This window comes from Eublepharis macularius, chromosome 3 (genome assembly GCF_028583425.1).
Source record: "Eublepharis macularius isolate TG4126 chromosome 3, MPM_Emac_v1.0, whole genome shotgun sequence".
Lineage (NCBI taxonomy): Eukaryota > Metazoa > Chordata > Lepidosauria > Squamata > Eublepharidae > Eublepharis > Eublepharis macularius.
This window is the reverse complement of record NC_072792.1, coordinates 90,618,487-90,905,415: the sequence shown is the minus strand read 5'-3', so window position 1 is coordinate 90,905,415 and position 286,929 is coordinate 90,618,487. Positions and strand designations below refer to the sequence as shown.

Here is a 286,929-nt window from a genome sequence, read left to right as displayed (position 1 = left end):
GATGCTGTTCTTTTATTTTCCCTTCTAAAAGCGAGGTGGAAAGATCAGTTTCTATTCTAATATTATATAGTCACGAGTCTCCACAATTAGGTAGTTGCCAGTTGCCCTTGTATTTAAAACCACAACTAAGCCTGTGAGAAGAGGTTTCAGTCATCATTTGGTATTGACTGGCGCAACACATTTTAAAAGGTTTGCCAGCAACAGATACTAGAAACTTGAAGATTCTGTTCTTCTTAAAAAATCATGTGAAGCAACAGATCTCATATACAGATCTTATGCAGACAGAAAGATACTTCCCAAGAATGAGATGAGATGAGATTTATGTATAATGAAATAGAATTTTTGTTGATTTGGCAAGACCAAACAGGTGCATGGTATTTTCTACAATGGCCTTTTTACATCTTGCCAATATGGCCATTCCATATTTTTTGTTTTAAAATGATTGCTATGTGTTTTGGACTGGATTACTATTAATGTCCAGTATTGAATTTACATAATATATTCCTGTCTGGTTTTATTTCCTGACTAAAAATGCCAACTGTCCAGGTATACTTTGGAACCTGAGTCCACGGCCTAATTTTTGTTGTTGTTAAACAAGGCAAATTATGCAGCCTTAAAACAGCAAATGTGAGAACATAATCCTGCCTTCATTATACATTTAAGCTTACATTGATCATCATGTTAATGATAATTCAGAACAGTAATTTTTGTCTCCCACCCCCAATTGCTTTGGCCATTGATATAGCCCAATGGCTGTTTTATGGGAGCTATGGCACATTCTACTATACTTTTAAATGTATATTTAGCATTGTCAAGTTTCATTCATGGCTTCTATGGCAGCTGTGAGGAAAAAAATTGTATGTGCTTTACAGAATTCCCCTATATGGTGCTTGAGCCCTGTGTATATACATCAGCATGCCTGGTGTTAAGATCTTTGGTTATAGCTCCTACTTAGTCTGATAAATCTGTATAACTGAATATTCAGTATGTGAAACTTGCTCTGAAAAATCTGTTCTAGAAAAGATTCTGGCTGGACATCTAGTGGGCTGCATTAATATTTGCATTGGTGCGTTCCATTTCAATGGTAAAATTTGAGGAATAGGGAATTTTAAAAACCCTGCTAGTGGTGAAGGAACTGTATCTGTGATATATATGTTTTTCTCTTCTTCCATTGCTGGAAATCATTCCTATGGAGAAATCACTCGTAATGTTTATGAAAACACTTGTCAATGGGACTGTTGACAAATGTGGCCCATCTGTCACATTGGATTGCACGGTGGTGGTTGTGACACCATGCAATCCAACACAGAGCTACTCCAGTTTCAGCCCATCAAAATCAGTACAACTCTGCATAGGATTGCAGTGTTATTCATATAGACCCTCTTGGCATGAGTTGTTAGCTTCAGTGGTATATCAACCATTCCAAGTAAAGGGCACGATTCCTCACAAGTCAAGCATTTTCAAGTCCTACTGATTTCATAGAGAGAATTAAGCACATGCTTATTTTTTCCATTGAAATTAATGGAACAAAATGATATCCATACTGTTCATTCCTCTTTTTATGACTATGCCAATATTAAATAGCCTAAAAGACCCTCTCTTCTTCAAGAAGAATTCTCACGAACCCTCCCATTTTTTAAAAAGCCCAGCAATCCTTTTAAAGCATTTGTGGCATTTCTTTTAAAATGAGAAATGATCCACTGTATATGAGGTGCAACATGACAGTATTGCTGACAGGTTTTGTTTCCAACAATATTTGCACAATACTGCCTCTAGTTTGTGATGAACTGTTGCCCTTAAATCATATTTAGTTAAATATGTTAACTAAATTTCTTAAATATGTGGTTTTTTTATTTAAAACAAAAAGCAAAAGTCAATGCAAGTAATCTGTCAAAACTCCGCGTGCTGAAGAGTGCATTTACTGTTTATCAACTAGCTTGTCTCTTTTGGATGTGTAATGCACACAGCATTACTCTGGATTCCTGTTGGTTTTGCTGTTCTAGAGACTGCTGCTTGTTGCACGCTGTGATATATTGCACTGTTGTAGATATATGTAAACATTGTCATTTTCCCAGGTGGCTCGGTGGTCTTTTGCAGTTCATACAATGTAACTGATTGAACTACGTGTCCCTGAATTCATGTACCTAATAAAAAGATTTAGAATGTTGGCCATTCTAATTCTACACTTTGAATAGACTAACATTAAAAGCTTTGTCTATTTCTGTATAGTTAATTCCTATAGGATATTTGTATGTGCATTATTTTAAGAATTAGACCTCTCATTTTCTGAAAATGGGGAACACTTATTAATGAAATACAAAGAATAAAGTATTGCTATTTTCGGACAACTACTTTAGTCCTCATCTTATTTTCATGGTAACTGAAAAGATAACAGTACACGGGCAGCAATTTTGAACTTTTCAGCTCCAGGAATTGTCTTTATCCGCAGCCAGAGATATGGAGCCCCTTTTTCATTTTATGTTATATATCTTTTCCCTTCTCTCTCTCTCTTGATCCATCCCCTTTCTCTTTCATATATTCTTTTCCACTTCCTTTCTCCATTCTTTTTTTCTTCTCTTAAAAACCCCCTCTAAACTAGCTGTATACCAGCTCCAGAGTTCTTCACTGTCAGTAGTTACGGCTGGCTTCCCTGGCAGTTATCACCTCCTTCCTCTCGATACAAAAGTCATGTGTGATGGAAAAAGTTGTCACTAACCCTTTATCCCCACCCCCAGTATATGCCCACTTCTTCCAGGCATCATACTGGAGAAATTACAATAATGGTTGGTTTGCTTTTTATTCTTTCAGGTTTGACAAGAGTGCTGAAGGTATATGTTGTTGAAAACAATATGTGGTATCGTCATCGGGAGAGAATGTGTAGGTGCACAATTAAAATCAACTTTATTTTTCTTCTTGAGTAGACAGCAAGATTCTTGAATCACATTTATTTTAGATGCATTCTGAAAGCAAAACAATTTTAAAAAACATGTTAGTGGTGTAGTTCTTTACGACTGCAGTGCACACTTTGGAGTCCTACTGACTGCTATGAATAATAAATAATAACATTTGATTTATATACTGCCCTTCAGGACAACTTAACACCCACTTAGAGTCGTTTACAGAGTGTGCTATTATTATCCTCATGTCAATCACCCTTTGAGGTAGGTGGGACTGAGAGAGCTCTAGAAGAGCTGTGACTGACCCAAGGTCACCCAGCTGGCTTCAAGTGGAGGAATGGGGAATCAAACCTGGTTCTCCAAATTAGAGTCCTGCTGCTTTTAACCCCTAGAGTTATCCTGAAGGGTGGTATATAAATCGAATGTTAGATACGTTATTACACCAATCTGGCTCTCAGTATGTATATAGGATATGAATATGTATAGAATCAAGCTGCCAACTGAAAACTATTTCAGTGTGTTGTTAGGTCCAGCAGCTTATATTTCCCTCCCTGCTTGCCTTTATGGAACAAAAGGAAGGGAGCATAACAAGAAGGTTCCCATTTCCTATCAGTGCACTAACCAGACCCATGCAAACTTAGAGCCAAACTACAAGTGACGTCTTACACAGGTTGGACACTAGTCAGCTTCCCTCAAGTTTTGATGGGAAATGTAGGCATCCTGGTCTTGCAGCTGTAATGAGAGCCAAGCTGTAAAACCAGGGCGCCTACATTTCCCATCAAAACTTGAGGGAAGCCGACTAGTGTTCAACCTGTGTAAGACGTCACTTGTAGTTTGGCTCTTAGAGAAACTTTGCTGAAATTATCCTGTGCCTTCTAACCCTACTCAACACTTCGTCAAATATACATGTATTACTAGTTATGCTTACTCAGAAGAAACCTAATTCATAATTGCAGACTAAGTGACCACTTTCTCAAACTGTATTCATATGAATGTCATTGAGTGTTAATAACTCCCCCCCCCCCCCGCGCAAGAATCAGATCCCATTTTGTGGTCCAGCCTGCCTCAGCAGAACACAAATCATTCTGAATACTCCCCCCTCCAATTAAAGACTGTAGATTTCTAGCAGTAAAAAACAGTCAAATGCTTGTTCTGTTGTATTGAGCAAGAATGCTCAGTTCTTTTCACGAACGCTCAGTGACGGAGGGGGCTGCCTCTGGGGGTGTACAGACTGAGTGCTTTCAGCAGAACTTCCTAGTGGAGGAGTAACGATACAAAATCCTGGGGGGCGGAGGTTAGGTACTATTCTGGGGGAACAGTAGCAGCTAATCAAGTATCTTATGTGTGTTTCCCTCAGTATGAAGAGGAACTCAGAAGCCATCTTCATCTAGGGGCCCAGAGTACCCGAGGTTTATGTAGTCCCAGATGGGTTATCTTGCCATATTCAGTTTTTTAAAAGGTTGGGGATCTTTGGCTACCAGCTATATAACAGCTAGGATTTCTGGTACCTAGAATACATTTTCTCTGATTCTTATGGCTAGGGCTGCCAACTGCCTGGGGAGAAATGTCCTGTCCCTTTAATAACGATTTAATGGGATATTTTCCCCTCCAAGCTATGAAAGGCTTCAATCCATTTCCACTCATTAAGTCTCTATTAAAGGAACAGGACATTTTTCTTCAGGCCGTTTGGCAGCCCTCCTTATGGCCACTCACACATCTATTATAACATCTCTCTTTAAGGAGGGAGAGAAATCCCATGTTAACAAATGTAGCATAGACAGGTAGACAGAAATTTGCATGTCATTTTTAAGAGTTAGGAGAAAGCGGTAAAAGTTGCCAAAAATAAAAATAGAAAACTACAAATGTTTTCACACTTTCTAGTTCTAGATCTAGATTGAAGTCGAAGCTCACTTATAAATAGCCCTTTGTTCCAAGCACCTGACCTAAGTCACATGGTTCTCCGTTGGCCAGGCTACAAGTGACGAATGACACAGGTTGGACACTTGTCAGCTTCCATCAAGTTTTGATGAGAAATGTAGGCAGCTTGGTGGAATGTTGGACAAGTGACAGTTGAAAAGTTCATTGGACAGCAGTCGGAGAGCCAAGCTGTAAAACCAGGACCCCTACATTTCCCATCAAAACTTGAGGGAAGCTGACAAGTGTCCAACCTGTGTCATTTGTCACTTGTAGCCTGGCCCCAAGTTGGAGAAAAAGTATACCATATGGCTGCACTCTAAATATACCTACTGCAATTAGCAAGTAAGTATAGACTTACTCTAGACCTTCTTCAATAGTGTCTCTTTAGTCAGGGCTGGATCTAGTGCTCCTGGCGCCCGGGGCAACGCTTGCCGGCCCTCGCACGCGCGCACAGCATGCACACGCTCCTGACGCAGTGTGATGATGTCATTTGATGATGTCATCACGCTGCACGCCAGAGGCAGCACGGGGGGGCTGAGAAGCTGCCTGCGCTATTTGCTTCAGAAGCGAATGGCACGGTCGGCTTTGCAGCCCCCCACGCTGTCTTTCGCCTGCCCCGTGGGACAGGGGGCGACCGGCTTGCCGCACGCCCTCTGTCCTGCGGAGCAAGCAAAAGGCAGTGTGGGGGCTGCAAGGCTGCCCACACCATGCACCTGCCCCGCGGGACAGGGGGCGGCCGGCTGCCCCCTCTCCTGCAGGGTAAGTGAATGGCGTGGGCGGCCGCGCTGCCCTTTTCCTACCCTGCAGGACAGGGGGTGCGCGGCAAGCCAGCCGCCCCCTGTCCTGCAGGGCAAGCAAAAGGCAGCGCGGCTGCCCATGCTGCCACCTGCATGCTCTGGGAGCTGCTTCCGGCGCCCCCTCCCTGGCGGCGCCGGGGGCAGACTACCCCCCTGCCCCCCCTCTAGATCCGGCCCTGTCTTTAGCCAATGGGAGAAAGACAGCTAAGCACAGGGAACAAAGTATAGGAAGGCAACTCTAATCCAAGCATATGTTAATTCTGGCATGTAACCTTGAAAGCCAATTTCACAGACCAAGGACAGGAAGATCCTTCCAACAGCTTTTATGTGTAAGGGATAGTTTCTAGATTGCTAGCAGACAGTACCATTCTAAGCAAAGTTACACCCTTATAAATCCGTTTAAATCAATAAACTTAGATGTAACTGCTTAGGATGGCACTGTAAAGGAGTATCAGACATGAAAGGAAATGTGATATTTCATATCATTAAACACGTTTCTTCTAAACTGGAGGTGGGGCGGGAGCTTTTGACCTAGCTACAAAATGAGGGTTTAAGCAATTTGATCAAACTTACAGCAATAATTGAAGAAAGTAACAGTTTAAAAAACAAACACTAAAGCTGACAGTTTGTGACACCCTGCTAAACAGCAAAAGAGATTAATAATTAAACTGCCAGTTCACAGGTTATTCTGGGGCGGCTTGTACCTCAGAGATCATGGGAGTTGCTGCGGCTGAAATCCGTGAGCTATTGACTCACACATCATGCTGTTGATGTACTTTGACGAGACCTGCGAGCGAAAAGAAGTGACCCCAAATAACATGTGAACCAGCTGCAACATACTTTAGTTTCTTCTCTTAATTTCCTCACCACCCTGGAAATGCACATGGGAAGGCAAGTTTATCTGTCAGGTAGTTTTCTGCTCATTTCTTTTGGACACAGTCTGAATTACTTCCAGTGACAGCTTGTCTCGCAGATGAGTCAACAGGTGTTAAAGTGAAACCTCATCAGATCTTGGAAGCTAAGGGGGATTGGCCTTGGTTAGGAATTGGATGAGAGAGCGCCAGTGAAAGACCATGGCTGCAGAGGCAGTTAATGGCAAACCATCTCAGTCTCTTGACATGAAAACCCCACCAAGGGTCGCCGTAAGTGAGCTATGTCTTGATGCAACTCTCCACCACCAAGACTTGGGCATTTCAGTGGGTGGGGGCTTTATTGTTTACAAGCATAAGTGACACAAACACTTCCTCCACAGACAGGTTTTTCTTAAGCACTGACTTATGCAATATGTTGGGTTACTTGTGCATAGGTTTAAATATGCAAATATATTCAGTTCAGTACCTATCTTATCCCTTGGGCTGGTATAGACCTAAAAGGAACTTTATCCATCATGCAAATCCCTCCAAAACATTCTCCATCATATTTTTTTTCCTTGAGCCACAGAATATGTTGGTTCCATCATGGATATGCATTTGAAAATACCTTAGATACTGAAGATCCTAAACAATGGTCCTTTTCCCAATTCTTGCATTTGATACTATACTTCTGAGTGACCTACCTCTCCAACAGTGACTGTGCAATGTTATGCAGAGTTACTGCAGCCTAAGCCTATTGATTTCAATGTGCATAAACTGAAGTAGCTCTGCTCAGCAAAACACAAATTTGGTTTTGATTCCCCCTTCCACTCATATTTTCCTCAAGCATTCTGTAATTCTAGGTCTGTCTTCCTCATTCTATTTGAACAACTCCAAGGCTACTGAATTTCTATCATCATCACCTCACAAGAGCAGAGATCCTCATTCACTTCCAAACAGCAAGCACAAGGCTGTTCTATGGCTAATGTTGAACACACTTTTTTTCTCCCCAGTGTAGTGCCCTTCTTAGCATCACCATGCCCATTTTGCTATGTAAGATCCAGCAAATCTAAATTTATTTATTATACATCTACCTGGTTCTGAATAGGTTCCTATCCAGAACCACAATTGCTTTGCTTTAGCCAGGATTGCCACCTTTTCAGCTGGCTGTCTCTTTAAGGTCAGTATCATTTGCAGCAATATACCAAGTGATCTTATTTAAGTCCATGCCATGAAAAGCTTTAGCTCCCTATTTCCACACTTTAAGCCTCTCCAGGCCTGTCCAGCTTCAACAATGCTGTGATGGCAAGCCCAATTAGTTGGATCAGCTGCCAGTTGAGAACTTTGGAGGGAGTGCTCACTTGTCCCTGCGTCTTGCTTTGATACCAGTTCTTTGTCTACTTCCTTGTGCTTCTGTTCTGGCCCTCTGTACATTTACACATGAAGACCCAAGCTATGTGTGATGACCTGTATCCTCCAACATGTAATGTATCCTCAGTATACTTTGGGGATATGGCAGTGGGGAAGGGGAGAGCTCAGATCTCCACAAACACACATGCACCATTTTTTCATGAAAGAAAACCCTCCCAGGGCTTTTAAAAATCCTGCTAGGGGAAAGAATCAGATGGCATATGAACACAAGTATTTTTCTCTACCAGGACTTCAAGGAGGATGGGAAGGAGGCATTTTCAAAGAGGAAAAGCTAACTCTCCCTTCCTCTTGGCTTGAATTCATACCTCCCTACACCATCCTGTAGACGGTCCTGCAGCTAAATTATATGTTGCGTGATCTAATCACAGACCTTCTCCATCACAAGAAAATTTAGCCCTTAGTATAAGCAATGGTGCACACACCCACACAATTCATAGTGGGTTTTGTTTTCTTTCATATGTAGCAATCCATGCTTTGAAAAATAAGAAGACTGACTTAGAGAGCATCCAGTAGCAAAACGTTGCTAAAGCTACATAGGTCTGCCACAGTTCAGTGAAAACCTATTGGAAGAATGGAATAAATGCAATAAAACTCCACAATGTGGGCTAGGGCTGCCAACTCCTTCCCTTTGAGATATGGGGGCAGTGCCTGGAGAGGGCAGCATGGGAGGAGATGCCCTACGCTCTACAAGCTAGCCAGGTCTGGGATCCTTTGAAGTAGGGCTGCCGGCTTGGCCAGCTAGACTCGGGAGCATAGACTGGAGCTTGGAGCTGTAGTCAGAGAGCTTGGAACACAAGACTTGTGCCTAATGGCCAGGATGATACAACAATGCAGCCTTCTCAAGCCTTAGCCAAAATAGGCTAGAAGTTGAACAGCCTCAGCTGCATCAGCTGGCAGGTGTTGAGGCTCCTGAGAATGAGCTGTGCCTTGGCCAGGATCCTGCGATGCAGCACTACTCTCAGAGCCCAGTTCTGGCACTTTCCTATCTCAGCCCAGGTCTTCTGCTGATTGCACTCTTGCAGAGTAGGAGCAGGTTCTGAGGGGCTACAGACTCTGGTTCATGTCCTGGCTACTGGAAGCCTAGTGGGTATCTTTGAGACTAGTGACAAGGTCTCCTTGGCAAGCTCTGGCAGAGTGGCCTCTGATGCTGTTGGAGTGTGACCAGCAGGAGCCACTGCAGCGTCAGGCTCTCCCTGATCCTGCTGGTCCCCCGGTTCCCTGGCCTTGGCTCCTCAGGTCAGAGGGGGTAATGAGAGGAGGGAAGGGTGCTCAGGGAATGTGTTATATCACTCTATGACTTTTATTTCTTCTAGACTCTATGGTATACCAGAAACTCCTCCCTCATAAGTTACCATTTCATCCAGTCTGGAGATCATTTGCAACTCCAGGAGATCATGGAGTTTGAAGTTGGTTACCCTAGGGCATGCTGAGTTGGGAAGTGGTGTGCAGAGTGGGAGGTTCTGTTTGTGGTTAGCCAGTTGCAGAATCTTTTTGCCATGAGCAAGGAACTGCTACACGCAGAAAGGGAAAAAGTAGCCATTGTGTAATTAACCTGAGGTTTGAGATAAAGTATCAACTATCATCTAATTGACACCATTTAGAAACTAAGGAAACAAGTGAAATGGATACCTGGATCACTATTAGGGAAGAAGCACCAGATAACACCAATGATACTTGAATCGTAGCAACATCCTCTGTTATTGCACTCTTCTGCACTGATTGCTGGGTAGCCGCAGTTCACTCTGGCACTGGTTCGTATGGCACATTGTTCTGAAGCTGTTAAATACAGTGTAAATTAATGTACTATTTGAAGTTCTTTTATGAAAAGCAGAACAGTGATACCACCTGATTTTCAAAATTCTGTGCAGAACACCAGAAGCAAAGGAATATCCATGTCTCCTGTCTCTGATCCATCACATTGGCATTTAAAGGCTCTGCTCTGTTATTGCATCTTCCACGTTGCTCTCATTAGTTCTTGAGGGGACTAGCTTACTCTGGAGATGAAGGGATCAAGCCCAGCCTCCTCCCCAACTTCTCCTTGATGACTGAATGTTTTTACTGTGGGTACAGAGATCAGACTAGAACATTCAAAATATAAAGAAATTTAACAGGAAATAAACTCGTGGATCAGATACACAGCACATTGAACAAGAATCCACAAAAAAGTTACATAACTGCTGTCTTTTGATCCTCTCACATACCCCAAATGATGGCAAAATTAGGCCAAGATATTCATTCTTGATGTTGCATGTTGCATGTATTGAGATATTCCATTACCTTCTCTCCTTCTCCTTTACTAGACCCTCTGTCTTTTCCCATTCCTGAAAGAAGGCTGATGTTCTAGCATTTGGTCTCCCCAAGCTCTGTGGCTTAGGCATGAATTTCCCTGTGTTCTTCCCTGGCTAGGCTTCTGCTCAGCTATTGATGTCTCTTGCCCTGGGAGATCAGTCAAAGTTACTCTACTTTCCCCTTGTGTATTTGTTAGCCTGTAAAAAGGACTTAGCACTCTCTGAGCACATATAGAGTTCAGATCCAGTTTCTATAATGTTGACATAAATTTGGGAGTATAAGGCATTTCATCATACATCTTTTGCCATACATCATGCTCAAATTAAAAAACTATTCAAAACAATTGTACTCTTGTGTAAAAAAGTAATCATAGAAAACCAAGCCCGTGTGGCACTTGAAGAAAATAGTGAACATACAAACTGTCAGTCTTTGCATGGAGAAGCCTAAAAGGGAAGCAGCTCTGCACCCATACATAAGCCCCTACTCCTCGGTCCAAACTGGAGAGCCATGCCTGGTCTGACCCAGAGCCAAGAGGCAGGGGCCAGCACTGGTGGGGCAAACCCACCTGTGTTGGGATGGAGCCCAAAGCAGCAGTGGCTGTGTGCTTTTCAAACTGCTGTTTTTTCTGGCCTTAGAAGTAGGGTTGCCAGGAGACTGGGAACTGGTGAGCCCACCCACCCCCCAAACATCAGAGAAGTGCCCAGCCAGCCAGCCAGCCTCCTCCGTGGTCAGGAAGCGGCAAGCCTGGCCACCCCCAAGCATCAGAGAAGTGCCCAGCCCAGATTTAAAGAAAGAAGATGGAGACTTCATTCGACAATATTTTATCGCAAGAAGATGCTCTAAAGAAGTGTAAGAAAGATTTGGAAGAGTTTTTTTAAAGTGAATTGCACTGATGGCATCACTGTTACAACAATCTGGGAAGCAAGTACAGCTTTTATGAGAGGGAATTTGATAGCCTTGACTTCAAGAAAAAAGAAAGAGAAAGCAAAACAGGTGAATGAAATTACAGCCAAAATTCAATTTTTGGAAGGACAGCATTAAAAAATCTCTTAAGGAGACCACATTAATGGAAATTAAGCAACTACGAAATCAATTGAATTTGTTGCAAACTAAAGTAATGAAGAAGAAATTAAGTTTCATGAAGCAGAAATATTTTGAACATGCAAATAAACCAGAATGTTTTTGGCCCATTGTTTAAGAAGAGAAACTGAAAGAAGAATGATAACAGGAGTTTAAAACTCAGATGGAGTCACATACATGGAAGAAGAAATACATCAACAGGGCCCATGAAGGGAATGCAGAAATTGACAACTTGACAACTTAATAATTTAAGATTAAAAACAAAACTGGGGGGGGGGCAAGGAAGATGTGGGGAGGAGCAGTTTGGCAATGGTGAGCATCCAGTCATCAAAAAGTGGGTTGGAGGCAAGTGAGAGCCGGAAGCACAAACAAAACCAAAAGCAATGTTAAGCACAAGGGGGGCGGGGGTCAAAAGCAACTTCTAGAAAAAGATTTGGGTAAAAGTAGTCTCAAAAGAAGCAAGGAAGAACTGGGAGAAAAACAAACAAACAAAAACTGAAGCAAAAACTAAAGGCAAAAATATGTGTGCAGAAATCAGTGAATAAACCAAAGCAGTATGGGACCAGAACTAACAAAAAACATTTAAAAACCCATGTGGAAAATTCTATATAGTGTAGTTTGTTTGCTTGTTCATCAATCCCAACATTCTGTTGTATCCTGGAAATATATGATACATAAATTACAATCTTTTTTAAAGCATCAAGAACAAAAACCCTTCAATCCTTTGGATTATTATATGGATTACATAAAATATTTTCTTTTTTCCCAAAATCACAAGCATTGCCTCTTGGAGTGTCAAAAGTGGTCCTTTCTTCCTCTTTGCCTGTGGAAAAGCTTGTAGGAGCCAACCCAGAGTATCATTTAAGTTCAAATGTACGTTATGGAAAAAAATACTCAATTTTGCTTTCTTTGGGAATCAAAACCAATTGACACAGTATCATAGCTTCCACAGTTCGAGGCTTCTATGCATGTATTTTTAACTGGGTGGGGATTTTTTTTATTGCTATGCACACAGTACTTCTTCCTGATCCACGAGGACTGAGACTGTATAGCCCTAGTTAGAAACTCAGATTATCAACTGTTTGGGATTAAGAACAGGTGCTAAACTGACCCCCCATTGTACCTCTCCATCAACCACTGATAGGTCTTAAGAGCTTCAAATTGTGATAGCATACTTGTAGCCACAGAGGCCATAAAGTATGAACACGTGGAGCTGTGTCAGTGACATGTGCCAGTGTCTGCACATAGCCTCTGCTTACTGGGTCTACTATTCAACCTTGCCCTCAGAATTTTTCAATGTAACATTGGTGAACTCTGGCAAACACAGCTGCTGCATAATATTAAAAGTGACTAATATTACATTGGATTAATATTTGTCAAGAAGAATGAAATATTTCCACTCACATAGTATGGTATATCCATTTGCCAGGCTGCTGATTCCTAAAATCAAGACAACAGCCCATAACAAGAACCTTTTGTGCTCCATGGCGACTTGCAGTTCTCTGTCCTGAAAATATGTTTTAAAATTGTGAGGTCTAGATGGAAGATCTCTTTCTAATAATTTTTATACTCACCTGTTTGTTCAGTTTTTACTGACAATATTTATCTTGGGAGGGCTATTTTTGTGTCATAACTCTACCTTTGTTTTGATTTTGATTAAAATTTGGATGTATGCCTGCTACACTATCAAGAAACTGATAGTTGGCAGTTATATTAATCTTAGTGGGAGGATTCTGTAGGCAATGATGGGCTTCCCATTCCTTCCTCATGAATCACTGCAAACCAACCTTAAATTAATCCATATTCTGTCAGCTCAGCTATTCAATTAATTGCACTGCCTAACATTAATTCAAAACGAAGTGCTGTCTTTTCTCATGTAAAATGTTCGCGCAAGTCCAAGAGGAACGCTGTTCATTTTGACTCACAAGTAGAGATGGGCACGAACAGCAATACGAACTAAAAAAACCCACAAACAGCCCAATCTGCTGTTCGCAAACAAGCTGTTTGTGAGGTCCCATTCTAAACAAACAGGTGGTCGTTTGTTGCTATTCGTTGCTGTTCATCAAGCCAGACAGTCTGGTGTTAGCTTTGCCCATTAGCCAACAGTTCACCATGCGAAAGGGGGGGATCTTTAGTATATCTTCAACTGAGTCAGATTTTCCCGAATGAAGAGAGAGCAAGGATACAACACAGGCCTGGACATAAATTTCAGTAAGTTTTATTTAAATAATTTTGCATAGGTTACATAGACTTTAATTATCGTGGTACAGCATGGTCTTAGCATTGCAATAGCTTGATCAACAATACAACAAGAACAAGGCATAGTAAATCATCTTACCAATCCTGGAGATGTCCCGGAGATTCTCGTTGATGGAAAGAATTGGAGAGCGCTTTGCCAATCTGAAAGGAAAAGGAGAGAGATAGCAAGGAGGTATTCCTTCCTTTCTCTCCTCCTAGCTTCTTAGACTCCTTGGTTTTCTTGCTCATTTTTATACAGTTTTGGCTCACATCAACCCATTCAAATTCCCCAATGAGATTCTTCAGAGTCATTCCTGGCACTGGAAATCACCTAAAAATTGTAGCATTTGCAGATTTTGCGCTGAGATCGTGACATCTGTAAAACAGTCAGGTTATTCTGATCCCTTAGTATTTGTTATCATTACTCATATGAATATCATGTATCAGCAAAAATCCCCTAGATCTTAGCTTATTGCCACGTTTCCATTCAAAGTTCATTTAGACTCCATTTTGTTTGGTTCAGTATATTCCTAGTTCCTTATGATTAAGGCCTATGTGATTGGTATATGTATAGTGATTGCTGAGTTATTTCATGTAGAGATATAGTGAGATTGATTGAGCTGTGAATATACGGATATATGCATGCATGTATGTGTGTTTCCAGCAAAACAATCATGTGGTTAGTGTCAGCGTGATGTTATAGTCAAGGCAGTGTTTCTAAGTGACTTGAACTAGTATTTCTGAATGGTCTGAACTAAGTCTGCAATTGGTCAGTCAGTGTTTCCTCCTTTAAAACCAAAAGCTCTTTAAAAGAATCTCTCTTGCTGTGGATTTCCCTCTTTTTCTCTCTTTAATTGTGTTCTCATGATTGCTAGTGTGTGCACAGTGTTTTCCTTCTTTAGGCATAAGAGTAGATGTATGAATTACTGTGTTTTAACGTCTTTGAATCTTAAAAGAGAGAAAAGTTACCCGTTTAAAGTAAGCCTCTGACTTTATTGTCTGTCAGCCCCTCCTTTTCTGCTAGGTTTCTGTGACACTGAGCATGGTCGGGTTCTGGCCGACTGACAAGATACTGACCTGCTATTGATTTTTGCTTCTGTACACTGGCTAATGCAAACAGCAAAAGCAAACACTTTGTCCTCTCCTGTTCAGAATATGTCATTTTGGAATCTGTCCCAAATGAGCATAGCTGGTGCTTTCCATACTTAAAAATGGAGTTCAGGATTATAGAAAATAGGCCGGCTTCACTTATACAGGAATACAACATCTCCCCCTCTTGATTGGGAATGATAAGGAAGACGTAGGCTTCCAAATTCACAATCACACCACAAACAGACCAACCTGAGCTGTCAGGCTGCATTATCTAGGCACAGGGGTTTTGAATGCTGCTCCCCAACAATGAGAACTCTAGCCCATGTCAAAATCCTTGTAATCGCTTCAGCTTATGCTTGATCCAAATGACAATCACCACCAGGAAAAGAAACAAGAATATTTGACAAAGAAGCAAAACGATAATAGGGTGTGTCACAAACCTTAAAAAGCTTGCTGCGGTTGGGCTGAGAACATCAAAGAAAATGGAGGACCACAAAGATTCTCCTCCTATGGTGGCTATCCTTTCTGCCACTTTTAAGATTCGAGACCCATCATGTTGAACTTCCATTGCTATTGAATCTCCTGTCTGCTTAACTGTTTGTAGGTGTTTTTGCAGCTCAGGATGTTGGACTAGCTTTCTTAAAACTTCCAAATCCATTCCTAGAGTTACAGGTTGTATGTTTGTGTACAAGTGTGGATGCTGCTGCATTAATTGAGCTGTTCATTGAGGAATATGATAATGAAAATTACATCCTCTGATTTGTGTTACGTAACAATAGCAGCGGCTTATCTGTGGTGATACATAAAATAACTGAAATTCATCCACATGGATTAGAGGACAGTGTGTTCTCACACAAATGCATCCAGAACCAACATATACTACAGAAGATCCCCATTCAGACATAATTTCAAAAGTACAACGTTGTGTTCCATTCAGGTTCTCATGAAAACATTCATCTCTTTGCTGAAAATTATAATCTTCACAAATGAAGCCTAAGTTATCATAATACACACATCCTTCCATGTTTAGAGTTTCCCATTTACCTTGTTTCATATAGGCCCAAGAGTGATGGTCTGTAGCATACATGACTACACCTTCTGACACTTGGATTCCTAAAGGTACAATAGGGTATACATCATAGTAATCAGTTTGATATACAGTGAGTAGAAATGCTGTGACTTTAGATTGAAGAGGATCATATGTAAAATTTACTAACTTCCACCAATCAACCAAATCCCGTTCTCCTTGGGTTACATTATTCCAAAGCAAAGATCTGATTTCTATGGGCAAATTCCCCAATAACCCTTCTCGAATGATTTGCATAACTACCATTTGAGTGAGATCTTGTGCTTGAGTGCAGGCCAAAGCCAGCGCACTACTTATCTGTAATGATGCAAGTCCTTGCACCACAGCTTCCTCATCTTTCTGTTCTACCTGTTGCCAAAAGGGTAAAATACTAGCTATCATCTTCTGTCCTGCACCTAGCTTAACCAATGATGAAGCAATTGGAGTTCCCATTTTCTTTATATCTGCGGTGGTATAACTAATCTTGTTAGCTAGCACTTCTATGTCCATTGCGTCCAATGCTCCAGCTGCTAATCCTGATGCTCCCAATATTGTGTCCAGTCCTCTGGCAAAACGAGTCTTTGCCAGCTGAGTTGTATACCATAAATCTATCCAGTTTTTCCATCCTTCATGACTTGTTGTAACATATGGAGCACATTCTGGAACTGCTTGAGATATGTTTAATCCTGTCAAATCCAATCTGATTTCCTTCAAAGAATGAATCGGAGTTAGCATTGCTCTCATCTTATGGTCCTTTTTCACGACATGGGGACCAATCAAAGGATGTTTCCGTGGTTTCAGCAAATCATTTTCCCCTGCTAATACTTCAAATTGAAGAACTTTCCCTGGTTGTTGCAATCGATAAATACCAGCTTCTGCAGGAACGGATGAAAATTGTCGATGGCACTGATATCGAAATGTTATGAATGGCTGTTGACGGTTACATTGGCTGCCATCTAGTTGTACATCCCATTGCGGCGGACCCCATTCGCCAATCTCAGTAGTATCTAGCTTCCATATCGTCTGTTGGCAAGTTCCGTTTATAATAAATTCTCTACTGGATGGAGTTAATAGCGTACTGTTGAGATTTTGCCATTTCTCAGCCATCTGAGTTCCATTAAACCCCGTAAGTGTAAAAATAGGAATGTATCCTGTAGCCGTGAATGCAAAAGCGTTAACTTTCAAAACAGCACAATTTGTTTCATTGTTGGAAACCGTGAATTTCCCAAACCTTTCCTTTATAAGTCTCCCTTTGTAATGGTATTCCATGGAACAATCTGCTATTGCATTGGTGTCTTCTGGCTCATCTCCACTCCATATACAGATGTTGTGAGCATACCCTGGCATGTCTCTCAGCATGTGCATATGTATATGCCAAATTCTTCCTGAAATTGTCACCCGTGTTCCAATTAGTTCTTCCCCTGAAATTTCACAATCCATGGCATCATCTTCCCCTTGAGCCATCATCCGAACAATATTCCCTTCCATGGGATCCCATTGTACTAAACTCCTATCACACCAAGCCAATCTGTCAGGACACATTGCTGCTGTTCCTGTCAGAGTGCATAACCCAACTTCTGGTCTTGGAAGAGAAAATCCTTCCTCTCCTCTGTCATTTCCTGCTGCTGGGGAAATCATTGGTGGTCCCACCAAATGTCTTTCTCCTGGTGCAGGTTCCCCCTCTGTCTGGGTGTGGGTATCTAAATCTTCTCCCAAATCCTCTGATTCCTCAACAACATCTCCCTCTCGTGGAGGATGGATTGCCAAATGTGATGTTGGAGTTGCGGCTGGTTTTCCTGGGGGTGTTGGTACATTTGGTACCGGTGGTCGAAGAATTGCTCTGCCTATACACTCTTCTATAGGTTCCCCATCTCCTATTATCTTTATTATGCATCCCCCTTCATCAGAGCATTGGGCTCTTGATTCCCGTCTAGACCAAATGCAAGCGTATGAATCATTTAAATTGTGTGCTTCAAGAATGATGTTTGTGAACAGCAATCCAGCAGTTTCTGAATGAATGAATGGTTTTCCCTCATATGGACATCGCTTTCCAGTCTCACTCACCAGTATCACTCGGGGTCTGGTGGGTATCCAGGAAATCTGATATCTTTTGCAAGTACCTGTGAACAGACCTGTTCCACAGACATCGTCCATGCTGGAAGGGCATCTTTCTGGTTGTCCCTTCTGCACTATATCTGAAACCTTAGTTATCAATTCATGAGCATTTTGTAACGTTTGGAGCACTGGTTGAGCTTGTGGATTGTCCCTAGGTTCTGAGTTTCCTGCACGTGTTTCTCCCAGTAACCATTCGAACACTTCCGCTCTGGAAGCTTCTCTTTCACAACTCACCAGGTTGGTCTCCCAAACACATATTTCCCCTTCTGTCTGTAGTCCAAATAGATAGGGTCCTTCTAGACCTCCATCTAGAAAAACATGGGATGTTTTGGTTGCGGGTATGCGAACGTGACATTTTGTGTCCCCATATTGCATTGAGAGTGTGCATGTGCTGTCGTGTAGGAGAAGGATGCTCATGTCCAGAATTGGTTTGGATGGTCGTGGGCACTGGAATCCCTGAATTGATATTCTTTTTGTCACTCTACTGACTGTGGTTGCGTTCCACAAGCAGTACCATCCCCTTGGAAGTTCAGCCTGGGGTGACGTCACTCCCCAACCTGTCCTCTCAGAGGTGGGTGACCCTTCAAGTGCTACTATGGATTCCTTTGTTGGACTGATCTTTTGGAGAATGTCTGGACTCGAAGCAAGGGGTGCTTCATCTTCCTCTTCCCCCTCTGGGTCACATGTCAGTAGGGAAATGTCCCACTCACATGCTCTTTCTTCCCACAGAACTGTCCCCATCAAGACTGTGTCTTGATCTTTTGTTCCTATAAACACATGTTCCATTTCTCCCACTGGGAGAGATATCTGACAGTTTCTGGCCTTTTGTTGAATTTGAATGGAACATATGCCCCTGTGATAATGAAATGTTATACTCACCTGTCCTTCGAGGTCTTTCCATAACTCCTGTGGTGAATCTCCACAATTTATCCCATTCACTCGAGTATCTGGGGTAACTCGTCTCACACTTTCTGGATTCCAAACACAACTCCATGTATCGGGTAATTGAGACCATTTCAAAGTGTACGAAATAAGTGTATCCGTCACTCTGGATCCATTATTCGAATTAGTTTGCTGATCAGGTGTGACGTATGTGTTGCCACTGGAACTTCTGGTGGTGGTACGATCCAAAAGAAGAACAGGGCAAACAGCAAAACAAAAAAGGACAAACAGCAACAACACCTCACGCACATTGTCTCTCATCTGTCTGGTTCAATCTTTTCCGTAGAATCTCCAATCCTGAAAATAAATTGTACAATGCTTCTTGGCTACTATCTCTATATATTCAAGCATAAAATCTTAAACTTATATTACTAAAACCAGATTATTCTTATACTATAACATGCAATAACAACATTTTATCATAACAAGTAACATAACATTTTCATGTAAAACTGAGAAAACTGGAAATATGCATCATGGTTTATTCTATGTTCCTTTCCAGGCTTTCAATTGAGATGAATGAAACCATTTCCATTTCGTGTCTTCATTTGTACCAGATGCCTTCTTTATTTCCACCAAGTAGACTGTAGGTGAAGCTCTATCAACAATGTAACATGGTCCTTTCCAATTTGGAGCTAAAGGATGCTTCCTTTTTGAAAAATCCCGGTACATCACCTTGGATCCTATTTCCCATTCTATGGGATTCTTCACCCATCCCAGATACTTATCCATCCTTTTTATGTTCACTCCCAATTGATTTGCAACGTTCCTGTGAACTTCCTCCAGTCTTTCACTTAGCTGTTGTATCCAGTGGTCTGTTAGCACTTTGGGTTGCCATTCATCAGGTATTTCTGTGTTTAGCCACCATTGCTGTGGAGTATTCATTAGTCTACCTGTCATGACCTCAAAAGGGGTGTAACCATGGGAAGCAGTGAAAGCTCTGATAGCCATTAATATTGTGGATAACTTGGACTTCCGGTTTGGGATTTATGGAGGTCTGACGCAGCTCCAACTGTGGAGCTGACCGGACTGCCATTTTAAGCGGCCAGCGGGGGCAAAATAGCCCGCGGCCAACTGCTCTCAGGCGGAGAGCAGGCAAAGAACGCTCAAGACCTCAGGGTGCGTTGATCTCGGGCGAGGGGGGGCTCTACGCGACGGGCCCCCTCACGACCCTTGAGGTCCCACCCTGTGACAGGTCGGCTATGATCTCTGCGGCAGTTTCGGGGCCAATGTGGTTGGCATAAGACCTACGTACCCAAGCTTCAACAGGGGAAAGAGGAGTAGAGGAGAAATGAAGATTGAAACAGTGATTACAACCCACGGAAAGTGAATGGGAAGGTAAAGATCACTATCTTCTGATACGGGACAGATTGTTAAAAGTAAAGAAGGTTAAAAGTAGATTTTAAAACTGCAACAGGCTAACTATAAGGAGGAGAAGACTCGGCAAGAGTCGAAATAGAAAAAAGACTAAGTTTAAAGAAGTTATTAAAGAATTTGGACTATTGTTTTGAATACTTGCGGTTATGGAGCTGTGAGAAAATTTTACCATCGCAAGAGCTACTGCGGGAAGTCGGGAGACAGGAAGTACGTAATAACAATAGAGTTGCTGGAGAGAAGCGGCCCCTGCCGGAGGGCAGGAAGAAGGGAATCGCCATCTTTGAAAGGGGAAAAGCCGCGGCTTCAGCGGAAGAGGAAGTGAGCCATTTTGGATTACAAAAACCATAGAAGAACCATAGAGAAAAGACGCCCGACATTTTGGATTTTCTAAAAAATTTTTCTTTGCAAAAAGACCGGGACATTTAAATTAAAAATTAAAAAGACACTAAATCTTACGCCACGGAGTTAAGGAAGAGGGCGGACTCATGGGAGCGAGCTACGGCAAGCCCCACGATGTCGAAAAAAGAGTGGCAATCGGCAATAGAGAACTTAGACAAAAAACTCTTAGAAGTGATTAAAGAACTTAAGGACATGAAACCGGAGCTGATCAAAGAGGTTAAACAGACAGTGAAAAGTGAGCTGTCAGAAGTAAAGAAAGGTATGGAAACAATGCAAAATGAACTGCAAGGAACACAGCAGAGAGTTAAAGTAGTAGAAGGCGCGGTGGAGAATCTAGCTGACACGCAACAAACAGAGATGAGACTGATGAGGGGGAGAATGGCGGTTGCGGAAAGTAAACACATGGAGAAGCAGCTAAGATTTCGCGGCTTACCGGAAGTGGAAGGAAAGACAGCGCAAGAACAGATGACTGAGGTGTTAGCTGAATACCTGGGGAAGGAGGAGGAGGAAGTTGTGGCTATCCTGGACGTGGTATATCGTGTAAATTCAAGAATTGCGACCCAGAGGAAATTACCAAGAGATGTGATTGTGCAATTCACGACCCGAAATATGAAAGAGAAGATTGTGACTAAACAGTTTCAAGATCCATTGGAGATTGACGGCAAGACGATTATCATTATGAAGGAATTACCCAGATCGGTGTTATTGGACCGGAAAAAATATAAGGCGCTAATTCAGATTTTGAAGGACATGAAAATTAGGTACAGATGGGAATTACCAGAAGGAGTGTCCTTTGAATTTGGAGGGGCCAAAAAACGCATCAGATCCGAACGAGAGATGGAGGGATTTATAAGAGACAATGAAAAGGACTTACCAGCAACAAGATTATGATTATGGAGTGTAAAGTTTTATCTTGGAATGTAAATGGACTTAATTCACCGAATAAGAGAAAAAGCATTTTTCACTGGCTATTAAAACAAAAATGTGATATTGTATGTTTGCAAGAGACCCATATTCGAAAACAAGATGTAAAGTATCTAAAATCAAAAAAATTGGGCAATGATTTTGCAGCGGCCTCTAGTAAGAAAAAAAGAGGAGTAGTGCTTTATATTAAAGAGGAGCTGCAGCCAAAGTTTGTAATGAAAGATGTGGAAGCCAGATTTATAGCAGTGGAATGTGTATGGAATTCAAAGAGAGTGCTGGTAGTTGGAATTTATGCACCTAATGGAGCAAAAGAAAGTTTCTTTGAGGATTTAAGGAAGCAACTAGATGAACTTTCATATGACCAGATAATACTTGCAGGAGACTTCAATGGAGTGACAAATTTGGATTTAGACAAAAAATCATCAACTGCACAAAAGAAGAGAGGACTGCTACCAAAGTTCTTTTTTGAATTGATACAACAGGAAACCTTAGAAGATGTATGGAGAAGACAAAACCCGAAAAGCAGACAATTTACGTTCTACTCCGCAAGACACTTAACACTATCGAGAATTGATATGATCTGGGCCTCAAAAGACTTAGCGTTATGGACTAAGGAAGTGGAAATAATGCCGATGGTAGGCTCGGATCATAATCCAATTATGTGGAAATTGGGGAGAAGGAGTAAAAGGAAAGGATGGAGAATAAACGAGGACTTACTTCAAGAGGGAGAGAATATGGAGATGCTGAGAAGAGAGACAAAGTTCTTCATACAATACAACATGAATAAAGAAGTACCAACCAACAAGGTTTGGGACACTTACAAGGCGGTAATTAGGGGCATACTAACGGACTTAAATGGAAGAGCCAGAAAAAAGAAAGAGGAGAAGAGACAGGAGATTATGGAGAAAATAAAAGCCAAAGAAATACAGTTAAAGAAGAGACCAGGGAAAAAGAAAATTTATCAGGACATTAAAATATTACAAGAACAGCTGACAGCAATGAATAATAAAGAATTGGAGTGGAATCTTAAAAGACTGAATCAAAAAGGGTTTGAAGGTGCAAACAAACCTGGGAAATATTTGGCATGGCAATTGAAAAAGAGAAAGGAAAAGAAAATAATAAATAAAATATGTGAAGATAACAAAACATATTTGGAACAGACATCCATTAGTAGAGCCTTCTATAAATTTTATGCTAAACTGTATAATAAGAAAGAGGTGAATAAAGAATCAATAGCGACATATTTGGAGAAAATGAAGCTCCCAGTAATCTCGGAAGCGTGGAGAGACAGACTGAACAACGAAGTAACGGATGAGGAAATAAAAATGGCAATACAATCAACAAATTTGGGAAAGGCGCCAGGGCCAGATGGACTTACAGCCAAATTTTATAAGACAATGGCCAACGAACTGGTACCATTCCTAAAAGAAGTGATCAATGGAGTATTAAAGGATCAACGGATTCCAGATACCTGGAAGGAAGCTAACATTTCATTGATCCCCAAAGAGGGCCAAGATCTGACTAATGTGAAAAATTATAGACCCATATCCTTACTTAATAATGACTATAAAATCTTTGCGAAGATACTGGCAGAGAGAGTGAAGGGATGGCTTTCGGAAGTTATTGAGGAGGAACAAGCAGGTTTTTTACCTGGTAGACAAATCAGAGACAATTTAAGGACAGTGATCAATGCTATTGAGTATTATGATAAGCGTTGTGACAAAGAGGTTGGTTTCTTCTTTGTTGATGCTGAAAAAGCGTTTGATAATTTGAACTGGGACTTTATGTTTGCCACTATGGAAAAGCTACAAATGGGAGAAAGATTCATAAGAGCAGTTAAAGAAATCTACAGAGACCAGAATGCAGCAATTGTGGTGAATGATGAGACTACTAAGAAATTGACTATAAGTAAAGGAACAAGACAAGGTTGCCCGTTGTCTCCGCTGTTATTCATTTTGGTATTGGAGATACTGATGATACAAATACGACAAGATGAAGAAATTTGCGGAATAAAAATAAAAGACTTTTCTTATAAGGTCAGAGCATTTGCGGACGATATAATGTTAATTGTGGAAGACCCAATGGAGAATATGCCAAAAGTGATAGAGAAGATCAAGGAGTTCGGAGATTTGGCAGGGTTTTATATTAACAAAAAGAAGTCAAAGATACTATGCAAAAATATGACTAAGCAAAAACAACAATTGTTAATGGAAATAACGGACTGTGAAGTAACAACTAAGGTGAAATATTTGGGAATTGAACTGACTGCAAAGAATATAGATCTATTCAAAAATAACTACGAAAAATTATGGACTCAGATTGAGCAAGATTTGATCAAATGGAATAGATTGAATTTGTCATGGTTGGGAAGGATTGCAGCAGTTAAGATGAACGTGTTACCAAGAGTAATGTTTTTGTTACAGACAATACCAATTATCCGAGACTCTAAGCAGTTTGAAAAATGGCAGAGGAAAATATCAGACTTTGTTTGGGCAGGCAAGAAGCCTCGAGTGAAAATGAAAGTTTTACAAGATGCAAAGGAAAGAGGCGGAATGCAACTGCCCAATCTAAGACTTTACTATGATGCAATCTGCCTAGTGTGGCTGAAAGACTGGATGACGCTGAAGAATAAGAAATTATTGGCCCTAGAGGGATATAAAAAAATATTCGGATGGCATGCATGGATGGCACCTATGGTACGATAAAGTGAAAGTGAACTCTATGTTCTTACATCATTACATACGGAAAAGCCTATTTGCAACTTGGAAGAAGTACAGAGACTTTCTACAAGAAGGAACACCTATGTGGGTGGTTCCATATGAAGTAATAGATCCGAGAGCTGTCGATACTGAGCAACAGTGTTTAACATATAAGGAGATAACCCGAATAGAATCTTTCAAACTTAAAATAAAGACACAGGACGAGTTATCACCCAACTATGACTAGTTTCAGTATAGGCAGATCAGAGATCTCTACAGCTCGGACTGTGCAAAGGGAGGCATAAGAACAGGGAATTCGGAACTAGAGCAGACACTTTTAAAAGAGGATAAGAAGGAAATTTCCAAGGTATACCAAGTACTGTTGAAATGGTATACTGAAGATGAAATAGTTAAAGTACAAATGGTGAAGTGGGCCATAAATTTTAACAAAGAAATAACAATGGAGGCATGGGAACACTTGTGGAAAAACACAATGAAGACTACAACGTGTACTAATATTAAAGAGAACATTTACAAAATGATCTATCGTTGGTACATGACACCAAAGAAGATTGCGCTAGGGAATTCGAACACTTCTAATAAATGCTGGAAATGTAAAAAACATGAGGGCTCTCTGTACCATATGTGGTGGACGTGTGAGGTAGCTAGGCAGTACTGGGGAGAAATAATAAAAGTAATAAGTGAGATTCTACAATTTCAAATCAATAAGAACCCAGAACTCCTGCTACTGAACTTGGGAATGGAGAACATTCCAGCCCAATATAGAACATTGCTATTTTACATGACAGCAGCGGCCAGACTTTTGTATGCGCAAAAATGGAAAGTACAAGAAGTGCCAACTATTGAGGACTGGACTTACAAATTGCTGTATATGGCCAAAATGGACAAAATGACAAGAAAATTGAGAAATCTGGACCCAGGACAGTTCAACACAGACTGGGAGAAGCTGAAGCAATACGTGTTGAAGAAATGGGAGGTAGGAAGAGAACTGTGGCAGTTTGAGAACTATTGAAACATGACAAAATGTAGAGGGGGGTGACTTTACCGGAGGGTAGAGAGAGAAATGAAAATGTCTAAGCAATTATCTTGTTAGATTGTTATATATAGAAAAATATATAGAATATGGATAGAAAATAACTAACTATAAGGACCGACTAATTAATATTGTTTCTGGTATAAACGTGTAACATGTTAAACTGAATAAGTCTATCTGAAGAAATATATGGATCAAATTGATTGATAACTTTTGACGATAGTTATATAGATGCATAATTAAAGAAAGAGGAAATTAATAATATAATTAAATATAACTAAAGTAGAATGAAGACAAGATATGTAGAAAAAGTAATATACAGAATATAAGTTAAATTGGTTGACTTATATGAATGCATGGATTATATGGTTTATATGGTATATGGTTTATAGAAATATTTGAAACCAGGAAATTATGAAATTATGAAAAAAGGGACAAATTGTTTGTCTAATACGGAAGAAGGGACTTAAAGATAGGGTACAGAGTGTTAAAAATAGTTAAAGAATTATTGCTTAGATTAAAGGGAAAGTATATGTTTGTTAGATAGATGAATTTAAAATGAGTAAGGGAAAAGGGACAAAGGGTTGGAAAACTGTTGGAAGTCTACAAAAAAGGGGGAAAGGGAGGGGGTTAGAAATTGGGAAACGGGAATTGATTGTAATGTGAAATCAAATGATTCTAATTCAAATAAAAATTTTATTAAAAAAAAAATATTGTGGATAACTTCTGGTCCCAATCTTTACCATCTGCTTTCACCAACTTCTTTAGCGCTTCCTTAATCACGCGATTTTGGCGTTCGATTTGTCCGGAGGATTGCGGATGGAATGCTATATGAAACCTCTGTTTTATCTCCAAAAGTTGACACATTTCACGCATCACCTGACCTACAAAGTGCGTGCCTAAATCTGAATTCACGCTTTTTGGTATTCCTAATTTTGAAAAGACGTGGTTGTATAGGTGTTTAGCGGTGGTTAGAGCTGTGTTGTCTTTTGTAGGGAGTGCCTCCACCCATTTTGAGAAACCATCTACCAGTACCAGGCAGTACTGATTCCCATTCTTAGTTTTTGGGAATATAGTTTTTGGGAATATGTCATTTTGGAATCTGTCCCAAATGAGCATAGCTGGTGCTTTCCATACTTAAAAATGGAGTTCAGGATTATAGAAAATAGGCCGGCTTCACTTATACAGGAATACAACACTGGCACCTGCAATCAATTCCCATGGCAGCTCAGGCAGGGATTGTCTGAACTCTGTCTGAACTCCTGCTGTTGCCCTGGAAACCCCAATCTAAGCCCAATTTAGCTTGATAGGCAGGTCTTCCTTCCAAGTGTGGATGGGAGCTCCAAATTTGTTACAAGAGGAAAAGACTAGGGGAGAGGGGGGCTCCTAGCTCTGGCTTTCAGGGAGAGACAGCTGCTGTTAGAGAGACAGGGTGAGTGCATTGGAGCTTGAATTTTCTTTGTGTATAGTGGGATAGGGATCTACCCTTTCAGGTTCCAGGGCTGCTGCCAGGCTCTGGGGCCAAGCGATTATTTATTATTGGTACCTTTCCTGCTGCCTGCTCAGGTAAGGTTTCTGGGAGTGGTGCGGTAGGGATCTACCCCTTCCAAGTTCCAGGGCTGCTGCTAGGCTCTGGGGCCAAGCGATTATTTATTATTGGTACCTTTCCTGCTGCCTGCTCAGGTAGGGTTTCTGGGAGTGGTGCAGTAGGGATCTTGATGGCTGGAGGAGAGCCTGCTGGCCCCCACGAACAACAAACAACGGACATGTTCATGAACAGGATCATGTTCGTCAATGCTTGTTGTTTGTTGTTCGTGGATGGCAACGAACACCATGTTCGTTTTTTTCCTGTTCGTGCCCATGTCTACTCACAAGACAACAAACTTTATCCCCTAGCTCTCTGCCTCCTGCTGAATTTGGTTACTTTCAACACTTGTCTGGCTGTCCTTTGTAAATTTGTTGTGTGTTTCCTCCTCTATCTCACTTTTGAGAAAGCCCTAGTATTTTAGTTGCTATTTGATTTGAAATTGGATGTTGTCATTTTTGTTCGCTTGGAATTTTATTATTTCTTATTTGGGGGTGTATGAGCAATGTCTAAAATTAATTTACCATAATTTGTTGCTCTGGTTTATTTATTTTAGTTAACTTTTATGTAGTGGAATATGTATATCATACCAATAGGTCAGTGGGTTGAGAAGGCTCTTCTGTTAAAATCTCCCATCTCATAACCAAAGGCCAAAAGAAACAGCTTATACTACAGGGATGTGTAGCACAAGAACTGGGCTTTGGAGCTGGACCAAGCATAGGTCCACATTTAGGACAAAGACCACTGAACATGGACCTCCTCCAAACTTTATTTTGGGGTGCAGTGCTTTTCAATGTTCCTCAACATTTGTGTTTGGATTTGTGAATTAGGAACTAGGAACTGGGGATAAGGAACTGGGAAACAACTTCAACTTTTTACAGTTTCGTATAAGACAGAGTTTAAGTTGTGACTAGCCCAGTATTGTCCTGTCAGGAAAATGCTAACTGCTTGCTAGGATGATTTGCAAAGATCTGTAAAGGTCACCAATAGTAGCTATTTGCATCTTGGCAGTCTGGTTTGTGAAGCCATCTCGAGGGGTGGCGGAGAAAGGGCAAGGTGGCATAAAATAAGTCATCAAGTGGAATTTAAAAGGCCACAACTTTATTGATAACAGCTTTACAGAGCATTGGCACCTCATGGGGCTCTGATCCAAGCATCAGTTGACCTGCCTGCCAACTGATAACCCCACATCCCCTCAGTCTGTCAGGAGGGCAGTCAGCTGGAATCCACATAGGTGTGACCCTCTGTGTGGTTCCCCTGCCATCTGGGAACAAGCATGCTCCAGCAGCCCCTGAGCTAGGCTTGCTCCTTTTGCGCCTCGCTCCCAAGATCCCTTAAGGGGGATCCCTCGTGCCAGGCAGCTGTATTTCCCCCCAAAAGGGTCCATGTCCCATGTCAAACCACCACAAGAGCCCCAAAGCAGCTCCTACCAAGGCTTCTAAAGCTGCAACCAACCCTTTAGACTGTCCCACAAGTCCTGCAGTCAAATATCCTGCACCCAACTGGTGAGGTACACACCGTCAGAACAGAACAATGTGTCCATGTGAAAGGAAATGTCCAGGTGCTGAGTCACCTGACCGCCCCCCCCCCACAAGACCACAAAGCATCCCACAGTTTTTGCCACCCATCTTCTGGCCAAGTCAATCTTTTCAGGAGAGGAGACATACCATCACGAGTGCATCTCCAGCAAGTCCTCTAGGTGCACTGAGAGCAGCCAGAAAGCATACTGCACATTGTACTTAGCCATAAGGGCCCCAGTGCTGCAAAACCTGACAAAGAAGACCTCCTGAGCGATTGAAACATACTGGATGGAGCAGTATTCTGCTGAGATAAGGCCAGTCATGGAAGAACCCTGGGGATATTATAAATGGTATATGAGGCAGTACTTGCCTAGGGCCTTCTTTGGAACAACATCCAGAAGAGAAACCATCAAATTGGGGTGGAGTGGGCTGAGGAAGGGGCCAGCAATGCAGCCTACCACCAAACCATTGCCAATTTTCTTGGTCACAGCAAGCTTCAATTTTCTTGGTCTCCAGCAGCAACTTGGCAGATTGCCAGAGGTAGTGGCCACTAGAGGGCCCATGAAAGGAATGCAGAATCTGCTGCAGAAACCTGCCCTCATGTAATCTGCTGTGGCCTGATTAGGGTAGCAACTGAGGAGTGGGCAGAGGGCCTCCTTCCAAATGGACATAAAAGCCAAACCCAACCTGGCGGCTGGACTGCTACTTTCCAGCACCAGTGCACTGGGCAGTGGTACCACCAGACCACCCTCCCTGCAGGCACCACCAGGGGGACTAGGCAACCCAAAAGGGCTGCCGACTGCTAGAGAGGTGGGGGCAAGAGGGTAGGGGTGTGGGCAAAAGCAGCTGTCACAGCTATGATCAAATTTACACCTTGGCCACTGGCACTTGTCCTGGTTATATTCTCAGCACACTCCCTTGCCCCACTCCCACTTTCCAGCCCATTTACCTCTCTGTAGAGTGTCAGCCTTGCCCCTGATGTGGGGACGCCCCTCAGCCACAGCCAAAGTATCTGGTTGATGAGGTCCCAGCATGTTCTCACATTATGAGACATCTGTTTACAGAAGGCCTCAACATAGTCAATTGCTGCAGAATCACCAGCAAAGGCTCAGACATGCAACACATTGGCTAGGTGTTTAGACAGGTGCCATTCCCATTCCAGGTATGCTTCCTGCACCTCCCCCATAAATGTGATGTGTCCCTCCATCCAATTGGAGAATGTGTACTCTGCCTCCTTCCCCTTGCCCTTTTTCTTATCCCTTTTGGATGAAGAGGTGCTCCTCCCATCCTCCACATCTGGGTGCAGCAGGAGAAGACGTCCATGTAATACCTGTCCAGGATCTTGTTGCAGATCTTACAGGCCATGTGGCTCCCGGGGGGTCCTCATCATCACCGTACATGGTAGGGGTTGACTAGGCACCCACCCTTTCCTTGGGTACCCAGGTCACCCCAGGATTGGTACCCCCCATGCCCCTGGCTGGCCATTGCCTTATGGCCCAGGATGGCAGGCCAGAAATGCAACTGGTCTCACCCCCGTAGTACCCCTGCTCCTCTTCCTGCTCATCAGACAAGGATTATCGAAGATCCAGCACTGCCTGAGTCCTCTTTGGGGCTTGTGGAATTGGTGACACCACTTCTTTGCCACTCTCACTCTGCTCCGAGCTCCTGGATCCACTGCTGGAGGGGGACTTGCCATGTTCATGCCTCATCTCATGCCTAACCCTTGTGGAGGTGCCACTAGCCACACAGGAAGAGGCCTCAATAGGCTCCTGGACTGTGGCCTCTGAGCAGCCCTGGCTCTAGAGGCTCCCAGCTGCTCCACATGCTCTGTGAGCTGTTCAAGGGCCTTTGACAATCCCTGCAGTGTGCAGTTGCCACATGCAACTTTGGGCAGGCTAGGTAGGAGACCTGGAGAGGGCAGAGGGAGTGCCCCTGCCCCTTAGGGGGCTTCCTCTCTTTTTTTGGCAGACAATGCCTTGACTTGGGCTCCGAGGCAGGGGTTAGTACTAAGCACTTTCTTGGGAGCTATGGCTCTACATGGATTCTACCCCTTTTAAACTGACTCGCTGATGTATTTTCCCTGTGCAATCCCCCTGACACACCGGGCTGAGACTGCCTCTCCTCCCTGAACCCCCTTTCTCCCACTTCTCACGTTCCCTTTTAAAAAAATTATTATTGTATCTTTTGGGGGGGGGATATGACTGGGGAGCGAGGAAGGTGCCAGGCTGAAAAGGGGGGCACTGTAGCCGAGAAAGGAGCTGCTGCCACAGAAGCAAGAGACACTGCAGGAGGGGGTCGATGTGGAGGAGAGCCTCCGCCAAGAAGGAGCCAATGCTGGAAAGAAGCCGCCACCACTGAAGAAGGGGCCATAGCCAGGTAAAAAGGGGCCAGTGCGGAGAGGGAACCACTGATGGCAGAAGCAGCTGCCACAAGAAATGTCGTCGCCACTGCTCTACTGCAGCCAAGACACCTACCACTGAGAAACCCCTACTGCCATTGAGAAAAGCACCACCACCACTAGGAACGCCACCGGAGGGACTCACTGCCGATGCCACATAAAGGCAACTGTGCAGATGTCCTGCCAGCTGCCCAATTTAAGCCCTGCCCATGGATCTGAATGAGGACTGCCTAGACTAGGTCCGTGGGATAGGAGCCCTCCCACTTCTTGCCAGACCACCACCAACTGGCCTGTCAGGCAGCCTGGGCCCATTGGCCCCTGTGCCCAGCGCAGGAGGCTGCTGAGAGCTGCCCAGGTTGGGCAGCATGCCAGCCTCCCAGGAGGCACTGTTTATATATTTACATATTAAATATATAAATCTAACAGAGAATTTGATTTTACTCAATTCAAATATTTCTAATTCTATATAATACATATGTTTTAGGTTAATGACTATGCATTAAACTCTTTGACTCCTATTTTTCTAATTATATATGAAAGTATACTATGTAGCTCTTGATGAGTAATTCATTGACAAAAGGAGAAGCTGATAAGGAATTGCTGCTGTGTTTAGTTACACCAGATCATTAAGCAAACAATAAACATACCAATCTGTCAATTAATCCCTTGAATCTGTATTCTTAGATATGCTAGAGGTGTGTCAAAGTTGAATGCAAGCCAAGAATCACATAGTTTTCTACTAGTAGTAAACCCATTGTAACAAGTTGGACAATTTGACCATGCATTTGCCACATAACCAACATGTAATTTTGGTTTTTGAGCTATTGCTGTTTACTTATTCATGCAGTAATAATTTACTTATTTTGCCCTATACTAACTGCAATTGCGAATCTTCCTTTAATTGGCTCATTGAATTTGTATACTATTATACAGTCATATTTATTAGGGTCATTCCTGGGCATAAAAAATTAGGTTTCTCTCATTTTCATTATTGTAAATGAAAATAAAATCTGATCCTTATTTTGAGTTTGCTTTGCCAAAAGTGGTAGCTTACAGGGACTGCCCTCTGTGATTGGTAAGCACCAAATTCCCCTCCTTGGGACAAATACTCTAATCTACTGATAAGACTAATGAGTTTCCACAGGTGAGCAGGAGCACTGGGTCTTCAGCTGTGCTTTAGTCATCCTCCCTCCCTAAATTGAGATTTAGACTGTCAGGTTCGGTCAAAACCAGGTCACTTGATTGGCCAATCCTGTCCCCATTGTCCAAGTAGTTAGATTTTTAGAACGGAGAGTGAAAAAGCATTTGGATATGTGGTGGGCTCTACCCTTTTGATGGAGGGACCCAGAGAACCACACTGATAAAACAAGACAATGCTTTGTAGCATTGTACTATTCAGCACAAACTGGGGTATATTGAAGTATAGTGACAGAATCACTCCCCCCCCGCCCCCCACCCACACACACAATTGCTTTGCTCTGTGTCTAAAACAGAACTATCTGTGTCAGAAAAACTTATAATGCTGCACTTAGCAAGAAGGCTAATGAATAAGTAAATGGACCAACAATGGAAGATTTTATTTTATTTTTACCCCACCTTTCTCCCCAGTGGGGACCGAAAACAACTTACATTCCTCGTAACAACACTGCGAGGTAGGTTAGGCTGAGGGAGTGGCCGACCCAAGGCCACCCACACCCAGCTACTGGATGTCTGTTGTGCTCCTGACATACTGGAGGAGGAGGAAGGGTGGACCCTGGTATTTAGGGGATATCTTTAGCTAGTGTGATGTGTTTATACTTTAGTTCTCTTTGCCTTTGATTTTAACTTGAGTCTCTTTAACTTTCCAATTGTACTTATTCCAGTTGCAAATTTTTGTCACTAAACAGACTCTTATTAATTTACCTGGAGTAAGTTGATGCCATGTTTCTTTGAGCATTTGGTCTCACCCCCTAAACAGCTCACCATCACCACCTCAAATGAAAGAACAAAGGGACTAACTTTCCTTCAGAGGTCAGTTTTTTTATTTGTTTGCTTGTTTGTTTTACAGCTCCTCAGTTTATCAGAGTCCTGCCTGAGTATAACAAGGCATTCAGTAGCACCTTCTTCAAAACCATTATACTGCTTGTGGCAGACAGAGTCCAAGTCCGGGGTCCCTATACACAACCAAGTTTGCATTTCTGCAGCGATTGTGATTAAATAAGAAGCTGGACACTTTTCACCACTAGGGGTCGCTCACAGTATGCACATGGTTACAGAAAGAGATCTTAGGTTCGAAACAAAACAGTTATGAAACTGAAGAATGTGAACTTAAAATATGCTTGTGGTATTTTAAAGACGAACATCTTTTTATTCTGGCATAAACTCCTGCAGACTAGAGATCCATGTTCCAGTCCATAGAAGTTCATGCTAGAATAAAAACATGTTAGTCTTTAAGATGCCGGAAGACTGTTTCTGTACTTTTGGAGGTGCAACACTGGATTTCTAACTTAGAGATGATTTTAAGATTTTAGGAATCTGTACATCCGATTGATTTCAAGGAGTCCATGCTTTGCTTTCTCCAGCTGGAACCATTAACATTAAATAATTAGCAAGTGGACATTCAGTAAGGATTTTAACTAAGTGGGGAACAGGCTTCATAGAATACTTCTGGAACAAACAATCCCACTGCTCAGCTAGTGGGCACAGTCTCCCTCAATGCCCCAAAACCACCACTGAAAAGTTGTGATGACAAACATGAGTATAACCCAAGCAGGGATCTACACCCTCCTGTGAACCCGGATAAAGGGAAGGAGGATGGGAAAGCTGGAGTGGATTGCTGCCAGCTGCAGTGGACCACCTCCAGAAAGGGGCAAGGAGGACTCTGGGGTGGAAGGAGCCTCAGCTCGGTATTTGTGACACACTGGCTGGGGCCAGCGTTGCAGGAGCAGATACTGTGAACTCAGACCTGTTCTCTTCTTTGCATATTTCCTTATATGCACTTATGCCTCGTATATAGAGATTATGGATAGATTTATACAGGCTATCCTCCCAGGCTTTCTCTTGAGATGCTTCAGTTATAAACAGTATCGCCAAGAATATGTTTCCTTAGATATTGTTTTGGGGTCAGCATCTCAACCTCCAAAAGGAGGATGTTGAGGATCAACCTCCTAAAGGAGGATGTTTGTAATTATGTAGTTTCCCAGATTTATCCCATAGCCTAAAAGATATATCCCCCTGTTTTGTTTTGTTTTAAATCCAGCGTGATGGAGAGTTCTGGAGAATTCAAAAGCTTGCATGTTATGTTGTGTTAATTTGGTTGTTCAGGCGGCACGTCTGGGCTGAGCAATTGATGGCACAACTATAAAAAAGTTGAAGAGCAGCAGAGTTGCCTGTATGATGAGCCAAACAGCCTTATGTACCCCTGTGTGGTGATGAAGATAGATGGACAATTAGGAGGGTTCCTTGGATAAAAACATAATGGGTAAGGAAGGGAGTCTTCTTCCAGGAAGAGTGTATAAATAACTGGATCCAAACATACCATAGTCTGAGTTTCTGATTAGGTTTCTGTTTGATTGTACTTCAAACCCCTTCCTTTCATGCTCATTATCTTGTCCTATTGTTTTGCTTCTTTCTGGCCTTATAAATTGTTAGGGTTGTGGTGAAGGTCAGGATTTTAAATGATGTTTGACTAGAGGTGGTGTAATGTGATGTTTGACCAGTATGGTCTCTACCCCAACCTTCACCTCATGGGGAGGTGCTGTGGCTTAGTAGTAGAGAATGTGCTTGGTGTGAAGAAGGTCCCCGGTTCAATCCCCAGTATCTCCAGTTAAAAGGATCATAGAGTAGATGATGTGAAAGCCCCCACCTGAGACACTGGAAAGATGGTGCCAGTCTGAGTAGACAATTCTGACTGGGATGAATCAATGGTCTGATTCAGTATAAGGCAGCTTCATGTGTTCATGGGCAACAAAATAAAGATTACTTATTCAGAATAGCTATAACTGGATGCTGGGGTAATGATGTGTGTGCAACCTGTCAGTTGATATATTACTCAACCTCACAAGTTAATATCCCATTGTTTTGTCATCATAAGAAACCACAGCTTCCATGTATAACATATTTTCCATCCTTGAGCAACAAGCAGTTGAGCCTCAAAGCACATTAACGGTCAACTACTCTCTTTACCTGGGACTTCCTCTTCGAAAGGAGAACAAAACTTAAGCATTGTACATTTCCCAAGCTATTCCCCATCATGTACTGGTTTTGAAAGGCAAAATCCATAGGGGCCATATTTTACTTGAGAGGGATTTCGCAAGTTTGGGGGCAGGTTTCTATTTTAGACAAGGCATGCTTTAAAGACATCTTTTGAGGACAAATAAACAGCCCTGGGATGGGATGAGATGGGATGGGGTAAAAATCGTTGATGAAATTATATTAAACATCCTCCTGTGCTCTCAGACCCCAATCCAAATGGGGGTGGGCAACCAGCTTCAATTTTAAAAAATAGGAGGAAGTCCATCCATAGATCTCTTCCCATCAGATCTCACTTGCCCCTAAGACTCAAGAGGCCATGCCACATGGAATGATGAGAAATTGTCACTGGGTCTTTCAGTGGGTAATTCAGCTCCAAAAGTAACTTCAGAGGTGCAGGAATGGCCTGACCATTTGGTGGTTTCCTAGATGCCAGATTTTGAGGAACATCTAAAAGTCCCACATGAAGCTCCTCCTCTCCTTCGGACCCTGCAGCTGCCCTCCTTCTGGCACCACAAAGATGCTGTCTGCAGCTGCATGCCCAGCAGGGCTGGCAGAAGTATGAGGGAGGGAAGGGGAGCTGCTCCTGCACCTGCACCCACCAGCTAAGCCTGGTCCAGCTTGGTCCACAGCCCCACTCACCCTGTGCTGCCCATAGGCCAGCACCCATCAGCTCCTAGTCCTGCAGTCTGGAAGAGCTTGAGTGATGGGGAGAGGCAAACACTAGTCAGGGAGCCCCGTAGCAGAACAGACATGCTTCTGGAGAGAGAAACTTTCCCTGGATCTCTGCTCTGGAATAAAGCAGAGGAGGAAGACTTTAGTGTTGCCCACCCACCTGCCCGGGGAGGCACTGCAGCAGCAATGGGGGAGTGATTCCAGCCAGGCTTGCCAGCCCCTTGGGGAGGTGAAGCCCTGGAGAGGTACAGGCCAGCCTGACCAGAGTGGGCGTTCCACTCTGCCTTCACCCTTGCCTTTGCTCTTTCCCTTGTGCTTCAGGCAGGGTTGGATTAAAAAAAAGTCACCCAAGCAATTACCCAGTCATTTTGCTGGGTTAAATAAAAGGCCAGTCTTTGACATTTTCATTTCAGTTTGAAACACAGAAAAAGTGGGAGCACAATCCTAAGCAGATCTGCTCAGAAGTAAGTGCCATTTTATTCAGTGGGGCTTACTCGTAGTTCTTGGAATTGTAAGCTCCTGCAAGCCACTCCACCCTTCAAGAATTTTTAAACAATTCTATTATGTATCACTGAAACATACTGATGGAGAAAGTATCAAAGGAATGTTCTCCTAGGTTCCACCCTTCAATACTGCTATATTTGGATTTGTAGTTTCTGGTCTGGGACAGATCGGGGTCCTTTTTGCACTTACAGTTTAAACTGCCATTTATGAGCATTCACTGCTCATCGTAATGGCATCGTAATGGCCATTACGTGCCATCGTAATGGCACTCGTTCATTTCACACAGTCTGCTGCAGTTTCGATTTGGCATCTGTGCTTCATTTCAGACCCACTTTGAAGCCCCAGTACAGTTTTGGGTTTTCGGGGCTTTGCAATTCACGTCACGCCTTTAAAAAAAAAACTTTGAGCATGCACAGTAACATTGCAATGTTGGGGGAAAAAACCCTTTTGCTGATTGGGCTGTCCCCTGCCCACTGGAGAGGCAATTGGTGGTAGAGTTCTGGGGGAAAACGTACCACTCTCATTTATTTTTTTTAAAAAGCCAAGCCAGGAAAGGGTTAAAATGCTGCTGCTTCATCCCCTCCCAGCAAACTGTGGCTTTGTTTCTAAAGGACTGTGCAAAATGTTTGGGTTTTTTTTCTCTTTGGCAAAGCCCAAAACATGCCTGGGAGAGAGGGAAAAGCAGCCATTTAATCCTTTCCTGGCTCTTAAAGCCAGGAGGAATGTGCAGTAATGTTACAATGTTAGAACCCATTCTTGCCTTTAAAAAAAAAAGGAGTGTGTGTGCATATCCCAAGGGAGGAAGGGAAAAGTAACAATTTAACCCTTCCTGGCTTTTAAAGCCAACAGGGAATTAGCAGCAAGCTTAGGAATTGTTCCTGGCTTTGAAGAAAAAAAATAAGGGAGTGCGTACATACCTGGGAGGAAGGAAACCAATGGAGAAACAGCCTTATGACCCTTACCACACTTTACTAAAAAAAATGGCGGACAAGGAGTTCAGAGAGCTGAGGAGGGTGGGAGTGGTTAATTCTGCACAAACCAATCAGCTCCCAGGGAAAAGGAGAGGGGGGAGAAGAGAAGCAGAAGGGGAGTATAGAATTCACAGTGACATTAATCGGGCCAGATGCCACTCAGCAGTGGCTTCAAAATAACATTGTGGTATGTCCGCAGGGGGGAAAATCGGGGATGCTGCAGACAAACATCGGTTCTGCATCCCATGACTACCTTGCAAATGTGAAAGTCCCACAAACATGGGAAGCAGAAAAGGTGCTAAAATGCTTTAAAATTCCAGTGTGAAATATACCTGGGTTTAACTCATCCCTTGTACCGTTGTCCAAGATACAATTGTCTTAGTAGAGAAAAAAATCAGGCACCCATGTTATAAAACTCTTTTTCTCCTTCTGGGTTTAATAACAATGTATGCATGTATGGAACTTTTCTCAGGGAAATACAGGGGCAAGAGAACAACACCCATGCTATCACCAAGTCTGCAGTCCTCATTCCACCCCTGCAGCTGCTTTTTAAGCCTAGATTACATGTCGGGAGACAGTCACAGATGCCTAGTGTCTGGGATTTTGGCCCACAGTGGAATCATGGGGATTTAAGCTCTCAGGTAATGCTTCAATAAAGGAGAATTTACTGATGCCCACCAGATAGTATCCAGTTCTGGGAGAAAATGATCCTTGGACTCAAAACTGCATACTTTCCTGCTGTAAATCATTCCCAAGTACCCAGATACCTGGTGTCTACAAATTTCTGTGAAGCACATAGCTTAGCTTGCTTGCTTAAATAATCTGCAACACAAAGCTTTTGGTTTATTCATTTGACTTTGGTCTGAGAATATTATCTAATTGGAAAAACAATTGCAAATTTCTTAATAAATAAAATAAAACTTGAACTATTTGTTCTACAAATACCTTGCTGCAATGAACTTCTTCCCTGATTAAAGCTCAAGGGGACAAAGGCCCCTCATCCCCACATTAATATAAAAAATATTCTCTGGCCTCATGGTAACCAAAGACAAGGGGCAGCACCTTATACAAACTTGTATTTTTAGATATCGAAAAGGGAGGGGGGAGACTCAAAAGCCTTAAGAACTTTTGACCTCAGAAAATTATAGTGAGGAGAAATGTCTTCTGCTGCTCCTATCAAAGAAGGCTCTTTCATCAGAGCAAAGAAGGGATAAAACACACACATCTGCATAAGGTCAGCCTAGCAGGCTGGATACATTGGGAAATGCATTGATCGAATCCCCTTTGAAATTCCAGAGCCCCCTCACCTCTTTCTGAGTAAGAAATCATGAATCACGTTTGCAGAATAATAAACTCAGCTTTTGAATTTCCTTTCATAGATATTATTCCTGAATGTTACTGCCATAAACCAGGAAGAACCATCTGCCCATCAGATGGCTTTGTGTGCAGAGTGAAGAGAGGACTCCCCTCATATCGGGCGGAGGGTCCTTGACTCTCAAAATCTCATTCCCTGTAAATCTAGTTGGTCTTTAAGGTGCTAGGGGATCAGAACCTTGCCCGTATGATATATGTTATTCATTAGAAAACCAATTTTTTAAAAATTGTGCCTTTTTAAATGATGTTATTCAGGTGCCATGTATTTTTTCTATTCATGTAGTCCTATGAGTAGTCACCAACTTTGTATTCTGGTGTATGTTTGTAGATTGTCAAATAGTTTTTGTAATTATTTTTCATTATTTGTGAGTGTTAGGTTTTCCCCTTTTGTGGGGTTACACTTTATACTGGTTGTTCTTGAGTGTAGCCTTTTCTCTCTCTTCACCTTGTCAAATCAACCACCTTCATCAGAAACATCTTAAGGCGTGCCTCTTCTCTTACAGGAGAGTTGTAGCAGGATTTGAGACCAGCAGCACCTTAGAGACCCACAAGTTTTTCAGGGCATAAGCTCTTGAGAGTCAGAACTCCCTTCTTCAGACATCAATCCTTTTTCAGACACCAACTATACAATCCTATGACAGTCTGAATCCTGGACCTGCATCAATGGGGTCCAGATCCCTTAGTTTGCACTAATCAGATCACAGCCCAAAGTCTACCAATGAGCAGGGCCGGTGCCAGAGTTTCTGGTGCCTGAGGCCGGGAGCAGCTTCAGAGCTGTTGCCACCCCCACGCGCCCCCCCCTGTCTGCATGATGACATCACTGTATGTGACGTCTTCACGCAGCATGCCGCTGCAAGCTGGCCCCATTGGTGCAGCAGGCAGCTGGGATGGTGTGCGAATGGCCTCCCAGCCCTCCTACTCAGTTGCCCCACACCGCTTCGGCTGCCTGCCGTGCTTGGCAGCTGTGTGCAGGCAGCGGCAGCACTGGGCAACTGAGAGGGAGGGCTGAGAGGCTGCCTGCTCAGACTGCCCCACACTGCCGCCGCAAGCATGCACTCCTGCCTGGGCGCAGCAGCTGTGGGCCAGGTGCGGCAGGCAGCCAGGGCTGCATGCACTCCCGCCCTGGCACCCCGTCCGGTGCCTCAGTGCTTGAGGCAGCTGCTGGACCCACCTCCATGGACGCATTGGCCCTGCCAATGAGCAACTAGTCTCCAAAATTTAATCCATTACTGGAGCAAATCCTAGTTCTGCTCCAGATCGGAGCAATAGCTTTCTTCACGCATAAATGAGACATCATCAGCCATCAAACTTTTGTAGCTAGTTCTGATCTAGAACACCTGCCACCTGCTTCACTTTGGTGCTCTGGGGGGGAAAACCTGCATACCTACATTGCTAAAAATCACTCAAATTCCCTTCCCCAAAAGACTGTCTTCCTGCATAACATACTAGAAGAGTACTAGAATCCTCCTCTTCTTTTCCCTCAAGGGGTTCTCTTTTTCTCTGTATGTGTGTATAGCTGGTCTTCCACAGCACCATCATCAATTTCCACATTTCCCTATCCACTCTGGCTTCTTCTTCTTCTCTCTCTCTCTCTCTCTCTCTCTCTCTTTGCCTTTTCTCCATTTGGTTACAGCTGAACTGTTATTCTGACAGCTGTTTTTTCACTCCCCAAATCTTCCTTTCTCTTGCTTGCCTTTCCTTTGAACTAGCCAGGTGGGAGAACCATAATTTGGAATAAAGTAACTTTAATTGGGTAGCTCTGTTTAAATTGCTGTAACTGAATATTGGATTGTACAAAGTGACTGAATGTTATTGATTTCCTTGATATAATAGCTTATTTTTTGTTCGTTTCTTATTGATTGCCCTGACCTAGATAGCCCAGGTGAGCCTGATCTCGTCAGATCTCAGAAGCTAAGCAGGGTTGGCCTTGGTTAGTAATTGAATGGGAGACCTCCAACAAAAGCCAGGGTTGCAGAGCCAAGCAATGGCAAACCACCTCTGCTAGTCTCTTGCCATGAAAACCCCTCTGGGGTTAGCATAAATCAGCTGTGACTTGAGGGCACACCCTACCACCACATCATCCGTATAATAAAATTACTTTTGTTTATGTTTATGACAGGGAGGGAAGCCAGCATGATATAGCCCAATCTCATCAGGGCTTGGAAGCTAAGTAGGGTCGATACTTGGATGGGAAACCAACAAGGAAGACTGCAGGGGAAGGCAATGGCAAACCACTTCTGCTTCTCATTTGCCATGAAAGCCACTTATGGGGTCATCCTAAGTCAGTCGTGACTTGACGACACTTTACACACATACATGTTTATGACACTTTTCCCTCCCCCTCCCCATCCCAACAGATTTATTTAAAACCAAGTTATACATAGACTTAAAGATTCTGATAATTTACCCCAATGCATGTGTTTTGAGGTGCTTCATGTGAAAAGAGGTATGCCCTTTACATGACATTCCCAACACAAAGACTGTTTCGGGTAACAAGATGGATGGGTGATTGATGGCTGTACTCTGTCAGGGGAAATATAACTAGAAGGATTATATAGCATTAAATATATGGTTCTAGGAACATGTCAAAAATGATCTGGATTTTTGGATGGTGCTTATGATTCCAGATATATTTCTGGACATTTAAAGGTTTAGAAAGCTTCACTTTAAATGATAGATGGATTAAGGTTGAAAGGAGAGAGAAAATCAGAAGTATTAAAAGAAATGTGCAATCTCACAATGCTTCCATAATCTTTAATGCATTAAACAGTTTCATAAACAAAACAGCAAAGGAGAAATGTGAGATACATTTCTGCATTCTAAAGTGTAATGGTAATGGTTAACAACTATAAAGTATATGCTAGCAAACTTCTAAAATAATTTGTTGCAAGAGTATTTTAAATGCTGAGATTTGCAGAAATTCATGTGCAAGCAAATATGGCCCCTTCCTTTCTGTCATCACTTACAGGGCTTGGAAAAGCAAGAAATCTGGATAAAATATGAAATTTCAAATGATTGAAAATAATGGGCATGCCTGTATCGTTACTCTTTGATGCATTCCATTGACAGAGATTTCAGGATCCAGATTATTTCAACCTGTGTGACTGAAAAGAAAGAAAAAGAAAACATAGAGAAGTTAGAATCAAATCCAAAGGGAGAATTTCAAGGGGGGAAGGGGAGTTTGTAATTGATCTACACCGCTTACTCTGGCTGGATCCTTCTAATTATCTGTTCATACTCTTCACTTTAATAACTATGCTTATATACGGCTCTTCTAGACAGATTAATGCCTACAAGAACTATACTGCCGTCTCTCTCCTTACCCTTCCATCTATGTGTTCTTCCACTCTAATCTTTGCAACAAAAATTATAACTTTTATAATTAAACAAATTCTTCGGTAGTACACATCCTGAGAAGGGAATAAATAATGGCAACAAATAGGATTTTTTTAAATGCAGCTTTGGGGGAATGTGTCAAGTTGTCATCAATATTCTCACATATCATATAGTCAGGAGGAGGACCAGCTTTGAAAGTACCAGGCAGGGCTCCCAGACTTACCGGGGAGACAGTCTACAGCACTGGGGCCAAGGTGGGACAAAAGAATGGCAGAGATCCCCCCCTTTCCCCCTTCCCTCACTTGCCGAGATGTGTTTGCTGCCCATGGCATGCATGGCTTCCAGAGAGGGTGCTTTCAGCCATGTGAGTGGGTTGTGGTGGTGCATATGTGGGGGTGCCCTGGCCAGTTCCCATGGTTGGCCCCGGCTACCCAATCCCAAATCGTCCTGGAGAGCTGGATGTCAGGGCTGCGGGAGTGGGGGGAGGGTAAAGGCTCCCACCCCTGGTCCTCCTTGCCCCTTTTGGGAAGCTATCCACTCCAGCTTTCCTGTCCTCCTTCCCTTTATTCAGGCTCAACAGGTGTGTAGATTCCTGCTTAGTTTACTCATGTTTGTCATCACAACTTTTCAGTGGTGGTTTTGGGGCATTGGGGGAGACTGAGCCCACTAGCTGTCTCATTCTATCTTTGGGGTCCCCTAAAGGAATCTTGGTGGGAAGCCATGCAAGGACATGTCCCGCTCTGGTGCCATTGTTTGGTTTTGCTCCCAGGTTTCAAGGAAACCACAGTGGGGAGCACATCACCTGCCATCACAAAGTTGGCTCCCAAAAGGTGGGCTGGGAGGGGTAACATAGGAAAGCAGTTGAGTTGTTCAATGCTTGGATCCATGCACTGTGCCATTCCTGACTGGAACCTCCCAGGGTCCACCCAGCTGATGGAAGGACTGGAAGGGCTTTTGCCCAAGCCCCAATGCTGGTTTCTCAGGTCTTGCTCAATTTCATGGTGAACTGCCTTATCCTATCCCAGATGAGATTTCCTTGGCCCCTGTTTGGTCTCATAGAGACAGCATGGTGTAATGGTTAAGGTGTCAGACTAGGATTTGGAAAACCCAGGTTTGAATCTTCATTCTGCCATGGAAGATCACTGGATGACCGTGAGCCAGTCACTCACTCTCTATGCCTAACTTGTCTCAGAGGGTTATTGTTGATATGATTAAATGGAGGATGGGAGAATGATGTATGCTTATAACATTCAATTAATAGTTCTAATTATTAAAAAAATATATAAAACAACTGGGCCCAGAACCTATTAAAACTGGGCCTCCAGAAACTAGTAGGAGGGTACTAAATAGCATCAATTGCAGAGAAAACTTGATGGGTGTTTGGAGCTTTCTAGCTGGTATGAGTGTGAGAGAAAAAATAACAAACTTATACTTAGTTTAGGTTTAGAAAAGAAATGAGGTCTTTATTATAGGAACTCTATACTCTGATAGGAAAGAAGAGAGATAGAGCGGAACTACAAGTGACAAAAGGCACAGATTGGACACTTGTCAGCTTCTCTCAAGTTTTGATGGGAAATGTAAGCAGCTTGGCGGAATGTTGGACAAGTGACAGTTGAAAAGTCCATTGGACAGCAGTCAGAGAGCCAAGCTGCAAGACTAGGATGCCTACATTTCCCATCAAAATGTGAGGGAAGCTGACAAGTGTCCAACCTGTGCCTTTTGTCACTTGTAGTTCTGCTCATAGATTCTTATCTACCTATCTAGTTTAAGGATGCTAATCTCAGGAGGAAATCCTGAGATTAGCAATCTACACATCAAAGGATTGTCCAGGGCAGTAATGAGTAAACTGATGCCCTGACCTCTCTATCTTTCTAATTTCTGGTTTGTCCCCCTCTGAAACCTGAGAAAAGAGACAGCGTTAAGCCCTCCTCTTCTAACACTAATGACCCTACAACTGACATCCTTGCACTCTGTACATCCTTCTTACCAATGGTGTTTTGTTTTGCATTATGGGATGGGGGGGGGGATTAGAAGCTGAATAAAAACTAAGACTATATCATAGAAATACATTACCTTATTATCGACGATAGTAGCACCATGGTGCATTTCGGAACCTGCTGCTAAAACAACATCCTCTGTTTTGACACACAGATCTGGATATCCCAGGATAACCACAATCTTTTCGCAAGTTTTGACGTACATTACAGGACCCTATTTCCCCCCCCCCAAAAAAAAACAGAATTCAGAAAAGTAATGTGACTAATGTTCAGCTCAGTGCTAGCCACGAAGCTTTTGAAGCAAAAGGCAAGAAGTCTTGGGCACATTCCTGAGAGGGATTAGCCAACATGAGATAGTAGTGGCAAGCGTAATTTCCTTTAATTGTACAAGTTCACGCATCCCCATCCTGTTAACTTGCATAACTGCTGTAGCTCAGAGACTGGCTTTTGAAACTCTCAGGTGCATTTAGTGCTTGGTAAGTGGGCCAGACCCATCCTGAAAGTTGCATCAGCCAGAAGCTACTCCGTCCTCATTCATTTAGATCTTGAGGTAAAGGGATTTTCCTGTAGCTCTCCCATAGTCTCTCTTGTCTTCTAAAAATACAAGGATCAGTCCTTTCATTGGCATGTTTTGTGCCTGAATTTAGGGCCAACATGACTGGGTTTATGGGATGGAGGGACTGCAGAATAAACTATTACAATCTATCTAATCCCACCTCCCCCCCCCCTGCACACTATTATAATTACTTCTTACCTTTTGGTGGTCTTTTTGAAGGTGGTCGTCTTGGAGGGGGCCGTATGGGTCTTATTCGTATGCCATCCACCACGGTGCTAAATCCTAAAATCAAGACCAAGGCCAGGGTCCAGAACCATTTGCAGTTCATTGCTGATTAGGATTTTCACCTAGTTTTCAGATCTGTTTTAAAAAGATCTGTCAGATTTGCATCTGTAGAGATTCATTTCTTACCAATTATTTCTCTTACACATGACGTGACATCATGGCAATCCTCTGAAATATACAAAGAGATGGTTTCCTCTAAGAAACCATCTCTTGGAGCAATATTTAAAGATTTGTTGAAATCACACACCATATGGATTTGAGCTAACTATCACAAATGTCATAAATGGCACCAACTAACTGAAGGAGGTGTCTGGAAAAGAAGGAGCTGGATGAGGGAGGGGCCAAAGGAGAACCAGCAAGGGATGCAAGGCAGAAGGAGACCAAGGGTGGGCAAGGTTGGGGTGGGCAGAAGTAGGAGGGGAACAGGTGGTCAACTATAGGCAGAGGCTGTGTAGTAGGCATGGGTGGACAAGTGGCAGGCAGGACAGGCAAGAAGATAGTGGGCCATGTGTGTGTGTAATGGCTAGGAAATCCAGAGCAATATATAGGCATATGCGATCTTCCCCGTCCTCCCCAGTAATGTAAATTTTAATATCAGTTTCACAACACAGCTATTCTGTCTTCATTGACAACTCTGACAATGGAAAGCACAAACAAGAGTCTGCTAACTCATTTCTAACTTTGGCTACATATAATGGCCTGAAGCTCATCAAGGTTTACATTAATATGATTGCAGAGGTAACACCACACCATGGTGAGCTTTAAAGGGTGGGGTGTGAGTACAGGCACTGTCAGATATGACTGATCTCAAACAAATTCATTCACAGCCATTACAGTTGGGAATATTGTTGTCCCACCCCCTTCTGAAAATCTAATGAGATATTAGACATGGATTGCTGACATTGATTGCCCAGCCTACTGGGTGCTTAGTGATTGGGGAACATATAAGCACCTACCTGCCTCCCCTCCATAGACATTTGATGCATACTGTTGCCTACCCGCCTCAATAGAGGCTGCATGGGATTTGCTGATCACTTCAGGGCTGAGCAGGATTCGTTTGTTATTTTAGTTCCCTATGATTGGTCTTTTAGGGTTCCTTTTTTCACTTGTTTCATGTTGTCTATTTTTAGATATAGATAGCCCTGGTCTTTAGTTTTGTTAGGCTATAACTAGTTCAGTGGGAATAGGGTAGGTTACTCATGATAGGCAAGGAGAATTGGCAGGCACCCTGAGCATCATGTTGTGATGGATGGTTGTTCCTGAATAGCCCATCAATGGTTGTATGAATGGGTGGATTGGGAAGGAGCACCTTGGGTGTTGAGTAGATCCACCAAACTCCTAGCTGTTGTAGGCATTTTGGAGGAAGGTGATGAAGCTTAACAACTTGCAGGACAATTCATGAGCAGGTGAAGATAAAGAAAACTAGCAATTATTTGCTGGCTGTGTTTGGAGCCAGAGTGGAATTGCCCAAATAAAGGTAACCATGAACGGCTACCAAGCACAGTCCCCACCTAAAACAAAAATAGAGTATTACATTGATTAGTTGTTTAACAAACTAGTTAAACCCATTTCTGGTTGTCTTATTTGGAGGTGAGGCCAGGAACAGCAGCAGTTACTAAATAGCAAACCCTATTATGTGAGATATAACATGAAAATATAGAGTAAAATTCAGCACAGAAGTATAAGATAAAAATATCAGAAGAACATGAAGCTTGGAATATTTAGAAAGCTTTTTCCCATTAACCGCACAAATTCAGAGAAACCAGATTCTGCCAGACTATCCTTTCAAGCCACAGTTCAGATCACTTCTAGCCATATTTAGTCCAACTGACAAAGCATGTAGCTTCAATGTAACTCTTCTGTATTTGAGCCTCATGGTTTAGAAAGTCAAAAGGAAGTAACTTACCCAAAATGACACAAGTGTCGATCAAGTTAGTGATTAGTGGTAGACTGTCCAAACTGGGAGCAGCAATCCCAATTATAGGGTAGAGGCAGCCTACCTTCTTCCTGTTCCAGCTTCCCCATGGGGATATGGCTCATTGGCTAAGAGAGTTGGTCAACAAGTTTAACTGGATGCTGAACTAGGGTAACCATGTGTGTAAATTGACTAGTGTGGCAACCTCTCAGTTGATGGCTTACTAAATCTCAGGTGTCAAAATCCCATTGATCTGTGGGTGCAAGAAGCCACAGCCTCCATGTATTACATGTTTGCCATCCTTGAGCAACAAGCAGTGGAGTCTTAAGACACATTATCTGCCAGCTACTCTCTTTACTTAGGAATTCCTCCTGCAAAGGACAAAACTTCAGCATTGTGCATTATCCATTGGTGCTATTGTTGAAAGGCAAAGCTCCATAGGGCCAAACTCTGGCCACAATGGGAACTGCCTGGCACTTAAGTGGGTGCCAACAACACCAAAAACACTCAGCTATTTAGCAGGAATAAGACTAAATTACCTGCTGGAAGGGTGATTACAAAATAGTGAAGGATGAAGCTGGACTTATTGGCCAGTTGGCTAGACCTATTGGCCAGTTGGCTCTCACTGGCTCTCAGGAGTAGGCATTCCCTCTCACAAGAACCTTGAAGCTACAGAGGGACCAATTCCATCTAAAGGCTGGCTTTTAAAAGCAAGAGAGGCCAATGTCTTATCTGTTCATGGTTCCAGTCTCTAGATTTAAGCAACAACAGATTTGGCCATGTTAAGGATTTGATGTGTTGATGATACATATGAAATCTAAAGTTAAACAAAGAGATACCAACGTAAAATGAAACTGTTTTGCTGTATCTGCACAGACATCACAATGAATTTAGTATGTCCATAACACTCCTTTGGGATAGTAGGTTATGGTGGCAAACCTTACACATGCTTACATGTCAATATTTTCCACTATTCTATGGTCACAAGAAAGCATCACTTCCTTGTCCGGGATTTTTCTAGTGGGCATTTTTCTAGATGTCTGTTAACATGCCTTAAGGGTCAACTGGTTGTCACTAAAGACATAATAACTTCCCAGGACAAAAAGGAACAAAACTTCAGCATTACAAATTTCCAGCTGAGCTATCTTATAACGATTATATTTTAATTTTAATAGGCAATAATTCCTACTTCAGAGGGATTTTGATTATTTTGGGAGGGGGTAAGTAATTCAGACTGATCATATGTCTAGATTCTGATGGACCATCCAGATGGCAAGGAGCAGGTTTCATGAGCTCAATAACTATTTTAACATGTTTTCCACATTTTCTATCAGAATATTGATACTTCATCATGTGTGATTTTACCATTTATCCATTTACCCATCTTATTAAATCTTTATGTCTTCAGAGCTTCTTTTTCCAACTTCTTGATTTCAGTGATAAAATAGGCAAAATAGGCAAACTGAGCAAGAACGTGCTTAGTTTGTCACAGAGTAATGATGAGCTGGATAGGAGGAATCAATTGGTCTTTTATATTCAGAAGCTGCTGCAGATCCTGGAACACTTGGGCAACATTCTGTTCTGGGGAGTTGTGGAACAATAGCAGTGAAATCTGTTTAGAGTCCATTCAAAGATGTTTAAAATCTGTAGATGCACCCTTGGGGATCCAGGGCATAGGAAACTTAAACATGCCTCCTAGCCTGATTCACTTTGTTTTCAAAGATTTCTGACCTTGGAATTCTGACACAAGAGGGTGATCAAAACCACAGATCGGCTGCCGCAGGAGGCAGAGCCAACCACAAAAATGTCAGGGAGTGAGGTGATATTTAACTCTAACAGTAACTCTTCAACATTTCATGCAGAAGCTCTGCTTAATGGTGACTTTTAAGAGTGAAGAGTCCTTGTGCTGTATGACAGCTGCTGCAGAAGCAATTTTTTAAAAAATTGCACAACCAATCAGGTCTCCAGTGGCCAATCAGAAAGCCTGCTACACAAAAGCCCCACTGGGCCCCGCCCACTTTCCAAAAATATTTGGGAACCACAAAAGGTGTCAGTGGGCTCTGTGGCACCCATGGGTGCCACGTTGGGGATCCCAATGTACACTTTGTTAGATTATGCTGTGGATGTTCTTTGTGGAATGATTTCTTATCGAAAACTAATTGTTTTGCAGCATCTATTTCACTCTTTTCTGCTGGCAAACTGGTTCTTCACATCCACAAGATACTGTTTGATTCTCCAATGTGTAAATTAAAATGATACGGTTAGTTTTTATTAGAATGTTTAGACACTGAAGTGTTTACAAGCTATCTACTTATTGGGCACTCACTGAACTTGATGCAAGTGTAGAAACTTGAGTATTCCAGGTCCTAGTCCAGTTCTTTAACAATTACACCACACTGGATCCAGCATAAAAAGAGAAGCAAGCTTTAGTGGTATAACAGAAAGAATGCTGCATCTTTAATATTTAGGTTTTCAATTATTTTATTGCTTTTAAAGTTTTTTTAGTGCTAGGCACTAAAATACTGAAAAGAACATAATCTCTGACTAAAGGTATCATTATAAGATCTGAATGCAAGGCAAAGAAAAGTGGAAATCTAAAGCATTTGATCATAGTGTACAAGATGGATCCTTTCTTGCTTGAATTTGTCAGTTGATGCCAAGTTCCTTTTGACAGTCCATTTTGTTGGCTTCCTTCTAACACTCTAAAAATGTAAAGGAAAAGAACAAACATAAGGAACAGGGCTCTCCCTGCCTCCAAGTGGACAATATGATAAACATTGCCATTTTATTTTAAAATATAGTTATAATTTCCCTGGAAGCATAATTACAAATTTTTATCAACTAATTCTTCACCTCAATTGACCAGATTTTCTCTTAATGAAAAAAGATAGCGGGGTTCCTTTGATCATGCAAAGAAGCTTTGCTGGGGTTCTCAGTACCTGCATTGACAAAAGCCCTACAGGTGCTATAGTTAAGAGGAGAACTGGACAAGATTGAGTATAAAAGCCGGCTGGATCCAAGACCATGTCTTTCCCTGAACAGCTAAACTGAAAATTCTAAAGGTCTACTAGGGCATGGCATACAAAACTGCAACTTTAATTGCCAATAATCAAAACCACGTTCCTAGTAATAGTGAGTCACTAGCAAGTGTTACGTGCTAAATCACTGACATTTTTTAATCATCATTGCAGCACATACAATACACCCATGCCATGGTCTTCTTTACCCCAGTTATCCCATAGTTGTTACCTCAGATATGTTCTAATCTGTAGGCTGGTTTTGCTATGTGCATTTAGCTAGTATGATCTACACCATGTTGCAGACTGGTTGAACATTAAATCCATGCCAATTCTGGACAAAGCCACTGTCTTTAACATACACTAACATAGTTGTGGCTATGATTGTCAGCATCTGCATGAGTGCTGTTGGTGTTTGGATGTCCCTTACTATATTGGGCTGGATCCAAAGGTCATTTATTGTTGACGGAAGGCACTTTTACCTGTGGAACAGAACTTTCCCATTGTCTGCATCCTGCTAAACTCCCTGAAATGAAGCCTACTAAACTCCCTGAAATGCTGCTCTGGGGGACAGGGGACTGGGAGGGACAGTAGGAGGTGTTGCCAAGTAGGCCCCCTCTCCTGCTTTAAGGCCTGCCATGGACTGTTAGAGTTAGAGTTAGTGTTAGAGTTAGTGTTAGAGTTTCCTGCATTGCTGTTTTACTGCTACACCAAGATTGCCCTGCATGTGTGTGCTCTGATACACGTGTCAGTTTCCTGCCTGCTTGTTAATTACCTTGCTGCTGCAATAGACTGTGTTAGTTTCCTGACTCCATGTCTGGATGACTCCACAAAGGACTTTCTTCCTGGGCAGCCCTGCCCAGACCTATATCTGGACCTCCCAGTGTGTGTTTGGACTTTATTACAAGTGTGCCCCGTGCCTGCATTGCCATCCGCCACGGACCGCGCCTGATCCCTGCTATGGACTGTGTTTTACGTGCTGTTCCCCTTGCCTCCATGGAAGCCTGCCTCATCTGGGCACAAGCCGCTGTTAGCAGCTGGGCGCCTGCCAGGGAAACCTCCGGCGAGCCTGGCCAGGCACTCCCTGGCCAGTTCCCGCCTGGAGCCTCCCGCGTGCCGGTCCCTGAGCTTGCCCCCACTACCGGGCAGCCTACTAGCCAGCCCCAGCCATGCCCAGCCGGTGACCATGTTATTAGGCAGCCAGAAGACCAAGAGAGGAAGCCTGCTTTGGGAAGCCATTTCGGAGAAGCGGACACACCACGTCCACAGCGAGAGAACCTCGCCCCGCTCTGCATATCTTAGGAGCCACCCCGGAGAAGAAGCTAAGTGCCGACCATCCCAAGCACTTAGAGAATGAATCTCAAAGAAACCTCCGCATTCCAGAGCTGATGACATCAGGACAAGCCCTGTCTGCTGGAACATCCATTCAGCACACTCGGATCTCCCCCTCCCTCCTTTGTCCCTTCTTCCTGAGGTGTCACTGTAACACAATCAGATTTCTAAAGTGGCCCATCTAAGACATTCAGTAACCCATTAAAGCCTTTGTTTTGACCCGTGAGAACCACCAAGTACAGCACCAGCACCAGGGTACGTTTTGAGGTATTTAAGCTGGTCCCTCAGACCACATGGTGCGCGTGCCATTCCCATCCAGACCCCCTTGCTGTCTCTCTGTGGATCCAGTGCTGGCATTGGACCACCCCGCTGTCGTGTCTCTGCTCTGCTTCAGGATTGTAAGTATCGCCCTTATCATCGTGGGTACCTGCTCATGCGACTGTCTCTGTATTTCTTACTCTGCATTTCCTAGTCCTTGTATGCTCTCTTGTATGTATGTGCAAGTTCAGTCTTACGCCACACTATTAGTAAGCACACATGTTTATTGAATCTATTTGTAGTCTGCCTCTTTGTCATCAGAGTGTCTGGAATCGGGACCTCCGTAAACGTTGGTTAGATCCGCGCTAATTTTAGTTCCAGACTGCTGAGCTAATTTCCCCATTTAAAAGAGCAGTTCTGGTAACAGAGGGCTGAACTGGATGTCTGCAATGGAAAGGGGAATTGGTCAATACTGCCCCCTAATTGCTCATGCAAAATGACTTTGGGATCCAACCCATTTTTCCTGATTTCAGAGGTGTATTGTGTATCTTGATTGTCCTTCCTCTTTCCTACAACATCTGAGCTGTGACCCTGATGGTATATACTGAAGGTGATGGGCTTGGGAAAGGCAACTTTGTCCAAAATAACATCCCACATTTTCAATATAATTACCACCTCGATGGTTTCTTATTCTGCAAAATGATGAGTGGGCTATGAACTGCCTTTCTGTTTTTATCACATGACGTTAAGCAGGGTGGTGGTTCCCTCCATGTTTAGGGCTGACAGAGACCATGCGAAGGCACAGTTGCCCTGTGCTTGTGGGAGAGTTGTGCACTTCACATCCAGCATTTAGACCTGCTACAGCACATGTATCTCTCTGTGCATGGTTACTGACGTCAGTGCAAATATTAGGGCAGAGACTGTGGGCCTGAAGTATATTTACTGTGCCAAACTTTTTGTTCTTGCCACTCTCATAGAGAAAAAATCTCACAAATATCAGTGGAACAGGAAATGTTAGGAAATTAGGCAAGCATCTCAAAACAAGCGAACCCACAAAATGAAGCTAACATGAAGTTCATGCCTGCTGTATTGTTGTTGTGTTTCTTCTTTACAGGGATGAGAAGGAACAGGAGCACCAATGATGGGCAGTTGCAGTTCCTGTTTCTCCTCCTAAGACAGTGATGGCATCAGCTGCAGACTGCCCCAGAACCCTTTCATCTCATTTTCTGAAGCCTTTCTTGGGGAAATTGTGTGTGGGGGGGGGGAGGTGGGTTGGCTTGGCTTGGATTCTTTAGTTTGATCTTGATTCTTTTGGGCTTGTTGGTTCTGTTGGCATTTGGAGGCTTTGGGGTTCTTAATTGCTTGGCTATTTGCTTCTTTGCTCTGGAGTCAGTGGAGAGAAGTAGGATGGCTAGGGCACCTTGTTCAGGGGCATGTAGTATTGGACCCCTTGATCCAGTCGCTTGAAACCTAGGGGGTCTTTAGTGGACAGGCAGGACTTGGTTCCCTGCAAATTTGGTGTCATTTGCTTGAGGAACAGCCATTCCTGCTACCCCACTGGAAAGAGCTCCCCAATGGAGCCAAAAATTCAAAATTCAGAGGAGAAAAATCCAAAATGGTATTGTGGATTCCAATAATCCAGAACACTGGTATGGAAACCATTCCTGAAATCCAAATCTGATTTTTCTTTTTTTAAAAAAAGTACAAATCCTTAGGTATAATATGAGCTGGAAAATTAGTAGTAATACATCCACAGCTACAAAATGTATGCTGCATTTATACATACAGAGAAAAATAAGTTTGTATTTATCTTTTTACCTTCTGTTACCAGGACGTGAAAGAAACACCAAGGAACAGCCGGAGGGTGAGACTCAAAACAGCATCCTCTTGCCTCACATGCCTTAGCAGAGATTCCTGGGTATCCACAGTTCTTTCTGACTTTCACATTAGCAGGACACACCTTTTTATCTATATAGAACAAAGACAATTAGTGGGTTCGATTCCCAGTGTTTGCCATGGTTTCACTGATTCACAAGATGGCTGCTGATGTCATATGCAAACCTCAGAGTGTGCAGTTCTGCCCTTGCAAGTATGCTGCTACACTTCTGTTTCATTACAGCTCAAAAAACAAAATCAGAGCTTTTCTCAATCAGTTAAAATGCTAGTACTAACAACTCGGGTATCCAAATAAGGAAAGTACATGGTAAGTAACAACAAAAGCAAGGAGTCTCACGTGTACTGACTAATAAACTTTTAACAAAAATTATGTGTCAGTTTCTTATTTAATGCTGCCTAGTACATATAACTTAAATAAAATATACAGTGACGCGTAATAGTACACTAAAGAGAATATGAGGACTTCCTGTCACTGCTGGAATTATAGTTTATACATGTGCTATAACATAAGTAAACTTCTATCCAAGTATACATAAAATGCTATTGCTAAGATGCTGTAGTAAACTTACATATTATTGCACATTCTTAAAAAGTGCAAGTGCATAATATATCAGCAACCAAGCAAATATATATCAGTGTACATGAACCACTATATACAGAGGTCACAAGCGCTATGTATCCAGGTGGCAAGGAAAAGTCCAAAAAGCTCTCTCAGATGGAGGCAAATACAAGTGGCTGTGAAAAGTCTTATACAAAAAAAATTGTATTCTTTCAGGTCCTCTGACGGGTTGTCTAGATCCTTAGATTAATCCCATTTCAAAATTCCATCTTTTCCAAAGAGTACACAGACAAAAATCCATTTATGACATATTTTTTCAGCAAGCTTGACAGTATCTTCACATAAGTAACAATACAGGGTGTGTTCTTGCCAGAATAAACAAACTACCACTTCTGTAACAACCATTATGTCCTTGAGAGGGTGCATGAATATGTTGTCTTTACTATACAACATTAAAGATGAAATATTAATCATAAGCAAAAATATAAAAACAGAGATACGTTACATGTGGGGTGAGTTGGAAAAAAGCACCAGGGGACTCCTGAGACTTCTGAACTGAAGCAGCATCCTACATTCCTGCATTGCTCAGGAGTGATTCCAGGAAATCCACAGTTGACTCTTGCTTTAGGATTCATGTGGCATCGGCATGCAGCTATCAAAAACCAAAAACCATTTAATTCTTTATTTCGATATTTATACCTTGTTTCCCCCCAAAGTGGGGACCCAATGTAGGGGTCCTGCTTTGGCTTCGGTCCCCCCACCACCTGAGGCTAAATGGGTGGCAACCTGAGAATGGGCCTTCTTGGTTATGGGGTCAAAACTTTGGAACTTCCTGCCCAGGGAGATTCATCAGTCTCCTCTATAGTTGTCTTCCACTAACAAGTGAAGACCTTTTTTTGTTTCATTTGGCATACTTCCAGTAACTGTTACTGAACCTGCTCCCTGGTTTTAGTGTTGTGTGTTTATGTTTTTATTGAATTATTTTATATATTATTTAAAATGCTGTTTTAATGTTCACCCCCTTAGGGGTATAAAGGGGACATAAAATATTTTAAACAAACCAATCAAAGTGACTTACAACACTACTTACTCCTAGTCCATTTTACCCTTACAACAACAATACTTTGAGTTAGGTTAGAGAGTGACTAGCTCAAGATCACTGAATGAGCTTCCCTGTCAGAGTGGGGGTTCCAGCCTGGACTCCCAATTCCTGTTCCAGTACTCTCACCACTACACCTGATACTGTACTGTAGAATGCCACATACATGGTGCACAGTCGTCATATCAACTCTTTTATTTGTAAAAGATCTCAGCTGGCTCTCATTAAAGTGTCAGTGGCACTTTCCCTTGGTTTCACATACTCAAACAAATAGGAATTCACTGCTCAGTAAAAACATAAATAGCTCCTCAGAGCGTTTGTTAATTTCATCTTCACCTCCCTGAAGGCTCTGCCAATTTCAACTCTTCAATCTAAAACTGAGTGGGATCACAACCAGAGGGCAGCAAGGAATGGAAATGGACTGGAGCTGCCTTCCAGAGCTGGGCTTGGACCTGGAGAGGTCAAAAAGTGGCGGAAGTTTCCCTTCTGGCATTTCACAGCCCCTTCACACAGCTCCAGTGTATAGTGCTCTGCTGCTGGCTCTGTCTTTTTAAACTACCCTTGTCCGGGGTCTGGGTCCCAGCCCCCAGACTTGGTAGGAGGGAACAGCGGGTCAGCCGGGCTGACGGGCAAACAGAGGGGGCAGCCAGCAGACAGCAGGTCAACTGGTCAGCCAGCTGACAGCAGGTCAACCAGTCTGACTGGCAGGCAGAGGGGGCAGCTGGGGTACAGCAGGTCAACCCCTCCCACAGGCAAATGGAGCCAGAACCTGCCAGTGCCAGGGGCAAGGGGCAAAAGCCCAGGGCCTCAGGAGGCAGAGGGAGACAGAGAGAGGCCAGCAAGTCCCACTCCCCTAGGAAGGGAAAGGGGGCTAGGCAAGGTGGAAGGGGGCAAGGGCAGAGGGACTGGGAGCCCAGCAGTCACCCACCCAAAGACCTTACCTGAGGAGGAGAAGCAGCAGCAGCCCCAACAACCCAAAGCCATGCCCCAGCTAGGAAATAGTAGCCTGGCCCAGGAGTTGCCAGAAGCCAAGCCACTCCAGGTGGGGCTATTGGAGGCACTCTGCAGGAAGCCCTGGGCAACCAGCCAAGGAGCCGCAGCTGGACCCACCTTCAGCCATCAGCTCTGCCAGGGAGGCTGGGCTGCTAGCCGGGGGACTGCAGCTGGACATGCCTTCAGCAATCAGCCAAGGCAGGGAGGCTGGGCAGCCAGAGAACAAGGCACAGCTGGTGCTGGTCAGTGGGGCCAGATCAGCTACCCCAGCTGCAACTGCTTGGTGCAGCCCAAGGCCAGGCTGGAAGAGGGGTGGGGCAGTAGAAGGAAGCCCTATAAAAGCTGGCTGGGAAGAGCCCTGTGGTGGTGGGTGTGAGTGAGGAGTGATGATGTGGAGTGAGAGCAGTAAGATGCAAGGGTGGAGGCTTGGAGGAGAGTTCTGGAAGGAGGAGATGAAGGAGGACGCAGAGGGTAATCAGGCCAGGTTGAGCAGGCCAGCGAGTGGACTGAGAGGGAGTCTGGGTGAGGTATACCGCCCCTCCTTCCACAGAGCAGGGTCCTGCAGAATCCCTGGCCCCCCTGTGATGTCAGGAGCAGACTGCCCAGTGCCACGCCCAGCGGCAGCGGCGGCAAGCCCTGACAACCCTTTCCAGCTAACATTGCATCTCCAGACACATGTTCTTCACATGTCAGATGTCTTGCACAGAGAGATTCAATGTGAGGGCAATCATAGGGGCTAGAGCCATATTGCCTTACAAAATAAAGCATAACACAAATTCCACATACATATAGATACTACTAAATATAAGTGTATCAGTGTGTATGAGAGAGCTGAGGAGGAAGGTTCTGGGACAACAGGATATATCTAGTTTCTCTGCCATGCATTACACTTTAACTTGGAGCCAAGCTACAAGTGACACCTTACACAGGTTGGACACTTGTCAGCTTACCTCAAGTTTTGATGGGAAATGTAGGTGTCCTGGTTTTACAACTTGGCTCTCCATTACAGCTGCAAGACCAGGAAGATGCCTACATTTCCCATCAAAACTTGAGGGAAGCTGACTAGTGTCCAACCTGTGTCAGGCGTCACTTGTAGCTTGGCTCTTGGACAATGAAGGTTGCTGCTTGTGAGAGCAACTATGCTGTAGTGTTTAGAGTGTTGGAGTCGGTCCTGGGAGACCCTGGTTCAAATATGCACTGTGCCATGGTGCTCACTGAGAGCAGAACTACAAGTGACAAAAGGCACAGGTTGGACACTTGTCAGCTTCCCTCAAGTTTTTATGGGAAATGTAGGCATCCTAGTCTTGCAGCTTGGCTCTCTGACTGCTGTCCAATGGACTTTTCAACTATCACTTGTCCAACATTCCGCCAAGCTGCCTACATTTCCCATCAAAACTTGAGGGAAGCTGACGTGTCCAACCTGTGCCTTTTGTCACTTGTAGTTCTGCTCTCAGTGATCTTGGGCCAGTCACACAGTTTCAACCTAACCTACCTTACATGATTGTTGTGGGGATAAAATGGAGGAGAAGAGAATGATGTAAGCTGCTTTGAGTCCCCATTGGGAAGAAAGGCAGTGTATAAATGAAGTAAACGAATAAATAACACCAAAAATGAAATAATTAATTAAATTATGATGCTGAACAGAATTAATTATTAGAAAAAACATCTTCCGTATTTTATCAACATTTGTAAGTTAAAACATGCAAGTTTTTAACTGTTACAAAGGATATGATTCTGCTTCATTTAACATTGATAGATGGTTGGCCGTTATGTTCCACAACAGCAGAGGCATGCTCACCCATAAAATCCTTAATTAATTGTTGAATAGGAGATTTTCTTAATCCTTCTGGAATCATACAAACAGCTCTAGATGCAAAATGAAAAGGCACTTACGTGGAGGTTTTTTTCCTTCAGTCAGCGCACTGAATCCTAAAACTAAAATAAGCGAGAGTAGCCAGATCCCCTTTTGCTCCATAGCAGCTTCCAACTCTTGGCAAGTATGAACTTCAGTCAAGAACACTATCTTATACCCTAAAGAGGGCTCATTTTATACTTTAATTTGTGTTTGTGTACAGAGTTTAGATAACTAGTTGCTAGCTCCACCTCAGGTATCTCCTCATTTGATTAGAAAATCTAACCTAGTATTTGCTCCATATGGAGTGGTGATATCGGATTGATAAACACAAATGCAAGTGATAAATGGCATTGGTATTACACCTTTAATTACTGCAGCTGAGACATTAGCTGAGTGGGTTCTTTTGGCACACACATAAGGGGCAACCAGCTGAGGTGCTGGGGGGGGGCGGTCTGTGATAAAAATTTTCCTAGCATTTTGGAAAGGAAATAATAGCAGCTTGTTTTTTCTCTTCCAAGACTTACAGTGCAATCCTAAGGGGGGGGGGCTGGAAAGTGCATAGGAAGAGGACTAAGGCTTACATGGATGCAACTTGCATTTACACAGGCATAACCCTCCCTTCCGCCATCGGGTGGGGAGGCGCGCTACCACGGGCAAGCCACCACCTGTGGCCATGCGAACACATAAGTGAGGCGCAAGTCCCTTTCCTGCTGGTATTAACACATGGATCTCTAGGTAGAACTGAGCTTTGGCCTGTCATTGTGCCATATTTGCACACACTTTTGCTTGTGCCTGGTCTTGTTGAGACATTGGGCATCTTCATCTTGGCATATCAGTTGCTATGGGAGCAGCATAATGCTTCTCAAACCAAATCGGAAATTCTCCCATCCGCTAGGAAAGAGAGTGCTGAAAAATGAAATGTATTGTTGCTTCTGTTGTCAGGAGCAGGGTGGAGGAGCCCTTTGGTTTGTGTCATAGCTCTTCTGTACTATCAGTAGAGGTTGTTGCTATCATTCATTGTTAAATATTTTAACAGTCCTCTTATCTACAAACTGTCACCTTTAGGTGTGTGCAGTTCCTGGATTATGACCTTTATGATTCTAAGAAATCAGTTGAACTTTTAAATGTGTGCACAATTTAGCATTGGGCCTCAACAGTTTAATCTGAACTAAGCTTTGGTTGTTTCTTTTAAAGCATGCAACTGCAAACACTTTAAAATATTATCTTTGTCATAATTCCTTCAGTACTTTCTAATACACAATGTAAAATAGTTAAGCTGCTGATTTTTGGCTGGCTGTGTGAGTGGGAAGCCATATTGGGTGGGAGGAGGGGATATCCCCTCCCAGAGAAGTTCATCAGACACAATGAGAAAGTTCCAACTATCATCTCCCCCCTACCTCTTTGCATAGTAATAGATATGGATATTACCAAAGAAGTGCAGCCTGCTTAATGCATAATGACTCTCACATTCAGCTGCTGACATGGCAATGTTTGTAACAGTTGAAAGGAAACTTGTACAGAGGATGAAGTGCAAGCACTATCTTCATCAACAACCTGTATGGTTCTCCTGAGCCCCTTCATCTTTTACCCCCCCTCCCCACAATCCCTTGCAGTTTAAAGCAAAAGTGACATTTCCATCTGGAAGGTGACACTTGAGGTGTCTGCAGAAGCTAGTCTTCATAGGGAACTGGCAGAGACATGGGTGGTGTGTTGTTATACAGGGCACCCAGAGCTGGAGTGCTTCAGAATTAGTTCATTAGATGCAGGAGAGGAGAGGGAATTAAAAGAGTCAGGTATTATTACGCCACAAGGAACCCCTCAAGGTTGCTTCTGTTGGGTGTTACTTCCTGTGGTGGGATGTAATGTTTGTGTTAGGCTTACTTCCAAAATCAGTTCAATCACTTTGAGTGACTCTGTGGCAGCTCTGCACAACCTTGGTTCTGGCACAGGGATATTCCATGTAACTGAGATAATTTGCATAATAAGTCCCACCATTCAGTGCACCTTCATTCAGAAAAAGGTATGTGATATTGGAATAGGCCATGAGAATTACTACCTGCAGAGATTCCCTCTGGGCAGGCTTCCTGAAAAATGGAGTTTCACCGCATATTCAAAGTACAAGCTGTTCCCTTCAAGAAATCTGCAAGCAGATTTGCTGCTGCTTCCTCTCATTCCTATAAAATAGGTGCACACATATCACAAATTCCACTCATAATGAGATCATCTGCTCAGTTAACCTTTATTAATATCAGATACAGTATAAGGAACAAAGAATCACATAATTTAAGAAATCAAGGCAAAGCAAATGTACAAACATTTGTAACCATCATCTTAACAGTAAAACACATTTATGAATCCATGTCCCTGGAACTGAGAGCAAAAATCAAACAAGCCATTAAAATAAAAAATGATCAGCACAAAAGTTTATAGTGAGAGAAGGATATATTTCTTTTCTGAGCAAATTCTGTACTAGTTCCGGGTGCAGCTAATGCAAAGGATGCTACCTGGCTAGCTACTTGTTTATCCTTTGGAAAGAAAAGAATATGTACAAGCAACATGTTGCCTGACAAAAATAGAGTTGATAGATCATCCTTTATTTTCTAATATGAGAAAGATAAACAGGCAAAACTTCAGCTACCAAATGCAGAATCTTAAGGCTGTAGTCCACAATGTTACAACAATCTGCCAAAATGCTAGATAGTCAAAGTGCTGTTTAATGCTTTTCCTCGAGCTAATATGGGCCAGTTGGGGGAAAATAATATTCCAAGTTATGCAGAGTCTTATAATAACTAAGCCATGGAGGAAAGATAGATTTTGATCCATAGCCACATCACAGAATTTTAAAGTAGCCAAATCTAGTTTGAAGCAAATATTTGGTTCTATCCTTTGTTCTTGGGGCAGACAGCAATTGTGACATCAAGTGACATAGATTAGTTCAACATTCTTTTCCCTACCGTGTCCAGTCAGATGCTTCCAGGAATCCCACAAGCAAGAGGTGAATATTTTAGCCTTCTTCTGCCCTCCCCCTCCAACTGGTATTCAGTAGTATACTGAGTACTGATTCTGATAATGGAGGTTACATTTAAGTAAATAGCTAGAGTTGAAACCCATCGTGATTTGCTGGTTCACATGGCATTACTGGCAACCTTAGTCCCTCCCCATCTCAAAAAAAGTCCCATGCATAGTACACCTGCTCCACTTGGGGCTTTCCTAGAACTTTGTGGTACAATGCATTAGACAGCATCAGAATATTCAGCATCCTTTTGATTCTATGGAGAACAAAGCTTGGAAAGGGGCTACATGATGGGAATGGCCATAACAGATTTTTTTTTCATGGATAAAACATTCTTGCCACATGAATTCCTGGTCTCATTGGTGGAAGCAACTATCACTTTGTGTAAGATGCTCAATAAGGCATGGGGCATTTAAAAAAAAAAACCCTGATAACAAGGAGAAAGAGCCCTGAGCAACCTGAGCTGCTGCCTTATAATCTCATGGTGAGTTCTCCTGAAATGAGTTCCAGTCCCTACAGTCACCAGAACAGTCTTAAAAATGTGTGTGGATGTGACAGCCTTCAATATTTGCAAGGGAATTCAGGTGTGTAATGTTGGACCTTCTCCCTCTCCCTTCTCTGAGGTTATATTCTGTGTACAGCATGTAAGGCTTTGTTTTGAGGTCTATAGAATAGTAGGTTCCCTAATGCGAGGTTAAAATTTCTTTTCTGTCAAAACATTTGAAAAAGAATTAAAAAGAACAACAAAAGTTTTCTTCTTCTCAGATGGATTTAAATGTTTAAGTAGTCAGAAGCACAATAAGGTCACAAATGAAGCAACACTTCAGCTCAGACAGCAGGTAACATTATCTTCACCAGTTACACTGGCAGAGAACTGTGTATAAGAATTAACAATACACAGAGACTCTCAGTTATATTTTCCCACTGAATGATTACTACTTCACAGCCAATTTCCTAATTTTTTGAAGGCTTGAATTGAAATAGATTAGACCCACTCACACATTGGGCTTTTAATTGTTGGAATAGTATACAAAGAAGAAGAAAACAAAAATCCTTCAGGGGGCAGCAAGCTCTTGATAGACACAAGTGTAGAGGGAGTATTTCCATTCTTAAGGACATTTCCTCCTTTTCTGTCTGCAGAATGTTGATCTTAGGCTGTCCTTCTAGAACTCTCCACATGCTCTCAAACTAGCTATGCAGCTATGCTTATCTTGCCAACTAGCTAGGCAGCTGCATATATCTCTTCACTTTCCTGTGTAGTTTTGTCAGTTGTAATAATAGAGCTTTTGTTAATCTTTAAACAGTTTGATATCTTGACTGCTTCAATACTAATCTCCCAGTCTGCTCTCTCTCTCCAAGAATCAGATGCTACATGTCTGCTCACTCCCGCAGTCAGACCAAAATCCACACATTTGCATTCATCAACAGTCAGACCTCCCACTGCCCACTGCCAGCTCTTCCCTCTATCAGTCCTCTCCAAGCTGTTTGGATGTTGCAGCCCTATTCAAATCAGCTAAGGTAAATTCATATGACAGATTACTTGGCAGCTAGGGACTGGACAGCCTCATGCCTGTCTCAGTGAAAAAGAGGAGTCTGTTTATTTTTAACTTCATTGGAGATGAAAAAGAGAGGAAAAACCAAGCTACATGCAATGCCAGAACGAAGAGACATAATATGGTTCCCACCTCCAATATCTGTGTGAATCAAATCTATTCCCTAGGTTCCACATAATCTGTGTAAGAAAGTAAGTGAAAGAATTTAACTTCCCTTTTGGGGGAAACTTCTTTTTAAAATGTAGAGTTCTTATATTGCATGAAAAGACAGGGCTGGAAAAAAATAACCCTGTGGGTAACTTGTATTTTACAAGCAATGTGCAAAACACACACACGCACATTTATTCTGTGCAGATTTAACGAATACTGCTTTTGGTAGGTATCTACTGCTCCTTTCTATCTAAACTTGCAAGAAGACTAGAGAAACATCAAACCTTTTAACCTGCATGATGTGCTCACCATAAACTATATTTTAATACTTTTTCAAATAGGAGCTTATGGATAGGTGAATGGCACCATCTCATCCTTGGTAAAGATCTAGGGACTAGGGATGATATTCATGGATTCATTCTGAATGAATTAATGTGAAGTACAAAGGTGCCATCTTCCGTCAATTATTGTACTATGGCACTGAAAATTATCCTTGCATTTAATATTTCAGATTCCTGTATCATTCAGTGTATTTCATTCAGAGTATTTCACACGAGAACTCTCGCACAAAATCGCACCAGGAAGATGCTGTCATTCCGGGAGCTTGGCACAATGTTCCATGCCCGGTAAGCAGTGTGAAAATGGCACTGATTTTGAATGACTGATTTCAGTACGTAGATGTTGAGGGAATCTCTGCATTTCAAAGAAAAACTGATAATAATTTCAATCTACTGAACTTCTGAAATAATTATAAGGATGCCCCCCTCCGTTTTTAATCATAAGAAATCAGTTCTTAGACCATAGTTACTATATGTCTGTCAGAGTGATGTGCTGAAGAACTTTTTTAAGTGTTTGTTTTCTTAATATATCCATATATTAGGCTGGGGAAACAATTCTTAAGAGAAGACATGTTCAACACACATGTCTTGCGGGGCAGGTGAATGGTGCGGGCAGCCTCCGAGCCACTTGCGCTGCTGCCAGCTCCGCAGCACACCGGGACAGCCAGCTTGCTGTGTGGGCAGGGGCGACTCAGGACTCGGAGCGCGCGCACGTGTGCTCAACAGCCTGACTACAGTTGCTCTGGGCGCTGGCCTCCCCAATTCCCGATTTCGGACCGGAAACGAGACTTAATTGGTTAGAACCGGGAACCTGTGTTCGCCGGCAGCCCAGATCCACGAACGGCTAGATCGGAATTTTTTTTTGGATTGTGCCCATGTCTAGTTGTAACTCTATGGTCCAGGGCTCCCTTATCAAGCACCAACCATTTAATCTTGAGGTAGATATCTACATGAATAGCTACATACATACAGCCTGATGTGGCACTTCAAAATGTGTGGATTCATGCTGGTATTAGACTTGCAAGGAATATCAGCTTACTTAAATCAATGACCCCTGCGGCTAACAGGGCACTCTTGTGCATCTGAGTAACATCTGACCTGCCTCAAATTCATGGCAGAAGGATTAGTTAGTTATTGCATGAAGCCTTCAGAAAGCGGTTCACCTGCAGCTGGAGCATGATTCTGGTTCCGCAGAACTTAGATCCTTGCCTGCCCTTGTGGGTGCTGGGAGGTGATGTATAGATCGATTTAGTCCACTTTATATAGTTTTCTCCCAAATCCAGATCCTCCAAAATCTTAAACAGAAATTTCCAGTTTTGTCAAGGATCTAGGAAGATCAGAGCAGCTTGTTTTTCGTTATTTAGTAGTACTGATGCTTCATTTCCTCAAGTTCTTCCCACTACAGAAGTGGAACCAGAGTCAGATAACCTCCTCAAACTGGATAATTTAATAGAAGACATAGCATACAAGATTTTTTTCATGTAATTATATACAAAGTGAGAATGAAACAGAGGAAAACCTCTCCAGAGGAAATTCTCTGCCCCTTCTTTCCACAAAGCCACTTCTTCAGTGAGCATAATTTTCTTCCTAACCAGTTCTTCATAGTGAAAAATTGCCTTGCTTTGCTAGAAGTTCAAAGCACCAGGGAACCTTTTGGGCGTACTGGAAATATTCATAGCAGCAGCCTTTCTCCAAACATTCATCAGCAGCGATGCCAGGATATCCACATTGCACTCTGTCCTTGGGTGCCATTGCACACTGCTTGACAGTCCCTTAAAACAAAAGAGAGTCAGAAGATCAAATGCATTATCTAGATTGGGTAGTCATGCCTCTATAATTGTGAGCTAAAGGGTTTTTTTAAAAAAATATTACGCGCTGTGAATAAGGCCTCATTTCAGATATGGGTTTGCATTTCTCATCCCTACTGCTTTGACCTGTTTGGTTTCACTTGCCCCTAGTGTGACTCAAATCCATCATGATATCTAATAGAAATATTACTTAGTAACAATAGTAAATTAATCAGAAAAAGGCAGCATAAAATAAAATACCAATTATATGCTCCAGGAACACTGAATTTTAAAAGCAGCAAAGAGCAAGGGTGGGGGCGGGGGGGAGAGGCATAAAAGAAAAGGAGCCTGCTCCAGCTATTAGGAATTTAGAGGATTTTGGAGGGGAACATCTTGGAAGGAGGATTTCCCCATCCTACGATTTGTTGGGACCCTAGATTACGACATTTTATTTCTATGCCATTCTCTGTTTTCTCTCACTGATTTTTCCATCACAAAATGTATGCACCTTTTCTGTCAATAAATCAGCATTATGTGTTATAAGTGCATGGTGTGAATAACTGATGCACACTGTATATTAGACATGGGCACGAATCAAAATATGAATCAAATTTCATGACGAATTGGGCTGATTCGTGTTTCACGAAACGCATTTCGTGGGGCCGTGGTTTTCATGAAATTTTTTGGGCTGATTCGTTCGATTTGTGAATGATTCGTGATGCCAGACAAGCTGGCACCGATCTATTGATTCCCTAGGCAACATAGGCCTGGAATGTCTGCAGACCTTTTGTTGCCATTGGAAACCCCAATCTTAGCCCACATAACCTTGATAGGCAGCTCTCCTTGACAACTGGAGAGCTTCCATTCTGCCCTATACAGCAAGGAGCAAGGGGGTTAATCCCCTAGGCAACTGAGGAGATGGGCCTTCTGCAGCCCTGGGAACACCAATCTCATCCCTCCAAACCCTGTTAGGCAGGTCTGTCTGCCAACCAGAGACCTCCTGTTCTGCTCTACATGAGCATTTCTTACATAAGGCACAGCTCTCTGCCTCGTGCTTTTCAGTTCCAGTAGACAGAGGGAGAGAGAGGACCTGTTGCTGGGATTTGGAGTGAGAGAGTGGATGTCATGGCCCAGTCTGAGAGTGAGGTCTCCTCTGGAGGAGAGGAGCCTCATGTAGCCAGCCAGGACTCCTCAGGAGAAGAAGAGTTCTGTGTAGCCAGCCCTAGCTCTGACTCAGCAGAAGCCAGCAATCAGGAGCAGCAGCTGCTGGCTGATCAAAGCTCACAGCTAGCAGCTGAGACACCAGCACCTTCTAGCCCCAATACCACAGGGGAAGCTCAGCCAGGAACTTCCACAGGGGAAGCTCAGTCAGGGACTGCCAGCACCACAGGGGAAGCCCAGCCAGGGGCTTCCACCCCCCCAGGTTCACCCATGCCTAGAGAGCGCCGCAGACAGTGCCAGAGACTGGAACTGCAGGAGAGACGGCGCAGTGCTCGTCTCCTGAGCCAACGCCAGCTGCTGGAGAGCGATGATGAGTAGCATCAGGATGGAGCCCCAGCAGCTGGCTGAAAATCACGCCTGGCTATAAAAGCCAGTCAGGAGCAACTGCCAGGTGTGGAAGCAATGGGTCAATTACCTGCAACCACTTCCTGGTACCTTGCGGCTTGCTCTTGCCTGCACCTTGCCTTGATACCCTCGTGCTCTGACCTACGGACTGGACTTGGCTTGGCTTTTTGGATCTTGGACACACCCCTGGTGTTTACCTTGGGCTCTGACTACAGACACTGAACTTGGCTTGTGACTCTTGAACACTCCTTGGCTTCGTGTTAGTACCTGGGCTACCAGCTTGGGCGGACCCAGCCCATGACAGTGGAATTGGGAGCTTTTGGCTGGATTTGCTGCTGCTTTGAAAGAGACTGAAAAGCCTCTTTCTTATTTTCAGCTCTTGGCCTTGCTGGAAAGGTCATTGGGTTAGGGTGCCTTCTTTCCTCCACCCCACCCACTCCAGTCTCAGAGCACTGCCTGGCTCTGTGGCCTATCTTGACTGAGGCCTACCTTTTTTTCTTTAATTTTCTTTGCTTATATTCTTATTTACAGCATTTATTCTTGCTGGCTTGTTGGGTGAGGATGGGTGGAGGAGAGCCTGCTGAAGCCTCCCTGCGAGTTTGGCATCACTGGGTATGAAGGGGCCACTGAAGTGCCCTAGGTTCTGACGAATCACGAAACTAATGAATCGTTTCATGAAATGGGACAATTTCATGAAAGTTCATGATTTATGATTCGTGGAATGTGACAAAACATGAAATGCTTGTTTTGTTTTTTTTCTCATTTCATGCCCATCTCTACTGTATATGTTAATACCTTATAAACTGTGGATAAAGACATTCTGGTACATATAAACATATAAATAATAGGGAAAAGCAACTGAACCACCGGACCAGGTAAGGAAACAAGGAACATTCACTCATCCCTACATACTTTTTCCAAATATCAGATGACATATAGACCTATTTCTGGGTTGGGCCACTTCAGATTATAGACTCAATGACTAATTGCTCCTCTGTACACTAACAATCCCAGCACAGAGAACACTGGAAATTCAAGAAGAGTTTTTGCCCACCACATTTGATTTTTGAAGAACGGCACATTTTGTTTATATGGAAGTGCATTTAAGTATGCAAGCCACCCCTCCCCCCAAGTTGAAGTGTTACAACTATTAAGCTTGCCAACCTCCAGGTGAGGCCTGGAGTTCTCCCAGAATTATGGCTGATCTCCAGATTACAGAAATCAGTTCTGCCAGAGGACAAACTCTATGGTATACCACAGGGGCTGTTTTCACATTACTAACCTGCTTCCATAACGTTGCAGAATGTTGTGCAAAAAACGCAGAAGATAGTCTTCTCACTAGAGTTTTGTGCGACATCGCGCAAAACTCTCGCAAGAAGACACTATCTTCTGCCTTTTTTTGCGTGACGTTCTGCAATGTTACGGAAGTAGGTTAGTAGTGTGAAAATGGCCAGATTCTTGGTTAAATCCCTCCCCGCATTCACTCTCTGCAGGCATCATTCCCAAATCTCCAGGAATTTCCCATACCAGAGCTGACAATCCTACAATTCATACAGAGACCCCCATCTACTGTTTGTATCTATTAGTCTGTGGCCTGTTTATGTTCAAACCTCACTCAAACTATATCAAGAGATACTGCACAACTTCCATATTTGACTGCACAACTATAGAAATCCAGCTAAAATCTAATATACATTTGTTCTTCTGCAACACAAATAGATCTATACTTTTCCTTTTTTCATTGTCTATGGCGGATTCTGCATGATCGATTTTGATCAGACTTTCTGAGCAGTTGTGCTGCAGTGGAATCGTACGAATCCACTACTCCCCGATTCCACATTAAGGCTTTTGTTTCGCATTGACATTTCATTTCATCATGCTCAAAGTCCATCGTGCGGAATCGATTCCTCATTGCTTTTTCCAGGGGAAGTGTCAACAGATGTGTGTCTTCTTCATTTTTTAAAAAAAAAATTCCTCAAAAGAACGTTGCTACATATAAATGTTGCATCAAACAATCACATCTGATAGGTCAGAGCATTTCCCATCGATATCGTGGAATGAGTATTGGTTATTGACATTTGGAGGGAAAATTGTTACCGATGACCCTGCTTTCCCTCTGCCTCAGAAGCTGTCAGCTGTTAGCAAGCAACAAGTAACAAAGTTGGCACGTTGAAAAACGGACTGTTATTGGTCAGCTGTCGTTACATGACACAGGATATGTTTCTGCATAGACTTGTAGAAATGTTGCAATGTTTTTAATAATTTTTTTAAAAAAAAAAACAAGAGGGGAAGGGAAAGGTAGTGGGTGTGGCTTAGAAAACGTGATTGGCCAATCAAGTTGATTTGAAGGACAAGAGAAAAGGGCAAGGGTGGGGAGAACATCAGATAAAGAATTTTGCATGATTAAAATTCCTAATCTGGACAATTCCTAAACCGGATGAAACCTGCACTTTGAAACCGGATGAAACCGGATGAAACCTGATTTTGGAACTGCTGCTAGGATTGCGTTCCCACGTGTGGAAACACAAAGAAAAATTGAGGTCATTTGGAAGCTGAACAATGGAAAACCACTAGTACGGAATCACCCTATATTGAGTCCATTTGCCTCTATTTTTTATTTATTTATGTCACTTATAGTCTGCCTTTCTCACTGAGACACAAGGCTAATTACATAGCGTGAGATTAGTACAGTCAGTATCAAGGATATTTCAATAAACAATACCATAGGGTAAATAAGTGTAATTTTACAAAGATATAACATTAGCAAAAATCCAATCCAGAGTTGAAGAAATGCTGAAACAGCATAAGCAATTCTAGGACTGACATTAGACAACATAGAACTACCCAGTAGGATCATACTTAAAGCAACATGTAGTATATTGGAGCACATACTTAAAGCAATAGATAGGATGTAAGGCAACATAGTAGTGAAGACTATGGCCCCGAACTTGTTAGCGAAGCATCTCTTTTTGAGACCCCCTGCCTACAATACAGCACTCCTATCTGAGTAACAAGCCCTTTTGAATAATTCAGTTTTGGGTTGTTTGCGGAAAGCCAGGAAACTGGGGGCTGTAGTTGCCATTTGTGGAGAAATGAACCAGAATCTTCCAAAGTTATCTGCCCATATCATCTTCTTTTTTTTTTGAAAAATTTTTTATTGGGTTAGAACATTGTTATTTTTACATTACAATCAATTTTCCCCTAATTTTTCGTTTCTAACCCCCTCCCTTTCCCCCCCTTTTGTTGACTTCCAACAGCTTTCCCACCCTCTGTCCCTTTTCCCTTACTTCTATTAAATTCCTCTATCTAAAACAGATATACATTCTCCATTATATTAAGCAGTACATCTTTAACTCCCTTACTTATTATACACCCAAACTATACGTCTTTAGATAAACAATTTATCCCATTTTCCAGTTTTGAATATTTCTATATAAACCTATATATCATAAACCATAAAAATTTCCCACATTTAAATCAAACAATTTGATTTGTTCTCTATGTATTACTCATTTCATCTTTTTATGGTAATTCTATATAACTCCTCAGATAGTCAATCAATTTAACTCTTCTATACATTCAGTTTGGTGCATATAAATCTTGTCAAAGAAAGAAAATATTGTTAGTTAGTCAATCCTCATGTTTAAACCTTATCATTAATTATTCTCTATCAGTTAACCTATACATATCTATATATATCTCAATCAATTAATCTAACTGCTTATAAATTCACATTTCTCTTCCTCCCCCGGTAAAGTCACCCCTCTCTTTTATACTTTTATTATACTTCAGTAGTTCTCAAACTGCCACAGTTTTCCTCCCACCTCCCATTTCTTCTCCAGATATTGTTTCAGCTTCTCCCAGTCTGTGTTAAACTGCCCTGAGTCCAGATCTCTCAGTTTTCTTGTCATCTTGTCCATTTCAGCCATATACAGCAACTTGTAGATCCAATCTTCAATAGTTGGCACTTCTTGTACTTTCCATTTCTGCGCATACAAAAGTCTAGCTGCTGCAGTCATATAAAAAATCAACGTCCTATGATGGGCTGGAATTCCCTCCATTCCCAAGTTTAGCAGCAGGAGTTCTGGGTTCTTATTTATTTGAAACTGTAAAATTTCACTCATTTCTCTTATTATTTCCCCCCAGAACTGCCTAGCTACCTCACACGACCACCACATATGGTAGAGGGAGCCCTCATGTTTCTTACATTTCCAGCATTTATTAGAAGTATTCAAGTTCCCTAGCGCAATCTTCTTTGGTGTCATGTACCAACGATAGATCATTTTGAAAATGTTCTCTTTAATATTGATACATGTCGTTGTCTTCATTGTAGTTTTCCACAAGTATTCCCATGCCTCCATTGTTATTTCTTTATTGAAATTTATAGCCCATTTCACCATCTGTGTTTTAACTATCTCATCCTCAGTATACCATTTCAACAGTACTTGGTATACCTTGGATATTCTTTTCTTGTCTTCTTTAAGAAGGGTCTGCTCTAGTTCCGAGTTCTCTGTTCGTATGCCCCCTTTTGCAGAGTCCGAATTGTATAAATCTCTAATCTGTCTGTACTGGAACCAATCGTAATTAGGTGATAGTTCCTCTTGCGTCTTTATTCTAAGTTTAGATACTTCAATTTTAGTTATTTCTTTGTATGTTAAACATTGTTGTTCATTATCAACAGCTCTCGGATCTATCACCTCGTATGGAACCACCCACAAGGGGGTTCCTTCTTGTAAGTAAATTCTGTACTTCTTCCAGATTGTATATAAACTTCTCCTTACAAAATGATGTAGGAACATCGAGTTGACCTTTACTTTGTCGTGCCATAGGTATGCGTGCCATCCATAAATTTTTTTATATCCCTCTAGGGCTAATAGTTTCTTATTCTTTAACGTCATCCACTCTTTTAACCAAACTAGGCAGATTGCATCATGATAAAGTCTCAAGTTGGGCAGTTGCATTCCGCCTCTTTCCTTTGCATCTTGTAGAACTTTAACTTTCACTCGAGGCTTCTTGCCTGCCCAAACAAAATCTGATATTTTCCTCTGCCATTTTTCAAATTGTTTAGAGTCTCTGATGATTGGTATTGTCTGTAGCAAAAACATTACTCTTGGTAACACATTCATCTTAACTGCTGCAATCCTGCCCAACCATGACAGATTCAGTCTATTCCATTTGATCAAGTCTCTCTCTATCTGAGTCCATAATTTTTCATAATTATTCTTGAACAAATCTATATTTTTTGCAGTCAGCTCAACTCCCAAATATTTCACCTTACTAGTTACTTCACAGTCCGTTGTTTCCATTAACAATTGTTGTTTCTGCTTAGTCATGTTTTTGCATAATATCTTTGACTTCTTTTTGTTAATGAAGAAACCTGCCAAATCACCAAACTCCTTGATCTTATCTATCACTTTTGGCATGTTCTCCAATGGATCTTCTACAATTAACATTATGTCATCAGCAAATGCTCTAACCTTGTATGAATAGTCCTTTATTTTCATTCCTCGTATTTCCTCATCTTGTCGTATTTGTATCATCAGAATCTCCAATACTAAAATGAACAACAATGGAGATAACGGGCAACCTTGTCTTGTTCCTTTACTAATCGTCAATTTCTTGGTCAATTCATCATTCACTACAATTGCTGCAGTCTGGTCTCTATAGATTTCTTTAATTGCTCTGATGAATCTTTCTCCCAATTGTAGCTTTTCCATAGTGGCAAACAAAAAGTCCCAGTTTAAATTGTCAAACGCTTTTTCAGCGTCTACAAAGAAGAAACCAACCTCTTTATCACAACGCTTATCATAGTATTCAATAGCATTGATCACTGTCCTTAAATTGTCTCTTATTTGTCTGTCTGGCAAAAAGCCTGCTTGTTCTTCCTCTATGACTTCCGAGAGCCACCCCTTCAGTCTCTCCGCCAATATCTTCGCAAAAATTTTATAATCATTATTAAGTAGTGATATAGGTCTGTAATTTTTCACGTTAGTCAAATCTTGGCCCTCTTTAGGGATCAATGATATATTCGCTTCGCTCCAAGTGTCTGGAATTCTTTGATCCCTAAAACCTCCATTCATCACCTCTTTTAGGAATGGTGCCAGTTCATTGGCCATTGTCTTATAAAATTTAGCCGTAAGTCCATCTGGCCCTGGCGCCTTTCCTAGATTTGCAGATTGTATTGCCTTGCTTATTTCCTCATCGGTTACTTCACTGTTCAACTTGTTTCTCCAAGCTTCCGAGATCTCTGGAAGTTTAGTTTTCTCCAAATATGATGCTATCTGCCCATATCATCTGAGTTGTCTTCTTTTGAAATTGGCCTGATAAGCAAGTCATTAACAGTGCAATCCTAAGGTCCCATCTTGTGGCTGTGTCTGCGCATCAATATAAATGAAGTGCCACTCATCTTCTTTCTAAGGACTTTTGCAGGATTGCTGGGCTGGCCAGCCTAGCCTGGCAAGGCGCAGCCAGGAGTGAACGTGCTGTTGTTGCACAGGCAATGCCACCAGGATCAACCAATTGCAGGGCGGCAGAAGTTTACAGTGCTGTGAGTGGTAGGGGAAGATGTAGCCAGTCACAGATGACGTTTTCCATTCCCAGATGCAATGCCCCCAGCCCGCAGGGAGAGACCCCCATGATTGGGCTTGCCACACCCTAACAGAGGTGCCTGCCCTGAGAGGAGCCTCACCCAGGTGGGACACTGATGGTGCAGACGGGGTGCTCACCCACCTGTTTGTCCAATCCCATTCCCAACAAGGGGCAGGCTGGCAGCAGAAACACTGCTCGCTTGTAACCTCCACCACCACTGCTGCTGCTGCCCCAAGGAAGATGCACCCACCCTGAAAAGTGAGTCCAGAAAGGCAGCAGGATCTGGTGAGGGTCGCATTCGCAGCCTGCAGCACTTGGGGTCAGCCCTCAGGTCCTAGAGAGGCAGGTGAGGGGGAGGTGGGTTCTTCAATGACAGGAATACCCATTGGAAACCATGCGAGAGGCCAGAAGGCCCATTGGAGGTGATGGGATTTGTGGCAGCACCATTTGAACACATCACTTCATCACAAAGATGCGACGAAAATGGTGGTTGGACCTCAAGAGCCATGCTCCAGTCCTCAGGTGACACCCCCCAGAGTGGACTCATGGCCTGTGGAACCAGAGAAACTGCTCTGGGGGCCGTTATCCACTACTTGCACCAGATTTCTCAAGTCCATCCCAGCCTTTGCAAACAGAGAAAAGGAGGGTGGTCCATCTTCCCAGAGGAGGATTCCCAGAGATCCCAATATGTTTCTCCACATCCCCCGCCTCCTGGCAGGAAACCTCCCTTCCCCCAGTGGCCATCTGCCTGGCTTATCAGATGCCAGCAGCTCTTCTGCAAGAGAATGTGAGTCCTCAGTGGTGCCCCCTGCCCTGGCAGACATACACAGGCCACACTACAATTCCCACCACACTGCCTGGAGTTATATTGGGGGGGGCAGGGAAGCTGGATGGGGCACCACTAGACACCTGTGTCTTCTGGCAGCAGAGCCCACCCCATCCATCCCAGCCCTGAGCCAAGAATCATTTGCCAGGATGTGTGAAAAGACATTCTTACGAGGAGTTGGGGAGGGGCTACTGTCATCTACAGGCAAGCAAACAGACAGGCAGTTTGTTGTTTTCCAACACATATTTTACTAAACTGGAAAAAGTGAAGAGGTTGTCTGGACATGTGTCTTGTCAATGTCCCTCGGATGGAAAGGGAGCAAAAGCAATTTGCGCAGCAGTCCGAGCTGCAAAATCCATCCCTCGTCCTGCGTGTAGGGGCAAGGTTGAGATGCAGGCTGCCTTAGGGAACTGCTCCCTGGGCTGGACCTGAATGGCAACCAAGGAGGATCACAGGAGTCTGGAACAGCCAAGCTCTTTGGTCTCCCTGACGAGTTACAACTGGCCTGCAAGGGAAACAGACACATGTGTGGCAAGGGGGGCTGAGGGGCTAGGGCTGGGGTTTGTGAGGTTTGGGCCATTTAAAGGGCCCTGCTGCTTGCAAGTGGCAGGAAAGGGCTCTTTAAACTATAAGCTGTCAGGCCATGGGGGAGGGATCCCCTGGCTGCCTGTCAGTTGTTAGTTTAAAGGGACCTGCTGCTTGCAAGTGGCAGGAAAGGGCCCTTTAAACTCAGCTGTCAGGTGGCAGGGGAGGGATCCTCTGGCCGCCTGCCAGCTGATAGTTTAAGGGACCTGCCGCTTGCAAGCAGCAAGAAAGGGCCCCTTTAAAGTTGCCCCGAAGCTTCCCGAAGCAACACGAATGCTTCAGGAAGCTTTGATTCGGGATTTCCGAATTGGGACCACCATGCTGGCCCCAATTCAGGAATCCTGAATCTTTACAAATAGGGTTTGATTTGGGTATTTTATCTGAATTGGAAATCTGAAGTGCACACCCCTACCTGTCAGTGCTCCCTCGCTTCTTCCCAAGCCGTGACTCTGAAGTCAGATAACCTGCAAGGGGACTTGGGTGCTTGTTGTTAGTCAGACATTCTGGACTTTGTTCTTCTCTTGAGCGAGTGCAGAATACTCTCTATTTTCTGCTAACTCCCCCCCAGTGCACTTGTAGCCCACCACCATGAGCACCCACTTTCCCACCTTACGTTCTAAGTCCCCGCAGCAGGGGGCTGCTGAGCCTCCAGTCACCTCTTTACTTATGCGGGTTCATAGGCGGCACAGCTGGAGGTTATGTAGGGTGCCTGGGGAGCTGATTGGGCACACGGAGGGGGGAGGCTTGGCTACCACGGGGATGCATGTGGATTGGTCTCCATGGTAGTTGCCATCCTATGCTCTGTCAGGCTGTGTGGGAGGGGCTGGGTGCCAGGAGGGGGGCCTGAGTTTTCCTGTTCAATGGGCACCTATGGGCTACACTGCCTTTTTCATGGCATAACTTTCTGCTGCTACAGGGGGGAATTCCTGGGTCTGGGGCAACTTTGGAAACCAACTAACTCACGGCCCATTCCCCACCCCACCCCTTCTGGGGCCAGCAGGAACTTGCGCTGCACTTACACCTCTGTCCAACCTCCAAGCATGGCCGCTGGTGATGGCCCAGCGGCAATAGCACGTCTCACCCAGTTGCCAGCAGAGTGAGGGTTATGCCCATGTAAATGCAAGTTATGATAGCATAAGCCTTAGTCTTCTCTCTGAGTGCTTTCCACCACCACCACCACCACCACCACCACCACCCAGGATTGGGCTGTCCATGTGGATAACACTTGTAGCACACCACCATGAGAACAGATATTCCTTCCTTTAGGCAGTGTTTCAATATGAAGTGCCAAGGCATCACAAATAGTCAGGTATAGTTTTCCTGGCAAGTTTATTTTCCCAGTGCAGGCCTTCATGAATGTCTTTTAAATGAAGTCAAGCTTCAGTACATCTAACAATTTATTTTGCTATCCTTTTTATTGTCTTCCTGTCCATTTTGGATTGTATGCCCTTTTGATAAGAAGTTGTTTTACAAATCCATGTTAAGTGCAATATTAGAATAAACTTGAAATATAATTCCAATACTCAATAGTAAAGCTGCCAGCTCTGGGTTGGGAAATTCCTGGAGATTTTTGGGGTGAAGCATGGGGAGGACATGGGTTGGGGAGGAAGCTCAGCAGGGTATAATGCCATATAGTCTACCCTCCAAAGCAGCCATTTTCTCCAGAAGGACCGGTCACTGTACCCTCTCACATTTGAGAGATCTTCAGCCCCCACCTGGAGGTGGGTAACCCTATTTAAAAGGCAGAAACCAAATAACATTTAGGTTGTTGTGGATTTTCCGGACTGTATAGCCATGGTCTTGGCATTGTAGTTCCTGACATTTCGCCAGCAGCTGTGACTGGCATCTTCAGAGGTGTAGCACCAAAAGACAGATTAGCATATCAAGCACCAATCCATATGCAAAAGAACCTCCTCAGGATACACTGAAGCCTCCCTCCGTTAGCATTCCACACCCTGGGAAACTCTTACAGGATGACTCAGCCCAAACCCACCTTTCTGAGTAGATATAAATTACCTGCCAACATCTTCTCCACACTGTGACACTGAGAGATCTCTGTCTTTTGGTGCTACACCTCTGAAGATCCCAGTCACAGCTGCTGGCGAAATGTCAGGAACTACAATGCCAAGACCACAGCTATACAGCCCAGAAAATCCACAACAACCATCGTTCTCCGGCCGTAAAAGCCTTTGACAATATATCAAATAACATTTAATTCTAATACCCTTATTAAGGGAAGAATAAATCACAGATTTCATAAATTTCACAATGCAGTTAAGTAAATAAGATGATACGCTCCTTCCAGCGTCTTGCATTCTCATTCCTGGTTTCAGAAAGTACTTTGTATAGTCTTATAATAACCTCACTACCTTCCCTACACATCTGCCTGACCTTCTTGAGTTTAGACATCTCTTTCTATAGCAAACATCATTTTGCTGTTACCTGTGTCAGATAGAGGGTGAAAGCACCATCGCGTGCTAGCAACGTATGAACTGAAACAACATCCTCTTGCTTGGCATTCCTCTGCAGTGATGCCTGGGTATCCACATTCTTTTCTTGCACTCCTATCCATTACACAATGTTGGGACACTGTTCAGAGGTACAAGCTATGTTACTACCACCCTTATTTTCAATAGATTTCCCACTTTTCTTACCAGTGATACGCATTGTAGGCAGGGTCACAGAGATGGTAACTTGAGGAAAAACAGTGCTGCTTCTGCACCTCACCCCCAAATACTGTTAATAGTTTAAAACACAGAATAGCAACATAATAAAAGTATTTATATAGATTAGTATGCAACATATGATGATAATAAATTCCTTAATAAGAATCCATACTGAATAACTAGATAGTCTCCATATCTGATTTTTCAACTCATTGCCCAGAAGGTCAAAGGCAAAAGGTCAGGCAGCTGCAGCCTTGTTTGTCTGCTATCCTTAACCAAAATGAACCAATGCATCAACTGCCTTCAGCCTTGTGAGGTTCCTATGAAGTTTCCCCCCTGTGCCTCCCCCCGCAGTTATCCCTGATTGTAGTGAATGAACTATAAAAATACTTGCTATGGACTACAGCTTGGGGGGGGGGGAATCTAATATCTGGTCAGAGAACTGTGCTTCCCTCCTCTCTTTTGGATGTTGGTCCATACATTCTTTCCACCACATTGATAGCTGTCCTCTTTTGGTTGTTGGAACTCTAAGGAGCCAAAGGGGCTCCTATCCATCAGCATTTTAAACAGACATCAAGAAAGAGAGGTTTATTGGATTACCATTGTCTGCTTTTAGGGAGGGGCCTGGGCACCATGATAGAACATCTGTTTTGCACGTGGGCTGTTTTTGCCCACATTGGATGTGTGAAAGAGAAAAATCCACATACGAATGATTGCTAAAGTGCATTATCCAATATGTGTGAAAGAAGCCTTAGAAGGTCCCAAGTTCAATCCCTATCATCACTAGTTAAAAGATGTGGGAGTAGGTGATGTGAAAGGCCTGAGACCCTGGAGAGTTGCTTCCAGTAAAGAGAGTAAGGGAGTTTCAGATGGATAGCCATATTGGGCTGCAGCAAGATTCGAGTCCAGTGGGAGCTTAAAGACCAAAATCTTGTTTTTTAAGATGCCACTGTACTCTAATCTTGCAGTATAACACAGCTTTGTGTGTTCATACCTTATGCTCTCTCATGGAATAGGTGGAATAGGAGGCAGAAGAGGAACCCCTCTTCCCAATCAACCTGTCCTCATTTGTGAGTATATTCAGAAAGAAGATATTTCTTATATTCTCTGCTGCCTTTGTTTAATCTGTTTACTTGCATTCATTCTGGGAGCATGATTACCTACTGCCCTATGACATTTTTCTTGAATTTGGGGGGGGGGATCAAATAATATCAATATAAAGTCATCACCATTATTTACTGGAGGATGGAAGCACTTGGGTTCATCAGAAGCCTTTCTATCATAACAGCATCCAATTCTTCGGCACCTCTTGTATGTTATACCAGGATATCCACATTCCATTCTTGCTTGTGGTTTGATCATTTTCTTTGCAAACTGAAGTGAAACTATTGGGAACAATTGCAACAAATAATCTTAGGTAAGAAGGACAATTTCATGGTGACTTCAGTCCAGACCAAGACATAGCCTTCATGTAGCTTAAATCCCACCCATCAAAATCTATCTGAAACAGGAAATTCTTTAGGCTATTTCATGTTACTGCCACAACCACGTGGCTGTCACATCACATAGATCAGCCCATTCATGCTGAAATGTCATGCAGAAATTCTGAAATGTCATGCTGAAATTTTTAGATGCAACTGGAGCAGGTGAGAAAACTTTTTGTACAACGCGATGAATCCCATTAAGAAAGTCCCACACCCAAAAGTATTTTCCATGGCAGTTGAGGTGCAGCTCAGTGGTAAAGCTTGACATGCACGAGGTCACAGTTTCAAACCCTGATCTCTCCAGTTAAAAGGACCAAGTAGCAGGTGATAAGGAAGATGTCCACCAAAGACTCTGGAAAGCCAGAGACAGTAGACAATATTGACCTTGGTAGACCAGTGGCACCATGAGTAATCGCACCACTGGTGTAATATGAATTTGGAGCAGGAGGAAGGACATAACAAAATGTTCTAGAAGCTAGATGAGAAGGAAGGAGTGATGGGGGCCACGTCAGCATGCCAGTGTTTTCACTGATACATTTTTATCTCTCCACCCAAGTATACACCCTCATATGGTATTCCTTTGAAGCACTGTTTAATTAAGAGATGCCATAGCTCATCTGAAAGGTCTAGCTTCCAAACATCGACTGGTTAGGCCCAGTGTTTTTAATGGTATAGAGGCTACTTGGGTGCCCTCTACAAGATCACATTGCTTTATTTTTTAAAAAGCATTGAGGCTTTCAAAATTGTTATGATGTAATCCTCAGCACTGATGAGCCACTGCTTTGCACTGCTTTTCCTTTACTGGTCACTTTCTTTACCCTGTCCCACCATTTCATTAATCTATAAGGAATTAACATAGCATTCGGAAAGCTTTTGATGGGAAACTTTGCAGTTTCCAAATACCATGTTGGATTGCAACAGAGGTATTAGAAGTAGAAGCGTGGTTATTCCCCTGCTTTAAGGATACTTGACCTCCTGAATTACTTAGAAATGGCCTTATCATGCTGCATAAGCACATACACAGTTGCAGAATAAAAGGCAACAAATCAAATCTGTTAATGAAATCTGGGAAGAGTTCCCATAAGGTACATTTTGTTGCTGTTGCTGTTTTCTGCTTGTAATCCTCTCATTTACCTTCATATTGCATTGTTCTTCTCATGCACATATTGTTCTGTAAAATGTCAATAAATAAAAAGAATTTAAAAGAAAATAGATCTGCTAGATTTTTTTTAAAGCACCTGGTCCTTGGAATCCAGCTTCATTTTTGCAAGGTTTGCCCCACTATAAAATATAATTCCTGTGTCCGGGGTCTGAAGGTCTGCCCCTGGACTTAACAGGAGAAGGGTAGGGGAGACAGCCAGATGACCACCATGCAGCTGCTCAGACAGACACTAAGACCCTGCCACATCCAGCAACAGAGGACAGGGAAGAAACACCCAAGCCCCAGCGAGTCAGGCAAGGCAGGTGGAAGCCAGCTGGGCCCACCCTCCAGTGGGAGGCCAGGGGGCCAGGCAGGGAGAGTATGGACCCCCAGGAGGGGAGTAGACCTGAGGGAGGAGGCAGAGGAAGCAAGGGCAGTCCGACAGCAGCCTTACCAGCCAGAGAGGAGAGGCAACTAAAGCAGCAAAGAGCCATGCCCCAGCCTGCAAGCCAGCTAGAAGGCAGTAGCCTGGTCCAGACGAAGTTGAGAGCAAAACAACCCCAGGTGGAGCTGCTTGAGGCATGCTGCAGGAAAAGCTTGGCAGCCAGTCAAGGAAGCACAGGTGTACCTGGCCCAAGCAGCCAGCTCAGCAGGGAAGGCTTGGCAGCCAACCTAGGAGGCACAGGCGTGTCTGCCCAATGCAGCCAACAGAGCAAACCCAGGTGCACCTGCCTGAGTCGGCCAGGGGCATGGCCAGAGTGCAGGAGGGGGGCAGGTGGAGAAGGGGATGGTGAAGGGATAAAAGGGAAGTCCACCCACAGGACGGGGTGGGTTGTGGAGGAGTGCGCAGTGCGCAGTGCGCAGTGGGAGTGAGAGTGAGCAGTGGAGAGGAGGTGGAGGAAAGAAGATGGAGAGGATGAGAAGGAGTCAGGCCGACAACTGGATGGAGACAGCTGTTGTGGAAGGCAGCCAGGACTCTGTCATGTTGAAGGGACCTGTGGGTGGACTGAGAGGGTGTGAGGATGAGCGAGTGGGATACCACATATTCCCTAAAGGTCCTGTAAGGCTGAAATCAGGCAGGTTGGCGTCTCACAGGGCGATCCCCATGACAGGACCTGACATCCTACTTGGAAATTTCTTCTTGTGCCTAAAGCTGAACCATATAGTGGGCTTGATTCTACAAGATATCACGTTCCTCATATCACCTCTACAAGTGGTAACCCAATAATAACCTTTGCAAACAGTAGGCATCACCAAGAAGGCTTGTGCAAAGTGATATTAAATCACCTTTCCCTATGCACATAAACCATCTTCTTGTTCATTACCTCTCTCTCCAGAAGGATGGAAACACCACGGGACACCAGGCTCTGTTGCATCAAAGCAGCATCCTTTTTTTGTGCATTGTTCTGCGGTGATGCCCTCGTGTCCACAGTCCTCTCTGTCTTTGACATCCTGAAGGCACTGGCACGCATCTGTTTGGAAGAAAGATGCTTACGCGCCTTTCTGTTTTTCACTTGCCTTTAACCAGTCCAACTTTCTGTGTCAAATATAAAAAGTACTGGTGCTATGAAAAATCACATTGCAGTTATTTAATTTGATAGCCTTGTTGACTAAAAATATATTAACATATGGGCAAACATATACAGCTGGTATGCAGCATATGGCCTGGTGGGTCAGAACTTGTGAGTTCTGGTTTACATCATAGAGAGGCAATAAGCATTTTGGACTAAAACTGAGATGTTCAGTGATGGGTGCCTGGTCTCCGGGAGAGAGCCATTGCCTAATGACTGAAAGCAGGAACTGAATCTCTGTTCAGCTTCTATGTATTTAAAATAGTGTAACTCTGCTTAAAATTCTATTGTTGATTTGCCACCTGCTGAGTTTGATAATATTTACAATGTAATCCTTTATAAAGTTATTCCAGACTGATTTCAAAGGATTTAGACTGGAAAAGAATCTTCTGTTAGTTCATATTTGACTCTGCTTTTCAGCCCTTCTGTAGGCCTCAGATAATATATTTAATATTCATTCTTTATCTTGGATTGGTTAATTTATTAAGAAACAATACTTACATGGTGGATGACTTGCATTTTGAGGACACAAAAAGCCGAACCATAGCACAGCTGCCAGTAACAAGTATGACTTGTATCCCATTGCTATACTCACCCTGTATACTTTGTGGATACTGATCTAAAATGAAACACACATACTTAGCCCTAGATTTGTATTAATGCAACTATTTAACAACCTTCTTATCCTATATTCAAAGGGGAGGTTAGGCCAAAATCAGTCTGCCATGAAGCGCGTACATGCCCCTGCACAATAAAGCACGTACATGCCCTCATGCAATGACATAACTTCTCGGAAATGACATCATTGTGCCAGTTTGGGGGCGAGCAAGGAGGATCATGGGGCCAGCAAAAAGGTAAGTGACAGCTCCCCCGCCTCCCACTGGGAGGCTAAGGGGGCTGGTAATCCTACTATAATCCTATGCACTACACAATTATGATGCCATGATCTTATCAATCAGAGAGAGAGAGAGAGAGGAGAACAGCCTTGCAGAGAATCCTCAAGTCAGCAAGTTCTGGTTTCCTCAAGATGGGTTGAAGAAGGTACCTGCAAAGGAAGTAAGATGTACACACATCACATGAGGAAGTGAAGTGTGTACCTATATATCTCCTTACTTCCCATAGGCAGACCCCTCTATTCTTATACTCTAAACTGAAGGTCCACCTCTATGGTCTTATATCTGAACCACATAATAATAATAATAACATTCGATTTATATATCACCCTTCAGGACAACTTAATGCCCACTCAGAGTGGTTTACAAAGTATGTTACCATTATCCCTACAACAAAACACCCTGTGAGGTGGGTGGGGCTAAGAGAGCTCCAGAGAACTGTGACTAACCCAAGGTCACCCAGCTGGCTTCAAGTGGAGGAGCGGGGAATCAAACCCAGCTCTCCAGATTAGAGTCCTGTGTTCTTAACCACTACACCAAACTGACCATGTCATCATCTTTAGATCTTCACCAACTTGCTATTTGGGGGTTCTCCGTAAGACATGTTGGCACTTGGAATAAATTATTTACATGGATATTCTCTGTCTATCCCTTGTGTCCAAAAAAGTCTCATTTCATACACATCCCAGACTGCATGGATAGTCATGAATGGAGAGTTAACCAAACCATGTGAAATACAAAGAGGCACAAGACAAGATTGCCCATTGTCACCTTTGTTACTTATACTGGTGCTTGAAGTTCTGAATAGGGACGTAAGACAAGATGAGAGAATTTGAAGTATAAAGGTGAAACAGGAGAACTACAAATTAAGAGCCTTTGTGGATGATTTGGTGTTGGTTTCGGAGGACCCTTTAAAGGGAATTGAAACCTTAATGACAAAAAGAATTTGGTGCAGTGGCCGGTTTTAAGGTTAATAAGCAGAAGACCAAAGTGTTAACTAAAAATATGAATATACAGGACCAAATGAAAGTTGAGAGCAAGTCAGGGTTCAAAACTGAGAAAAGGGTAAAATACTTGGGTCTTTCTTTGTCAAATATGAACTGTATGCTATTCCAAAATAATTATATTAAGACTTGGAATGAAATTAAAAGGGATATGTTAAGATGGGATAAGAGTCAATTATCGTTGTTTGGAAGAATAGCTATAATTAAAATGAACGTCTTACCTAGAATGTTATTCCTATTTCAGACAATTCCAGTATTGACAACTAAGGCACCATTTAAACAATGGCAGAAGGATATATCAAGATTTATACGGTAAGGCAAAAATCCAAGGGTTAAATTTAAGGTTCTACAGGATGCAAAGGAAAGAGGAGGTTTGGGTCTACCAGATTTGAGATTATATTTTGTGGCTAACTGGTTTGGATGAAGGAATGGATACTGTTAAAAAATAGAAGACTATTGGACCTTGAAGGGCATGACTTAAAATTTGGGTGCCATGGGTATCTATGGTATGACAAAATTAAGGCCAATGCAGAGTTTAATAATCATTATGTAAGGCATGCCATTTTGAGAGCATGGAATAAATACAAACCTAGGTTTTGTTTGAAAATACTTCTCTGGTTGTCATCGCAAGAAGCTCATTTTAGAAGGGAAATGGTGAGTCCACTTAAATGGTTAACTTATCAGGACTTACTGGAATTCTCTCAAGGCCATGTTAAAATTAAATCAAGAGAAGACTTAGCAGCAGAAGGGCACACTTGCCAGTGGTTTCCATATATGCACATCTTGGAGAGATTCAAATTAGACAAGAGTCATTATGACTCTGAGCAATCTAAAACTGAATGTGAAATTGCCCTTTGTACAAATGATGAACATGTTATTTCTAAAATGTATAAACTTTTGTTGAGGATTGAGATAGAAGAAGAGCAAGTAAAAGAATGTATGATTAAATGGGCAAAAATTGTGGACATGATATATTAATGGAGCAATGGGAAAATATGTGGAGAAGGGGGCTGAAATTTACATTAAGCTCTAGCATTAAAGATTTTTTTTACAAAATGACGTATTGTTGGTATATGACTCCTGAAAAATTGGCTAGAATGCATATGGGTGCTTCAAACGTATGTTGGAAATGTGCTAAACAAGAAGGGACATTTTTTCATATGTGGTGGACGTGTAAGAAAGCAAAGAGTTTCTGGTTGCAAATACAATCATCGATTCAGAAGATTTTGAAGATTAAAATTCAGTTGAAACCAGAGACTTTTCTGTTGGGGATAATGGACAGCCACTTGGAAAAAAGTTTTGGAACTTTGTTTTTATACTTAATTACGGCACCAAGAGTATTTTATGCACAAAAGTGGAAAACTCCAACATTGCCTACAGTGGAGGAATGGTGGCCAAAAATTTTGGAGTTTGTGTCAATGGCAAAACTTACTTCATTGATTAGAGAAAGGACATTAATTAACTTCTTGACTGAATGGAAACCGTTTATAGACTTTTTACATGACATGGGTAACAAGGATTTGATGACATCTGGATTTATGGATTAAGAAAGATGAATAATAGGAAAAAGAAGGTTCTTATGATTAACTTAGAATAAGTGAGACTCTAGAAAGGATACATATTTGTTGCGGAGACAATCGGAACTCAACCTGTAGTGTAATTTTAGGGTCTTTTTTAACTTCTGTACCTTCTGTACCTTCTGTTTAGAATGTTGTGTTTTTTCTTATCCTCTATGTTTATTGTTTATAGTTATTATGTTATTTTTTATAGTTTACAGTCTAAATAAAGAAAATTCTAAGCCAAAAAAAAAAGTCCTGATCTTATGCCAGGTCATAGGAATAGCTGGTTCTAAGCTATTGCTGGCTTCTAGCAGGAGTAATTTTAGGAATGCACAACATGAAAGTCATTCCTAATAGCCACTATCCCAGAAGGTGCTTCTTTATGATTTCTTAATGAAATTCACCAAATAGTGAAACAGACATTGACAGAGACCATAATCATAGGAAGGATAGCTATAAAGTATGAAAATCTTGTAGGCACAGAAAGGAGAGTGTGTTCTAATTAGACATGGGGACGAAACAAAAAAAAATACAAACCACGAAACTGGACCAGTTACGAACCAGTTCGTGGTTCGTGGGGTTTAAATGCCCCTTTCTGGCATTAACAGTGGCTGGGGAAGGGGCATTTAACAGTTTAAAGGTCCTTTTCCTGCCTTGCAAGCAGCAAGTCCCTTTAAACTGCCCAAACCCCAGCCCCTCTACCCCCCCAGCCCCAGCCCCACACTTACTTTACTCTGCAGCGCAGTCCTTCCTCTCCTCCCAGGAGGTGCGAGAAGGCTGTTTTTGGCCTCTTCTGCCACCCTGGGGGCCTGCAGGGCAACGGAAGAGGCTGAAAATGGCCTTCCTGCCCTTCAAATGGGCAGGAAGCTTCCCTGCCCCTCAAATGGCTGCCACAGCATCCATTTGAAGGGCAGGAATGCTGTTTTCAGCCTCTTCCATCGCCCTGCAGCCCCCCAGGGCGGCAGAAGAGGCCAAAAACAACCTTCCCACCCCTCCTGGGAGGAGAGGAAGGACGCTGCACTGCAAGATAAGGTAAGTGTGGGGCTGGGGCTGGGGCTGGGGAAATGGCCATTTAAACTGCCCTGTAAATACGACTCAACGAACCAGCATGGAAAGGAACTTCCACAAACCCTGGCTCGCGAACCCTGAACCGGCTTGTTTCGTGGGTTTTTTGGGGTCTTATTTAGGTTCGTGCCCATCTCTAGTTCTAATACACAATCTCAGATTCCATTCAAAACAGTTAGTGTCCCACACAGTGTTTAACTATTTAGCATTATCCATCTGGATCTCTTTTCTGAAATCTCAGATATCAGCTCTTCGGTTCTTCTAGCTCTTAGCTCTGTTTCAGTCCACAATATAATATCACCGCAACCAAAGAGGCTTACAAAATAGAATGTTATTACTTTAAAGATAGCATTTAACGTAAAGAGGAGTCCAACCACCTCCCCCACCCACCACCTCCTATGCTCTGCGGCTTATAACACCTCTGTGTGATTGTGAATTTTTTTCCTTTGGCAGACCTCCAATGTTCCCTCTAAGCAGTGCGGTGTTGTGAGCCAGAAATCTACTTTGTGAGCAGCAACTTGCAAGTTTTGAGCACATCTTTTCCAAAACAGGAATCCATTTGATTAAAAGACTTTTGGATTAGATTGCCTGAGGCATTGGTATTGGATGCCATCACCTACTTATGCATATCTTTAAATAAGTCTCCCAGACTGTAATCTCCACATCGGGCTACTGCATGGTAACCGTGGCCAAAAGAGAGAAGGAAAACAAGGGGAAACTGAATCCAGACAAGACAAAGGTGATGTTGGTTAGAGAGGCTGATATATTGGAGAAACCTGCATTTACCTGCATTGAATGGGGATGGATCTGTTTTGACATACTCCATTAAATGTTTCTGAATTTTATTAGTTTCTAGCCATCTGGTGAAAATGCATGTCTGTGTAAATTTATCTGCATGTCAGATAAATTTGTCTGAATTTTGCCATATCTTCCAATGTGGCAATTTTTGCTGCAGTAGTCAAGCTAAACACCAATTTTTTAGCTAAAGAGAAATATATACCACTTTTAAACAAATCTAATAGAATCACTTTTGGATCTAAAGGAATGTGACTTCCTAGCATTTTATTAATGAATTGGACTACATACTGTCAGAAGTGCACCTTTAATATATGGAATTCACCGCCACATGATGTGGCAACTGCTAGAGAGTATTAGGGACTTCAAAAATGATTAGAGAAATGTGTGGATGAAAGGTTTATTCACAGTTGTTTTAGCATAAGAATGAACTGGATACTCCACATTTAGCGGAACCGGAGCCCAGACCAGGATAGCCCAGGATAGCCTGACCATAGATCTCTGAAGTTAAGTAGGTGCCCCCCCCCCCCGGGTTGCTTCACAAAGGCAAGTAATGGAAAACCACCTCTGCATATCTCTTGCCTTAAAAACCTTGCAGAGTTGCTATTTGTTTTATTTTGTTTGCACTATTTATAGTCAGCCTTTCTCACTGACTCTCAAGGCAGATTTCACAGTGTAAGTCAATACAATCAACAGAATGGAGCAGTCAGTAAATAATGCAATAGGGAATGAGTTGAAGAAACTTGAAAACAACCAGAAGTTGGATACAGGGCTGAAAGTGTTAAGAAACACGAACCTAATTTCCTTAACATTTATACCAGGGTAACAATGTGGGGCAGACTTGATGCAGGGCCCAGGTTTGATCCCCAGCATCTCCAGTTAAAAAAGTAGACCAAGGGTCTGACAAGGCAGGGTCGCATGTGAGTTCTCTGGATAATGGATTGAGGTCCTTTTCATACCAGCAATGTTGCTGTATACTCTAACCAATCAGTTATGGTGCCTGCAGGTTGTAGTTCAGGTGCAACCAATTTCTGCATGATCAGGGACTCTACCATAAGAACATTTTTTTATGCTCCTCTAAACTGTAAACCCGGCACTGCGAGTGTGCAGCGGAGAGTCCGGAAGGCTGGCCACCCAATGCTGCCACCTCCTCCGGGTCCTGGAGCTGCGAGCGTATGGTGGACAGGCCACGAGGCCAGCTGCCCCACGCCACCATTGCCTCCTCTGGGTCCTGGGGCTGTGAGTGTGCAGTGGAAAGCCCGTGAGGCTGGCTGCCCCATGCTGCCACCTCCTGCAGCTCTCCCTTCCTTTGTGCCATGGCTGAGGCTGCACTAGGCCCTCCAGGCAGGAAACAGGGAAGCCGGGGCTGCACCAGACATACCAGCCTGGGCAACACCAAGGCGGGGTGTGCGCTGGGCTTCTCAATTGTGTGCCGGGGTGTTAAAATTTATGTGCTATTGCGCAGGAGCTCACGTTAGTGGGAACAGTGGTTTTGACCTAGTTACTCTCTATAACGACGACAACATTTGATTTATATACCACCCTTCAGGACGATTTAATACCCACTTGTGATTTACAAAGTATGTTGTTATTATCTCCACAACGATAATCACCCTGTGAGGTGGATGGGGCTGAGAGAGCTCCTAGAAGCTGTGACTGACCCAAGGTCACCCAGCTGGCTTCAAGTGGAGGAGTGGGGAATCAAACCCAGTTCTCCAGATTAGAGTCCCATGCTTTTAACCACTACACTAAACTGGCTCTTTACCCAGACCCTATCCTTAATGATTAATTACTGAAGCTTTTAATTCTTCTTAAAGTTCCTAAACATACAAGTATAGTAAATATAGTGAATTGTCAAAATTAAGTTTCCTTTCTGGTTTACTCACCTTCCTCCTTTTCAAACTCATTTGAGACCAAAACACTGCAGGATTATCTTGCAGTAAATAATGTGGACCTGGTGTGAGTGACTGAGACCTGGGTGACGGACAGCGAAACCATCACCCTGAAAGAACTAGCCTCCCCACCCCTGGGTTTTCGGTCCTTCATCAGTCCGGGATGGATGGTCGTGGGAGGGGTGGTGATACTCATTCGAAAGTCTTTCTCCAGGCCACTCCCCTCACCAAAAATCACTGGCATTGATTGTGTTGGCCTGATGTGGGACGCTGAGGAGAGTTTGGCTATCTATCTGGTGTACTGACCACCTAGCGCATCAGCAGCTACCCTGTTGAGCCTGTTGGAGGTGGTGGCAAGGTGGGTCTTGGAGTACTTTAAGCGTTTAGTCTTGGGAGACTTCAACATCCATGTCAATGATTCCGCCTCCTCACAGGCTGCGGACCTGGCGTCATCCATGGCAGCACTGAGACTCTCTCAATTTGTTTCAGCCCCCACTCATCAAACAGGCCACCTGCTAGATTTAACCTTTGGGATGGGGATTCAGGTGGACCTTGATGTTGTTGAAGCAGTGCCATGGTCAGACCACTCTGTCCTAAAGGCTTGTCTGGAGCACCAGCTCCTTTCTGCATGGGCAGCGAGCTAGTTTATGCTTGCCTGCAGAGACTAATGGATCCAATTGGCTTCCAGAATGTTCTGCGGGATTGGATGCCCCCTGGGGGTTCGTTGGATGAGCTGGTGGGGGACTGTTATGACCGTCTCTCTGAACCCATTGACAAAATCACTCCCCGTCACCCTTTCCATCCTCGTACCAAACTAGCCCCTTAGGGTACAAAGGAGCTACAACAGATGAAGCAGGAGCTGAGACAGCTTGAGCGAGTGTGGCGGCGGAGTTGGAACAAAGAGGCGAGATTATCTTATAGAGCATTTATGGAAGTCTATGAGGTGGCTGTGAAGGCAGCGAAGAAGGATTTCTATGCTGCCTCTATAGTGTCTGCAGGCGCATACCCAGCAAAATTGTTTCAAGTAGTTTGGTCCTTGGTTTCCCTTTCTCAGGGAGATTGACAAATTAGAAATTTGGACATTAGCTTTGAGGCTTTTGGGAGCTTTTTTGCATATAAAATCTTGTCCCTCCATTGTGACCTACCAGCCACGGTTGATACAGTAAGAGAAGTGGAGACCCCTTGGCCGTCTTCTGGTCCAATTCTAGATCACTTCAGTCTAGTCTCCCAGGAGAATGTTGAGAGAATCCTGTGGCTGGTGAGGCCCACCATGTGCTCCCTGGACCCCTGTCCTTCATGGTTGCTAATGGCCAGCGCAGATGGGCTGAGGGCCCTGTTGGAGGATATTGTTAACTTGTCTCTGAGCTTCAGGAAGCCGTGGTGAAACCTCTCCTGAAAAAAACATCTTTGGACCCCACTGACCCGTCCAGTTACTGCCCAGTCTCAAACCTCCCATTTCTGGGGTGATTGAGCAGGCAGTGGTGTAGCAGCTGCGGGTTTTCCTGGAGGATTCTTCTGTCCTGGACCCATTTCAGTCCGGCTTCCGTCTTGGCCACAGGACAGAGGCAGTGCTGGTCACCCTCGCAGATGATCTTCATAGACACCTGGATTGAGGCGGGTCAGCGATTCTCGTTTTGTTAGATCTTTTAGCAGTGTTTGACATGGTCGACTATGAACTGTTAACCCACCACCTTGCTGATGTGGGGATTTGAGGGACTGCCTTACAGTGGCTCATCTCTTTTCTTCACAGTCGGGGACAGAGGGTGGCACTCGGTCAGTATGCCCACCATTGGTGTGCAGTGTCCCACAGAGGGTGACACTCTCCCTTTTGTTGTTCAATCTTTATATGCGTCCCTTTGCCCAGCTGGTATGAAGCTTCAGACTGGGTTTTCACAAGTATGCGGATGACACCTAGTTGTATCCATTGATGGTTGGCTGGCCTGACTCTGCCCAGGATGTTCTAGTTAGAGCTTTAGAAGTCATGTCTGGATGGGTGAAACAGTCAATGGAAGCTGAATCCTGCAGAGTCAACTGAAGCTGAACTGAAGATGGAGGTCCTGTACTTGGGATATGGATTTGGATTTGGGGATCAAATCATTGGATTTGGGGATCTGGCTCCCGATCTTTGATGGGGCACCACTTGTGCCTATTCCATGAGTCAGGAGTCTTGGAGTGATGCTGGACTCCTCTTTATCAATGGAGGCCCAGGTCATGGCAGTTGCTCGGTCTGCTTTTTTTCATCTTAGGCAGGTCAGGCAGCTTGCCCCCTACCTTTCAACCCATGAGCTAATGACAGTGATCCATGCAACAGTCACCTCCAGATTGGACTACTGTAACTCGCTTTATGCAGAGCTTCTCTTAGATCTGACTCAGAAATTACAGTGGGTCCAGAATGCTGCTGCGTGTGTTCTGATGGGTACCACATACAGGGCACATGTTACTCCAATCTCGCAGCAGCTACACTGATTTCCAGTAGAGTTCTGGATCAGGTTCAAGGTTTTGGTTTTAACCTATAAAGCCCTAAACAGACTGGGACCAACATACCTGAGGACCTCCTCTTCCTGTATGTACCCCGGACAGTACTCAGATTGGCAGGTAAACACCTACAGGCGGTCACTGGCCCCCAGGAGGATCAACTGGCCTCAACCAGGGCCAGGGCTTTTTCAGTCCTGGCCCCAACATGATGGAACTCTCTGTTGGAGGATACCTGGGCTCACCAAGACCTTTTATCTTTTCGGTGGACCTGTAAGATGGAGATGTTCCACCAGGTATGCGGTTGAGGCCAGTCCTATATTCATCAAATAAACCTCCCTACGTCTCCCATCAGGAGGACACTATATAGTCATCGCCCTACATGTAAAGTCACAGGATGAATATACCAATTGCACCCCCCTTTTCTCCCCCATGTATGGTTGGTAGGGAAGAATGAAACGGGCTCCCACCTTGGAATCTGGAACATATGTTAATAATAATAATAATCTTGGGAAAATATATGTTCAAATTCCAAAGAAAACAAAGTATTTTCATTGTTCAAAGACACCCCCATTCTAAACTGATCTGATTCCAAATCAACGGTTCAGCTGGACACTGTGACATGAGGTTACAGAGTAAATATGCTAACCAAGCATTTCATGATTGATTCCTTTCACTGGAACACAGCACTCTCTCTTTGTGTCACAGTTACACTTCCCAGTTGCCTGCCAATGGCAGGCAATCTCTTAGGAGTTTGCCTCAGTGATCGGCCCTCCTCTGCTGGCAATTACCCTCCACTGGCAGCCAACCCGGGAAAGTGTGCACCAGGAGCACTCCTGGTGGGACACAATGATGTCACTTCTTGAAGTGATGTCATTGCTCCAGCCTCAGGTGTGCTCCCACACTTAGCTGGGGCCAATTTTGGGCCCAAATCAGCTAAATTGGCTTCATTCAAAGAGCAGGAGCACACTTGTGGCTGGCGTGATGATGTCACTTCCCACATTCCCAGTAAGTCCTGTCCCCCCCCCCCCACACACACAATGGGATAGTATAGGGGCCTGGGAACCCTACGTCCAGTGCCAATTAAGGTCTAGCATGGCCTGTCTGAGAGCCTTCCAAATAGGTCTCAACAACAAGCGAGTGACAAGCGAGGTATGTTCTGACAATTCTAATTTTATCAATTAGTTTGGCTATACTTCATTGTCTACCAAGTAGTCTTCAGTGATCATTACAGAAAACAATACAGGCACATTAATCACTTTGCAAGTTCCCAGTCAATGGAACCATGGTCTCATACTACTGTATATTCTGCATAAAGATTAATTTTAAAAAAATTATACCAGACTGTACACCATTTAGAAGTTCTCTTTAAAATGATAACTACTTTCTCTTTGACTTAATTAATTCACCAGGAAAATATAATAGTTAAAAATAAAGTTTTGGTAAGGATCTTTTCTAGCTGCTAAGACAAAAAATGCTGTGATCCAACAAAAGCAATCTGCATGATCTTTGCTAGATCAGATCGATGAGTAGATAGTTCATTCTGTCAACCTGATCATTTTGATCAGTTTGGGGGGAGGGGATGGAACTGAATTCTGCCCCAATGATCTATTTAGTGAATGCATGCACACACACTTTCGTATGCAGAAGCGTGCTAGTCATTACAAATGCATGTAAGGATCTTTAGAGTGATCTTTTCTCCTCTAGAGAGCTTATGCCTGTAAAAATTATAGTGTCCTTATTCATGCATAGAACTGTTTTTCTTCAATGTTTTCAAATAGCAAAAAAGCTATTTTAAATATCATTTGAAATCATATGGCACTTACACAGAGGAACACACAGAATAAGTCAGAGAAACACTTGCCTTACTTGAAATGTTGAGTTGCTAGGAATAAATGGTAGCTCCATTCTGGCAACTGCAAACATGCATTCTGGGGAAACACAGCACTTCCTGTCTCCTTCTGTTTCAAACAGTCTTTGAATAATTGCTTTCAGTTCGTAGATCTGAATCAAATGGCTGTGAGGTTGCATAATTCTAGAGCTAAAATACAAGCTTTAAAAAGTACAAAGAACAAAGAGCTTGTTTATATGTGAGAGTGCAGGCAGTGGGCATAAGGCCAGACTTCCCAAATTATTTATGTGCTTGGCTCATTAGCTGTCCTCTGATGAGATCCTGAGAGCACCAAAAACAAATAAAGTGCTTAAGATGGGGCACAACTAATTCGATGTATTGTCGAAGGCTTTCACGGCCGGAGAACGATGGTTGTTGGGGGTTTTCCGGGCTGTATTGCCGTGGTCTTGGCATTGTAGTTCCTGACGTTTCGCCAGCAGCTGTGGCTGGCATCTTCAGAGGTGTAGCACCAAAAGATGGAGATCTCTCAGTGTCACAGTGTGAAAAAGATGTAGGTCATTTGTATCTACTCAGGAGGGGTGGGGTTGAGCTGAGTCATTCTGTAAGAGTTTCCCAGGGTGTGGAATGCTAATGGCGGGAGGCTTCACTGAATCCTGAGGAGGTTCTTTTGCATATGGATTGGTGCTTGATGTGCTAATCTTCTCTGCAGGGCTATTGTCGGGTGTGGAGTGTTTTGTTGGCCTGGTGTTTTTCAGAACTGGAGTCCATGCTCTGTTCATTCTTAAGGTTTCTTCTTTCCTGTTGAAGTTTTGCTTATGCTTGTGAATTTCAATGGCTTCCCTGTGCAGTCTGACAAAGTAGTTGGAAGTGTTGTCCAGTATTTTGGTGTCCTGGAATAAGATACTGTGCCCTGTTTGAGTTAGGCTATGTTCAGCCACTGCTGATTTTTCAGGCTGTCCAAGTCTGCAGTGTCTTTCATGTTCTTTTATTCTTGTCTGGATGCTACGCTTTGTGGTCCCGATGTAAACTTGTCCACAGCTGCAGGGTATACGGTATACTCCTGCAGAGGTGAGGGGGTCTCTGCTGTCTTTTGCTGATCGTAGCATCTGTTGTATTTTTCGGGTGGGTCTGAATACTGCTTGAAGGTTATGCTTTTCCATAAGCTTTCCCATCTGATCAGTAATTCCTTTGATATATGGCAAAAACACTTTTCCTGTAGGTGACTGTTTTTCCTTGGTTGTTTGATTCATCCTGGGTTTGATTGCTCTTCGGATTTCATTTCTGGAGTAGCCATTTGCCTGAAGTGCGTGGTTTAGATGATTAATTTCCTCATTGAGAAAGCGCGGCTCACATATCCGTCTTGCACGATCCACTAATGTTTTCATTATGCCTCTTTTCTGTCGGGGGTGGTGATTGGAGTTTTTGTGTAAGTAACGATCAGTGTGAGTTGGTTTCCTGTAGACCTTGTGACCTAACTGAAAGTTTGCTTTGCGGATGACCAAGGTATCCAGGAATGAGAGTTTTCCCTCACTTTCTTTCTCCATTGTGAATTGTATGTTCAGGTGGATGTTGTTGAGATGATTCAAAAACTCCCTCAATTCTTCCTCCCCATGGCTCCAAATGATGAATGTATCATCCACAAACCGGAACCATACACTGGGTTTGTGGGGTGCTGATTCTAGAGCTGTTTTTTCAAAATGTTCCATGTAGAAGTTTGCTATAACTGGGCTGAGTGGGCTCCCCATGGCCACCCCATCCATCTGTTCATAGAATTCGTTGTCCCATTGGAAGTAACTGGTTGTCAGACAATGATGGAATAAGGCTGTTACATCCTCTGGGAAAATCTGATTAATCAGTGCAATAGTGTCTTTTACTGGAACCTTGGTAAACAGGGATACAACATCAAAACTGACAAGTATGTCTTGTGGATTGAGTTTCAGAGAACTGATTTTGTTGATGAATGACTCAGAATGACTTTGTTGATGAATGACACAGAATGACTCAGCTCAACCCCACCCCTCCTGAGTAGATACAAATGACCTACATCTTTTTCACACTGTGACACTGAGAGATCTCCATCTTTTGGTGCTACACCTCTGAAGATGCCAGCCACAGCTGCTGGCGAAACGTCAGGAACTACAATGCCAAGACCACGGCAATACAGCCCGGAAAACCCCCAACAACCATCGTTCTCCGGCCGTGAAAGCCTTCGACAATACATCGAACACCTCTACGGGGAGGAAACATTCCAACAGACCCGAAGATTGGAAACACTTCGGAACAAGAAAGCACATCTACTCTGTTCTTTGACCTTTCTTCTACGCTGCAGGGACACAAGAACCATTCCATCTTTTCTCACAACTAAAAGAATCTTCAAAACCACACAGGCGAACCGCATTTATGACCGTCTAGAACAGGCCCTCTTACGTGAGAGAATCCACACTACCCGCAGAGAACTTGCTGCCACAGACAAGGAGCTATTTTGCTTGCATATCAACACCAGCCATAAAATGAGAAGTCAGGATTGGGACAAGGTCGATAATCTCACCTACAGGAAGATGGAACAAGTGTTTACCAACCACACATCCAGACAGAAGCAGAAGTTTAACAAACTACAGGAAAAAAGACAGACAAGCCCAATGCTCGACAATGCACGCATTGTCATCAATCTGACAGACCGTCAACTCTCACCAGAAGAAACCTCCATCTTGGCAAAGGGAGGAAACTTTGCGGTCACCCCCACTAGAATTCCTGTGGAAGACATCATTGCAAATGTAGAAGCTGCCATCCGTCATCTACCGGAAGAGGAAGCTGAGGAAATAAGAGGAGAGACAGCCAGGATTCTACGAAAGGCAAAGCTTCCCACCAGCAATTTAACACGCAAGGAGAGAAATGCCATCAAGACCCTCAATGCAGATCCAGACATCATCATTCTACCAGCTGATAAAGGCAATGCTACAGTGATCATGAAAACGGAGGAATACAAAAAGAAGATTAAGGAACTCCTGGACCCCTCCACCTACAAAAAACTAAAATGAGATCCCACTTGCAAAATCACCAGGCTAACAAATGCGCTGATCAAGAATTCCTCACTACATCCCGACACGCACAGAAAACTATGCAAGACTGAAGCACAGCCACCTAGACTATATGGACTCCCCAAAATACATAAAGATTCAGTCCCACTCCGACCCATTGTGAGTGCCATTGGTTCACCGACATATGAATTAGCTAGACATCTGGCAGATCTCCTGCAGGACCACATCGGGAAAACCTCGTCTTACATCAAAGATTCAGCAGATTTCATCAACAAAATCAGTTCTCTGAAACTCAATCCACAAGACATACTTGTCAGTTTTGATGTTGTATCCCTGTTTACCAAGGTTCCAGTAAAAGACACTATTGCACTGATTAATCAGATTTTCCCAGAGGATGTAACAGCCTTATTCCATCATTGTCTGACAACCAGTTACTTCCAATGGGACAACGAATTCTATGAACAGATGGATGGGGTGGCCATGGGGAGCCCACTCAGCCCAGTTATAGCAAACTTCTACATGGAACATTTTGAAAAAACAGCTCTAGAATCAGCACCCCACAAACCCAGTGTATGGTTCCGGTTTGTGGATGATACATTCATCATTTGGAGCCATGGGGAGGAAGAATTGAGGGAGTTTTTGAATCATCTCAACAACATCCACCTGAACATACAATTCACAATGGAGAAAGAAAGTGAGGGAAAACTCTCATTCCTGGATACCTTGGTCATCCGCAAAGCAAACTTTCAGTTAGGTCACAAGGTCTACAGGAAACCAACTCACACTGATCGTTACTTACACAAAAACTCCAATCACCACCCCCGACAGAAAAGAGGCATAATGAAAACATTAGTGGATCGTGCAAGACGGATATGTGAGCCGCGCTTTCTCAATGAGGAAATTAATCATCTAAACCACGCACTTCAGGCAAATGGCTACTCCAGAAATGAAATCCGAAGAGCAATCAAACCCAGGATGAATCAAACAACCAAGGAAAAACAGTCACCTACAGGAAAAGTGTTTTTGCCATATATCAAAGGAATTACTGATCAGATGGGAAAGCTTATGGAAAAGCATAACCTTCAAGCAGTATTCAGACCCACCCGAAAAATACAACAGATGCTACGATCAGCAAAAGACAGCAGAGACCCCCTCACCTCTGCAGGAGTATACCGTATACCCTGCAGCTGTGGACAAGTTTACATCGGGACCACAAAGCGTAGCATCCAGACAAGAATAAAAGAACATGAAAGACACTGCAGACTTGGACAGCCTGAAAAATCAGCAGTGGCTGAACATAGCCTAACTCAAACAGGGCACAGTATCTTATTCCAGGACACCAAAATACTGGACAACACTTCCAACTACTTTGTCAGACTGCACAGGGAAGCCATTGAAATTCACAAGCATAAGCAAAACTTCAACAGGAAAGAAGAAACCTTAAGAATGAACAGAGCATGGACTCCAGTTCTGAAAAACACCAGGCCAACAAAACACTCCACACCCGACAATAGCCCTGCAGAGAAGATTAGCACATCAAGCACCAATCCATATGCAAAAGAACCTCCTCAGGATTCAGTGAAGCCTCCCGCCATTAGCATTCCACACCCTGGGAAACTCTTACAGAATGACTCAGCTCAACCCCACCCCTCCTGAGTAGATACAAATGACCTACATCTTTTTCACACTGTGACACTGAGAGATCTCCATCTTTTGGTGCTACACCTCTGAAGATGCCAGCCACAGCCTCTGGCGAAACGTCAGGAACTACAATGCCAAGACCACGGCAATACAGCCCGGAAAACCCCCAACAACCATCACAACTAATTCCATTACGTGTGTGAGTTAGCCCTGACTCCATGACATAGTGCTGAAATGAGACATCCAGCCAGGATGTTTGGCTGGTACAGTAACCTTATAGAATGGGATTGCAACTAGAAGGCAAGGCACGCTACTGTAGAATAGTTTTATCTTAGGTGGCCGAGCATCTGTTTCTGTACAGAATGTTGGAAAAAATGTACGGTGCAATATTGCTTAATGCTGAGATCAAGTATTTAGGGGAGGGAAGTAGAGTCAGTAAACTAGATAAGGCACCTTTCCTTCAGTCCACTGTGCTGCTATCCTTTTGTTACACAGATTGCTACACTTAGGACTAGAGATGGGCACGATCGGCATTATGATAGAAAAATACCCACAATAATGGCATTCGCGTGATCGTGACCCAGGGGATCGGTGCCGTCCACGGCAACCGATCCAGCGTTCAGGGGGGGGGCTTCATCGGGGCTTGATTCGGGCCATCGGGATCTGATCGGAGATGCAGACAATCAGGCGCCAGTAATCTATTCCCGGGGCAACGGAGCCAGGGGAATGCCTGAGCTGTGTTTGCCCTTCTTCTGTCGCCCTGGAAACCCAAATGGAAGCCCAGCTTTCCTTGATTAGCAGGGCTTCCTTCCAACCACGGAGCAGCAACGCACTCACCAGTTGGGAGAAGACAGCCAGGGGAGGGATGGGGAAGGGGGTGTTCTGTAGCCATGGCCACTCAAACGTTTTTTGCTTTTTTAAAAAACGGGGCTTTGTAGGAGGAATGGCTGTTTTTCTGTCTGTCACTGTTAACCTGCTTTTAAAACACTGTATTTTGTGGGGAAACCTCATTCACGGCTCTGTGTGTGTGTTTAAAATATGCTTTTGGAAGACTGGCTGCTTGCTTTTAAAATCGGGTGGGGAGGAATGGAGGATTCTGTCCCTGCTTTTTTTAAAAAGCTGAAAAAAGAAGGGGTGGCAAACGCCATTATAACCTGGTATGCTAGGAAGGACAAGCCCACGGGGAATACCATGAAACAATGCTTCACAAAGTGTTAAATTTTTAAAGTGCCAGTGCTATATAATTCATACATTCATACATATTTGTGCAACTCTTTCGGGAACAAGAATAAATACATCATACAAAAAGTGCATTCATAAATATTGCAACATGTCCGGGTGTAATAAAGTCAGTACAAATTCAAATCCTTGCATTGGTCTCTTTCCTTCTTTCTTGTAACCTTTCCATGCAAAGAGCAAACACAGAGGTGGGATGGATGTAAAAATCCTCCTCAGGCCCGATCTGGGGCTGGCTTAGAAACCACAGATTTCGTGTCCTCTTCTACGGGAGCACTGCCTCCGCTGCAATATTACAACATTACAGTTTACAGCGTCTTCACCACCCTTAAAAGGCTACAACGTAATGCATGGCTTTACTTACGTTACATATGCTTGGAGATTCTCACATTACATCAACCGGATTGGGCGGCCGTCTATTCCAGGGCATGCCCCACTAATGAGCAGCAAAGCTAAAAATACTCTCATCTATTGAGAATCCAATTAGCGGGTGACGTGTGTTAAAGCTATATTCCACCCTGATGCAAAATCCAACAGAGACAGCTTTCGAAAATACATAGAATTGTTGACAGGCTGAAACATGTTGACGGGGTCTCTCTCTCTCTCTATTTGGAGAGGCAGGGACGAGTTAAAAACTCCCCCCCTCTGCTCTAAGTGTGTGTGTGTGTGTGTGTGTGTGTGTGTGTGTGTGTGTGTGTGTGTGTGTGTGTGTGTGTGTGTGAACATTCCCTCCCTGAGGGGACACGGCTTGTCGCCGGGTTAAAAACTCCCCCCTGCTCTAAGTGTGTGTGCGTGTGTGTGTGTGTGTGTGTGTGTGTGTGAACATTCCCTCCCTGAGGGGAGGTGGCTCATTGCCGGGTTAAAAACTTTTTTTCCCCTGTGCTCTAAGTGTGTGTGTGTGTGTGTGTCAACGTCCCTTCCCTGAGGGGAGGCGGCTCATCGCCACCTCCCCATGCCCAGTGGTCGCCACCACCACCCACCTTCCCACATAGCTGGGAACAGCGGGGCGCCCCTCCGCTTTGGCCTCCCTGATCCGATCCAAAGATCGGAAACGGGAGATGATCGGTGTGGATCAGTGATTTGGGGTTGTTGCCAGCGCCTATCCCCGATCAGCTTGATCGGTAATTTTTTTTGAATCGTGCCCACCTTCCTTCTGGCTGTCTCTCATTCTCTGATGTCTACCACACAGGGACAGTATTTTGTGGTCTCCATGTTACTGCTGCAACTACTAATAAAGCACAGCATCAACAGGGCCTCTATATGGCAGGTTTCCCTCAGCTTTCCTACCCCAATCCCCTGGAAGTGGCAACCCTGCCACCAGGGTTTTTGCAAAAGAATTTTTTTAAAGTCAGCACTAGAATATTGTTATGTTGATGTACAGTTGTAACAATAGGTGTAGCAGGTTCTCTGAATTCCCAGCTTTCATTAAAAAAATTAAAAAGTAACTCTCTAGTCCCTTCCCTTGTGAAGATATGCCTTTTCCCTTGTACTTCCACAAGTGAAGGGGCTAGAGACTTACTTTTTTAAAAAATGAAAGCTGAAACTTTCAGAGAACCTGCTGCACTTGTTATTACAATAGTATATTGATACAATAATATTCTAGTGCCAATTAATAGAACAAAAAGTCCCCATGGTGCTGGGGGCAGGGGAGGAAATAGCTGTTCATGGGACAAGGTCAGGAAAAATGCCTGTCTTATAAATAAAGCTAAATCCAAATTGCTTTGTAAAAATATGAGAAAGGAGAAACAACAGGACTTGATGAGAATAACAAATTGTGAAGTGGTTCAGAAAACAAAATACCTAGGAATTGAGTTAACAGTTAAGAACATAGATTATTTAAGAACAACTACGAAAAACTATGGGCTCAGATAGAAAAAGATATGATTAAATGGAATAAGCTAAATCTGTCTCTGTTAGGTCATATTTCAGTAGTTAAAATGAATGTATTACCTAGAGTGACGTTTTTATTACAAACGATTCCAATCGTAAAAGACAAAAAGCAGTTTGATAAATGGCAGAGAAAAATTGCAGAATTTGTGTGGGCAGGGAAGAAACCAAGAATAAAAATGAAGGTGTTATGTGATGCCAAAGAAGGGGGGGGGCTTGCAATTACCAAATTTGAGAATATATCATGAGGCAATATGCCTAACTTGGCTGAGAGAATGGGTAAAATTGTCTAATCATAAATTATTGGCTCTGGAGGGACATAAGAAGCTGTTTGGATGGCATGCATATTTGTGGTATGATAAATACAAAATGGACTCTATGTTTATTCATCATTACGTTAGAAAGAACCTCTTTGTGGTATGGCAAAAATATAAGATGTTTTTAGGTGAAGAAAGACCATTGTGGATAGTACTAGCAGAAGTTGTGAATCCAAATCTGGAATATAAAGGAGAAGAATGGATAACCTACAAAGAACTGTTGAAGTGGGATAAAAACGAACTGAGGATTAAAGATAATATAGAGTTACCGTTTCAATATAGATGGTTACAATTCAGGCAAATTAAAGATCTATTTGAAACTGATAAAAGAAAGAAAGGTTTTAGACAGGAGCATGGGGACCTAGAAGAACTTTTATTAGGTGATGGCCTAATATATATCTCTAAGATATATAAACTTTTGCTGAAATGGTACACGGAGGATGAAACAGTTAGTTCAAATGGTAAAATGGGCAATGAATTTTAATAGCGAAATTACAATGGACACTTGGGAATATCTTTGGAGAAACACAATGAAAATATCGACAGCTACTAGTCTAAAAGAGAACGACTATAAGATGATGTACAGATGGTATTTAACACCAAAAAAATTAGCAAATGCCAACAATCAAATGTCAAACAAATGCTGGAAATGCAAAAAACATGAAGGTTCAATGTATCATATGTGGTGGTCTTGTGAAAAAGCTAAGCTATTTTGGTCTAAGATTTTTGCTGAAATGTCATCCATTTTGAAATATAGCAAAAAGCCAAGAACTGTTATTATTGGGGTTAAATATGGAAAATGTGAATGTTAAGGATAGAGTCCTGGTTTATTTCATGACGGTGGCTGCAAGACTACTGTATGCTCAACACTGGAGACAGGAGGAGCTACCAGAAATTCAAGATTGGATTCGAAAATTGTTGCACATGGCGGAAATGGACAAATTAACAAGGAAATTGAAAGAACAAAATCCAAGGGAATTTGTGGAAGATTGGGGTAAATTTAAAAAATATTTAGAAAAGAAATGGGACATGAAAGATCAGTTGTGGTCTCTTGATAACTACTGAGAGATTTAGAAGTATAAGATAAAACTTTGCCTTAAACAATAGGGGAAAAGCAACTTAGACTAGACTTAGTTATTAGGGGATAAAGGGGCAGAGTGCTGTTGGGAGTCCACAAGGGAAAAGGGGAGGGGGTGGGTGGGATAACATATATTAAGAAAAGGGGTATATTTGTTGTAAAATGTTTTTGAAATGTATGTGAACCCATCCAATAAAAATTTTCTAAAAAAAAAAAAAAAGGAAAAATGCCTGTCATGTGTGGGTGGGTAAAATCTGAATTTACCCACCCACACAGCAGCCACCCAGTCTTTACTGTGATCTTTCTCAAAACTTTGGAGCAAAGCAAGTTTGAGAAAGATTCGAGAAAAGCCAGGGAAACCCTGGGAGGTGCATGAATGCACTAAGCAAGAAAAATCCTGCTTCCCAAAATCACCAAACTTAGGGCAGATAACTTGTGTGGAAGACTACCCTGTCACTCTTTTTGTCCTCCATGAATTCTAGACATGGTCTCTGCAGCCTCTTTCCCTTCTACTGTAGATAGATAGCTACTGCCCTTTATCTTTCCTATCAAGTATGAAGTTCTCTTACAAGAAAGAACTCCTGTTTCTTTTCTAAATTAACAAGGCTCAATGTAAACTTATCCTAAAGCAGCTATGACATAGCTCTGCTGCACAAATCCAAGCTCTCTTTTCACAGAAGCATACCATACTTCGGGTTGCCAGATCTCCCTACCCCCCTGGAGGGGGGGACTCATTGTTTGGCTCCCCCTGCATGCACATTGTGCATGCAGGCTTCCACCCTGCTCAATGACATCATTTCCAGGAAGTGTTGTCATCGCACAGGGCGGGAGTTGCCCCTGGGAGCGCTCCTGCGCTCCACAGGACGATGAATCTGGCCCGATTCATTCTGAATCCAGACCAATTTAGGCCTGATTCAACCTGAATCTGGCCCGATTGGGCTGCTACGGCATGCGGGAGCATCGCCGTGCTCTGCATCAGCCTGATTTGGCCCAAATCAGGCCCAAATTGGGCTGGGTTGGCCTACTGCAAAGTGCAGGAGCACTCCCACACTCCACAGTGGCTCAATCCAGCCTGAATCTGGCCTGATTCAGGCTGAATCAGGGCTAAATCCAGCCCAAATAGGCCCAAATTGGGCCACTGTGGGGCACAGGAGCACACCGCGCCACTGGGGAATGCACCACACCACCAGGGAGCGTGTCCAGGAGGTTTGTCCCCCCTACCAGCCAGGTAAGTGGGGGCAGGGGGTGGAGGATGGGAGTGGGGGATCCTCCATACCCAGCAGGGGACTGGCAACCCTAAAAATACTCCTTTTCAGCTGCAAGATTATGATGTATTTTCAAGGCAGTGATCAAATGCTGAGCCAATAATATAACATTAAGACTGACCACCTTAGATCTACAATCTGTCACATACTAGGAATGCCCACCAGAAAATGGCTGAGCTCTATAAAATGGATAATGAAAGAAAACCTACATGTGTAGGCTGAGGAGAAGTAAGCGATCCCCCTCCCCCTGAACCTCAGGCTCTAAAACTAACTAACATTCTGGAACTTAATCCTGACAAGGCAGAGGTGCTACTTTGGGAGGAAGGCCTGACTCAAGAAGTGGGTTATCTCTTGTTCTGGATGGGGTTACATGCCTGAGAGCCAGTTTGGTGTAGTGGTTAAGAGCAACAGGACTCTAATCTGGAAGACCAGGTTTGATTCCCCACTCCTCCACTTGTAGCCAGCTGGGTGACCTTGGGTCAGTCACAGCTCTTCAGACTTTCTCAACTCCACCCACCTCACAGGGTGATTGTTGTGGGGATAATAATAGCATACTTTGTAAACCGCTCTGAGTGGGTCTTGAGTTGTCCTGAAGGGCGGTATATAAATAGAATGTTATTATTATTATTATTATGTTATAAGTAGCAAGTTCATAGCTCAGGGGTGCTGCTAGACCTTGGTCTCTTGTTGAATAAACAGGTGGCAGCATTTGCCAGCTTTGTCTGGTTAGCCAGCTGTGGCCCTTCCTGGGCAGGAAAGATCTTGCCACTGTAGTACATGCCTGGGTAACATCTAGATTAGATTACTACATAGGGCTGCCACTGAAGACTGTCCAGAAACTTCAATTGGTACAGAATTCTGTGGTAAGAAAGCTGCCTAGGGCGGGTCATAGGAACCATATGACTCCAGCATTGTTCCACCTATACTGGCTTCCAATTTGCTTCTGGGCTCAATTCAAGTTGCTGGAATTGACCTTTAAAGCCCTATATGGCCTGGGGGCACCATACCATAAGGACAGCCTTCTCACATATTTCTTACATACTTGTTCACTCCAGCCATCTTCACAGGCCCTGCTTCGGGTACCCCCACCACCTGAGATTAGGTGGGTGGCAACCTGAGAAAGGGCCTTCTCAGTTGTGGTGCCAAAACTTTGGAACTCTATCCCCAGAATGATTCCTGTGTCCCCATCTATTGCTGTTCCACCAGCAGCTGAAGACTTTTTGTTTGTTTGGCATACCCCCAATAACTGTTACTGGCCCTCCTCTCTGGACATTGTGTTGTGTGTTTGTGTGTGTGTGTTTTATGGAATTGTTTTTATGCTATTATGTTGTTTTAAATTGTTTAATGGAGGCTATATTTGAGTAGAGGGGTAGCATACTAATGTTTTTAAATGAATAAATAAAGCACCTAGCACTTGCATCCATGATGGTTGAACATGGCCATAGGTGATTCAAGTTCAAATCCTTTCTCACCTGGGAAACTGACTGAACTAGTTTGGACCCATTACTACTGTTCTGTGGCATTGAGCATCTTTGGTTGGGTAGGAATGCCAACCAATAAGGAAAGCTATAATCTAACAACCAGGTTTTTACTCTTCTTTCCTGCATGGATAGGGTTGCCAGGATTGCAACTGGTGGGAGGTCGGAGGGTGGGGGATGCATGGGAGTGTGGACACTTAAGGGTTTTACAGTTATGTTTGCCTGCACACATTAGCACCTATGTGTGCCTGTAGGGGTTGGGGGTGAGATTATTTCTCTTCTGGTGTGACTAGAAGCGAAGTCATCACATCAGGGCTGATAGGTCCATTTTCTAAAAGAATTGTCCCTGATGTGATGTCATCACTTCTGGTGACACTTCTGGTGACACCAAAGTGACATCATTTGGAGCATGTCCATAGCCACTTCCCAGGCCTGCCTGCTGATGGTGCGCAATTTCCAGGGCCCTGCCTCCTCCCGCTGATCACTAGTGACTACCAGGCAGAGGCAGGAATCTCTGGGAGATTGCCCACCACTGACAGCCTCCTGGAAACTCTGTTCATGGAGTTCATCAGTGCAAGGTGGCATTCTCTTTTCTGTTTCCTCACTATCCCTTTGCTCCATTGCTCTGTTTCTCACCTGGTTTAGATTCTAGCATGAGCCAGGATAGAAGAAACTATTGAAGGCAACGGAACACTGTAAGTCTCAAACATGAAATCTCAGCAGTGGGGAGTTAAGAATGATCTGCCTTAGAGCAGTGCAAGGACAGTAGTATTATTTATATTATTTTCACCTGCTTTTGTTTTCCTGTTGCTGATTTGGCATGATCAACTTATCAGTTGTTCCTGAACAATATACACCCATGGCTGTGCAGCAATGCCCCCAGAACTGTGAAGTCTTTCAGGTGTAAAACAGCAGGAAAACTATTACCTCCATGAATGGGGGAGAGTTTGGGGGCATTAACAGGGAGCTAGTCTTCCCAAGCCCCAGTTACTGCCAGATTGACTTGTAGTTACCACATCCTGCTATAGATTCCAAAGACATAACATCTTTATTAGTGTGTGGGGAAAGGCTGCCAGTATCCTTTTACCCCCTTCCACGCAGTGTACCTAACTTTTTCCAACGATCATAATAAAAAATTACAATAAATATTTATTTTATCCTTTTATTCTTCAAAGTATTCCAGAGTGCTGCTGAAGGTATATGTTGTTGAAAGCAATGTGCAGTATCATCAACAGAAAAACATATATCAGTACACAGTTAAAAATCAACAGTATTTTTCTTCTTGAGGAACCATTAGGGTAGACAGGCAGATTCTGGATTCACATTTATTTTAGAAGCACTCTGAAAACAAAACAGGATTAAGAATGTATTAGTGGTACAGCTTGTTAATATTGCCGTGCACAATTACTATGAAGTAAGTTCTACCAACCTCCGTGAGTATGCATAGGAACTGAAATCAATAGAAATCAATTCTGCACCCAAAGAGTAGTTGTCAATGGCATCACATCTGATTGGAGGAAGGCGTCCACTAGTGGAGTGCCCCAAGGCTCTGTCCTGGGCCCAGTGCTTTTCAATATTTTTATAAATGATATGGGTAGCAGTGTGTGTGTGAACATGATTCTGGGATACAGGTGGACAGGAAGCTAAATATGAGTAGTCAGTGTGATGCAGCCATGAAAAAGGTGAACAAAATCTTGGCATGCATCAACAAAGGCATAACATCCAAATCCCAGGATGTCGTTATCCCACTATATACTGGCCCCACCTGAAGTATTGTGTCCAGTTCTGGAGGCTCACTTCAAAAAGGATGTGGACAAATTGGGGGCAGAGGAGAGCAACCAAGATTATCAGGGCCTGGAGACCAAGCCCTAGGAGGAAAGACTGAGGGACCTGGGGATGTTCAATTTGGAGAAGAGGAGGTTGAGAGGAGACATGATTATTCTCTTTAAGTATTTAAAAGGCTGTCACTTAGAGGATAGAACTATTCCAGTTGGTAGCAGAGGAAAGGGCTCAAAACAAATGGGTTTAAACTACAGGAGGGAAGGTACCAGCTGGATATTAGAAAAAACTTCTTCACATTAAGAGTAATCCAGCAGTGGAATCTGCTGCCTAGGGATGTGGTGGATAGGGGTGTGCAATTCGGGTTTCCAATTTGGGAAAAATACCTGAATCGGACCCAATTTGCAAAGATTGGGGGCTTCTGAATTAGGCTCAGCACACTGGGCTAGATTTGGAAACCCCGAATCAAAGCTTTCCTAAGCAATTTGTATTGCTTCAGGAAGCTTCGGGTCAAGGATTTAAATGCCCCTTTCCTTGTCCCTGCAAAGCAGCAGGGAAAGCGGCATTTAAACCGGGATCAGCTGTTTGGTGGAGAAATCCCCGCCAAACAGCTGATCCAATGGCAAGGGAAATACCCTTGGCTTTTTCACCCAAGGGGAGGGGAGCTCCCTCTGCCTCCCTCCCATTAGATGAAAAGCCCTGCTCTCAGCTTTGAAAAACTCCAAGCCGGCTATTTCACCCAATGGGAGGGAGCTCCCTCTGTCTCCCTCTCATTGGATGAAATAGCCAGCCTGGATACTCTTTCAAAGCTCAGAGCAGTGCTGAAAAGCCCTGCTCTGAGCTTTGAAAAAGTCCAAACTGGCTATTTCACCCAATGGGAGGGAGCTCCTTCTGCCTCCCTCCCATTGAATGAAATAGCCAGCCTGGATATTTTCAAAGCTCATCCAATGAGAGGGAGCTCCCTCTGCCTCCTTCCCATTGGATGAAATAGCTGGCTTGGAGTTTTTCAAAGCTCAGAGCAGGGTTTTTCAGCTATGTTCTGAGCTTTGAAAGTATCCAGGCTGGCTATTTCATCCAATGAGAGGGAGGCAGAGGGAACTCCCTCCCATTGGGTGAAATAGCCAGCTTAGAGTTTTTCAAAGCTCAGAGCAAGGCTTTTCAGTGCTGCTTTGAGCTTCTAAAGTTTTCAGACTGGCTTTTTCACCCAATGGGATGAGGGAAGAAGGAGCTCCCTCTTCCCCCCTCCCATCAGGTGAAAAAGCCGACAGCTCCTGCTGTGATCTTCTGTATTTTCATGGAGCATTCCGAAGCGGCTGAAATGCCCTAAGCAGCAAGCCACTTCGGGTTTAGGGGTATTTCAGATTCTTTTCCTTCTTCAGGAAAACCCGAAGCATGAAACTCAAATCTTTTCCTTGTGCACACCCCTAGTGGTGGGTTCCACCACACTAGTATTCGTCAAGAAACGACTGGACAAATACTTGTTGGGGATGCTTTAGGCTGTACCTACATTGGTCAGGGGGTTAGACTGGATCGTCTGTAAGGCCCTTCCAACTCTATGATTCTATGATTCAGTTTATTGTTTATTGCTGTAAGGTCACTAGCTTAGTTTTTCCATCCTGCCTTTCTTCCTTTATGAAACCCAAGTTTGCAAATGGAGGGCTGGTAGCAGAATTTGAGTCCAGTGGCACCTTTGAGACTAACAAGATTTTCAGGGAATAAGCTTTCGAGAGCCAAAGCTCCCTTTGACTCTCACATTATAGAAGTTTTTATATTTTTGGCTGAGTCAGGAGAGACAGCCCATTTAGAACTGCAGGAAACTAGGCTCAAGTTTATCTGTTGGGATAGTTTCCAGTTTGTTTCTTTTGGGTACACCCTGAATTGCTCCCACTAAAGGCTTTTCCTCTCTGATAAGTCAGCAGGAGTTTAGTGAAAGTGAAGTCTTTAAACGCTGAAAAGAGAGTTACATCTGCTGCTTATGATGGCACGTAATTAAAAAACAGCAGGAAACAGAGTGTTTAAAGTAGGACTTCTCAGAAATATAGTGCTCAGAGATAAGACAGGCATTTCACTGGGTGGGGGCTTTATTGGTTACAAGCATGCAAGACACCCCCCCCCCCATCCACAGGCAGTTTTTTCTTCAGCACATAATTAGTTAATGTGTTAAGGTACATATGCTCATGCAAATATGTTCATATTGTAACGCACTCTGAGATCTCCCCTCAAAGTCAACTTGGAGACTCCAACTGATACAAAATGCTGCAACATATTTACTTTCAGGAGCTAGACAGAGCATGCATATCACTTCTATTCTGCAGTTACTCCACTAGCTTCTTGTCAGTTACCAGGCTCAATTCAAGATCAATTCACTATCACATTCAAAGCCCATCATGGCCTTGGACTCTCATATCTGTGCAACCACCTGTACCACTATATTCCACCATGGTAGCTTTGCTGATCTGGACAGGGCCTTTAGCAGATACCACCCTGCAGCTGGGCAAAATCAACAACTGCCCAGACATACACTTCCTTTGTGGTAGCCCCCACCTTATGGAACGGCCTGTCTGAGGAGGTCAGGAAAGCTTCCACTCTCTTGGCTTTCTGCAAATTATGCAAAATTGAATGATTCAGGAGGGCTGTCTACCCAGATTATAGATATATAAGAATAGCTCAGAGAGATGCCTTGGTAGGGACAGCGACAACTACACCACGTGGAACTGTCCTCTGATATAGATATTTATTCATTCATTTATTTAACTTATGTGCTCCTATTAGGGAGTCTCCACACTGCTAAACATGCCATGGTAAATAGTTACGCTTTGTTTCAGAAAAGATTTCATTTCTATCCTCAACTTTATGCTTGTTTCAGATTTTCTGCTATCATTCCTTATTATATCCACGCTATGAATTTCCTAACTGTTGTTTTTGCTCAGTGAACTGCCATAAGAGCCAGTTTGGTGTAGTCATAATTTTTTCTGGGGAAAAGAGGGCTTTTTTCTGGGGAAAGAGGTGGGGGAACTCTCACCTGGGGCAAGTCCTGGGAGGAGGTGGTGCCCCTGTCACTACATGCACTAGGCAGGGGAGTGCTCTCCATTTTGGGCCTGATCTTGGCCTTTTGGGGCCAAAAGTGGGCCCCAAAAGGCCAGGATTGGGCACAAAATGGCCAGGATCGGGCCTCTGCCAGGCAGGGGAGCACTCTTCCTTGTGGCAGCAATCCATTCCAGACCACACACACTCCTGTGACTGCGGGGATGCACCATGGCCGCCCTTGGAGTGTTCCTGTGCTCCACAAGGGGCCCAATTTGGCTGAGATCTGGCCAAATTCAGCCCAGATTGGGCCTGAATTGGCTTGGCACAGGCCGCTGTGGCATGGGGGAGCACTCCCCCGCCCGGCAGTGACCCAATCCTGTCTGTTTTATGTCTGATTCTGGCCATTTAGGGCCCAAATTGGGCCAAAATGGGCCTGAAACAGCCTGGAACAGGCTGCTGCCACATGGGAGAACACTCCCCCGCCTGGCAGTGGCCCAATTCTGGCCATTTGGGTCCAAACTGGGCCAAAACAGGCTCAAAATGGCCTAAAACGGGCTGCTGCCGCATGGGACAGCACTCCCGCACCTGACAGTGGCCCAATCCTGGCTGTTTCAGGCCCGATTCCGGCTGTTTAGGGCCAAAATTGGGCTGAAATGGGCCCAAAATGGCCAGGATAGGGCCCAAATTGGCCTGGAATGGGCTGCTGCTGCATGGAAGAGCACTCCCCCACCTGGCAGCAGCCTGATCCTGGCCATTTTGGGTCCAAACTGGGCCAAAACAGGCTCAAAATGGCATAAAATGGGCTGCAGCCACACGGGAAAGCACTCCCCTGCCTGGCAGCGGCCTGATCCTGGCTGTTTCAGGCCCAATCCTGGCTGTTTAGGGCTGAAATTGGGCCAAAATGGGCCTGAAATGGCCAGGATCAGGCCTGAATTGGCCTGGAATGGGCTGCTGCTGCACGGGAAAACACTCCCCCACCCAAAAGCAGCCCAATCCTTGCCATTTCAAGCCCAATCCTGGTCATTTTGGGCCCAAACTGTGCTAAAACAGGCTAGAAGCGGCCAGGATCAGGCCTGAAATGGCAAGGATTGAGCGCGGCCAAGCAGGTGAATGCTCCCCTGCTCAGCAGCAGCCTGTTCCAGGCTGTTTCCCCACCCTGCCAATGTGTGTACTTCCCCCCCTCTCAGGAGCAGGCTTATCTTTGCTCCAGCCTCCAGGGGAACTGATCTCTGGCTGGAGAGCAGGTGGCATGGCCACCGCAGAGAGGTGCTGGAACGCCGTTCCTGAGCATTCCGGCAGAAAAAAAGCCCTGGGTTAAGACTGCGGGACTCTAATCTGCAGGATTGGGTTTGATTCCCCACTTCTCCATTTGAAGCCAGCCAAGTGACCTTGGGTCAGTCAGAGCTTCTAGGAGCTCTCTCAGCCCCACCCACCTCACAGGATGTTCCTCCAGATGTAGCAGCCCATGCTCATGAATGGAGATGAAAAAGGAAGGGGTGGCAAACCCTGTTACATCCTGGTATGCTAGGAAGGACAAGCCCACGGGGAACAATGAAACAATGCTTCACAAAGTGTTAAATTTTTAAAGTTTTAAAGTGCCAGTGCTATATAATTCATACATTCATACGTATTTGTGCAACTCTTTTAGGAACAAGAATAAATACATCATACAAGAAGTGCATTCATGAATATTGCAACATGTCCAGGTGTAATAAAGTCAGTACAAATTCAAATCCTTGCATTGGTCTCTTTCCTTCTTTCTTGTGACCTTTCCATGCACAGAGCAAACACAGAGGTGGGATGGATGTAAAAATCCTCCTCAGGCCCGATCTGGGGCCGGCTTAGAAACCACAGATTTCGTGTCCTCTTCTACGGGAGCACTGCCTCCACTGCAATATTACAACATTACAGTTTACAGCGTCTTCACCACCCTTAAAAGGCTACAACGTAATGCATGGCTTTACTTACGTTACATATGCTTGGAGATTCTCACATTACATCAACTGGATAGGGCGGCCGTCTATTCCAGGGCGCGGCCCACTAATGAGTAGCAAAGCTAAAAATACTCTCATCTATTGAGAATCCAATTAGCGGGTGACGTGTGTGTTAAAGCTATATTCCACCCTGATGCAAAATCCAACAGAGAAAGCTTTCCAAAATACATAGAATTGTTGACAGTACAGAGTTATACCAGTGGTATACCCTACATATACTAACTGCCCCTGCCAGTTAGTATATGTAGGGTGTACCACCAGACCCCTGAAAGTTAGAGTCCTTGAACATATTTCAATGATCCGGAATGATGTACAGGAAGCACCTTTGACAGTGCACTTTAAGGAACATAAACATTTGGATAATGATTTCCAAGTAGCTGTGTTGGAAGTGGTGGACACATCTCAACAAACATTCCTCCTCCACAGGGAATCCTTCTGGATTTTCAGACTGAACGTGGTTAAACCAAAGGGGCTAAACAATGAATTATCCCTAAACTGTTATTTGTAAAGGGAGGACATTAGAAGTCCTATGGCGCCACCTCCTGGTATAACTCTGTACTGTCAACAAATTTATGTATTTTCGAAAGCTGTCTCTGTTGGATTTTGCATCAGGGTGGAATATAGCTTTAACACACACGTCACCCGCTAATTGGATTCTCAATAGATGAGAGTATTTTTAACTTTGCTGCTCATTAGTGGAGCGCGCCCTGGAATAGACGGCCGCCCAATCCGGTTGATGTAATGTGAGAATCTCCAAGCATACGTAACGTAAGTAAAGCCATGCATTACGTTGTAGCCTTTTAAGGGTGGTGAAGACGCTGTAAACTGTAATGTTGTAATATTGCAGCGGAGGCAGTGCTCCCGTAGAAGAGGACACGAAATCTGTGGTTTCTAAGCCGGCCCCAGATCGGGCCTGAGGAGGAATTTTACATCCATCCCACCTCTGCATTTGCTCTGTGCATGGAAAGGTCACAAGAAAGAAAGAAAGAGACCAATGCAAGGATTTGAATTTGTACTGACTTTATTACACCCGGACATGTTGCAATATTCATGAATGCACTTCTTGTATGATGTATTTATTCTTGTTCCTAAAAGAGTTGCACAAATACGTATGAATGTCTGAATTATATAGCACTGGCACTTTAAAACTTTAAAAATTTAACACTTTGTGAAGCATTGTTTCATTGTTCCCCGTGGGCTTGTCCTTCCTAGCATACCATGAATGGAGATGGGCAGGAACCAGAAACTAAACAAACCGTGCTGTTTGTGGTTTGTCACATTTCATGAACCACGAACTTTCACAAACCTACCCTGATTCGTGAACCAGTTCGTTTGGTTCATGAAAACATCACATCCAGGTCAGCAAATCATCACTTCTGGGTCAGCAGAAGGTCACTTCCAGGCCAGCAGAAGGCCACTTCTGGGTCAGTAGAAGGTCTACAGGAAGTCCATCCCCTGTTGCCTAGGAAACTGATTGACTGGCGCCAGGCTGTCTGCAGTGACGAACCAAAAAATGAACCAAAGAAACCAGCCTAAAATTCATGGCGGTTCATCAGAAATGGGCTCTGATGAACTGCCGATTCACAAAACATGAACCATCCCAGTTCATCATGAACTTTGGTTCGTATTTCGGTTCATGCCCATATCTACTTATGAACAATAAGAAGCCTGACTTAGTGTGAGTAGAAACTCTAGCTCTGCATTCTATCACATGCAAATCAAGGGGTAGAGATTGAGAACACCCAGTGTTGAAACCTAGCTGAAGCCACAGTTCAGTGTTCAAAGCCTATTAGAAGCACAGAATAAATACAGTAAATCTCAGTAGTGTGTGCTGAGCTGGCAGGGGTTTGCAAAGTGGGAGATTCTGTTTGTGGCTAGCCAGTTGCAGAATCTCTTTGCCATGAGCAGGGAACTGCTCATGGCAGAAGGAAGAGATGAGCCCATTGTGTAATTGTCCTGAGTGCTGAGATAAAATATCAAAACTGATGCCATTCAGAAATTGAGGGCACCAGTGAAATTGATACCTGGACCGTTTTTAGGAAAGAAGCACCAGATAACACCAGTAATCCTTGAATCAAAACAGCATCCTCTGTTATTGCATTCTTCTGCACTGATTCCTGCGTAGCCACAGTTCACTCTGGCAATGGGTTGTATTTCACATTGTTGCGAGGCTGTTAAAGACAGTGCAAATTAATGTACTATTAAAATGTTTGTGAAGAGTGGAGTCTGATATTCAAAATTTTGTGCAGAATACTGGAATGCTTTATCCTACCAAAGCAAGGGGATATCTGTCTCCTCCTCCCAGCTAACAGCTACTGAAGAAAGTATTGCTCTCTAGCAACCGGTTTCAGTAAATGGTATCCTCGGGAAAATATTCTGTGGTGTGACACATTTTGGTCCTTTTTGCACTTGAGCAATGTATATTATGCAGTACAAAGCATCATGGAGAGGCAAGGGTAGTTTTTTTCTGTCGTGTATCCTGATCAAGTAAGACTAAGCTAAACAATCCTAGACTTCTGTAAAAAAGTAATCTTAGAAAACCCAGCCCATGCAATACCAGTGAACTATCAAAAGAAAATGAAAACCTGACTGTAATTCCAGCCACCAGCTATTTTCACAACCACCAGCCATTTTTTGTGTCATATGCTGTAGAGATGCTGGCCAGGCCCTCTAAAGAAAATTACTCTGACTTCAGCCTCACTATTTTCAATGAGAGTAGGATTAAAGCAGAACTTACTCTCTCCGAATAAAGGCCATTCTGTGTTATAGTTTCCTTTAGTGAACTTTTATTAAAAAAAAAATCTGAATGCCCTGCAATCACATTATTAAAGTGTCAGTAGTAATCTGTGCTTCAGTTGAGATTATCTGGAGATTTCTTTTTGCATGGTCTTGAATTCCCTTCGTGCTGTTGATCAGACATAGCAAGCATGACCATGGGTAGAAACAAGATATGGAGGTGCAAGATTTAGGTCCAATAGCACCTTAAAGACTGACTAGATTTCCAGGGTATGACTCTCAAAGGGAGCTTGCTGTTCTTGTTCTTCTACTACAGACAGCACAGCTACCCACTTGAGGATATGGAGGAGTTCACTTTCCCTTCAGATGCCTGAATAGATAGGTTTCACCCTTACTAAGGGTCTGACTGCTTGCTACATTTGGCGTTGGGAAGGAATTCTGTGCAACACACTGTCATCTGGATTTGCTAAGGCTGATTGAAAGGGTAGGGCCTAGAAGGGACGTATGGATAGTAAGGAACTGTGTTAAAGAGCCTTGTACTGCCTTCCAACTCTCTAGCCATCTTGCCCTAGTAGTGTGCATCAAAGTTGTTGTATGCAACTAGTGGGAGTAGGGATTGTGCTCTATTCTGTGGGTTAGATCCAATTAGTTTTTCCACTGTTGAAAAAAAGGAGGAAGGGATCCCTTTTGACCACCAAAAATGCTATGTGACGTGCATCGGCAAAAGCCATTTGACATAGGAGCTGTAATAAGCAGAGGAATTGGCTGAGACTGAACAAAAAAAATCGCTGGCTAGACCTAACCCTATATATACTGGTGTACAATGCTACACACCTCGTTATGCAGTGCATTTTTAGCCAGATGCACACTCTTTGCAGCAAGGAGAAGAAGCCTGCTTTCATGCATAACTGGTCCAACTTGATGTTCAAACTATACTTGAAACTCACTTTTATTCAGTTACATAGGGAAAAGATATTGGTTGAAAGTATGCCAGGTACATCATATGTTATGTCAGCAGAGTACCTCCCTTTTAAATCAGGCAAGCCATTGCTTTCATGTCATACCTGCTTTATCTACAACAATTTGCAAAGCTTTTCAGACTTGTTTTCCTAAAAGGCACTGATGAATGGTTTTTTTTTATCCCTTTGGACTCAGATGCTGACATAATCAGTACAGAGTCAGTAGAGGTATCTGTAACACCCCCTAGTAACCGTTGCGTGTTAAGCAACTATAGATGTGAAGCTTATTACATCATGCTTTCCAGTAATCCTTACCACCAAATCACCTTTTTGCCTCTTGCTTAATGAATTAATTGGGTTGTGATGGAAATAAATTACAAGATATTTGAAAGTACTGTAAAATTATATCAGGTTGCATACATATTTGTGTGCTGGTTTTAATGTTTTTTTAAGATTAGCTATTAATCTCAATGTTTTAATTAACTAATTAAACTAATTAACTAATTAGCTGCATTGGTGGCCATATCAGGGCAGAAAGGCAGGGTAAAAATCTAGTAAATAAATAAATAAATTCTACCAGTTTTTCCACTTAATCTCAACCAATTTTCTACCTGACTTCAGATTTCCTGCATGACTTTTGCCTACACAGGTCCCGCAAACTCCAGCATTGCCTTTCTCCCTCTTTGTCAGGGGAAAAGCTTGTATGATCAAACCATACTATCATTGAGTTAAAACACACAAATACTTAACTTTGCTTTCTGTGGAAATCAAAACCAGTTCATACATTATGATATCTATGAAAACTAAAGGTTCAATGCATGTATCTTTAGCTGGATGGAGATTTTTTCCCCTTGCACACAGTTTTTCTGCCTGCCCCACCAATTACACTGTATAATCCCAATGCCTATTAAGTGTTTGGCATTGAGAGTGGAGACTGATGAGTCCCCCTCCCTGTTGTCCCTCTCCACCAATCAGGCAGATAAGAGTTAAGAGCCACAAACTTTGATACCATACATGTAACCAAAGGTCAAAACATATGAACAATGATACACATTTCCAGAAACCTGGGGATGTGCGGGACATGTGCCAACAAGCTGCATGTAATATCTTCATACTGAGAAAATTTTGTCTCCTTTCCACAATTTCCCTCAACAAATACCGGTGTAAAACTGGTGCAACCATGCCAAACACAGCTGTTGCATAATATACAAAGTGAAACTTATTAAATTGGTTTCGTATTAGTCAAGAAGAATGAAATATTTCCACTCACATAGTATGGTATTTCCATTTGTCAGGCTGCTGCTGAGGCCTAAAATCAGGACAACAGCCCATAACAAGAACCTCTTGTGCTCCATGGCAACTTGCAGCTATCTGTCCTGAAACTTTGTTTTAAAAATGTGAGCTCTATGAAGAAGATTTGCTTCTAATAATTTTTATACTCAACTGTTTATTCAGGTTTTCCCAGATAATATTTAACTTGGAAGGGATATCTTTGTGTCCTCCTGACTCCACCTTTGTTTTGATTTTGATTAAAATGTGTTTGTATACCAGATACATTATCACACAACAGATGGTTGGTGGCTCTATTAATCTTAGTGGGAGGATTCTTTAAGCAAATATAGGCTCGTTCTTCCCTCATGAATCATTCAACCCACCTTAAATTAATTCTGTGTAGCTATGTGTAGTCAGTCATGCTGCCTATAAATTAATTTGGAAGAAAACAAGAAACATCAAATTATTTTGTCAAGTCAAAAAAGACTAGTGTGTGTCTACTCTGCTGCCCATAAAAAAGAACAATACTGTCACCCTGTGAATAACAATATCGAGAGGGCTTTATTTGTGTAGGTGACTAGAACAAAGTTCAGAAGAAGGCAATCCCATCCACCACCATGACCACACCTCTTACATTCCTCTTGATATTTATCTCTGCTACACACTCTGCAAACAGAAGTTTGCTTGAGTGTGCATACATGGATATCTGGATCATCACAACTGAGGTCCATGACAAAGATGGCACTTTTCATATCAGTTAGGTTACACAGCAAATAATTAAGTTGTTCAGCGCTGTTCTACATTTCTTTCTTTTTGGTAATGCTGCTATAATTTTTATTTGTACTGTAGCAATGTCTGAAGTCTGCTTTTCTCAGTTAAAATGTTCACTTAAGTCAAATAGGAGCTCTGTTCATTTTTTCTCACGACGAACTTTGTCCCTTAACTCTTCACCTCATGTTGAATTTGGTTAGTCTTCAGCACTTGGTCTTTTCACCCTGTCCTTTGTAAAAGTGTGTGTGTTTTCATCCCCTTCCCCTCTCTTGAGAAGGCCCTACTATTTTAGTTGCTATTTGCTTATGAGAGCTCTGGAATGGGTGTGCTGTCATGTTTGTTTACTTGGGATTTTATTATTTCTTAGTTGGGGGCTGTGTGAAAATAATTTACCATGATTCATTGTTCATTAATTGGTCTTAGTTGTTTCTCTTTTATTTATCTATTAAAAATTGTACTCCACCTTTCCAGGAGCTCAAAGTTTCTTCCATATGAAATTTAACAACACAAGAATAACAACTGCAGCATTTCTGACAAAAAATTTACAAATCTGAAATGCTTCCCTATCAAACAAACTCTGTTTCAAATCAACTTTAGCAAAAGTCTTCTGAATAAAATTGTCTCACAAACCCACCTAAAAGCCAACAAAGATGTCCCTTAGTACACATCCTCCGGTCAGTTGCTGGATAAGGCAAGAGAGGGAACAATCTGGTTCATACCAGGGATGCAGTCCTTCAGGTATCAGTTCCCAAGTCATGAGGTGTTTTACAAGTAGACATGAGCACTTTGAACTGAACCCAGAAGCTTACAGTAGCATGGCTTAGCATTGTCAGATTAGCTGAGTCTACAAAAGAAGCCATATTCTGATTTAGATGTAACTGGGAAAAGGCAGTCTTGTCATGGCATCAGTGGCACTCAAAAACAATGACAGATCTAAAAGGACCCTAAGACTTTTCATATGATCAGCTAGATGTAACCTGACACTGTCTAAAATAGGCAAGTTTTATCCCTTCCAGCACATCATCTTTTCCAGCCAGCATCATCTCTGTTTTGTCTGGATTCATTTTCAGGATAGCAATGGCCATCAGCATATTTCTGAAACCCAGACCTCTGGATGGTCTCTGACAGTGGTGTGACACAAACAGCACAGAACCCTGGGGGCCACAACCATGTACAGTTTCTTTGACTGCAATCAGATAATTAAAACTAAAATCACTGGAACACAGTTTCTGGGATACTCAGTTTTGTTTCCAGACAGTGTAAGAAGATGGAATGGATGCTGCTATCACACTGCTGATAGATCTAAAAGATCAATAAGAATGATACAGATCAGTAAGAACAGATACAAACTGTATCCATTTGTAGATGGTGATCATCCCCCATTGTGACCAAAGTTGTCCCCAAACCAGACCTAAATCAAATTGAAATGAGTCAGTAGCAGAAATGTGATTCAGGTACCCCTGGAGTTGCTCTGCTTTCACCCTCTCAATCACCTTGCCCCCAAAACGTAAATTTTAAACTTGTGTATAATTAATTGTCTGATCCTTCCTTTAGCATGGCAATTTTTTCCAGAATGGCTTGATAACTGCCTCTTTCATGGCTTTTGGAAAATGGCCTTCAATCAGCTATATATTTCAATATCCAGGAGGGGAGAAGGTTCATGTTGAAACTGGAAGTCTTTACAACCCCAAGGATGCTCTCCTCACTGGTCAGAAAGAGCAGCCTGAAATTATTCATACATTCTTGACAAGAGGATACTGCTAATGACTGGAATGTGGGGAGAATATCTTCAGTTCCAGACCAATGTACGACATCACTTCCAGTGCAAAAGCAGGAATGATGTCATCATCACATCAGAGTGATGCTGTAGGATTCACTGTAAACTCTAAGGCTAAACTGCAAAAACTTTTATTTTTGTTCTGGAAGTGATGTCATGTGACAGCATGATACCCAAGAACCCTTTCCAACCCCCCCCCAGCGCCTGTCAAGAGCATTGGAGAACAGGTAGCCCAGGCTGGAAGGTGTCCCACTATAGCTAGGTAATTAGTATTCAGAAGCAGAATGAATGGGGGGGTAATGAAGATATTATACCTTATAGCTGAGTGATACCACTTTCCTTGAAACAGAAAAGTCACTTCAAATTTACTTACCCCCACCTTCCTTTGCAGAAGCAATCCCATGTAATGCATATAACAAATTACACACTGCGCAGAATTACTTCTGTATTTTTTAAACTGTTCCCTTCTAGAATCATAGAATCATAGGGTTGGAAGGGACCTCAAGGGTCATCTAGTCCAACCCCCCGCACAATGCAAGAAATACACAACTACCTCCTCTTCTAGTAACATCTAGATGTATTCAATAAATTATCCACATATTTAATATATATATATTGCAATTCACCAAACTGGAGAACATTTTGTTATCTTTGTGTACAGTGCAATTCTCCATATATGTTATATACCTGCTTCCATTACACATCTGAAACAGAACTTTCCTGAGAAAGGAAAACAGCTGTCAAAAGACCAAGAAGTATGAAAAGCAGAAATTAAGCCAACCATGTTTTTCTTTGCTTTTTATTGCTTCAAGGAGCAAAATGCTGAACAGTAGAAAAAGGAACCCAAAGTGGCAATTTACATCCCTTGCTTAAGTGGTTTAATAAGCTTCAGTATTTTGCAGGATTTCAGCTGGTGCCCAGTGGTCAGGCAACAAAGGATCGTGATGAAATGCTTTGTAAACGGCTTCTTCATGTAGAGAAGTTTCTCTGGGTGCAGCTATCAGGCTTCTGGAAAACATTTTATAGCACACACTCTGAATTAAGAAATAAAAAGAATAAAATTATCAGTAACATTAATTTCATTTTTCACCCCAAAGAATTTCCCAAATGACACCATTTCAAACTATGTAGTAATCATGAATATAATGTGAAATTGAAACCTAAGGTCAAAGAGAGAAGGGGGGGCTGTGGCAGATTTATAACTGCCACCAAAAATGGCAGCCCCAAGTCTCCTCTTCGCCCCTCCCTAAGCACATTGTATTTTCTATTTAGTAAACATAACAAGGTGATGTATTGTCGAAGGCTTTCACGGCCGGAGAACGATGGTTGTTGTGGGTTTTCCGGGCTGTATTGCCGTGGTCTTGGCATTGTAGTTCCTGACGTTTCGCCAGCAGCTGTGAAGATGCCAGCCACAGCTGCTGGCGAAACGTCAGGAACTACAATGCCAAGACCACGGCAATACAGCCCGGAAAACCCACAACAACCATCATAACAAGGTGAGCTAGAGGGAGAGGCTGGTTGCTGCTTTAAGCATATCTAGTTTCAGAATGAAATTTTTAAGCTCACATATCTACAATGTTAATATGGGGTTCATCAGTAAAAGAATCCTAGAACAATATGAGAGACTTGCACAAGAGCATCCTGTGTTCTGTGATAAAGTAAGATTGGTGGGTAATGGCCCGTTTTGCATATTACACTGCCAGAAGCCCAGATTTACTATGAAGGCTGCTTTCTTCTTTGGGGGAACATCCATGTGACATCATGGTCTAATCATGCTGCAGTTGACCTTTCCCTGTCCTCTGTATACTCTTCCCCAAACCTGCTTTTCTCTATTCTTTTTAGAGAAGATAGGAGTCCCAGCCAGGGATCATTTTGTAGAAAAACAGCTGGAGGAACTTACTAGCATAACTCATTAGCACATCTCATTAGCATATGCCTCACCCCTTGACATCACCAGAAATGTGTCATTAGCACAACTGATTTGCATATGCCAACCTCCTGACATCACCTATCCTGGTTGTTTTGGACCCAATCCTGGCCACTCAGGGCAGAAATTGGGCCCAAAATGGCAAAAAGGGGCTGAAAATGGCCGAAAAGGGGCCCAAAATGGTTAGGATCAGGCCGCTGCTGAGCAGGAGAGTGATCCACCACCCATCAGAGGCCCGATCCGGGCTGTTTTGTCCCAATCCAGGATGAAACAGGCCCAAAATGGCCGAGAGTCAGGTGGGCGGGGCCACCTGACATGTGACCTCTTTGGGGAACTGCCGGAACTGTGTTCTGGCACGTTCCCCCTCAAAATGAGCCCTGGTCCCAGCATATTACCAGGCAGCCTGACCAGAAGGACAAGGAAACCAAATTGGGTGCCCTCTCTTCATTATTGGTTTCCTTCTCCTTGTTTGACTTTTAAGGTGGGGTTGATGCAGATATCTCTGCAGCAGCCATGGAGCTGAACTTTTAAAGACATGGTTCCCTTCTGCACATTATGACCTGGAAACCCTAGTTTTGCTAGTATATGGAATCAGGACCTCACGTTCAATTTCTTCTGTACAACAGAGATACTGCATAAATAAGCTAAAAACATGCTGATTTTATTTATATGGCCTTTAACTTGTCCCATGTCACAAGGTCACTGCATAACAGAAAGACTTGTAAATTCTCTAGTGCAAATTGGGGGCAATCCTGCAGAGTGCCAAGGTATAATTTGTAGAATTTTTTAGGCTCGTGCTACAAACTACTCAATTCATATAATCAGACAAGGGACATTAATGAGACACTGAAACCCAGAAATAAACCACAGATAAGGATACTAACCATCGAGAAAATCAGGTTTGAAACACCAGGGGACACCCATCACATTTGAATCAAAGCAACAGTTCTTCTGACTGCATTCTATTTCACTAATGCCTGGGTAGCCACAGTTTTCTCGTGTCTTTGCTGGAACGTTACATACTCCTTCAGCTATTTAAAACAAAGCACAACACAACAATTCTGTGAAGCAGAATATGACAAGTAAAATAACTAGCTACTTAATCATTTCATAATAACTCTGGAAATAAAATAACTTGCTATTTAATAATTTCATAATAACCCTGCTAATTAGTGAAACAAAAGCAACCCAAGTTTCAGTAACATAACACTGAAATCGTTTTAGTTCATTCACAGTCAAAGTGATAACTAGCAATTCTAACCATGTATTACTTGAATGGGCAAGCTGCATTATCATGAGACCTTTTGTACAGCCTGCATGGTCTTGTTAGAGTCTCAAAAAGGTCTTCTTTCTTTCTTTCTTTCTTTCTTTCTTTCTTTCTTTCTTTCTTTCTTTCTTTCTTTCTTTCTTTCTCTCTCTCTCTCTCTCTCTCTCTCTCTCTCTCTCTCTCTCTCTTTCTTTCTTTCTTTCTTTCTTTCTTTCGTTTGCATTACTTAAAATTGAATGTTGTGTAGTACTATCAAAAGCCTCACAGCCGGAAGGCAAATAGGAAACCATCAAGATTTCAAAATTTCCTCTCAGAATTTTACACAGACATCTTTTAATTTGATTATTTGTACTTTTATCATATAAAAATTAGCAAGTGTGATTTTTCATGGAAAGAAGATGTTGGCAACTACAGCTTTACTATTACTAATATTAAAACTTTCCCTTCTCACATTAAGTTGCATCCTCCTCAATTGCAATGCATTTTGCAATGAGTGAGGAATAACTGCTCCTCCCCTCCATCAGCATGAAACCTGAGTCCAGCTTCTTGGAGAACTACTCCATGCATACAACGTAAAGAGCAGAGTTTCTTCCTTAGGCTATACTGGGTACAACCACAACATCAGAACCAAATTCAAAACCAGGTCTATAATGACTGCATATCAGTTTTCAGACGCACATTAATCCCACTACATGTATAACATTACATAGTAAAGTGTATAGCAAAGGATATGGCTATATTTATAGTTCTCATTTTAAAACAAATTTAAAATAAATAATAATGTTAATTAAAATTTTGGTACCTTCTCCCAAATCCATATTTTCAGTTTAAGATTGTTTCTAGTCATGATAATGGTGTGCATGTCTCAAGAGCTTGAAAATATATTGGTCATTTCTGTCTGAAGCTTAGAAGTGAGGGAACTAAAGACTGGGCTTCATTCCTTTAAAGTCACAGCACTAGATAATCCTTATTTGTTGCACTATAGCATTAATGTACAACTGGATTTTTCCAGTGTGGCTAAGCAATCCAGTTAGGAATTGTTGCCTCTGTGCAACTTTCAATTATGTGTGTATGCAGACTACGTGTCACAAACCTTCTTGTTGTCACCGCACTTCAAAACTCTGATTTCTAAATTGCTGGCCAATAATGTCCCATAACTCTTCCAGATCTAGCAAGAAATTGAAGACAGAAACTTTGCCTATTCAGTACTGAAATGTGCAGTGCCATCCTAAGCAGAGTTACATCCTTCTAAGCTCATTGACATCAATGAACTTTGAAGTGTAGAACTCTGCTTAGAATGGCACTGCACATGTAGTCCAGTTCATGCTACTTGATCTTCCACAGAATTCAAGCCACAAAGAAATACTGAAAGCCTGCACTTACGCAGCAAGGCATCGGTGAGCCCAACAATTAGGACAATGGTGAAAACCCAGAGCATTTTCTTGTCCATTGCAGCCTTCAGTGCTCAACCTCTTGGAAAGACTGGGAATCTGTGAGTTTTGAATGTCCCAGAAGAGTTTTGCTTTATGTGATTCTTATTTATGTTCATTTCAAAGAACATTTGCTTAAGGTGGTACTTGTGGGCAGTCCATTCTCTTTATCACTTTTTGATTAAAATTAACATTATCAACACATAGAGCAGTGAATTGGCTAATCTTTCTGGATTTAAAAAAGTTGATTCAGATATTAAACTTTGTTAAAGGTGTGTACAGCAATGAGCTCCCAACTGCACAAAATCCCACTTACATTAAGCTCTAATTCACATATATATCCAGCATGTCCATCAACATTTGTATAGCACTTTCAAGTATTTTGTATACACTATGTAGTTATTCTTACAGCGAGAGCCATACTAAAACTCCAGCACTGGTGGTTCACTGACTCTGCTAATGTACCTGCACTACTAGTTGATATCCTTTGACCATTACAAAGAGGGGAAGTCAGAGCCAAGCTACAAGTGATGCCTAACACAGTCTGGACACTTGTCAGCTTCCCTCAAGTTTTGATGGGAAATGTAGGCATCCTGGTCTGGCAGCTGTAATGGAGAGCCAAGCTGTAAAACCAGAACGCCTACATTTCCCATCAAAACTTGAGGGAAGCTGACAAGTGTCCAACCTGTGTAAGGCGTCACTTTTGGCTTGGCTCTCAGTGGCACCTCCTCCCACCCTTGTCCACCACCACCACCACCCCGCATCAAGGGTTCCGATCCTGAACCAAATCAATTCTGTCAGCACTGATAACTCACTGGCAAAAGGCATCCCTGAGGCAAATGGGAGGCATAGCTGTGATTCCAAGTCAGACAGATTCCAGTCATTGTGATGAGTGTTCAGAAGATCAATGTCCAAATATGGCCAAGGATCCCCAAGGTTATAATTTCCCCCAAGGTTAAGTTTCCTTACTTACGAAGAAAATTTAAGGACCCTCTTGGCTTCCTTCACTCTTATAAATATTTTTAATGATAGCTATTGTTTTAGGAACCTTCCCTAAATTTCTGGAAGCTCCAGCTGTGAAGGCCAACAACCAAGATCTCTCCTATATTCTCCTCCTCTCCCTGCTGTTTTCCTTCCTGTCCTCCTTCCTCTTCATTGGCCAGTCCAGGAAGCTGGGCTGCCTCCTCCACCATGCTGCCTTTAGCAGCAGCGTCTATGTTGCTGTCCCATATTGACCAAAACCATGACAGTGTGGTGTCCTTCATGGCCACAAAGCCAGGGACCACAATGAAGAAGTGGCTGGGGGAGAGCTTGGCAAACTCCACCCTCATTTTCTGTTCAAGTATGGATCTGCACTATCTGGCCGGGAATCTTTCCCCATGTCCCAGACTCCAACTTACGTTCCCTCCTAGACTGATCACAATGCTGTGCAATGAAGGGTCTGTTGCTATTTTGCTGTATTTTATATGGCCCTTGGCTACGTGAGCTTCCTGGCTGCTGTTTTATGGTGGTTTTCCTGGCCAGGAAGCTGCTCGGTTCATTCATTGAGGTCAAAATGACCACCTTCAGCATGCTGGTCTTCTGTAATATTTAAGTGTTCTTTCTACCCACCTATCTGAGCAAGCAGGGGAATTACATGATAGCTGTGTTGGCCCTCTCCATCTTGGCCTCCAGAGCAGTGTTTGAGGTTGCATTTCCCTTCCCAAATGCTGGCTCATTGTACTGAGGCCCATTCTGAACATACTATTATGATACAAAAAGAAAGAAATGTGATTCTAATGAGCATAGTTTAGAGAACATGAGGGAAAGCATCTCCACCAATCACTTGAGTTTTTCAAAATCAACTTATATGCAACCCCCCCCCCCTCAAAACATCTCTGGCTAACTTGCATGTGTTAGACTATAGCTTAGATTTTAGCTGCCACTACTGGATGTATAAATCGATTGACTAAAGAAATGGTGGCTTCTCCTTGATATCATTGGTGGGAGATGGTCCCATGATTAATAGTAAAATAGAAAAATGTCCAGTAGCACCTTTAAGACTAACCAATTTTACTGTAGCATAAGCTTTTGAGACTCACAGTTCTCTTCGTCAGATACATGGAGAGTAAGAAGAAACTGGTCAGATATATAGGTGGAGAGGGGAGGGGGGAGTAGATGCAATCAGTAGCTTCTGATAATAGGATCAGTTTGCTTCTGATAATGAAATCAGTTACTTCTGATAATGAGATAACCATTCATAGTCTCTATTCAATCCAAGCCTGAGTCAAATTTACATATGAATTCCAATTCAGCAGCTTCCTGTTGGATTCTGTTTTTGCAAGATTTCTGTTGAACCACAGTGACATTTAAGTCCTTGATGGAATGTCCTGATAGATTGAAGTGTTCTCCTACTGGTTTCTGGACGTTGCCATTTTTAATGTCAGATTTGTGTCCATTTATTCTTTTGCGCAGAGGTTGGCTGGTTTGTCCAATGTACAGAGCATATGGACATTGTTGGCACATAAGGGCATATATCACATTGGAGGATGAACAACTGTAAGAGCCAGAGATAATGTAGTTGATGCCATTGGGTCTTGTAATTGTATTTCCTGGGTAGATATAAGGGCAGAGCTGGCGTCTCGGTCTGTTGCAGGGTCTGGTACCTGCGTTGGTGAGCCAATTCATGGTTGTAGGTGAGAAGTCATTTAAGGTTGGGGGGCTGTCTGTAGGCAAGAAGAGGTCTTCCACCCAGGGCTTGTGAGAGTGAGGCATCATTTTCCATGATGGGTTGTAGGTCACTGATGATACGTTGGATGGGTTTGAGCTGGGAACTGTAGGTGACAACCAGTGGTGTTCTGTTGTTAGTTCCTTTAGGTTTGTCCTAGAGCATGCTGTTTCTGGGTACTAGTCTGGCCCTGTCGATTTGTTTCCTCACTTCATTAGGTGGGTACTGTAGCACCAAAAATGCTTGTTGTAAATCTCTTGAGTGAGAGTCCTGATCAAGAGCATCGGAGCAGATACAATTGTAACATAAGTCTTGGCTGTAGACAATCGACCAAGTGGTATGTTTAGGGTGGTAGCTGGAGGCATGTAGATATGAGTATCGGTCGGTGGGTTTCCGGTATAAGGTGGTATTTATCTGTCCATTATGTAGTTGTACAGTGGTGTCCAGGAAGTGTACCTGTTGAGTAGAGTGGTCTCAGGCTCACACACTATGATTAATAGTGTGTGGAATAAGGAGAGAACAAGCAGGTAAAGGGAAGGGACAACAGACATTGAGAGCTATTGCACTTCCTGGCTCTTTTTCCAGCTGGGGTTTTGCTGGTGACCATATAGACAACCTGCCATGCTATAAAATCTTGATGCTTATTGCTACATCAGTCACAGAAAAAACAGCAGCCATCCAGGGTTTAATATGGATAAGAGGGCTTTCCCAGCAAATATCATTGATACTTGGTTGGGACTGGGGTTGGGGTTAAACTCTCCTGACTGTGCCTCCTGTGGTGCTTGGTGTTAGATCAGCATAAGGTGGGCAGAGAAGTGGTATCACTTGGGTGGATAGGGACTCAATCCCCCTAGCATGGTGCCTTATCCAGGATATTTCAGGTTTTGAGTCTGTGCGCCTAGACTGGGATGGGGATTGTGTTGGTATACTGACCACCCTGTCCTGCCCTGGATATCTTCTCAAGTATCAGAAGCTAAGCAGGGTCAGCCCTGGTTATTACTTGGATGGGACACATCAAGGAATCTAGGGTTACTAACAGAGGCAGGTAATGGCAAACTTCCTTTGCAGTCTCTTACCTTGAAAAACCGGGTGGGGGGGGAGGGCAGTCACCATAATTTGGCTGTGACTTGATGATAGAAATAAAAACCTGACCAACCTGATGCCCAACCATCTCCCTTTCTGAGCTGACAGAGGTGATCTCAGGGGTAATGTTGAGGACCCTTAGGCTGGTTGTCCTAAGGGACTTCAGTATTCATGCCGAGGCTGCCTTGTCAGGAGTGGCTCAGTACTTCATGGTTTCCATGACAACCATGGGCCTGTATCAGGTAATAATAGTTGCCATTCCCCCGCTAGGGTGGGGAATCTCCTAGCAGCTGCTGCCTGCCTCACTCACCTAGTTGAGGGGGGGGGCAACATAAAATGTGACGTAATGATGTTGCTGGCAGATGTGTTTTGTTCTGGAATGAAAGTTGTTGATCTGAAGATGGAGGAATTGTTGGTGGCCCTTTGTCATAGACAGATCACTATCTGCTTGGGTTTAGACTTATGGGGATACAAGACACTGCAGGGGTGGGGGATTTATTAAAATGGTTCATCTTCAGAGCCAGATGAATCCAAATGAATTTTGGACAGCTGTAGGGGATTTCACCTGATATCATTGATGCTTGGTTTGCCTTGGTTTGTGGATTTTTTGTGAATCCCTTAGTTTGTGAATTTTACCGAGCTCAGCAATAAAACTAATAATCTGGGGAGGAGCTGCGGCTCAGTGGTAGAACATCTGCTTGTAAGCAAAAGGTCGCTGGCTCAGTCCCTGACACCTCCAGTTAAAAGGATCATGTTAGACATAAAAGATCTCTTCCTGAGACCCTGAAGTAAGAACAGACAGTACTGACCATGCTTAACCAATGGTCTGACTCAATAGGAGACTGCTTCATATATACGTTTTTTGCAATGTGACATCATCAGCTTCACACTAAATGTTACAGCTGGTGTGGTTGAATGTACTTTTGGCAGAATATCATGGCATCTATTGCAATGTGTAATGAACATATTCAGAATTGCAGGTGGGTCTTTTCAGTCCAAAAGTCAATTGTATATTTGTAAGCCCTGACTTGTAGCTACTTAGTTCCCTCCCTAAAGTTAAACAAAATATTTTAGCTTGCATATACTGAAAGCAATCTTTTAGATTAAATTATATTTAAAAAGAGGCCATTGGTTTCTTGTTATTTACTCATAGTTCATTAGGAGAACTCCCTCCTGGCTACATAGAAATGATTGTAAAAGTATTCCAGTAGAAAGTCAAACTGACAGTTTTGATTCATGAGAAAAATACCAATCAAGACTAAAACTATGGTTGCACTGGTGTTTTTATTTCTTTGTTTATTTCTTTGGGGTTTTTTTAGGAAAACAAAGCAGAATCCCTGAAGATTACTCAACTGCTACGCAAAAAAAGAGTATTGCTTGCTTTTGTAAAAAAAAAAACCCAGTCCTGCAACGCTGTTCTGAAGTCAAACAGGGCTAATCAAAGACAAATATTTAAACATTTTATCCAAATTATCAATAAAAAATTGCATTTTTGTAAAAAAAATATTAGTATCATGCAGAAATGTAACAACCTCTTTCCTAGAGCATCATTTGTCTTCTAAGACATGCATAATAGTTGCCGTTCAAATTTATCACAGGATGCAAAATAAAGCAGCCAGCAGGATTTTTTAAAAAAATATCAGACTGCTCACACAGACTGCTCATCAGGTCGATTCCATACATGTTATGAATTTCATGTGAAAATGGCCTATTTTGTTTTTTTGTAGGCTAAAAGTTGAGCTTGCAATAATCAGGGAGGCTGTGGATACATCATTTATGCAGAGGCAGCAACACATACAAGGGGCACTTCTGCATGATTCCAGCACAAAGTAAGCCTTGCACATTCCTAGGGAAGATTGAATCCCTTCGCTTAAAATAGAAGTCAGTTATTCATGTGCAATACTGAAGTGTGCAACAGTTAGTAAGCTCCAGTGTTTATTGCTGCTTCTTATGAAATGTTGCCTAGAGCCGTTCTGTCTGAAAGGTGACACATTTCTAAATCTTTCCTGTGTCTGTAACACAACTGTGTGGCAATGCAGGTGCTTTCCACTGTGGTCTGAGTAAGCCTGCAGTTCTTAAATGATTGTACAACAATCACGTTTAACAATGAAACAGAAATACACACCCTGATCCAACAGTTTCTTATGAGCACAAGATGTCTGATGCACACATAGAGCTAACAAGAGCCTCTTTTTCATTACAGTGGAGGAAGCAGATCTGCTTACATATTCATATCCATGTATGAATCACCACCTCTTTTAGTTTATCTAGTTTTCCTCAGCAATTTCATCCCTTGGAAGATACCTGATCAATTTATGTCTAAAAATTAGGAAGGGGAAGATTTTGTAGCACATGAAAAACTCTGGGGTTGCATTGGAGTGGTACTCATCATCAGCCATTCCCAAGGTGATTTCTTTTGTATGTTCTCAGCCAGGTTAGATAGTTCTCATTAGGAATAGAGATTGGTTAGTTGAAAAGAACTGATTTACTCCATGAGGGGTGAAGATTATTAGCAGAGTTGCATTGTTTACAAGGAAACATGTAGGTGTGGGAGTTTGTGTGGCTGGTGTGCATGGGAGAGAGAAAACAACAATCTTACACTCAGAGCCTGGATTAAGATTTAGAAAATAAATGAGAGTTCTTTATTATAGGAACTCCATACTTGACAGGAAAGAGGAGAGATTATGCTATCTAATCTAAGGATGCCAGTGGATGACAAGTCCTGCTTCCCTGTGCAAGATGGTGAGGACAGATGGAAATTGTGACCAAGAGATGAAAATTATTATAATTATAATAATATACAATATAATGTGAAAATACAATATAATCAACAGCTAGGACAATCTCTAAGCAAAGTACAATAATGAACAGCAGGACATTCAGTGAAAGAGATACAATAGGGTATCAGAAAATTTGAAAAAAAACAAGCATAACGCTTAACACAGAGATGAAATCTTTCTGAAAGAAAGCATAACTAATTTACAAGTCATGTTTAGCAACATGGAAACTCTTGGAAATATAATGTCTTGTGTACAGATAAGGCAGAAGACACATAACACCTGCAGGGGGCAGCAAATCTGACAGTTAGATAGATAGCAGGATAAGATCCTTCTTTCCTGGTGTCATTCTTGCAGGTCTCCAGATTGGTATTCTTAGGCTACTTCCTACTTCTTTCTTGAAGTCCCTCTCTCCCCGTTCAGTGAGGTAGTTAGTATCTATTCTGTTTTTCTGCTTTCTATCAAAATTGTAGTTCCTGAATAAACTCTCTTCATTCACTCCTTAATCAGACTCAAGATCATTCCTAAGATATACCAGAGCCTACAGAAACTCCCTAGTCAGCACATGTCTACATCAGCAGAGAGTACCTAACAGAACAGTGTATAGTTTCTGTCAATGCATCGCTGTGAGCTACTTCTAACAACACAACTGTATAATCTGGGTAGAAAGCCCTCCAGAATAATTCAACTTTGCATAGTTTGCAGAAAATGAGGAGAGTGGAAGCTTTCCTGACCTCCTCAGGCAGGCCAATCCATAAAATGGGGGCTACCACAGAGAAAGGAACGTGTGCAGGCAGCTGTTCATTTTGTCCAGCTACAGGGCTGTATCTGCAGAAAACTCTGTCCAGATGAGCAAAGCCACTGTGGTGAAACATAGGGAGTGATGAGTAGAGATGGGCATGATCAGCATTACGATAGAAAAATACCCACGATAACGGCGTTCGCATGATTGGGACCCGGCGGATCGGTGCTGTCCACGGCGATTGATCCAGCGTTTTGGGGGGGCTTGATCGGGGCAATCGGTATCCGATCGGAGATCCAGTCACTCCGGCGCCAGTAATCTATTCCCCTGGCAATGGAGCCAGGGGAATGCCTGAGCTGAGTTTGCCCTCCTTCTGTCACCCTGGAAATCCGAATGGAGGCCCAGCTTGCCTTGATCAGCAGGGCTTCCTTCCAACCACGGAGCAGCAACGCACTCACCAGCTGGGAGAAGAGACCCAGGGGAGGGAGGGGGAAGGGGTGTTCTGTAGCCATGGGCACTCCAAATATTTTTTGCTTTTTAAAAAAACGGGGCTTCGTAGGAGGAATGGCTGTTTTTTTGTCTGTCACTCTCTGTTTCTAACCTGCTTTTAAAACACTGTATTTTGTGGGAAAACCTCATTCACGGCTCTGTGTGTGTGTGTTTAAAATATGCTTTTGGAAGACTGGCTGCTTGCTTTTAAAATTGGGTGGGGAGGAATGGAGGATTCTGTCCCTGCTTTTTTTAAAAAGCTGGCTGAAACATGTTGACGGGGTGTCTCTCTCTCTCTATTTGGAGAGGCAGGGATGGATTAAAAACTCCCCCCCCCTCTGTTCTAAGTGTGTGTGTGTGTGTGTGTGAACGTTCCCTCCCTGAGAGAAGGCAGCTCGTCGCTGGGTTAAAAACTTTCCCCCCCTGCTCTAAGTGTGTGTGTGTGTGCGTGTGTGTGTGAACGTCCCCTCCCTGAGGGGAGGCGGCTCATCGCTGGGTTAAAAACTCCCCCCGTGCTCTAAGTGTGTGTGTGTGTGTGTGTGAGAACGTCCGCTCCCCAAGGGGAGGCAGCTCGTCACCGCCTCCCCGTGCCCGCCGGACCCAGCGGTCGCCACCACCACCCACCTTCCCACATAGCTGGGAACAGCGAGGCACCCCTCCGCTTTGGCCTCCCCGATCCCCGATCCACGGATCGGAAACGGGAGATGATGCTGGCGCCGATCCCCGATCAGCTTGATCGGTAATTTTTTTTAGATCATGCCCACCTCTAGTGATGAGTTGTCTCAAGGAGGAAGTCCTGAGAACAGCAATTTTCACATCAAAGGATAGTCCCATGGCAGTAAAGAGCAATGGGTAAATAGATCCCTGACCTCTCTATCTTTCTAACTTTCTGGTTTGTCACCCTCTGAAACTTGGGGAAGGGACCAGGTTTGATCCCTCACTCCTCCACTTGAAGCCAGCTGGGTGACCTTGGGTCAGTCACAGCTTCCAGAGCTCTCTCAGCCCCACCCACCTCACAGCGTGTTTTGTTGGGGGGATAATAATGGCATACTTTGTAAACCACTCTGAGTGGCGGTATATAAATTGAATGTCATTGTTGTTGTTGATTATGTTATTATTGTTGTTGTTGTTATTACAGTGTTAATCTTCATCTTCCAACAAAGATCCTGTATCAGGGCTGGGATCTGACAACACCACTGTATTTATTTGAAAGAAAGACAACCCTGAATGTAATATGACCACCCCTTAAAATGTTATAAACAAAGAGATTTTTTTATTATTGGACATAATTGTAATATGTATGTGAATTTAAGAGAACCCTCCTTTTTTTGACAGCATAGCTGGAAAAAAAACTAGTCTTATATTTGAGTAAATATTGTAATATCAGATTTTGATTCAGGGATTATTGAACTGCAAGCAGGCTTAAGGTTGAGCTGGTCATCTGAATGGACATTTTTGTTCCATAGAATCCAGAAAGCAGAGGAGGCTGAACGTCTCTCTCTCACTCTCACTCTCTCTCTCTCTCTCTCTCTCACACACACACACACACACACACACACACACACAGAACCCACCCTGTTGCCTCCTAGTCACATGGAATGCTTCCCATGTGTATGCATTCTTTTGTCATTTAACTGGATTGATTTACTTTTTCATCTTTCAAATTACACATAGTGATACACATTTTGTACTAGAGATTTATTTTTAAAATAACTTTATCTGCATAAAAGGTGTTGACATCATGAGATGTATTCACATGAGACATGTCCACTGTTCCAACTAGGGTTGCCAGCCTCCAGGTAGTGGCTGGAGATCTCCCGGAATTACAACTGGTCACCAGGCCACAGAGATCAGTTCACCTGGAGAAAATGGCTACTTTTGGGGGTGGACTTTATGGAATTATGCCATGCCAAGGTCCTTTCCCTCTCCAAACCCCACTTTCTCCAGGTTTCTCCAGGTTTTAGCCCCCAGATCTCCAGGAATGTCCCAACTTGGAGCTGGCAACCCTAGTTCCAACATGATCTATGCTGGTGAAAGATTAGTCACCTTGGCCTTTGCACTGTCAGCAAACTACATCCTATTGGTTTCTTTAAAAATGAAAAGCAGCCTTGGGAGGCTGGGACTCTGATGAGTGGAGAAACAAGGGGTGGGGTGCAGGAGGGGCACTTCACTCTTTCCCTCCCTGCTGACCATATTTCTAAGACTACTGTGTACGTGGAACTCTGTGGAGTGGGAACATATTGGGAAGAGCTGCCGGAGATTTCAAAAGAAAAGTGGCTAAAAGAGAAAAGTTTATGTAATCTTCTCTTCTCCTCCCTACTCAAAAATTTAGTCTTGTGAGGCAATTTATATTTTTTTAAGGTCAGAGAGCTTTGTTCCACACATCTGCATGTAAAGTACAGCCAGTAAATAGTTCTGTTGCTTTGTGACCGTACAAGAAACTGGACAGAATCTAAAAGAGCATTAACTCCCATGAGATACAATACAGCTTGATATTGTCAAGTCTGACAGGCTCAAAAACCCGTTACAAAGAGAAAATTATCTGTCATGATCTCCAGCAAGGGAAATTCATGCTCTGTCTTTACTTCCTGCTTTCTAAAAATAAGAAACGTGCTAACTACTTACAACATGTTACAAACAATAGAAATGAAACACTAAATGTTTTGCAGTGCAACTACATGCTTTTGTTTCATAAAAATGCTTGTAGGAAAATACCACATTTTTTTCCTTTGAAGAAACTGCAGAAGAACATTTCCACTAGTTTAAAATGTTTAATGTATACATTACATTTTCAGAATTTATTTTCATCTATCATCTTTAAACATACTATATCCAAATGCCTCAGGATAGGTTTAATTAATTGCCAAAGGTAAGCATAAGTCATGCAAAGACTACATCCGTATGCTCCTCTGGATTGTCCTGTGCAAAGTCTGGGAAACTGAATACCAAACTAGACATGATTGCATCCATGGGTCTGACTCAAGGAAGATGACACCATTTAAAAGTGATTTAAAAATTCCCCAAGGAGCTAATTAAGGAACAAGCTTGCAATGGTGCAAGCTGAGGCACTCCCCCCCCATGCATTTTCAAGTGCTGAAACATCCAGGGGGAAGTGGCCAGAATGTTACAATCACTTTCAAATGGCAGCAGCATTAGGATTGCCAGGTCCCCTTTACCCTCCTGATGGGAGGGAGGAGACCTGGCACTTATCTTGAGGTTTTTTCTTCTTGTGTGCAAAGTGTGTGTGCACTCCCGGCGATGACGAGATGACATCACTTTGCACAGGGCCAATTCAGCCCAATAGGAGCAAAAATTGGACCCTGCAAAGCATGGGAGCACGCCTGCTGCCGGGCGTAATGACATCACTTCAGGAAGTGGCGTTGTTGTGTCTGCCAGGAGCATGCCAGCTGCACCCTTGCCCAGGAGGTTTCTTGCTTCCCAGGCCTATTCCCCCTGCCCCCCCCCACTGGCAAGGTAAGCACTGGAGGGGGGGCAGATGCTGGGAGCTGGGGATCTCCCACCCCCACGAGGGGATGGGATCCCTAAGCAGCATCCATGGGTCTGATTCGTGGACACAGTCATATCTTGCTGCTGTGGCTGTATGGTTGCGAACCTCTAGAATGGAGAGTGATCAGTTGAAATTCTCATGGAATTTAAACTGATCTCCAGATTACAGGGACCAGTTCCCCTGGAGAAAATGGCAGTTTTGGAGGATGGACTCTATGGTATCACATCCAAACTACCCTCTCTCCTCCCCAGACACTGTCCTTCCCAGGCTCTGTTCCAAATTTCCAGCAATTTTCAGTTAAGGAAACAACACAGACACATCTTCTCCAGCACCTGAGACTCAATCTATACTGGGCTCCAGTGTTTTTTAGCTTACGTCAGGATATAGTCATGGATACCCAGAGTCAAAAGTTGGCCCTGGAACACAGATTTGGCCCTGGAACACTGCTTTTTAAAAAAAATATTTATTGTGCAGCATAAAATGCTCAGTGAAGCAGGATATTCATAATAGTGTATCCAGGTATATAGAAATGTTGTGTTGTTGCCATGCAAGACTATAAAACAAGCACTGTCCTATGAATTTCCTCACTCATTCATCCATTCAGTTATAGAAGTGTAATAGACAGTGAGCATAATTTAAAAATCACAGAATAGTGCAGTCCTAAGCAGCATTACACCCTTCTAAACCCATTGACATCAGTGGACTTAGAATGATATGCCTTTTCAGTTTTAGAAAGAAGTACCAATCTGCTGAATAACATGTGGAACAGAAAACAGCAAAAGCTTGATGTTTAAACTGTTGCAGAAGGGAAATTGCTGTTCTGATCTTTGAGGTAGATCATTGCAAAGAGTCAGAGAGCAATAGCTAGCAATTTGATTTGTGCACACGTTGTCCTTTTGTTGTTAGCAAATATTGACTGTGTTAAATTGTGCTGAAGTGCTGACATCCTTTGTATTGTGTGACCCTTCTTCTTCATTTAAAATACTTTAGTACCACATATCTGAAATCATGAGCACCCAGGATCTAACAGCATTGTGGTATCAGAAGCATGAAGGGAGCATCTTCCTTACTCTGGAATCTGCGTGGGATCTTCCTTTACCCTCTCAGCATGCAAGGGATGGGAGAGATAAAAGAGAAGGATTCTTGGCATATAGGGATGCTTATTGCTTAGAACTGGGTGAAGACATCAAGAAAAGGTGAATATGCTTCAAAATGATATAGAATGTATCACTAAGGATTAATAGAGGTCAATTCATCCAGGCTTTTGTTAGCAAATGCAAAAGGTGCAAAAGGATGAAAGTTGATTGTTATAAAATATTTCCAGCAGTTGGTTCAAGTGATGCTAACTTCTTCTCTTCCATTCTTCTCTCTATAAATAAAAATCAAGCATGTACCTTTTGAGACACAAAAATATTGCTTCTCAATGAGAAAATAAAATGATTTATGATGAAAGCAATTTTGAAATCTGGACTTTGGGAAGAATGTGCCACAGAATTAAAAGATGTCTGTTCTGGTACCCCCTCCCTCAATCAAAGTGAGGGGGGAAGGGGTCGGGGTTTGCTGCTGCCAATGGATGGGAAGGTCAGTCAACCTGACCAGTATGTCCTCGCACATTGCTTGGAGAGGGTGGGGCAAGGAAGGCCACTTAAAGGACTAGTGTTTACTTCCAACTGTGTGCCTTTTGAGACATAAAAAGATCATTGCTTCTCAAGGAGAAAATAAAATAATTCAGTGTGGAATTTGGAAAGAACGTCCCACAGAATCAAAAGAAGATGCTAACATGCATCCTGTGATTCCTGAACCAAATGTGGTTTTTAAGTCAATACTTAGGATTGGTGGAGAAACAAGAACAGCTGCGCATACAGATGCTTCTGGAATATCTGGATTTGCCATCCAGCTTACGGCTGGAGCTAGAATTGTGTAAAGGTGCCACTTGTATGCACTGGCACCCATGACGTGCCTATATGTGAACACCTCCATTCTTAAGATTGCAGCAGAGCTGTTTTGAGCTACCACCGACATGAAAATATAAGTTTCTTTGAAAGCATTGGCTCAAGAAAGTGCTGTTAACATCATGGTCATCAGAACGTTCACATAAACATGTGAAGGTGTCAATTCACACAAAAAGGACTGTCAGCTAAGCCCAATGGTCTCACATGCCCCCAAGATTCTCACATTAGCAACTGCATTCTGAAGAACAACTAATGACAATGGTCACTGATTGCTATTTACCAATCTATCTATCCACTCATCTATCAAGTTACCGTTGTGTGAGTGTATATGGTTTAATTGCTTTGAACTTTGGAAAATCAATGTAAAAATGTTTTAAATAAATAAATTATAGGCAATATTGTGGGAATGATGCAGCCATTGGAAACTAGTTGGATCAATCTGGCAATATTTTATGGAAGGGCTAAAAACATAAGGGGACTCTGGGGATGGCTGATTATTCTTTCTAATCAAAGTTGTATTCCTTTATTCAGATGGTGCCTCTCTAAAGTTAACCATGCACTACTTTTATGCTGGCAAGATCCTTGCCTGGTTTCATTTCTGTTCCATAAATACAATACTTCTTGTATGTTCCCTTAACTGGATGCCATATCAAACAGTCACGCCCGGGCCCTGCTGGCACAGCAGGCATTTCAACATGACAAGCTCTCCTACTGCTTTGCATTTCCTAGATATGTGAAATGTCACCATGGAACAAGCCTTCCATGATACATGCAGTTGTTGCCTCTGAGAACACAACTGGGAAATCATTAAATATTATCTTCTATGTAAAATCACACAGGAAATGCTTAAACACAGTCCTGCAAATCTTATCTAATTTCCAACTATCTTATCTGTGGACAAATAAGAAAATGTTAGGGTGTTGCCAGGGTAGCAAACTTGCCACAGTTCAGTTCAGTTGAGTTCAGCTTCAGCACTGACTGTGCTATATCAAAGTTGTACTTGTTTTCCTTTTTAAGCTGCCCCCTGGAATGGAGGGACCACAGTTCTTTTTTTCCTTAATAAACACACAATTTAGACAATTGTTCTCAGGTCAACTCTACTCAATAGGTAGCACAAGATGAAGCAGCAGAATGTCTGGGGATCCAAGCAGCCACTTCCCCTTCATTCTATACAAGTAAAAGGAGCTAAAATCTCTTACTCCATGCATCTATAATAAGGCAAACAAGGAAAAGGGGCTGCAATTCAGAAAATCATTGAGGAGGAAGCATAATTCCCCTACTCTGTGCTGCATGCAATAAGGAACACTGGGGAAGAGAGATGGAAAACAAACCTCCATGTGTTCGTGTATCCAGTCTAGGAATGAGGTGGTGCGACTGTAGACCCCTGGTTTATTTTCTTCTGCACAGCCAACCCCAAAACTGGTAGTTCCTACCAACTTCCAAGTATGCATAACTTCGCATACCAGTGGTCCCCCACTATCTCCCTGAAATATGCAACGAAAAAGACCATTTGTCAATGCCTCAAAAGAAAAAAAATGGAACTGTCGCTCACCATATTTGAGCAACAACTCATTTATGTGCAAAGACATTAACAAGACAAGGAACAATGTAGCTTTTTGCAACAGTTCAAGTGCATCATGTAGTAAGCATTTATTAAATCATGTTGGTAAGCACTTATTAAAGAAGTTGAAGCATTTATAAATGATACAGCAAATTCAAATAGGCCTTTTTTCCTATGCTTTGTAACCTCAAGATGCTGTAAAGTGAGAAAAAGTCAAAATGTGATTGCTGATCCCCTTTGTGGAATTCTTTGCCTTTATTTTGACCACCTTTTTTATAGTTGTGTAATATCCTGCCTCACGATGTCATTTCTCCCATAGCATTTAAATGAGCTAGTGGTACCTCATTTTTGCTGCAGTATACTCTTCCTCTGTGGTGCCTTTCATCCTGTTTCCTCCACTCTTTCAATGGCTCTGTCTAAGGGCCAAACTATACAATACACCCAACACATGCTGGGTTATGGGTGTGCAACTGGACTTGAATTCAGATGTACACTGAACTCACCTTTGAAAGTGCTTGCCTGATCAGCTCTGTGAGGGATCATTGCAAGGGAGGAGAAGGAGCTTTCAGTTTTCTTTCCTACTCTGCATTTACCAGCAGAAAAGGAGGGGGGCTTTTCACTCCGTTTCTCAGGCTTCACAGGCCTAGGAAGGATATGTGGAGCCAGTGAAAACTGGAAGTTCCTCCTCCCCTGTAATGCTCCCTTGTTGCGCCAAGTGAACAAGCACTTTTAAAGGTGACCTCTCCCAATGTATGACCAAATGCAAGTCCAGTCACACACTCTTTACTAAGCACATGTCAGGCATATGCTGTAGCTTGGCCTTACCAGAAGTAGTTCCTTCACATTCCAGAACAACACGTTCCTCCTTGTTCTACTAGCCTGTACAAAAAACCACCTCCATTATTCTCATCTATCCAAATAGATTTTTTTTTACTTTATAATGAACAGAACCGTGTATGTGTGCCATCAAGTTGCAACTGACTTATGGTAACCCTAGAAAGGAGCTTTCAAGACAATTGCAGAGCAGAGGTGGTTTGCCATTGCCTTCCTCTGCTGAAAATAATTAGGTTAATACTGTTACTTTGAAGAGGAAAAACAGTAAGTTGCATCCACACCTTTCATGAGCAGAATGAATCTACAAAGCGTCCTTCCCCACCTTCCTCTTCCATATACAGTCCCCTGAACTTCCTGAAAAGTCACTCCAAAGGGTAAGGAGATGCTCAGAAACAGTTCAGATGTTCCTGTGAATTCTTCCTTTTTTCTGCAGTTCTGCAGCACTGTTCCTGAATAGATTTGCCATCTGCTGCTTATTTTTTTAAAACCTGTTCCTTATTTATTTAACTGCAACATGTGAATTTAATATGTTGCAAGGGCCATATTTTCTAATAAAATACTATGAATAGTATGAAACATGAAATACATTGTTTTCCTACAATCTTGTAATGTATTCCTTTTTTGCAGGTGTAGGGATGTACATCAAGAAAAAAAAAGGTTATAATTTTGGATCTGGGCTTTTTTCCTGTGATTGCTTATTTCCAGATAGGACATTACCACCCATATGATTTTTTAGGTTTGAATCATTATTTTCAATGGGAAATCTATTGGAGTGTTCAGGGCAGCTGTTCTTAAAGATAATGGCACCAAATTTGCACAGAATATATCCTCTGTGACAGACTGCACTTTTTTAAAAGCCTGGGGGTGTTGTACAAGCAGCTGAAGGACTGTTAAGGGTTAATTCCTCACAGATACAGAGTGCTTTGAGTGACAAGCTACTCCAAGGAATCTGATTGGGTTGGAAAGAGGATGGTCTGTTTTCAGCCCTTTATGAGAGGAATAGAATGTGAAGTGTTGGGAGACAGAGTCCTAACTGAGAGCAGTTTAACACTGACAGGAGAACTGGGGGAAAGTTAGCAAGGAAGTTTGGGAAGTATGTGCAGACTCCCATTCAGACCAAAGAAAGGGGATAAATGTTTTAAGAAGAGGAAGCTTCTTAAGATGTTCTAAGAAGAGTAGCTCTGAAGATTGAAGAGATCCCTGGTTGAAAGTGGTTGGAAACTACCATTGGCAACCTTAAGATTCAGTTAAAAACTGAAGGAATCACTGGTATTTGAAGAGAAAGTGTTTGGGGTACTAGACAGTGAATACCAGCATTCTTAAACTCAAAAGAGAAAGAGAATACTAAAAGAAAGTGTACTAGAGTGTTTGGAGAAAACACAGGAACAAAAGCTTCTAAACAGAAGAATTTAAGTATCTGTGAAGAGCATAAGAACTAAAGTTTGCACATGTTTTGTTTTTTTCTCAGAGATTTGTATGTTGAACTACCTCAGAAATTTTCAACCCCTGATTTCACCTGACCTTTCCTGTCTAAAATAAATAAAATAGTTACTTTTGACATTTAAACATGCCTTTGGTGCCATTTCTGCTGTTTAAAGACAAGAGGGAAAGAGGAGGAGGGAATATCATATCCTCCCTTTAATCTAAAGATCTCCGAAGCTTCAAGCAAATTAGAAGTTCAAACTTACATATCCCCAAAGTATCCCCTTGGGTGCAGGCATACTTCGCTCCACTGTTCCTATTGAGGGGAAATGGTGCTAGCCACCAGCATTTTAAAAAAAAAAACCTTGTCTGTATTCATTCTTTTTCATACTCTTACAGTGACTGATGATAACATTTTTTAATCTTTCTGCTGAAATCTCTGCTTTTGTCATCCTTCCTTGTTGTGACCTGTTTGATTCCTTTCACAGAGTGAGGAATACTTCCTTTGCAGAACCTCCCCCCGCCCCATCATGTCCCATACCATCCTGCAGGTCTGCCATTATTCCCTATGGGAAACTTTAAGGACGAGGGCCAGAGAGACTGTTTTTCAGCCAATTAACACCAAAATTGCAGCTGAGCTAGTGCTTTCAGTCCACTCAAGAACCCCCAAGTTTCAAGAGAATTTGACAAGGAGTCCAATTCTAGGACCCTTGAACAAAGTGCCCCCAGCCATAGTACTTGCAAAGAACAAAAGTGCTCTGCCCCCACAAAGGAGGAAAGAAAGGAGAACTGTGGCTCTCTGCAGCTGGAAGTGATTGGTGATTGGCTGAGTGAACTCTATATTCCTCCATTGCAAGGATCCAGTTGGAAGAGATAAATGCTGTTTCCTGGGAAATCAGAGGAATAAAAAACACAAGCACCTGTTATAGCTGGCTAGCAGCACCCAAAGGCAAAAACAACATGGATTGTTTAAGGAGGGGGATACCTAAGGATCCTGAATTTGTATTACCTTTCCAGGAAATCACTGTAACAACTCAAAACAGTGATTTCTGTGTATATGCTCAACTCAGGAACTTCATAATGTGGAAACCCCTATTCAAGTTGCAACCCCGTTCATGAAGGTCTGCCCAGTTCTCCAGGGTAGTTTTTGCATGGTTCAGGGGGCTACAATGGGAAGAAATAAAGATGGCTTCTGTGATCTCACTGTTTACAACCCATTGTACCTGTCCATCCCTTTAGGCCTATTTTGTCTCATTATTCTAGCTCTCCAAAGCAAAGAAGATTCAAACTTCATCCAGAAAAAGGAATCATAGAAACAAATTTCATTGCTTTTATTGACTTTCTTTCAGATATTCAGTCTTTCCCTTTTCAGGGCTTATTATGATGAGATTGTCAGTCCACAGCAGCTGAAGGGTACATTTTCAAACTCACCAATTCATCCTAACAGCAAAAGCTCCCAAAGCTGTTTTTCAATGGCACAGCAAAAACTTTTCTGGAACTAACCCTTCAGGTGATAGAGGGTAGCCTGTGAATGCCTTGCCACAGGCTGCTGTGACTACATTAGCATTACCTGACTTTTCTCTCACAGCCACCACAAACTGAGAATAGATCCTCAGTCAGAGTAAAGCTGGTATAGTCACTGAAATGTGACAGATTTTCTGAAACATGTTGTTACATATGGTTCCTCTTAGTTTGCTCTAAATCTAATTAATGCACTTTAGGCAATGGTCATTAAGCAATGTTCCTACCTGGCAGGAATCTACACCACCTTTTAAATAACCTGCACAGAGCATTGAAGATGTTACAATTCCTCCATAAACCTCTCGATGGTTGCACACCTTGTTAGAAATCAAAGGGACACCAGCATAATTCATAGTTTCTGAAGTGTCACCTGGTTCAAAATAAATTACACGTTAATAAAAATATTGCTTCTTAGAAAGCAACTCTGTATACTAGCAGATGCAATTTATGGAGTCTCCCCCCTCCCCGATTCATATATATTTTTTAATCACAGAAACTTAACACTATAGAAAATTCTTCGGTGTGGATGAGCAATTAACTTCATACAACATATTTAAAAAATTAAGACATTCTCTGCAAGAGTATTTATGGGGTGCAATTTGGAGCTGCTAGTTATGTTTTCCAACTCTCTGAGCATCCAGTCTTTTAGGTTACAAGTGGAAACATGGACAGCCTGCCTGAAGAGTTCAGGAAAGTTCCCACTCTCCTGGCTTTCTGTAAACAACACAAAACTGAATTATTCAACAAGGCTTTTGACTCAGAAAGGAAGTGGTCTCAGAGAGGGATAGGGATCAGTAGAAGGATAGAGAACAAAGACTTTACTACTATGTGCTGTCTGTTGCTTTGGAAATGATCCTACTGGGTAGTTCTATGTTGCTTAATGTGTCAGTCTTAGAATTGCTTATGCTCTGTTTCAGTTCTCCTTCTTTGGAGGTTTTTAAGCAGAGGCTAGATGGTCATCTGACTTCTGATTCTGTGAACCTAGGCAGATCATGAGAGGGAGGGCAGGAAGGGTTACACCGGGGCTTAGTTCTCATGGCCCCTTACATGCTCAGGGTAATGACAATCATCACCTTGGGGTCAGGTAGCAATTTCCCCCAGGCCAGTTTAGCTAGGGATCCTGATGGTGTTTTTCCATCGTCTGAGCATGGAGCGGGGGGTGGGGGGTGGCACTGGGTGTTTAGGGGGGGAGTTGTGAATTTCCTGCATTGTGCAGGGGGTTGGACTAGGTGACCCTGGAAGTCCCTTCCAACTCTATGATTCTATGATTTCTTCAACTCCGTATTGGATTTCTGCTAAATCTTTGCAAAGTTTCATTTATATATCCTATTTTAATGTTTATTGAAATGTTCCTGAAACTGACTGTACTGACTCACACTGCATAATCTACCTTGAGTCTCAGTGAGAAAGGCAGATTATAAATAAATAAATACATACATAAATAAATAAATAAATTTCCCACTACTACCACAATTTGAGGGTAAGGAGGGATGGCCCTGTATAAACATCAATTAATAAGTATGTTTCTGTGTTCTGAGGAAATCTTTCAATTTGTAAATGAATTTTAGTTAGGGTTGCTAGACAGCCAGTGGGAGGGTATGAGGGTGGGGGCAACAACGGCTGTGTCACTTCTGGGGAAAACCTGGAGGTGACGTATGGTAGCTTTAGGAATTGCCAGAAATTCTATGACAAAACTATAGAGCTTCCAGATATTCCTAGAGCTACTATATGTTACTTCTGGATTTCCCCCAGAAGTGATACAGCAACACAGCTGACAACATGTTTTTAAAAAATCTCCCATCACCGTTCTGAGTGGTGGCAGACAACTACTGATGCTGGCAGGAGGTCTCCCACAGCAGGATGCCTGGAAGTCCTGTTTTTGTAAATATGAGTTGACTTTTCACAATTGACAAATTTTCAGTTAGTAAAAAAGACAACATTCATTTGAAAGGCTAAGATACATACCTCCTTCTTCTGTAGCTCCCCATCCTGATATCCAACACATTTTCCCTTCTGGAAAATGTTCTCCAAAATTAGGAAGACAAATTGGCTCTACGAACCCTGTGTTAAAACAAAAACCTGCTATCCAAACTAGCAGTTCATAGTTATGATGATATGCATATGTACTAACAAAATGTACTAACATAGTGTATATTTATGATACTTAAATTCATATTTCCTCTAAAGAGTTCACTGCAGCTTATATGTGGTGCCAAAGAGGTCTACCATAGGCAACACACAGGGTGGTATCACATGCTGAATATTTTGATTGCATGCTGACAAACCATAGAGAGAAGCTATGGGCTTATTCATATTGCTTAGGCATAAACTCCTCTATATGTCACTACAAATCTCATTCTTGGTTCAGATATATCACTGACCCTTTAAATAGAGAACAAAAAGAAATGAGAAACAATAAGAGATTTAAAATTACCATTCAGTGCGAGTGGATTGGCCAGTTTAATGAGTGCTATATCATTCCTCATTGTTTTGGGTTTATAATTTCGATGGTATATAATTTTGTCCACTAAGTAGGGATTAACAGGGTTTTCTTCCAGTGTTACAAAGCCTACTTGCACACTCCAAGCACTTGGGAAGTATAAACTGAAACAAAGACATTAGAAAGAGAAAATGTTAGTACTTCTCAACGCTTAAAATTATCTGTCAATGCGGTATGACATAATTTTGGCCATTATGACAAATCAACTGTGGCACAAAATCTCATGTCCAGCAACTACACACATCTACAATTATCATAAAAGTACAAAATTTCAAGGAATCAGGTATAATGCCTTGTTATGAGGCTTTTTAAAAAGTTACAGTTACTGAAATACCTGCTGGTTTGGTTCATATCCTGTTCACTGATTTTTCAATGATAAGTTCGACTCTATCAACCTTTTCATGACTGTTCAACAGGTTGCATCACTTTATGCCTTCCTAAAAGTGCAGTACAGTGCAATCAGCTTATCCAGAAGCTGTAGCCACTATTTTCCGTGTCACTAGAGGGCTTTTTGAGGTTTTTTAAAAATGGTAATTGTTATAGCACCATTGCAAACTAACATTCTAACAATGATTGTCATGATCTCTGAAGTCCCAGCCTTCATTAAAAAAAAATTAAGTGCCCAGCCCTTATCCTTGCCGAGTTATAAGTAGAAATATGCTGCTTTGCTTTAATTGGAAAATTAATATGTCATTCGAAAGCTACATTTCCTGTGACTGATTGCAAAAGAAATCTTGAATATAAATTAAGCTACCTTATAAAAAGTCAGACCACTGTCTATGAATATCACTATGGGACACTCTGATAAGTTCTCTAGGGCCTCATCTTGAAGTCTTTCACATTACCTATTACAAATTATGTTTTTAACTGGAGATGCCAAAAACTAAAACTAGACATTCTGTATGGAAAGCAGATCCTCTACCACTGAATCACAGCTATCCCTGTTTCTTATCAATCTCCTTGCTTCATTTTCAGCAAATGAAGCTGCCTTATATTTAGTGAAGTCATTGGTCTATCTAGATCAATATTGTCTACTCAAACTGGCAGGAGCTCTCCAAGGTCTCAGGCAAAGATCTTTCACATCATTTCCTACCTGATCCTTTTAACTGGAGATGCTGGGGATTAAACCTGCATGGTGACCAGATGCTCTGCCACTGAACCACAGCTAATTTGGAGCATTTTGTCTTTTTTCACACTTACTAGTTTTCTTTTAGTAAAAGCTAAATGTGTATTTTTATGATGACAGACCATAACTACTTCATTATCTTATGTCAAGTATTTGCTCTACTTTTTTCAAACACACTGCTGTGTCCTTTATAGCAGTGCCACAGGAGCTGCTTTTCTGTGGCTTTATCCCACAGCACTACTGTAACATTTCCAAGCATGACACCATGTAGGCAGGATCAAATACGAGGCCATTCCCACACAATCATTGCCCAGTTTCGACGAGAGCAAAAATTTGGTGGGAAAGCCTTGTGCAACTGGCCATGAACATCTGGGCCTGGGCCTTTCAATTTCACAACAGTGCCATGGAGAGAAGGCAAGAAAAACAGTTCCCATACTGTTATTATAAAAGGCACCTCCGTCAATGTTATTTGGGGGGGGGGCAGGAATGGATGCCTTGCAACATTATGTAAGAAAAAAATTAAAAATGGAGTTCACAGATCAAGGTGGTGTCCAAGCACAAAGAGATCATGCTGTTATGGTAGTGAAATGAAACAAAATGTGACAAGAGTTCAGGCGAATGCACCATGAATCAAAGTCTATGAAGGTAAATCAGCCAAGTCTGTGATAACATAGAAAACTAAGAACACTTACTCATAAACACAGTGAGCGGCTGTGACAATCCACCATGAGGTGATGACAGATCCACCACACAAATGAAATCCTTGAAACTGAAGGCTGGCCTGCCATGGCCACTGCTGGGGCAAAGATGTGTTTCCACCAACTATACGTGGTGAATACCTGGACCGAGTGCCACATACTATGGAAATAAGAAGGTAGAATAATACGGAACATGTCACAATGAAGTTTTATCCATGTGAGATACATGTATTTTAAAAAAAACCTGTAACCTTATTTGAGTCAGTCAGACAGTATAATATCAGTTACTCATAGTTCATAGAAAATATTTCATCTTTGCTTCCCATAAGTATAGAAATTCCCAATTTAACTGCTTCCCCCCCTTAACTCACTTTGCAGCTTTCCCTAATCTTATTAATTTTCTGTAATTTATAAAACTTAAGTTACTGAAAAATACCTTTCTGCAAGTTGCTACCACAGTGAACATGCTAACATTTAAGACATAGCCCACCAGGAAGATCTCCTGCACAAGATCCATTGATATCTGTAGGAGCTATTATGACTTCTTTTAATTTCATTGGGGTTGGTGCTGAAGAATGTCACAATATCTTGGACTAGAGATGGGCACGAACCGCATTACGAACTTCAAAAACCCACGAAATTGGTGATCGCGCGATCGCAATCCGGCGGTTCGAGATTGTCCACAGCCAACGAACCAGCATTCGGGAGAGGCCTGGTTCGGTGCATTCGGCCACGGTTCGGGAAGCCAGACACTCAGGTGCCAGCAATCAATTCCCCTGGCAATGGAGCCAGGGGGATGCCTGAACTCTGTCTGCACTCCTTCTGTCACCCTGGAAACCCGAATGGAAGCCCAGCTTACCTTGATCGGCAGGTCTTCCTTCCAACCACGGAGCTGCAAAGCGGTTACAAGTTGGGAGAAGACACCCAGGGGAGGGAGGGGGAAGGGGGTGTTCTGTAGCCATGGGCACTCCAATCTTATCCCTGCAAACCCTGATAGGCAGCTCTGATGGCCAAACACAGACTTCCTGCGTTGCTCAATGGGACCTGTGCTTATAAATAGCCGTGGGCTCCCAGGCTGGGTTTCACTTTCAGCGAGCAGTGGAGTGGGACAGAACTCTTGCTTGCCACTTGCTAGCCTTTGGGGAGAGAGACTGAGAGTATAATTCAGCTTGGATTTGGGGGATAGGGATCTATCTCCTCTGGTTCCAGGGCTGCTGCCTGGCTCTGGGGCCAAGTTCAGTGGGCACCTTGGCTGAGGGCTCACACATTAGTGCCTGATCTGGTCAGGTGGGAGTGGTGGGTGTCAGGTTCTGATTGTGTTTAAGACAAAGAGACTCCATTTTAATCTTGTCAGTGTGTTAAGTGTGCTTTTTGCAGGTGGGAAGACTACTGCTGGAAGCTTTACAGAGAGAGGAGGATTGTTATGTCTACATATGTCCATCTTCCTGCCGCCCTTGAGAAACTTTCCTTTTCTTACCCTCAGGTCATTTGTTTTGAGAACTGTGGGGGAGGATGGGGCCTGAGGGGAACTGCTTATTCTGTACCTAATCCTTTGCCTGGCATTCGTAACAATTTCATAGTTCAGCTAAGATCCTTGTATCTTGGAATGTATACTCTAATGGTTGACTATCATCAGTAAAGCCTTTTGAAATCAATGGACTTTTGTCTTATTGCAAGAGGTGGGCTGAGTTGCAACTTTTAGCAAGCCACAGTCTGACAGTGGGCAAGGGCTCTTGACCAAACTTGGCTGCTGGCTGAAGGAGAGTCTGCTACACACTCCCTGTGAATATGGGCTCTCTAAGTGCAACGGGAGCCATTCTTGCGCCCATGAACCACAAACCGCAATCCGGTTTGGCAATGGAAAATGTTCGTTGCGGTTTGCGACTTTGGGATCGTCGTTGGCACCGAACCACGAACTGCTGGTTCATTAAATTTTTTTGGTTCGTGCCCTTGTCTATCTTGGACTTTCTACTTCCCCAACTTTTGCTGTGAAACTGAAGTTAGATTTTGCTCCACTATTCCAAAGCACTTACCCAAACATTTTAAGACAATCACATTTCCTGAGGCACACTCTTCTCTGAAATGAAAAAAGTGACAAAAGGTAAAGCACATTTCTTTCTCCTTCCCTTTTGTTCCTTCGCTCACCAGACACCTGGAAGTTATATTGGGTTACAACCCAAACCTATGCAAGTTTACACAGAATTAAATCTGATTCAGTTTAGTGGGGCTTACTCCCAAGTAAGTGTGAATAGAATTACAGCCTTACTGTGTAAGCATAAGCAAAAAAAACCCCAACCAATTATTAACCCCATCTTTAAAACACTCTGTAAATATAAGCTTTATTGAGTTAGTTTTATTGCCAGTTTTAAATTGTGCTTTTTAATGTATTTTTACGTTTGTTGTGTTATATGGTAGAAAGGTGGCTGATAAATGTTTTAAATTTAAAAAAGCAATTCTGCAAAAGTGAGGCAGTGGCTTGAAAGTTTAATGTTGTATACATATAATGTGAAAACATATTCAATATTAGTAATCCCTGCCTATAGGTAAAGGGGTTCTGTTAGGGTCCTACGGAGTTGTACTCTGCCCCTCTCATCCATTCCCTTCTGAACATCAAAAGGTGCAAGTAGTACTGAGCAATGTTCCCTCTAAGCTTTGCAGTGTTGTGAGCTAAAAATCTACTTTGTGAGGTGAAACAACTTTCATTAAAGTTTTCAGTGAACCTCCTTTTTAAAAAAAATTACAATCAAATTGTTTTGATTACAATCGAAACAATTTAACAATAAAAGCCATTAGGTGAAAGGGCCACAAAAATCAGAGTATACTTCTGTATAAAAATGGATATGTCCATGCTGATTACAAAGAGGTTGTTGCAAAATAAAGCAGACACGCAATGGAACCTTAAAGACTAGCACGTTTATTTCAAGATGAGCTTTTGTGTGTCAGTGCTTACTTCTTCAGCCTCCTTCTGCACCAAGGCCAAGTTAAATGAGGCCTTCACCATGGTGGTGGCTGAGGCGCTATCTTCTCTCCTCTGGTCTCTGGGGCTGAGGGGATCCTAGCAATTTCAGGCTTCATGGGTCAGACCAGACCCGATCACTCAGCTCTGCTCTGTTCCCCAGCCAGACAGCCAGCAGTGGCTAGAGGCGCTCTCTGGCACCACCCTGGGGGCCAAACCAGCCACAGCCAGGAAGGGAGGAGGCTCCATCCCTGTTCCATCCCTATAGGGCCCACCTGCAGATGCTGGCTGAGTGGGAGGGCGGGGCCGCCTGAGGGTTAGTATCTGTGAGCTACATCTGAGAAGCTGTGAGCGGAAGAGTCAGAATCTGTGAGCGATTGCTCACGTGCTCACATTAGCGGGAACACTGGTACTGAGCATAATACAATCCTCTTGTTACTCTCAGCAAGAATGTCCCACTTCCTGGGAAGATTGGAGCTGCTATAAGAAGTATAGGGTAGTAGCAAAACCCGGAGTTATTCCTTTAGCATTAGTTGTACATGGCTGAGGGTTAATTGTGGGAAATGAGAAGGAAATTTATCATGTCTTTTATTTCATTGTGGATTTTGTTTTGTTTAGTTTGAGATGGAAAAGTATCTGAACTGAATGTGCTTTTCTACTGTGGTTTTATTAGAATCTGAATCAAGTTCTATTGCAAAGTTCTCCATTTGCCAATTTAGAAGTGGCAATGAAGTCCAGAAGTCCAGATTCTACAGAACCACATGAAAAAATGTTTTGCTTGCTGATATACAATGTTAGAATCTGCAGTTCCTTGGGCATATTCCTGGAGAAAGCATTCTCTTCCACTGATTAGTCCAGAGGCAGATATCTCTTTAGTGAGGTCTCCAAAACATACCGCAAGTAAGTTGCATTCTGTGGAGATGTTGCCTGATCAGCTGATAGCCAATGACTTGCAGTTACAAAGTACCTCTGAAACTCATCTTCAATGACAGTCACAGGAAGATAACCTGAACTCACAAAGCTGCAAATGAATCCAAATTAAATGACAAACTCCAATAAATGTTAACATTAATTTTATTGATACAATTTCTAGATGTTTCTTCCCCCACCCCCGCAAAGTGTGCATACTATTACAAACATTATTACATTATTAAATAATCTCAATATCAAATTCATAATTAAATCAATTAAAATGTACACTAAAATCCCAACAACTTGCAACAACATGCAATCAGAAAACAGAAAGAGACAGCAGGGTAGAACTAGACAAAGAGGCATGGAGCTCCTGCTGCTGCCTGTCTCCTTGTACTCTTTACTAACATAACATCATCACATGATGCCTTTCCCAATCCCAGCAGCCCTAGTGATGTCAAGTGGGGATGGACAAAAATACAGCATAACCATGTGACATCGTGTATAGTGTTATAAGGAAAGGGGGGAAGAAGAATGATATGGCCTCATTTCTATGTTTTGCATAGTATCTAGTTCTGTTCTTAATCCCTAAGGTTTTGCTCAGGCAAAACAAAAAACAAACAAAAAATGTGGTAGACATGCCCAAAAAGTTTTTTAAAAATTGGAAAAACATACATGATGGGATGCAAAAGATTCTAAAATTCGATTTTGCTATGAAACCCCGGACTATGCTGTTGGGAATAATACCAGGAAATGCTGACAGAACATCACATGAACTATTTAGATACCTGCTGATGGTGGCAAGAGTGGCATTTGCAAGTAAATGGAAAAAAGGAGAATGCCCTACCAGGGAAATCTGGAAAGATAAGATGGCAGAATATACAGTGATGGCAAAACTGCCTAGTTAGGCCAGTTAGAGAATTTGAAGAGAAATGGGGAAATTATTTTGCTTATAAAGGATAAAATGTATAAGATGTTTTAGTCTTGTAAATCTGAATAGGATCGCATATCAATATATTGCACATAGTTTATAAGAGGTCATAACCATGCATTGTTGAAAATGTTTGAATATATAATTGGTGAAATAGACTGTATGATATGAAATTATTGGTATAAAGTTAAAGATAAGTAGAAATGGAAATAAGCTGAGATATTGTAGTAATAATGAAATAAGGAGCCCTTTTCTTTTGATCTTTAATTGCTATTATTAAATAGTACGCAGGAAGAGGTATGTATTCAATTTGTGCAGCACAGATGGAAAAATATATTAATCAAATTTAATAATGGCTGTAATCTTCATTTGAATAAGGACAAATTTTGAGAAAAATTATGTTTTTTGTACTCTGTATTTCAATAACCCTTGTAGTGCATAGTTTTATAGTTTTTTCTGACCTTAGCATTCTCTCCCCTTCCCTTTTTTTCTTTCTGTACCCCTCTTTGTTCTGATAAAATAAAAAAAATAACAATAAATAACAAAAAACCTCACACACTTATCTTGGGGCGAAGCTACAAGTGACGAATGACACTTGAACAGCAAGTGTATTTCTCCCAGTTCACTTGCGCTCCACTCAATCCACTTGCCGTTCAAGTGTCATTCGTCACTTGTAGCTTGGCCCTTGGAAACCCTTCAGGTTCAGACTAAAGACTGCACTTATCGCCACAGTCTTTATAACAGTGTTGTACGGTACATTGTAATATCTGGATATCATAATTAGACATGGGTACGAACAGCATTACGAACAGAAAAAACCCACGAACAGCCCAATCTGCTGTTCGTGAGCAAGGTGTTCATGAGGCCCCATCCTAAACGAACAGGTGGTCGTTAAAAGCCTTGTTCGTTGCCTTTGGCAGCCATTCAGCAAGCCAGACAGTCTGGCGCCTGCTGCAATCAATCTCCTTGGCAACCGGAGGGAGGGACTGAACTCTATCTGAACTCCTTCTGGCTTTCCTTCTGGCTTTAACCCTTCAACGTACTTCCAGCAGAGACTCCCGTTTTTGCCACTGTGAAGAAAAAATGACAACAAAGGGAGGACCCATGGATCATGCCTTTTCCAGGGTGCAATCTCTCTGAAACTTGGGGAGAGTCTTCAGAAGACAGTGAGGACTATGTCCCCTGCAAATTTGGTGGATATTGGACATTGGGAAGGTCAGTTTGTAACCCCTCAATGTAGCTGCCTTCCAACAGGCAGTTCCGTTTTTGCCACTGTGAACAGAAAATGACAGCAAAGGGGGGGGGGACACATGGATCATGCCTTTCCTGTGGTGCAATCTCTCTGAAACTGGGGGGGGGGGTCTTCAGAGGACAGTGGGGACTAAAGGGGAAGAGCCATGGATCATGCCTTTCCCAGGGTGCAATCTCTCTGAAACTGGGGGGGGGTCTTCAGAGGACCGTGGGGACTAAAAGGGGAGAGCCATGGATTATGCCTTTCTCAGGGTACAATCTCTCTGAAAGGGGGGGGGGTCTTTAGAGGACAGTGAGGACTAAAGGGGGAGAGCTTGGATCATGCCTTTCTCAGGGTGAAATCTCTCTGAAACTGGGGGAGTCTGCAGAGGACAGTGAGGACTAAAGGGGGAGAGCCATGGGTCATGCCTTTCCTGGGGTGCAATCTCTCTGAAACTGGGGGCAACAGTGAGGACTAAAGGGGGAGAACCATAGATCATGCTTTTCCGGGGTGCAATCTCTCTGAAACTGGGGGGGGGGGTGTTCTTCAGAGGATAGTGACGACTATATCCCCTGCAAATTTGGTGGGTATTGGATATTGGGAAGATTCTCCCAGATGCGAGAGGGATGGAGAGAATCTCCCCACCTCTCTCGCACTAGGCAGGCAGCCTAGCTGTGCGACTGCTCTCCAGGCCCTTTAAAGTATCAGCTGGCAGTCAGCAGGGGGAATTCCCGCCCCCCCCACCGCCTGCCAGCTGATAGTTTAAAAGGATCTTTAAAGGGCCAGGTAAGTGGGTTTGAGGGGAGGAGGGCTAAGTGGGGGGGTTGGGGTGTGTGAGTGGTTCTGGCCCCCACGAACAACGAACTTGTCCAGGAATAGTTCATGTTCGTCCATGTTTGTTGTTTGTTGTTCGTGGATGGCACTGAACGTGGAACAGGGTGTTTGGGTTTTTTTTTCCGTTCATGCCCATGTCTAATCATAATACAACAGTGGTTTAAATATTATGATATCCAGATAGCAAATGTGGGGATGTGGGGATGAGGCTAAGAAATTGAAGTTTGCCTATGAGCACCAAGTGAGTTAATAGCTGAGGTAAGATTACAGCCACCATACAGCACAGAAGCTCATGTATGGAGTCATTACACTGTCCCAGTTCTCCATTGCACCCGTCTAGTTCAGTGTTATTAGAGCACAGATGGAGCCCCATAGGACCTTTCAATCTTGGGCATAAGAGGAAGGAAAAACTCCCTATCATCAAACACTATGATCTGCCTACCCTGACAAGTAAAAACCGCCCTACCCATGCCTCTGCATACATATCCACATGACCTTACTACCATGCCTCTACCACCATGCCCCCATATTTAATCATGTGCTGCATCAGATGCAGCTAATCCATCATACAAAAGCAAAAGTAGAATTCTAAGCTAAGCTCTGCTAAAACAATTCATGGTCTCAAAATTTTACTGATTAAAAAGTCATTCATGTTAATAGCTCTTCATGGCAAAAGCAACCAAGTTGGTATCACTGTCATGTTTCAGGAAGTTGACATGCAAAGTTTTCTTTTTAAAAAAACCCAGTTTTTAAAAATTTCCATTATCATTTAGCAAGACCTGTATTCCTCTGTAGTACCTTGAAAAACCCAAGTATTTACATGTAATGCTTCCATAGTTGCTTTTCCAGTCATCTGAACATACAGTCCTCCATGTTCCAAATGCAAACACCTGCAACACAGCCCTCTTGCCACTCAGCCTCACTGTGGGTACAAAAAAAAAGTGTCCATAAGGAGATAATGGAAGAAGCAGATGGTTATAGCAGTGTCTCTTAATTCACTGCAGTGTATGCAATGTAGAATGCTGGGTTAGTAGTACTAGCAAGTCTTGGAATCAAACCTCAACTTGCCATTAAACTCAGAAGGTGACTTTGGGTCAGTCATTCTCTGACAGCCTACCCTACCTCACAGGGTTGTTGTGAGGATAAAAAAGCAGGGGAGAACTAAATGTACTGCCTTGAGGTCCCTGGAGGAAGGGTAGGATGAAAAATGTTCAAATATTCTAAATTGACTAATCTTAGCAATGTCATGTGTACTTGTTCCTTTTTCGTGTAACTGAACTACATTTATAGCTACAAAACTGAACTAACTGAACTCTAACTCATGCTGTACCTGGGTAAGCATTGTTGCAACTTGAATTTGTTCTGAGTCTTCAGACACCCCTTTCCCCAGATCATCACACCCTGACACAGTGCTCCTAGCACTTTTCTAATGACCTATGCACCTCTGCATGCTGTGATTATGAAAGTCAGGCATTTCTGAATAATGTATCATCCCTTGGTCCATTCCAGTCTGGCTTCAGATCTGGTTATAGAACAGAGGTGGCATTAATAGCACTAGCAGATGAACTGCCCCTATAGATCAATAAAAGTAAACATTTCTAGTTCATTCTGTTAGACTTTTCTTTGACTTTTGTCAGAGTCAATTATTCCACATTTTTAATTGTTTGGAGCCATCTAAGTCATGGCGGGTAACTGATGTTTTTATGGGGTGCTATATGATGTTTCTTTTCTTGTAAACCACCATAAACATTTTGAAAGGTAGTATACAAATACTTAAATCAATAAATAAAGTCCCTGGACCTGGGAATTGCCCTCAATGTCCCCCTGAATTAGTAGGCAGAAATAATTAATGTGCATGCAAAAACAATGGCATGAGCAACAGTGAGTGAGCAAGAGCACTCTCTTTTTTAAACAGTCATGGAATTGGAAGGTACTTTTTGGACTGAAATGTCAAGACTTGGCTTTGAGGGGAAATACTACCAATAATCCATAATAGTAACAACATTACCACATCTATACTCATCCTCTCCATCTTTACAGTTGAAGACACCATCACACCTGGCTGACTGGTCAATACATTTAAAGGATGATCTGCACCGAAATCTCCCAATGCAGTTGAAGTATACTGATAGGATGGAAGAAACCATGCCATGTTAATAGACCAAAACTTTGGTTACCTTGCAGTTGTTTAAAAAAAATATAAAACACAATTCATATTGGGTGAATGAATAAAACCATAACTTTGTCTGAAAAGGGTAGGATAAAAAATGGTCAACTAATCAACTAATTGTGATCTGTGAATTGTTACACAATGCTGTTAAACCTATTAATTAGTACTGCCATTGTAAAACAGTACCATGGAAAAGTTTAGCTCTCTCTTCCAGCACTGAGAACTCTAGTTTATATAAAGGATTTTTCATGTGTATGTGTAGACAGACAGACAGACAATCTCTATATTTTAAAGAACCATTGCTAGTTTCCAGGCCAGTTATGAAAGCAGCAAAACGGACAAGGTATGGATCTTTACATACTCAGGGGACACCCAGGTATACAGAAGTGATTTTGTAAAACAAAAATAGAAAGGAAGACAAAAAACCAGCCTGATGAGGACTTAATATAGAAGAGAAAGTTAAGAGCAGCTGAGAAAAGGGGGAAAGGGTCAAAGGTTTAGCCTCAGTTTATAGAATTCTGCAAGGGGAGATTCTGGAGGGCTGGAGAATTTCCAAATCCCGCCCCCCTCAGTTTCTTGAGGGACTCTAAGCTCATTGCTGTATAATAACAATTGTATAAGTTTCAGGTGAGTAGCCATGTTGTTCTGTAGAAGAAAATCAAGATTTGGAAATAATTGGCCTTTAAGGTGCTTCTGGACCCAAATTGTGGTATAATACAGTTTCCTTGTTTTCAATAGTAAAGACCATAGAGACTAGGGGGGGGAGCAGTCTAGTGTCACCCAGAAGTGATATCACATCCTTCCCAATTTCTGCTCTCCACAGGAAGATAGTACCCCCCAAATTCTTCAGCATTTGCTAAAGCAGTGTTGGGAACACTGGCATGCACTGATTTTTGCATAATATTGCAATTTTTAAAAAAGGACTGGTGAAAGCTTGCAATATGTCAATGACCTGTCATGCACCCTGGACCATCATCACCCTAGTCTGGAAAGGCAGCAAGTGCTAAGAACAGAGAAGGTAGTTAGGCAGAGAGGACTAGCCTGGTGCCCTCTTAAGGAACAATGTGACCAGACTGAGACAGTATAGCAGACCTTGCAGCTTAATAGGAGGCAATGGCATGTGATTGGTTCACTGGTAACATCTGATTTCCCAAACCAGAAGGATTCTGATCTCTGTCATAGCTTAAAATGTCTGCAGTTGCCTACACAGATTTGTGGCCTAGCAGTGCAGGAAACTGAGAAGTGATGTCTGGCCACCAGCACGGTGTCAACACAGTAGCAGTTGGCATGCACCCACAGTTCTATCTGTGCCATAGGTTTATATACAATGATCATTATATATGGCATGGGCAACTGAAAACCAGCATGAGAACTGGCTGCCACACAGGAAGGAATAGAGTTTTATTTTATTACAATATGAAACCTCTGGTGGCAGGCTGGTCCTATTTGCAGCAGGATACTCATGAAAAATGCAAACTCGTGAATGGTAATTTAGAACCTAATAAATAAGTTATTTGTACTCACAACCTAGGCCAATGGCAACTGCTATAATTACGGTGAGTAATAAGGCAAGGATAACAGGAAGCAGCCTTATTGGAACTAAAGAATGGCACTCAGGTGTTGGGATCTCTCCTGGAAATCAAACAGAAAAGTGAGAAAGAGCAGCCATACAACAGAAGCTTTTCTTCTAGAAACTCTGAGCAGTATTCACCGGACCTGCTGTACTTGCCAGGTCCATGTGTATGTATTAGGTTATATAAGACAATTCTTTTTTTTTCTAAGGGCAGTCAGAACCTGGAGCAGTCTTAGTTATTCTAAGGCCCTGGGCAGAAGTCCAGGATAAGTTCCCCAGAATCACTGTTGCCACCGCCACCACCCCACACACACTGGGGCCATCCACCACTAGGGCCACTTTGGAGGGAAGGATGAAGAAGATTTGCAGCAGCACCAGTGGGGTGCAGAGAAGAATCAGGAGTTGGCAGGTACTCCACGTTTTCTTTGTCAGGGCTCCCGGAGCTGCTAGCCCCTGAGAGGCACCTAGTAGGAACAGCCTGAGAGAGATCTGCTGCAGTACACCAGGACTGCCATTTTATCCTGGGGGGGGGGGGAGCTGATGTGGAAATCTGTGGGACTGCCTTACAGTGGCTGATCTCCTTTCTCCATGATCGGGGACAGAGGGTGGTGCTTGGGGAGCAGTTGTCGCATCGCCACCCCTTAGTGTGTAACCAAAACAACAGGAGGCACCCCCAGGTAGGCTGCAAGCAACAAAAAGAGAAAAACAACTAGGGGGATCACTACATAAGATCCTTAAAGAAAGACTTCATCCAATAAATATAATGAAGTTATGAAGCTGTACAGTAAAGTTTATAGTGTTAGTTAAAGTGTTCGGCATCAATAATAAATATAAAATTATTAAAATACATACAAAAGCCAACCCATAAGTTATCTATAAACCACAAATTTAGATATATACAATACCATAAAGTCTTTGTATATATCTAAATTTGTGGTTTATAGATAACTTATGGATGTGCTTTTGTATGTATTTTAATGATTGTATGTTTATTATTGATGCACTGAACACTTTAACTAATACTATAAACTTTACTGTATATGTATAGCTTCATAATTTCATATATGTATTGGGTGAAGTCTTTCTTTTGCCCTTGGGCCTGTTCTGGAAGTTGCAACTGGTCCAGAATGCTGTGGTATACGTTTTGACCAGGACTCCATTCAGGTCACATATAACACCAGTCTTGTGCCAGCTGCACTGGCTTCCAGTAGAATTCTGGGCCTGGTTCAAGGTTTTGGTTTTAACCTTCAATGCCCTTAGTGGACTGGGACCAACATATCTATGGGACCACCTCTCACCATATGTTCCCTGGAGGATGCTCTGCTCAGCAGATAAACATCTACTGGTGGTCCCCAGCCCCAAAGAGGTCTGCCTTGCCATGACCAGGGCTTTCTTGGTCCTGGCTCCAACCTGGCGGAACTCTCTGGGTATGGAGACCTGGGCCCAGCAGGCCCACCGGGCCTGCAAGACACAGATGTTTTGCCAGGCATATGATAGTTGAAGCAGATGAGCCACCTAACCGGCATCCTGCCATTGCTGTCTATTAGTAGCTGGCCAACCAGCCCCACGGGTTCTACTGATTATGTGTACTGCTGTTTTTAAGTAATCTGTATTATAGGTTTTATTTTGCTTTTATGCTACCATTTTAATTCTAATATTATGATATGTTGTGCTCTGCAGGGAGTGTGGATTATAAATATAATTAAATAAAATATAATTAAATAAAGGAGGTTGGGTTCTTGTCAGGGGTGGCATGAGGAAACTCATCCACCTTGATCTTCAGCAGGGCCAAGCAACGGGTTGCCCTCATCCTGTGCGAGGTAGGCAAGAATTGATCCCACTGCTGGAATCTGGGTAACAAACCCTGGATAAGGTGGGCATGAGCAGTTGCCAGTGCCTTGGAGCCAGCTGCCTGAGCCCTGGGTGGACAGGATGAATAGCCATCACTGTGACTGGGTGGCTCAAGCCCCAAATGAGGTGGGCATGATGGGTGGTGCAGAAGGTTGCCTGCTTCTTTCCCCCCTGCCTTTAGGGGAGATGCAGCTACCCTGGTTGCCCATTGTCTAAAACGTCCCTGATCATTCAGAACCACTGGAATGTACTTTGAAAAGTTTTGCAGAATTAAGAGTGAGCTTCCAAATCCATCATGCTCCATGAGAACCCAAAAAGCAACTGCTGGCATACCAGGAATTCCTGGATGGCAAAGAGAAGATAAGAAGACTGCCATCTCGCTCCATTAGAAACTTGACCATGCTAAGGTGGGAATTTGACCAGCCTTTGCCAGCCACTCACGTGGGCTTCATAAAATGCAATTCTGGGTCATTTGCAGAATAATAGGAGGCAAAAAAGCAGAAGAATAAGCAGAAATCGGGACACTCACCCTGACTGCACTTTAAGCACAAAGGTATAATGGTTGGTAAACCAATGAAGATGTTCACAGCAGCAAGATATATTAAGAGTGCAAAGAACCTCAAGAGAGAAACTGATCTATTCATGTATTTAAGGCTCTTAAATTATTATTCATAATGTTTCTGCTCTATCAATATGCCTTTTACCACAGTGCCCTCTTCTAACAAAAGAGACCTTGGTGATACCGGTCTTTAATTAATAAATTCTTACATTTTATTTGTACTGTTTACCTTAATTCCTAGAGTGCAGAGGACAACAATCCCCAAAAGCCATATTTAAAAGGTATTTTAAAGCTTCCCCAAGCCCAACACATTTTAAGCAGGAGAGAGAAATAATTTCTTTCTGTGGGCAGTGGAGAAGAAATATGCTGGTGGGTAGTGTAAATTATTGCAAGGCATTGAATTCATTGTCTATAACTTTAAAAAGGCTTGCAGAGAGATAGAGCCCATTCTTTGTATGCAATACTATAAAACACATATCCTTACCATTTTCATTTTCATTAGAGTCTTCTTGTGCTTCCTGTATACAGAATATTTTTTTGTAGTAAACACAGAGGTCTATCTCTGGCAGTTGATCTACTACAGCAGAGACAATTTCAACAGATCCAGGACTGGAATTGGTTTCTTGGACCTGACCCAACAAAGAATACATGCAAAAAGCACTTCAAGATCAGGGCAAAATAGCCATCTCCTTGTTCAACAGAGATACTTTTCAGAGCTGGCTTGTTATATCTCAAAGTGCTTGCTTTTTGCTAAACATAAAACAACCATTCAATTTTCACTTGATTCTAGGAAACTGCTCCAGGAAAATCCTGTTATTGTGCCACTGTTCTTCTTAGCATGCAATTGTTGAAATGGGTTGCCTTCCCCTCACTGCACTATGGGAGAGGTTTTCCCCCAGACTTTTTAAAAAAATGGCACCATTAAAAAAATCTATCGTTATTTTCTCTGAATTCCCAGGTTTAATATTTTTTTTAAAGTCCATATCTCTTTTTGTTCTGGAGATATAAGGGGTGCAGCTGGGAGTTTAGAGAAGCTAGTAGCCTGGTTAAAAGATTAGTGCACATTAGTGCATTAGCAGTTGCTGGAAATGCAAAAGCCTTCCCGTGGCAAGAGGAAATGGTACTGCCTGGGATGAAGCAGGGAAAGTGCAGGAAAACCCCGCCACGTGGAAGAAGCCATCGTAGCGAGAATCCGTACGTTAATATCAGTAGGGTGATAGGAAATAGTAGATTAATTACATTTTGTTATGTCTTTCTTGTATGAAATGGAGTGTGTTTCTGCCAATATTCCACTGTTTTTCTACATTTTCATAGTGACGTTGTTTCTGGTTTGCAACAATTTCCTTGCTTATTTACTAGATAGCATAAAACTTTGATTTCCTGTTTAATTATTGTCTTTTCTTCTCTGGGAAATAGCCCTCTTTAGCTCTTAAAGCACCAGCATAAATCTGAGACCTTGGAATACCTCTGACAATAAAAATCTGGGTAGTAAAGTTATTTGAGTTTGCACTTGTATGTACTCAGGGCCAAGCTACAAGTGACAAATGACACTTGAACAGCAAGTGTGTTTCTCCCTGTTCACTTGCCCTCCACTCAATCCACCTGCCAGGCAAGTGTCTTTCGTCATGTGTAGCTTGGCCCTCAGATGACCCATCCTAGTGTCAGAAGGATAGACCATTTGGGTAACATCATAGACAATTAAATCAGTTACAAATCATATACATCAGTTATACATAAATACATTGTTTTAAAAATAATATTGCCATTTGGTATTTTTCTAAGTAGTCCTTAGTGACATTAATGGAAGATGATCTATTTCGATCAGCAGTGTTTTGGTGCAGGCAAAGTTTTGAAAAAATCTGTTGCAATCCTGGCAGGCATTTAGGTTGTTCGGTGCTGAACTCAACATACTAGTTGGACCACAAGGACTAATGATTTTGAGCCATTTTCTGAACATGCCCTCAACTTGAGTAGAAAAACAGTATATCCTTTTAAACGATGCATTACCAACATATAAAATCTTCCCAATTTTCAGTGGTCAGAATGTGAGTCATGATCATTGATCATCTTGGCCATTGGCTAGAAAATATTAACTTAATGACTAGTGCTGAAGTATTTCTTTAATTATTGTCATTGATTTGCCTTCCCTAGAGAGCCGCATAGACTATTCCAAAGCCCCTCCCCTCCCCACAGCATTCCTTAAAGAAACAAAAGATATGTTTAAATGAGGAATTCATATAGCTTCCTGTCATCTGATCCATCGTATTTTACAAATCTGATCAAAAGAATCTTTCAAGTTTGGCAGTCCGTATGAAAACTGAAGCAAAAATAAAGGACAACTGGTTGCAGAGGTAACTATTAATAGGTAAGTTCTGAAATAATTTTTTTCTTATAGGAAGACTTTGGAATGATTCCCAAGAAGAGAAAAACTTCACAGAAAATGCTATATAAAAATGGAAAATCCATTTTTTTATCAAGAAATATTTATAAGGGCCCTGCGATCCTCCAGTTCTTTGCTATATATCTTTTCCTGGGGGGAAAACCCACCTCAGCCGGATTTTCCAGTCCTTATCCAGCAATTCATCTGGACTTAGTCTCAGACATAGACTTGGAACATGTGAAGTAATAGTACTAAGACAGTGGCCATGATCCAGCCCAGCTAGGTACACTGAGACCTTTGAAACAAGGATGCTGCAAACACTGTAATGGACAAGTGCAGGAGGTAAGCAGGCCGTGTTCAACTCCTGTGATGGCTTGTTGCCTGAGCCTCAAACCTGTTTGCCTCAAACCCACCTCAAGCAACTGCCAAACAGCATGTAGCAGGATGGTGGAAAGCCAAGGGGGGCTGCAGAGTGGCCATACCTTGTTCATCCGAGCAGGCCACTTCTCTCTATGGTACAATGTAGTGCAAGAGCTCATTATGCTGTACAACACTGTACAAAAGGAGGAGCCTCACAAACATGGTTGGGCCCTTAGCAAGTCACAGAACATCCCATGGACGGATCAGCTCCCGGTTTGTGACTTGTGGGTGGGGAGTGAGCTAAGCCAGCTGATGTTCAAGCATCCCTCTTTTGAAATAAAGAGATATGTCTGACTTGATGTTGGGTTGTTACCAGTGTACACACATTTTAGGCATGTGCAGGACAAACATAGGTAGAGAAGTAGTAAGCTCTGGTGTGCAGACTCTGCCCTGCTTAAGACTGAGTGCACAGACCCCAACCCCTACTGTCTACACAAATTCATCACAAATTGGACATTGAGCTGCATGCATACAGATATCTCTACAACTGATACCAAGGCATTCCTGACTACAGAGACAGACATATACATGTATGAGCTGTTGGACCATAGGTTCAATAGCCACATTGTGGTGACTGCATGCAGATGGGGATAGGGGTAGTGCATTCAATCGCATTCTTCCAGGGCCCCTGGAAGTGTTTTTAGTTTGGAGATCTTAAAATGAACAGGACGTGACCACCACAGGCTGGCACCTGGGAACCCTGCCTAGGGGCCAAACAGGTGGGGGGGGCATGCAGAGAGCGGAGACGTAACTGCATGCACATCTGCAACACTGGAAAATGGCAGTTCAGCCATGATATGGAAGCAACAGGTCACGCCGGGGCCAATTCTGTAAAAATCAGCCCCAAACTTAATGTGACTTCATTTCCAGTAGTGCAGGTGGGCATGTGCACATTTTGTACATGTGCCACAGGACTACCTCCCCCATTTCACAATGCCTCCCCCCCCCCCGACATCAAGGTGAATGGCGGCAGGGGAGGAGGCTGCTGGAGGCTGGGGGCAGAGAATCCCCCGCTACAACAGAGGACCCAGGAAGCCTGCTGACATCTGAGTAAACAGGATCCAGCAGTTAAATGATAAACCTGTACTATTCCAAAAGGTCCAGTTAAATTAAAATTACATTTGAATAGGCTCATTTGGGGAGGGGTGTCTTTTTCTTTTGGTTAATTTACAAAGCAATCATTTTTGGCACATCTGGGGACTTCTTCAAGTAAGTGGAGAGTGGCCTAGTTTTATTGCCTTTGTGATTGGTGTGGGAATAAGCTGCCAAGTCCAGCCTGAGAAATTCATGGAGGTTTGGAGAAGGTCTTTGTGTAAGGTGGACTTTGGGGAAGGGAGTGAGCTCAGCAAGGATATGTTGCCATTGTCCATTCCCCAAAGCTGCCATTTTGTCCAAGAGAACCAATCTCTGAACACTAGAGATCAGTTGTAAATCTGGGAGAATACTAGGCCCCACTGGGAATCATCCACTTTAATATTAAGTTAATGACAACAGAAGAACTAGAAACTCACTGCTCATAATTAGTTCTCTACACTCTCATCTTTTCTGCTTCCCACTCCCCACTCATAATTTTTCCTCAACTCATTCTGGCTCCTCCTTCCACAGCTAAGCTCTACTCCCAAGGCACAGTGAAGAAGGCTCTGCAGACTGCTGCTGGGTTCTAGAGAACATGTGACTCCTCTCTCCTTTGTCAGTCAGATGTAGAGATGTGCACGAACCACAAAAAAACCCTAACCATGAGCTTTGTGGTTCGTGGGTTTTCCTGAATCAGGAACCATAAACTGGCATGAACTGGGGCAAGTTTACAAACCAGTTCATGGTTCGTGGTTCATGAGATTTAAATGTCCCTTTCCGGCTGCTTAGCTGCAGCAGGGAAAGGGGCCTTTGACAGTTTAAAGGGCCCTTTCCTGCCTTGCAAGTGGCAGGTGGCAGGATCCCCCTGCCACCTGCTGGCTGTTAGTTTAAAGGGACCGGCTGCTTGCAAGTGGCAGGGCCCTTTAAACTGCCCAAACCCCAGCCCCAGCCCCACACTTACCTTGCCCTGTGGGCCCACAGCGTCTTTCCCCTCCTCCCACGAGGGGTGGGAAGGCCATTTTTGGCCTCTTCTGCCGCTGCGTGGGCCCGTAGGGTGGCGGAGGAGGCCAAATATGGCCTTCCTGCCCATCAAATGGCTAGGGGTGGGGTGGGGGCTGGAGTTTGGGCAGTTTAAAGGCCCTGCAGCTTGCAAGCAGCAGATTCCTTTAAACTATCAGCTGGCAGGCAGCAGGGGGGATCCCATAAAAAGTTTATATGGCCATTTGCCATTTAAACTGCCCCTTTATAACCCAAACAAACCAGTAGACCAGTTCGTGGAAGTTCGTGTGAACCACTGGTTTGTAAACCACTTGGTTCATGAGTTTTTTGGGCTTGTAATTTGATTCGTGCCCATCTCTAGTCAGATGTGACTAGACCAGCAGTCTTTTTTGTCTGATCACCCTAGGGGAGGTTCAGCATCTACTAGAAATCTTGGCAGCAGGATGGGGGAGTTCCCCACCTCTTCCCCACTCTATTTTCAGGCCCCCTCTATGCATCTTGCCATGATTGCAGTTAGGTCATGTGTACAGAACTAATGCATTTCAGGCCTGCTCCTCTCCCCTGCCTCAGCTGATCTGCAACCACAACCAACACCTCTGTATCTAAAATTATGGGAAAGATAGATCAAAGGGTAGATTTCCAGGCAGGACTGCACTTGTATCATTTTCAGGACCCGTGCACTGAAATTTTCCATTTTGAAACCAACATTTTCAGTGTATATTATTCTAGGAATATCCTCCTTCACTCACAGAAGGAGAAATCAATAATAGAACTAGACTTATCATATTACAAAAATAGAGTTCAGTTTGGAATATATCCTTCTACAGCTGACTTTTTGAACAACGGCTCTGAGGACCAAATTTCCCAAATTGTGCAATTACCAGTATTGATTGTACTAATCTCACACTGTGTAATCCACCTTGAGTCTCAGTGAGAAAGGCAGACTATAAATGGTATTAACAACAACAATAACAATATAAGAACATATAATATAATAACAATATTAAAAAGAGCTACTCCAAAGCAGACTAATTTATTCTGGTTGAGCAAATTTTGAGCAATGGATTTTAAATTTCACTTTGAAGAGAATGAAATACATTTGTCTGATCAGGAACCCTTCCTCTTCTACTGCAAAATCCCTGACATTGCAGCAGTTTTGTATACTCTCTGCTCACACGTGTAACTGACAGTCCTTTAGGAGCAGCTACTGACCCTGTAATCAGAGGTACCCTAAAATGCTCCCAAGACTCTCTTATCGCTGCCCGTGCAGCCCATTGGACAAACCTGTCCATCAGTATTAAACTTCTCATGTAGTTCTGAGTAACATATTATGAAGCCAAATGATCTTAAAAATGTACTTTGAGGATTCTACCTATAGGGTAAAATCCACGAGTAGTAATTGCTATACATGTGTTGTTGAAATAAATGTGCACTGGCATAACCCCTTTTCAATTCAATGGATGTTCACAAAGATACCCCAGAAATGACAGAAGGGGTGAGGCATACAGTCAAGCCAATTGCAATACATGTCTCACACTTGTCCTCCAGCCACACAAAGATACTCATTAAGCAAGGTCAAGAAGAAGCTTCAGCCTCCAATAGCAACTGTCCAGGCTTCTGTAGAGAGAATTACCTCACCCTTGAATGAAATAGCTTTCCACAGTACAATGTTCAATTAAGAAATATAAATGTCCCTCTGCCTCAGGGTTCCACTTACCTCTTCCAGTGAAGCCATTTTTAAAAGCAATGCTGGTTTCTCTTTTCATTATAAAAGTTTGCCAACTAAAAATCATATAGTCTGCTTCTGAAATATTTTCATTGAGCCATCCAGAATTGCTAGCTGAATCATTGTAGCAGAAGGCATTATTACTGGCGTCGATGTAATTTAACCTGTCCATAGATATCAAGTAGCCTAGACTGGCATCACTCCAAAGGCCAGGAAGGTAAAAAGGCAGCAATTCCTTTAATTAACATTGGTTAGAGAAAGTAACATGGTATTTGCAAACATTTCAAAAATTTCTGTCAAAACAATATGATGGGCATGTTTTTCTTTGTGTCCAGAAGAGATCACATTAGTTTGGTTAGACAGCTTCTCTTCATTTATCAGAAGGGGCTCCCTGAGGTGTAACAACAGTCATCTTAAAAGATGGTCCCTAGATAAAGACCACATTTCAGTAACAGAGGAGAAGCTTCCTTCTAGAAATACTGAAAACAGAGCAGTGTGTAAATTTCATCTGCCTGTAAACTTAGAAGAGATATTTTCTGATATATGTTAAGATTCAGTGAGAACATTTCATAAACAAGAAAAGCTTTCTGTAACAGCACTAAGATTATCTTGAAGGGTGAAGGGGGTGCTGCATCCAGTACCTGGTGATGCACATGTGGTATTCCATCCACCAGTTAATACCCTTCCCCAGCCCTGCTCTCTGTGCCCGCACCTGCAGAGATGAAGCGGGTGGTGACCAGAGATAGGGCTTTTTCACTAGTGGCATCTTGCCTGTGGAATGTCCTCTCTCTTGAGGCTTGCCTGGCACCTCCTTAACTGTCCTTTCAGTGCCAGATAAAAAAATTGTTATTTTTATTTAAAGCTTTTAACCAAGTTGATTGATCAGGTTAGCACATCCTTCAGGGTCTTTAAAATTAAACCCATTTGCTCCATGTGTGTGAAACTTGGGGGGAGGGAGAGATCAGAAATTAATGCACTGGTTTAATAGTTACTGCAGTCTTTGCCATCTCCAATTTTTGGAATTCAGAGGTAGATTGAGCATTTCCAGTCCGTGGGCCATTGTTTTGTTTTCTATATCTCTTGGCATATTCTTCTTAAGATTGTGATGGATTCAGTTTCTGTAGCTTGAAATAGCTCTAGAGACATCTCATTCTTATCTAGAGATATCTAGAGATACCTCGCTCTTGTGGAAAGAAAGGGAGGAAGGAAGTATGGTAGATGCATAACAGGGAACTCTTTCCCCTACTAACCCAAAGTCTTGCCATATAAATCTTGTCATATAAGTCCCATCAACGTTCAGTTCTAAGTTTCCTACTCAGCCCTTCCTTGAAACTTGTAGCCAGAGGCCTTTCAAAACTGTTTTCTGTGTCAAGCATGATGAGGCTCTCACTAAGCCACCAAAGAAACATCTGAACATTCATGTTCACCCAGGTACTTCTTTGGATAAATTAAACCTTGATTTGGGAAATGCAGATTTAATTAGATGATTGTCACTGAAATATTCACTGTATAGACAATTCAGATGGTGATCTTTAGTTTACATTGGATCTACCACCTCCAGCTAGTACATTGAAAATGTTACACTCACTTTTTCCCTTCCAGCCTTCTTACAGTAATAATTCTAAGAACCACAAGTTGGTGTAAAAACAGGATATCAGCTTGTGTCAAGCAGATCACAGGAGGTTTTGAGGTTTAGTTTTTTATCTGCAGACTCTGTCTCTTTAATTTTGGCTACATGCATTCACAGAAGAGAAAAGAAGAGATGGCGGAGGCAGAGACAACACTATATGCCAGGATCTTGAACAAGTACAAAACCAGAAGTAACCAGTCCCAGTCCTTACTGGAGCCTCTCTTGGTCACTGGAGTCCCTGCACATACAGCGTAAGTACTTCTTTTACTATCATAGTCAAAAATTATCTCCTGTTTATAAAGGTCCAAATCCTAAAAAGCCCTCTGGAAACATGAATATTTCATTTCTAGTATCTCATTTGGTATGACACTTAATTCTGCTCTTGGGTATCTCAAAAGGATGCTAGATCTTTTCCCCTTGCGAATAGGATTGGAAGAAATTCTTCAGGGACTTTTTAAAGTCTACACATATTACACTGAAATAGACCTGAACATTGCATTTGCAGCTTGTTTCAGATTACTATAACTAAAATCCTGGAGGGGACAAGAATTGAGGGGTAAGGGTGGAAGCCTAGTAGTAACTAGCAAAAGCAACACAGAATACTTGGATCTTCCAGGGGATCTTTGGGAAGCTTATCATGCTTGATGGTGACAATGATTAGGTCAGAGATGCCAGATCCAGGATTTGGAGGGCTCTCAGGTAAGGCACCTTCAGTAGTAACTACTACCATTACTGCCACCCACTTCCTCTGAGCTTTATCTATTTCCAGGGAAGGTAAAGGGGATGCAAAATAGCAGGAAACTGGTAATGCTCTTTCTCCTTCTTGCTTCTGTCACTGCCAGATAACTGGCACTGCTAGAAGATGTGTGAACAGGTGGTAATGGTGAGCAGCAGAGTCAGGAGGCTCTAGAAGTTGGCAGCCCCCACCCCCACCCCCGCTGATATCTGGGGCCTCAGAAGTTGCCCAGCCATATATTTCCATGATGCTAGCCCAGATTATTATTTTTATAGCTCCAATAACTCACTGCATTATAAAAAGAATTTTAAAAGACAAGTCTGAACCACAGGTTTACAATCTAAGTAATCTAACAAATGCTGTGTTGTTTCACCCCTGACCCACCCAACCTTAATCAACATCAGTGGAGATGTCTTCCAAGGAAGAACTAGCAGAAACAATTTTGCGAGTGATTTAATGTCCTGTAGCTGTACAGTGTGGGACTGAAGAGCAAAAGAAAGTACAACTTAGCTTGCTAAGGATAACAGTGGACCTGTTTTCCATAAAAATCCAAAGAACACTGATCTGTGTCCATGCAGAAGTAGGCCAAGCAGAAAATGTCTTTTCCTGCACAACAGTCAATTGAGTTGCATCCACATTAACCTCTTCCACAATTTGGTTCCCAAACTATGACATCACAATGTCTGTGTCAACGGATTATGATAGCTTGGACCTCTAATGTTAATGTGCCAAATTCAGGATCTTAAATTATGTTCTGTTCTTTACTGAACTTTTTATAAGGGACTTTGGTAACTTGCATATTATAAGTGTTAAATTATATGCTCACACTCAGACAATTTTACACTGGGAACACATATGGTATGTAAACTGGAAACTCATAGATTTGTTACACTTGTAATTATCCTGCTCCATAACACAACATGAAATAATGGAACAGGTAAAGCATTTCCTTGCATTCAGATAAAATGATGTAAAACGCTTTACCTCCTTCCTTCTGTGTGTCAGTCTGCTATTAATGACACGAACTCAGGGCCAGAAAAAAAGATGGCAACTCACCATATGAATGTGCCGCAATTGTATTAATTATGTGTATCTGATAAGACTACAGCTTGTATGTTTGTGTATTTTACTAGCATGCTTGCAGTCAGAATATAAAAGGTGCCCCAATTAATCAAACCACGAATTTTGTAAAAGACTGAAGTCTATTTTGATTATAGCTACTTACAAAAAAATCCATAAGCAAATGTATAATTAGTTAACCACTTGATTAATCAATTCAAAACTGTGGCTTTCATAGTATTTAAAGAATGGAAAAGTGAACAACTTGCCAAAAACAGAACACAAGAAGAATTATTTTCCATATCAGAATCTAAATTTAGCCAGTCTTGTTGCATTCAGAAATCTTCTACTAAGCTGAATGTCTGGAAGGAAAACATACACTTGAAATGTGATTGTGGATTTCTTTTTAACAGTGAGTTCATTGCACTTTCCTTAGGCTAAAGGCTTTGGCAGCTACTGGGCAAAAAACTGTAGAAGAAGCAGCAAAATGGTGAGTGTGGAGGAGCAGTACTATAATTTGGATCCATCACAATAATTGCTCAGATTTTTTTACTCTGTTGAGTCTGACATCAATGGAAATGATACTCCAAGACAGCACCAGACTTCATTTGAATATTTATATACTCTGCCTTCCTTTCAACACAGTCAGGAACCAAGGCTGGTAACAATAGCAATAAATATAAAGTAAAAATAACCATTATAAAAACCATTACCACCCAACACTGAAACAGAAAATTAAAACAGATAAACCAGAAACCTCATCTGTAAGTTTCAAACTGCCCCATAAGTTCTCTTAAACAGATCCATTTTAAAATCTTGCCAGAAGGCCTCGGGGATTATAGGGTTGCTAGTTCCAGGTTGGGAACTTAAGGGGATGCTGCCCGAAAAGGAAAGGATTTGGGGAGGGGGGACCACAGCAGGTTATAATATAGAGTCTACCGTCCAACATTGCCATTTTCTCCAGGGAAACCAGTCTTTGTGGCCTGGAGATCAGTTGTAATTCCAGGAGATCTCCAGCTACCACCTGGAAGCTGGCAACCCAGGTAACTACCTACCTTACCCTTTCTGGGAAATGGGGCAGCAACAGAAAAGACTATAGAGGATGACATTCTTGAGAATTAGGGGACTGCTAAGAGACCCTGTTGTTTGAGCCATTTTGAATCTTTATTGACTTTTGCTGTTGCTCTCTTGATTTCAGGTTGCATTCCCATTGCAACGATCCTTCTTTGGATGATCCAATCCCTCAGGAATATGCCATTTATTTGTGCCCAACTGGGCCTTTGAATGACAAACTAATGGAATTCTGGAGAGAAACCAAACAACAATGTGGAAAAAACAAAGCCCATGAAATTTTCCCGCACATTACTCTGTCTGAATTCTTTACAGTGAGTCAAACTTGAATAATGTAATGATGACAACTGAAGTGATATTGGAGATTAATCATGAAAATAGATCTCTTTTTATTCATATTTTTTTATGTGCTGACCTTATGCAATACTCAGTGTAAACCAAGAAGGGCAGTCTTAGTAATTCTGGAACCCTGGATAATGGTCCAGGACAGAGCCCCAGAACCACTACCACAACTACCACCCTCCAGGGCCACCACCCACTGCTGCCAAGCAAGAGGTGGCCTTTACCCTGTGTGAGGTGGGCAAGAGCCATGGCACCATTGCTGGAAGCTGGCTGCCCGAGCCACAAACAGGACAAGCACAAGTAGCCATCACTGCAGAACCAAATACCTGAGACCCAGACAGTGCAGTTATAAGAGAGCCACTGCTGCGGAACTGGCTGCCTGCCCAAACCCCAGAAGAGCTTGGGGTCCAAATTGTCCCAGCGCAAAGCCTGAGAACATTCCCGGGGCCTGCGCAATTATGTCATTCCCAGAAATGACATCATTGTTCCACCCCAGGAGCATGCGTGCTTTGCACATGTGCAAGAAGGAAATGAAGGTAAGTGCTGCCCCCCCCATCAGGAGACCTGGCAACTCTAGCCACTGTAAATGGGAAGCCTGAGTCCTGGGGAGTCTAGAGGTAGGGGTAGGGGCATGAGGGGATGTGATGGCATTATGTCATTTCCAGGGAAACCCAGAAATGACATCATGCCTCTCTAGAGACCACCAGAAACTCGATGGTAAAACCATAACATTTCAGGTTAAGTTCTCTTTTCTGCCAGAGCAGCAGCAGACAGTGGGGGTTGCCAGCCTGAGGTCTCCCACACTGGGAGATCTGGCAATCCTGCTGACCCCTGAGGGCAAGGCTGAAGATACAAGATCTTCCGTGAGTAGCAAACATATAGCAAAATCTTAGTTTAATAAATTGCACAGTGCTAATATGTGAATAAATAACAAGTCTATAAATATCAAATATAACAATGCACCCATGATAAATATTACAATGTATCCAATAAATATTCACAAAATGTATCAATAAATATGTTCACATCCTATCAACTCTTAAAGTCAGAATTTCCAAGGAAATCCTTGGAAATAAAATAAAAGATAAAAAATCTTTTAACTCTTTGCAAAAAAGGTGCTTAAATGCAGTCGGGTGGAAATAAATATCAAGACTAAGTCAATGTCTTGTTCTGGAACCAGAATACAGGTAAGCATCCCTAATTTCATAGAAAAAGGGCTGCAGGAACTCATTAGCATAACTCATTAGCATATGCCACAGCCCTTGACATCACTGGAAGTGTGTCATTAGCATAATTGATTTGCATATGCCACACCCCCTGACATCACCTATCCTGGCCAAAATTGGGTCCAAAAGGGGCTGAAAATGGCCAAAAAGGGGCCCAAAATGGTCAGGATTGGGCCATTGCTGAGCAGGAGAGTAATCCAACACCCATCAGAGGCCCGATCCTGGCTGTTTTGGTACCAATCCTGGCTGTTTTGGGCCTGATCATGGCCATTTTGGGCCCGATCCTGGCCATTTTGGGCCCGAATTGGGCCCAAAATGGCTTAAAGGAGCCCAAAATGGCCAGGAGTGGGCCCAAAATGGCCGAGATTCAGTTGCTGCCAGATGAGGGAGTGTTCCCCCACCTGGCAGTGTCCCAATCTGGGCCGTTTTTGGCCCCAATTCAGGATGAAACCACCAGATCAAGGGCAAAAAGGGCCCAAAATGGCCATCTTGGGCACATTTGGGCCTGGATCGGGCCCAAAACAGCCCAGATCGGGTTGATGCCAGGCAGGGGAGGGGTCTGCCACCAGGCAACGACCCAATCCTGATGGTTTTGGCCCTGATCCTGGCTAAAACAGACCCCAAATGGCTGAAAATGGCCATTTGGGGCCCATTTGGGCCCAGATCAGGGTCGAAATGGCGGGCACTGAGTCAGTGCCGGGCAGGGGAGGCTTTCTCCACCCGGCACCAACCCAATCCCAGCTGTTTGGGCCCCAATCCTGGCAGAAATGGGCCCCAAATTGCCGAAAATCAGATGGACCACCTGTCATGTGACCTCTTGAGAGAACTGCCGGAACTGCATTCCTGAGTGTTCCCCCTCAAAATGAGCCCTGCAGGTAAGTATTCAATTCATTACTTCCCTTATACAGATATTCAGTTCTTCCAGAGACTTCACCCAAGTTCTCATCAATCACCAGGCTCACCATCTGATCCACAATGCCTGTGTCTCTACAAACTGCGCTCTAAGCCACTGCTATATCAAGTTCAGGATTAGATTATGATGATGATGATGACAATTTTTGATTTATATACCGCCCTTCAGGACAACTTAACACCTATTCAGAGTGGTTTACGAAGTATGTCATTATTATCCCCACAACAACAAACCCCCTGTGAGGTGGGTGAGACTGAGAGAGCTAGAAGCTGTGACTGACCAAAGGGCACTCAGCTGGCTTCAAGTGGAGGAGTGGGGAATCAAACCCAGTTCTCAAGATTAGAGTTCCATGCTCTTAACCAAACTGGCTCCATAATGTCCAACAGGATGCTAGCTCTACTCCTGTTTCAAAGTATCTTCTTCAGGGACGTCATGGATATATACAAACAATTTCAACACTGCAATGTACATTTTCTTTTGCAATGTTCCATGCAGTGAATGTGATGCGACACATTCTGTCTGCATTACATATATTAGCACTGTGCACTTTATGAACCTAAGATTTGGTATATGTTTGCTATCCACGGAAGATCTTGTACCTTCAGCCTTCAGCTGCTTATCTGTGGGGCTCTTTAATTACATGCGACACCTGAGGGCAGCCTGCTTGTCTTCTTTTCCATCCTGTATTGAGGCTGTGGTGACATGGGCAGTTGGAGGGCCCCTGTGTGCATCAGCTGCCTTAGTTGCCTATTGACTAAGACCACCCCTGAGGGTCAGCCCCAGAATTTCTATCCTACCACCTTACTAACTGAAATGTTGAAGCCCTCCTCCAGTCTAAGGAGCTTTCCTTCCACTTAAGGGGCTTTTCTCCAGGAGGAAGTCTCCTTAGGCTGGAGGAATTTCCTCTAGCCTAAGGTAGAGGACCACCCACTATGTCCAGTTTATGCTGTTTGCACCTTAAAACATATATCTTGTGCTATTTATGAAGCAGTCTGAAGCAGGAGACTTCTTTAAAGGCTTAAACATTCAACTGGTTTTCTTTCAGTGTGAAGACCAAAAGGTTGACAGCTTATATGAAGCTTTAAGGAGGGCTGGTGACAGATTTTCAATCTGTTTTCCATCAGTCATATCCCTATCACTACATGCATCCAGCAGCTACATTGGCTTTTTTGTTAGCGATGGGCCAGCAAACATCATCAAAGCATTTGCTGCAGCATTTGCCTCAGAGGCAACAACCTTAGCAGGTAACTCTGTTAATGTGCATCAAAAGAAGCCGTTGTCACTTTCAGATTTAGCCTGTTTCAAAGCTCCTGTTTATGCATCTATAACAAGAGGGCGTCGTCTTAATTTCAGCATCAGGAAAAAAAATCCTGCATGAAAATCCCCATTAAACATGAATTCATTTTGTTTGATATTAAAGGAAATCAGTCTGCCCCTTCTTGTGAGCACGTTGGAGCTTCCATGTGTGTATTAAAGGCACTAGACTGAAGCCATTATTCAGAATATTAAAACGAGAATAATCTTGTGAGCCCTCTGGTGGGGCACCATCTACCCCCTTGCCAGTCAGCTGTCCTGCCAGGGGCTCTGACAGGCCTCAGATAGAGGGGGTAAGGACTGGGTTACCTCACCGGGGTCCCTGGACTCCCTCCGAGAAAGCACCAACAGGTACTCAGTTGCCTGCCCTTGCTTGCGCTTGCACTCTCTCTTTCCTTCCTGGTGAGTGGGGATCCTTCCAGAGGGCACGCGGGGTGCCTGTGGCCATGAGGAAACTTCCCTGGTCTGGCAGGGTGGGCCCGGTGGTGGGATGGAGGTCTCATCTTGCAGTGTCATTTGATGGTTATTTTATTTGTAGATTGCCAAGTGAAACCTTCTACAAAGCAGCTCCATCTCACATTGGCCAACAAATTTTATCCTCATCATCAAAAGACTTTAGAAGAACTGGCCAAATCAATCAATCCTAAACAAAGCTGCACCTGGGTAGCGGCCCTATATGCTAGAGATATGCGTTTTGTACATTACCAGGTACATTACTAAAATATCTTTCTCTGTCTTTGAAGAATGGAGTAGGATTTATAAGTTTTGGAAATGTTTTTTTTTTTGTTCCAGGTGGTGGGGTGAATAATATCCTTTCTTTTGGTTTGGCTTCATGACACTCTTATCATTTTGTGAGCTGTGTGTTTTTAGAAAGCCATCAGTTCTGGTGCACAGGAAAAGCCTCCAATATCAATGTTCCTTAGAAGATTATTTAATGAAATATTTCTCAAATTTCTGGTGGCTATGGCACACTTTTTTCTGAATAAAGATTGGAGGCTTATTTCACATTTTCACCCAAAATATTTACTTTTAGTGCATGTGAGAGTACTATTTCTGGTATTTTTCCTGATTGGAAGGAGGCAAGTCTAGAGTACAGTCTCATGAAGAATTGCAATAAGTTGCCTCCTCTCAGGGTGAATAATTCTGTGTATGTCTGCATCAAAGGTGGGTGAATACAAGATTACCCACCCCAAGTGGAAGCTGATTGGAACAAATCCAGGCCAAAACAATATATTTTACAGAGATGCAACAGGCAACCTCTTCTTTGAGAATAAGCCCTTGGGGGAGGTCATTGATTATTACATTTATTATTTTGTATAGCATTCTAGCATTTTATTCATGGAGCCCTAATGTGACCAGCATATAGTTTGCAAATTACTGGTTTATTTCAAATTCACATCCAGTTAGTTTCAGAGACAGATTTTTATAATGAACTACCAATCTGACTCTTTTTTAAAAAACAGATATTAAGTTTTTTTAATTTCTTTATGTTAAGGAGATTTGCTCAACTTTTTAACAAACATCACTAGCAATGCATTAGAAGTATCTACCTTTCTCAAATGGAGATTTGATTTACCATTCATTTAGGAATATTTCAATTCTCAATAGCATTGTCCAGTATGCCAGAACCCAAGATGCAGATAAATTTGATGCAAACATTAACCATTTTGATTTTCATTGATCACTAATTTCCCAGTATAAGAGACAGAATTCCTTGATGAGATATCGCATGCATGCAATCAGACCATCATGTGGCAACTGCAATTATTCTCAAATGAACTGTGTGGCATGTGAATTGTCCCATTTTCTTCACAGACAGTCACAGAAACATGTCTGCACAAAGGTTTTTTTCTTGCTACAGGTACAATTTGCTAGTTGTTTTGCTGTGGCACATCTTTTCAATAAGTTCAGTTGAAATCAGTGAGGCTTTGACAAGATTGTGCTTATGACTTTCATTTCCATTGTTGAAATGAAAAGTTTGCTGCAAATGAAGTGAAAATGCAATGACATGAAAAGTTTGCAGAACTCTTTTGGCTTATTCCTGAATTTGACAAATGACGTTTCATTTTTATTCTCTTTACTAAATAATTGTTTTTACCAGATTTTGAGGGCACTATTCCAGTATAAACCTCAGAATATTGATGAATTGATGCTAAATGCTGGGGATTTTATATACGTTGACCGAACACAACAAAGTGAAGCTTGTGATGGCTGGGTGATTGGTATCTCCCACCGAACTGGATGCAGGGGATTTCTTCCTGAAAATTACACAGAGAAAGCCAATGAGTCAGATACTTGGGTCAAGCACAGGTTAGTATTACTCCAGTCTAGATTTCTTAATGGACCATGTGTGAACAGCTATACGTGTCGATGCATTTGTGTCTCTGTTAGTAAGAAACCAAGAGAGTCCTACTATCCTTCCCCAAGATCATTGGAGGGAGTGCAGGGGGGGATGTAATAAGTGGATAATTAGCCCTGTGTAAAAACCTCTTCATTATGATGGCAGTAATGTATGTATTCTGTAATTCTGTAGAAAAGCAGGAAAAACATGGTTTGGCACTGTGCAGAGTTCAGTATTATGAAAATATCTGCCTTTATCTTTTAAGAAGACAAGGTTCTAGTCCTTATGCTTCTAAAGACAAGGTTGAAATTTTCAAGGACAAAGAGCGAAACTACACAAGATGCCTGGATGTGGGTCAGGTCCTGCAAGATTCCCTGGGTAGTGTAGTCTTACCAAGAACAGCTGCTTGGTGCGATTATCCGTCAGGGGAAGAGTGATGGGAGGGATTCTCTCTCTGTCTCTTGCAAAAAGCCTCGGCTTGTGTTTTCCTCTGGGAGCTGGGGGACATAACAGGAGGCAAGAAATCCAAGGTGGCTTTTTGCAGGAGAGAGAAGAAGAGAAAGAATCCCCACCACTACCACTCCTCTCTCTAGCGGAGAATTCCATCTTGGATTCTCTCTCTCACAAAAAGCTGCCCTGGATTTTCTACCTCCTCTCTCTCTCTCTCTCTCTCTCTCCCTCTCTCTCTCTCTCTCACACACACACACACACACACACACACACACACACACGCACGTCTAGCAACTCGTGTAGCTTGGTTCAAATAAGGATACGTTAGGATCTCCAGTGGCCAAGGTATTTTGTGTGGCTCCTTGCAATTAGCTGAAGCAGAATAAATAATATGAAACAAACAGGCCTGCAATGTTTGACTGAGTAATGAATTAAAATATTACAAAATGTTTTTTAAGCCTTCATAATTAACTGGGCATGGTTTAGATATCCCCTTTCCATGCTTCCTCTTCTAAATTGACCCCTGCAATTCCCTTCTTTGCCTCCACCACCAGTTCAGCAAGCAGATGGAATAAAGGAGCTGGATGCAGACCTAGAAATGTCGAGTATCCTCTCACACCATTGCTGGGTCTTGCTTTGGCTTGGCTCAGCAAGATCAAAGTCAAAGCAAGACATAATCACACCAATGAGTCTGTGGAGCTGAATGCTGCAGATTCCCTTGAGAGTGGAAGTCAGAGGGAAAGTCAGAGGGAAAGCAAGTAGCTTTCAAGGAAAGATTTTATTTTCGCACAAAAACAATAAACGCGGCCCTGCAATGGTCTCTGAATAAAGACTACTTTAAGGACAAAGTGCTATTAGAGACCAGCTGGACATGTCTAGATGCTTACCTTCCCTCCCACATACAACTTGTATATTTTTCTCCTCATAAGGGAAATGGTCCTGTTAAAGGGTACCCCTGGAACATCCTGGCACCGGAAATCTGGAGACATAATAAAAAACACTGTTCACTGAATATCACTGAGTATGTGAAATAAGAATTGCTTCTATGGTCCTTGATGTGCTGTCAGTCCAAGGATTGCTGTAGGTTTTTTTAGTTATCTTTACAAAAGCTAGATTGCTGGATGCTAGCCAAGTTAGTCTCTTCCTAACAGAGTCTTGTGCTATCTTAAAGACTAAGGATTGGATCTCCAGTCAAAACACTGCTCAAGGAACAGATGTCTCCCACCTCTCTCTCTCTTCCGTATCTCCCTGTATCTCCAAAAGCTATTTCTGAGGGTCAGAGGACCACTGGAACAGTATGGGTTGCAAAGCAGGGGATACACTGCTAAGGTTGGAAATCCCTGAAAAATTCATATCCTAGGAGTAGAACTGGCCTTCACTCACAAAGAGCACCTTTGGCTCCTTCTTACTTTTTACTGTTCATCATTGGCACAAAACTTTCCCTTGCAGAGAATATGTATTCATCCCATCATCAGGACAACTGCCCAAGAATCAAACTGAACCTTGCACTAAATCAAAAGAGCAGACTCCAATGCCGAGAAATGTAGTCAAAATGCTTACTCTCCAGGTAACCAGCCTTTGAATGCCATACTCTTTGATATGTCCATAAAATAAAAAGGTGCATCCACAAGTAAATAGTTTATCTTTAAGTATGTAAAAAAGGGACACTATGTTTTCAGTGAAATTACCATAAAAGAAAGCAATTAGAACTCCAAATTGGTTAAGTAGAATGAATCCACATTGACTGATGTTATGCAACATATCTATATATGTAACATCACATCTGAGTTTTCAGCTGTTCATTTTTGGGTTTTTAATTTTTTTTTATATTTTACTAATACAAAACAAAAAATATAAAAGCAAACAAAAGGAGATAAAAGTAAAGCAGTGCTGGCTACAAAAACACTATTGTCAAATCTATACATAGGTATTTATAAAAGATTTCCAAATATCTAAAAGTAAGTCCATACGCAATTGCCTTCTGTGTGTGGTACATTCAAATGTTGATAAGTTTATAAGTGATTTATAGGAGGTGGGCTTTTGTCTTTCCAATGTTGAAGTATAAGTCTTTTAGCAACTGTAAGGGCACAGAGGGTCCATTACCATTGACCAAGAAACAGGCAAGTAGTTTAACAGCATATTCATATCTTCAAAAATAAATATGTCTTCTAACACAAAATTAATATGACTGATAACTTCCTCCCAAAAGGGCTGAATGACTAAACATGTCCAAAGCATATGCTTAGGAGATGCACCTTGTGAATTGTACCCACCAAGAGTTAGACACTGTGCTTAAACTGATGGTGTCCAATATACCCTAAACATCATTTTTTGCTGAATTAGTTACAACTTAAGATCCATAGTAGCAACAGGTATATGGCTTAAGGCATTATCCCATTGCATTGCATTACCCCATTGCATTATTCCATTCATTTTTAAGGCTTTGTGTATCATATTTATTAACAGACTTCAAATATTTATATAAAAATACTGTAGATTTCACTTTCTGTATTGATTCAATAAGAATCTCCCAAAGTGGGAGAAATTCTGAAGTACTCAAAGTTGCTGGACCATATTTGGACACCAACAAATGTTGCAATTGTAAATGTTGCCATTCAGTAGAAACTGGCAAATCCTATTTTGACCTCAGTTCGAAAAATGAGAAAAACTCCACATCATTACCTTATCAATTGATCTAAAGTACAAATTCCTTTATCTGTCCAAGCCTTCCATAAGAAAGATTTCTTTCCAATTTTTAAATTTGAATTTAACTGTAATGTTAGTTTAGCATGCAAGAATGGATCAAATTGATATCGTTGTGTTATGTGTCATTCTGTTGTTGGAGATTGTTGGAAGAACAAAATCCATTTTAACATAAGTAGACTCTAATGCATTCCACTTTAAAAGTGGTTCAAAAAAGAGGCCTCCAAGAGAGCTAAGATGGATACTCCAAGTAAGGGGAAAGATCCCAATAACTTGTACACGCTAATAATTATGCCTGATGATAAATACTAACGTCCGGAAAACCAAATCCTCCTTCATTAATTCAAAGTTGTATTCTCTTTAAAGAAATCCTAGGTGGTGTTGAACCCATATAAATTTCTAAAACAAATTATTAATTTTATGAATATATCTACAAGGTATATAAAAAGAGATTGTATACATAACATATATAATTCAAGGTATAATATTCATTTTGAGTGTATTTACTTTACCCCATAATGACAACTTTAGGGTTACCCATCTATCCAAATCCAAGAATATATCCAAGATCAGCTTATTAAAATTCAATGAAAACATGTACTTAATATTCCTTGGGATCAATATTCCAAGATAAGTAATAGCATCTGGGCACCCTTGACAATGTCCCTCAGTAATTACAACTATTCATCATGGAAACTAATGGAACATCCAGGTTCAAAAGCAGTGCATATCTGTTTGCCAGATGCAGTGGCAGTAGCCTACGGCAAACCTTTTTCTGAGATTCCCAAGGACATTTAGGGCCAAGCTACAAGTGACGAATGACACTTGAACGGCAAGTGAATTGAGTGGAGGGCAAGTGAACAGGGAGAAATACACTTGCCGTTCAAGTGTCATTCGTCACTTGTAGCTTGGCCCTTAGTCAATTTCTGCTGGAGAAAGAATGCTGTATTAGATAGTCTGATTCAACAAAGCAGTTTTAACATTCTTATAATGAACAGAGCTCACTCTGCCATCAGATACAGTAATCCCCAATGGATCTTATCAAAAGCTATGCCAGCATAATAACCCAGAACATGAAGCTACATAATTATCACAATGACATGAATGCTGCTGGCCACATGTAAATTCCATTGCTGCTCATTTAGACTTCTGATTATCTAAAGAGTGGATTATTTTAATAAGCAGAACTGTCATGTAATTTCTTTCAGCTTTCTACAAAAACTTCCAGTCGAAGAGGACTATTGGTGATGCGCCATGGAGAAAGGGTAGATCAGGTGTTTGGGAAGTCTTGGCTACAGCAGTGTTTTAGTGCAGATGGTAAGGCTGGGGAATCTGAACAACAAACCGAACTTAAAAGTTGAAGTATATAATGGTAACAATGCACACAAAAATGATTGCTTCTACTTGCTTCCCAAAAATGCCACTAGGAAGGGAAATGATCTTCCAGTTCAAGTCCCCCTAATTAGCTTTCTGCTTGAAATAGGGCCACGATGAATAAAGGATCACACTTTTGAATTATTCATCATTTTTCAGATCATGATTCCTCAGCTAACATGGGATAAAATGTGCATTTTGGAAATGAATGAGATTATAGTGGTAGTCATTGTATTTTAAGCTCATTGAAAGACATTGGAGTGGGTGCTCTTTGCCATGAATGCTTTTGCATCAATAGTGAAGCATTCTGTTTTTTTACAGGCAAATATTATCGGCCAGACCTCAATTTTCCTCCTACTCTACCATACTGCAAAGACAGCATTAAAAACTTTGAATGGGATCCTCCTTTAACATGCTGTGGGATATTCCAGTCAAGACTCATAGGTAAGCTATTCAAGGAGGCAGAGAGAATTACTGGGATACTCTTGAGTTTATATAAATGATACAACCGTCAGGGGTCCCCCACCATAATTCACCTTTTCAGAGTGCTTTGCTGTTGGGTGTAGCTCCAAGCACTGCAAAGGTGGAGGAGGGAGATCAGACTTGCCTCCCATGTAATTTTTGCCACCTGAAACAACCATTGGTGGTACTGTTTGCCCCTTCCGTGGGCTCCACAAGTCCTGGGATCATGTGCAGGGGCTTCAAACATCTTAGCACAAAGCAAGAGTTTGTTTGCAGGGATATCAGTTCCCCAGTATTCAACTGGTAATTTATTCCCACCCACCGACCCCCACTCAGGAGGCTTCTTTTTTTCATTTTTATTAAAATTATGAAAAATAGTGGAATGTGGCTTTCCAAGTGCTGGGGAGCCTATGACTTTGTGATTTGTAGGGGAAGAATGTGTCAGGAAGTTCTAGATCTCCCTGCCATCCTTAGCTCCCTCATGTAGCACCTGTATACTTCAGAGAGAAAGAGAAAATGAGTCTGTGAGAACACAAAGGATGCTTGCTCTGTAGTGGCACCCACAGTATGGAAGACCCTTCCTAATAGGCCGCATCTGACCCCTGTATTGATGTTTTAGGAACTTTTTCAAGAGTGCTTCCCACTGTGTGATTGTGTTTGTTTTATTGGTTGGATGTTTAAATTTTGTTCTTTTATTGATGACATTTTTATGAATTTGGGGGTTTTATTTTATTTAGTTTTTGTACACAGCTGTAGGTGCCTTTTTTCAGTGGAGGATGCAGCTTATAAATGTTTTTACTACCTTAGAGGATAACATCTGCTGTACAGAAGCACTCCTTGACCTTCTTAAAAGAAAAGTAAAAGCAGTGCCTTGCCATTTTGTTACCCTCTAGTGATTTATAAAAGGGGCATTATTTAGTGTTTGGAGACTTTGTACTTCATATCCCACCTTCTCTCCATCCTCATGGAACTCAAAGACAGCATCCTGTCTAGCCACTAATAAAATCCAGAGCCGCTGGGTTTCAACAAAGAGGCTTCGGGCAAACAGCAATATGGTTATCCACTTGCAGCAATTATGTTTTTTCCTTCCTTCCAGGTTAATTCATATGGGCTGGGAAATAAGAATCACCTTTGAAGCAAGATTTGGAGTATTATTTTCCTCCCACACAAGTACCACAACATCTAGATAGGCCACCTGGATAGGTCATCTGCTAAGTTGACTAAAAAAGCAGGTTAGGAAAGGGAATGTGGCATTCTTTTTCCATAACCACCAAGTCCCCACATCATTTAGTCCAGTTTTGATTACAGATGCTTTACTGTCATAGTGTACTTTCCCAAAGAAAACACTTTTCTGTAAAGGAATTAAATGTTCTGCAGCAAATCCCTGCCATAACACTGCCTCACCTAACTCAGTTTGTACATGGGTATTTAGGCATTCGTACTTTGCCTCAAATATCCTGGCTGGTAAAGTGCTATTATGAAGCCAAGCAACACAGTGAAAAATAATGTTATGTTTTACACATATAGAACTAATATGCACCATACTGCCAGTTTGGTGTAGTGGTTAAGAATGGCAGGACTCTAATCTGGAGAATCAGGTTTAATTCCCTACTCCTCCACTTGAAGCCAGCTGGGTAACCATGGGTCAGTCACAGCTCCCCCAGAGCTCAATCAATCCCACCCACCTCACAGGGCGATTGTTGTGAGGATAATAATAACTCACTTTGTAAATTGCTCTGAGTGTGGCATTAAGTTGTCCTGAATGGCAGTATATAAATCGAATGTTGTTGGGTATCTTTAAGTATTATTAGGACACAGAGTTAATGAGATGTTCATGTTCCAAGCAATGTTCCCTCTAAGCTTTGCAGTGTTGTGAGCTAAAAATCTACTTTGTGAGCCGAAACAACAACTTTCATTAAAGTTTTGAGTGCACCTCCTTTAAAAAAAAATTACAATCAAATTGTTTTGATTACAATCAAAACAATTTAACAATAAAAGATATTAGGTGAAAGGGCCACAAAAATCAGAGTATATATGTCCATGCTGATTACAAAGGGGTAGTTGTATTAGTCTGTTGCTGCAAAATAAAGCAGACATGCAATGGCACCTTAAAGACTAGCACATTTATTTCAAGATGAGCTTTTGTGAGTCAGTGTTTACTTCTTCAGCCTCCTTCTGCGCCAAGGCCAAGTTAAATGATGCCTTCACTATGGTGGCGGCTGAGGCGCTACCTCCTCTCCTCTGCTCTCTGGGGCTGAGGGGATCCTAGCGATTTCAGGCTGCATTGGTCAGGCCAGACCCGATCACTCAGCTCTGCTCTGTTTCCCAGCTAGAGAGCCAGCAGTTGCTAGAGGCGCTTTCTGGCACCACCCTGGGGGCCAAACCAGCCACAGCCAGGAAGGGAGGAGAGAAGTGGGATGAGGCTCCATCCCTGCTCCATCCCTATAGGGCCCACCTGCACATGCTGGCTGAGTGGGAGGGCGGGGCCACCTGAGGGTTAGTATCTGTGAGCTACATCTGAGAAGCTGTGAGCGGAGGAGTCAGAATCTGTGAGCGATTGCTCACGTGCTCACATTAGCGGGAACACTGGTTCCAAGCAAGTTTCCCTGCAGCTTCTACACATTTCCCCTCATGATTTCTTTCTTCCAAAAGTATTCCTATCAGACAATTTATTTAGGAGATTATGTACTGAAAGCAGAACAGTTCAAGTGGAAGCAACACATAAGGATGCTACACAGCAAAAGTCAAACTGATATAGAAGATAGCGTGCCCCCTCCCTTCATTTTGCAAAGAATGTTCTGGGTTTTTTTCTCACTTCTAGGGGAAGCCCTACTGGAGAAGGAGCTGAAAATTAGCCATGTATACTCTTCCCCAGCACTGCGCTGCATCCAAACTGCACATCATGTATTAGAAGGTAGGTGAGTCATCCCAACAGGAGGAACGCTCCAAATTTACTTCTGCTTATCTATGATTTGCTGGAGTTATAAACAGATTTTTTTTGTTAAAGAAAACAGTAATTTTAACATCTATATGCGCCCCCTCGCCCAGTTGATGCGGAGGTTTGGGCTGGGTTGTCATCAATACGCGGATGACACCCAACTTTTTCTGTTGATGGACGGCCGGCCAGACACGGCCCCAGACAATCTGGCCAGAGTTTTGGAGGCTGTGACGGCATGGTTGAAACAGAGCAGGCTGAAATTGAACCCAGTGAAGACAGAGGTCCTGCAGCTGGGACGGGGGCTGCCAGATGTTGGGATCCAGCACCCTGCCCTGGATGGGACACCACTGGCAACTTTGCCAGTGGTAAAGAGTCTGGGTGTGCTCCTGGATGCCTCCCTATCGATGGAGGCCCAGGTCACGGCGGTTGCCAAGTCTGCATTTTTCCATCTTTGTCAGATCAGGCAACTTGCCCCCTACCTGATGCCCCAGGACCTGGCTACAGTGATCCATGTAACGGTCACCTCCAGGCTAGATTACTGTAACTCACTCTACGCTGGGCTACCCCTGGGCCTGATCCGGAAACTACAACTGGTCCAGAATGCGGCGGCATTACCTTACCAGTCACACATCACACCTGTCCTGCGCCAGCTGCACTGGCTTCCGGTTGAATTCCGAATCAGGTTCAAAGTGTTGGTTCTTACCTTTAAAGCCCTGAGTGGGTTGGGACCGGCATATCTTCGGGACCGCCTCTCCCTGTACGTTCCCCGGAGATCGCTTTGATCAGCGAATAAATATTTACTTGTGGTCCCCGGCCCTAAGGAAGCCCGCCTCGCTTCAACCAGGGCCAGGGCCTTTTCAGTCCTGGCCCCAGCCTGGTGGAACGCTCTGTCAATGGAAACCCGGGCCCAGCGGGACATATTATCGTTCCACCGGGCCTGTAAGACAGAGCTGTTCCGCCAGGCGTTTGGTGATTGAAGGGGGAGGTGCCATGTCGGCCTCCCACCTTTGGGGTGGGGAAGGTTCTCCCCACCACTGCATCTTGTTAATTTGTTTTATTATTTGTATATTGATTTTAGTTTTTGTTTTTATCGATTTTAACTGTTCACCGCCCAGAGCCCCTGGGGATGGGCGGTATATAAATTGAAAAAATAAATAAATAAATAAAACAGTAATTTTCTATCTAAAGGCTATAAAAGTATTCACTAGGGATGCTACTTATCTCTAGTGCATCACTTTGGAATGTCTTTAATACTATCATAAAAATGGAAGTAAAGTATCTTTAAATAAATCACTTTCTGCTTAATGTGGTTGTTTGATTTGATTATTAGGCATACCATGATTTGAATCACTTATGTGAAAGTAGACTAGAGGAACTGCAGATTGCTTAGAAGACAGTATTCATTAATAGCATGATAGGAGCTTTTCTGCTTTTGAAATGAGAACCCATCTGTAAGTTTATGCGTTGAACTGTCAAACAATATTATTCCCATTCTGCAGTCACTCCATTGGCTACCTATCAGCTTACCAAGCTAAATTCAAGGAACAGACTATCATATCAAAGTATTGTCGAAGGCTTTCACGGCCGGAGAACGATGGTTGTTGTGGGTTTTCCGGGCTGTATTGCCATGGTCTTGGCATTGTAGTTCCTGACGTTTCGCCAGCAGCTGTGGCTGGCATCTTCAGAGGTGTAGCACCAAAAGACAGAGATCTCTCAGTGTCACAGTGTGGAAAAGATGTAGGTCATTTGTATCTACTCAGGAGGGGTGGGGTTGAGCTGAGTCATCCTGTAAGAGTTTCCCAGGGTGTGGAATGCTAATGGCGGGAGGCTTCACTGTATCCTGAGGAGGTTCTTTTGCATATGGATTGGTACTTGATGTGCTAATCTTCTCTGCAGGGCTATTGTCAGGGATAGAATGTTTTGTTAGCCTGGTGTTTTTCAGAACTGGCAACCATGCTCGGTTCATTCTTAAGGTTTCTTCTTTCCTGTTGAAGTTTTGCTTATGCTTGTGAATTTCAATGGCTTCCCTGTGCAGTCTGACAAAGTAGTTGGAAGTGTTGTCCAGTATTTTGGTGTCCTGGAATAAGATACTGTGCCCTGTTTGAGTTAGGCTATGTTCAGCCACTGCTGATTTTTCAGGTTGTCCAAGTCTGCAGTGTCTTTCATGTTCTTTTATTCTTGTCTGGATGCTACGCTTTGTGGTCCCAATGTAAACTTGTCCACAGCTGCAGGGTATAACCTGCAGGGTATAAGGGTATAACCCCACCCCTCCTGAGTAGATACAAATGACCTACATCTTTTCCACACTGTGACACTGAGAGATCTCTGTCTTTTGGTGCTACACCTCTGAAGATGCCAGCCACAGCTGCTGGCGAAACGTCAGGAACTACAATGCCAAGACCACGGCAATACAGCCCGGAAAACCCACAACAACCAACTATCATATCAAAGCTCTCCATGGCCTTGGTCGGGTAATATCTGTGGGACTGCTTCTCCTCCTATGCTCCACCATGGTAGATTTGGTCATCTGAATGGTGCCCCCTTGAAAGTGAGCAAAATCAACAGCTGCCCATACACATGCTTTCTCTGTGGTAGCAGCCACCTTATGGAATGGCCTACTTGAAGCTTCCCTTCTTCTGGCTTTTTGCAAGCTATGCAAAAATGAATTATTCAAGAAGGGGTTTACTCAGATAGGAGGGCTGTTTTGTAAGGAAGTGGTCTCAAAGAGATGCATCATATCAAAATAGGGACCATAGACTTGACTACTTGTGCTACTATTTGTTGCTTTAAGTATAATCATACTGAGTACTATGTGTGTGTTATGTGCCATCAAGTCGCCTCCAACCTATGGTGCCCCTATGAATGAAAGACCTCCAAAATGTCCTATCATTAACAAACTTGCTCAGATCTTGCAAACTGAAGGACATTGCTTCTTTTATTGAGTCAAGCCATCTCGTTTTAGGTCCTCCTACTGACTTTTCCAGAAAATTTTGTCTTCTCATAGTGTGACCAAAGTATGATAGCCTCAGTTTTGTCATTTTAGCTTCTAGGGAGAATTCAGGCTTGATATGATCTAATACCCACTTATTTGTCTTTTGGGCTGGCAATAAAATCGGCAGAACTCTCCTACAACACCACATTTCAAATGAATCCATTTTCTTCCTATCAGCTTTCTTCACTGTCCATCCTATCAGTTTTTCTTTACATCCGTACATCATAATGGGGAATACCATTGTTCGAATGATCTTGATCTTGGTTCCCAGAGAGACATCTTTATCTTTAAGGATCTTATCTAGCTCCCTCACAGCTGCTCTTCCAAGTCTCAATCTCCTTCTGATTTCCTCATTGCAGTATTCATGTTGGTTGATGATTGAGCCAAGGAATAGAAAATCTTGGACAATTTCCATTCCCACATTGTCAGCTTTAAAATTGTGTAACTCCTCAGTAATCATTACTTTTGTCTTCTTGATGTTTAGATGTAACCCTGCTTTGGCGCTTTCTCCTTTAACTTTCATCAGTAGTTTCAAGTCTTCACTATTTTCTGCCAGTAACGTGGTGTCATCTGCGTATCTCAAACTGTTAATTTTCCTTCCACTAAGTTTTACTCCAGCTTCTTCTGGATCTAATCCAGCTTTCCTTATGATACGCTCTGCACAGAGGTTGAACAGGCAGGGAAATAATATGCATCCTTGTCTGACATCTTTGCCAACTGGAAACCATTTTGTTTCCCCATATTTTGCCCTAATAGTAGCCTCTTGTCCAGAGTACAGGTTGCGCATCAAAACAATCAGATATTGTGGCACCCCCATTTCTTTTAACATTATCCATAACGTTTCATGATCCACACAATCAAAAACTTTGCTGTAATCTATAACACACATGCTGATTTTCTTCTGAAATTCCTTGGTGAATTCCATTAGCCATCATAAATTTGCGATGTGATCTGTAGTGCCTCTTCTGTTCCTGAATCCATCTTGAACATCTGTCATTTCTTGTTCCATAGGTGGTAAGAGTCTTTGCTGTAGGATCTTAAGCATCACTTTGCTTGCATGGGAATTTAATGCAATAGTCTGATAGTTGCTGCTATCTTTGGCATCCATTTTTTTAAGAATTGGAATGTAGACTGAGTGTTTCCAATCTGTGGGCCATTGTTTGTTTTCCATATTTATTGACAGATATTTTGCATATTTGTTGACTGAGTACTATATTGCTTAATATTTAACTCTTAGAACTGCTAATGCTGTGCTCGGCTTTTCTTCAAGTCCGTGTATTGTATGTCTGCTGGTTTAAATCTTTGCACATTTGCCTTTATATAGCCATTGCACTGTTTATTGAAGTATCCTTGAAACTGATTGTACTAACTCACACTGTGTAATCTGCATTTACAGTGAGAAAGGCAGACTATAAATGATGTAAATAAATAAATAAACAAAAAGCACTCCCAAGAGTTATAACCAAGTTAATTTCAGTTAAAGCTGGTTCCAACAGGAATGCACCATGCATGAGTCTCAAAACAAAGGAAGGTTGATAGAAGTGATCCTTCAGGAACTCTAGACCAAAGCCATTTAGAGTCAAGATCAGCACCTTAAATTAAACTCAGAAACAAGCTGAGAGTCTGTGCAGCTGAAATAGAACTGTTTGTATATTGTTATTATGGTAATAATAGCACAGTAAGAACTCTTGCAGCCATGTTTTGTGCCAACTGAAGTTTCTGAACCATCTTTAGTGGCAGCCATACATAAATCATATTACAGAAATTAAATCTGGATGTTACCAGGGAATGTGTGCCTCAGGTTGGCTCCCTCCAGGAATGACCACAGCTAGCAAAGTAAACTTGCCTGGTAAAAGGTACTTTAGGAAACACTTGTTTGCCAAAAACAATATGCATTCTAGAAAAACCCACAAGCTATGAACCTCATATTTCAGAGGGATTTTACCTCATCCAGGACAGACAGGTTACCTCTTCTCAAGTTGGTTTTATTCCCCACCCTCAGCACTTACAACAACAACAAGAACAACAACAACATTCAATTTATATACCGCCCTTCAGGTCAACTTAACATCCACTCAGTGGTTTATAAAGTTATGTTATTATTATCCCCACAACAATCCTCCTGTAAGATGGGTGGGGCTGAGAGAGCTCTGAGAAACTGTGACTGACCCAAGGTCATCCAGTTGGCTTCAAGCGAAAGAGTGGGGAATCAAACCTGGTTCTCCAGATCAGAGTCTTGCCACTCTTAACTATTACACTAAACTGTCTGTTAAGTGTCCATTAAATATCCGCATCCATTTCTTCTTAGATTCTGGTTCAGCTCCTTTACTGCATTTCTGGATTTAGATGGAAAAGAAATATAATCCTTGTGACAAAGAAACAGAGCTGTATGCCATCTACATACTGACAGTATTATGCCCCAAATCCCTTCATGTAGCTTAATGTTGATTTTAAAAAACATGGACGGCAGAACTGATCCTTGAGGGACCCTATATACTAATGGCCACGGTCAAACAGAACTCCTACAGCACCACCTTCTGCAACCTGCTCTCAAGGAAAGACCAACACCAATATCTTTCCAGGCCCATCCTGGCTAAGCTGTACAGAAAATGATGTGGTTGATCATTCAGAGAGGTCCAGGCAGACCAATAGAGATACGCTCCCCATGTTGTTCTGTCCACATAGATCATCTAATAGGGTGACCAAGGCAGTTTCTGTTCTTTGACCAGGTCTGAACCAGATTTTTAAAAATCTAGATGTTTATGCAAGAATACCTGGAGCTGTTTAGCCAATACTCTCTGCAAAACTTCTGCTAAACATGGGAGATTGGAAACTGTTCTATTTTTAGTCAGGTTTGTGCAGTCTTGAACCTCCTATTTAGACCTCCGTTTTAGCTGGGATCTTTGCAGGTTAAATGGCTCCAAATAGATCAGCTCATGAGCTCTAGTGCCTACTATATGTCCTGTTCCAGCTACCTGACCATGATCCTAGTTCTGCCCTGGAGCAGCCCAGTTATAGAGCACCCAGTCAGCCTGTTGTCCCAGGTGCTACCTTGATCCTAGTCACAAAGTGCCCTCATGTTGTTCCAGCTTTCTGCCCATCTAGGATGGAACACTGGGAGTCTCCAACACCAATGCCAAGATCAGCTCAGGCAGTCCAGGAAGGGAGTTTGTTAGGCACCAGCAGAGTCCCTTGTCTGTATCACCATCCCAGCATCAAATACAAAATCTTAAAATTCATTAGAACAAGGCATCTAGAAAGGGAGAGAGTATTACAGAGACTGCAGGAATTCTGTAACTCTGCAGGAACCCCAGCCACTAGATCTAGCTTGCTGCAGCACTGAGAATCCTGAATGGTATGATGGTTATAGTCTAACCCCTCTGTCAGACTGGTCCACTCATCCACGAACAAATGCTGGATTACAGCTATTTTTTTGTTCTAACCTGGCATTCAACTGCAGAATTTTTTGATCCATTGACAACAGACTTGACATTGAGTACATTGGTTACTCAATAAGCATAAGACTCAGACCTAATTAAAGGCTTTTGAATGCATTCCTTTGTTAAAACATTTTTATTGTTATTATTTTATTGTTATCCACAGGGCTTCAGTTGGGACAAAAAGCTAAGATTCGTGTAGAACCTGGTCTCTTTGAATGGACTAAATGGGAAATGAACACAACAGGTCCCTCTTTTATGACACGGAGGGAACTGGCAGAGATCAACTACAGTGTAGATACCACATACAAGTAAGTGCTACATTACAGTGGCTTACTAGGATGGTGCCTAAATATAATGTATATATGTATGTATGTTATGAGTGACCCAGGAGAAACAACCAAACACTGAACCAAATACTTAAATCCCCTTCACTCTGGTGAATAGAATGGGCAGGATTAATTTTTGTTGTGATGGTACAAGTTATATTGAATGTGACATTTAAAAGTTGACACACTGTGCAGACTCCATCCCATACTAATCACATACATTTATTTGTTCAGGAACTAGATAGGTGTCCCGAAAGCCTGATTCTGAAATGTGCAACCTAAGCCAATGCCTTCTTGCAGTTTTTGTGGCATCCTATGAGAGACAGACGTGGCAAAACTGAGCTAGACTGAGTAATCTAGGCCTCAAGTAGCACAAGGTCATGTCAGTCATGGCCACTGCCATAAACTATACTTTACAAGCTTCATGATCTAGCAGCCCCTGCCATACTTTAGGGACTTAATGTTAACTATTATGCTGAGGCTTGATATCCATTGACATGCTGTGTAAAATCTTGTGTGTAAAAGATCCTGTTAGCTGACATAGCAGATACTATGTTATCTATGTTGAACTTTTAGCAAAAGAGCCGTTGCCATAGATACATAAGCTTGACTTTATAAAAACATTCTCTTAGCTCACATTCCTGTAGCTGTCTAATGTAGCTAGATTCCTTCCTATTCACTGTAGATAGAAGCGGGGAACGGGGCTGTGCTTAAACGTCTATATATGCTGGGTATTGAGAACCAGACTTTATTCCTAACAAAGGTTTTGGGATGCTGAACTGGGGATCATCAATAAAACTTTAACTCATGCACTCTTGGACTCTTACAGTGAAGTTATTGAGTTTCAACTGGCAGATCTTTACAACTGGGAGCTGGGAGTACAGTATGTACCTATTGGCCTTAAGACTGGGTACAAGAATTTGACAGCAACCCTTTCTTTTGCTTTTACCCACACGTTGCTATAGCATGCCCTTCTTGTGGACTTTGTAGTAGCTTCTGTCTAACCACTGCTGGAAACAGGATAACCATGGATAAAATGATTAATCTTCCTCTTGGCTAAATATTGTATATAATTAACATGTTTGTGGGAAATTGCAGTTAAAAATAGGTGTAATGTCACAATATCACCAGCAGTTAGTGGCAGGATACCATTTTCTAAGAAATACTCCAAGGAGCATCTGTTTGGAAAGAACCAGAGCAGCCATTGATAGTGCATGGAGAGAATAAGTGCTAAAATCAAAGCAGCTTTCATTCTATAATATATGTTTCAAGATATTAACTCATTCAAATATATATTTTACTGAATGCATTAGAAGTGTAAGCATGTTGGACTCAAAACTAATTTTTACCCTCTAAGAACTATTTAGCTTTCTTCATTTTGGCTGCTTCCACACAGTGAGGATTCTCTGCATTGTTTCCATCATCACTGCAAATACAGAGGCATGGCATGCTGGCAATACATGAGAGTTTGCTGGATCTTTTTTCTGACTTTTCCTTTCCTCACATACTCTGAAGTGACTCAGCATTGGGCATTGTGGGCATAATCATCAGAGATGTGACTTCCACCTACTTTTTTTGTTCCTTTCTTCATGCATATGCTTTTTATTTATTTATTTATAGGCCACCTTTCTCACTGAGACTCAAGGTGGATTACAGAGTGCAATAGGGCCTGGGTTATAGAAATCTGAAAACACACAAATTTGAAAACAAGCATAAATTCAAATACAGAGATGAAACACATCATAACTAATTAAACATGTTATATTTAATGATGCAGAAACTACTACTCAGTAGAGCATATCTACAGCAACAGACAGTGCCCAGTAGTATAGTCTACAGTCCCTGTACCTTTACCATTTAAAACAGATAGGTTGCAATCGATTATTATAGCACTATAGCAATTATTATTTTTAAAGCCCTCTTGTGGTGTGGAATGAAAAATGATTGGGGGGAAGTGCCTGTGAGGGGCACTGTCCTGGAAACATAACAGTTACAGTATTACATTATTTGGAAGTTCCAAAAAACAAACAAAAAATCTCTCTACTCAAGGCAGCAAAAACCTTTATCTGGAAGCAGCCACTCTCTCTTCATGGCAAAGCAATTTTGTGGTTTAATGCTGTTTCCGAAAATTTGCAAAACCACAAACAGAACAGGAAACGTTAACAGGAGCTGAACTTCTTGTAGTAATGTACTTTGTTCCTGGAGTTATATTGTAAAATACCCAAGGTGAATGATCCAGCCCTGGAAATTGTTCAAATAAGAAAAGTAATGAATTGCCCATGTGTGTGTTATAAAGAAAACACCCTTACAAGTAAATTGTGTTCCTCAGCATAGAACAAATATCTCTGCATGCTATGAACATTTGTATATGTCAAGCTCTTACAAACAAGGTATGGTGGGTAACTATGATTTGTCCCTAACAGCTGATAATCAGGGGTATACTGCCTCTGTACACAGATGTTATTTTGGCTAACAGTCATTAATAAATTCTTAATAAACATGTCTAATCCTTTAAAAATGCTAGGTATGCTGCTGGTATAAGTACATTTTATGGCAAGTAATCCTACCCATAGTAGTATAAACTGTATAAAATTTTCAGGCTTGGGCTTTTATGGTCTGTATCTCATTAATTCTGTTAACATTGCTGTGGAGTGTGAAATACTATTCCAGTTTTACATATGAAGCTCTAATGTTGAAATACACTTAACCCAGTTCACCAATTTATCATATATATATAATCATATATTTAAATATCATATATTTAATTCCAAACTGCACCATAGAGGATATGATCAACAAAGATGCAAAACTGAGCTAGAACAGATAGGGGAGATTTTTCTAGAGATCTGAGAAAAGTCCCAGGTTTGCAGGAAAAACCCTTAAATCTAAAAATATATATACATTGGGGTATTAAAACTCCCCCAAATAATAGAAACAATGCTTATAGCTTTAAGAAAAGAATGCCATCTGAGCTCTCAGTGGCCATTTTGGAACTTGCTAGGCAACCACAACAACATTGTTGAACCTTCCAATCTTTGGTTTCAGAAAAGCAAAGCTGGCGGTGGGGGAACAAGGTTGGACTTGGAGACCAAAGCAGCCCTGGAAAATGATACAGGGGCTAATGAGACCCCTCTCCCTGCATTTCCTTGCAGATCTCTCACTTGTACATATGAAATTTCCTCACTTACAGTGGCCATGTATCATTCATTTCAATGGATGGAGCAGTTCTGCACAGCTGCTCTGAGGCCCACTAGTGCAGAAGTTCTCCATGTACATCAAATATATATATGGGATGGAGATAGGGATCTCAGATGCCCACCAGTGGCGGGCAACCTCCTGGTGGTTTGTCTACTTGCCGATTGGTTGCTGGCGACAATCACTCACCACCAGCAGACACCCTGAGTACAAGCATGGCATGTACCCTCTCACCAGATGCAATTATGTCACTTCTGAAAGTGATGTCATCCTGTGCAGCCACAGGAGTGCTCCTGCACTTCTCATGCAGGAGCATTCTCACAGCTGGCTCAATGACATCACTTCCAGAAGTGATGATGTTGCATCAATGCCAGGAGCACACAGGAGTGAGAGATGTCAGCTAGGTGAGTGCTGGGTCCCCTCCCTCCTGCCAGAAGAGTATAGGGATCTGGTAACCCTAGATGAAGACTGATGATAACCATTTCACAAGGCCTACTGAATAGAATTGTAAGCCCTCTGAGTCGTGGAATAATGATTGGAAATGTTCCAGACTTAACAATTACTATATATCAACAAATGTTAACAAAGTGAATTATTTCATTAACAGATGTAATTTTCCTCTCTCTTCTCTGATGCCATCTGAAGGCTACGAGGAATTTGTTAACAGATGCTCAATATGCATAAAACAGATTGTTGGATCCTGTACATCTGAAGGTAATTCTATGGTAACTTTTGATTTCATTGCTTTGTACGTACAGTAACAGAATCATAAAAAAAAGATCATCATATGAACTTCTCTCCTATGACTGCTAGAATAACACTCTCTTGCCATGTATCGTTTATTTGGTTCATATTTATTAGATTCCTTTCTATAACCATAAGTGTACGAAAACATCTTTATTTACCTGGCATATCTTTAGCCTGCCCTTCCTCCAACGAGCTCAGTATTGTGCATGGTTCTCCTTTCCCCATTTTGTGTTCACCATATCATTGGTAGGTGTGCTGTGCTATGCTAAGTGAGTGTCACCCAGACAAATTCATATTACAGTTTATATTTAATCCAAGTATCCTTCCAGATACTAATCCAACCATTAAAACATACTAATAATTGATAATTCATATCAAGGACATTTGCAGTACGGAGAAGGCCTCACTAAATAGACCTGAGTAGGATTCTGAGTAGACCTGCTTAGGATTGCTCTCATTTCTGCCAACAGGTGTTATCCTGATTGTTGGCCATGGCTCATCCTTGGATTCCCTTACTCGACCATTATTGGGTTGCCCTGCCAGGGGAAGTGGTGACTTTGCCCAGCTTGTCCGAAAGGTAAGGCATAAATCATGATATTGCTATATACATTTTGTAATTTAGGTATGGCTCTCCAACACCCGCCACTGGTTGGTATGCAAATGTTTAGAGGCCTGTAGAATCTTTTAAATTAAGCATCTGAAGAAAGAAAGCCAAATAAATCCCATGAGCCTCTTTGTGCTATTATCTTCTTCAAACAAATGTTTGGTAATAATCCTTTATTAATTCCTTAAAATAATGTCAAATGATTTGTCACTAAACTCTCTTGGGTAATGAAAGTTATTTATTTATATCATGGTGTCATGTTATATAAAGTGGCTTTCTTGTTTGCACTAACTAAACCTCCTTGAAATATTCTTTCCTTTAATAGATACCATCCCTGGGCATGTGCTTCTGTGAAGAATTTAAAGAGGAGAAAAAATGGCAAATGGTTAACCCACCAGTGAATATGCTTACCCATGGATCAAATGATGCATTTAACTGGAGAAATATCCTTCAGGACAATTGAACTATATTTAATCCTGGACAACTCCCCGCCCACCCCCCAAATCAGCAATATCTCACAGTCAGCCCACAGTTCTGCCCTGAATTCTGTTTCTTGGACAAAACAGATATGCAGAACTTAGGAATTGGCTTTTACACTGACACTCTATAGCACCTATATTTCAAGCCTAAGTAAAACGTTTTCTGATATTTGTCATCCAGAACAAGGAAAGCAATGCAGCCAGGTATGCAACCAAGTAAAAAAAAAAGCTAACCATTTCTCTTGTGATTGCATTTCTACCCTAGTAAAGATGAATGGCATTGGTATAGACTACTGCTGCTTAGGGCTGTGCTATTCGGGTTTCGCTTCAGGTAAAGATACCCGAAGCGGACCCAATTCGGTTAGCTTCAGTATTCCCGAAGCAGGGCCAGCATGCTAGCCCCATTTCAAAATACCGAAGCAAAGCTTTGTGAAGCATTCGGAAATGCATCGGAAAGCTTTGGGGCTTGTTTAAAGGGCCCCGCTGCTGCTTACAAGCAGCGGCAGGGCCCTTTAAACATAAAAAACCCCACCTCCCCCCACCTACCTTGCGGTGGCTCCGGGCTGGCTCCTCTGCCGCCACGCCACCGCCGCGCCACCATTCGAGCCTGCGGGGTGGTGGGGAAGGCTGGAGCCTTCTCCTCCAGCCCTTCCTGCCCCTCAAAAGGCCGCCACGGCGCTGGCACACCATGGCCATTTGAGGGGCAGGAAGGGCTGGAGGAGGAAGTTCCGGCCTTCCCCACCACCCCGCACACTCGGGTGGCGGCGCAGCAGCAGAGGAGCCGGCTGGCTCATGGCCGCGCAGCCTTGTGCTTCCACTGTTGCTGCCACGGCAGCGGCAGCCCGCTGCCCAGCTCATAACCCTCCTGCCGCCAGGTAAGTGGGTGGGGGTTGGAAGGGTCTCCCCAGGGTTGGGTGGGGGTGGAGGGGTCTCCCCAGGGGGGTGGGGGTGGAGGGGTTGCCCCAGGGAGGGTGGTGGGTGGTGGTGGGGAGTTTACCCCCTTGCTTCGGTATGCTCCAAATCTTCATGGAGCATACCAAAGCGATCTCCGGAACCCGAATCTGAAGCGGCTTGCTGAATATCGAATCTCCCTGCCCGTGCACAGCCCTACTGCTGCTTGCATCACTTTCCTTTGATTCATTAACATTGCCATCCTAAGCACAGTTACACTCTTCTCACTGAAGTCAAAAGGCTTAGAAAATAAATCTGCTTAGGTTGGCACTGTAAATCATTAAATGACCGTCAGCGCAATTTGAGAAACAGAAGAATTGTTTTGCTGTTGCTATAACTGTGCACTGTTGATAATATTAATTTAATATTTCAGTTAATTATCTGCTGGTGATTTCCGGAGATAGCAGTCATGTGATGAAACCACATGTTATCAGATAATCCTCCCATACATTCTCCCTGTGTCTTTCACTCGCTCGCTCGCTCACTCACTCACTCAGGTTTTTTACATACACAAAGGAAATTTCATCTTCTCCCAACCCCTGGTGCCATCTTTCTGTTCAGGATAAAGAAACACTTGGTTTGGGGAATCACTTGGATTAGGCCATTTTGAGCTTTAAAAATCAAGACTAGGGTGTCCTCCACATAGGGACATGATTTTGTAGTTTCCTTGTTGCTAATACAGCTGCAGATAAAGTATAGCAGCAACGTGGCTTCCACATGGCAGGTTTTCCCACAGTTAGTCTGCCCCAATCACCCTCCCTTCAGCCACCAAGGCTTTTGCATTTTTTTTAAAAAATGATATTAAAATATAGTTATATTGATATACTATTGTAACTATAGGTGTTGCAGGTTCTCTGAATTCCTAACTTCCATTTTTTTAAAAAAGCTAAGTCTCTAGCCCCTTCCCTTGTGAAGATAAGCCTTTCGCCTCATATCTCCAAAAAGGAAGGGGCTAGAGACTTTTTAAAAATGAAAACTAAGAATTCCGAGAAACTGCTACAACAGTTATATTGATAAAACAATATTCTACTGCTGATTAAAAAAATTAAAAGATGGCAGGGAAAGAAATGGCTGCTGCAGGGGACAGGATCAGAGAAAATGCCTGCCATGTGGACCAGAAAATCCAAATTTACTCATACAGCAGCCATCGAGGCTTTACAGAGATCTTTCCCAAAGCTTCAGATCAAAGCAGACTGGAGAAACCTTGGGGTATACAAATGCACTACGATGCAGTGGGGAAATAGGAAAAAAAATCCAGCTTCCCCAAAGCATTGAACTCAGGGAGAGAACCCATGTGGAATAGCCCTAGAACTATGATTCTGTCCTGGAAAATAACTGGCAACCAATGTGGATGATACCAAACAGAGATACAAACTCTTGGCATCTTGCTCTTACTAACAATTAGCAGCAATTTCCAAATTATTTTCAAAGGCAGCCCATCTTCCATAGAGCACATTATAGTAGTCTATTTTGGATAAAGCACAGATTCCTCTTGCCTAGGAAATCAGGCCAAGGCTGCCTATAATAGCTGCACTTTACCCTGGAAGAACACTCTTTCCCACAAATGCACTCATCTTCTATGAGCTTCTATAATTATATTCATTTCAAGGGATACTCTTGAAATCTCTATGTCTCTTGAACATCAGATCAGCCTGTCGAGAGTTACAGTTTGACAGAAAGTAGGGTTTGGGCCAATTTAACAGGAGCTACAGGATGCACAAAATAGTAGATGAAAATGAAGGCTGGTGTAGTCCAGTCCTGAGACACAATTCTCTTGGCTTTGGAATAACCAAGCCCAACAGATAGTGGTTTGTGAACTAGTACCTAGTTTTTATGAGACAACAATCTGGAGTGACATCTAGTGGAAAAGAGTAAAAGTAAAACTACCTAACAAATCTGAAAACCAGATTTGATGTGCTGTAGCTGGAAGATACTATAGGTGTATGCTGTGGAGATGTGCAGTCTATCTGGGATTCTTGAAATACACAGATGAAGGAAGAGGAACAATTTCAGTCCCTCCTCAGCACAGCCTCCTGAGTGCATGTCTATCATTCACAAGGGTTCCATGACTCCAGTGAATACACTTTCCTGGGGTCAGAAAGGACTGCTGGGGGGAGAGAGGGAGGGAACATAACAAAGATATGCATCCACCAGGACATTTCACTGATGGATCATTGGATAAAATCTTTCCTGACTGCAAACATGAGCGCTGTTAATATAGGACAGAAAGTGGTAGAGTTAAGTTTAGTCAAATACATATTTCAGCCAATGGAGGCTATTTCTATTACCAATAAAAGCATAGCAAAAAACACTCAAATATCTGAAAACGTTGTATGTTTAGCTAGATTTCATTACATTGTGCACCACAGATAAAAGAAACCCAGAAATCTTTAATTCAGAAACATTCAAACTCAAGCCAAGCATCCATAAAAACATTATTCAAAACAGTTTAACAGATATTGGAATTTTAAAAGAATAGCATTCTGATATAGTAAACTGATTTAAAACACACAGATACAATCCTGTCATAGCTGAGCACTTTTCAGTCCTAGCGATTTCAGCAGAAGAGTTAAGCACATGCTTAAATCTCACCGTTGAAATAAATGGGACAAAATTGCTGAGCCCAGACTAGATCAGGCACCATGTCTGTGTATGCCACCATTTTCGATCTTCCCTTACTCTGGAGTCCTATGCTTCCTCTTCTTCTGCACCAGCAGCAGCTGTGGAGGAAAAAAATGAAATGGAAAAAAAGTCTAGCAATGTGCAAGCAGAGAATTTAAAAATATGGGGGAAATGGGACTGTGGAAATCTAAACAAAAAGCAGACCTTTGGAAACAAGAGAATGCAGATCACTGCAGGTATAATCTGGAGAGATATTCCAAAAGTCAAGGGTAGGAGTGAACATGAATAGTTTAAGAGAGCAAATCTACATCTACTACAATCTAACCTGCTCCTGCTCACCTCCGTTTGCCTCTTCTCCTGCCCTTGGAAAAGTCTGCAAGGCGGCATCAGGAAGTTGGTTAGATCACTAGAATGGCATTATCTTGAATAAAATGGCATTGTCTTTGAAAAACAACACCAGCCATTGTTGGATACTAGTGCCATTTCTGAGACTCTTCCCAAGATGAGAGAAAAGGAGAGAGGAGGTGGCATCTTGGACAGCAGTGGTCATTGATGGGAGGAAATGAAGACTGCAGAAAAATAGGGGGGCAAGTCATGAGGCAAACTTTTGCCTTTTTCCTCAAGCAGCAATGTGGCTGCCTCCTGAAGCATGAAACAAGCAGCCCAGAAGAAATGAGGAAGCCTGGACAGTTAAAGCAACTGCTGAAGTACCTTCTTCATTGCAGAGGCCCCACTCCTCACAACAGCCGTATAAATAGGTACATAAGAGGAAAGAGTGACCATGAACTACACAGCACAGCATTCAGTGGTGGTGACTTTTGTGTTTGGAGGAGAAATTAGGTCAGCAGATTATGTAGACTGATCTCTGAAAGGCTTGTAAATGGGTGATATTTGCAGCCATAGGCTACATCATATTTCTGGTAACAATGGAGCCTATTGGTCATCTATTAAAGGGACCACCTTGTTTACACATTCCCTTTCTCTCTCACCTTGATCTCCTTGGTCGTCTTTAGCCCCCTCCTCCTCTTCCTCAACCTCTTTAGGAGGCGGTGTAATTTCACTGGACTCAGCTGCCTCTGCAGGTACATCAGCGGGAGTTTCCAAAACAGTCTCACCCACTGAAATGGGGAAAAGGAAACTTCAGGAAGAGCAACAATACAAGCTGTTTTAGGAATATTATAACTTTGGATGCAGGTCTCTCCCTCAAATCAGGAATTTCCAACAGTTCCTCTTTTTAGTTATTCTAATATGTAGCAATAAACACAGATTGAATCTCAGATTGAAGCTTGTCCCATATAGTGCTTACAACTTTTCCGGTTGGGTTCTTGAGTATAAGTAAGATTTCTAGCTGAAGGCTTCCCCACAATCTCAACAGAATAGGCTCTCTTATATGCAATGATGCAGAGAAGTTAGCCGTGTTAGTCTGTGGTAGCAAAATCAAAAAGAGTCCAGTAGCACCTTTAAGACTAACCAATTTTATTTTAGCATAAGCTTTCGAGAATCAAGTTCTCTTCTTCAGATGCCTGTATCAGGCATCTGAAGAAGAGAACTTGATTCTCGAAAGCTTATGCTAAAATAAAATTGGTTAGTCTTAAAGGTGCTACTGGACTCTTTTTGATTTTATATGCAATGAGGCTAGATCTACCATTACAAAAAACAAAATCCATGTAATACTTCTTCCTGGGATGAACTGAAATGACACAAAACATTCATTTGTGTCATTTTGATTGGTCCTAATAAAAGGTCTTACATGAATTTTTTGTTTTTAGATTTCACATAGGCCAATATGGCTGGTTAGAACTTTTTTAAAAAAATCTACCACTGACATTTTCTCTACAGGATAAGTATGTGTATGGTTTATGTTCCCTGTGGATTTTATCACTTTGCTTTTCCATATTCTATTACATATTTTTTACTTGTATGATTATAAACTCTTCTCTTACAAGTTCAAAATCTATGTAGCTTTTCTCTTGTATGTGGTCTGTTGTATGTAATGAGATATGAAGTCTGCATGACTGTTTTTCAACAATCTGGACATCTGTACAGTTTCTCTTCTGTACCGTTTCTCTCCTGCACAGTTTCTCTCCTGTACTGTACAGTTTCTGTCCTTCAGTTCAATAAGTTTTGATGATCTTGAGATGATCTTGAATGGATCTTCTGGTGGCTGATAAAGGTGGATTTTTGATTTAAAAATTTTCCACAAATCCAATCTTGTAATGGTTTCAAAGGATATAACTCTGTTTGGGGCAGCATTATAAGTTTCCTGTATGAGTTTTATCAAGGCAAAAGGATAGGGGGAACGGTCCCAAACTCCAAGGCAAAAGGCACACTAAGGACACGCCGAAAGACCGCTGCTGCAATCCAAACCTTTATTCACAAGTGCCGAGGGTCAAATCAAGAAGACAAGGGAGCGCCCACACTCTTCGGCTGCTCCCGGTGGGAGATTGGCAACGGGTTTGCCTGGCTAAATTGTCCCGTTTCACAAGGCTCACAGCTTCATCAAAAGCCACAAATAAATTCTTAGTGTAAAGCGTATTTCTTTTACTGAAAAATAACCTGCTAGACAAGAATCAAGTTTCTTCTTAGTTTTAGTTGAACAGAATTTCCTCTCTTGTCTCTTGACGCTTTACACTAAGAATTTATTTGTGGCTTTTGATGAAGCTGTGAGCCTTGTGAAACGGGACAATTTAGCCAGGCAACCCCGTTGCCAATCTCCCACTGAGAGCAGCCGGAGAGTGTGGGCACTCCCGTCTTCTTGATTTGACCCTCGGCACTTGTGAATAAAGCTTTGGATTGCAGCAGCGGTCTTTTGGCGTGTCCTTAGTGTGCCTTTTGCCTTGGAGTTTTATCAAGTACGACAAATACCTTTTAAAAAGCTCTCCCATGGTCTGAGAATTTATTCCCCTCCTCCAGCTTTTAAAAAATGCATTCATAGTTTAATTGTTTCATTTATCCACCATCAGTACCCTGATATATCTCTGAATATACTCTCTTGGACTCTGATTTTGATTAGTCATAATTAAGCATAGTTGACTCGTAATTACTCTATTCTGGGTCATTGGCATTTGGATTGTATTGTGCTTTTATTATCAGATTTTTATTATTTGAGTTTTGTTATTTATTTTATTTTAATCAATTTACATTCCGCTCTCCCTGCAAGCAGGCTCAGAGCAGATCACAGGTGGTAATAAATACAATAAAAACAAATTACATAAATTAAATTAAAACATCAGTCACATCACCCAAGCATTAAAACACATCCGTAGGGCAGGATGGCCAGCTACCAGATAACAATCTGGGGAGATATTAAGATGATGAATTTGTATCTTAGTTCCTTCTTTGAAAATGTCCAGAAACTTTTATTGTATTCTATTTTTAAATTTTATCTTGGAGATTTAATTTTCTCTTGTATTATTGCTATGAGCTGCCTGTGCTCTGCTACTAGGGAGGCTGTTCCATCAAGGACTAAGTTTCTCCATCTGCTCAGCCCCATCCCCTGACTGCTCTGGCCTGAAAGGAGCTGCTGCCGGGGACTGCCTGCTGGCCCTTCCTGTGTTGCTACTTATCAGGAAGGCTGCTTCATCTGGTAATGAGTAGAGTAGATTTTGGTAGGAGACCAGTGTAGAGTTGGGGATCCCAGTAATCCAGGGACGAGGAAGGTATGGTGGTGGGACAAAGTGTTATAAGGGAAGGACATGGAGATACAGGTCAGCTTGATGCCCTTCTAACCTTTGTCCCATCCCGATATATGCTGGTAGTGGGGCTAGGATTTCATACCCCTCCCTGACACTGATGTGTAATGCCAGGCCCTTTAATAATAAGACCCATATGCTGCAGGACTATTTTGCAGAGAGTAAGGTGGACCTGGTATGCATGACCGAGACTTGGGTGGGGGAGGGCAAAACAGTCACCTTGAATGAGCTAACCCCCCCCCTCAACCGGGCTTCTCGGTCCTTCATCAGTCCTGGGTCGGTGGCTGGGGGGGGAGGGGTGGTGATACCCCTTCAGGATTCTTTCTCCTTCAGGCCAATCACCACAAGATCACTGCCATCGATTGTATAGGCCTGGTGTGGGGTGCTGTGGAGAGCTTGGCTATCTGCCTGGTGTACCGGCACCAGCAGCTACCCTGTTGAGCCTGCTGGAGGTGGCTGGCTGGGCCTTAGAGTATACCAAGCTATTAGTTTTAGGTTACTTCAATGCCCATGCTGATGATGCTGCCTCCTCACAGGCTGTGGACCTAATGTATTCTATGGCAGCACTAGGGCTCTCCCAATTTGTGGCAGCTCCCACACATCAGGCAGCCCACACACTAGACTTGATCTTTGGGATGGGGATTCATTTGGACCTAGAGGTAACTGAAGCAGTGCTATGTCTCCATGGTTGGGGACAGAGGGTGGCGCTTGGGGAGAAATTGTCATCCCGCCACCCTTTGGTGTGCAGGGTCCTGCAGGGAGCAATACTCTCCCCTTTATTGTTTAACATCTATATGCGCCCCCTTGCCCAGTTGGTGCGAAGTTTCGGACTTGGGTGTCATCAATATGCAGATGACACCCAGTTGTATCTGATGATGGACGGACGGCCCGGCTCAGCCCCAGATGACCTGGAACATGCTTTTGCAGCCATGACTGGTTGGTTGAAGCAGAGTCGGCTGAAACTGAACCTGACGAATACGGAGGTCCTGTACTTGAGCCATGGGGGATTAGGTTCGGGACTCCGGCTCCCGGCCCTCGATGGGGCACCATTAGTGCCAGTTCCAAGGGATAAGAGTAGAGATGGGCACGGTCCGCATAACGGACCTAATTTTGTCACGAACTTACCCAGTTCGTCCTTCGCGAACACGTGGGCCGTGGGCGTGTTTTTCTCACGAAACCGCCGAACATTGGGGCTTTCTGTCCGTGTGTCCGTTGGCACGTCATGCCAGGATTCCCGCTCAAACAATTTCTTCGGCAGCCACCTGTGGAGCACACCTGTGGTGTGGAGCCACCTTCCCCGTTTGGAACACACCAATCTTAACCCAGGAAACCTTGATTGGCAGCTCTGTCAGCCAAACAGAGATCACCAGCCTTTCTGCATAAAAGACACAGCGCGCGAAGCTCCGCTCCATTTTGCTGGTGTGGGGACGCGAGTTAGCTTAGCAACTGCTTGCTGTGAGGAAGGGATTTTTTTTTTTGTGAGAGCGCGACTTGTGCCTTGGGGCTTTGGGGCTTCAATTGCAAGAGAGCTTACTCTTTTCTCCATTCCTGTTTAATTTTTTTCTCCTCCTTTCTATTCTAGCTTTCTTGAGAGCACTTTAAAAAAAATCTTTTTACCGCACTATCGGGTTACTCTGTTTTCTTTCTGCGTTTTTTGAGTCCTTGGGTTCTTCTCGGGCTTAATCCCCCCTCCCCCCCCAAAAAAATCTCTTCCTTTTTTCTGGGTTGCTGGTGGGTTCTATTGTGCTCTGACGCCACCCACTCACAGACCCACAGTGGGTGCAAGGCAGCTTTGGGCGTTGTCTGCCTGAGTTCTTGCCTTCTTTCCCCCATGTTCTTTCTTGGCTGCTGATGAGATGCAAGCGGAGGGAGAGTGCTATTAGGCTCTGTGAAACACCCACTCTCTGATGACCGGCAGCAGGTTTTGGGGGGCTCTGTCTGCTTCACTTCTTTCTAAGCCTTTTTCACTCCCTAAATAGTGGGTGACTTGGGGGGATATTTCCAGCCTGGCTTTTGAGGTGCAGGGGGAAGACTGCTACTGGCCTCTGTGAAACGCCCACCCTAAAACCACTGGCAGCAAGTTTTGGGGGGCTCTATCTGCTTCACTTCTTTTTAAGCCTTTTTCACTCCCTAAATAGTGGATTTGTATTTGTATATTGATGAAACAGTGTAAGGCACATGATGACTGAGCTTTACAAACATATATTATCCTCCTCCCGATGACAAGCCCTGTCCCTGGCACCTTCTAAGTACCTCCTCTTTTTCTTGATATGATTTGTATGCTGACAAAACAGTCTAAGGCACATGATGAGCTTCCTTGATGAACTGCATCATGTTCGGTGAAGTGGGTTTCGTCGGCACCGTCCTGCTCTTGCGAGCGCAAGGGCCCCTCTGAGGGTCAATCCCCAAAGCCTAGTGAGAAGTAGGACAGTGGCCCAGGTCAGCTTGCTTGATAGCAAGCAAGCTGACACACCACGTCACTAAGGTGGGACTCGTTGTCCACTGCCCAAAGAGGCTCCCTCTGAACAGGGTAGCATAAGACAGGGTTAACATACCTGTAACTTATGTTCATCGAGTTTTTCTGTGCCGACACACATGGGTACTGCGCACACGCAGGCCAGCCGCCGGAAGATTCTTCACCGCTTTCCTAGCTCCGAAGGGTCCGTTTGCCGCGCACCTCAGCGACCGTTTCCCGCCCAAACGGTCACATGCTCCTCCAGCGGCAAACGGCCCCTTCCCCCAGTTCTCCCTTGCCGCCGCTCATCCAACACACAGAGCCATAACTCCGACTAAGCAACTAGAACTATAGCCCAAAAGTACAGCAATCTGCGTTGGAGTTCACAGCGGGGCAGGAGGGAGGGTTGTGTGTCGGCACAGAAGAACTCGATGAACATAAGTTACAGGTATGTTAACCCTGTCTTCATCTTCGTTCTTCTGTGCCTCCACACATGGGAGAGTACCAAGCTTCACACAATAAGGAAGGTGGGGTGAAATCCAACTCAATTTTATTATACAGCAGGAAAAAAGAGCAACAATATATACACACATATACATGTGGAAACATACCAACCCCACAACATCTAACAAGTACATATACCTATACATATATATAATATACACTACATACAGAGACTCCGCCTTCCCCATTGGAGCAGATTAATAGCATACCCCTAGGGAAACAAGGAGTGGAGGACGGCCCTAGCTACAGCCACATCCTCATTGGCATTTACATCAACAGCGTAATGTCGTACAAAGGTATCAGCGGACGACCAAGTTGCAGCCCTGCAAATATTAGCTAAAGGTACACCCCTGAGCAGTGCCGAAGATGCCGCCTGGGACCGTGTGGAGTGAGCCCTGACACCCAATGGACAGTCCACCTTAGCCGTGGCGTAGGCCCTTACAATGGCTGTCACAATCCAACGGGACACCGTCTGAGCAGACGCCCTGCGGCCCTTATCCTTTGCCCCAAAACACACAAAAAGGTAGGGACTGTTCCTGAATACCCTTGTCCTTTCCAAATAAAAAGCCAGTGCCCTCCACAGATCCAAACTGTGGAGGGCCTTTTCCCCTTTAGTAGAAGCTTCAGGGAAAAAACACAGGCAGAGAAATCTCCTGTGAAAGGTGGAAGGTTGACACCACCTTGGGCAGGAACGAAAGACACGGTCGCAAGACCACCTTATTCGCATGAAAGCGAAGGAACGGGGGGTCCGCCCTAAGAGCAGCCAGTTCGCTGACCCGTCTGGCAGAAGTGATAGCCACGAGGAATGCCACCTTGTAGGAGAGCAAGTCCAGAGGGCACGTAGCCAGAGGCTCAAAGGGGGGCAACATCAGTCTAGCCAGGACCAGGGAGAGAGACCACTGGGGCACAGGGGGTGACACAGGCGGGTAAAGATTAAGCATCCCCTTCAAAAACTGGCGGGACCGAAGGTGAGAGAAAACCGTGCAGCCATCCACCCGGTCGTGGAACGCAGAGATGGCCGCAAGGTGCACCTTCAGAGACGCCACACTAAGGCCCCGGTCCTTCAGTTCACAAAGATAGTCCAGGACCATTCCTAAGGGGCTGCACAGAGGCTCTACCTTCCTAGAGGCGGCCCAAGCCTCAAACCTACTCCACTTCGACTCGTAGGTACGCCGGGTGGAGGGTTTCCTAGCGTTCAATAGGACCCTCTCGACTGGCTCAGAGAAGCCTAGGGACGGGGTCAAATCCGCCAAGCGGTCAGGTGTAGTTTCCTGGGCTCGTGGTGGAAGAGCTTCCCGTGCAGGAGGAGATCCCGCCGGGGCAGAAGGGCCACGTAAGCACGGCCGGACATCTCCAGCAGCTTCGGGAACCAGAGCTGCCGTGGCCAGAACGGAGCCACTAAGATGCAGTCCGTGTTTTCCCTTTCCACCTTGCATAGCACTCTGGGTATGAGAGGGAAAGGCGGAAACATGTAATGTAGTCCCCGGGCCCAAGTAAATTGGAAGGCATCCCCAATAGAGAGGGGATCGCTCCCTGCCCGAGAACAAAAGATCTCGGCCTTGGTGTTCGCCGATGTCGGAAACACGTCTATGCTCGGGCGACCCCATTTCCGAAAGATCGGCCCAACGTACTTTGTGTTGAGCCCCCACTCGTGATTCAGCATGTGCACCCTGCTGAGGGTGTCCGCCTGTACATTGTCCGACCCAGCCACATGAATGGCGCGAAGCGTCACCCCATTCCTGATCGCCCATTCCCAAATGAGCGTGGCCTCCCTGCAGAGGGTCATGGACACCGTGCCGCCCTGCTGGTTCAGGTAATACATGGCAGTAGTGTTGTCCGTCTGCACCAGCACCTGATGGTTCTGCAAGATCGCTGTGAATGACATAAGTGCAAAACGAACAGCCCTCAGTTCAAGCACGTTAATATGGAGACCCCTTTCTCTCTCAGACCACACATCCTGAACACATAGCTCCCCACAGAAAGCCCCCCACCCTTGTAGAGAGGCATCCGTGGTCACCGAGAACTCAGGATGATGGAAACCAAATGGGGTCCCTTTAAACAAATTAACATCCGACAACCACCAGTCAAGAGAGGATATAATGGTCCTAGGGACAGAGAACTTAGCAGTCGGAGGATGCTGTAAGGCATTGTATCTCCTTACAAACCAATTCTGGAGCGGGCGCATCCGCAGCCTCGCAAAAGGGACCACCGGGGTGGCAGCAGCCATATGCCCCAGCAAGCATTGAATCATGCGGACTGGTTGAAAACGGTTTCGTTTAAACAAGGACACCAGGCCCTTCAAGGAACGTGCCCGCTCTGGAGGCAATAAAGCCTTGGCCTCCAATGAGTCGAACACTGCCCCAATATAAGGCACAATACGGCTAGGTGTCAGCTTAGATTTTTCAAAGTTCACCAGGAGGCCTAAGCGTTCGCAAGTGTCTAGCACCAATGCCACATCTTGCAGCAGCTTAACCTCCGAGCCCGCCATTATAAGCCAATCATCGAGATAGGGGTAGATGGTACATCCCTGCTCTCGAAGAAAGGAAACCACAGGGGCCACGCACTTGGTAAACACACGCGGGGCTGTGGAAAGGCCAAAGGGGAGAACCTTGTAACGGAATACCCGCTGCTTGTAAACGAAGCACAGAAATCTCCTGTGCTCCTCCAAGATCCCCACGTGGAAATAAGCGTCCTTTAAATCCAGGACAGCGAACCAATCCCCCCTCTTCAAAAGGGCAATTACAGCAGGCAGTGTGATCATCTTAAACTTGGTCACCCTTAAAAAGGCATTTAGGCCCCTAAGATCCAAAATGGGATGTAGACCCCCATCCTTCTTAGGGACCAGGAAGAACCGGGAAAAGAAACCCTTCTCAGACTCCACAAAGGCCACCTCTTCCACAGCACCCTTAGCCAAGAGGGACCTAATCTCATCCTCCAGCTCAACTAAGGTATTATTCACCGCCCTTAGTGGTGAAGTACACATCGGCAGTTCAGTGAATTCCAGCCCGTACCCCTTATCAACAATAAGACCCATGAGTCAGATGTTATTGACTCCCATTCAGACAAGAGAGGTCTGAGTCTGTCCGAAAAGTTCAGGGCTGCCGCAGGGCCGGGCCTTCAGAACTGCCTTCCAGCCCCTTGCAGATCTTTTTGCTGGGGCGGAGGTTGAGACGAGCGGGGCTTAAACGGCCTACGCCTCCTGCCCTGGTGTTGCGCTGGGGTGTACTGGCGCTGCAAGGGAGGGTACTGCTGATAGTATGGACGGGGTTGATATCTGCTGCGGTACTGGTAGGGGTTATACCTCGACGAGTACCGAGGCTTGAACGTGGACCTGTCCGCCGGGGTGACCCCCAGGGAGCGTGCCGTCTGTCGGTCCTCCTTCTTCTTTTTAAGCACCTCGTCGGTGGTGGTAGAGAAGAGGGAGTCACCCTCGAAGGGCAGACGTTCGATCTTGGCCTTCACCTCCTGCGGGAGGGCAGTCGACCGCAACCATGAGTGCCTCCTCAGAAGCACCGCTGACGCCATACCCCGAGCAGCCGTGTCAGCCGCATGACTCCCGGCATTCATCTGTTGCTTTGACAATCGTACTGCCTCCGTCTGCAGCAACGACACCACCGCCTTCTTGTCAGCCGGGAGGTCAGTGACATAGTTCTCCAGCTTCTCCCAGAGGTAGAGCTGATAGCCCGCCATGATCGTTTGATAGTTGGCTATCCGGAGGGCTAAAGCAGCAACCAAATACTGACGCCTACCCAGTGCATCCATCTTCTTTCCCTCCTTATCCGGCGGGACGGAGGAGGACCCCGACCTCTTGTGCTGAATCTCCTCAGCTATCAGGGATGACAGCGGAGGGTGCTTGATGAGAGACTGCCACGTCCCCTGTTTAATCTTATACATCTGTTCGATGCGTTTGGACGTGGCAGGCAGGTCAGATGGTGACTTCCAGAACTTGTCGATGATCTCCTCCAAGCCCTCCAACATAGGAAAACCTACTGTAGCCGGATTCTCCCCATAGATTCTGCACAACAACTTGTCCTTCGTCCTCGGGACCACAGAAGACACGTCAATCTCCAAGGCCTTGGACATGCGGGCCATTTGGTCTGCATAAATCCGCAGGTCCTCGAAGGGAGAGCTGGTGGAAGGGCCAACATTGTCGTCCGGGGATGGCTCGGAGAGCGACTCAGAGCGGTAGCCGGACCCCGCATCCTCATCATCCTCATCAGACGCCGGTGCTGACACTTCCCCTTCTGGGAAGGGTGGAGGCAACCACTCACGACGGCCAGACGACGACGGCCCCGGATCCGATGACCTGAAGCCAGGTGGAGCCCCTTTCCACAGGCACCGATAGGCCTCCGGTAGACCTGAAGCCTGCTGGTGACGCGCAGCCACGGACCGCTCGGATCCGACCCGCTCGGATCCGACACTCCCCTCAGACCAACACCGCTGGCTACGGGCAGACTGTGCAGGCGACGGATCCCTAGTCGCCTCTCGGATCCGACGACGCGGAGCCGGGCTCGATTCCGGTGTTGGCGAACGCCGTCCACTCGACAGGACCACATAGGCCCCCGGATCCGGCACCTCTTCCTCAAGGAGGGGACGGTCAGGGGAGTCCAGGTGAGGTGATGGCGTAGGTGGAGACACCAGGACCACCTCTTCTGTAGACCGGCGCCGAGGGGACCGAGAACGATGCTTGGACTTCTTAGCCTTCTTCTTCGGAACCGACTCGGAGGAAGCTTTTGGAACCGATGCCCTCTTGATCGACGCCTTCCGCGCAGCCTCCGGTCCCGGGACTGTCGCAGGCCCTTCGATCGACGCCGGGGCTGACCTTATCAGATCCAACTCGCTCGGTTCCGACCTCGGAGCCGACCTCCCCGGTTCCGACCTCACCGACGCCGACTTATGCGGAGACTTCGACGACCTCGCCACCGAGCTTGCCCTCGACGCCGGCTTGCCTGCCGGGCGGGATGTAGCCACCGATTTGGAAGAGGCCACAGAGCCCGCTCGAGACCGGCCCCCGGCATGGGTGGGGGTTCGGCCAGCCTTCTCCGCGGCCCCCGGTTTCTCCGCCTCGGAGGGCCCAGGGGCGTCCAAGACCCGCTGCCACAGTGAAGCCTTGAGGCGGGCGGACCGCTCCTGCCTGGCTTTATGCGTGAACCCCTGGCAGACCTTGCAAGTGGGGACTACATGTTCCTCCCCCAGGCAAAGCAGGCAAAGGCTATGCCCATCCGTTTGGGCCATTTTAGCACGGCACTGGGCACAGTGCTTAAACAGGGCTATAGAAGCCATTCCGAGGGGCAAACCAAAACGCGAAGTCAAACACAGTCCGGGTCAAATACTCTACCAAGATCAGTCCGTCCAAATCACTAAGCAGAAGAGAAGTCAAATCCAGAATCCAAGTCAAGTCACGAAAAAAGCAATCCAAAGACACAAACAAGCACGGAGCTACAAGCGAACGTTCTCCTCAAGCGGCGGCAAGAAGAGAACTGGGGGAAGGGGCCGTTGGCTGCTGGAGGAGCATGTGACCATTTGGGCGGGAAACGGTCGCTGAGGCGCGCGGCAAACGGCCCCTTCGGAGCTAGGAAAGCGGTGAAGAATCTTCCGGCGGCTGGCCTGCGCGTGCGCAGTACCCATGTGTGGAGGCACAGAAGAACGAAGATGAAGTTTCCTTCCCTCAAGGTGTGGAAGCAATCCTTTCCATCCCTCCTGTGCCTTCCATTCCAGCAAGGGGCCTTTGAATTGCTACATGATCTTGTTGCAGAGTTGGCTTTCACTCAAGCACATCCATTCATTTCCCATCATGGAGAGTTGGTCTCCCCGCCGCCGGGGATGCAGCCCCATGTAGGTGGGTTTTGTGGGCAGCCACCTCTCCTGGACAGGAGCACAAGTCTCTCTCCTTCCCCCAAGGGTGGGTAAGGGTCAGTCAGAATAGGGGAAGGGAAGTTGTTGTTTGTATCTTTGGAAATGTGATAATCGAGGAGTGTTACATGAGAACCTTTGTGGGGGGGGGAAGTCGACTGAAGTGAAAATCTGTGGGAAAACCAAGGCCTTTTCTGACTCGAACCGGTTCTCGAACTGGTTCTCGAACCAGGCCTGGTCCATTAAAAGTTTGTGGACCGTGGTCCATGGAAGCCCACGAACCCCGAACCGGCGGTCCGTAGGCAAATGCCGGTCCGTGCCCATCTCTAGTTAAGAGCCTAGGGGTGATCTTGGATGCCTCCCTGAAAATGGAGGCACAGGTCACAGCGGTTGTCAGGTCCTCTTTCTTCCATCTACGGCAGACCAGGCAACTTGTCCCTTACCTGTCAACCCATGACTTAACTACAGTGATCCAAGCAACGGTCATCTCTAGGCTAGATTGCTGTAACTCGCTCTACGCGGAGCTGCCTTTGAGCCTGACCTGGAGATTACAGCTGGTACAAAATGCAGCAGCGGGTGTTATTACAAGAGTGCCAAATAGGGCGCATATAACACCATTCTTACGCAAGCTGCATTGGTTGCCAGTGGAGTACCGGATCAGATTCAAGGTTCTGGTATTGACCTATAAGGCCCTGTGCGGACTGGGACCAGTGTATCTACGGGACCGTCTCTCCCCATATATTCCCCAGAGGACACTCCAATCAGGGGACAAACAGCTGTTGGTGGTCCCTGGCCCCAAGGAGGCCCGCCTAGCCTTGACTAGAGCCAGGGCCTTCTCGGTCCTGGCTCCCACCTGGTGGAACACTCTCTCTGCTGAAATCAGGGCCCAGCAGGACTTACTATCTTTTCGACGGGCCTGCAAGACAGAGTTGTTCCGCCAGGCATATGGCTGAGGCTGGGCCTCTGCTGGCCTGGGTGGGGGGGAAAGGGGGGTGTATAAAACCCTCCCTGTGAAGGCTGTCCACCATCTTGTTTTAAATATGTTGTTTTAATGAATATGAATTTTTAATTGTATTTTAATTATATTTTTAATATGTTGGTATCCGTCCTGAGCCCGCTTGCGGGGAGGGCGGAATACAAATTTGAAATAAATAAATAAATAAAAATAGCTAGACCACTTTGTCCTGAAAACCCGTTTGGGTGCACCAACGACCCCCCCCCATAGGCGACAAGCTGATTTATGCTAGCTTACAGAGACTCATGGATCTGCTCAGGTTCTGGAATGCTCTGGGGGTCCAATGGCTCCTCATGGCTTGTTGGAGGTGCTGGTAGAGGACTGCCATGCCCATCTATCTGAAGCCATAGATGAAGTCGCTCCCCATTGCCCTCTCTGCCCCCGCACCAGACTAGCCCCGTGGTATACTGAGGAGCTATGAGAGATGAAATAGGAGCTGAGATGGCTATAGCGAATGTGGTATACTCATGACGAAGGGGCAATAACATCTTATAGGACGTTATGAAAGCCTATGAGATGGCAGTGAAAGCAACCAAAAAGGAGTTTTATGCCACTTCCATTGCATCTGCAAGCTCCTGCCCAGCTCAATTATTTAGAATAATTCAATCTTTAGACTCCCTATCACAGGGAGAAAGGCAAATTGATGATTTGGGACTTAGCTGTGAGGCCTTTGAGAGTTTTTATGTGGGTAAAATCTTGTCCCTCCACCAGGACTTGCCAGTCATCGTTGATAGAATACCTGAACTTGAGGCCCCACGGCCATCTTCAGGTTCAGTTTTAGATCCCTTCAGCTGCCTCTCCCAGGGTGAGGTTGACAGGACCCTCGCTGCTGTGAGGCCTATCACTTGCCCCTTGGACCCTTGTCCGTCATGGCTGGTTAAATCCAACAGTGACAAACTTCCGGTCCCATTGGTAGATCATTAATTTATCTTTGAGCTCGGGCATGTTCCCTGGAGCACTGAAAGAGACGTAGTAAGGCCCCTTCTGAAGAAGTCATCTTTGGACCCCACCGATCCATCTAGTTACTGCCCAATATCAGATCTCCCATTCCTGGGTAAGGTGATTGAACAAACGGTGGCAGAGCAGCTGCAGGTATTCCTGAATTATTTCTCGGTCCTGGATCCATTTCAGTCCGGTTTCCGCCCTGGCCACAGGACAGGGATGGTGCTAGTTGCCCTCACAGACAATCTGGATCGAGGCGGGTCAGTGCTGCTGGTGTTATTGGATCTGATGGCAGCAATTGACATGGTTGATTATGACCTTCTGACCCACCACCTCACTGATGTGAGGCTGTCTTGCAATGGTTGGTCTCTTTTCTCCATGGTCAGGGACAGAGGATGACGCTTGGGGAACAGATGTAGCCAAGGTACCCACTGGTAAGTGGTATTCCTCAAGGGGTGATTCTCTTCCCAATGCTAATTAATATCGATCTGTGCCTCCTTGCTTAGCCAGAAGTTTCGGATTGGGATGTCATCAATATGCTGATAACACCCAGTTGTATCTGTTGATGGACAGCTGCCCAGATGCCATCCCTGATGTTTTGGCCAGGGCTTTGGATGCTGTGACTGTGTCGATGAAGCAGAGTCAGCTGAAGTTGAACCCTGTGAAGACAGGAGTCCTGTATCTGGGTCGGAGGTTGTGGAGCTCAGGAATCTGGCTCCCAGCCTTAGACAGGGTACCTTTGATGCTTGCAACAACGGTGAGGAGCCTGGGTTTGTTTCTAGATGCCTCCTTGTCAATGGAAGCCCAGGTCTTCTCGGCTGCCAAATCTGCATTTTTCTATTTTCAGCAGGTCAGGCAACTTGCTCCCTACCTCTCCACCCATAATCTAGCTACAGTGATCCACACAATGATCACCTCCAGATTAGTCTACTGTAACTCACTCTACACAGGGCTACCCCTGAAACTGACCCGGAAACTGCAACTGATTCAGAATGTGGAGATGTGTGTCCTCACAGGAACCCCATTTAGGACACATATTCAACCTGTACTGAACCAGTTGCACTGTCTCCCAGTTGAATTCTGGGTTAAGTTCAAAGGGTTGGTGTTAACCTTTAAGGCCCTTAATGGCCTGGGACCTGCATATCTTTCCCTGTATGTTCTCTGGAGGGTGTTACGCTCTGCAGATCAACATCTGCTGGTGGTCCCTGGCCCCAAGAATGATCGCTTGGCCTCAACCAGGGCCAGAGGCCTTTTTGGTTCTGGCTCTGGCCTAGTGGAATGCTCTCCCAGTTGAGACTGGGCCCTGTGGGACTTATTACAGTTCTTCCGGGCTTGTAAAACAGAGATGTAGCACCAGACCCATGAGAGTGGTTGAGGAGCTGGTGAACTATCCTACTGGTCCCTTGCCTGTTTTGTTCTGCTCCACTGTCTAATTAGATCTGTTGTGCCTACCCAGAGTGATATGTATTGATTTTATTATGATTTTAACTGTTATTTATTGTGTGTGTGTATATATATACACACTAGCTTGATCTCCGTGCTTTGCTACGGTATTTAGCTACTTTAAATCCAGTTATAATGCTTATGGGTATGTAACATTTTTTGGTTTGGGGGGGGGGTGTGAGTTGGTTTTGTAGTATAATAGCATAGTACCTGAGCTTCACAAAGGTGCACACTGATGCTGAAAACTGATTAAGTGAAATGTAACATTTATTGAAGAGATTTTAAAAGGAAAAGATTGTAGTGCAATAAATAAAGTAAAAAATACATACAACCTGGGAGTTTTTCTACTGAAGGACCTCTTTGTAGACCACATTGGTGGTTTTCCCCTCAGATGCTAGGATCACCAGGCTGCTGTGTGAACTCACTCTGCAGCAGGCCACACAGAACGGCCAATGTGAGAAGCAGTCCTCCCTCAAATCAATTCCTGTCACCTTCAGTGTCTGACCCTGGGGCTTGATGATCATCATAGCAAAGCAGACCTTGAGGAACTGCAGTCTCTTGAACTCAAAGAGGTTCTCTGATGGTATGAGTGGTATGCATGGTATGGACACCAACTCCCCCCGAGCACTACCAGTGAACAATGTGGCCTTGATGACATTCCTGTGGAGGGCTTTCACTCGCAGTCTGGTGCCATTGCAGAGTTTGGGTGGGTTGAGATTCCAGAGCAGCATCACTGGAGCCCCCACTTTGAGGAGAAGCTTGTGGGCTGGGAAGCGAAGAGGGCTGAGCATGCTGAGGAACTCCACAGGTTAGTGGACCGCATCATCCATTTGCACCACTGAGTCCACAGATCTGTACTCCATTTCTGCCCCTTCGAGGGAGTTGTGATTCATTAATGATGGCAGCCTTGTCATTCTTGGGGGTCAGAATGGCACATTTGCACAGCCAGTCCATGGACTTCTCTGTGATAGTGGCAATATCAGGATATATTGTGGCTGTTAGGTCTGCTGGGGTTGTCACTACTGTGCCCAGGCCTGCAGGGATGGTCACCTTTCCCTTGGACTCAGGATACTCTCCATCCTCTATTTTTAGTAGGAGTTCAGAGAATTCCCCAGCAGACACTTGGTGTCTCAAGTGGACCCTCATATTCTTTCTTAATGAAAGTTTCCTGATGAGGGGCCACAGATATGATGCCTTGACACACATGGAAACCTCTTCAGCTCAAGTTCTTCTTGGGACTACTGGCAGAGTCTGCCAGAATTCTCCAGCCAGCAGCACTGTGACTCCCCCCATCACTCTCTCGTTGCCCCTGACATCTTTTAGGGTTACGCTCAGTGCCTCAAAACACCCCTTGTGCACCATGGTGCTCTCATCCCAAACAATGAGCTTACAGTTCTGCAGCACTTGGGCCATGTTGCTTTGTTTTGAGATGCTAAACAGGGATGTTTCTGCATGGATGAGGTTAAAAGGCAACTTGAAGGCAGCGAAGGATCATAGGCCATGCCTGAGTGAGCCTTGACCTTCCATGGAAGTGAGCGCCTCTCTACTCTGCCACTCTGTGCACCTCGGGGTGATCTTGCTGGTACTTGGCCACTGCTGCTCGGTGCACCACATGAGTATGATGTGCTTCTTTGCTGCATCTCTAAGTTGCTTCCTCCTTTTAGCATCAGTTTATCTTGCACGACGTCTGCCAGGAGGCTTCTTGGGAGCAGTAAGAAGTGATGGCTATGAGAGGTGTGAGGTGGAGTTAAACTGAGGGAGGGGTAGTGTGGTGGGCACTTTGGCAGGTTCATGTGAGAGGTTTGCATTGAAATGGCCCCTAGGTCATACACCACCTCCCCATGAACATTTAAAAACTCAGTTGCCATACTGACTTTTATATAAAATCCCTATTCAGGAGTCTTGTACTGTCTTTCTTCAACTGTCTGCAGTTTCTTTGACCTGATTTTTACCTCAGAACACAGAATCTACAGCTGACCCATCAGAGAGACGGGGGTGCAAGCAGGCAGGCCTCACAGTAGGGTTTCCTGGTCCAAGTTGGGAAACTCCTAGAGATTTCGGGGGTTGAGTTTGGATAGAGTGGGGTTTGGGGAGGGGAGGGGCCTCAGAATGGTATAATACCTTTGAGTCCACTCTCCAAAGCAGCCATTTTCTCCAGGGGAACTGATCTCTGTCACATGGAGATCAGTTGTAATTCCAGGAGATCTCCAGCTACCACCTGGAGGCTGGCAACCCTACACCACAGGGAGATTGGCAACCCTAATGAACTTTTAGGGGAAGACTGGGAGGTGCATTTTACCTGAAGACACATTCCATGATTCTCTTAGCAACTGCATACTATTTAAAATGTTGGGCTGGGCCCCAATCAGGCTACATATGCAAATGACCTTGAAAGCTAGCCCAATCAAGGAAGAGTGGCCAAGTTGGCAGTTGGGGGGGGGGAGCAGGCAACCACCTGCCAGCCACACAGGGAAGCTGTATCCCTATGGGAAAACACATTTTATCCCTTTTTACCCCCTTAGGAGGTGAATTTCTTAAAATTCCTTTTTTAGTGAGTCTTTACATCACAAAAGGAATGTTCTCCCCAAATTTCATGTTTCTAGGTCCAGGGGTTTGGGCTGGGCATTGATGCGTCAGTCGATATATATATATATATATATAAAAATAAAAAGTGTGGTTTTATGATGGAATTAGATTCTCTACAAAAATAACTAAATGGAACCTCTATGAACAAAGTCAGCATAACTCTGAATATTAGATATTGGTAAAGGGGGTCAAACAACAAAGAATAACTAATACATGCCTGGCATTATGCATTCTTGGTATGGTAACACATTGCAAAACCTTGCCTACTTCATACTTGAGACTCATTGAAAGGAATACAACAGTGCTTGAAGGATTGCTTCTGCGGCAAAGTACAAACCTGAAGACTCTAGCTCTTCAGGTATAAGAGCCTCTCCAGCTGCTACAGGGGCTGTTTCTGCAGGAGGTGGTTCATCAGGTGCCCACAGTGTTAGGGTAGTGATTTTTATTGCTTTCCACTTTGGAACAACTGGTATCAAAGACTCTTCTTCCTCTTCTTCCTCTCCTTTTTCCTACACATCAGATAAATATCCAGCATAAAATTTTGAATGGAACAAAATGACCAGGGCTACATATGAGAACTACTTTTTGCCTCAGCAGAAGTTCACACAGTCACAGACACCTCATGCTTCCTTGCAGCCCTCTGAAATACCCAGGCCTAGGCCAAAACAACAGTTTTTATACACAGACTAGTTCTGATGTTATGGAATCGTGATACAGAGCAATGAAAAGTATCATGACTTTCATCTTTTCCAGAAGTATTAATCACAAATGCAGTATCTGCAGCCATTTATATAAAAAAGAATCAAGATCTGAACCCACAATGCAATTCACTATAAAAAAAGATTAAGGACCAGCTGGGTAAGTTAAAGAGAATGTGTCAGTTAAAACTAATTTACACTGGACTACAGAATTTTTTTAAAAATTAAAGTCTTCATTTGTCTGCCTTGGCATAGCTTCATTAACACTATTGCATTTTAGTACAGAAAAAAAATCCTTAATGAATGTATTTCTTAATCTAGATGTTGGATTGCTTTTAAAAGGAAGACTATTGTGAAATAAGCCCATGACTCTATAACCATTCCCAAAGAGCAGCTGCACTGACTCATCTTTTAATATAATAAAATTTGTATTTTAATGTCACAATGTTCCAGACACAGCACGCTACTCTTACATTCCATGCCCTAATGCCTGTTTTCTCATGACGCACAATTATTGTTGTACAGTTCTGAATTCGTTCATTAATCCTGGCACATCTCTGTCAAACTTTATCCATTTGGCTGGCACAAAATACTCTCTCTTACTTTGGGAAGTGAATCTCAATGTTGCTAGTTCTCACTCAAGTTTGAATTTCTGAACATTTTAGAATTAGGGTAAGATAAGGTATGCAAATAAAAAGTAAATATTATGTTTAGACAAAAATGTAATTTCAGTATGACAAGAATTCCACTACACGTCAAAATGACTGGCTCATTCACTTGCATACAACTCTTCTGTAAACTAACTGAAAGCAAGTTTTAGGTGGGTAGCTGTGTTGCTCTCCAGTAGAAGAGCAGGATTTGAGGCCAGTGCCACCTTAGAGACCAACAAGATTTTCAGGGTATGAGCTTCAAGTGTCAGTGCTCCCTTCTTCAGAGGATGCTGTTTTACACAAAACAAATCTATTTTCCTTTTTTGGTTGATTGAAAGTACGTCGGTGCAAATGTAAGGAATAAATGGTATCACAAGCTACCCCATCTTACACAGATTTACTTGGAAATAAGTCCAATTGAACTCAGTATGTTTAGATCAAGATGGGTAGACATGTTAGTCTGTCTGTAGCAGTAGAGAAGAGCAAGTGTCCAGTAGCATCTATAAGACTAACAAAAGTTGTGGTAGCTTTCGTGAGCCACAGCTCACTTCTTCAGATACAGCTAGAATGTGATTCCATCTGTCCCTATATTTTGGAGAGTGGAGTGATTACAGAAGCTGAATGATAATAGTCGGTGACTGACAATGGCAGGTGTGATTGAATAGAGAGGGATATGTAGTGGGTGTGAAGAAATTAGCATTGGTAATGAGACAGGAAGCCTATGTCTCAATTCAGTCCAGGTGGATGCATTGTCTTGAGCTTCGTTATCGGCTCATATCCTACTCATATCCTACCATAATTTTTCTTATAGGTGCCACTGGACTCTTGCTCTTTGCAATATGTTTAGCTCACACTAACGGTTACAGCTGTGTTATATAATGGTTATTAGTGTCTGTATCACACAAACTATTGCAATATTAAGCAAATGCTGTTTGCTGTGCTCCTGTGGACCAGAATTTTGCCTCCTTATTCTACATTTGGAAACATTTCTTTGGCACTGACAGGTATATACTAAATTAGTACAGTAGTTCCAGATCCTCAGATTCACCTTCATTCTACTAAATCACCTTGCATCTTGGGACTATATGCTTTTGCATTAATTTTTCTTCTAACAGCTCATTTTTTATAAACAAAAGTGCAGAATTCAGGTGGTAGCTGTGTTGGTCTGCAGTAGAAGAGCAAGCTTCAAATCCAATAGCACCTTAAAGACCAACCAGATTTCCAGGGTATAAATTTTCAAAAGTCAAGGCTCTCTCTGTCAGATAGAAGTAGAAATGGAGATCCCCCTGAACTCTTATATTGGATATAAGAGTTCAGGGATCTCCATTCCAACTTACATTTGGAGAATAGAGCTTTGATTCTGGAAAGCTGATAACCTGGAAATGTTGTTGATCTTTAAGGTGCTACTGGACTCAAACCTTGCAGAAATAGAAACATCAATAAGCTACTGAGGTTCTAGAAAAGAGCAAGAGTCCAGTAGCATCTATAAGACTAACAAAATTGTAGTAGGGTACTGCTACAGACAAACACAGCTACCTATCTTGATCTATTGAGGTTCATCATTCATTGACACAATGCCTTTCTAATTTATGTCACATGCAAGCAAACCATGCAGCACTCCACTTCAAAGCCAGAGAGCACCTCTGTTATTCCAGGATCCCTGAAGATAAAGGCTTCAATGATTGTTTGCTTCTCATAACTCTGAACAGATGGCAGTTCTTTTCTGCCCTTTGTCTTGTTCTTGGTTTGCATCAGCTGAGCAAGTTGTGAAAAGAAATCAACCTGAACTAAAAATTTCGCTTTACAAAAGTAAAAAGTTCCACTGAAATAAGAATGAAAGTTTTTCAAAGTGATGGAACGTGCATACATGAAATACTGTGAGATTTATACCAGAAAATACATTTTGAAAATAGATTTTCTGAAAATGTGTTTCTAAAAATGCGTTTCTGAAAACTATACATAGACTTTATAGTATGCCTTATTATCCTACAGGAGAGAGAAACATTTACAGGAAACCCTGAATTTAACTAGCATGCTGAAAATGCAATTCAACTGTAAATGCAATTCACTGTGCAAAACTATGAAACTTGTTGTTTCTGAAACAAAATTATTCTCAGATGAACTGTATAATTTAAAAGCATAATTTGTCAAAAGGTGAAAAAGCTGTAGAAGGTGACATTCTTTTCCTAGAAAGCAAATCCCAAGCTTAAAAGGACTATATAGGAACTATAACACTAGTAATAAGAAGCGAAGAACTCTTAAATGTCCAGGACTTGATGCATTTGAGTGTACCTTAGGGGTGTGCGATTCGGGTTTCTGATTTGGGTAAAATACCTGAATCAGACCCGATTTGCAAAGATTCGGAGACCCCGAATCTAAGCTTCCCAAAGTGATTTGTATTGCTTCAGGAATCTTCGGGTCAAGGAGTTTAAATGCTCCTTTCCATGCTGCTGCAAAGCGGCACGGAAAGGGGCATTTAAACCCCTGGATCAGCTGCTGGGTGAGGGAAACCCCGTCCAACAGCTGATCCAATCCGGTGGATGCCGCACTTCCGGGCCCTCCCCAACATCCAGCTGGCCCCAGAGACGGTGGCACGGTGGCCCAGGCAGCGGCTCCTGGCCTTCCTGCTGCCCTACTGGCCACTGTGCCGGCAGAGGCCGCACTTCTGGGCCCTTCCCGCCACCCAGCTGACCCCAGAGGCAGCGGTGCAACAGCCTAGGCAGTGGCTCCCGGTCTTCCTATTGCCCTGCCGGCCAGCACAGCAGCGGCATAGGCGGTGAAGGAGCCGGCTCCAGGCCTTCTTGCCTCCCAGCTGGCCGGCACAGCGGCGGAGGCGGTAGCAGTGTGCCCTCCCCCCTGCCCAGCTGGGCTTCCCTGCCATCGGAGAGGTAAGTGGGGTGAGGGATGAACCCTAGAAAATGGTTTCCCAAAGGTACAGCACTAAGATGCATCAGAAAGAGCATCCACAGTATTGGGTGAGATGGGTAAAGGGAGAGAAATTCTTGACTGGGGCCCTCCCCCTGCCTGGTTTGACTGGGTGTGATGCAGCAATGACTCCAGGGCATAGTCTTGCTGGCCCCCCATGGGAAGAGGAGGAGAAAATAACGATGGGCAATAATGAAAATAATGAAATCATTGTATTTAAAAAAATTAAAGTATACCAAAAGCAAAAGCAATAAAAAGTTGTGCATACTATGACTGAAAAACCTGTATGAGACTTAAATATATTTTCTGGATTGAAGCAGGACCTCTAAACACTGTCAGATCCAATATATCTGCGTCACTTTAGAAATGTTATGTGGTGAAACAAATAAAAGACTATGGATCTATGGCAGGAATGAAGATTAACTACCAAAAAACAAAAATGATAACGAAAAATATGACCACACAACAAAAAATAGAATTGACTAGAATGACAGGATTTCAATTAGAAAAAAAAGTAAAACATCTTGCGATACACTTGACATCCAAATGTAGTTCACTAATGAAAGACAATTATGTGAAGCTACTACAAGAAATAAAAGGAGACCTGGAGAGATAGAAAAGATTACAACTTTCATTGTTGGGAAGGATTGCAACTATTAAAATGAATATACTACCACGTATAATATTTTTGTATCAAACCATCCTGATAAGTATTAACAAATCTTATTTTGAAGAATTAAATAGAAGCCTAAGTAAGTTTATCTGGCAAGGGAAAAAAACAAGAATTAAATTGAAAACACTTCAAGGCTTGAAAGAGAATGTGGGCTTTGAGCTACCAGACTGGGAAACTTATTACCAAGCATGCTGTCTAGTTTGGATAAGACTGGATCCTACTGGAAAATCCAAGACTTTTAGCCCTTGAAGGTAATGATCTACAGTTAGGATGGCATGCATTTATGTTGTATGGGAAGACAGCTGGACATAAATATTTCAGAAATCACCTGATAAGGAAATCCCTTGTAACAACATGGGAAAGAATCTTACCGCAAATATATGTGAAGACCCCCTCAATGGGTCTCCCCATTAGAGGCATTTACACAACCAAATGTATGTTCTGCAAATAAGATTATTAGATATAAAGAATTGTTAGATGACAAATGAATATTAAAAATGAAAGAGGAATTGCTAAACCAAGATATTAATTTGGACTGGTGGTCAAGAGTACAGATTGAGGCCATTTCCACACACGTTGAACAATGCACTTTCAATGCACTTTCGCAATCCTTTTGAAGTGGATTTTTTGTTCCACACATGGAAAATCAGTTTCAAATGTTCACTAAAGAGTATTGAACGTGGATTATCCAACGTGTGTGGAAGCAGCCCATGTGTGGAACAAAAAATCCACTTCCAAAGGATTGCTAAAGTGCATTGAAAGTGCATTATTCAACGTGTGTGGAAATGGATGAATCCAGACACAACAAAGATAAAAAAATGGGTTTCTATTTAGAACAAAAAGATTTTGAAAAACTGCTATGTGATTCTGATGAAAAGTTGATTAAGAAAATGTATATCTCCCTAATGCAAATGAAAGAAAATGAAGGGGTGGAGAAATGTAAAACTTTATGGGCGCGGAATTTAGGTAATAATATTGATCCGGCACAGTGGAATAAGATATGGAAAGTAAATATTAAAATAACTAAATCTGCTACATTTAAAGAGAACTTATATAAGATGTTTCATAGATGGTATCTAACACCAGATAGATTGGCTAAAATGTTTAAAAATATGTCAAAATAAGCGCTGGAAATGTAAGAAATGTACAGGGATGTTCTTTCATATGTGGTGGTCCTGTAAAGAGATGCATAGATACTGGATAATGGTACACAAACTAATACAAACTATTTTGCAGATACCAATTCCTCTCAAACCAGAAACTTTTTTATTAAATTGTATGCCGGATATGAGCAAGGAGCAAAGACATTTGACAACTCATATAGTAACGGCGGCTAGAATTTTATTAGTGACTTACTGGAAACAACAAAGAATTCCACAACAAGAAGAGCTAATAGTAAAAGTAATGGAAACTGCGGAAATGGATAAATTAACATTGTTGATGAAAGGGCAAATGGAAGATTTTTCTGCACCATGGGATCCCTTCTACAAATGGATGACAAATAAATATAATGATTAAATGTAATATAATACTAAGGGTAATAGTATATGATACAATAGAATTCACAGTTAATGATGTAGTAGGACAAAATACAGGTGGTAAAGAACCAGATAATGGATATAGGCAAGCATAATCATAACTGTCTCATGTCTCTTCTATCTAAATGTGAAAAACAATAAAAATATATTTTTTAAAAAAAGAAATGTTATGTGAATAACTCATCTTCAGTTGTATCAAGACCTCCCATGGCCCAACCTCAGCTTGGGAGGTAGTCTTCCTCTTCCTCTGAGGAGTCTGCCGCCCAAGTTGAGGCTCGGCCACAGGGCAGGTCCTGACAAATTTTGGAGCATGATTCTGCCAAAGTAACCAAAAAAAAATCTGAACATGTGAAGTTCCTAGAAAAATCAATGAAACTAAAAAGGAACTATATGATTGTTAGTATATAGCTTCCATGGATCATGATCTTGGTTTCTATATATAGTTCATGGAATCACTTTAAAAGATAGTTGTACAACCACATAATGTTGTATCACTCCTAACCAATGTTTTTATATGCAAACTGCATGATGAAAAAGATAAAGTTCAAAGAACTGACTGTAATTCCTTTAGCAAGTTTAGAGCTCTATTATCCTTGGAAACCTTCCTCTTTCCACATGGGGAATAGAGAATGAGGATCTATTTTAAATTACTGCACAGAATAAAAGATGGTGCTATTGTCAAAGAGGCAAATCCTTAGAACAAGAGATTTACAGTGCAACCCTAAGCAAGTCTCCACAGAATCCTACCAAGGTCTATTCAGTGGGTCTTATACCCAGGAAAGTGTCATTAGGATTGTACCATTATTATAATACATGTTGTAGGCATTTTTGAGGGTTGGAAAAGCACACCTGCAAAGTTGTGAAAGTCTTACCACCTATATCAGAAATTTCTTGTACTACCACTGACAGGCAATATGGCAGAGTATGGATTCAAATGTGAGTCTCCCACATTCTGTCCTGAGACTGTAACCACTACCCCACACTGGCTTTCATGAGGTGGCTGCTGTTGAACTGTAACAAGCAGCAGGACTTAGTGAGGAATGCAAATCAGAGAGCAGCAAGAAGCCTGGTAGTTCCTAATGGGTCTGACCCTAATTAGTTCTCCCTCAAAGGCCCAAACAGCCTTGGAAAGGGCCCTGCCTTCTCTTCCTGCTTTGAAGGATAGCAACACTGTTGTGGTTCCTAACAACAGCCACAACAGCCACTGAGAAGGCATTCATTTTTAAAAGCTACAGGTGCTACTTCTTTTATTTGGAGGGGGGTATTTTTGTTAGACTACAGATTTTTCCACAAACCTGGGGTTTTCTCAAGTATGTAGAAAGATCTGTCTTGTCTGTTCACAAGTCTCCAGATTTAAGTATCCACACATGGGGCCATGCTATGATATACTGATGAGGTAAAAGAAAGCTCATACTTAACCGAATGTATTGCTTCAATCATGGTTTAACCAATAGACATTAAATTGTGTCATGGGACTTCAGATTACTTACATCATGAACATATTCACCATGCTGTTCACATCCAATATCAAATACATATTTTCCAGGACCCATTGGCTGTGTAAGAAAACAAACAAAAAATAATAATATTCTAACAACTGCAAATTCTACTGATGCAAAATACCTCAAATCATGTTATATTGCACTGTTAGATACTGTTGTGCTGTTTTGTACTTTATGCACCAGTTACCAAAAATAAAACAAATAATACAAACTAAACTACACAGGAATAAAACTGGTTTCTGAGTGCAAATTGGCGGGGGCAGGGGGAGTATCCACAACTGTTACAGCGGGTTCACTCTGTTATACTCATAATCCAGATTATTTCTCTCAAACTATCCCATTTCTCTCCCATGGTCCCTTTTCTTATGTTTTCACATAACATTCAAGAGTTGATTTGTGGTGATATTTTTCACTTAAAATGCAACTGGTGTTCCTACAGTCCATGTGCTTTCCATATACTTGGTTGGAAGTATACTTGGTTGGAAGTGCATGAGGTATGTGGTTAAGTCTCAGGATTATGATACTCCGCGATTTCTTGGTTGCACTCATTACATGACTTGCCCTTACTTTAAAAATAGGTACTCTGCCTTCAGAAGGAAAAGAGAAGTCAAGCAGCCACTCTCTGAGGGAAATCCACCTTGAGAGCTGAGAAAGGTAGTCTATAAAATAAATAAATAGCTCCAGCTCTCTAATCTTGTTTTATCTCTTTCTCTCTCACTCACACGGTTTTGATTCCAAAGGAGGAGTGGATCAGGAAAAATTGGAAGAGGAGGATATGGAGCAGGCTCTAAGCCTGGCTAAAGGTGAGAGATTTGGATGACCAGTGGCATCTTCCTTTAGCTGCCAGCTGGTGAAATCAATGGACGTAGACTGGAGTAACTCTGCTTAGGATTTCACTGCAAGTCTTGGAATGGCAGAGGAGAATGTGGACTCACTATCTCACAATCAACAAGGCACATCTTTTCAGCCTTGCAAGAACTTCAGGTGTCCCTCCTCCTCCTCCACCACCCTCACTTAGATACATTCTCCTCCCTTGCCCATTCTATCCACACAACTTTGTCTCTTGGTATCAGCCTTCTTCCTTAGATCGGTGATGGGCTGCCCATATTTGCAGTAGCTGTGGGGAGGATACAGTGCAAGATTAAATGGAGATGTATTGAAATATTAATTGCCATGTGGAACCACTATTTCAACTTCCATTTCATATTGGAATAGTGATAGTACAGCAACTGTACTGTACTGTACTGTATTCAGCCTGACTCTCAAGCCAACTCAAATCTCCATGGGAGCTTCATGTGCATGAACAGGACTGCCCCCAGTCCAGCTCTAAGCCCTAGCTCACATGAGTCTCTGTGTGAATACCACTTAAGCACAAAAAATCTTGTACATAAAGAGGACTATCTTTATGGCTTTTAGAAATACAGAATAAACTGGAGAGAGTTTGCTCTACAATCTCAATGAAAAGTAAACATAACAAGGGATGATTGTGCAAGGGATGTCTTCCAAGATCAGTATCATTTCTAACATACTTACATTTTTATTTACAAACTTCCCCTGGTATCTATGGTTCAGATGGATAACTTCAGCAGCTCCCTCCTGCTGCCCATTTACCCAGGTGCCAACATATTTGGAGCCGGTTAGTGCATAGACATATGTACCTTGTCCATGCCTATGGAGAGAAAAACAGCAGTTTTGTTAAAATTCCAAAGGAAGCTTAATATTAAACAGGTGGGGAAATGTACAATCCTGACCTTGATTTGATTAACTGACTTATTTTTCTGACACAATGATAGGGCCAATTGATTTAAATATTGTGTATTCTATTTCTTGAAAAAAGTACATGTACAACTAGTTGCTATAACAATTACATTATGTTTGCTTGACCCTAACTGGAAACTAAGACTTGCCTCAGAACTGAACTCAGCAGCAAAACTTTTCATAAGAAATGGCTGGTACTTACTAAGCAAGAGAGACCGAAATTTAATTAAATTTAAATTTAATGAGATTGAAATTAAATGTTCACTCTACTTAGTTTACAGAGCCCAAATATTCATTATTGGAGAAATAAACACACTGCATAGCATAAGTAGACAGCAGTGCCCTCCTAAACAGTTATAGCATTCCAAGATTACTGAAGTCAAGGGGCTTAAGAATATAACTGCTTAGGCTGGTGCTAAAGGAAAGGCATAAAAATGGAGTAAATAAGGGATTCAGTAGGTGACCCTGGTGATACACAGAGTGCCTTCTAGATTCTAGTATCTATGAGTTGCTAATTTCTAGGGCAATTGCGTCATTTATAATGCTGAACCTCAGAAGTCAGATATTTCTCCCCCACTGTCCACATCCCACTGTTACTTAGCATTTTTTCATAAAAAAGCAGGCATTTACTTAATCTGTGTATTAGATAGTGCAAGAAAGATATAACTCTGTCTTGGGTTGTACTGCTGGTTCCTATGCTCTATAATGATTTAACAGGTTTGATTACATTTATTTATGTCATTTATAGTCTACCTTTCTCACTGAGACTCAAGGTGGATTACATAGTGTGAGATTAGTACAGTCATTTTCAAGAACATTTCCATAAACAATGTCATAGGGTAAATAAACACAATTTTATAAAGACATAACATTAGTAAGAATTCAATACAGAATTGAAGAAATGCTGAAACAGAACATAAGCAATTCTAGGGCTGACATTAGACCACATGAAGCACAAGTAGCTCATAGGAATACATATTTAAGACAACAGGTAGTACATAAGGCAACAGTGCGGTGAAGTCTATGGTCCTGATCCTTAGTCAGTTGCTGGATGATCAAGAAAGTCATAGGAGAGGAAAATTCCTTTCTGACTTAAAACGGCGATCAGCATTTCCCTAGGCATATAAGAAAGAGTCACTGGCTCATAAACATGCCACAAAGGGAGTCTAGAAGCCTAGGAGAGGGGCATGAAACAGTGCAGTAACATAGTTGTATGGCCTTGTGTAGATCAGAAGAGCCTCATGTAAGTATATACAATGTACAAAGGGCCTAGTGCAGAGAGTGTCTGAGAATGGCAAGAATGTCTAACTTCACAGAAGTTAAAGAGAGAATTCAAGGGTGGATGTATTGGTGGACCAAAAGATATCCATATGTATGAGAAACTTGTCATCACTAATTTTACATAGCCTTTGTTAAGACAAGAGATAACAAGAATAAACTATTTTTATATATTTTAAGATGTTACAAATATAGATAACCTTGTCTAGCGTTGGATGTTATCAGATACTAAGTTAGCCAAGAATACGCACCCCTTTGAAGTGGGATAAACACCTATTGTTAGTAGATGGTTCTGAAACCCTATAAATATAATAAGCTGACCTGACTGAAAGCTTCTTCCTAGAAGGAACTCCTTGCTGGTAACCGTCTTATCTTTGGGTAAGATACTTTTTTGGACTTATGTAACAGCTCTCCTTGAATGGTCTATGCAGTTGTTAAAATGGATGCTATGATTTTCTATTGATTGAGGGAATATTAAGAATGCTGAATAATTATGTTTCATTAATAAAGGCTTAGAATGGAAGTAGAGATTCTGTGATAGAATCACTTGTGCACTACACCTGGTAACAAATTTAAAATTTTATTTGTGGTGTACCTCTTGCCAGGAGTTAAATTATTTGATATTGAAAAGCTAACTAGACACTTTCTCGTCAGATCTCAGTATCTAAGCAGGGTCAGTACTTGGATGGATGACCACCAAGGAAGATACTGCAGAGGAAGGCAATGGCAAACCACCTCAGCTTCTCGCTTGCCTTGAAAGCCCCTTTCCGGGGTTGCCCTAAGTTGGTTGCAACTTGACAGCAAGTATGCATGCAACTAGACACTTAGGGCTTCTTAAGTACATGCCATCTGACCAGGCCCGACTAGTCCAGAACACCAGCTTTTAAAAAAGAGAAACTATAATTTAATTTTATAAAAAACTGATTTCATTTTTTAAACATTAATACATTAAAATTTTGTGGTATGTATTACACTGTCTTCATTCCATTGTTTGTATGTATTATACCAATTTTACTGCATTGTCTTCTTGCTGAGTAATCCATCTGAGCTTTGGTGAGAAAGGTGAACTATAAATGAAGTCAATTACTTAATTAATTAAAACTCCAATTTAATTTTAATTCTTTTTAATTTATTTTAATCACCCTCTGCTGTCATGTTCTTGCTAACCATCCAGTAAACCAAAACAAGTTATTCTGTTGACAACATAAGCTTTTTTATTAATCCAAAGTATTTTTGGCAAAGAAACGCTTCAACTCTTCATCAAAAATATCAAATATTTTTTGTTTTAAGTTAGGTTTCTCTCTCCAAGAATTCTAAATCCTGAGTTGACTCTATATGAGAAGTATTGGACAAACAACCAAAGGCTGAAAATATTTTTTCCTGGATTCTGAGTATCAAGGTATGGATGCAAGACAGTGATAGCCTTATACAATTTAATTTTCACAATAATAAAGTCACTTGTCTTGTGTAGGTGATGAAATCAACAACACAAAACTACCCATAGTTAAGGTAGGCATCTCTACATATTCAGATCTTCAAGCACATAGAAAAATATGATTTTTGACCAAAAAATTCTTCAAAAAACAGCTGAATAAGGGTTGAAAACATCCCAGAAGGGACATATTGAGAGCTGTTGAGTGTCAGTTAACGGGAAGGGATGTGTGTGGGGGGCGGGGGGAGAGAAGAAATCAGACTGCTCAAGTCCCTGAGAGTTTAGAGAATACTGGAGAGGAAGATGGAGTTCCACCCACCAAATTACTCCTCTCCTCACACACATACCATGATTCCACAGATGTAAATTATAAATATAAATTAAAACATCTGTCTAGTCTGAATGTGAGTTGTTGGGATGAACAGCAGGGGGCAGCTGTTGTCTCCCTTTATTGTCACGATTAATAATTTATCTGGAGACTCAAAACAGAATTTAACTGTAATATTTAACCTTCTTGATTGCTATGACAATTTTTATGTTCTATGGATTTAAAGTATATAAGTAACAAAAGAACAAAAATCTCAGTAAAACAAACCTGTTATGATTAAACCACTCTCCAGTGTATGTATCTCCATTTACATAAGAGTAAACACCATTGCCATGCCTCTGGTCCTCCACCCATTCTCCTGCAACGAACACCCATAGAAACATACACGTTAACATTTATGTTTTTTATCCCAAAAAATCATGACCAAGAGATCTAGAACAAATTGTACTGAAACAAAATCATCCTGTACTAAAACTGGAGTAGAGTTTGAATCCAGCAGCACCTTAAAGACCAACAAAATATTTAGAGTGTAACCTTTCAACATATGTCTGTAGAAGGGAGCTCTAACTCTCAAAAGCTTACACTCTGAAAATCATGTTGGTCTCTAAGGTGCCACTGGATTCAAATCCTGCTGTTCTACTGCAGATCAACACTGCTACCCACTTAAAACTAAAGCTGAAATAATCAGTCGGCAAAACACAAATCAAACAACTGGTATTCATTCTATTGTTTCTAACCACTTCATTCATTTATTAATTTACCGTTTGTCTGTCTGGTACTGCTCATTCAGTTATTGCCTTAAACAGAAATTAAAATGGAGAAACCTTATTTAATATTGTTTCTCTGGTATTTAATTATTGTCACTATATATTTTGCCACAGAAAAGGTAATGGAATCATTTGTATCCAATAATAACCACATCACCTGGGCTCTCATTAAAAATACACTTTACCTTCATATTTGGATCCATCAGGATAAATAAAGGTTCCATGGCCATGCTTTTTATTCTCAAAGTATTCTCCAATGTAGCGGGCACCATTTTTAAATCTATACAGCCCCTGAAACATACATTGCAGAGAGTTCTTATTCATTGTCATGTTTGTTTTACTACAGTGCCTACATTGGCCAAGTGACTGATTGATTATCTCTCACCTCTCCATTTCTTTTACCATTTGCATATAATCCTTCATAGGTATCACCATTAGGCAACCTGGCCTTCCCATGTCCATGTCGTTCACCAGCTTCATTGCGTTCACCTTCATATTCCTATTTAAAGGGGATCAGATAGTCACACCCTCAGCTAAAACATGCTGATATTTCATGAAAATTCTTAGGGAACAAATAATTCATCAGCTTAATTATAAAACCAGCTGAATACTGAAAATCAATCATTATCCATTCCAAATATCAATGGACTTAGAAGAGTGTAACTCTGCTCTGATTGCAATGCAAATGTCCTTGATAATAACACAATACAATTGACACAATACAATTTTCATTTTGAATGTGAGAGGCATAATTTTAATGTAGGATCCTAGGTCACAGCAGTGTTGAATAAGATTATATTAAGGTATATTCTGCAGTTATTTGACTTAATTAAGCCTTTCTATGTTGTTTTTTTATACACAGGATCTTAAGCCAAAACTTTCATAGTAAAGAGTGCCTTATCAAGACATCTGGGATTCTGTGCAAAATTCAGTCCCCCCCCCCCCCATTATTCTATTTAAAACAATCATGAAATGTTTTTTGCATACAGTTACTTTGCATTCACACATTTACATAATTTGGATTTTGTGACTTTTGCAGGGATGGGGAAGTCAACACTAGGAAAAAGGACGACTTCTAAAAAAGAGGGATGAGACATTACAGTTTAGCCTTATTGAGGATAAGATTCTGAATTAAATGCCAATTATTAATAATCACTATTAGCATATTTCACTTTAATATATTCTTTATGACAGCTGATGTTTATCTTTGTTCCAAAAAGTTTCTGCAATCGCGAAAATTTGTGAATCTCTCAGGGAAAAAAACCTTTCTGCATGATTTCGCCCTTTTGCCCTCTAACCAGCCCCCCCCCCCCGTATCTCCCTCCCCTCTAAGGCCCTGGCCTCTCGCTGCCCTGGCTCCCCTTTTCTACCCATCCCCACTGACCCCCAAATCATTCTCTGCCTCTTCTTCGATCTCTTCCGAGCCAAGATCCGACATGCCTCGCACCGCGCTCTGTGGGGGCTGTCCCTATGGAAACAGCGTCCTCGCCGGACTCCGCCCCGTCACAACCGTTTCAGAGGCTGCGCGCGAGAAACGCCGTCGCGATGGCAACCGTGATTAGCGGGCTTCTCAGCTAATGTGATGGTTGCCGCTGCCCTCAACGCTTGATGTGTTGCGCCGGGCGCTTTGGGAAGGCTTTGCGCCTGGAGGGGACGCCCTTACGCGGCTACTCTCTGCTTTTAATGGCCAAAACAGAGGCCAAAAGGTGGTGTAGCTTTTCCCCAGCACGAAAGCGAGACGACAGGGGAAAGCTGTTGGGTGTCTTTCCGCCTGCGGCTATTCTGGGCTGCGGGAGACCCTTCGGGAGGCAAAACGTTCACTACAAGAGTTAAGAGTTTGCCTTGTCACTGCAGCGTGGAGGAAGGCGGCGTTTACGGCCTCCAAGTGTAACCGTAGAACCGCGGTGCTTCATTCACGCTTCCTGTAGGTCTTCTATCGCTTTGTTTAAAGAAGCTGTTAAGGGTTTTTTTCAGAAGAGAAGCCCATGTTCTCATTTCTTCGCCTAGAAAGAACCTGAAAATAAAGTTGGTCTTGGCTGTTACATCTCCCTGATGTATTCTTCTTTCTTATTTTCATATTTTCTGTGTAATCTACAGAAGGACGTTGAAAGAGAAAGGAATGATTGGGGTGGTGTGTTCAGAGCAGGCTCCAGTAAAGAAATCTTGAAGGCCTTCGCAATCCTCACAGCATTTTCCCTGCCATCCTTGAGTTTATTCTTTCTATTGCCTTCAAAGATAACAAGTGGTGCAAGAGTAATGTTACTTATTACTTTTGGTTTATATGACCTGCCATATTTTAAAGCTGAGATATATAGAGCAGAGAGGCTCCTCCACTATAAGTACAGAAACAACAAGGCAGAACACTGCAATTGGAGGTCCAAGAATCATACAACAAAGTGAAATGTAATGAAAGTCAGTAAATATGCAACTGAGTCCAAACAGTGAAGATACTACTTCGTGGAATTATCTTCACTGTTTGGACTCTTCAGTTTTCAGGAGCAGCATGCCTGCTCCTTTACGTTTCATTGTTTCAGTTTTCTAGCCTACTAGCTTGAGCTTATTGCATGACTACTGTGTTTAATATTGCAATTGCACATTTACTGACATTCATTACGTTTCACTTTGTTGTATGATTCTTGGACCTCCAATTGCAGTGTTCTGCCTTGTTGTTTCTATATTTTAAAGTTGACCTATCATTCATCCATATTAATTGTAAAACTTTGAAATTCTATTGATTTTTGCTAGTCTGTGCAAATTCTTTTATTACTGTAAACAATGTTGTTTATTTTATCTAGTCTATGAGAAGGTATAAGTGTAAGCCTAAACCATTTAGGGGCATGCACTAATGTTAAATGAGTGCATCAAGTTTATTGTGAGGACATGTCACAATAAACTTTTCCTTCTTTGATTACCAAGTGTTGTTTGCCTTGATAAATCTAAGACTGGTGTTTGGAGGGGGTCTCTAAAACTGGAGATGAGGGAGAAAATCTCACAGAAGTAATAGGAGGATTTTGCAGGCTTTTCTTCTCCACTTTTCCAACGTTTTTTTAATTGAGCCATCGCTTTCTGTTCTAATTGTGGGACAAGAGTCATGGTAGTCCTTATGTACACATTTTAATAAATAAGGATACGATTACATATTAACTTTTATTATAGCACTTTAAAATAATCATGCCGACAGTTCTTTTGCTCACTGCTTCCTCATTGGCTGTTGCAACTGAACTGTGGAGTAATAGGAAATCTTCCTATTTCAAAGTAATTAGTAAGCTCCCATTTTGCATCCAAAAAAGTCTTAAACAAAACCCAGTGTAGAGTATACTTGTGACCTAAGGCCACATTACTCCTTATCATTACCAACAGTATGGAGGAAATCAAAGAAGCACTTTCAAACCCTGTGACCTGCTAGGCTGCGCCTAACAAGTTGCACCAGATTTGGCCCAGCGCTCCACTTCAGGAAATTACAAGGAAAAAAAAAAGAGGTCTACACCTTTGGCTTCACGTTTTTTTTTACTTTCCCTAAAATTCCTATCTCCCAAAACACACACATCTTAATCTATTTTTTCCCTCTACAACACTGTAACATAAGAACACTTCCATCACTCCCCATGTCATGCTTCTGGGGAAGTAGAATGTGTGTCATGATGCCGCAGCCTTTGGTGATGATTCAGCAGAGAACATCAGCTTTTTTTAGAAGTACATCATGTAGTCTCCTCCCTGAAATACTATCAGGCTTTATATAGGTTTGCTAGAGATGTTCATGAGACAGTTACATAATATTAGATTTATACACCTTTCAGGACAATTTAATGCTCACTCAGCGGTTTACAAAGTCTGTTATTCTCTCCACGACAACAATCATGTGAGGTGGGAGGGGCTGAGAGAGCTCCAAGAAGCTGTGACTGACCCAAGGTCACCCAGCTGGCTTCAAACGGAGGAGTGGGGAATCAAACCTGGTTCTCCGTATGAGTCCTGTACTCTTAATCACTTCACCAAAATGTTAGTTCAGTGTACATAATCATTTATTTTGAGAAACAGGTTATAACTCTTTTCTTTGGGGATATATCAGCATAAATATTTCTTATATATGCACATTAAAAAACCCCACAAATGGCCTTCAGATGTTTTTTTTTTCTATCAATTTGGATCTCAAAACCAAAAATATAAAATTCATGTGTTGGTCAATTTCAAATAGAAGCCACTTTTATGCTTAAAAATATGTTTTCCGGTTACACCGGCATGCAAGAATAAAGCAAACAATGTTTATGTAACCATCTAAAAGTGACATTGAAAAGACTTACATAATCCATATAAAGGATTTTATTCCCCATTTAGTGGCTCTGTATAGGTGCTCAGCTACGTAAAAGGAAGGAAGCTTTGCAAAAGACTATCCATTCCCACCCCCTGAAACACAGACTGGTTATAGGGTGAGTGGAAACCTACCTTGAACTTTTGCTTCCCCGCCTAACTTATTTGTCAGCATATCTGAGCTGAATTGAAGAGGAAATAACGTAAACCAAAAGATAGCTTCTTTTTCCTTTTCCCAATAAAGATGAACAATTCAACTAAAACCATACTGTGATTCTCTCTGAACAAGAGGTAGCCTTGTTTCCCTTAACGTTGCCATCTTGTGCACAGTTATTTATAAGTAAGCTTCACTGAATTAATTTGCATAGAATTATGCTGCTTAAGTCTTTGGCCTCGCTGATGTGGGTGTACGAGGGACTGCCTTACAGTGGCTTGTCTCTTTTCTCCATGGTCGGGGACAGAGGGTGGCGCTTGGGGAGAAATTGTCATCCTGCCACCCTTTGGTGTGCTCCCACAGGGAGCAATACTCTCCCCATTGTTGTTTAACATCTATATGCGCCCCCTTGCCCAGTTGGTGTGAAGTTTCGGACTTGGGTGTCATCAATATGCAGATGACACCTAGTTGTATCTGATGATGGATGGCCGGCCCGACTCAGCCCCAGATGTCCTGGAACAAGCTTTTGCAGCTGTGACTGGTTGGTTGAAGCAGAGTCAGCTGAAACTGAACCCAATGAAGACGGAGGTCCTGTACTTGAGCCACGGGGGATTAGATTCGGGACTCCGGCTCCCGGCCCTCGATGGGGCACCGTTAGTGCCAGTTCCGAGGGTTAAGAGCCTGGGTGTGATCTTGGATGCCTCCCTGAAAATGGAGGCACAGGTCACAGCGGTTGTCGGGTCCTCTTTTTTCCATCTACGGCAGACCAGGCAACTTGTCCCTTACCTGTCAGCCCGTGACTTAACTACAGTGATCCAAGCAACGGTCATCTCTAGGCTAGATTACTGTAACTCGCTCTACGCGGGGCTGCCTTTGAGCCTGACCTGGAGATTACAGCTGGTACAAAATGCAGCGGCACGTGTTATTACGAGAGTGCCAAATAAGGCACATATAACACCATTCTTACGCAAGCTGCATTGGTTGCCATTGGAGTACCGGATCAGATTCAAGGTTCTGGTATTGACCTATAAGGCCCTGTGCGGACTGGGACCAGCGTATCTACGGGACTGTCTCCCCCCATATATTCTCCGGAGGACACTCCGATCAGGGGAAAAATAGCCGTTGGTGGTCCCTGACCCTAAGAAGGCCCGCCTAGCCTCAACTACAGCTAGGGCGTTTTCAGTCCTGGCTCCCACCTGTTATTATCAATGCTCTGTCTGCTGAAATCAGGGCCCGGCAGGACCTACTATCCTTTTGCTGGGCCTGGAAGACAGAGTTGTTCCGCCAGGCATATGGCTGAGGCTGGGCCTCCGCTGGCCTGAAAAAAGGGGTGTATAAAATCTTAACCCTCCCTGTGAAGACTGTCTACCATCCTGTTTTAAATATGTATTAATACACTGTTGTTTTAATGTAGATGAATTTTTTATTGTATTTTAATATGTTGTTATCCGCCCTGAGCCCACTCACGGGGAGGGCGGAATAGAAATTTGAAATAAATAAATAAAATAAAATAAAAATGTTCATTCAAAAGTCAGTCTCACTACATTTAGTGCCATTTACTCCCAAGTAAGGACTACAGGCATTTTATTTAAAAAACAGATCCAAAGGTAAGCTCAGATTGCTTTGTTTACTCATAAATGTTTGTGTTCAAATATTTCTTCTGTCTTCTGCCAGGTATTTGGTGGCAACGTACCTAAAAGTAACAAGAAGAATAAGCTACGTTTAACTCATGAGGTGAAAGGGAATATAACAGCACCCTAGGCTTCACTATTTGTGTTTTCTATGTATTCTGCTGGATGAAACAAAGGAGGCAGGCCAGCCATCAGGCAATCTCAGAGGAGTGTTAGGGTAAACTGTGGATAGCCAGTGATGAAAAAAAACAACAGGTATTCTGTGTAGTTTGTAAAATACTATCATTTTCTTTATCACTACGGATATCTCACACTCTCAGGCTTTCACTGATATTGTCTCAGTTGATAGGGAAGAGCTCTGTAGTTAGGCGGCATTTTTTTAAAAAATCGGCGTGGACAAAAGGTCTGTGCTTTCAAGAGACACGACTGAAAAGCCATCTAACTGGTGCCATGCCTTTCCTCTCTCTGAGAAAAAGCTGTACTTGCTGGCTTTCTACCTGCGGCGCAACTTGCTGTCCACCCTGCAGAGTCTGAACTGGAAGATGGAAGATGGCAAGACTCGTCTTAATGAAAGAGCGGGCTGTGGCTACGCTACTCCTCCTCCTCTCTGACGGAAGTTCTGAGGTTTGACGCCTTTAGCCCTGCTTGGGGCGGTTTCTCTGGGCGCGGCTGCTGTCAGAGCCCGAGGGTGGAGGCCCTGGACGAGCCGAGCCGGTTCTCGCGTCAGGGTTCTACTAGTGCGCCCGGGCTCGGCTTGAATGGAATAACACCAAGCCGCGCCAGAGAGCCAAGTCGCTGCACCAGGAAGTAAGCGAGGCGGCATCCAGGAAACGGGGCGGGGGTGGCCGGCAGCCGCCTTCTCGCTGACAAGCCGCAGGGGGCCGCGGTCGTCCCGGCAGGTAGGAGTCAGTCCCGCTGGGAAGCTTGGGCTCCAGAGGGGAGCGCCGCGCGGGGAGGCAGTGGGTGTTTCTCGGGGGCGGGAAGGCGCCGGGCGATGCACCTGCTGCGGAGGCTGCCTGAGCCCGGGAGAGTCCACTGGATGGGAGCGGCAATTTTAGCGGGAGTGGGAGCCTTGGTTGGCGGTCGCGCGCGCGCGCTCTTTGCAGCGTGGATGCTTGAGATCTAGACAGGAAAGACCCCAGTCAGGTTGCGTTCCCACGCTGCTGCGGAGCGACTTTCAAGAGGAGCCGCGGGCTTATTGTCCCCGAGAAAGCATTCGCAGCTCGTCTAGCGCCTGTGAACATTAAGGGCGAATGGTGGTTTTGCAGTCACGAGGTGCGCTGTCTGGAGGATACCCTTGCATAGCAGCAAATTTCCCATATGTGCTTAAATCATTTATGCCTCACCTTTCCCACCATCTAACGGTGGCCCGAGGCAGCTTACAATTGAACCCACAAACATATTAAAACAGAATATTGTTTCAATATAACGCGTTAGATTTTCCTCGGGTCCAATGGTGAAAGTTATAGGGGGGACACACACCAAAAAAAGATACTTCAGGCATGATCCTAGTTTGCAACCTGTATAGGTTGCTTTTACTCATTTCGGTGGGTGCAGAGCAGAGCTGGTATCAACCTTCTGGGAAGAAGCAGAAAATGGAAACTCTGCAAATAAAAATGTAAAAACCAAGAGTTGATCAAGCTTCAGAGAGATGCTTGATCAGCTGCTGTTTTATATGATTTCATCTGAATGACTTCAATTTTTTTCTTTCCAGAAGGCTGAAGGTATAATGCTAGCTTGACCGGGCACCCACTGAAATAAGGCAGAGCATCCTACACAACATGAAAACAAAGATCATGGCCAAACCATACCATTTTATTTTTTTAATATCCAACCCAGTCAATAGTTCTGTAGAACTTGAAATCTTGCACACTATGTTGTGTTACTTAGTTTTAATAAACTCTAAGGGCTTTCCCCCCTGTGAAGTAGATTAACTGGCCTAAACTCCTGCAATGAGTGGAAGATTTGAATCCAGGTGTCTTGGCCTAATACAGTCACCATACTACCTTCCGCTGCCTGAGATGGTCTCTTTTCAGGAACCGTAGCGTCCTGAGTTATGTTTTTACTGTATTGGCTAATGCAGAGTTACAAGGGAGTGATGGGATCAGCCTTGCATTGGTGTTTAGTCCTTCTGAGGCGTATTATAGATGGATGTTTCTATTGCAGGCAAATTTCAGATTTCATCTGGAGCAAGAGATGTTAGAAAGCCATCCTAGAGACTTATACAATTATTCTTATTGTCAGAAGGGGGGAGAGATTTTCCTCTCTGTCCCATAATACTAGAACAGGGTCATACCCAATGAAATTTTGGGGAAATGGGTTTAGAAAAGAAATATTTCTCAACAATATAGGGAGTTTGACAGATTCATGTTAGAGAGGTCCACCAGTGGCTACTAGCCATAGTAACTGAAATGAGCTTCTGTCTACAGAAAAATTAAACCTCTGGATACCAGCACTGGGACAACCTCGACCTTTATGCTCAGTTTGCACTCCAGGACAACTGGGCCGAATCCACACTTCCCTACCTTCCGCTTTTTATATGCAATAATTGCACTGGATTCTATCCCGCAATGTCCCAGTCTGTGTTCACATCCCGTCTTTTACTGTGCCAGCACTGTGCTATACTCCGTTCACATCCCTGGGAGAATCGTGCGATACGGGGTGGGTTTAGACCTACTGTTGCTGATGACGATATCATGTAGCCTTTTAAAAAAAAAATTAATGCTAGATTTTCACGATATCAATTTTCTGCTCAATTGCACCCCCATTGATGCCTGTGATTGGTTAATGTTACCACTCAACTATAATTACAGGATAGCAATTTTTCACTATGCCGATAATTTTAATTTTTTTTAAAAAAACCAGAAAAAGTCAACCTTTGCAGGCACAGTCCGCTTATCAGAAATTACCTAGGCTCTCCTTCAGCAGTGAAACATTATTTACTGGGAAAGAATGGCAACCCCCCCCCCCCTTGATGCCTCCACAGACTTTTTACAACGCCACTTCCCAAACTGCTTGTGGGTGATCTTCATGAACGGGATTGTGCAATAGCGCTAGGAATTCCCCCTTTAAAAATAAATAAATAAATAAACAGGACGAGGGTGTGGGCATGCCTCGGACAGAGTTGGGAGAATTGCTTGGCAAAGAGGGACGGTGTTCCGGAAAGGCAAGAAACAAGGAAGTGGGGGTGGTTAAGAGGGGGTGGTCTCTTTGGGAACTGCTTCTGTTTGTTCACATCCATGGTGAGAACTGCGCAAGAGAAGCGTTTGAAAGCGTGACAACCTTGTCTGAGGCACAGCACAACAGATACGATAGAATGGTGGGATTATGTGAACAGCCCTCTGAGAAGCGCATAAATGGCGGGAAAATAGCAGCAAACGAGCTGTGTGGATTCAGCCCTGGTTGGCCACTGTGCGAAACAGGATTCTGGGCTATATGGACCACTGTTCTGATCCAGCAGGCTCTTACGTTCTTATCTTTGGGGGGGGGGGGGGCGGGTAGTTCAATAGATGACATTCTTTCAGTGGAAGTTAATGAAGAGGGAAGAAGGTAGGTAGTGTTCTGGAGATCAGGGAGACCCAGGTTCAAGTCCCCACTGAGCCATAAAGCTCATGGGATGACCTTAGGTCAGTATTTCTCTCAGCCTAACCTAAACCATAAGATTTTTGCAAAGATAAAATGGAGCAGGAACTTTTATGCTGTCCTCAATTCCTTGGAAGAATTGTAGTAATTGTGGAAGAAACTGGTACAGAGATGCCAATAAAAATAATGGGTTTGAGAATTTTTTTTCCTGGATAGGCAATCTACCTATAGGTATTGAGTATCCCAGATATTGAATATCCCAGTATTTCTGGGATATCGTACGGTAAATTAATGGCAACAAGAATGTGAATTAGCTGCTTTCCCTGCAGATTATTATGCTTATCAATCACTTTTCTTTGGTTCAGTTTACAAGCAGCTACAGAAGTTCGGCAGGAACTGTTTTCTGGTAAACTAGCTGCTCTGCTCCCTTCTTCTTTGGGAGGGGGGGAGTGATTTGATAAAATTATCTAGTATTATGCCCTACATAAATGCAGGTTTTGTTCTAATTCTGGCGAAACATGCTATTTCCACTGTATTGCCCTTCTTTTTGAGGTTTCTATACTTCAGCAAGCTGCCAGCTTCAAACCATAAGATGACATGCACACAGCAGAGATTATAGTGTATTTGTTTAGCAGACCTGTCTAGACATCTCTAAGCTGAAAAACCACTGAACTACTGCCTATCACTTTAACTGGTTAAGGACACAGACGTAATGACAGCAAAGATTCAGTCTCCCTAAAAATTAGCAAAACTTTGTTGTGCTGTCTCCCTGTTATGATTTGGCTGCAGGCTGATCTGCTTGGCAATTTAAAAAAAAAAATCTTGATTGCATGTTTGGCTTTTTTATATTCAAAATTTGCATCCTAACCTACTGTATAGCTATGACTTGCGAAGTCTTAAGTAATATACAGAATGGTACAAATATAAATACATAACCTATCCATATGTTGATTTGATTTCTACTTCACTTAACAATCCAGAAAGACCACGCTAGTGGCTTATATAATTTAATTTAATTGGGTTGTTTCTATTCCTTCTAATGCATAGCTTTGGTCTGGATGGTGTTCCCTTAATACCTGGGTTTTCATTAGATATTTGTGATTGTTACCTTCCCTGTTCATGCATCTCATCCCCCTGACAGCTGGCAGTTGATGGTCAGTTGCGCCTTTCATAGTTGCATGCTTCTTACTCCTTACATGTAGTTTAAATTTCTAGGACAGTATAGCAATCAGTGTGGAGTCTACAGAATTGAAAAGAGTCCAGTAGCACCTTTAACCAACTTTACTGTAGCATAAGCTTTTGACAATCACAGTTCTAGTCCGAGGGTCGCCAGGGCGGCGCCTCGGACAGTTCTCTTCGTCAGATGCATCAGATACAGTAAAGTTGGTTAGTCTTAAAGGTGCTACTGGACTCTTTTCAATTTTGCTACTACAGACTAACATGGCTAACTCCTCTGGATCTGTGGAGTCCGCAGAGAGTCAGATTCATTCGAAAGGGGTTGGGTGGACTAGCTGCTCATCTTGAGAAAGATGGGGCTAGGTTTATTTACTTTATTTAATTTTTATTTAGTACTTTTTATCCCACTTTTCTCCTTGATGGGGACCCAAAGCAGCTTCCAAAAATATACTTCAGACAAATTTACACAGTATAAAAACCAAGCAAATAACAAAAAGTAAACAAGATATCCTAGGCTAATGCTTATCAGGTCAATCTGACTAGCCATGACCTTGGATTGTAATCCACTAGCTAAGAGCCTTTATTCTTGCACTCAGGGGTTCACATTTAGGCTATAAATACCTGCAGCAGGACACACACACACACAGATCAGCTTAGTTGTTTCAAGAGGACAGCCATCTTCCCTCAATTTTCCCTCCTGCTGAAAAGCCCCTATGACGTCTTTAAACAACAGAAATGGCACCAGAAGTATTCCAAAAATAACTAACTAGTTTATTTACATTATTTACTTTAGAGGAGAAAGATCAGGTGAAATCAGAGGTTGAAAATTTCTGAGGTAATTCAACATCTATATCTCTCGCTGAGATAAAATCAGAACATGCACAGACTTCAGTTCTTATGCTCTTCACAGATACTTAAAGGCTTCTGTTTCAAGGCTTTGGTTCCCTTATATTTCCCCAAGCACTCTAGTATACTTTCTTTACTATTTTCTTACTCTTCTGGAGTTAGGAATGCTGATACCCAGTTTCTAGTACCCCAATCCCTTTCTCTCCAAACCACAGTGCTTTCCTTCAGCCGTTAACTGAATCTGAAGGTCTCCACAAAAAGTTTCCAACCACACCTAGCCAGGGGTCTCTTCACTCTCCAGAGCTACCTCCCTGTTTAACCAGGTAGAGAAAATCTCTCCTTAGAAGATCTATCCCCTTTCTTTGGCCAGTTTGGGAGTCTGCACCTACTTCCCAAACCTCCTTGTCATCTTTTCCCATATCTCCTGCCTATGTTAAAACTGCTGTCCTTTAAGTCTCCTCCTAACTCTTCACACTCAATTCTTCTCTGCTAGGACTGAAAAAATAGACCCTCCTCTTTCCAGCTCATGCCCAATCAGATCCCTTGGAATAGCCCGTCACTGTCAGACTGTGCTACTCCAGAGCTGATAGTCTGGTTCACTCCCTTCAGCAAGAAGACCAAGTCTTTCTATTTCCAAAGGATTTATTGTGAAAGACAGCATTCATCTCTGAGCATACACATTCCAGGATAGAGATCCTGGCCGACCAAAGAATTGACAAGAATAACTCATGAAAAGAAAATGGTTACAGTTCACACTCCCTATCCCAGCCTCCCCCCCCCCCCCCAAGTTCACATAGCAAAGCTTCACAGAGGCACGATGTGCTGGCCAAGGACGAGCAAACTGATAAGAGCTTCCTTTCCCATGGTAGCGGCTCCCAGCAGTTGTTGAGGCCTGGGGAAAACACAGACTAAATACTACACAGTTAAATATGGCTTCACTCAGGTTAAACAGGTTCTGACAGTCACTCAAAAAGCTCTCTGATTCTGTGAGGGATTAACCTTTAACAGTCCCACAGCTGTGTATGTGCAGCACTTCCAGTTTTTTTTTAAATGTGCAGTCTGTCACAATCCCACCCATGCTCCAGCTATAAGAGCCTGCAGTAGGTTGGTTGTGGTCCAAAGAAATGGAGTTCTTCAGAGACTTGGTGTTCAGATGGGCACAGGTCTTTTCTCACAGAGTCTCTCTATACAAGACGTCTTACACAGGGACTCTTAAGTGACTTTCTGTGTGGTCTTATATTCAAGTATACTCTTGAATACTCCCTCACAGTGCACATGTATCCACAATGGGAGAACAAGTGTAAGATCTTTCACTTGATCCTACTCGGGTAAGATGTCTTGTGTAGAGAGGATAGGTCCTCTCTCTCTCTCTCTCTCTCTCTCTCTCTCTCTCTCTCTCTCTCTCTCTCTCTCTCTCTCTCTCTCTCTCTCTCTCTCAGTGCATGTGTGTGTGTGTATAGGGCCCTAGCAATACTTGAGCATTGTCACATTGCAAATGGATCCTATGTCATGTTTTCACTGCTCTCTGCCTCTTTGCAGATTTTCTCTGTTTTTTATAGTGGCATGAAAATGGTCAGTTTTAGAAATCCTTTGGGAATGACAGTAAAATTCTTCCAGTTTAATATCTGTAGTTTGTATGTTTGCCTTAATAGTAGAGGTAACTGAGAAATATTATTATTTAGAATATTTTTTAAAAAAATATATGCTAGGGAGAAGAATAAGCCATTTACTGTGATGATTGGTAACATCAAGGAAGATACATAAAGGACATCATTTACTGTGACATCTGCTTTCCTGGCAACTTGGAACTAGCTGAGGGTGGAAGAAGTATTTCTAAAACATCAGGATTAAAATTTGAAAGCAGCACATTAGTAAATGGCTCAGCTTCCACCTGGAATTTATTTGATCACATCATTTACACGAGATCAGTGGTAAGTTATATCGTATTCTTAGAAAAGGCCATCTGGCCTGATGGATCTCTGATTTCCCATTAAACAAATCTATACTCAAATTACAAATTAATGCATATTGTTAAGATGGATTGTTATGTTGGTAGACTCAACAGTGCAATTCTATGCAGAGTTGCTGCATAGTATTTCAATTGACTTAGACTAGAATAACTCTGCATAGATCAAATAATCTTGTATTTCACTATAGTCAGGGCTTTTTTTCTGGGGAAAGAGGTGGGGGAACTCTCACCTGGAGCAACTCCTGGGAGGAGGTGGTGTACCTCTCAATACATGCAAGTGTGCGCATCATGTGCTCACGGGACTGCATGATGAAATCACTTCCAGGAAGTGATTTCATCACGCAGGCGTGGCTCCCTGGGAGTGCTCCTGTGCTGCATGGGGGGGGGGGGTCGATTCAGCCCGGAACAGGCCACTCTGCCGCAGGGGAGCACTCCTCCACCCAGCAGGGGCTGGATCTGGGCCATTTTGGGGCCAAAATGGGTACAAAATGGCCCAGATCAGCCTGGAACAGGCTGTTGGCACATGGGAGACCACTCCCCTGCAGGGCAGCAGCCTGAACCCAAAATAGCTGAAAGGGGCCCAAAATGGCCAGGATCGGGCAGCTGCCAGGTGGGGGAGTGTTCCCCCACCCTGCAGAGGCCTAATCCCAGCAGTTTCAGGCCCGATCCTGGCCATTTTCTGCCCAAATTGGGCCCAAAAGGTCCAAAAGGGGCTCAAAATGGCCAAGACTGGACCACTGCCAGGCGGAGGAGTGTTCCCCCACCTGGCAGAGACCCAATCCTGGCCATTTTGGGCCTGATCCTGGCTATTTTGGGCCCAAATTGGGCTCAAAAGGGGCCCAAAATGGCCAGGATCGGGCCACTGCCGGGTGGGGAAGTATTCCCCTGCATGGCGGAGACCCGATCCTGGCTGTTTGGGGCCCGATCCTGACTGTTTGGGGCCCCTTCCAGCAATTTTGGGCCCAATTCAGGCCCCAAATAGCCAGGATCGGGCCTGAAACAGCCAGGATCAGGCTGCTGCCAGGCAGGGGAGGCTTTCCCCGCCCAACACCAGCCTGATCCTGACTGGTTTGGACCCGATCTGGGCAGTTTTGGCCCCAATCCTAGCCGTTCGGGACCCTAAATGGCCAGAACGCCCCCAAAACGGTCCAGATTGGGGCCAAAGCAGCCCGGAACAAGCGCTGCTGGGTGGGGGACCCCTCCCCCACCCAGCACCGGCCTGATCCTGGCCTTTTTGTCCCCAATCTCGACCATTTTGGGCCCTAAATGGGCCCCAAATGGCCAAAACAGCCCAGATTGGGGCCAAAATGGTGCCAAAATGGCCCAGATTGGGGCCGAAACAGCCTGGATTGGGTCACTGCCAGGTTGGGGAACCCTCCTCGGCCCGGCACCAGTCCGATCCTGGCTGTTTTGGCCCCAATCCGGGCTGTTTTGGTGCTATTTTGGCCATTTTGGGCCGATTTAGGGCCCAAAACGTCCCAAATCGGGCCAAAACGGCCAGCATTGGGCCAGTGCCAGGCAGGGGAATCCTCCCCCGCCCAGAAGCGGCTCAAACCAGGCTGTTTTGTGCCCAATCCACCAGTCACGTGGGTATTTTAAAGAGCTTCCGGAACACCGTTCCAGGGTGTTCTGGCTCAAAAAAAAGCCCTGATTATGCTTTAAATTTTGAAAATGAATGTTTCTGCTTTATACTGAGCTTGAAAAGATTAACAATTTACATTAAAATGTGGATTTGTAAAAAGGTGTTTTCCTTGGATAAATACTTCTTCTCATTTATCTTTGCCTGTCATCTACAATCTATATAGCCACCCCACTTAATTTCAGCACCCAATTCTGTAGCAGGCACCAACCGAGACACAGCAGGGATTAAGGTTGTTAACCCTATGTAAAAAATCTGGTGTTGTTTTCTCTCTCTTTAACAACTGGAAGCTCCGAAATAAGGAGCTGAAATTTTTCACAGCATGAAGATAAACATCACCTGCTAATGTCCATCCATCATACTGTGCATCAGACTCTTTAAAAGTCAGGTGAAAATCTTCCCTGTGTTCTGAGTACTTCACAGCTCAGCGGAAGCTATGAAGAAACTGTAGCACTGCCTGGTTTGTATTTGGGAACTGCTGTAACTGTTTCATTCCCAGGTGCCTTGGTGGCTGTAACATAACTTCTGAACTGTGCAATTACTGGTTCTCAGTTATGTCTGTTGTTTGACAAGGCTCAGCTTCTGGTGCTGGGATGGACGGGAAGGGGGGAGGAATTGTGCCAGTCCATTGGGTGTGTGGATCACTCACCTAAATAAAAGCAAACGCCTTTTCCTGCTGCTGCTGCTTTTGCGAATTGCAATTTACCTCACAACTATTTCTTACTCGTGTCAAAGTTTTTAAAAGTGTTTTGCAACATGTTAAAGTCTAACAGATTGGCAGTGCCACTCTAAATTCCATAGTGCCAGGGCCACTAGTCGGTATCCTATGATATCCCAGCAGAAAAGATTTTTAAAACCTCCAAGGATCTGAAGGCATAGCAACTGCAGTGGATACCATAGTGACACTTGTCACTATGGCCACTGTCGGTCTGGACTGTGGGTCTGGACTGTGGGTCCAGTCAGGCCACTGTGGGTCTCACCACATGAGACAAAGTACACTTGAATTACCCGTGTAATTCAAGTGTATTTTGTAATTCGAGTGTATTTGAGTGTAATTCGAGTGTCAATCAAGTGTATTTTGTCTAGTGTGGTTGTCTCTGTAGATTAAACTGTCAACTAACACACTGTGATGCTGACATGCCTCCTTGATGTCACCCTCCCCTGCCCCAATAAAACAACAGAAGCAGAGGCAAAGAAGGCCTGTGTTGTATGGAGGACTATCAACATAAGAAGAGCTCAGCTGTACCAGACCAGAAACTCAGCTAGTCCAGCATCCTGTTTCACAGAGGTTAAATGGTTTAAAATGCTGAATATTCAATGTTTGTTCTGTTACAGGTACAGGGCTTTTATATTTGTCCTGACTTTTATGCTGTATGCTAGTTTCCACTTATCAAGGAAGCCAATCAGTATAGTTAAGGTAAGCAACAATTAAATCTTGTTTACTCATCTTGCTGACGTCAAACCAAGGAAATACATTTTATACTTCCTACAAGTGTTATTACTGTATGCTGTACATGCAACAAAGCAATAAACCTATGCATGCAGTACAGTAATAAAACTACAGAAAAGTGAACTTAATTAATCCATATCTGATAAAATTGTAAGAACTTCAGTAGAAAGAACTTCAGTACTTCTACATAACTTTCAAGATATAGATATAGATATAATAACATTTGATTTATATACTGCCCTTCAGGATGACTTAACACCCACTCAGAGCGCTTTACAAAGTATGCTATTATTATCCCCACAACAAAACACCCTGTGAGGTTGGTGGTGCTGAGGAAGCTCTGAGAGAGCTGTGGACCCACCCAAGGTCACCCAGTTGGCTTCAAGTGGAGGAGTGGGGAATCAAACCCGGTTCTCCAGATTAGAGTCCCGCGATCTTAACCATTACACCAAACTGGCTCTATATAGATACAGATATAGATATAGATATAGATATTTATTAGTTGCCTTTCTACCTTAAGGCACTCAAGGTGGCTTACAATGGAAAACCAACAATAATAAAAATACATTAAAAAGGAATTTAAAATCATAGTTTAAGACAGCCAGTAAATAGAAAGGCTAAATTAATCAAAACCATCTTCAGCTGCCTCCTAAAAAACAACACTGAGGAGGCCACACGTACCTCCCTGGGGAGGTTGTTCCATAATCATGGGACTACCACTAAAAAGGTCCCCTCTCATGTATCCACCAGAGAAGCTTCTCTGGTTTATGGGACAAACAGGAGAAACTCTCTGTGATCTTAATCCAATATAAACAATATATTAAAAATGTATATGTGGCCATTTGCATATCAAGGTAAATATAATGAGAATATTATTCACGTCCCAGTTACACAATCGTCCGCACTCACTTTCTCCATGGTAGTTAATAAGGCACACTGGCATCTCTCTGTTTCATTTTTTTTGGTGATTCTGCTTATCTTCCCCCATCTAGGAAACAAAAATATTATAATTCTCTACCTTATTCAAGTATAATAGGAAACAGTAGAGAGGATTCCATCCCCTTATTTTCCCACACTAGTTCAGCTTCCAAGCCCAATGCAAGCACATTAAAACATCTTTGTAAGGTTCCTAGAATATTATATATAGTATAATCATTTAACCATTAGTCTCAGCTTAGAATAGTTCATAATAACATTGAATCACCATAGGGAACAGAAATACCAAGATCTCCATGGCAACTGAAAATTCATAAAGCCCACACTCAACAGTATATTGTATCAGATTCAACTAACTTAATTCTATTGAAGTCAGTGGTTCAAATTAAGTGATTTTAGTGGGATTTTAAGCATGACTTAGTTTACTTGACTGCAATGCAGTCTTATGCAGAACAACACCCTTCCAAGTCCATTGAAACCAATGGGCTTAGAAAGGTATAACTCCACATAGGTTACGGCCATTATGTCCTAATAGAGAAGAAAGGACGATCCTTATCATTATCCATATTTCTGTTCTCTCAAAAGAGCAAAGATTCATTTTTTAAAATTTAAAAAAAAATTGTGCCAAGGGTTTAAAAATACGTTGTTAGTAGCAAATTTAAATTTAATATCTGTGATTAGCCATTACATTGTATGAAGATGGTGGAAAGCAGATCTTGTTTATGGTGTTGTAGAACATTCATTTTACTGGATTATGCTCTTAGAAACACTTGACCAGCCAAGTGGCTCCCTTCATTTCCTTGGCTACTGATACATCAGGTGGTATAGCTGTTGTAAGAATTAGTTAGGCATCCAGTATCATCTTATTGGTCATTTGGAGATCCAGACTAGGGCCGTTTCCATACATCCCGGCATAGCGCTAAACTCACGCAACAAGGGCATCTCCATGGCGCGATTTCTGATGTCATTGTGCCATGATCCTGTTTTGGTGGTGCGATGACATCAGAAATCACACCAGGAAGATGCTCCTGTTGCATGAGTTTAGCACTATGCTGGGATGTGTGGAAATGGCCTAGGTGTCAGGGGAACTCATCATACATGGCATAAAGGGGGCGGAGTTGCAAATAGGTTTGCCAGTTGCCCCGGGGTCCAAACGGGGGTGAGGGGTGTCTTGGCGGGGGGTGCACTCAATGGGAACTTACTCTGTGTGTGTGCACAAAGCTCGCTCCTACTCCAGAGCCTTTGTTGTCATGCTGGGCCTGGCCTCCCGCTGGCCAGGTAAGAGGCTGCAAGGAGCAGAGGCTGGGATCAGGGGATCCCCCTGGAGATCCCCTGCTCCCAGGAAAGGATTGAAAAGCCTAGTTGCAAGTATCTTTGGAAAGACAATTATCAAAACGGTTTGAAGTTGAAAGAAACCTGTTGGCTGGTGGCAAGCCCATGAACAGACAGCTGTTTTTAAAATCTTATTCAGGGATTCCAGAAAGTTGCCTAGCTCTACCCCCCCCCCCCGCCCCCGAGTTTAGGAGGCAGAGCAAGGCACAGAAAAGATGTTGCACAATGTCCCCGTGTCACTTTTGGGGTGAAACCTTGGAAGTGGCATCAGTATGTTATGCAACATCATTCCCCATATTTCCCCCACCAGCTAAAGACCAAAGGCAGGTGGAAGGTGGGCAGATGGTAAGCCTAATCTTGTTAAAAGACTTTAATTCAATGGTTACTAAGTCCACACAGAGGTGTGCACTGTTGAGTTTATTTTGTTATGTATTTTTTCTTATTTAGGGAGAACTTCATAAGCATTGTGTTATTCCACAAGATACTGAGTTCATCAACTACAAAAAATATGAAGTCCATAATCAACCTATGGAAAAGCCATGTAATAAATCTAGCAGTGATTGGGAACCATTTGGTGAGTAGTTCTACAGTTTTTCTAACAGTCCAGACAATGTGCAATTAGTTCTAAATTAACGTACAATCGATAAAAGAATTTCAATCTTTTGCTTATATGCAGGTGCAATTCCATTCCAAAAGCCTGTGTAGATACATTAGATGAAAATTACTCCTTCCAAATTTCAATAGTTTCCAATTAACTTTATTTCACAGTATATTTCATTTCACATTGCATAAAGTAAGATTGCCAGCCTCCAGGTGGTAGCTGGAGATCTCCTGGAATTACTACTGATCTTCAAGCGATAGAAAGTTCCCCTGGAGAAAATGGCTGCTTTGGAGGGTGGAGTCTACAGTATTACACACTACTGAGGTCCCTACACTCCCTGAACCCTGCCTTCTCCAGGCTCCACCCCCAGAAGCTTCAAGAATTTCTCAACCTGGTGCTGGCAATCCTATCATAAAGCTAGAGGCTTTTTTTAACGAGCGTATCAGTTGTCTATCTAATTTAGTCATGAAGACTATACAAATATAATTTGATTAAGTACAATTTGCTTAATCATCAAACTTTTTTATATTGGGAGTCCTGTTGAAAATGCACAATGTATGTCAATGCTTTAAAAAAATTTTTTTTTTACTACTCATAGGTAAGGTTGTACAATTTTCCAACAATTCCCCTCTCAGGACTTGAGATCCCACAACCAAGGAGCTGGTACTCAGTAGCAATGAGTACCACCACAAAAAAGTGTGTTGTATGTTATGTTTGAGCCCACATGCCAGCAGTGCTTTTCAGATTGTCTACCCAACCAGCGTGCTCATCTTTGGAGGCCCTGGGAGATTAATCTGTCAACTTCTGTTGCCATCTTCCACCAGCGAGTGAAGAAGACTTTTTGGTTCAGTTGATGTTCCCTTGGTGATCCCTCCTTCATGCCAAATGTTTTAATTGTTTTAAATTCTCTAATTGTTGTTATATGTCTTTATATGGTTTTAAAGATCTGGTTTTAACTGTTTTAATGTTTCATTTTGGTTGATTTTAATCATTTTATAATGTGATTTTATTTTATATGTTTTATATTTTTTAAGTTTTAATTTGTTAGATCCTTTGATGGCTCTTGTGAGGGCAGAAAGGATATAAATTGTGTTAAATAAACAAATTCTCTTTGCGGTGCCCCTCTTAGAATTGTCTGTCTGACTATAGTCATGCCACAGGTCTTTCTCTAGTAGGTCCTCTGGAATCCCTTACTGTGGTGGGTTTGGAAAATGTCTTCACTTTCTACATTCATGAAGGCATATAAAACTGTTTTATTAGGGTTGCCATGTCCACTGGAACACAAACTGGGGGACGGAGGGGTCATGAGGGGGCACGCAGGGGCGATAGTGTGAGTAGCTCATTCCAGAGCTGCCCCTTGAATTGTGAAAATTTTGGCTTAAAATAGCATGCAGAGAGCTGTCAGACCCAAGAAAGGGAAAGTTTACAACTCGAAGAAAAACTCCAGCCAGTCGGCGAGCTCCTACTTCCAGCAATTAAGTCATAAATCTCAGACTGAGAAAGAGAGATGGAGGAGGGACAATGGCGTCAGGCCCTGATTCAAAAAACTCAGAGCTTGCACTGTTTGAAGCCTTAATAACAGATGCATTGGAACGCCTGACTGATAAGGTGAATATTATGCTTGCTCCAATTAATCAGCAACTGCAGGAAATGAATTGTAAGCTGGAGATAATAGCAGAAGAACTAGTACAACATAACTCTGAGGAGATAGCTGTGCTGCAAGAGACCATCTCACAACAACAACAAGAAATCATTCTACATCAAGATAAGATTATCCAAATAAAGACTCATCTTTGACAAGACAGGCTGAAACTGCATGGGGTGTCCAAAAACATTTGCCCCCCAAATGTTTCCAAAGATGCTGACAGGATGGATTAATAACATGCTACAACTGAAGGAGGACTCCTCTAATTTCATTGAAACAGCTTGCCGAGTAAGTAATCAGCAACGGAAGGAACCACAGGACATAATAGTCCAATTAAATAATAAAACTATTAGAAGAGAAATCTTATCTCTGGCAAAAGAGGAGAAAGTGCTAAACCTACAGAACTGCAAGGTATTAGTATTTCCCGATACTCCAGCAGAGGCACTGCAAAGAAGGAGGAATCTTAAAGAGACAGTAGCCGCACTTCGGACTATGGGGGAAAAATACAAATGGGCAGCATCAGGAAGATTAATAGTAAACCATAAAGGCTCCACATACTCGGCATATGATGAAGATACAGGCTTAAGACTGATACAGGCTATAAAACATTTTTGGAAGAAAGAAGACCTTTATGGATTGTTCCTGCAGAAGTTATAAAACCGCATTCAGAATATCAAGGGAAGGAATGGTTAACTTATAAAGACTTGTTAATGCATGGAGATACCGTTAAAATGAAGAAAGAAGAGGACAACCTTTAAATATGGATGGCTACAATACAAACAAATCAAAGACTTATATGAGTTAGATAAAAAGTAATTTGGTTTTAGAAGGAAAAATTCAGAAATGGAAGAACTTTTATTAGGAGATGATATAAAAATGATTTCTAAGTTTTATAAACTATTACTGAAATGGTATACAGAAGATGAAGTGGTTAAGGTTAAAATAGTGAAATGGGAATTGAATTTTAATAAAGAGATTACAATGGAATCATGGGAGTATTTATGGAAAAATGCTTTGAAAATATCTATGTGTATTAATTTGAAGGAGAATTGTTATAAAATGATGTATAGATGGTATTTGATGCCGAAAAAATGGGCAAATATGAATAATGTTATGTCAAATAAGTGTTGGAAATGTCAGGAACATGAAGGTTCTTTTTACCATATGTGGTGGACCTGTGATAAGGCAAAACAATTTTGGTCTTCTATTTATGTCGAAATATTAAAAGTTTTGAAGTGTAACTTACAGAAAAATCCCGAAATGTTTTTGTTAGGACTCAATATGCAAACTGTAAATATGAAGGATAGAACATTATTATGGTATATGATTATAGCTGCAAGACTGTTGTATGTGCAATATTGGAAACAAGATAAGATACCAGAAGTTGATGAATGGATACAAAAACTTCTGCATAGGGTGGAAATGGACAAACTAACTGGAAAGCTAAAAAAACAAAGTTTAGATGATTTTTTGATGGACTGGAAAAAATTTAAAGATTATTTGGATAAGAATTAGGATGTAAAGGACCAATTGTGGTCCATGGAAAACTTTTGATGAGTATTATGTAATCTGTTGAATTTTATATTGACTGTAACTTTACCTTAGAAGAATATGAGAAATAATAGAATTAGAGGGAATATTATGTGAATTAAAGGGTATAAGTGCTGTTGGAGGTCAGAAGGGAGGGGGGGTTGGGATGAACTATGTATTTTGTAGGAGAAAGCGATATTGAAGTGATTATGTTTTTCAACCTATCCAATAAAAATGTTTTTTAAAAAAAAGACTGATACAGGCAATCCAAAAGGATGATGAAATGGGGATGTTGGAAAATAAGAAAAAAAGGCAGCGCGGATATACTACCTCGCCAGTAAAGGAAAATCTGAGTTACAGAAGACATCAGTAAACAGAAACCTCTGTACCATCCAAATATTCACCTGGGCCAGTCATACTGGCACACCCATCCACGTGTGAATGTGAGGCCACCCTATCATGATGACAGGCTGTATCGGAAGCCCAGTGGCAAGGACAGCAATTTACAATATATCCAGGAACAGAACCAGAAGAACTTGGGTGGGATCCAGAGTCTATTGTACCAGGATAAGCTCATGACAATCCTTTGAAAAGACATCGTGACTTCGTGTTCCATCTTACGTTTTCATTACATTCCATAAATGTATGTGTATATTTTGACACTGTTACGTTTATGCCAATAAAGGTTCTGTCTTGGATTGGTATGTGTATATTGCAAATAAGTTGTAGAAGAGCGGTCACAATCCATATAGTGCTGTATAGCTGCTCTTGCAAGTGATTGTTTCTAGTACCTTGGCAGGAGTTAAGGAATTCCGCTGCTCAGAACTCTGACAGGTTGTAGCTAGCTCATCCCCCTCCCCCTCCAGTTTTTGTATGGCAATCTCATCTTTATTCTTTGCAATAGACATTTTGATGTATCCCACACAATTCATCCATTTAAATGTCTACTCTCTTTTTTTGGCTTTGAGTGACCCGGGAATCAGGAAAATTGTAGTTATCAAACATGACTTAATGGCCAGTGATAAAGGGACCGAGGAGACAAATCGATGCTTAGACAATGATCTGTTTTATCCCCAGTTGTTGCGCTGGTTCTTGTGCCATATCTAACAAGTATAAAGGAAACCACTATAGTTGTTCTTATATTGTGCGTCTGGTTGGCTTTTAGTGATCTTCATCAATTTTGCTGCTATAATATAGTATCCATGTGATGTTAAACATTGTCTTAATAATAGGTGGTGCTGTATTTCAATAGACTGTCATGATGGTTTTGGCTACTGGGGAAGTAACAGAACAGAAAAACACCTCAACCTAGTGAAGCTTTTCACAGTAAATCATGTTCAGGCTCTATATATCCCTTCAGATTTCTGATGCTTTTTGAGTTTGGGACTAGTCTTGGGCTTGTGCGCTCCTTCCCTGACCTTCCATCCCTGTATCCAGAAGGAGGGGACTGTATAGAACTCTTGACAGTCATTCATCTCTGCTTGGGGAAGGACAGGCAGAGATCGCACACCCAAGACCAGTCCCCAGTCTCATCATATAGAAGTCTGAACAGGCCAGGGTGATAAAATATAGCTTAGATTAATACATTTGAAGTAGAGTATGAATAAATCAGAAGATGGATACATATCCTAAATTCTCAGGTTCCTTAAAGAATCACAATTTCTTGATTTATTTTAACTCTCTCAAATATGTAAACAGTGCCAGCTTTAGCTAACACATTGATTTAGGCCTTAAAGCTGTGATCTTTTGAAGTTGATCAGAGTAAGGCATATCTTTGTATATCAGAAGTGCTAGTATTTTTAATATGATTTTAATTAATCTGAATTTATACATAGGGGTAAGTCTACATTCTTTCAGAGAAAATATGTGAGAGTTTAATTTTTTTAATTTAAAGTATGTTTACAGAGGGGGCACACAAGGGGAACTTAACTCTCTCGCACGCATGCTCCAGAGCTCTTCCTTGTTGCTCCAGGAATGACATCATTCCTGGTGCAACAAGGAAATGCTCTGGAATGTGCAGGAGAGCACTCTGAAGCTCCTGGGCTCATTCCCCATGCTTCCCTCCACACCCTCTTTTTTCCCAAAGGGAATGGAGGGGATTGTTTTGGCAGGCCTTGTGTATTGTTTTATCTCATATGTTGTTTCTGTCTTCTTAACTGACTGTTACATTGTTTTTATGTGTTTGCAATTTGCTGCTTTGAGTCTTGAATCTAAAGTAAGTTGAACTATTTTAAATACATCATAACTGTCTTTGAAAGCTATTTGTGGCATAAACCATATCATTCCATGAACGCTTACAAATGTGTTTTCCTAGATAAGAGCAACTACAAAGAATTACTGGGAGCACTGGATTATTCATTCTTGTGTGCTTATGCAATTGGAATGTATCTGAGGTAATATCATTTTATTTTTTTGTAAATCTTACTTTATAGTTTTAAATAGTTATATATAGAATTGCTCAGCTTCTGATGGGGTTCAGTTTGTGGAAGGATTATTGAAGATGGGAGCACAAATAGAAAATATTACATATATGCACGTAGGATGAACAATTGATTTAGTGATCTATTGTATATGAATTAAAAACCACTTGCTTCAAAAAGAACAATTTTGAATACCAACTCGATTATGAATGCATCTTTTAAGAGGACTACTGATACTTGATCTAGAGTACTGTTGATTTCAAGTACCTCTAGTTCATGTTGCTTTAAGTCATCAAAGTTACCCTGGAATGCAAATATACTTGTTTTTGCTTTGAATAGAAACAAGAACAAGCCACCTTGGCCCCAGTGATCAACAACAAACTTTAATCCACAACTTGAGTCTGCCGCTATTTCATTTAGTGTCCATTATAACCTCTGTTATAATGATTTCCTGTTTGAAATGTCACCACAGTACTTCAGACCATATGGGAGAGGGCATACCGTTGTGACTCGTAATGTAGTTTTTACATATATATATATATATATATATATATATATATATATATATATATATATATATATATATATAGTAGGTAATTGTTCCCCCTTTCCTGCATTGACTGCTTACATGCTCCACTGCTGTTACCTTTAACCTCTTCCCATGTTTATCGTGAAACTGTGGTGAACTGATAAGATCAGAGGAAAGCCTTATCAAATGTTTCAAAAATGAGAAGACATTATTTCTTTTATTTATAGCACACCTTTCTCATTGAGTCTCAAGGCGGATCACAGGGTATAAAACAATACACTCAAATAGCATGAGGCTTCTAATAAGCAACACAGTATATATAACCTTGATTGCATCAGTGAGAAGGACATGGCATTCCCCAGTTCAAATTTAACCAGAGAAGGTGAAAGTAAGTAGAACAGAGCAAGAGTCTAGTAGCACCTAGACTAACTAAATTTGTGGTAGGGTATGAGCTTTCATGAGTCACAGCGCACTTCTTCAGATACAGCTAAAAGAAGAGAAAGTGAAAGAAATGGTAGTACAGCAGATACTTTAAACAAGGAGAACAAATTGTGTGAGGAACTATGCCATGTTAACTAACAAGGAGGAGAGGTTTGAGAAGAGAGTGGAAAAGCCATTGCCAAATGTGTATGCATTCATAGAAAAAATAATGTATTGGTGTGGGATTAAAAATGTATTTAAAACTTTATTTCATACTTCTACTTCAGCAGTATGAGAGAGCCTCAGAGCCAAATAATAACTTTAGTTTTGGTAACTAAATATGTGTATTTTTTTGTAACTCAACAGATGCATTATCCTGTCATATTTTAACTTTTGTATGGTTAAACCATTGTTTAGAATGTATTCCATATCGATCTCTTTGTGCTTTAATTTGAAGTGGCATAATAGGGGAGCGCTTGCCTATCCGATATTATCTCACAGGAGGGATGTTTGCCAGTGGACTCTTCACTGCAATGTTTGGATTTGGCTATTTCTATAATATACATAACCTGTCATTCTACATTGCAGCTCAGGTAGGCACATCTGTGTTTCTTTTCCTTTTGCCTTTATTCTCAAATATAATCCAAAATAAGAACTGTTGTACTGTAACAGAAAAAAAACCTGTTTAGTAAGTATTCAGTTTCCAGTAGCAGCTAACTAAATGCCTGTGGGTGTGACAGCTGTCCCTTGTTGTCAGAATTTATTACTCAGAGATATACTGCATTGAAACTCTGTTTAGCTATGCATGGATGAAATATGAATATACATTTTTGCAATAATAATGGCTAGCATTCATATAACCCTTTCAGTGCTCAAAATGCTTTTATATTATATTACTCTCCTTAAAACAGTACTGTAAATTAGGCCAAAATTATAATTTACCCCTATATTGCAGATGAATGACTGAGGCTGACAGACAGTGGCTTGTATAAGACCATTTTTCTAGTGAATTCATTGCAGTGGCAAGATTTACTGTAGATTTCCTAGATCATTCTCTTAGCCATTATTTTAGCCAGTAATCTCCAATGACAGATTACCATAATAATTCAAACACTATAACCCATATGAAGTTAAAGGTGAAGATGTGTGTATTGTTTAAGAATCACAACTATTAAATAGAGATTAGGTTAGCCAACCTCCTGGCGGGGCCTGGAGATCTTCTAGAGTTACAACGTATCTCCAGACAACAGAGATCAGTTCCTCCAGAGAAAATGGCTGCTTTGGAGGGTGGACCATAAGGTCCTTCACCTCCCCAAACCCTGCCATCTCCAGACTCCCGCCTGAAATCTCCAGTATTTTCCCATCCTGGATTTGGCAACCCTAGTTGAGACAATGTGTTAATGGACCTGGAGTCCTGAAGAAAGTTGCAAGCTGCTAGTGATGCCACTCAAATCCAAAAAAACAACATCCTAGACATTTTTGCTGAGGCAGAGGGGAACTGGTACACAAACCAGGATTAACATTGTCAGGTCCCTGTGAGTATGTAGCAGTACACCCTCATATCCTCTGTGGTTGCTAGCTGCTTTTCTTAGCAAGGTCTACCTTGGGGATGCAAGAGACTAAAATGACTTTCTTACCTTTGAAGACTCTGTATATGCAAGTAAACTTTAGAAAGAATTCTGTTTTTTTCCTGTACTATATATATAGCTGTAGTCAATCAAGTAAATTTAATTTTTGTAACAGCTATTAAAAGTATTTTGTCCTTACTCTGATAAAAAATGTATCTCAATGTTACTGCATTTGTTTACCTTTGAGGACAAATACATGTTTGAATGTTTGGTTCTTGTGTGTGTTTTGCAGCTGGGGGAAGGACAGGAAATTAAAGAATTTCTTTGGACAGTTAACATGAATGGTTTGTTTAGGGCACCCCAGAACTAAGCAGGAGCTTTAACTAACTTCTTAGCCTTGAATCTTGTTATCACTCCAAAAGGTCATTTAATATATTTATACTTATGTCTGCTAGTTATTTGGAGCTATCACCATTCCTTATGAGATACTTTTAGTATTTTCTTATAAAACCTGTTAAGATGTGCAAGTAGGCAAAGAAGATTCATTTCTTGAGGCAGTCTAGAGTACAATTGATTAAGCATAGACTACTTTTGGAAATCAGGTCACTTAGATGTCACCATATAAAAAAAATAAGATATTTCTAAATAGGACTGAAAAGCAAACTGTATCTCATGTTGGTCTGAAAGGACAAGACACATATATTCTTTAGTTACTCAGCTTCTGAGTATTTATTTCAAAAAAAAAATTGTGGGTACAAGGAGCTAAAGGACAAAAGCTTCTTTGAACAATCAGTATCCTGAAGCACATTTCCAGTTAGGGGGCAAAAGAAACAGGAGCACAGGAATCTATTCCATAGTAGAAGGTTCCATACATAGCCATTAAAAAAGCACCTTCTTAGTACCTTCGTACACATTCTTTAATGGGGAAAAACCTCGTCAGGTTTGGAGAGTCATGTGGTAATATGTACTATGATCAATAATTTACAAGAGGCTCAGCTTTTTAAATTGATTGCTGAAAAGCCAGTGAGGGAAGTCTGTAAAAACATGAGTTTTCCACAGTTTGCACTAACAAAGGGTTCATTCAAATTAAACACTCCTAAATGTTGAGACACTAGAGTATCCAAGAAGGACAGAACAACTCATTTATACCTTTCCAAAGTTGACAAAGGATCTGGAAAAGTTCTGCAAGAGTTAATGTTTGACCACTGGCCCTTTCAGGTGCCCAGAACTGAATGGGGAGGGTGGTTGTAAGTGCGTAACAGGACAGCTAACGTTTTGTGGTCTCTCAAAAAGGAACAGGATATTTTTTGAAAGGATGATCGTCATCCTTGGACAAATGGGATGCTAGTGCAGAGTGCCAGGGACACTTTGGATGCAGAGCTTGCTATATGGAGTCCCCTCCCCATCCACGCTTCCATTCCTGTTTTATTTCCCCTTTAGCCTCCATTTCTCCGTCATCTATCTGTCCTTCATAAATCAATGTTTCTTTCCTAACTTCCCCTTAACACATCCTCCTTTTGCATTGCAATCTCTGCCCAGCTGTTTTGTGGGAAGCATTTCTGAGCAGCTATATAGGTTGAATTCAAGTTTGCAGGTATGCTCTTCAGTCGAATAGCAAATAATCACATCTCTTAGCTTTCGAAAACTTCTAGGAAGATCAAGTTGTGATAAAGGAAAAGCATTCCTGAGTAATACAGAACTGAAGAGATGATTGGGGCCAGAGCTGAACTGATGAACTGTATTTGCATGCTATTTTTTAAAAGACCTTGTATATAAAATTAATAAAATTAATTTTTGTGACAGGTTTAACACAACTTTGAAAATGCTTTTTTCGTATTTGCTTGTGGTATAGTATTGCATACTCTGGTTGGAATACTGAAAGTTATCTCAATTGAATTTTTCTTCTTAAAAAATATTTCAGATAGTGAATGGGTTGGTGCAAACTACTGGCTGGCCAAGTGTGGTTACTTGCATTGGCAATTGGTTTGGGAAAGGAAGGTAAATTTACTATAGTTTGTTCATCTAACAGGGGACCTTTGGGTCAAAATGCTACATTACTATATTTTTGGATTCTGAACAGTGTTTCCAGTCTCATAGGTTGCCAGGTCTCCTGGAGCCCAGCCCAGGGAAAGGAGGATCGTGGTGGGCTCAAGGGGGCACACAGGAGGGAACTTACCTTGCTCACACAAAGCGCACATGTGCTGTGGAGCTCTTCCTTGTTGCACCAGGAATGATATCATTCCTGGCGCAACAAGGAAGGGAAGGCCCCTGCGGGGGGCTGATTTGATAAAAATAATTTCCCAAGGAGCTGATTTTCATCAAATAAGCCCAGCGTGGGGGCCTTCTCTTTCTGTCACGTTGGGAATGATGTCATTCCCAGCACAACAAGGAAGAGCTCTGTAGTGTGCAGGATCATGCTCCAGAACCCCTGGGTCCATTCCCTGTGCCCCCTCCCTCTGCTGGCCAGATGAGTGGTGGCGAGGGCAGAGGCTGGGAGCGAAGTTTCCCCACTCCCACTGGGGGACTGGTAACCCTACTCAGCAGTAACATGTATACATACTTATTTTTGTTTTTCTGCACTATTATTCTCTTACATATTTATTTTAGGATGCTAATAAAGACACTAAAACATTAAGAGATTTTAAGTCCCTAAGGGGAAAATTATGGTATAGGCTTTCTTAAATGTAAGCATATATTCAATCTATTGTTTTTCCATTTGGTTGCTGATGCACTGAGGTGGAACGTGGTAAGTATCCTGAATAAAGGCCTGTAAACTGTTACTAAATTCCCCTGATTTACTCACAGGTCTACTTAGATATGTATACTGCATGGTTTGTGCAGACCATGTACAAGTTCCTGTGTGTTTGACTTTGCAAGGGACTAATGCAAATTGGAAATACTCTGCATTTCTTCATTGTTGAGAGGGGTACCAGTACATTAGATCTCCAACATTAGATCTGACAGGACACACCCTCACTTTTTAAGTATTTTAAAAATTTCCTGGTTAAAGTTATTAACATCTGTGAGAAGATTAACAGAAACTTGTTCTCTTTCATTATAGGAGAGGCTTGATAATGGGATTATGGAACTCTCACACTTCAGTGGGGAATATTTTGGGATCCTTAATAGCTGGCTATTGGGTATCTACCTGCTGGGGTCTGTCTTTTGTTGTGCCTGGCATTATAATATCTGTCATGGGAATAGTCTGCTACCTGTTTCTTATTGAACGTAAGTGTTTATGTTGAAATACATTTATGCAAACTTGAGCGTCTTCTCTGTTAGAATGCATGTGATTAACAAATAATGTTAATCTACCTTCCATGTTTTTGTAAAACAACTACTCTAGTTTTCTAAAAAATCCAGAAGACTCAGCATTTGAACAAGAGAGATGGTATGCAGCAGGTATGTGGAGAGGAAATGGGGCAGGAGAGCAGGCACACGATTCCAATCTTCATCCCCATTTCCTGGTTTGTTTGTTGGAACTGAACCAAGCCTGTGGGTGACTTCAATTTGACACAAAGTTAAATACTGAAATATATTTTAAAAAAAACATAAATATGTATTTTAGTTATAGTGCACACATAACATTTTGGAAAACAAATCTACATTTCCAATAGCCTTATTTTCTGATGTTTTGTTTCAGATCCAAATGATATAAATTGTACAAGCACGCCAACCAATGTAAGTAAACATAGTTTGGCAGTATAAACATTGTAATTGCTTTGGGTTCTATTTTGTAATACTGATTTAAATTTGGATGTTCAGTGAGGAGATTACGAAAAAACAGATGGTTCCAAGTGAGAAACAGAAAAATATCTCCTTTTGTTTTGAGGAGGAGTTCTGTGCAACTTTAAAGCTAGCATGCTGCTTAGTGAACTTTGGCTCACTATTAATAAAGTGGTATTTTACTGTCTTTTTAAGACTTCTAGAGCTTAAAATTATATTTATTTTGCCAGTCCAGATAGTCTTGGAGCCTGATTCTCAGAATGTGTTCTGCTCCAGTGCAAGGAACCTTGTTCTGTTGGAGAATCCATGTTCTACTTGAAGAAGTCTTCTTTCATTAAAGAAAGACTCCTTGTGCTGAAAGATCATATCCACAGGATCAGCCAGTGTTTATTCTTAAGCCCCACTGATTTCTTTTTAATAAATTACTTCCAATTGGATGGGTTTTTGGTTTTTTTGCTCTCACTTCTCTAAAATGTGTCTTTCAGAATTCAAAAAGTTACATGAATGGATCAAATAGATTCAAAATTCAGAAACCAAAATTAAGCACTAAGGAAACAAGTAAATCTCAGGTAATGCAAAAATATTTTCACATTTAGCTTTACCAGTATGAAAGGCAGTTACCTATAATTCTTTGTAAAGGATATGCTTAAGTATTTGCTTGAACTTTGAAGCCAATTTTGCTCTCAGTTTTGTGGTTCCAAAACAGCATGCGGTTCCAGTTAACATATTGAAATACAAAGTTATTCCTGTTTTCACAACACACAAAGGTATTTTCATTGCTTGGTTCATAAAGATATACATCTCTTGACCTTCACTGAAATCAGTGGTATCTTTTACAGGATCCAGAGATGCAGTGTCTACTATCAGACAGTGAGAACTGCCTAAAGCCGCTCAGTCAGAGCAATGGAGTCTGTGAGGGTTATGAAAAGGGACAGTCTGCTATAAGCTTCATTGGGGCTTTACGAATACCTGTGAGTATGCGTGTCATCTTTTTCAAACACAACTTGTGACTTAACTTGCACTTTAATCCACTTCTTGTAAAAGATTACTGTTTTTATGGTAAAAACCTCCACTCATCTTCCTTAAGAGATTTTCCTCCTTCTGCTAACACTGTCCAGTTTAATTTAAGAGAAAAATGTTGTTAGTAGAGTGTTGGTATGTGCCCTAATCACTATTTTCATTTTCCCAAAACATAAAGTATCAAAGGAAAAACTCTCGAGGTATGAGATTTAATAGCCCAATCACATGAATATCATGGCACTATAGTTCAATCTACTAAAGCACAAGCACAAGCCAGTATAATAAATGCTGCCAACTGATGAATGCTAGGCTCAAAACAGAACATACTCTCTTTATATGCTGGTTGATCTGCCCACAAGCCCAGAAAGCCAAGTAATTATGAGCATAAGCCAACACCAATACATGGCTAGATACCATGCTGACTGCCAACCCAATTCAGACACACAATTATATTGTTTTGAAATTGCAAACAAAGTATCAGTGTGATAATATGAGGTACTCAGCTCAAGAAAAAAAGAGCAGCTCAAAGAAGGTATGTTTGATTTCTTAAATACTTTGTGAAAATCAATGCAGGTATCTAGTTCTGAATTTTTATTTTCCTTCTTTTTACATTTCTTGTCTTCTCTCTTACTAGGGGGTTGTAGAATTCTCTCTGTGCCTGCTATTTGCCAAACTGGTCAGCTACACTTTTCTTTTCTGGCTTCCACTGTATATCACAAATGTAGGTAGGTATCTTTTTGGATAGGAGAAATGTTTTATAACAATATTGAAGAAATTATCTTAAGAGTATATTTAAAAACAGATTGCTCTGACTTGAGAGGGTAAACCCCTTTGATTTTTTTTGTTTGATTTTTTTCTATAGATTATAGATTCTTCTGTGATGCGTTTTAAAATAATCATAAAATGTCAGTGAACAAATAAAGATAAAGCTTAATAACTGTCAAGTGGGATAATATAATATTGGTGCATTTTATTGTATTTGTAAAAAAAGACATTTTGTAATCAGTACTAATTTGGGGAATTACCTGCAAAGATTTTTTTTTACTGTTTCCAAAAACAAGTTATGAAAACTAATAAAATAGCAGGAAAGCTATACATCATGAAAAAAATCAAATGCCATAACATACAGAAGTGGGGAACACATGGAACTGTTTTATTATGCATTCTTCTCTCTGACACAAGCACCACTTTAAACACACAAGTAAAATATCTCTCTAGGAAGCAGCTTCAATGTAGTTCTTCCAGAGTACAAGTTAGCAAGAACTTCCTGGCAGAGCAATCCCTCAGTGGAATAGGCTTCCTTGGGAGGTGGTGGGCTCTCCTTCTTTGGAGGTTTTTAAGCAGTGGCTAGAGGGCCAACTGACAGCAATGCTTAATCTGTGAACCTAGGCAGATCATGAGAGGAGGGCGGGAAGGGTTACATCAGTGCTTACTTCTTGTGGCTCCTTCTTACATGCCCAGGGTAAGGCTGGTTGCCACCTTGGGGCCAAGTAGCAATTTTCCCCAGGCCAGTTTAGCTAGGGATCCTGATGGTGTTTTGTCATCTTCTGGGCATCGAGTAAGGGTCACTGGGTGTGTGGGGTGGGGGGAGGTGTGAATTTCCTGTATTGTACAGGTTGTTAGATTAAATGACCCTAGAGATCCCTTCCAACCCTATGATTCTATTATTCTAATTCTTCTAGAATACAGCTCAAAATTAAGTTGAGCTGTAAGATATCTTGATAAACAATTTTATCTTTCTTAAGAGCTCCACAAAACTTTTGTAGAACCTCTTGCCCACTATTTGAAAGCCAACTTCAGTCTAGCATTCCTGTACTAAAATATTTTTCAAGGCATTTGGGAAAATAAGACTCTACAGTACTCTGTGTGTGTGTTAAGTGCTATCAAGTTGCTTCTGACTTACAGTGATGGTATGAATTAACAACCTCCAAAATGTCCTGTCATTAACAGCATTGCTCAGATCTTGCAGACTGGAGGCTAGGGCTTCCTTTATTGAGTCAATACATCTCATGTTGGGTCATCCACTTTTCCTACTGCTTTCTACCTTTCCTAGCATTATTGTCTTTTCCAGTGAGTCTTGTCTTCTTATATGATCAAAGTATGATAGTTTCAGTTTCATCATTTTGGCTTCTATAGATAATTCAACCTTGGTTTGATCTAGAACCCACTTACATGTACTGTACATGAGATCATTTTAACATTATTGTAAAATTATCCCTGGTGCAGAGGGGCCTTTCCTGTTAAGAAATGAGACTGCTACATGTATACATATTTCTGAAATAAAAATGAGCAAGGCCTTAGTCCCAGAAAGGAGTAAAGTAGAACAGCAATTCCATTCTAAGGATAAAGCCACTGCCAGTCAGAGTAGACAAGATTGACCTTGATAGATGAATTGTCTGATTCAGAATCAATTATTTATGATGTAACTCTATCCCTTTACCTCTTTTAAGAATAAGAATCAAATATATATTTGTACATCACAAATAGGACCTGACACAGGACCTCTTCATAATAAACCAAAATATTCATTCCTCCAATTCAGTCTGAAATATATGGTATAAGTAGGGATGCCAGCCCCACAGTGGGAGCGGACAACCCCCGACCCCACCTTTTGCCCCCTGGCCCAACTCTCCTGGCCAGCAGGGAGAAAGGGATTGGGGAAACCAGCTGGGAGCCACCAAAGCATGTGGCAAAAAAGTTATTTTAGCAAAAATGCTATTTTTCCCTTGGTTCATTTTACAACCGGAAGTGATATTATCAGGTCCTCTGGAGTGTGTGTGAGGGATATGGATCAGGCTGTGTGGATGCCTCCTCCTCCCATCCCCTGCGTTGGAGGTAAGAAGGACTGGCCACCCTAGATACAAGGAAACATGGGTGATGGCTCATTATATTTACAGAGTAATCACTTGCATCCAATAATGCAACTATTTGAGGGATGAGGTTATTACATATTGTAAATGTGTTCCAAGTGCTCTTTTAGGGAGCCAATTTCATGACATTTTAAGAGACCTAATATTTTTGTTTCTGTCTCTGGCAGATAACCTTAATGCTAAAGAAGCAGGGGATCTCTCTACACTATTTGATGTTGGGGGAATCTTTGGTGAGTTTATTACTTTATTATCTACACATACAGAGATTGCATATTTTTAAACTTGATATTCTTATGGTACAATCCTATCCTAACTTACTCCAGTTTAAGCCTACTGAAATAAGTGGATTTAGAGTGAAGTATCTCTGCATAGGATTGCATAACTCTTAAACTCAGGATCATACTAGGGGTGTGCAGCCCGAAAAGATTCGGATTTCCCACTTCAGGTTTACCCAAAGCGGGGAAAAAAATCGGAAATACCATAATTCTGAAGTGGCAAGCCCTATTACAAATGCTTCGGAAAGCTTTGATTTGGGATTTCCGAATGCTGGCCCCGATTTGGAAATCCTGAATCTTTACAGATCAGGTCCAATTTGGGCATTTTTTTCCTAATCGGATTCCCGAACCGCACATGCCTAGATCATACTAGATGACGCTTTAGGAGTTCCATGTTTGGAGTCCCTGGGTGTTGTTTCTTAGTAAACAGCATTTGTGCAGGTGACCTGATTAAAATCAAGACTGTAACTTGGGGAGGGGTTTAACCTTTTCGCCAACTTTGTTTTCCTGTCCTGAAATGGCTCCATAGAATTTGCTATTTACCCTGCTGGGTCAAGCATACAAGCTCTGTGTGTTGCTAGCATCTCACCTGAACCTTTGCAGGGCCATTTCATATCAGGAAAACAACATGGGTGGAAGTAGGGTTGCCAGGTCCCCTTACCCTCCCAGCTGGAGTGAGTGACCTGGCACTCATTTTTCTTGTTGTTGTCTTTTTGTGCATGCTCCTGGACCAACACGATGATGTCAATTCCAGGAAGTGACATCATTGTGCGGGCCCAGATTGCCTATGCACTTCGCACCAGGCCAATTTGAGCCCCAAATGGGACCAATTCTGCCTGTTTGGGGCCCAAATCAGCATTGTGCAAAGTGCAGGAGCACTCCCAGGGCAGCTTGATGATGTCACTCTTGAAAGTTTGCTCAAGAGGCCTGTTTCCCTGCCTTCCCTCCCCTTGCCATCCAGGTGAATGGAGGCAAGGGGCAGAGGGTGGGAGCAGGGGATCCTCCACCCACACTGGGGGAACAGCGCAAGGGGCAGAGGGTGGGAGCAGGGGATCCTCCACCCACACTGGGGGAACAGCAATCCTAGGTGGAAGGATTGTTTTCTCCCTCTCCCAATGTATCATCATCTCAATTCAAAATGAGCCCCATATGACTGCTATTCCAAAGGAGCTCCAAACACAGAACTCCCAGCTTCTTGTCTAGGTTGGCTACTAGTGTCATAGACTCATTCAGACATTCATTGTGCTTTGAGTTCTACATGTATCAATTCCTTCTTGTTCATTTTGATGTACTGGTTTATATACTTCTACTTCAGTCTTTTCCCATGGACTGTATTGTGTTGCTTCTGCCTGTTTCCTCTCACATTCTCTTTGTCAGAATATGTATCTAGACTATTTGCCTGTAAGTTCTTGCTGAAGCTTTATACCCAGAAAAGCAGAAGCTGCACAGTGATTGCCCATCTGAGCCATTTTCTTTTCTCTCCTGCCACCTCTTTTTCTGTAAGTTGTAATTGGACAATAAAAGGTAGTCTCAGAACTGCCCCCCCCCCCATCTTCAGGGCTTTTTTGCCCTGGAGACCAAAACTCCATGCTCCAGCAGTAGCCACGGTAAGTAAAAAGCAAGCAGTATTGATAATATATTGTGTTGATCAGATGCCTTCCACATATCCAATCCTATGCATAAATCACACTGGAAGGTGTTTACACAGCCTTATGTTGGGAATATGAGCTGATCCATCAAGCAGAGTGAACTTGTGAAGTAATTCTTCAAAGGCAGGAGTCAGAGAAAAGCAGAAGTCTGGGGCTGACCACATGAGCTCAGCTGCTCCACTGAGACAACAAGAAAAATAAAAGGAAGAACAAGGAGGTCACAGCTTTAGCAACAATGGGATCTTGGAGCAAAGGACAGGTCTCTGGGGATTCTGAAGGAGTAATGAGATTTGGTTACAGTTTGGAATTGACAGCTTAGAAAATCAAAGTAATCATCAGTGAACCTGGGGTTAACTTCTTGAAAGTTGGGTGGAAATAATAATTAACTCATGGAGTGACAGAGAAAAAAAGGGGAAAGAAGTGAAAGCGTCATTTTTACCATGCTCAGCTTGGTAAAAGAAAAGAGAAGAAAATGGGTTTTAATCTAGGAAGATATGCTTTTTATGGCATTATATAAAATGCTCTATGAAGTCTTCCTCTTATCTTTTCTACAGGTGGAATTTTGGCAGGCATCATATCAGACCGACTAAAGAAAAGAGCTTCAACGTGTGGCATAATGCTGTTGATTGCAGCACCCACAGTAAGATGTATTGTTATTGCTAAAAGTAAAAGTATTCCCCTGTGCAAGCACCGAGTCATTACTGACCTATGGAGGGGACGTAGCATCACATTTTCTTGGAAGACTTTTTGTTACGGGGTGGTTTGCCATTGCCTTCCCCAGTCATCTACACTTTACCCCAGGAAACTGGGTACTACTCATTTTACCAACCTCAGAAGGATGAGCCGGCTAAGGTCGTGAGCGGAGCTTGGGCTGCTACTGCTACACTGATGCAAACTCATAAATGGCATATTTCTTCCAAGTGGTAGTGGTATAGCTTTTTAGTTTCTGATATTAACTATTATTTTTCCCCAAAACATAATTTTTCCCTGACATGTCATATGAAAGTAATCAAAAATCCTCTAAATCACCACACTGGCTTCAAAACACAGAACTATAGGGGCCTCAGTCCTATGTCTCAGATTTCAGGATGCAAAATAATTCTAATTTATGGAAAGAGATCTAGCAAAAGTAGTTAGTCCTTATTACTGAAAATCTAAAGTAGCATGATGATTTTCAATTAATTGTTCATTTATTATCTCCGTCCCAGCTATATGTATTTTCAGCTGTCAGTAAAATGGGCCTCGAAGCCACTGTAGGTGAGTTGCCAATTTTCTGCCAATTTTATACTTTTCAGTTTTTATTTGTACTTATTAAAAAAGGTGTGTGAATGTTATTTCATAATTCCCCAAAAAGGACTGAAGTACAGGTTAAGACTGCTGTTTCTAATTACATTTCTAGGCCAGTTCAGCTATTACTTGGTTGTGATTTCTTCACTTGGGAATCTTCTGTTAAAGAGGGCAGCATAATTAATGAGCCATGATTAGTCACAGCAGTTTCAGTCTGCAAACAGTTCATAGTTTATAGCAGTGTCTTACTTTCTCCTTAAAGAGTAATTGACTGTAGTTGTAGAGTGACAGGATTGGCTGACTATTGTCCTCCCTTGCCTTTAGCCTGGGAGGCTTCTAGGTTCAAAATGTCACAAAAGTGGTGGAAGAGACAGGGAAACAAGTATGATTGATGGATGCAAGGTGTTCGCAAGGATGTAATACGCTTGTTAAAATGTCTGTTCAGCTCAGTTCTGTGACCATTGTTTGAGCTCAATGATAACCATCTTTTCCACTGTGTGTAACTGTATTCTAGGCCACTGTTTTCAAGTATATGCCAAGAATAATACATGTCTGTGGTATTGTTGTTAGATGACCGTATTTTTACCTTATTGAGTATTTTGGAAAACACTGTTTATAACAGGTACTTTATTTTTAATAAACACATATTGAATAATTGGTCTTAAACTCCATGTGTTAGTCATCATAAATGTTAAATGTCTAAAGTGTGTTTTTCCTTCCTCTCTCCAAGTCATGCTGCTCATCTGTGGAGCTCTTGTAAATGGTCCTTATGCACTGATCACAACAGCTGTCTCAGCTGATTTGGTGAGTGGTTTTATATTCTCTGAGTAATTCAGAGTCCTACTACATATGAGCCATTGGTCCTTCAATAAGTGATCCTGCTGTTCTGAGAAGATATATTATCCTTCTTACATACTAGCAAGGACCAAAACAAATGCAATGAAGACACAAATCTCTGTTGGTCTGTACAAGGTAAATGTCTCACGTATGCAAGTGCAATTCAAATCTGAGCCAAACAGAGAGAAGAGAGGGGATTTATCTCTTCAAGCCATATATGGTTTTGCTAATCAAACCCACTGTTCTAATACATTTATAAACATTTTAAAGGAAGGAAAATCTTTTTTAAAGGGCTTGTCTTTTTTCTTTCAAAATGCTAATAACAGTGAGGGAAGCCAGGTTTCAGTTGGTGAAATCAAGTAGGGAGTTGACAAGTTAAATCCTTAGACCCTGTTCTGAGTCAGGTCTGGACACATGCGCAATTTATTTTTTACAAGTGGATGTGTATTAACTACGTTCATATCTGTTTTGCTTTTTATTTAGAAGTTCTATTGAACAAAGCGCAACTTATTTATAAAGAAACATGGACAGAATCAGTGTCAGAAGTCTGTAATTCTCTGAGAACTAATCTAAGCCATAATGCTAATGAGCAACCTGAGACCTACTTCCCACATAAAATTTTCTCAAGTCTACGCAGTCATATGTAAAGGGTTCATAGGTGTTTCTAAGAAAGACCAAGACACTGCTGAGCTATACCTAGAGCCACAGCCCCACATACTACTTTGCCACAAGAAAATAAAACTTTTCCTGTGACTTTTAGAAAGAGGAGCACTCCCACATTATAAAGGCCAGGAAGGAGACAGCTTTGATGTTAACAACTTCAGACAACCATAGACTGAACTCTACTAATCTATGTAAAAGGCTCTCTGGAACTGTCTAAACTATGTTTTTTTTCTTAAATTCCTATGATCCATGTACTATTTGTACAGTCTTGCTGGTTTTAATTACTGAAAATAGCTTTTGTAATTTAATTCCTTACAGCATTGTAGATTAATTATTAGCTGAATAATTCTCTTTTTTTACAAATTTGTATATTGCATCTCTAATCTTTCAGCGTATGTGTTTTGGGTACAAGAATGGAAAAATTGGGGTGGGGGGAATTCAGCAGCAGATAACAAAATGCTACATACCCAGTTTGATTATCGAACACTGCTGAATAGAACGTATGCAATTTGCTTACTTAAAACTGATCTAGACATTGTGACAAACCCACAACTAATACTGAAAATGGCAGCTGTGTATTTGCTTCCTTGTTCCTTCCATAACACAGTACAGCATACTAATTTTCTTATATCACAGCATTCTGTGTTTCGCTGTCTCCTGTCAGTCAATAGTGTGGGCTTGGTTTGGGGAAAAGTGGAAAACTGCAGCATCAGAAACAAGTAGATATTATAAACAGGGTGGGAGAACTAGACATATAGCTGCTGCTTTTTCAGCACCAGCCGTATATTTCTTGTAATGCCATATGTTTCTTCTAACGGTGGGTTCCATTAAGCACATCGGACACTTGAAAGGGGACAGGTTTCCAGGAAAGAGTAAGATCCTGAAGCAGGTAGAGGCTTTTTCTTTCCACTAGCCCAAACCTGAGTGAATTGAATGCTTGCTGGGAGAGGTCCACCACTGTTTTTGTACCTTTGTAAGGTAGGTATCCCATTTCCCAACCTGATTGGGGAAGAAGGACATTCAGGAAAAATTTGCTGCCTAGTTTTAATGATAGTGTCCTGTGTGTGATTTTAGGAGGTCAGAGAGATCCAACACAACAGAGGCATAAAACAAAGACCACTACCACTGACCCTCAAACTTGGCAGGAGGCAGCTGAGCATAAGAATCTCTGTGCTGATCTATGAAACAGATTATTGGTGTTAGTTTGACGGGGATAAGGCAATGTAAATATAGAAGAGAGAATTTCATAAAGCTTAAGTACGGTTATAATCCTTATGTTAACTCTATCTTAAGCATGTACATGTAGAATTAGTTCCCAGAAACATGATTTCATGAAATTTGTTTCATAAAACAATGTCTGTTTCTAAAAGCTTTCATAAAACGTACATATCAAAAAATAATCAAAAGTTCTAGTGCACACAATTGTTTAAAACTAACCAGATTTTGGAAACTACAGTGTATTTCTGATATTTTGGAGAGAATATTTTAAACTGCTTTGACATATATCACTTATCCTGAAAGTGTGCAGTTCTAGCTATTTAGTAATATTTTTCTGTATATTTTCAAGGAGGGAAGAAGGGGATACTCTGTAAGGGAGAAATGATTGATAGTATTTCCTGTATGTAAATTACTGAGAACGATTTTTTTGTTATTGAAGGGTACCCATAAAAGTCTCAAAGGAAATGCAAGAGCACTTTCCACAGTTACAGCCATCATCGATGGAACAGGTTCAGTAGGTAAACTATCATTTCCCCCTATAAGCACAACTTAAGAACAGAATACTCTTCCTAGCACCTTCTGTTGACTCAGTCTATTTTCCAGTGCAAAAATTAGACACATACTTCCTCAGTTCTTCTTCAACAAGTGATACAAAGGCAACAGCAAGTTGCATGTCCTAAGAATGTGGGCTATTGCAGATTCTTGTGTGTGCATCCAGCTGCACATGTGAAAGTGACCCAACAAGTATGTGTAGTTCTTATCTTCCCTGTCCCATCTTCCTCAGCGATGCCTACATTCCTATGGGATAACTCACCACAGTGATGGAGAAAGAAGTTTTCTTCCTTTCCAAAGGCAGGAGGGGAGCTCTTATACATAAGCCTAGCTGCCAATCCCTTCCATCACTTGATCTGCTCAAAATACCTTCTCTTTTAGGAACTGTGTCTTATGAACTCATGTCCCTTGCACACAGTACCCAGACAACTACCATTTGAAGAGTCTTCACCCCACTGGAACTCCAGAGTGTCATTAGTAAATTGGTTTACATGGAGGTCTAGTTACTTCAGGTCACCCACTGGGACTAAATCCATGCTGTGTCATCCTAAAAATAATTTCCTAGGAGTAAGCCCCATTGAATAGGCTTGAGTAGGATTCTGCGAAGACCTGCTTAGTATTGCTCTCAAAAACATGCTATAAATTGATTTTTCTGCCACTGCCTATTAAAATGCTAGACCACTGCAGTAGTACTCTTTAATTATTCTAAGCAGTAGATGTTTGGGGTTATTGCCAGCTTCAAATCTCTAACCACAGATCTCTCCCAAAGGATTATGAATCTCGCTAGTTTGGCTAAGACTTAACAGAATCATCCCAGATCAAAACACACCAGAGATTAGGTTTATTATTCTAGCATAAACAAAAAATATTGTTGCACTCTAAGAAAAAATAAAAAAGCAAAATATTGTTTCTAACAGTACTTGCCTTAGATTACTTAATTACAACCAACAAAAGAGGGGATATAAAGGCTGAACTATAAAATGCAGCTTGGGAGCTCAGGCATCCATTCAGATATTATTCTAGAAAGCCACTAACTAGAACTGCAAAAACAGCCACATTCTATGCTACAATATAATTAGAAAAAACAGTTATGTTGATGATGATATTGTCACCCAAATAGGAGGTCTCCTTAATTAGTTGGGGGAATTAGCATTAAGCAGGAAAGCAAAGGGTAGTAACTGGGATTTTCCACCTGTATCTGTGGAGAACTCTCAAATAAATCAGGCAGATGTTCAACTGGAAAGGGTTTTTTTATTAAAGAGAAAATAAAGGCAAACATACAGAAAAACACACACTATGCATACAAGGCTAACTAGGAAAAACAGGGAGGAAAGTGGGAGACAGCAGTTTCAGAGAGGGCAATAATTACTAGTCTTGAAGATAGAAGGAGTCCATGGAGGCCACAGCGAAAACAACCAGCATTTCATGGCAAGAAGCTCAAGCAAACTTAGAGATGGGTTATGAATCCAGAACACACATAAACAGCACTTGGCTGGGGAGCCCAGTTATAGGGCAAAAGTACCCTGGGGCAAAATAGGCATCTTGATCCCCAAAACAATAACTTAATGGTTTGTCTGGAGGTGGGACAGTAAGTTGGGAGAGGCTTGAAGTAGGTATCTGGGATGGACTATAGGTGTAAATATTGCTTGATAACCTGGTAAGTACTGGATGGGAAGCTACCAGGTTTGCTGAATAGCTTTGATTGGGATAGGCGTAGGAGGGGGAAGTGTTGATAGGAATAGACAGGGGTTTTCTTAGGAAACCTCATTATCTCTGCATCTCTCAGGGGCGTGGAGGGGCTATCAGTCAACCACCTCTCACTCATGTTCTAGACTTATGAGGGACAGTTATGACATTCCATCTATAATTTGCCCTCTTAGCGTAAGGAAGGGGTCTGCCAACAATATACACTAAATGAATACAGAAGACACAAACATCTTTGGCACATAACTAAGTATTTTGGGCTCACAGTCCAGCATGGGCATAAAATTCCCCCCCCCCAAATCATCCGTGTAGAAAAGATTTCTTAATGGAATAGCTGAATGAATCTCTTTTATATAGATCACAATGGAGAGCTGGTCCGTTAATCATAAGAATTATAATAAAGCGGGAAACACCTGTTTGCTTCATTTATAAATCAGTTACACTGTTCTACAACTACTGTTGTACTACTACATTATAGGTACTGTGAAATTGTAAAGTTCTTAAAGAAATAAATCGGTTACAAGGTGTTAGATTACCGATAGGGGAGATTTATACTTGACAGAGTCCGAACCTTCATTTTTCTATATATAGAGAGGGAGAGAGGTCTTACCTTTTTTAAAAAATCAATTTTGTCTCCTGAATGTCTGTAATACAATAATCTGTGATTTGGGTAGATTTCCACTGCCTCCAAAGTATGAAAGTACAGTATGGAAGAGAGAAAGAGCATTGTTTTTACCAACTTGAGACTGAATACAATTCAACAACAGACTAAGAAGCATGGCTGGCTGAAAACTTCTTGGGGATAAAAAGCAAATGTAGGAAGGTAGAACAATTGCTCAATTGGACTGAGATGGCACTTCTGTTAAGAGTTCTGTCATATGGTTTACCGTAACAAAGGGGTAGAAGGAAAAATCTTACATGTAGCCTCCACATACTATTCCTTATAGGAAATATATGCTTGGGATGATTTGCTAGCATTTGTATGTCAGCAAACAGTAGCAAAATATAGTTTGGCTCCTGAATAAATGAGGGAGTCTAAATTATGCATGATGTTTATTATGATGCTTTACTTAATAAGGATTATATCCAACTCAGGCGACATAATCTATTATATTCCCAGTTCTGACACTTGCATTATCCTCCATCATTCAAAGAGTTACAATTTCTTCCACCATTCTCAGGCCCAGGATATGAAATAATATCTTGCTAGTAAATGTCTGATGTTCAGACCTTGACTCTTTTTGCTCCATAATGATAAAAAAGCATGGTGTGAGGCATAGCAGTAGAACTCCATCCCATCCAGGGTAGTTTGTACACATGATGACACAACTCAAGGGAGTACCTTTTTGCCCATCTATTTACTTATCAATTTGTGTGTGTTATATGCCATGAAGTCACCTCCAACCTATGAAGACCCTATGAATGAAAGACCTCCAAAATGTCCTATCATTAACAGACTTGCTCAGATCCTGCAAACTGGAGGACATGGCTTCTTTTATTGTGTCAAGCCATCTTGTTTAGGTCTTCCTCTTTTCCTACTGCCTTCTACTTTTCCTATTATTATTGACTTTTCTGGAGAATCTTCTCATGATGTGACCAAAGTACAATAGCCTCAGTTTTATCAATAGCAATGGTTTATTGGGTTCACACAGAGATACCCTCCCTACTCCCCACTCAAATAATAGACACCCAAGTAACCTCAATAGATGGTCTTTACAATTCAAACTGTTGTTTTGATAACATAGACGGTCAGCTTTTTGGATGCCTTGCTTCCTGAAATGTATTGGTTTAATGTATGTATGCTGTATTTTAGGAGCTGCTCTAGGACCTTTGTTAGCTGGTCTCCTCTCTCCCACTGGTTGGAACAATGTCTTTTACATGCTGATGATAGCAGATGCCTGTGCCTTACTTGTAAGTCAAAATGTGCCTCACAGTCTCATAAAGGTAAAGGTAGTCCCCTGTGCAAGCACCAAGTCATTATTGACCCATGAGGGGACGTCGCATCACGATGTTTTCTTGGCAGACTTTTTGTTATGGGGTGGTTTGCCATTGTTTTCCCCAGTCATCTACACTTTACCTTCAGGAAACTGGGTACTCATTTTACCGACTTTGGAAGGATGGAAGGCTGAGTCAACCTTGAGCTGGTTATGTGAACTCGGCTTCCGCCAGGATTGAACTCAGGTCGTGAGCAGAGCTTGGGCTGCAGTACTGCAGCTTACTGTGCAACAGGGCTCTTTTATGGTCTCATTTATTTAAAGTAAAAAACTTCAATTTAATGAACTGCCTAGGTCAGTTCCACAATGTGGGCACTGATTTGAAATGGAATATTCTGAAGCACACATCTTCATTACACTTGTTTATATAACGTGTGCTCTCTGTATAATGTATACTCATCTACAGAATTTTAATAAGTATACTGGGCAACAAAAGTACATCTGACCAAACAGATAGCATTCCCATAAAATTATTTCTGTGTTAGCAGTAACATGAATGAACAGTTCAGTAAAGTACCAAAGACTGGATTTTTCTCTTACCTAAACAGCATAAATAATGTTAAAATGATCTCCCAGTGTACAGGACTACTAAATAGTTTATACAGTCTCATTTTACCAAATGTCTTGAAAAATATTTCAGTACAGAAATGCTACTTATATAAGATATACATCTCTGAGGTAGAGTGAATTGGGGCGATAATGTGATTCACAGGAATTCTGTAATCCACAGTGTTCCATGCACCCCTTTGTTTTAAGTACTGAGATTCAAGCTAGACATGACATTGTTTCTAGTTCTGTTTTGGGAGCCCTATTTACTGAAGTAGATGTGATGATCTTGAAAGGAGCTGATCTGATTTCCCTTTTTCTTGAAGAAAGTAACTGTCCCATCTTAAAATACTGTAAATTGGATCTAGTGATCCATGAGAGAGTTCAGTTCACACAACAGATGCCTTTCATACCTGCATCCCTTGAAATAATGTCCCTTAGAGATCTGGAGACATCTAAAAACAGCACCAGGTGTGTGACATGGGTGTTTGCAGTAGGAAATAAAATCGGGGGGGGGGGGGGAACCCTGTTCACTTCCCTTACTTGTAGCCTTTGCAGAAATAGAGCATAGGATGCAATCCAGTATGATAATAAGAAATATGAGGCTTAAATAGCTTTTGAACATCTTTCATGGCTGCTTCAGTCAATGCATTAGCCCTACATGTAGAGAGGAACTGGATGGGAGTGAACCTTACTTTACCTTCCCAGCCCATCCAGCATTTGTGCCTGTAGTTCTAAGGTGTCTAGTCTAATCCCACCTGTAAAATCAAGTCTTATTTATACCTAACACTTAAGCTACCCCCCCCCCCAAATCTCAGAGGGAAACCTAAAAGGCTTTCAAGTTCTTTCAATGTACCCATTTTTGCTTGGTGGGGAGGGGGGGGGGAGGCTGATCATTAGCAGTTTGTTTTTCCCCTTTATTGTTGATTTGACTGTTTTATTCCTGGCTTTCTTTCCCAAATACTTTTAGTGAATCAGCCATTATGTTACAATCTTATGAATTCATAGTGAGATTAATGCTTCCTGCTCTTTTTCTTAACTTACGATATGGTGTCATCACATCAGTTTGGAATGAGACAGAAAATGTTGGCACCACTTTGGTGGGCGCTCATTTTCTAGCAAGAGTATGGTCCCACTCTCCCTGCCCCCCCCCCCAATTGCAAGAAGTAGGGAACTGGTCAAGAGGACAAAATATAGTCCCCCAGTTTGACAAGATAAACATAATATTCTTTTGAATGCTTTTCTCGAGAGTGCTGTTTTATTGTTTGGAAGATGCAGAGTACTTCTACAACAAGTTGTGCATATTGCTGGAATCTAATGCTGACTGGGAACTGGCTTCAGAAGGATAACACTAGTTGCTTGTGAAAAAGTTAACTGCGCTTTCAGAGAAATGTACGTGAGAAGCCAGCCAATTTCCCAACCAACTTGGACTCCCTCTGCTGTCCTCTTTAGCCATCTACAGCTGCATTTTTTGTTCTCTACTGATGTTTGTTTACTATAGTTCATCACATTATGTATTCTTGGTGGCTAATAAATCAATTTGTGATGCATCACATGTACATTACAAAATAATCCACTAACCAAGCAAAATCCATTGTATGCCCAATGCTTACAGTGGGGTATCATTTGCATGCAGGCATAACCAGATTGCTCTTTCAATTTCTTGGTTGGAGCTGCTTTGTGCACACGTTTTTGATAAGTTTCCAGGGTACCAGCCTATCTCTGCTTCTTGAGTTTTTAACATGTGTTCAGTTAGCTATATTATTTTAAGAAACTATCATAATTTTAAAGAAGAATTTATATGTGGCTATTTTTTCTCTGATATCTAACTGGATTTTTCATTTGTACAGTTCTTATTTCGTCTTATACGGAAAGAACTTCGCTGTGGAATGGATCAGACTCTGTAAGTTTTCCATGCAATAATAATCTGGTTTTTGTTTTACTTTCTCTATTTTGATTCCTGTTTTCTTACAAAGACAATTCAGCAAGTTTAAATTATTTTTTAAAATAAAATACACTTTGTTTTCACACCTGCTAGAGGAAATGTTTAACTTTTATTTCTTCCACACTATGTGTTGACTGCTTAGGAACTGATCATGAGAAGCTATGTGCATTGACACGTAGTTCCAGTTTCTGAACTTCTGTGTGCTATTTTTCTTTGGCAGCAGAAGTTTTGATGCAGCAAAGCAAATAAAGCCTTTGTAGCATCCTTCTTTTTCAACTCCAAGCATGTGCATATACCTTCCTTGGATCACAGCCTTGCAGTTCTTATGCTACTAAGGTCAGAAGAGTTGCAAACCTGTGAAATTAATTTGGAACTGGCCCGTGTCTGTCTCAATCTGTGGCTGGCACAAAGCACACTAAACTGACTCTGACAGGAATGGGCTATAGGAAATGCATTAAATTAGTGCTCCATTATTATGGCTTCTTCACTGAGTTTGTGTTGCCTTCCAAGCACACTGCAAAGTGCAGAATAAAACCAGTTAATTGTACAAGCTGCTCTGGCCTTGGAGAACTTAGGCTGTACACAGTTATTCATTTTTGAAGAGCAATGGGAACAGCTTTCCTCTTAATGCTACCATAACACTAGTCCAAATCTAGTATAGCAGTGTGATAACAATACAGTTATAACTGAGATGAGGCAGAATAGTCTATTAATTCCTCCCTACTCCTAATTATATGGAACTGTAGGAAAGGATGCAAATTAGTGAGATGGAAACTTTAGACAGAATTTCAGGCAGTTTAGAGTCTAGTCAATTTCACTAAACTGCAAAAGCAGGGCAAGGTTTTGCATAGAAGGGGAGGTAGAGGTAACCTTGTACTGTTTACCTTAAATGGCTTCAGCTGTAGAAATGCAAGATTCAGGTTTAGTAGCATCTTAAAGACCAACTAGATTTTCAGAGTATGAGCTTTCAAGAGTAAAAGCTCCCTTTGCTAGACACCCCTTTTAAATCCACCCACCATTTCTTTTTTTCCTATAATAAACCTTTCTATAAAGACATTTTTTGGCTTCCTTAGTACAATACATTCTGGGATATTTCTCTGAATCTCTTCCCTAGACCACTTGGGCATCTGACAAAGGGAGTTTGACTCTTGAAAACTCATACCTTGGAAATCCAATTGGTCTTTAAGGTGCTACTGGACCTGAATCTTGCTCTTCTATTACATGGCTACCCACCAGAAACTGTAGAAATGTGGATGGCTTAATGTTTTGTACAGCTTGGTGTCAGCTGGCTTTTTATGAATACTGTTCCCAAAGAAAAGGGGGTTATTTTGACCCCATAAATCATTGGGAAAAAGTGGTTTAACCATTTAAAATTTTCTACAGACACCCCACTCCTGTAATGCTTTCTCCCCAATGAACTGCAATACCCTGAAGTCCCTCCCCTCCCCACTGCCTTTCATCTCTAAGTTTGAGGTACATCAAAGGTGTAAAAGGGGTCATTCTGGCCCCCAATAGACTTGGCTTGAAAGTGAAGGTACTTTGCATAATTGTATTTGAGGGTTCTAGTGACCCCAACAAATATTGAAAAATGATTTCAGCAATATTTCCATGTATAAATAGATGGACCAACACCTATTATCTCCATTTTATAGGAAGGTGGGGCAAACAGTGAAAACTAAGATTTCTCTCCAAAATTTATATCCATAGATATTTGTTGTGCAAAAAATATCAGTTTTGGCTTTGGGATTTTACACTACTTTTGGAATTAGGGGTTGCAATGGCCCCCAAGGAAACCACTGTTTGCAACCTAAATAGTTGTGTATACAGTAGGAGCAGGTAAAAGCCCTGTGTTTGAGCTCTCAAAGTTTCCCTTATGTCCAGAGCCACGTGAAAAAGCTCATATTGAACTGTATCACAATTTTGGAAAATGGGGTCATTTTAACCCCGGCAAGACAAGCCTGGGCACGTTTGCAGACATTCTCTGAACCTCTTCACATTTACCAGGAGCCATTCAGCTTGTGAATTTAGATGATCCCCAAGCCATCTGTCCATTGAGCTGATTGTTTCCCTTTGTGGTGCTCTAACAAAGCTTCCCTTCTGCCCCATAGCTACTTTGAAAAGCTCAAATTGAACTGTATTGCAATACTGGTCATTCTAGCCCCCTCCAACTTTCAGAAGATCTTCTTAGTTTTCCTTTGTGATTGCTATCGTATACCAAAAATACCTTTTGATGATGGTGTCCTTGCATCAAAAAGGGGAAATGAGGCCAAGCAGAAAGTGGTTCTAAATAGCTACTTACTTGCTGTAAAATTCCTTTGGTCTGAACATATGCCAAAGTGCAAGAGTGAAAATTTTCCAGACGCTATTGCAAAACTTCCGAGTTTTTAATGGCCAGGGATATATTGTCTGCTCTACAATCACCTGTTAATGTACATCAGTTCTTGTTTGCTGATATATATATTTTCTTTTATAGGTTTAAAGAGCATTGACTTTCAAACAAGAACAACAGACCTTATGTGTGATAAAATAATTATTTTTAAAGACTTTGGCTGTGAGCCAGATAGCCAGTTTATTCCCCTGTTAATGATGCTGCTGTACTTAAAGGGGTTGAGGGGATCCCTGTTGCATATATTTCTCTGGATTGTGGCCTTTGTGAAAATATTCTTTTGCATTTGACTTGAGCAATGTTTCCTGAACCAATTTGCACAGTTACCGAAAGGAGACTTAGAAATTAATCCTCCCCCCACCCCTTTTTGTTTTGCACATCCACCAGTATCTCAGGACAGTGAGTTCTCTCAAAGAAGAGAAAGGAACTACCGGCTAATTTTATGCTGGAACTTAGCTAAAGCAAATGTGCCTTGATATTCATTTGCACATAATGTCTAAAGTAAATATTGTACTACTTTATTTTATTTTTAATAGAATGCAAACAGATTTGAGAATAAGAAGCTAAGAAAATTAACTTTGGGTGCTGGCTTACAATGTGCTAAGAAAAATTAGCAAAACGTTGAGCTAAGTACCCATCATGTCATGTCTGTTCGCTATCTGGAATGACTGTTGTTGAGTATAAACTGCACATTATGTTATAAGAAAACAGGTTGCCTTATTATCTGGCATTCATGATTAACTTTTCACTGTACACAATCCCCAAGCCAATATCCAATATACAAGAGACTGGAATTGAGGATCAACAGCAGCAAGTACATAATTATGCTGCAATTATCCAACCACTTACTTCTGGAGTTAGTCTCATTGACTTTACTGAACAGATAATTTGAGGACAGCTGTCTTGGCATTTACTGTATATTGTAATGAAACGGTGGCATCAGCTGTCCCACTGGATCCTTGGTACTGATTAGGAAATACTGGTTTAAAAGAAGGGTCATGATGACATGCATTTTCTTGTACATTTTTTTGTTTGGGGCCCAAATCATCTTGGTGCGAAGCACAGGAGCTCTCCCAGGGCCTGTGCAATGACGCCACTCGTGGGAGCACACCTGGGATCCCTCACCCCCAGCGGGGGACCTGCCAGCCCTACTCAACACTGAAGTAAATGGTGAAGATTGGCTGTTGTGGAGCTCTCTGTGTTCATCAACATAGCAGAAAATGTTGTATTATGGTTGTTTTTCTCAACTGTGAAGCCTTAGCATTAGATTTCATACCAGTGAAGAAAATCTAGTGACTGGTTTCAATCCTTTATTCTGAAGGCAGCTAAGCAGAGTGCCTTTATAGCAAAAGGTTCTCGATGGACAAATAATATTGCTGCTTAAAGCCTTAGTTGTTCAAATAGTTGTATTTGACTATACTATTGAGTATTTTCCATTTAATGTTCATCATTATACTGAAAATGTTCTACAGGGTAAGAGACTCAATTTGATACAAAATACATACAAGAAAAATAACTTGAATATTTACCAAAGGAAAAGACATATTTATATATTATCCTGCAAAAGCACAAATAGTACAGTTTGTCATAGTACTCTTTCTTCTTGATCATATTATAAAATCCCATTTCACTATGAAGCTTGCTTCTGGCTGACAAATGTACAATAGATTTTTTTATAAAGAAAATGTACATTGTATGATGTGCAAAGATATATAGTTTCAATATTTGTACTATTAATGTGTATTTATTAAATTTAGGTAACTGGTTTCTCTGATGATTAGTTTCTTATTCTTTTTACAGGATTCATAATACTTAAGCCAAGTGTGGCCAAGGGATAGGTGTAGCATGAGCTCAAAACCCCCATTTCCAGTCTGAGTAGTAAAAATTCACATCCTTTCCTACAGTTCTGTGTGTTTCCCCTCATATTCATTATAGCTGTGGCTCAAAATCTCCCTACGTGATCTGCACTCTTCCAGTAGGAGAAAAGATACAGAGACCTCAAATTTTTCTTCCTGGTAGAAAAGCAACTTCAGGGTATGTGATTTTTGAGCAGCAGTATGGCGGGAAGAGATCTTGTTGCCTCATTTGTAAATATCTCAAAGATTGTTTATTTAAAACAAAAAAGGCATATTTTGGCCCTGAATGTTACGACAGCATGTCTAAGGAATATTAGTAGGATATTAGTGGGCTAGTGGTGTTAAATCAGTTGCATAAAAACACACAAAAACAAACCTAAGGCGCCTTCAACACATTTATTGAAGAATAAACTTTTGTGAGCTAGTGCCCGCTTTATTAGATACAATCTGACATCTATGGTTTGAATTTCTCCATACAAGTTGTCCTAACTGTGAGTACTCAGTTTTCTTTTCTACGGTTTTATTGCATGGATCCTCTTAAAAAAGAGCATAGGTTCTTCCCATCTCATTCTTTGATCACTTATATTAGGACAACTAATATTCTTAAAAATGAAGCATCTGTTTGGTGTTAAATCCAGCATATGAAGAACTTTGAATTCAGCTTAGCTATAGAGGAAGTCCACCATTCCCCTCCTTCTCCCTGTCCTTGTATCTGCTGATAGGGCAGTCCCGTGCCAAACAATGTTTTTTAAAAATTCTGGACAGGCAATTGGCAGCAGAGTTCTGGGGGAGAAACCTACAAAGTATTTTTAAACTTGTTCCGTTAGCAGATTGCTCTGGTATGGTTTGAATTATCTGGTTGGTGCAAAACAGTGTTAAAAAGCTGCTGCTCAAACAAAACAATGTTCTCGTTGGCCTCCTCATATCACATAACCTTGATCAGGGATGGAGAAGGCAGATTCTTGAGATGAGTCCCCTGCCCCCATTTCCAAATTACCATGAGCATGAGCCCCAGTTGTAAAGAAAGGAAATAAAAAAGTAAACCCAGATAGTGATCAGTGGAGAATATAGATTGCCGTCAGGACAGACATGGTGCTTAATGTTGAAAATACAATGTCTTGTGTACAGAGAAGGCAGAAAACACAGAATACCTGCAAGGGGCAGTGGGTTTGACAGATAGTTGGCAGAGTGGAATCCTTCTTTCCTCCTGTCCTTCCTGCATGTCTCTAGATTGGTATTCTAGGTCTGCTTCCTGCCTCTTCCAGGAAGTTCCCTGGTATTCTAGGTCTGCTTCCTGCCTCTTCCAGGAAGTTCCCTCCTCCCTTTTTACTGAGGTAGTTAGTATCTATTCTGTTTCTCTCCTGTCAAACTTATAGTTCCTGAATAAACTCTCTTCATTCACTCCTTAATCAGACTCAAGATCATTCCCAAGATATACCAGAGTTTACGCTTAAAGGGGTAGAATGCACGAACATCACAGTGATGCAACTGTCCTTTAATTAAAAAGGGGGGGGGAGGTTATAGTCATTTGCTTGGAGTTGTGTCAGGTTTCTCCTAATGCCAAAGAGTCAGTCAGATGAAAAAAAATGTGATTTGTGGGCACAGTTTACAATGTTAGGAATTTGCAGTCTTGATTTTACAATAAGCCGTATGAGAAATGACTTCGCAGCTTTACAAGTTTTCCTTTGTTTTTGTTTTTATTAAAAAAATAAAAGGTGTGTGTGTGGAGAGCTGGGAAGGGAGTGGTTTCCACAAGGTGGCCAACCAATCAGCACCCAGGGAAAGGAAAGGTCGAGGGAGAGAAGCAGTACAGGACTAAGAATTCTGTACACATATAGGACGCATCAGTAGCGACTCAACAGTGGCTTCAAAAACATTGCCTTATGTGCTCGGGGAAAGCCAGGGAAAGTTTGACACTGCCTCTTTTTCTCGTGTGGAGCTCTGGAGATTGAGAGAAGCAGAATGAAATTTGAATTGCCGTAAATTGATTGTGCAGAAAACACCAATGGAATTATTAGAAATAGAGGAGAAGTTACAGGTTAGCTTTTTGTTATAGCAGTAACGATCAGGGCTATCTCTATATGTATTTATACACAACAGTTTTGTTGTATATAAATAAATATAATAAAGCTATGGCTTTAATGAAATTATGAGAAATTGTAAAAAAGTTAAAGAGCAATTTTTGGGTACAGTAGCACCTAGACTAACTAGATTTCCTGGGTATAAACTTTTGAAAATCAGAGCTCCCTTCATCAGATACGAGGAGTGGAAAAAGGAAGGAGTCCTTATAATCCAGGCTTGACAGAGCTTGGATGTGAACTGCAGAAAATTAGCATCTGTAATGTGAAAAAAATCGTATGTTCTGGTTCAACCCGTAGAGATCCATTGTTCCAAATTTGCAAAAAAAAAACCTCAATTTCAGCAATCTTGCATTGTAATTTTCCTTTGAATTTTCTCTGCCTGAAAACTGTTACTCTGGGGTCAGTGATGGAATGTCCTGGCAGACTGAAATGTTCTACCACTGGTTTTTGAATGTTGTGATTTTTTATATCAGAGTTATGTCCATTCATTCTTTTGCAAAGGGACTGATCTGTTTGTCCAATATAGAGAGTTGAAGGACATTGCTGACTGGACCTAACAGCAGGAGTTGTTCCATCTCAGGCTCTTCCAACGTTATATATGCCATCAAGATCAACTATCTTCTACTGCACACCAAAACGGCTACCATTTTGGTTAGGATTATGTTTTGGCAGTAGCAATAATTAGAAAATAAGATAATTAATATACAAAACTCTGAAGACTGAAAAATCCGTCTGGCACCTAAATTTTGGGGCTTGTAACTGGAATTTCCCTAAATAACTAATACCTTTAAAGGGTATTTTCCTTTACCTATCCTTTATATTTGCTGGCCTTCTGCTGAATGTTAAACATTTTATTCTGTTTTTAGTGTTGTGTGATATAAAAAATTTTCAAGCA

The 286,929-nt window shown here is 42.4% G+C and overlaps 5 protein-coding genes across 7 annotated transcripts; 2 read left to right on the top strand and 3 right to left on the bottom strand.

The window, feature by feature from the left end:
• Positions 1 to 105,427: 105,427 nt before the first annotated feature.
• LOC129326534 (putative gastrointestinal growth factor xP1) lies at positions 105,428 to 116,166 on the bottom strand. Its single transcript, XM_054974746.1, has 3 exons — positions 116,029 to 116,166; positions 113,088 to 113,234; positions 105,428 to 105,604 (listed from the first exon to the last, which is right to left on the bottom strand). The coding sequence occupies exons 1-3, from the start codon at positions 116,111 to 116,113 to the stop codon at positions 105,594 to 105,596; spliced, it is 243 nt and encodes an 80-aa protein (XP_054830721.1). The 5' UTR covers positions 116,114 to 116,166; the 3' UTR covers positions 105,428 to 105,593.
• A 17,347-nt stretch (positions 116,167 to 133,513) lies between these two features.
• TMPRSS3 (transmembrane serine protease 3) lies at positions 133,514 to 165,747 on the bottom strand. Its single transcript, XM_054974403.1, is given in 13 exon segments — positions 133,514 to 133,591; positions 137,792 to 137,944; positions 142,026 to 142,168; positions 143,764 to 143,859; positions 144,233 to 144,402; positions 146,117 to 146,282; positions 148,156 to 148,199; positions 149,974 to 150,099; positions 153,785 to 153,908; positions 154,995 to 155,111; positions 156,681 to 156,788; positions 159,612 to 159,768; positions 165,730 to 165,747. Coding segments are annotated over 13 exon segments (1,500 nt in total).
• A 1,753-nt stretch (positions 165,748 to 167,500) lies between these two features.
• UBASH3A (ubiquitin associated and SH3 domain containing A) lies at positions 167,501 to 196,523 on the top strand. Its single transcript, XM_054973393.1, has 14 exons — positions 167,501 to 167,619; positions 169,600 to 169,653; positions 170,362 to 170,548; positions 173,761 to 173,959; positions 174,568 to 174,737; positions 176,131 to 176,339; positions 178,270 to 178,387; positions 180,732 to 180,840; positions 181,219 to 181,341; positions 184,181 to 184,273; positions 190,893 to 191,037; positions 194,858 to 194,964; positions 195,468 to 195,574; positions 195,927 to 196,523. The coding sequence occupies exons 1-14, from the start codon at positions 167,501 to 167,503 to the stop codon at positions 196,062 to 196,064; spliced, it is 1,878 nt and encodes a 625-aa protein (XP_054829368.1). The 3' UTR covers positions 196,065 to 196,523.
• RSPH1 (radial spoke head component 1) lies at positions 192,801 to 233,145 on the bottom strand. Of its 2 annotated transcripts, XM_054973397.1 has the most exons (10): positions 233,077 to 233,145; positions 232,078 to 232,191; positions 231,878 to 231,983; positions 231,193 to 231,283; positions 227,663 to 227,798; positions 226,118 to 226,183; positions 218,481 to 218,652; positions 200,643 to 200,771; positions 199,711 to 199,751; positions 192,801 to 193,296 (listed from the first exon to the last, which is right to left on the bottom strand). In XM_054973397.1, the coding sequence occupies exons 1-9, from the start codon at positions 233,128 to 233,130 to the stop codon at positions 199,720 to 199,722; spliced, it is 900 nt and encodes a 299-aa protein (XP_054829372.1). In that variant the 5' UTR covers positions 233,131 to 233,145; the 3' UTR covers positions 192,801 to 193,296; positions 199,711 to 199,719. The 2 variants fall into 2 exon arrangements, with proteins under 2 accessions (XP_054829372.1, XP_054829371.1); XM_054973396.1 differs by lacking the exon at positions 192,801 to 193,296 and having other exon boundaries at positions 199,402 to 199,751.
• A 5,389-nt stretch (positions 233,146 to 238,534) lies between these two features.
• SLC37A1 (solute carrier family 37 member 1) lies at positions 238,535 to 283,871 on the top strand. 2 transcript variants are annotated; one of them, XM_054973394.1, is made up of 20 exons: positions 238,535 to 238,681; positions 245,096 to 245,317; positions 248,330 to 248,411; positions 251,160 to 251,286; positions 256,803 to 256,881; positions 258,315 to 258,450; positions 261,347 to 261,423; positions 262,487 to 262,653; positions 263,069 to 263,106; positions 263,637 to 263,720; positions 263,991 to 264,122; positions 264,806 to 264,896; positions 267,209 to 267,271; positions 269,520 to 269,605; positions 270,174 to 270,222; positions 270,983 to 271,056; positions 273,410 to 273,488; positions 277,040 to 277,137; positions 279,617 to 279,669; positions 282,185 to 283,871. In XM_054973394.1, exons 2-20 carry the CDS (start codon positions 245,262 to 245,264, stop codon positions 282,198 to 282,200), a joined length of 1,587 nt encoding a protein of 528 aa, XP_054829369.1. In that variant the 5' UTR covers positions 238,535 to 238,681; positions 245,096 to 245,261; the 3' UTR covers positions 282,201 to 283,871. The 2 variants fall into 2 exon arrangements, with proteins under 2 accessions (XP_054829369.1, XP_054829370.1); XM_054973395.1 differs by lacking the exon at positions 277,040 to 277,137 and having other exon boundaries at positions 282,185 to 282,274.
• The last annotated feature ends 3,058 nt before the right edge of the window (positions 283,872 to 286,929 follow it).

Coding starts and splice junctions, on each gene's coding strand:
- LOC129326534 (XM_054974746.1), bottom strand. CDS start 116,113: ATGGAGCACAAGAGGTTCTTGTTATGGGCTGTTGTCCTGATTTTAGGC. Junction 113,235..116,028: donor AAATGGAAATACCATACTAT/GTGAGTGGAAAT, acceptor TGTCTTTAACAG/CCTCGCAACAATGTGAAATA.
- UBASH3A (XM_054973393.1), top strand. CDS start 167,501: ATGGCGGAGGCAGAGACAACACTATATGCCAGGATCTTGAACAAGTAC. Junction 173,960..174,567: donor AGAGGCAACAACCTTAGCAG/GTAACTCTGTTA, acceptor TTTTATTTGTAG/ATTGCCAAGTGAAACCTTCT. Junction 184,274..190,892: donor TGCACATCATGTATTAGAAG/GTAGGTGAGTCA, acceptor TGTTATCCACAG/GGCTTCAGTTGGGACAAAAA.
- RSPH1 (XM_054973397.1), bottom strand. CDS start 233,130: ATGTCGGATCTTGGCTCGGAAGAGATCGAAGAAGAGGCAGAGAATGAT. Junction 227,799..231,192: donor GAGTGGTTTAATCATAACAG/GTTTGTTTTACT, acceptor TTCTCTCCATAG/GCATGGACAAGGTACATATG. Junction 218,653..226,117: donor ATGGTGAATATGTTCATGAT/GTAAGTAATCTG, acceptor TCTGATGTGTAG/GAAAAAGGAGAGGAAGAAGA.
- SLC37A1 (XM_054973394.1), top strand. CDS start 245,262: ATGGCTCAGCTTCCACCTGGAATTTATTTGATCACATCATTTACACGA. Junction 271,057..273,409: donor CAGCTGTCTCAGCTGATTTG/GTGAGTGGTTTT, acceptor TTGTTATTGAAG/GGTACCCATAAAAGTCTCAA. Junction 273,489..277,039: donor CGATGGAACAGGTTCAGTAG/GTAAACTATCAT, acceptor GCTGTATTTTAG/GAGCTGCTCTAGGACCTTTG.